General features: G+C 33.5%; 2 protein-coding genes and 1 long non-coding RNA gene across 6 annotated transcripts; 2 read left to right on the forward strand and 1 right to left on the reverse strand.

The window, feature by feature from the left end:
* Positions 1–58971: 58971 nt before the first annotated feature.
* Positions 58972–214367, reverse strand: LOC123711911 (inactive angiotensin-converting enzyme-related protein-like). 4 transcript variants are annotated; one of them, XM_045664767.1, is made up of 14 exons: positions 214108–214367; positions 157136–157213; positions 126711–126735; positions 81067–81262; positions 75147–75314; positions 70465–70549; positions 66300–66440; positions 65519–65695; positions 63294–63391; positions 61762–62050; positions 61348–61504; positions 60666–60842; positions 60314–60427; positions 58972–60128 (listed from the first exon to the last, which is right to left on the reverse strand). In XM_045664767.1, the coding sequence occupies exons 4-14, from the start codon at positions 81256–81258 to the stop codon at positions 59570–59572; spliced, it is 2157 nt and encodes a 718-aa protein (XP_045520723.1). In that variant the 5' UTR covers positions 81259–81262; positions 126711–126735; positions 157136–157213; positions 214108–214367; the 3' UTR covers positions 58972–59569. The 4 variants fall into 4 exon arrangements, with proteins under 4 accessions (XP_045520723.1, XP_045520722.1, XP_045520724.1 ...); XM_045664766.1 differs by lacking the exon at positions 157136–157213; XM_045664768.1 differs by lacking the exons at positions 157136–157213; positions 214108–214367 and adding an exon at positions 163367–163384.
* LOC123711912 lies at positions 93174–94114 on the forward strand. The gene is made up of 2 exons (XR_006754019.1): positions 93174–93317; positions 93622–94114. It is a non-coding gene; the product is annotated as an uncharacterized LOC123711912 (long non-coding RNA).
* Positions 214368–227657: 13290 nt separating the features above from the next.
* On the forward strand, positions 227658–240338 carry LOC123712582 (tektin-B1-like). Its single transcript, XM_045665756.1, has 7 exons — positions 227658–227817; positions 234180–234304; positions 234842–235058; positions 236066–236280; positions 236940–237162; positions 237655–237878; positions 240019–240338. The coding sequence occupies exons 1-7, from the start codon at positions 227737–227739 to the stop codon at positions 240209–240211; spliced, it is 1278 nt and encodes a 425-aa protein (XP_045521712.1). The 5' UTR covers positions 227658–227736; the 3' UTR covers positions 240212–240338.
* Positions 240339–243793: the final 3455 nt, after the last annotated feature.

Genomic DNA, 243793 nt, shown 5'->3' on the forward strand with positions numbered 1-243793 from the left:
TTTATATTTAATTCCAGTTTAATTTTAAATTTGGAACGATAAAATATGTTCTTATGTCTTTAAGTCCATTAGGAATTTACTGCCTATAGGATTTCATTTTAAGTCTATTAGATGTGAGCTATTTTCAATCCTAAGGTGGTGCGTTTGTCTGGCATCATATAGCATCACCGATCTCCTGTCGATCATCTCACCTTACTTTTGGTATAGACACATAGTTATGACAGCTTTTTTATATATAAAAGATATATTGGTGTATATATTCATTAATATATGTCGGAGCCGCTACTGTCAGCTGCTAAATTATATGACTAAAGAAAGTAGAAAGAATGAAAAAACTTTATAACACAATAACAGATATTTAGGTAAAATAAAGTGCACTAGTGTGGCGGACACTAGGATTCAATGAATCTATTTTGCACAATAAGAATATTTTCGGTATCAGCATAGGACAGGTTGACAAGATGATACTTAAAATTTTTTGTGATTGTATGGGAGTTTTGAAATGTGATTTGTAATGTTGGGGTTAATTTTGTTTTTAAGAAAGTGGTAAAAGATGAAATGGCCTCGGAGAATATTTGCGTTATATTTATTTTATATTTATTACTTGCGTTGTGTTTGATGTGGTGTGGGTGTTTGTATCCAAAAAAGTCTGCATATTGCTATGAAATATAATTGTCTAACAATTAAAAGTTGTTTCGTTTCGTTGTACAATTTTGAAGTTGAGTAGCGAAATGGTTTCCAATAGGATATCTTAAGAATAGGACGTTGGATCCGCTCTATTTTCAGCATTGAAGACAATACTGCTCCACACCATACCGATATGCAGTAAGTAAATATCGACTGACATAAGGCTGTATACACAATCTTGATTGTATGTGAATCAGAAGGTTTTGGAAGGCGTTTGAAAACATTTATAAGTTTACGAATTCGACACCATAGTTTTTTTTGAGGGCCCCAACAAAGCCTTAAATCAATAATTAAACCACTAGCATGAAAGTCTTTAAACTGATTTTAATTTGACGTTAATTTTAAGCCCTGTGACAAATAATGACAATGGCAGCTCCATTGCTCCGAAATATTTATTTTAATACAAGCTTTGGATTATATAAATTAAAAAGTACGATAATTTAGTATTTCAGTGTAGTTAAATTATTCTCCGATAGAAATTACCTTATACACTAAATATTGTCAAACTACCCTTGGTACATGGCAGTGACATTTTCTTTTGTATTATTTTGCATGTAGGTTTTATAGTTATTTTCCGTTTATTTTCTAAATAAATTCGTAGGTAATATAATGTAAATGCTTTTAAATAAATATAAAATAATTTGATAAAATAGGACACCGTCTATAATTTCGCCAATACAAATGCACTTTAAAAATTCCCCTTAACAGTGAAACCTCAAAGATATTGTTGTATGCAAACAAGATATCTCGAAGCAATTCACACAATTGCATTTCGACAGCCAAGTGAAGTTATGAGATTTTATTCGAATAGAATGAAAACAAATGTCTGGGGCCGAGACGTCTTAGATATTATTACAGTGGCATTTCATCCTATATTATCTTATAATTTAGGTTTTACTAATATACCTGCGTTATGATATATATATATATATATTTTTTCGCGGCAACGTTGGAGCCTTATTTTAACTGTATAAGTAATATCTATGCAATCATATTAATAATTTATGTTTTTATCAGTAAATTGTTTAATAAAACATAGATTAGTTTCACAAAAAGACAATAGTCACAAAGTAGGCAATCATACAAGAAAGAAGAAGAGAAGAAAACACGGTATATGTAAGCTAAAGTACTGGATATCAATGTAAGTATGAAAAAATTACCCTTTAAAAATGTTGATCTTAGATAATATAAGTGGACGATGTCATAGGTAGGAGCTTTGAAAAGCCCACCTAGCACGTACTGCTACGTTTACATTTTTAAGCCTAAAGTTGCGCTGACAAAGCTTTTGTTATTTTTATTATCTCGCTTGAGTAAATTCTTAATTGGAGTTAGGTTTTATATTGATTTGCAAAAAGGTCCTACCTAGCGATACTATGAAGCTTTATACATAAGGTTCAAGATATTCACGTAAAGATATCCGGGAATATGCCCGACTCGGTGTTGATTAAACTTACACTATCAAAACAAGTCCACGACAGTAATTAAACAAAAATATATATAATTAAGATTGATTAAAAAGTCTACCAAAAAGCATTAAAGACAATGTGAAAAGAAATTAAACGTCTGTCCAAGACATGCGTATAATGGAATGCGTTGAGTTACAAAAACAAATAAATTACGTTCTTAAAAAGCTTTCTTTTTTGTTACTTATACAAAATATCGTTTCATTGTGTTAATCGCTAGTCAAACCCCCATTTCCCTGGTTTTATTTATAGTTTTAATTACAATAAACATAACTATATTATTATTTATTTGGTCAGATAAAATAAACCATCATTATGTTAGTATCTAGGTAACACTGAAAATGTTTAGAAAATGAAAAACGCCTTAAAGTAGAAAGTTTCCAACACTTTTATTGTTTTTCGAAGTAATCTCCGTTCCTCTCTACACATCGAATTCGATGGACCCACTGAGAAAAGCATTGTGGGCCCATTCTTCCTTAGGGGTCTCTTCTCTGGCATTTTCGTACGCTTTCACCGCATCTTCAGGGCTCATAAAGCGACTATCTCGAATTTTATCTTTAGTTCTTGGGAATTAATGAAAGTCGCAGGGCGCCAGATCAGAACTGTATAGCGGATGACTCATTATCTGGACACCTGGCATAGTCAAATATTCAACAGTTCGTTTTGCGGAGTGCGCTGAAGCAATGACGTGGTGAAGGAGGATCCTGCTTCGAGTGCGCTGCTGTCGAATTTTTTCCAAGACAACAGGCAAATACCCAGTCTGCAGTAACCGTCCTCCCATCTTCTAGCACAACTGTCGCGAAATTACCATTCTGACCAAAGAATTTCCTAGAATTCTTTACCTTTTTTATTTATTAACATTTCGTTACATTACAATATAATTTTTTTAAACATAATTAAATCAAAAGGAGGGCAACTGGCGGCCTTAGCGCTTTCAAGCGATCTCTTCCAGGCAACCACTAGTTAACCTTAGTTGGCCGATCCTCGAAAAGAAACACCTACTGAGCTAACTGCCTTTTGGTTTCGGCTTTGTAGCAATATATCCAGATTTAATCACCTGTGACGATGTCAAATACAGCATTTGAGTCACCGCCGTTGAACTTATCTAACATTTGGCGACACCAGTCCATGCCAAGGTGTTTCTGGTCATCGGTTAAAGTATGGGGATCTGGTACAAAGCTTCCTGACGCCTAAATATTCGTGACACTAGATGCGGCTTCATTAAGAAATGCTAATCGCAGCCTATTATAGCTTTGTTGTTGAGTAAGCCCACAAGGACAGTCCTTCCCAGAAAAACATTATTGCATTGAACTCGCATGGCAGTTAGCGTATTTGTGTATAAGTTTTCACAAAACGCCTTGAAAATGGAACGAGCAAATCTACGAGCTACTTTGTTTTAACTATATATATAGTTAACACAAAATTAGTTAGTTCTAAAAAGTAATGAAGCCAAAGCTTAAATATTTATCATAAGATTTTATCCTCAATAAAGGCAAAACAAATTATACTTATTCTCATAGGTAATGTCTACAATAATACAATTGAACATCAAAATTTGTAAAATTGTAGTTCCTTATCTAACCATAAAAAAATAAAGTTACAAGATGTTTAAAAATGCAGTGAAATGAAGTAGACAAATTTCTTATGGCATTATTTATTAAATTATATAATATATTGTTTAAGAGTTTTATCATATACATAAGGATAAATAGTAGATATTTTTTAATTAGTGAAGCTTATAAACGACAGGAGGAATGTATGGTAACATAATTGTCATACTTATCATACGCTCGTATCCCTTGGGAAATTACGCGTACAACTTACTAAACAATTCACCAATTTCGCTTAGTCTGCCTCATATCGTATTATTTTAAGATAGTACACAGGAACTTATCGCAATGCACTATACGCTTAGGAACTTACGAAATCTATGAAATTTTGTATAAACAATTTGTTCGTCACTCAGGCGCTCAAAAAGTGTAGCCGTCAGTATCATTAAGGTGGAGAGCTTGGGCTGGCAAAAGCTATCAAAAGCTGTTTTGTAAATAAACCAGTTATTGTAAATTATATTCTGGCGACGCTCACCATGCAAAGCTCCGAGACACAAGAAACTATATAGATTTTGAATTCAAAGCTATTTCAAAAATTCATTTAATTTTTTTTCCATACTTCAGCTTCCCGATAGACAGCTTCTGTCAGAATTCTGACGCCTGATAGAAGCTATCAGAAGCAGCCGCCCACAGGTTTGTGCGGGTGGATTTCTAGTATATTGGCAAGATTTTTGCGTCCTGTTCTACAATTCGTTATATTTTAGTCAATTTATATAAAACCACAACATATTTTAGACTTCAAGCTTTCTCAAGAATCCCAATATATATTGATTCTAGAAAAATCTCTTCGGGTGTTATTGAGTTAATCGTTTTTATATTCCTGCGGATTTAATTTTGTATTAACTTTATTGTATTATTTATGGTTATTACTTTAAGTTTATACCGTATTGGAGTTGTTAATGCTTAAAATCCTACACATTGTTCTGAAGGGAAATCTAGATATTACGGCGCCTGCCAAACGGTCAAGACCCGACAATTTGGCAAGCTTTTAAAGGATACACGCCATTGCGGTAATGCGGAAACATCCATTTTTCTTTACAAAATATTCCATCGTGTGTTTCACATTTACCAGATTACTTTCACTAATTTATTTAGCGATATATCACAAACTGAAATTAATAAAGATATCTATAGGAAAATATTATAATACGAGTATACCATTCTAAGTTCGTACCAATTGTTAAAAGACCGGAAACGAGAGCCTTCTTGCAATGTGAGTGTCCATGGGCACACTTAACATGAGGTAAGCCTCATGCCCGACTGTAAAAAACAGAAACGATTTGCCGGATTACTTTCAGTAGTCCCTCAGTTTTTCGTCAGTATCGCAGTACAAGTACTTACCTAAAGTTTGACAATCGTAGATAATGATGTATGATGATGACTGTATTTGTACGTTTTCACCGTCTTGTTTTATCGTAAAGCTTTGTCTTAAAAGATTTTTTATAAATAACACACAGCAGAGACTTTTGTTTATACTAGAAAATATTTACGTTAAGCTAATTTATATATGTTCATTTGTTCTAATTCTATGGTAGAAATTTCTGTCAGTGTTTACATTGTTAGTAGTCTGTACATCCATATTACAGTCATTGTAATCTAATAAATAAAGAGTATATTTTACCTTTAAATCATAATAACTTAGTCCTGGAACATTCTGTAGTCTAGCGTAACTCAGAGTCTAGTTGTCTTAAAATCGTTATAAATCAATTTCCTCTTGATTCGATTAAATATATACGTATTTAGAATGTACTTGGCGTAGCTAGCTAATGGGTCGTAGGTACTTCAAAACACAGCGTTCTCACGAAGGTACTACATTCAGAGCTTGTATGGATTCCACAAGTTTATTCGATTCGAGAAATAAGGATAACAAAATATTACAGAATAATAAAATCATACTATGTATACATAAGAAAACCGCTTTGGTTTGTATAAATATAACCATAGCAGTCTTATTTATGAGCGCGACAAAATCATATAATTTAGTTTTTTAATTTCCTGTTTATGTAGGTTAGCGTAAAGCTATTTGATATCTGACTGGTTAGTCCATTTATTAGCCGCGGTAGCAAATACCTCAGCGTCCTCTCGCCATATACGTTGTTTGTTCTCGATGTACAGAGCCGAACTTCCATTACCGCTCGAGTCTGTACATCAAGCTCCACTCGTTTCATCACCAAAAAAGTTCTCGATTAGAACACATTTACTTGCTTTTTCTGTTATGGGCAGTATTTTGCAGTGCATACAAGTTCCTTTTTCTTCATTATTATATGAGACGAGCTCATTTCTCGAGACAACGTGTTTGAGGATTCGCAATTGTATATATATTAGGTTGAAATTTCAAGTTGGGTAAGTTCAACCGTAGCAAGGGCCTCATATCCTAGCGGTCTTGAAATGTGGCTGCTATGGTGAGGGGTACTGGGTTCGATTCCCGGTTCGAGGGCAAGTTTTAATTTAATTTAAACTTGTCCTCGGCCTTTGGTAGGGTTGTACGGTACAGGGCGAGTGCTTAAACCGTACATAGAGTACGTGGTCGAATTTCTATAGTATCCAGTGGGCTTCGAACTATAGAAAGGAGACTGTGTAGGTTTAGAATATAGCAATTCGTTCTAGGCGGAGGATGGTAATCACAGTGGTCAGTAATTCAACATTCCTTTTCTTGGGTAGAATGCCTGGCGAACCTCGAGGTCCCATCTTAAGGGCGTGTGAAGGGCTGAGGTGTTTTTAGTGGGTGGGGTCTCGCTACCCCTCTGAATACCAGAGGGATTTGAGTGTAGACCCAGCCCCACAGTCATCGCATCAAGCTCGATATCCTTGGCGTGGGCCTGCGCAAGCGCATTTTCACCTCATACAAAAAAAGGTCAACCGTAGCGGCTTAGATCGTAATGACTAACTCGAAAATCGCGTTGAAAAGTGAAAGTTTGTTTTTAAATGGGTTACTCCTTTTGTCCTTTTGAGTATTGTTATTTGTGCCATAAACTGTCGTAGCTTTCCGCAGACGACGATGTGTAGCTTCCAATGCATGTTTTTGTCTATAATTAATCGCAGATACTTTTGTTTATCACCTTTTATAGAAGGGTCAAGCACCCTTCTAACGGTTGATTTGTGAAGACATGCGTGTTCATGAGCCACCAATGCTATACCAGTGGCTTCTTTGATGGCTTTCGTCGATTTGTAGGTATTTCATTTAATACAAAAATGAATTTATACTTTTCCATTTATTTCAAATATATGTTTTCATGCTGCAATAGGTAATGTCAATAATAAATCTGCTCAACTTCACAGAACGCTTAAACAAAAGGAAATATTCAAAACGCCTTTATAAACGTATTCACTCTGAATTGGCAACTTGATGTGGATTTCATTGAGAATGCCATCAATGTAATTTAATCTGTATCTTAAATCGTTAAAGCTGAAATTCCAAGTGCTTCAATGTAACGCATTCAGTTTCCGCGGTCGTGCTTAATAATTCAAGACTAAGACAACAAATCCTGTTGATATTCCGCAAAACTCATTCCTTTTGCTACAATGAAAATAATTTCTTATTATGTAGAGACCGATGGTAATTCAAAACGTTGAAGGAATAATTATGGTTTAAGAGAATTAGATTTTATATAATTAAAAATAATATATTCATGAATCAATTTTGTAATCTTATTTAAGACTATTGTTCTCTTCGCTTACGTTAGCGTCGTGTAAGAGTCAACCAATTAATATTTATTAAAGAGTTAATGGTTGAAATCAGTGTTGGTTTACACTTATCATTAACAAATGAAACAATGCGCAAACTGAAAAAGTTATAAGGTCTACCAGACAAACCTAGCAACTTCATATATAAAGGTTATTCAATTAATCTGCACTTCTAATTGTTAATAAACCTAGGATATTATACTTTCTATCTTATTGTTTGTGAATGTATTAATTTTGTATACTTAACAATTATATAATAATAATTACTTTTGTAAAAAAATTTAAAACTAAAAAAAATACAGATAAATTGAACAATTTATTCTCAACAGAATATTGAATACTCACGCATATTTGTGAAAATAATCCGATGGACGTGCCTAGGAATTCCATACGAAGCATTCATGTAGTTGTACAACAATGTAGTTGTACTTTGCGGCATCGGTTGCGTGTATACTATAGATGCAGATAAGAATTGTTAGCAGCCCTTTTGGTCCAATTACAGACACGCGATCCGCTTTCCCGTTTGACCAATCACAGTCAGGAGAAAACAGCTAATGTTTGTCTTTTATTTAATATCAACACTCTTTTATTTGTTGTATCGTAAGTTAAATTGCATTTCGATAACTCCCAGGATATTTATTTAAAGTGTGTGGTGAAGTATTTGATCACTATTAAAAAGAATTCAGTGTACAGCGGCCTTAACATCAGTCTGGCCGTTTACCGCCTGTTCTCTAAGAAAAAATATCAAATCACTGTTTAATTATAATACGAGAGTGTGAATATAACATAACTGACATTTGTGAGTGGAAGTCCAAGATGCTTCTATTTTTGAAAAGTATACGTAATTTTTTTTTTAAACAAGAGGAAAATAATTTTACGGCTGTTCATTAAAGAGGTGCGTACATAAAAGTGTTTTAGTCAATTATATAGACAAACGACTACGATTTTCCATCAAAGTTTCTAAAAATGCTTGGCTTATGATTAAAACTATATCGTCCATGTAAGTCGTTCATTACTGCACCATATATATCATTGTTGATATGGGTGAAAATAACGTAAAAATGGGAAACAATTGATCCCTTGGGAAAGTAGATGAACACCAGTAAAGTTTTCGTTGGTGATACTTCAATGTCCCTTAACGTTTAATAATCTAAAAAATATATAATTTTTGTTCGTTTATGTATAACTTTTATTATCATTTCTAATACGTGCATAAATTTGATATAATTAACTCATTTGCATTTTCCACAAAATGAAACGTGTCGGCGATGATCCACCAGATATAGGATATTTGGCTAAACCGATTTTCAGATAAGTCTATCGCAAACTGCAACGATAAATCGAGTACAATGGAATATGGTTTCTAAAGCCCTGATCTTAAAATTTCTTGTAAAAATGTGTTCGTTTAGCTTTAATTTTATAGAATTTTTATTTTGTCAACATCATATAAATATATCTCTGCCTTCTGCGTGTATTAAATTGTTGAATACAGGTCAAGCAAGAGACTTTTGTCCCTATTGGTTCACGACAACATATACCTTTGAGCCAAGTTACTAATTAGACAGTCCGAGATTTGACTTTTTTTATGTTACAGCATGCAAACAGAAGAAGTCTTGCGAGTGCGGCCGGCCTTTTAAGAATTGTACGCTCTTTTATTGAAGGATCCTAAGTCGAATTGGTCCGGAACACTTCAGTGGGCAGCTGGTTCCACATAGTGCTAGTGCACAGCGGAAATTGCCTTAAGAAACGCTCAGGTACGAAACGATGGACGTTAAGGTGATACGGATGGTATTTTGTATTCTGCCTTGACGTCCGATGATAAAACTCACACGCCGGTATTAATCCGAACAATTTCTCTGAACACTCTCCATGGTAAATGCGGTAGAAGATGCAGAAAGATCACACATATCTACGCAAGGGATCTAGCCGATCGAAATGCCGTCATTGACGACTCGAATTGCTTTTCGTTGAATATGATGAAGCGGAAGGTTCTCAGTGAGAACAGTAGTACTTCATGTGGGGTCGAATTCGCAGTTTATAGATTTGAATGTGGTGGGTTGGGGTGAAGTACCGTCTCGCCTTGATGAGCATACCAAACTTCTTAGAGACTAACTTAGCCTTTCGTTCCTTATAAGAAGTACAAAATTATTTTCTATTTCAGTTAGATAAAATAAATTTAAAAAAATCACTAATTTCTGAAAATGACTACTTATAAAATCGTTAAAAGTTAATGAATATTTCATTTGTAAATATTGTTCTTATAGACGGGTAAAATTCATTAAATTCACGACCCAAAAAATGCTTTCCATAAAACCGAGCGACGGTTGTCGAATATTTTAAGGGATCCTTTAGAATTAATGTACCGCGATATTTTATGTCCACACCCGAATTAACGTTAAATATTACATAAGTAAATAAACATGTGGCAATAATCCTTATATAGGCAAAAACGAGATCAGGCTTTGTTTCCTATTTCTTAAAATTCTTGCTCGAAGACATGCCGGTTACTTCATGATGTGTTCTCCAGTCACTGTGACTGTCACATTGTTCATATATAACATAAATATTAATTGTCTTGCTATCTACACCCATGTATTCAATTCCTTGGGTAATTCTGACTGGGAGAATAATAAACCACCAAACGCTAAAAATAACACCAAAAATAATGATTGCAACAAGCAATAGTTTAACGCCTACAAAGGTTCTGGAACCATCACATTGCCACTCACACTTGACTGGAATGACCAAGGACATATTTCGGTCACATCCGAAAGTTTATTGCAAAACCAAAGAAAGCAGTAAAGAAAAACATAAAATGCGCTGCAGTCTGTGCAGGTGCTGTCAAAACTGCAGGCTGTGTTACTTTAGATGTTTTCTCCTGTATTTAACTGACAATGACTGCTGTAAAGCGCTCGAAATATTTTATTATGTGACAGATGTTTTTTTTAAGTCTAAATTGCAACGATTTAACTAATGTATCTGTCTTTTTCGTCACAGTGTAAACACCATTTGATAGAAAGGGAAGATATAGTTAAAAGAGTGCAGTGCAGGCTGATTTAGTTCATCTGAATTAAGGCTCTTTTATTTTTGATGTTACATGATTAATGAAATGTGATTCCCGAGTGAAAGATTAAACATTTGTGTCCATATATTTGTACACCAAAAAAATGGTTTAAAGTAATATACGCGCGCGTATAGGTCTATAATATTGCGAAACAGGAAACCCATAAAAATACGCCGATACGAAATAAGTTCCCACAGAAAAATTGGAAAAAAGTTGGAATATTAATTTTTAAATAAGAGAGTTGCGGAAAACCGATTTCGGTCTCGGGTTAGGCTAAATTTGTTCGAAATTCTTGTAATAACATTGTAATTTCACTATAAAGGGAAAGAAAAGGGAATTTAAATTTAAGAAAAGTTTTATCTTATATATGGGTTTGGAATAAATCAAAGAGAGATTGACTGTTGTGGAATATTCAAACGAACGAACGAACGAAATTATTAACTTTACCAGATTAAAATAAGTTTAGTATGCGCACTAATTTACTTTAAAATTATAGAGCTGATTAGATCTGTGTCATAGTCACTATTTCTATTTATGATATTTATTTGCCTTAATTAATATGGTTTTAAAATGTAGCTATCGTAAGTTCATTTATAAGACTAAAGTGTGAAATGTTAAGAATAATCCTATTTCTTTTAATTAAACTTCGTTAGAAGCTAGTGTATCGGCATTAGGGTCACTCAGTTAAAAATAGACTACAAAATAATCTACTGATGACAAACTTTACGCAAAAGATGTCACAGTCATTAGAGGAATATGGATCCCTTAAAATTTGTCAAAACTATGCTATGCTATGCCATTTTTGAAAAAGTGGAGCAAGATCGCCATATCACTACTAACGACGTAACTGAAGAACTGGGAATTGACGACAAAACAGTTTTGGCGCATTTGAAAAAACAAAAAAGCTCGATATTTGCGTACCTCACGAGCTCACTGAGAGAAACCGAATGAATTTGTGATTCTTTATTACGACATAATAAAACCGATAACTGGTGATGAATAGTGGATCACGTACGATAAGAACGTGCAAAAAAGTCGTGGTCTAAGGCCGGTCAGGCTTCATAGACTGTGGCGAAAGCCGGGTTAACTCACAACAAGGTGATGCTGTGTGTGTGGTGGGATTGGAAGGGCATTATTCCTTATGAGCTGTTACCCCCAGGCAGGATCATCAATTCTGAACTCTACTGCGAACAACTGATGAGATTAAAGCAAGAAGTTGAGAGAAAGCAGCCGGAATTTATCAACAGAAGGGGTGTGGTTTTTCATCATGATAATGCTAGACTTCACACATCTTTAGGCACTCAGCAAAAATTAAGAGACCTAGCTGGAATTGTTAATGCATCCGCCGTATAGTCCTGACCGTACACCTTCAGATTTCCACCTGTTTCGGTCTCTTCAAACTTCATTCTTTGGGCAGTGTCAGGTTAACATCACGAGAGGACTGCCAAAACCAATTATCGCGGTATTTTGATCAGAAACCAGCAAAATATGTATAGCAATGGGATCATGCCCTACCTTCAAGATAACAAAAAGTTATAGAACAAAATGGTACCTACATACTTTAGTTAAATGTAAATGAACTATTAAAAAAAATGTGAATTTTCATAAAAAAATGCGAAGAAAGTTTTTATGAAACTATTAGTAACTCAATTAATTTTAACATAATGGTAAACAGAAATGTCCAACATATTCCGTTACATTAAAATAATGTATACTATATATTGTATGTACAAGTTATTATTAACATATAGATTACCAAATAAAAAAGTCATGCTAGGTAGGCGTCTAATAGGCCAACACTACTAATTTACTATTTATCACTACAGATTTAGTACGAACAGGTATACCATACCTGTCTGATTTATAAATATTGTTGTATATATTGTTATATATTGTTGTTTATAAATAAGGGTGCTGCAAAATATAGTCTATATCTTAGTTATCCTTTCTAACATATCGGCCCTAAACATGATAAACGAGTGGCGTGTCCTGTGTCCGAATGGTTAACAAAATAGTCACCCATAATATTCAGTATGGCCTGTCTGATATTTATTCATTTGTTTTACGTAAAAAATGTGTTCATGTGTTTACACGCCACACAATTTCGTAACCAAACATAGGGTATATACATACATAGACACATTCATGCGATTAGAAGTTAAAAGAAAATCTCAGATTTATTTTTAATTTATGTCATATAAATATCACGAGATCTGGCATAGGGCTGAAAGCTTTAGATGCTTATCCATCGCCAAGCTCTTAACATTGGGCTTACTGTCATTTTTCGTAGTAATGTCACAATGACATTTTTAATTTTAGCTTAGGAATCCCAGACCTAATAGCAGCAACAAAATAATGGTACCTAATAAAGCACTACGTAGAGGCTAATGTATATATATTCTCCGTGTGCAGTGTTGGCCTAGTGGCTTTAGCATGGTCGATTGTTGATGTTGTACGTTCGATTCCGGATTTTTTTCTACGTGCGTATTTAACATTCGCTCGAACGGTGAAAGAAAACATCGTAAGAAAACCGGCTTGCGGTAAACCAAAATAGTTGACGGCGTGCTAAGGGAGGCATACGAATGAGCATGAATCTGAGGATGCCTCAGATCCAGGAATCTGAGGCCTAGACCTAAAAAGGTTGTAGCACCACTGATTTCCTTTTTAGTATATATATTATCCAATAGCTATCCAAAACATGTCTACGCTTCATAATGTATATGTCAATACCAGTCAAAACAACGAAACATTAAAAAGAATTATTCGAGTCATTGATTTGTAGCAATTCACCGGTTGATAAATGTTAACATCAAAGCAGGGAACGGTGGAAAATCTTAGATAAAAGCGGTTTTCTTTAATAAGAACAACAAAGTGACTAATGATTGAAATCAATACGTAACTGTCTCAGCGTTCTTGGATTTCTCAAGAACAAATTGGTGCCTTTTAGCGAAATAATGTTGTAAAAAATCTATATTTAATGTTGCTTAATGGCTTGGAGAAATCGCGGGAATTATTATGTATTAATCTGTAGATTATATAGTCTGACATTGATAACGCATATCCTTCACGTAAAATATCGATATTAATAAATATTTGGTTATATTTATATTTATACTTATCTCTTATATCGTTTATCTTAAGTCCAGCAGTATTATATACACACAAATATATGTCAATAAATAAAGACATCAGTGGTGTCTATTCCTATTAATTATTTTTAATTTGGAACACGTATATTATTTTAAAAACTCTCGATTTTGCGCCATTACACCCTTTTTGTTCATTATCAAATTACAAGCCTGTTATCAGCCGTATGTTCGTATATCGTACTATCAACAGATACAACAACACTTCGTCTGTCAAAGACAAGAAAAGATCGGGGCGGCCGCGTGCTGTTAGAACTACAGAGGCTGTTTATGCTGTTAAAGCCAGAATCCGTCGAAACCCCATTAGAAATAAAAAAATCATATCGCGGCAAATGAAGATTCCCGCTAGGCCTCTGTCGTATATACCGTAGACTTTCCAGTAGGATTCTGCACCTGTTCACAGGGCACGAACTACCCAAGCCTGGCTTGAAACCAACTTTCCGGACTTAACATGAGCTGAAGACTGGCCCTCATCCTGCCCAGACCTCAACCCTTTAAATTATGGTTAGTTTTAAAGGACATGACCTGCTCTTAACGACACGGTGATATTGAATCTCTTAAAAAATATTTGGAGCAGGCAGTGGCGAAATTTCCCTTGAAACCAATGCGTAATTCCAATGATACGTGGCCAAACAGATTAAAGGTGACCATTTCGAATAGAATATATTTTCTATTACTTGTTGAGACTTTAATAAATATGTAGGTATAAATTTTAATTTAATTTTAATTTTTAAAACTTATGGCTGGACTAGGTATAATTAAAGATAAGTGTAATAATGCCCATTAACACGAAATACTCCATCTTCATAAGGTTACAACATTTATTAACTTTAACGTAAAAAGAGCTCCTAAACGAACGAAATCTTACACTCATAATGGGAATGTACCCTATTACTTCGACGACTCGAGAAGGTTGTCAGGAATTGCTTGAAATTGAAAATTTATATCATTATATTTTATGACTATTAACGATAGTTAAAATGTCATAAAGCGCTTATAGAAAATTAAGATTTGACGATATATGAATAGCTCAATTTTCAAGAGTCGTAAAGAATTTATGCTACCGTTCTTCCATGTTTTTATGTGCTCTCAGGTATTGCACCGAGTTCGCTGTAAGTACTAATAACTAGTCGTTAAAATTTCTTGACTTTTAATTTGTTTGCGGATCGTAGTTTAAAATTAATTAAGAAGTTTTATGACATCCTTTACGAGCAGATTTATGATTATTATAATAATGCATACTTTATCGGATTAAAATAATTTTACAATTATTGTATATAACTATTACAAAGTGGGTCGTAATGTTGACTTGACCCAGTGAATTAAGGCCCCAAATTCTCGCCACCTAAAAAGTGCGTGGAGAAGCTGACGATGTTATCGCATCCCGCCTAGGCGATTGTTGGTGGTGCCTTGGGGTTTTATTCCCAAATTAGTCAAAGGCCGGCAACGCACTCGCGATCCCTCTAGCCTGAGACTATCCATGGGCGGCACTCTAATATCACTTAACATTTATATCCAAGTATCACTTAACATCAGATGAGCCTCTTGCCCGTTTGCCCAGTGTTCTATAAAAAAATATAACCCTCCTACACTAAAGGTAACGGTGATTTTTGATCATTGGGACCTATTTTTAAAACCATGTTACTTATAAAGTAAAATATTTCGACTTCGTTGCCATGGTAATGAACAGGAATCTTTAGTCTATGATTTATAATAAAGCCATCTTTGTTCCTATCATCAAAACTGATAATTGATTTCAGCGGGAAGACACTTTAATGTCACATAAGTCGTATATAAATGGTCACATTTTTTCATGTAAATTACTGGCACTGAACATTACGCTGTACAACCTAGTACTATTCTTGTCATCATGCTCCCATTATGCTCCTTTATTCAATAACCTTATTCCATACAATAGGCTACCTTCGTTCAAGGGTCTTTTGTTGAAAGATCGAGGTTAATAAGGTGACCAGTTATAATGATTAGTGTATTGATACCACTTGAAAGCGTTTAATGTTATCTTAAATATAAACTTACTTATATATCAATGAAACCAAATGGTAAAGTTTTAAAAATAATATTTAAATCCAGAATGCAAAAAAAACACAGTGGCGCCTTTTAGGACTGTCCCCGATTATTTGTATTGATATTTAAACCACTAATATAATATAATCTCCATATATATATATATAAAATTCTCGGGTCACAATGTTCGTTCCCATACTCCTCGTAAATGGCTCGACCGATGCATATGATTTTTTTTGTAAGTCTGAGAATCGGCTATTATCTATCTTTCAAACCCCTAAGTGTTAAAAAACTCTCCACCCTAAAAAACATTTTTTTTTATTTTTTTATGTTACAAAAATACATACAACAATTTTTTTTCCTGGAAATAATATACAAGGCGAAACGACGTTTGCCGGGTTAGCTAGTATAATATAATAATAATTAGTTTATTACATAATATACTAATGGTTTGAAGATATTCTTAGAAGTCGGTTCAGTTTATAAGTCACCCTATTACTATTTCTAAAGGTCTTTAAACCGCAAGTTTATTAAGCTGTTCCAGTATTTACGTAATAAGGCCAACAGGTCTAGAGTTTGCGGTCTTCATTTGGAACAAAACAAGCTACCTTAACCAAATTTAGACATGTTATACGGAGCTTTTAGTGACGTCCTCACCTGATTTATTAATGGATTTTGACATAGAAATCAATGACCAGCCTTCTGTACCTTACCCGTACCTATATTTCATAGACAGGGAGGTATTATATTACCTAATGAATGTTATATATCTATTGCAGTAAAGTAGATAAATCACAGAGTTAATTGAATCTCTAGACAGTTAATTAAATTTTCATATTCAATCAAGTCAACATTTTGATTTAAATAAAGCAGCTTCGAAAACGTTTAACTATCTATCTGACCGAAAGCTAGCGTGTTGATTGACGATGTAAAACAAGACTACGCCATGATTATTTCATTTGTTATTTTTATTTCGGTGTGATCGTGAAGAACTGAGCAAAACATGGAGATTCCGTGTTTTGCTTTTTTGTAAATGGTTAGGTTAGGTTAGTCTTTTTGCCTAGGAATGTTTAGGAAACTCGTTAAACGTGATACTTTTGACATTCAACACCTTTTGTATTCAGTCACCGTGACCACGCACGCTGTAAAGCACGCGAAACGTCGGAAAAAAATAAATTTAAAATTATGTAAATAATTTTAAGTTTATAATAACAATACATAGCTTCAATTCGTTTAAAAAGTGTTTTCTTAATAAATAAATCATGTCTAATTTTAATATATGTAATTCTACTGTACGTGTGTATGTCACTGAACTCCTCTTAAACGGCAGGACCGATTTGAATGAAATTTTTTGTACGCGTTTGGGTGGTGCCCTGGATGGTTTTGATTCACATATCAGTCCGGCAGGTGGCGCTGCAGTTGGTACTTTCATACTTTGTTTAATATAATAATCGCCTGAAATGTCATGTCGGACAACGTCCGTCGGGTCCGGTAGTTAATAATAATAATCCGGTGTCGTTTCAACTTTTATAGGTATTTTATCTTGCCTATAGAAGTAGTGACGTCATCGATTGAGGACAAGTATTTGCGCATATAGAAACTATATCGTATTTCTTTATATCGTAAGACTACAAAAGACTTACGTAACCAAAGAATATCATATAAATCTTTACTGTTTTTGATACAAAAACAAGCACCAAATCAGTACTAATAAAAAACGTTCACCTCATTTCCTACAGGAACTAGAACAATACATCCTAAAGATTTAATGAAATGAATAGTGTATTTCCCAATACTCATTAAAGTTTTATCGTCAGTTTTAATTCACTTTAGCAATTTTCCTCTATTTAACGCGAGCTTTTTCTAAAGCTCACCATGAATTATTGCGGTGAAAGCTATAAAAGTCTAGCAAACAAGCGTTGAGGGCTTTTTGTACCTAATGACCTCTTTTGACTACCTTCTTTATGAAAAATATGGAATATAAAACATTTAATAAGCAAGAGATGTAAATATTAAATATATAATATTGACACCAAACATCAAACTGCAATTAATGCTAACAATAAAATAAATAATTAATAACTCGAATTAAGTTCGGTGGGGTTGTATACCTCCTGTATATGTAATGAACATATTTCAATAAAATTCTTTGTTTGAAGCTTGGTAACAACTGACTTTAATGCACTCGTGTAGCTTATGCTAGACACTCCCTCACGAGGGGAGTGTTTAGGCCCGTTCGGGACATACGACCCCTTCGGGTGGTGTTTTTGATCGCGCCCTGGCGGTACGAGGACGGTCTAATTACCGTGGGGATGCCTGAGCGCGCGAGGTGACGTGGTGTCTACTCGCTGCGCGCAGCCGAAGTTGGGGTGACCAATCTGGTGATGATGGGCCAAAGAGTAAGCTGACTTGATTTGAACTGGGTATCGTTCTTGTACGATACTGCCTAAGCGTGTCGCCAGTCAACACGCCAAAAACTCGTTTGACTGTTATGGTTTAAATATGAGTAGAGGGTATGCGACGCAAACCAAACAAAACTTGGTTATTCCAAGAGGTCATAAATCTAAATAACACTCATACATTCATACTACAAAAACTAAAGGGCTTATATTCGCTTCAAGTGTGCGATGATTGTTTACATTTGTTTACGCTTCTAATTTTTTATAAAAACATATGCTTAGTCTGGCCGTCAATACTGTTTCAATAAAAAATAAACAAAATATTACATTTGAATTTGGAATCTGTCATTTTTATATGATTGTACAATAATTTGCGATATTAAAATGAAGTGGGGTGATAAAGAGAACCGAATCGCTGTGATTGCATTACACAAAGGTAGGTATGGAGCCAAATGCAATTTTTAAAACTCTCATATGCTTGGTATTAGTAAAATGTTTGTGTACCGGACTATTAATAGGTACAACGAGACCTCCTTTGTTTGTGACAGAAAAAGATCTGGCCGTCCACGTAGCGTGTGTTCGAAAAAGGTGATCAAAGCAGTAAGGAAATAAATTCGAAGAAATCCTGTCCGAAAGCAAAAGATTTTATTATTATAAGGAGATGAAGATAGAACCTAGACCTTGCGTATTTTAAAAGATGAGTTTGGACTTGCAGCCTATAAGAGTCGTACTGGTAACTTCTTAACTGATAATTTATAAAATAATAAGGCGGTAAATTCGAAACAACTACTGAAGCAATACGCAACGGGAGCTCACAGAAAAATTAAGCAATATTTTAACAAACAAACTGACCGTATTTATGATTAAAGCTCTAAGGAAGCTTCCCAATTAGTCAACAGAGTGCAACGTGGCCACTATCCGACTTCGGTGATGGTTTGGTATGAATCTAGGAAGCTATGAAGGAGTGACTGAGCCATGCTATTATGAAAAAGGTATCAATTCATCGGCACAAGTTTATCAAGATACCAATCTCAAGAAGAGTGAAGCCCCTTTGCAACACCAAGTTCAATAACCAAGAATGATCCTTCCAGCAAGACTCGACGTAGGGTCCTAAAACTCGGTCTACGCAGTCTTGGTTGGAAACGAACGTTTGGACTTCACCAGAGCTGAAGACTGGCCGTCATCTAGTCCCGATCTTAATCTACTGGATTATAATTTATGTTCAGTTTTAGAGAGTACGGCTTGCTCTAAAAGCCATGCTTTGGAGTCCCTAATCCAATCCATACGATTAGCAGTGAAGAATTTTCCCATGGAAAGATTGTGTGCTTCTATTGATATCTGACCTCAACGTTTAAAGAACTGTATTGCCAATGGACACCACTTCGAATTATCTTTTTATATTTTAAATAGTTTTATTTTTATGTATTAAACTAATACACTGTAAAAGTAATAAATGTTATTTGCAAAAAACAAAAAAATACTTTGTTTCAGTATTTATGGCTAGACTAGATATATGTATGACATGAATTTTTTTGCATTGTTCATTTATCAAAGGAGGCAATGTAGCTTTACCCTACGACATTAATAACGGAGGTGTATCTGCGAGAATTTTTATACATTCCTGATAATATAATATCTATATATTAGACACACATATTTTCAAATAAAAATCACTCATGTCACAATAATACTCGTATGTTCAACACCGTTTGTGTCTGTTATTTAAATACTTTATAAGCATAATCATTTAATAATTTTATATCAATAATCGAGCATTCATGAGAAAAAGCTGAGATCTATTCTAAGAATTACGGATAGGTATAAGAAGTCTGCTAATACTAGCAGCAACTTTCTGATGTCATGCAAGAAATATATTTTTTATCGTTATGAATATACCAACGCCATTAGTACATTTCAGTATGTGACCTTCAAAAGTAAAACCGTTAAAACGTTTATCATTAGTAAGCCAAGCTATACTTTAATCCAACGGAAATGCGGGTAAGCTTCCGTAGCACTCGACAATGCCTCGGCAAGGATTAACTTGTTGAAACTATCTTGCTTCTATGTAAACACTGAAGTTATATTTTAGATGCATGCAAGTTTAATAACATTCCTATCTTATACTAATGACATTACTAATCTCAGGATTTTCGTTGGATATTGATTGAGAAAAGTTATATGTAAATTTACTTGAAGTATCAAGTACAGCTACGAAAATAAATTTTTAAAGTTATCGAAATTCATTTTTATAATATCATATCATAATACGTATATGATATGGTATTAGACATAACTTTAATCTAATGTTTCTGATTACCTAAAGTACAAATCGGAAGTGAGAATATTATTCCAATAATATTCTTATTATCTTAAGAGGATTTCATTCGTATTCGCTATTTAACATTCTTTAAAATATAACAAGAAATATAGATACTAATTAAAAACTCGTAACTCAATAAAGGATGAGCAAACACTTTGCATGTTTTTCACCAAGAATCAGCCATAAGACCTTAGGTCATAACCTATATACTCCATGTGTAATAACTAAGCCACGAGGGCTAGCGAAAAATAGCTTACATTTGGAAATTTCATTTGTTTTGGTAATTTCAAATAAAAAATAAACTTTATTTCATAAATCTTATATCGTGTATCAGATGACTCAAGATTTTAAATTGCCATTTTTGAGTTTTAAACTATGAATATCAAACAAAAGGCGTTACGTATTAGAATACATAAGTTTGATGGATAAGAAGCCTGTGTTATAAATAATATAATATGGAACAAGACTTAGTGTTATCCAAATATCATTAAACTATACAACAAACAAGTAGCAAACGTAAATGTATGCAAATTAATTGAAATATCTTAGAATACTAAATGATTTTCCTAAGCATATCAAGTCTGATTTATTAGTATTAATGTATTAGTTTCGCTGTGTAAATTATGATATAACGCTTTCTGTCAATTAGTCTAATATTCAGCATGTTTTGTTAATATTATTTATGTTGTTACAAATACATTATGAAAAATATGTTTTTATTAACAAATGTATCAAAAAATCACGATTTATAAAATATGCCCTGCTGGGCAGTGTTCAAATCACGAATGTATATCGTTGTTAAATTTTTTTTAATGGATTTTCCTTGTTGGCCTTAAGGGCCTTTCAAGTTCATATCGGGCTGTTTTGGCGAGCGCAGCTCGGCCTGAAACCGTTTTTCGATGTAGTCACATAAGTATATATTTTTGTAATATAATAATGATTTAGATTGTATTATTCTGTAACAAATAAATATAAAAAAAAAACACTTGCTGGTACGTGAAAGCAACCGTAAGGCATGGTTTATTCGCGATGTATTAAACCTAAAACTCGACGTGGCCTATTAGACACGTCATCTACTAGCTTATTGAGAAAAATGATTCCTAAATACCCTCTGAGTTGTAGCGCTACTGGTTTCTTAAATAATACCAATTATTTTATTCGTATGCTTCGTTAAAAACTATAGTAAACAATTTTTATTCTTCTCTAGTACTATTATATACTATACTATTTATACTATACTATAGTAGTAGTAAAGTAATCAATATGTACGTGTATCTACCAAATATAAATTATTTAAAATTAATTGAATTGTTATTCATATACCACTAGTAATTGCGTCATGCATCATCGTTTTTATTGTCTATGCTATCCTTAGATGCGTTATTTTTATTCATGTCCTAATTATTCGTGATTATTGGCTAGATCAATATCAATTAGTTGGTCTCGTAACGTTAAATTAATCAGCACATACAATCAGAGGACGCAGATCCGGCTATTAATACCTATTAGGAAGGGTTGTTAATCATCAGCACGTCGTTATCACAGAGTACATTACATAACTGACAAGAATTAAATGATCGACGATGCGCTTTGTTGAGTCACCTTGCGCTTTAAAATCACCTATATACAAGTTGTTTCTTAGTAATCACATTAAAATTATAACGCAAGCTCAACGATATCAAACGAATTCCAAAATTTTAATTAAATCTGGTAAGCCACATTTTTTTTTGAAAAATGTTTTTCAAGCGACCTAGGCTCTGTTTTGTGTTACGCTATTGTGTGAAAAGTAAGGAAATATATTTCTATCCCTTTCCCTGCCCTACTTACCTATTGACCCCTCAGTCAACTTGTCGCTGTGATCGAAACTGGTTATATAGTTTGTCGTTTGTCCACGCGCAGGTCTCTCATGCGCGCGTATTACTTTAAGTCTATCGTGAAAATTGTGGTAGTAGCTTAAGAACCTAGGAATAGAAACACCAATTAACTATAGGCATAAATAAATCACAAACATTTGCTAACAACAAAATCACATTTATTTTTCTATTTACAGGATATCAGTGCCAATGTGCATATTAACGTAAAAGTGCAAGTAAAACGTTAATAATTAAGAAACACATTTTTCCATACAAACAACGCCCTTGCAAATTCATTCATACTTAGACATCGGTGACAACAAAGCTGCGGCCGCGCATTGGTGCTTAATCGGTAGGATCAAAAGAATTCTTACAACCGGGACCTAAACATTATAGCTAAGTTCCGTTGTGTCAAATCATAATAATTAAGATTAAAAGGATGCGATTGTTCACTTTTTAAATGTTCAGAAGTATCGTATGAATATTAGGTCATGATTAGGTTCAAAACACTTAGTATATAAGAATGAATGGCTGGACCAATTTGGCTAATTATGATCTTGAAATATTTGTGGACACGACAATTAAAGTTTCCAATAAAAACTGTGGAAGTTGCGAAATATTTGATGTCTTTTGTGTTTTGTAGCTGTTCTGTGACGTCTGATCTCATTGGTTTATTGTATTTTAAGTTTTAAGTCAAATATATGTACAGTGCCAAATACTTTTATTGGCCGGTAAGAGTGTTACCTGTACTATTAATATATAGCAATAAGAACCGTTCGATAATTAAAACTTTGACATTGTATTTAAAAATGCAAGGAATAAAAATAAAATATCAGTTGGATTTTTTTAGTAAGTAAAATTATTTATTGAACGCACAAGGAAATATTTTTTTAATCCTAAAACTCCTAGTTAAAACAAAATTTTGTGTTCCTCTCTGGCGGTAGTTTTGATTTGCGTTCCTTAGTAAATAGAATAATGTAATTCTTGAAACTCCTATTCATAAAACTGTTTTCTATCACTCCTCCTTCACTGTGCACAGTATCCTACTATGGAATTCCTTACCAATTGATATCAGACGAGCTCAGTCTCTAAATTTATTTTAAAAATCTTCTATTTGATCAATTTTCTTCTGCCTCTAATTAGTCCTCTAAATCTCCTCTTCTTCTATTAGCTTTTGTAAATATTAATTGTGAGTCAATTAAACTTTGGCAGAGCTTTTACATGTCTGTGTGTACATAATATTATTTATATTTTTTCTTTGGATTTTATTTTATTTAATTTTAGTTATAGTTGCATGTTATTTTCAGTTTTTTTTGTTAATTAATTATGCACTTCTTGTACTTTACCCTCTGTAGGTGTTTTTTTTTTATTATCCCATATTAGTGTTGCCTGGAATAAATCGCTTGTTAGCGATAAGGCTGCCTGTTGCCTAATAACTTATGTAACCTACTTACCTTGTTCGTGTTTTTTTGTTTGTAATATACATATATTATGGTAACAAAGTATAAATAAATAAGAAAAGTATGTGGCTCTGTAGTTCACCGGGTCATTTATTAATCTATTGATTATTATTATAAATCTATGTAATCTGATGAATAAATTAACACGTGGTAATAAATTATCGGAGTTCAAAGCTTTAATTTCTATTAGATAAAGGTTAGAAGCGTCTTCATCAAATTGTGTCGTAGAACTTGACTCCACTCCAAACTGAGTTCATAACATGTATAAATTATACCTACTGATGAAGTATTTGTTCATAATTGTGACACATTTTCATTGCTTACACTGAAATTGTGTCTCATGTGCTTATTAAAATTGAAGCTTTCTTCTGTAATAGTTATTTATTTATTAAAAAAAATCAGAATATAAAATACAGTTTATATGTTAAATTTAAGAGACTGGCTGCCCACAACACAGGGAATCCTTGTGTGAGGGCCAGTGCACTTTACTTTACCTAAATATCCTGTATACTGTGTATAAAGTTTTTTCTTTATAAACAATAAAATGAATGCAATACACAACACAACTTTTATAAGTACCTATTTAAATGTAATAAAAAAGTGCCGACAGAAAATAGTACTACTAATCTACAGTACTGTATTTAATAAAATATTAGTATTACAGAAAAAAATACTAAACAATATAGAGAAATATTAAGTTATATGCAGAAATGTGTCTTAAAAAATATGTCTGGGCCAAACTCTATAATAGGTTAGTAGGTCATCAGCCTCCTGTTCCTGACATTTGCCGTCAACTTTTTAGGCATAAGGCAAACCGGTTTCCTAACGATGTTTTCCATCACCGTTCGAACGAATGTTAAATGCGTATGTACAGTAAGTCCATTGGTGCACAGCTGGGGATCGAACGTACGATCTCAGGGATGACAGTCGCCGGCTGAAGCCACTATGACAACACTGCTCTGAAATGTGTCTTACTGTGTTTAGTTTAGTTATTTGAATTAAATTGATAAATAAATCAATGGCACTACAACCTTCTTAGGTCTGGGCCTTAGATTTCTGTATCTGTTTCATGATCATTTGTAAATTGAATAGGCAAGTAGGTGATCAGCCTTCTGTGCCTGATGCACGCCGTTGACTTTTTAGGTCTAAGGCAAGCCGGTTTCCTCACGATGTTTTCCTTCACCGTTCGAGCTAATGTTAAATGCGCACATAGAAAGAAAATCCATTGCTGCTCAGCTGGGGATCGCACCTACGACCTCAGGGATGAGCGTCGCACGCTAAAGCCACTAGGCCAACACTGCTCATTAATTAAATTGATAGTCAGTCATATTTTGAAGGAAGTTATTTCTTTGTCTACTATTTCTCTGGGACTGAACCCAGGTTTTCCGCTATTTTTTCATCACGTGTAATCAATTTTCAAGGCAGCACTTTTAGCCATATTATTTCTAAAAATAACAATTTTGCGGTAGACCTCAATATTTAATTAATATTCAACTTAAACAATTGAATATTCTACTTTCAAAATGTTTTAACTGCGTTTAATTGTTCGTAGCCGCGAATAGTCGGCCAGATTACTTTGACCTCAGCACATAGAAGATTCATTTGTGGTATTCAAAGGGTTTAGTGTTACAAAAGATTTTATTTAACTGGTATTTTTTAAAATGCTTTAATTAATTGTTGCTTTCCATGTGTCTAATAGTATACGATTTACTCAAATTTGGAATTTAAATTATTTACATTTGATGAATTTGTTTTAGTGAGTTTCTGCCCGTCTTCTATTTGTTTTGCTCCTGATTTAAAGAGTATCACAACTTGGCGGGATAACTCAGTGAGGGTCGCTCCACCAACGAAATAAGGAATAATTTTAAACTTAAATTTAGAACACTACATAGAATTTGTTTCGTATAATCATATAACGAGCAAAAAAATTATTATGATTTTCTATTACTGGGTAAAGAGTAGTTTGTGCGACATAGCGAACACGTGCATGTGTGCTTGCATCTGCGTTACGTTTGTGTGAGAACTATCAACAAAAAGTCGAAGTTATATTGATAGGAAGTATGAATAGTAATTTCCCCTAAACGTACAAATTTAATATCCACAAAGGCCTTTCAATATATGTAAGAAAGTGTTGTTGGCGATTCTCCAAAGTCAAGGCGAATGTTCTAGAGTCGTGTTGATACATAATGATGGGTAATTTAAGAATCACGACAACTATCTTTATATGATCGTTATTTAAAAAAAATACTATGGCGTTGGCTGAAAACAATAATCGCTCAGGAAAATACATTGCTGTCTATAATCAAACGTTTCCATGTTTATTAGTTATTATTATAGTTTTTCAAAGAAAAGCATTGCAAGAAGACCAGAATACCTTCGACCCAAAAATCTGTCACGTGTGTCCTTCTCTACATTCTCTGATTACCTACTTGCTATAAGGTAAACTATATACATATATGAATATATAAATAATAGTGATATATGAATAATAGATATAGATATATACAATCTCTGTTCTTTTTATTAAATTCTTAAAAATTACTGATACATCTTTTTAAATATTCATAAGGATTTCTGCAGACGTGTTAACTTACGGCTTCATACAAAACAATACAAAAATAGTTTTTTTGTTCAATGAGATAGTAGGGACTTTACTTATGTACAGTATACACGCAAACACACACAAAAATGATTTTTCGCAAATTCACGATAAAAATAACAACTTTTCTGTTACTACTCCTCTTTAAACACACCAGCTGAACTTAATACCTTAATAATATGTAGCAAAAAGTTTGATAAAGCTAATATTGCTGGCTTACATAAAACTCTTGCAAATGAAGGCACGTAAGCAAAATAAATATCTAGAAATAGGCTTTAAGCAAACGGTAATTCTTTATTCGTCTATTCATAAATATCTCTAAATTCTTTTATCTCCGGACTTGGAAAAGCTAAGAAAATAAGGTTGAGTAATCACGAATTATGTAAATGAAAAAATGGTAACTTCATTCCATTTCCAATCTGGTTATTAATATTTCTTAAGAATATTTTTTTCTTTATAATAAGCACTCTAACATTGAATTTTTATAATACTTATTTGAAATATTGTTTAAATGCTTGATTAACAAGTAGCCTTTGCCCACGTTTTCGCCTATTTCTGATTCTGATTGACGAAAAGTATACAATAGCAAACATACCAGACTATTTATAAATTCACGCACACATAAAGTACATCTATAATCACTTATTTTCGGGTAAAAATAAATTTTCAATTAAAAAAAACTCTTGCATAAGTGAAACTCGCTTAATTGCAGTTGCTTCCATACAAATTAAAGCTACACTGTGCAATTTTAATTAATATTTTCTTAATTCTGATATTAAAAGCTTTTTAACAACTTTTCAGAGATATATTCCATTAAAAAAATAAGCTAAGATTTCCTAACGTTGAGTGTTGTCGACACCCTCGCCTCCCACGCAAATCCTGTTTTGTTCCACAGATTGTCCACATCACAATCCACACACAAATAGCTGGTTACAGCCAGTAATTTTTTTGTGTACTCCTTTCATAGAAATGAAAAAAAAAGCAATAATAAAAAAAGTAATTTTGAAATACTGTTGCAATTGAACCATTGCGACAGATATACGCAATACGAGCGCTTGAGCACGTCCATTGGAGCTTTCGACCTACTTGTTACTTGTCAATAAGGCTCAAGTTTTGTGATTGGGACCTCAGCATTACGTGATCATTGTATGCTTTGCAATAGACGTCTTTGTTTGCCTTAGGCAGACATAACTACGGCTTCAAAGATTTTCCAAAATGCAAACGATTCATTTATCTATCAAATTCCAAGCTGCAAGTACCGAAGAAGGTACTTAAAACGTAAAAACTGGATTACTTTGTATATATTTAAATATTTATACGAAATTGAACACTACCGCAGTTTTTCAATTAGTTCAAATTTGCCGCGTCACCGCTGACATCTGACAGATCAATGTCAATGTGACATTTAATGAGAGGTTATGTTATAAATATACGTCTCATTTGATGTAAGCCTTAAAGGATACATTACATGTTGTTTCTTGTTTTTTCACTTGAGTATTGTTTGCTTATAATAAAATGTAGACAAAACGTTCGAAGTAAAGTAAATAAAGCTTGTTTTTTTCAGAGAAACGCGTTTTGTTCCTTTCTTTATTGAACATTGTAAGAAGCATTGAAATGTTTTCAAATGAACAATAAGATTGTTAAACACAATTGTACAAACGATATATTTAAAAAAAATATGTTTATTATGGAATATAAGATACACGTATCACTTATTCCACGTCATTAAATTTAAATAAGAAGACATCCCTACTCATCGGCAAAGAAGACACTATTTTATTATATTATTATTTTAACACTTATTTTAAAACAAATATCGTAAATGAATTAGAAGTAGCCTGGCTAGCTAGTGCCAGGCCCTTTTATCAACTAGATAATCGTTAACTTTTTACACAGCTTTTCTTTAATTTCTTTAAATTTATTAAAAAGGCAGAGATAAAAGAGCCTCTGGAATTTTATTAAAGAAGAGTATCCCTTTTCCCAAAAAACAATTACTAACTTAAGATAGTCTAGTACGGGGACATTGCAGCCTGCGTTTGTTCCGAGTATTAACATTGTGCCTATGTTCTAATCTAGTAAACTTATTACTATTATTATATACATACATAATAGTGTCATAAATATATTGCGAGGGAAAGGTAAGTTATTAATTTCCTTGAGTTATCTCAGAGATTCCCTACATTTTAAATTATAGATTGCACGAATTGCCCTCTTCTGCAGGATGAAAATAGTTTCGACATCAGCAGCACGACCCTACAATGATAAGCCATAGGTCATTAAGCTGTAAAAGTAACTAAAATAAATAAGTCTAGCTGTATCGACATAAGTTAGTGACCGAATTTTTTTAACCGCGTAAGCTGCAGAGCTAAGTCTCTTCGCCAATTCATTAATATACAACTGAAATTTTGAATCCATGGTGATTCCAAGAAATACAGTTGTATCATCCAGATTCATTTCCTCACTAACATTTCAAGATAGAAATAATTTATGAACATGGGTAATGGTTTTGGTTATATTGAACGTATTTAACGAAGAGCGATTCGAATCGTCGACGTCCAGTCACTTTCGGAGCGGCTGTATTCCTTGACATTGCCTAGAGATATGGGGCCTCGATCATCTTCCATATTTACCTTAAAGAGTGTTCAGATTAATATCAGCATCTGAGTTTCATTATTTGACGTCAAGACAGGACATGAAATTCCACCCGTATCAACTCGACGTGAGTCCTTCCAACTTCTACAACTGAGCGTGGTTTAATGCATTTTTGGCCGCGTACCACCACAATATGGAACAAGCTACCCACTGAAGTATTTCCTAACAAATTCAACTTAGGGTCGTTCAAATAAGAGCGTCTAAACTAATTCTAAAAAGGCCGGCAATTTGCGAGCCATCTGCCTATTATGTAACATTAAGTGATTCACATTTGCTGGCCTATGATAAAAAAATATTAATGTACAAACAAAAGTACTGATTAGTTTTTAACGAGTTACATATCAATGTACATTAATTAAGGAATAAATAGACTTTCCTGGACATAAATTATTCGAAATGACCTCATTTATTTTTAAAACAGTCGTATTCACCACACACACCGTATTCATGTCGATGTCGATATTATATTTTCTGCACTGATATAGCTAAAAGTACTTCCTACATACAAATACATGCGGTATACGTATATGGTACGAGCACGAACTAACATGAAATTAGGTTTTCCGTGAAACTACAATCACTAATTTCCCTCGTGTGTCTTTTCTTGTTACTGCAGTGTTAAATATACGATTAGCTTTTAAATTGTTTAAAGTGTATAATATTTGAAATAACATTTAATTAAGTATTTCTATAACACTTTATTACAATAAAATTAACCAAATTAGGGAAATTATGTTAAGTTGACGATTAAGTTTGATATTTGCTAAAAGTATTCATCAATGTCAACAAAACTAGCAAGCGAGTGAGAAGGTAAAAGAAAAGGCGGAATGTTTCATTTCATTGTCAACGGTCAACAATGGATATCTTTTGCAAATACGCGCCATTTTATTACGTCTGTTACAGTGGAACGCAATGTTTCCACACTCATTTCCAGGTACAAAGCCAAAGAGATGAACGCAAAAACACCTTTTCCCAACGAACGTGACTGACACAGTTGTTTTTTTTTATTTTATGATTTTTAATTTAAGTTTACTAAACTGAAATCTTTAATAGCAGAGTTATTATGTCTCTGACTGTCTGACCGTTTTTTTTTTATCATTTCGCTTTACAGAGGTAGTTGATCAGTTTTTTAAAACGTTTAAAGAACTTTATTTGTCATTAGGCAGTTTTCTGTATCTGTTTCATGATTATTTGTTGCAACTAGACGTTTCATAAGAGCCTGCAAAGGCCTATTTGAAATAAAAACTTTTGATTTTGATTTTGTTAATCTTGTAGGCAAGCAGGTGATCAGCCTTCGGTACCTGACACACGCCGTCGACTTTTTGGGTCCAAGGCACAATGTTTTCCTTCATCGGTCGACCGAATGTTAAGTGCATGTGCACTTAACATTCCAGAAAGTCCATTGGTACACAGCCGGGACCGAACCTACGACCAGTGACCAGTGTTGGCCTAATGGCTGTAGCGTGCGACTCTCTGTCCTGATCTAACCCTGACAAAACACAACATCACATCTCATTACATTAAACTTTAGTGGAGAGTGAGAATGTATGTAAAAAATATATCATATTTGATAAACGTTAGTCATAAGCTACGCTCAACTCTGAACCGATAAGACCGTCAATGGATCCGTAATTTTTTTGTATGCGTTTCGTGTATAATTTCGAAGTTAGACTCTTAAAATTTAAGTAATAAAAGAATAATTATAAATGTTATAAATTATTTGAAGAAGTATATTAAGTATGAGAGTGTGCAATTATTTAACCAATTACCGTCTACAATTCGTAATATTAGCGCGTTTACCAATTTAAAAGGGCATTAAAGATACATATCACAATGAGCCTAGTAGACCAAAATTAGGATGACTGATGACCTATATCTCATTCGCATATATCAAGTTTCTCATATAAATAAAAATACATTTTTTGAAATGAGAAATAAAGTTCTTTAACCCCTAAACAATAAGTTACAAAAGATTATTTGTGTCAAATTACTACACTGATATTCTCCAGTCCCTTTACAAAGAAAAGTAAGTTCTTTTATGAACCCTTTTGTGAATACCATTTTTGGAAATTAATAATTTCGTTATATCAAAGACAGATTGCACTGTTCTAAGGAATCATAATATTAAAGGTAAACTCGTGGGAGGTTTTGTTCGGATCAAAGTGATCATCGAAATTGAAATAAGTTCCATTGAATTGTAATTATTATTTGAGTACCTGTCTGTTTCCAAGAAAAAACAGCCAAAAATATTTTTTCAATCAGTAAATTGGTTTTTATAAACGCAAATGTATTGTACAATACAGGGCAATTTTAAATTATAAATGTAAATGAAAATATGGTTTCGTTGTTAGTAATAGTGTTTTCAGTTTGGAGAAGCTGTATGCATATGCAAATCTTTTTAACTAGGCATTATGCGCTGATTACTATTTTTGGAACTATGTACTAAGGTCGAGGTTTAAACCGTTTATAGCGCATTATCATTCTTTTAGCGCAACTAACACATTTTCTAGGGCACGGGATATAAGATGGACACTTGAAACAACAAAAAGGCCAGTCCCTACTGGAAAGAGATGTGTAGGATGACAATAGAAAAGATGGACAGATGACGTTATAGAACAAGCGGAGAAAAAGTGGATGAATGTTGCTCAAGATAATGAAAAATAAAAAAATATGGGGACACTACCCCATACAAAAGGTAGACCACTAAAAAAGAAAAGATCAATCAAACTTATACTAACCCAATTAATAATATTAAGAACAGTAAACTAACCAATTGTTGGAGGGATTAATTAATAAAGCTATAATAATAACACACGCTTTGATGACGGGAAAAATAGTGGATTAATTGGTATGGCATAAATCCAACAACTTGCAACTGTGATAAAACAGGTCCGTAATGGAAGCCAGAACAGAATAAGCAGCCTGGTTTACTAAAATATTCAAGTGACAGGGACGTAATAAAGATAACTTCAATAGCTAATTGACTTGTGAATAGGGAGGTGTTAAGTGACTCACTTTGCTTAGACAAAATTGCTATTACACAACGAGCAAATGATGCAACGGTATCCAACCTTATGAATTTCCAAATGATATAACTATTTACTCAATTAAGCTAAAACATTTGGCAATTTTTTATATATGTGATGACCTTTTTTTACTATGTTTCATCATAGAAAATTACGATTTAGCCTAACTTAAGACTAAAGTCTAACCTAATTTACTAAAAAGGATATTTAAGATAAGAAAGTGTCCAATAACACTACTTAGAGTCTCTAATAAACGAAAGACACTCTGTTCTTGTGTTCTATTTTTCTTTATCACTTATCACTGTTTAGCACTTAAGACTAACGTGCCCTAACATTAATTTATTAGTTCAAATGGTTTTGTCCTTTTCTTCTCAGTCTAGTCTTCTCACCAGGCCCGTAGTGTAAAGGAGGCTGTGATGACTAAAACAATATAGATTCTTCTAAATAATTCTGCTTTGGTTTCATAGTCCCAATGGAAGAGATGCCTTATAAGGGATAAACACGTTACGTCTACTTCGGATCGCCGTGTTACTGCTTTTTTTTAAAAGCTAAAGAAATGAAGATTTCTATAAAAAGTGTCCACAATAAAAATAAATAAACTTACACAATGAAAAATAAATAAACCTTTAATAAAATATTAGAGCAGTGTTGGTCTAGTGGATGCAGCATGCGACTATCATCCCTGAGATCGTAGGTTCGAACCCCGGCTGTGCACCAATGGATTTTCTTTCTATGTGCGCATTCAACATTAGCTCGAACGGTGAATAAAAACATTGTGAGGAAACCGGCTTGCCTTAGACCCAAAAAGTCGACGGCGTGTGTCAGGCACTGAAGGCTGGTCACCTACTTGCCTGGTCTATTAACAAATGATCACGAAACAGATACAGAAATCTCAGGCCCAGACCTAAAAAGGTTGTAACGCCAATAATTTATTTATATTTTTTTAAAGAAAATAAACATTCCTAGTATATGCTTTATAATAACTTTGCACTGTTGTTCCTTTTTTATCAGAGCTTTAATAAACAATTTGAATTACCTTATATAATGAACTATAACAGAAATGAACTTAAAATATAATTATATTGATTTGTTTCGTACGACTGTTTTTAATTGGAGACTCTAGCCTGTAGTTTTATTTTATTATAAAGGTTAGCATTTTTGTTTGCCTCTACCGAATAAATTGTAAAACTACAGGACTGGTACCACAAAATTATTTTACCGTTATAATTCGTTATTCGTTCAATATATGCGTTAGTAAAAAACAAAATAAAAGTTTTAGGTCTGATCCATACGTACTTTTTGGGTCTAAGTCATGCCTTAGGATACTCTACTTCACCGTACGTGCGAATATTAAATGCTCACATACTAACAGACAGGTATGGAACCTACGATCTCCACGATGGGAGTCGCATAATAAACCTAATCGGTTAACACTGTCCAAAATTAAGCCTCCAGGTTACATTGGACGTCAAACAATTGGTAAATTAATATAATCACTTGCTCTGTATAATTTATAATAATTACGAAAATATTTATTGTATCAATATAAAATTAAGAACTTTCGTGTATGGAATGAAACTACAAAGATGCAATGAACGAAGATGGTATCAAATAGGCACTTCCTCCTTGTATCTTAATAAAAAAAAGATATTCGCGACAATGTTCTAAAACATCCGTCTCCAGCTCGCTACTAATAAATAAATGGTAGTTTTGCTAAATATAAAATTTACATATCGCCTAAAGAATGTTCGGCTAAACCCAATGCGATCTTTACGTATCATCGGTTTCAAACTAAGTAAAATATGAGTTCGACGAACTTCGGGGTTAGAACTTTGTAAGAAGCATAAATTGATGGAGTTAAGTTATGTCAAATAAAGTTTTTTTGTGGAAATTTGGATTTATTACCTTGATACAGACCTTCCGGATGTGTGACTGTATCTTTCGGTAGAATAATATTCCACATAAAAGAAAAGAAATATCAAATATATTTATTTTTAAATATCAGTTATTTGACGTTTGGGAATTATACAATTTGGTAGATAATTACATTTTATAAAGTAGTGTCCGATTGGTCAAGGCGTTCTCTAGTTTCGGTAGCTTGGATCTGTTTAACGCCTGGGTAAGGAAGGTTCAACTCACTCATATTCATCCCTATTTTTCCATGAACGCGCGTTACTTGGGCGCAGAGAGCCCCTTTCTTCCTCTTAAGCTTCTTATATTAGCGCAATCATAATAAGATTTATATCATCCATTGTAGGTGTCTGAACTGGGTCCAACATTGCCGTAGTCTTCCATTATATTATATTAGGTACATATTATTAAAAATACTTTATAAAATTGTTTATTTGTTATATTTAGCTTGCTAACACAATTTATCATTCGACTTTGAATATTAGTCGATAAAATAATATGATTAAGCAGGTTTTATTTTATTACTCACAAACGCCGGTTCTGAATTGTACCATAAGGCTTTGTATTGTCATCAAATTTCATTTTACGAATCAAAATGAAATAAATCATAACTTTAAAAACATAAGATTTGTAAATTACAAGTTTAATATATATATTTATATACATTTTTATAAATTCTATCTTGATATGATAATTAGATATGATACTTTGTTATAATTATTTATTATGATAGTGAATGAACAAAAAATTTGTGTGCCTGTACTAGTGTACACACGTAAGAGGTGAAACTTCTTTATGACCTTATTTTGCGAAAAATGATCTACTTTACGCAACTTTACCGAAATTGGTTAAATAAAGTTTAACAAAAGACTTATTATCACAGACATGAATACAAATAATAAAATTATTTTATTTTACCTTATCACTGCTAAGATTATTACAGATTTCATTAATTGTAATGTAATTATGACTAGCATTGTTATCGTTATTATATATTTTTGCTATTAATGGCTTCGAATCTCATCGAATCAACTGTAGCAGGGACAAGAAAAAGATGGCGCGTAACGGAAAAATATGACGGTAATTTTTTCTACAACGCCAATAAAGAAATTTCAGTTCAAAAAGTTCTACATAAAGAATACTGAAGAATAAAACAATATGAACTAATTAGCCGTGCCCGGCTGTTAATTTCATGGCGGGCTTTACGGGTGTCCAAAAGCTCTTTATACATCTAAATTTTTAATAGGAAAACATGTTAACATTCGTATTTCTACTATTTTATTTATCATTTATCAGCCTCCAGTTCCTGCGAATGCGAAACAAAATTGATGTATGATATCAAACCGAGGAATGTTTTGTTTTTTTTAACAATTTTTTTTTGTTTTTTGCCGTTCATATGTTATTGTAGTTATAAAATATGAGTAAATAATAAATTGTGATCGTCACATACACATTAAATTGTATAATATTTATAACTTTTACTGTTTTACAAGCATATTAATTTAATTAAACGATCAGTGTTTTAGTTAAACTAGTACAAGACTATTTATTTTCGCGCCCTATTCCCCTCTTGGAAGAGACCGCGGATCTCCACTTGCTGCGGTTCAAAGATATCTCCCCCTTCCATATCTTCCACTTTCATGACAATCACCTTCTCTAGTACCTTCTGGATTGGGTCCAGGTATGTACGACAAGTCCCAAATTGTCCCATCCTCACTAGCCTCGTATATCCTGCTAGTTAATAGCTTCTTATTCATCCGTTATACAAGGCCAATCCGTATCCTTGTCATCACATCCTCTTTTCATCCACACACTTGCGAAACTTAATTATGTTAAATAAACATACCACATGTTTAAAAACGTTCAAATTCCAATAGCGATAACCATCCCGAAGTCTTTGAACTTACGATGTTGTCCTCGCAATATTCGATGTGCTGACGTCGAAACTTTTGATTGCGATAAAAAAATCAACATTGAATTCGTGATCGCTACCGCTATGCGGAGTAACAGAGTACTCATGCAGGCTCCAAGAACAAGCAATACCGATTAAGATCTTTTCTGAAGACTCAACAAAAATATGAAGCTAGAAATCAAATTCCTTTATACAACGTCGTACTGTCTAGTTTTATTATGAGAACTGAGTTTCATATTATTTACAGAGCTGTTCGCTTCAAATGAATTACGCTATATTGTCCAAGTATCATTTCTTACATCTTAGAATTCTCGCCGCGAGTCATATTCATTTACTTCGCGTATAAAAGATCTCAACAATTTGTATTAAATATCATAAATGTTTCAACCGTGCCTTTTAAAGTACTCGTAGTATAAATGCAAATAAATTAACTAAAGAATTAAAATTATCCGATATTTTGGTTTTATTTTAGGAATTACCTAAAGATCTATATTAAGTTCTCGAAATCTAATTAAGTCGAAAAGTTATTCCGAAATGTAGTATTTTCTGAATTATGCCTTTCTCGATTAACAAGTAAGGGACATACGCACATTCTTTAAAAACAAAGAGCTTTTTCAATTAAATTTAAGTATTTTGATTCACAAATTACAACTAGTACAACTGTAAGCTGATTGGTCACTGCCGCGATGCGCTGACGCCACTCTTTCCTGAAAGCCTCCGAGGTAAGACTTTCCATAATCATAGACTAAATTGGATAAATGTATGTTGGTAGATACATATCAAGCCTTAATATAATATGTTAATTAAAATATAAAGATTTACGTGCATTTATACATGAAAAGTGGAAGTAAATAAAAAGATAACCGACTTCTGATAACAACACAAATTGATAACGATGACTAAGTATTTTCATATTCCTACATATCTGTAGATGTGCGTAGATGACTCATAAACCAGTGACCACCAACCACTGATCTTGAGCAACGTTAAGAGCAGTGTTGGTCACGTGACTTCAGCATATGACTTATCCCTGAGGTCGTAGGTCTTATACCTGCCTTTGCACCAATAGGCTTTCAGTTTCTGAGCGTATTGACACACGTTTCTACGGTTGAAGAAAACATTGTGCGGAAACCGGAATTTCTTAGATCCAAAAAGTCGACGGTGTGTCAGGGCCAGAAAACTGATCCCCTTTGCCCTTAATATTTAAAAAAACAAATGCTCACGAAACATAGACAGAAATCTGAGGCCCATACCTAAAACGTAAGCGCTACCGTCATTGAAATCAAAACTTAACCTAACTAGTTAAACAGATAATCATTCCCAGTAATTACGCAATTCCAACATTACATACAAACCGATAATGTCCTATTTTCAACGTTGGTTAAAATCAGCTAAAGCGTCGGCATAAATGTGAATGTGTTAAAAATGAAAACAACAGAAAATAAAGTCTTTACCACTGACATTGAGATCATGATTATGTATGAAACCTTGAACCTACAAAGGAATGGTAATATGGTATTAGTGTGAATCCAATACCGTGTGCTATTACAATGCCAAAGTATCAGCATAACTAACACATTCATATTCATAATACCATAGATCAGTATGCTTCGCAAATCCATATAAGGCTTTTGTTAAAACATATGCTATGCTATAATGATTATGTCATAGATAAAACATGCCAGAAGTAAGTGAATAATTCAATTCTTAACGCATTCTTAGAAATATTGACCCAATAAAATCTTTATTTATTTTTAAGGTTCATGAGAACGACTGGGGTTTTGGCCATATTTATATATTGTTTTTTTTATTGTTAAATGTTTGTGGTGTATGTAGACGGTTAAAATGTCGATAGCAATTGCCAATGAGTTTAAATAGGCAAACGCCAATTAAGAAAACACTTTTTAAACGGATTGAAGCTATGTATTATTATTAGGTCATTGCGGTATTATGGTCACCGTGACCACGCACGCTGTAAAGCACGCGAAACGTTGGAAAAAAAAATTAAATTTAAAATTATGTAAATAATTATAATCTTAATGTGTAAAAGCTATGTTAACAAAAGACAAACGCCAATTATTTTAAGATTATTTATTCCGTGTACGTGATAGAAAATATCGCTTCTAACCACTTCAAATATTGTAACTCACATTAAACGTTACTGTTTTGTTTAACTTATGTTTAAAATGTATTCAATCATTATACTAAAAGTTTACTAGTCTTGTTATATACTTTTTTACGTAAATACTGAACATGTCTAGTTAAACAAAGTTAGTTCTCAGTAGCATTGGTATAGCTTCATTATATTATTCTGTTTGATAGGCACCGCTTTAGCTTTTGAATAATTTATCGATTGGATTGAACTTGGATTGAAGTCAAACCATTAATCTTAGTAAGTTACATAATTCAACATTCTTATTAAGAAATTATTATTCACAGACGTGAATAAATACCGCAGAAGCAGCAAGGAAAATTACGCACCGCAAGCAAGATGCAAATATAAACTTTCAAAATCTTATTAGAAACTGAATTACACAGGGCGCTTCTTACAAAGCCATTAGGCGCACCGAGACACTATGCAACTGGATCGATCGATGTTCCTACTTAAAACACGTGAACGCTGTACGGTCCAACTCCCACAAGGCAGTGTCCTATCCCCAATCATGTTTCTTCTAGATATCAATGATTTGTTTTTACTTAGCAACATTGCTATGCGGATGATAGCACTGTTGATACTCTTAACACAGGCCGTTCTGGCGCTCGGATAGTTGTTGATCAGTACAGGAACAAACTTGTGTCTGACGTCGAAGTTTACATAATTTAAAAGGAAAGTCATTAGCCTCTAAGAAGCTTAATGTGTTCAGCAAGCCGAGACGTTACTTTACTCCGTGCTACCGCCAGCAACTCTATAAAGCCACATGGAGTACTATAACTCTTCGTACTCGTTCCCAAACGAGCGATTCCACACGTTGATGACGAGTAGCCAGTTTTCTAACAGGTTGATCACTTGGCGTTGCGAAGAGATCTTCTATCGCATTTACCATGGGATGTGTTCGCATTAATATCTGAAGCTGAATTTCATACTCAGCCGTCGTGGCAGAATACGAAATTCAACTCCTCTGTCGTTTCAAACCTGAGCCTTTTAAGGTCTGTTTTATCCGGGTATGAAGTATTTCCGAATTAATTCGAAAAAGGCTCCTTCAAGATAAGAGCGATACAATTCTTAAAAACGGCAAACTTACGAGTCTTCCAGCCAATGTACGAGATAATGAGTGGACATGGATATGGTATGACTTAACATCAGTTGTGCCCATTTGCCCCTGTTTGGCTTATAATGCTATATTCTATTTGTAATATGAATTTCCGTTGTAGTTACAGTCTTCTTAAAATACAGAGCTAACGAAGAAATCTTCAAGATAAAGTAACAAACGAATGATTTGCATCTTGAATTCTTTTAAAATATTCTTTTATACAAAAGCTGGACGAGACTAAGCTCATACGAACAAAGTGTATTCAGTTTTCTTTACAAAGACCAGCAAAATGGCTAGTATTTTCAACTTAAATAACTTTAGTTTGTATGCTTTAAACTAAATATTGTCTTATTAAGGACATCATGAATAATGTAATTTTAAAATGTACAACTTTTGGAATATGCAAGTTATTTATTCTTAAGATTTCGAAACTAGAATCGGGCTAGTGTTTTTACATTGTACTGTACGTAGGGAACGTAATTATTCAATTAAAAATGAGTAAATTTAAATTACTGTGAGCATATTGCTCAGATATATTAAACATGGTGCCATACAGAAGTGCGTAGATAGACATCTCAATCTGAACTAAACCATTTTTAATGAGGTTTTAACTATAATCTTAGTTATTTAAAGTAGTTTCATGTTTAAGAAATTTAGGATCAAGTACTTTTAGTTACCTTTGCTATAAACATATGCTTACGGAATTAAACACATTCTTGGAAATATAAATAAAGTAACGTAATTAATATTACACATACGTATACATACATGTCCTACCTCCGATCTTTAAGTCGGTCAAAGGACTATTTAAAATTTTCTCTTAAACACGTATCATTTTATAATTTTATGGACAATGTTTAGACTTTCTTTACCGTTTTGTTAATAAATGGTAGAAAAGATTTTTCTAAAATAAGAATTAGTTTATCAACAAAACAGTAAATAAAATATCGTTTATTTTTTAAAATCAAAGGTTCAGCTATGTACAGCTTGTGCAGTAATAAAAGACTAATTTAGTCTCATCCGCAATGCAGCATGTTAATATTTCACTTTAATCAACCTCTTTCATCATGTTACCATAAAGTTTTCATTAACATGTAAATGCAGTCACTTTGTGCACCACATTTTACTAACCATTAAGTGTACAAAAACTCTAAGTAATTTTAGCCTGTTGAAAGTATGGGAAATCCAAGATTTTCTTACCAGCCAGCCTTAGTTGTATAATATTCTAACAAATGGACTGGCATTGCACCCGATGTTTTTGTTACCATGGTTACGATGTATTTTCCCTGTAAATGGTAACCATAAAGTTCACAGAAAAGAGTACGACTTAACATGAATTATAATTTAGCCTTTACAATAATTATCGATAATAAGTAATATTATTTTGACTTAATTTTCTAAAATACTATTGAATAGTTTAAACTAAGGTAATGTTCATTAACATTACCGCACTTGCACTTATATTCACTATACTAGGTACCCATTATAAGAAACCCGCTACTGTATGTATACATTATATAGTAAATTTGAATCATACGATTTTTCCAGGCACCACAATGGATGAAATGGCCATCGTAGATTTTTAAGTATGTATGAAATCAAGTATTAAGAAAGGATAAAAAATACTTTTTTTAATATTTTCTGTGCCAGAAATACGTTTAATAGCAATAGTACCATAATTCATCCCACACACCACAACCAACGATAAACTTTAGTTCAAAACAATACACAAACGTGAAGTACATAAATGGATACTAATTTCACAGTTGTTTAATAACAAAATCAAGATTCAAACTGGGTTCGTATTTGGTTATATGAGAATATTTGCTCGGAAAATTTAGGGAAATTAGACATTGGGAATGATAATATCGTATCTCGTATATGGAATAATAGTGAATTTCAGGGTTATTTTTAGGGAAGATTACTAAAATCGTCTTTTGATGCCGTACTCGAATGAAAACACGTTTATTCTTTATCATATTTTCACCTTGATATATTTTGAATATAAATTTCTTTGAAATTATTTATTTTCTTGTATATATGTTACATTTCTATTTGTTAAGGAATAAGCTCTACAGGTGTAAAAATGAAGTAGGAAGCACACGAAAGTAACTATAATACAAGAAGTTTAATAAAGAAAATACCAACAACAGACATCAGTTTGCATGGGTTTTAAGTTTAAATATCAAGATTATCGTCTAAAATTTTAATATGCATAAATATAAGAATAAATAATAATGTTACGAGGACGGGTCGAATACAATGTCACTAGATTTTTCCACTACTTAGAGAACTTTTCAGCAGGCTTTATTGCTGACCGTTTCAGGAGAGTGTCAATCACATATTAGAAAATTGTAATTTCCATAATGTTAACCTAGTTTTCAGGAAGCGGAAACATTTTTTCAGTCAGTTTCAGAACAGGTGTAGTCAAGTGGTGCAGTTTTCAGGAGACCCGTTTTCAACGTTTTCAGGCCTAGTTATACCCCTTTGATGAAAGAATATTCTAGACCGAACTTTCTAGGTGTGGGACAAGGACGAAATGATACGAGAGAGAGAGGGAAGATCGGAACCTTCTCGAAGCTGGACTGAGCACTCTAGAACGCCGTAAAAGGACGGAGCAATGTGCGAAAGAGACAAAGAGTGCGGACGTTCTAGAATTGTACAATCGCTATTCAGTAACTATCCCGCCTAGAGAGTTCTCGAATATTGTTTAGAATTATTCCCAGGGATATATAAGCGAGCCGAAACGCGACCAGTCAACTTTAGTTTTGAATGCGATATCTAGAGAGAAACACCGAAGCGATAAAGTGCGAATAAAGTGAATACAAGTGATAAAGTACTGTGTGAAGTGTGCTTAAGTGAAGAAATAAGTGACCGTTTATGTGTGTTATTAGTGCATCTCTGCAATTAATTTGTGCCCATAAATTGATTTATCAAGAAATAAACCTTTGCAGAAAATCTACGGCATTTTCTATCCGATCCCCTAGCTCGTAACAATAATATAGCTTTATTCATTCCATTAAAATACAAACACATACAATAAGTGAGTATTAAAATATAATGTTGGATTTATATTTATATAAAACCTATACGTGCACTTTATTTTTATTAAAGTAAAATTAATAAAATACATTAAATTATGTTTATTTATATATCAATAAGCTAAGCACACATATCGCTATGATTTGCTTTGAAATCCTTCGAACATAAACCATGACTCGTATGAGAGTAAAGATGCTATTTATTGCCAAGCCATCATTTCATTCCGCCTCCTCTTTCCGTCTTTTCATATATAAACTCTCTGGTGCCTTCACTTTCCAGTCGGGACTAGTTCGCGAGTTTTAGTTTCATAGCTAACCATCCCAGAATAGGAATCATTGCCTGTAAATGTTGTTACATTGTAGGAATTTTATCGCTTTTTCTTTTATATCGTATATTATTGGTAATAAGCTAAGTTCATAATTTCTAATTATCCAATATAAAAAAAAATATCATTAATTTTGAAGTATACAAATGGAAGTGAAATTCATTCTTGAATGTGTTTTAAATTGTTTATGTATTCGAGCTTTTCTTAGCTTTTCTTTAATGTTCTATGAACTAAATAATAATAGTAAAGTATACCACAATTTCAAGTCGATATGACAAATTCTGGTAATAATAAATAATCAACCCTTGTGCCTAGTATGTATCCTACATAACTAAATTGACAAAATGAATTGGAGGGATAAGGGAATGACGGGCTTTGGTATGGAATGCTTCTTGTATGAACACGTTAGCCCCGTCTCACCTTCCTCGAATAAGCAAAAAACCTGGGGCGTTCGCAGAGTAGGCGGTATATAATAAACGGCACAAATATAAGAATCTTTCCACCAACTTCGATTTTGTTCCCTTTGGAGGAGAGTCTCTCAGGCCATGGGGTTCAAGATCACAGGCGCTAATTAAAGATTTAAGTTGGCGCCTGGTGATAGTACCAGTGACCCTCGAGCTGGTACTTTCCTCGCTCATCGAATAAGTATCGCAATACAGCGAGTAAATGCTGCCAGCGTTAAAGGTACACTGCCACAGGGACCTAACTTTTTAAATTTATTTAAATTTTCTTTAAAGTTTATTTTTATTATGTAGGTTAACAAAATGGTAAATACTTTGCCTTTCAGTACAAATACAAAAAGTGCCCAAGAAAGCCCGCACAAAAAACTTACAGAATTCTATAACAATGACGGTATAGTTAATAAATAAAATATCGAAGCAAGTACTTCAAGTACGTCAAGCGATACGACAAAGAAAAAAGAAATAATATGAAATCAAAGCAATGTTGGCCTAGTGGCTTCAGCATGCGACTCTTATCCCTGAGGTCGTAGGTTCGATCCCCGGCTGTGCACTAATGGTTTTTCTTTCTATGTGTGCATTTAACATTAGCTCGAAAGGTGAAGGAAAACATCGTGAGGAAACCGGCTTGCCTTAAACCCAAAAAGTTTACGGCGTCAGGCACAGAAGGCTGATCACCAACTTGCCTATTAGTTTAACATATGATCATGAAACAGATACAGAAATCTAAGGCCAAGACCTAAAAAGGTTGTAGCGCCATTGATTTATTTATTTTATTTTATGAAATCAAAGACGATTGTCCACACAAATATATAAAAAAATATCTATTTCGAACATATTATATCTTTCTTTTTGTACACCACCATGTAACGGAAGGAACAAGACAAACATAATATCTCACTGTACTTGGTTTTTTCATTAAAAGCACACTTGACGTTTGGCGTGGACGAGAAAACACTATATGGTTCATTTTTCCCTTTTTTAAATACGACACAAGTGAAGAAAATGCTAGATTAAAGTGTTGCGTGAGAAGTGAGGAGATTTCAACTTGAGATTTTTGTACATTCTGACTTTGAGAAATTACGCGAAGGAGCTGGCGTTCTTAATTAATACGGTAAAATGTTAGTGCATATTTTAAAACCATGTATATGGGGCCTGTATACTGTCTAACATAGTAGGTTGAAGATGTTATATAATTTTTAACTAAATCAAGTATTTTAAAAACTCCAAAAAAGGCCGGACAACGCTAGATGCAATCAAAGTTTGTTGTCAATAGACTGCGGCCTTTTATGGCTGTCCCTTAGGTTCGTATGCCTTGTCGTTGGTATGGTATCGCGTAGCGCGTAAAAAAATAAATAAATTTGTGTAAATAACATTCTAAAAACCCTTCCCTTTTTAAAAAAGAAACGATATTTATTAAACTTTGTATCCCGTAAATAATTTTACATTATTTTATTATATAAAGTCATTGTTTTCAATATCCCTGAATTGTTCCATATACATTACATAAGTAACTTTTATACTAATCGTACCCAATATTGCCTCGAAGTCAATATAAATTCACTTTATGCGTTGACCCTTTTCCATAAATCTACCAAAATGCTTTTCAACAACTTCATTCAAAGCAATATTAAAATATACGGTTACCAGGGAAAATGTATTATCCCAATTCCCTAATTAAGAATAGCAAAAGCTAAAATTTTCCGATTTTACTCGCGGTTTCTTTAATTGATAAACATAGGGTATATTAAAATAACATAATTTATAAGACGAGAAGAGAGAAAGAGTGAAAAGTACCTTGAAAAGACCAGCTTACTAAACCGCAGAGTTACGTAATGATGATAAGATACATAGGATTCTTACTCCTTATTTTGGTCTGCTTTTCTTATATAACAGAAGGCTCATCTGATGTGATACTGCCGCCCGTGGACACCCACATTGGCCGCAAGGCTCGCAAGGGCGTTGCCGGTCTGTTCATCTACCTTGTCCAGCCATAAGTGCTGTGATAAATGAAAATCGTTTTTTAAAGTGAAACTTCTTTATCGACCTTGGGAAAAAAATTACCGTCACATTTTTCCGTTACGCGCCTCTTTTTCTTGTACCTACCATGGTTGATTCGAAGCCATTAATAACAAAAATATATAATAACGATAACAATGATAGTAATAATTCTATAACAAATAATGAAATTCTATAAAAAATCAATATAATGTTTGAAAGCTTATATATTTAATGAATCAGAGGTAGGCAAACTTCATAAACAACAAATCTTGCAACTAATCAATAGATTGGATCCGAAATCGCAGAACGCAGAATCAAGTTGTCAAACTGTATTGTGCAGTATGAACTAAAATTATTTAATACCAACTACACATTGCTTGATCGATCGCAAGTTGAATCCGATGTTTTATTGAAAGTTTTGAAATGGAATGGTCTTGCGAGAAAACCTTGAAATTAGCCGGATTACTTCAAGTAAGCAGGGCTTTGGAATCCTAGCAATTGTGAAACTAGGCCCGAGAAACAAAAAGCAAACAAGAGCTACATTCGATTGCAAATGTATTTAGAATATCGGTTTATCAATATATCGACATAACAAGCAAAATACAGCATTTCAGGACTCAATATAACAGAGAATTAGCTGGCGAGGCTCTAGCCCGTTCTCTTTCTTACACTTTTAAAGGACTCAAATAAGCCATACAGACTTGTTCATTCGGTATGTTGTATACCTATGAAAAGTATATTCAAAACAAATTACGTAATTTAATATAATAATTAGTAATAATCTGAAGTGATTTGTGAACTTGTCCTAAATTTCTAAGTATACAAATAACTTGTATTTATTTAGAAGAAAAGTGTAATTCATGACTTCATAAATTGTGTAAATTAATTCTGAATGTTAATAGATACCTGTTCCTATAATACTGGATTTTAATCCTAAGACTAACAAAACTAAGAGACAGGTGAGCACTTTAGTTAAAACTGTACAATTACACTGATTCAGTTGTTTTGTAAATGTATTGATGTGAATTTAATTGTATTTATTATAAAAATAATTTTAATTCCAGTGAATTTCTAAAAAAAGTCTCTCCTTTTCTAATACTTGGGTGTGATTGTGGACTCTCGGTTTGTGAATTTTATGGAATGTGAACAATATATTTCATATTTCAGTTATCATAAGTCATTAATAACAAAAATATATAATAATGATAACAATAATACTATTACAATTAATAAAATTCTGTTTTAATCTAAAATAAGGTAAAATGAAATAATTGTATTATTTGTATTCATGTCTATAATAATAAAAACCCTTTGTTTTAACTTTATTTATTGAAAGTAGAGAAGTTTACAATTTCTGTAGCTATTGCTCATTGATCATTTTTACGTGTGTACTAGTGTACACGCACATTATTATTGAAAGTTATACGTACATTAAAGTGTCAGAAAAAAATTAAAATAATTATTCTATTCGAAATCGCCACCTATAGCTTTTATACTCGATAGTCATCTGTTTGGTCACAATCTATTGATTTACGCACGGTTTCTACGGGAAATTTCGCCACTACTCCAAAGATTTTTTAAGAGACTCAATGTCGCCGTGTCTTTTAGATTTAGAGCAAGTCATGTCCTCTAAACTGATAATAATTTGAACTCTAAAGGGTTGAGGTCTGGGGTAGATAGGAGCCCAGCTCAGCTATTTTAAAGTCCGGAACGTTAGTTTCAAGCCAGGCTTGGATAGACCATACCTTGTGACCAGGTGAAGAATCATGCTGGAAAGTCCACGCTTTATTTTTAAGTGTAAGTATAAGTTAGATGTAGTTTTGTGACTCCTTGATAAGACACGCCCCAAAAAACTATCATTCACGCAGGATGATGACCACGTTGTACCTTTCCTTCCACTTGAGCAGCTTCTGCTTCTGCAATTGTAAGCGTACATTTTATCATTTTAAGAAGTAGAGGATATTTCTGTGCTTTTCGGCGGTTGATCGATCCACTCTCTTCTATTCTAAAGATTGATTTAGCACCGAGCATTTCTCGCGATAATTATTCTGGCTATAACAGTACTATTAGAACTGCAGTAACAGCCTTTGCAGTTCTAACAGCACGCAGCTGCCTGGATCTTTTCTGGTTTTCAATAGACGAAGTGTAGTTGTATCTATTGATAGTACCAAGCTCTTGAAGTGGCTGGCGTGTGGCGGCTCCATACCTACTTTGAGCAAGATGATCACTACAATCGTATTTTATTTAACACCCAATTATATATTGTAATTTGATAATGAACACGAAAAAATATATGAAATAACGCAAAATCGAAAGACGTTTTCAAAATAATATTCTTGTTCCAAATTCAAAATAATTAAAAAGTTGAAAAAAAAAATAGTTTTTATGTAATAGTATTTATGGCCAGACAAGTTATATAAACCACTCAGTCATTGTATATTTGACAGAAGAATGGCCGTATTCGTTCAATTCTTTCTATATTCTAATTTTCAAAGCAATAAACAAACCAAGACATGTAAAAGGTTTAAAGGTAACTCAAGTAAATGCAGGGTTAAGTTGCATCGCACAAAATGTCTAAACATCCCAACTTTAAAACTATCTAACTATACTAACTCCAAGAACTTTTACTTTAAAAATAAACATTCGAAAAAGAAGAAGTAGACTCGCAACTACAAATCGTAGAAGGATTTTCCGTTACAATACGGAATAAGAAATCTTAGGAAGCTTTAAGAACAAATATTTTCTGACCTTTTATTATATTGCGCTGATTACTGCCCCTTTATGATGTTCAAATCCCAGATGAGGTGGAAAATACGTCATTAATTTAAAATGTCATAGCCCTAGTTTAGTAACAATAAATAAAATACCGTATCTAATATGTCATCAGAATATTTATCAGAATTTAGAAACACTCGTCTTGATACAAGATTTAGTTTCAAAGGTTTAATAGATATCTATTTTATATATAATTATATAATTAATGTGATTATAAATTACTGTCTTTTGTTAAAATAGCTTTTACACATTAAGAAAAACACTTTTTCAACGGATTAAAGCTATGTATTATTATTAAAAACTTATAATTATTTACGTAATTCAAAAGTTTTATTTTTTTTCGACATTTCGCGTGCGTGGTCACGGTGACTGAAGACAAAAGGTGTTAAATGTCAAAAATATTACAGCTGCAGAGAAAGTTGAAGTTGTGAAATAAATACAGATAAAACAAACATTTTAACACCAAGTACGCTTTCAAGCTTAATTGACGTTGATGTTATTTAATTATTATGACAATGGCATCTGACACTAACACAATTGCTCCGATATAATACATTACCTTTAATAATAAGAAATATGGAATCTAATATTTAATCTTCATTAAAGAATGGGAATTCACTTTGACTTCCGATTTGTACTTCAGATTTCTTTGTTTAGTATAGGTAGTCAGAATCATTGGATTGAACCTATATCTAATTGTTTATTATCACTAGCTTACCCGGCAAACGTCGTTTTGCCATGTATATTATTTCCAGGAAACATTTTTTTAGTTCAATAAAAAAACCTATCTACTATAATAAATAATAGGGGTTAAGTGTAGAGGGGTGACAATTTAGAGTTGTATGTATTTTTGTATGTTGTATCATAAAACAATAAAAACAAAACAAAAATTGTCTAAAAAATTCTTTGTTGTTTTGGACACCCTTATCACTTATGTGAAAGACAGATAGTTTCCAATTCTCAGACTCACTGAATAAGTATTAAAAAATTCATAAGCATCGGTCGTCGTTCATCATCGTTCATAAGCAAGAGTATAATTATGATAACGTAAAATAAATTCAGAAAATTATTATTATAACGTTAGTTATTAAGTTATTAATATACTAGGTTAGGAAGATTATTAAACTTGCGTGCATATAAAATATAAGTTCAGTGTTTACATAGAAGCAAGATAGTTTCAACAAGTTAATCCTTGCCGAGGCATTGTCAAGTGTTACGAATTCGGGTAGCATTTCCGTTGGATTAAAGTATAGCTTGGCTTACTAATGATAAACGTTTTAACGGTTTTACTTTAAAAGTTCACGTACTTAAAATTACCAACGCCGTTAAAATCCTTTTTTATGCAATAAACGCGGTATAAAAAAATATAATAAAAATAAAATAAAAACTAGTAGCTACAACCTTTTTAGGTCTAGGCTTCAGATTTCTGTATCAGTTTCATCATCATTTGTCAATATAATAGGCAAGTAGGTGATCAGAATCCTGTGCCTGACACACGCCGTCAACTGTTTGGGGAAAATTAAATGAATCATGGTTTCGAAAAACAATGAAATAGCTGTAAAAAATTAAATTTGGAATTCCTAACCACAGATATTTCAGGTCAAAGTGGACAGTACGACAGAATTCCAATTTCATATGTAAGAACCTAATATATTATATTAAGCCCTAACTGAATTACTTAGTTTGTAAAACAAACGTCACAGGCACAAAACAGTTTTTAATAAATTAAGTCAATACGTGTCACAGCCGCAAGGCACTCAATACAGTTTCAAGGTATTTTTCAGCCAATTTAAAACCATTTTGCGAGGCATAAAACCGTTTCAAACTATCGAGTTATACGTACGGTTAAAGTGAGCGAATTTTTTTCCGCTAATTGTTTTTCAATTGAACTAACCGATTTCGTTTTGCAGTTCTGTTTGTTGAACTGCTCTTACATTCATATAAGCATTCTGTTTAAATAAGTTTTATAAACTCGCTGTATCACGCTCTTGGTATGCTATATATATTTATATAGTAGTAGTATATATATAATTGCGTAATGATTTGATTGATTAAACTCGAAAATATTTTTTCAACTGTTTTTTCGATATTGCAGATATACATTTACGTGGAAATAAAAACTGGCTACTTTATTCGACGTCATGGTATGAATGAGCGATGCATCTTAGTTGTAGGTTGTCAATAGGCTCGTAATAAGATATAATGGTAGCCCCCCTGTACCAGTTACAATTGTTACTTATGACTAATATAGCGATGATATCAACATCTGTGTATTAAACTTTTAGTGTGAGACTGTCATCCCTAAAGCCGTGGCTTGATTCCCGGCTGAACACCAATGAGCGTTCTATCTATGTGCGTATTTCACTCACTCGTACCGTAAAGAAAAACGTTATGCCGGATCAGCAACGTCCTATAAGAAAAGTTAATGATTACTACACAGATACAGATATCCGTGTCCAAGCCCTAGAAGGATGTGACGCCACTGATTTTGAACAATAATTATTCAGTGGTTAGGTATGCAACTGTGAACATTGAAGTCGTGCTTATACGTATATGTGCATAAATATATTTTAGAGAAAAGCGGCATGTTTCTATGACAGTCTTGGTTTTATTTTATAGTCATAGAAGCACTTGTGGCATTAATCTATGTTTTAAGGTTAGGGCAGTAATATTTTGTGAGTTTAATACAATAATTAAATTACACAACTTTGTATGTAAATAAAAACTATATTTAACAAAACATTTAATATCATTGACGTTTTTGCTTAAGAAGCTAAAACGCGACCCTTTTTAATTAATGATCTAACATGATTTTATATTTTATACATTTTATATCTTACAAACATTGTAATACTAGAATTTTGTCTTCCCTTTTTATCGCTTTGTTGATTTTAGTTCGTTACTATTCTACCGAAACCTACAATCAACGGATACGATCACTGAGATGTCGTCATACTCTAAAGTTATTCTGACCTCTAAGGGGGACTTCGGCCAGACAGTGGTGAGACTTGTAAGGTCCTACATATGGGAGGAATTGATCACCATCCATCCTCTACAGCAGAAAGCCGTGTTTTCCTGTTTGTTTTTGTTTGATCGATTTAAAATAATTATAATATTTAATTCAGTGGGTGCTTTGTGTGGATATAGTAAACCCTTTCTTTAAATCATAAAGTGCCCAACAACACCACTTTTGTACGGAAGTTTTAACTGCTTATAACAATTTAATAAAAAAAAAATTACGTCTAATTAATTTCGGCATCATCCAGCATTTAATTATGACAAAGTGAAGGATCTGCTTCGTTGTACGGATTAAGTTAACAACAACAACAATTATAAATTAAGAACTTCTTAATTAAAATTTTGACTAAGTTTTATTTTCAATTTTATTTTACTGCATTAAAATGTGCGCACATAGAATGTAACAGAAAACATGTTTTGTTTTCCATAAATTATACTAATTAGCTTTAAGTTTTTAGTAAGTAAACACACACATTTTTTGTGACAATTAATTAGAAAACACACCTTAACATACAAATAAAAAGTATTCACTAAATCAATAGTGAAAAATACTTTTTGTTAATAATAATTTCAAAGAGACTAGAGTTTAAAGAGATCAAGAAATTCTAATGTTGCATTGAATGTATATAAAATCTAAACGTATCGCATGTGCGACGCAGAAAAATCACGTTTTTCAATAGCTTTTAAAAACCGCTTTACTATGCATATAAAATGAAAACTGTATTTTAAATGCAATTTTCTAGAGCTTAGTATTTAGAATCATTTGAAATTGTGTATTCCGGATTTTATTTGATTGTCGAAACTTGAAGTTTGTTTTGTCATTTTCGCTGTTGTTGAATGCCATTTTACTTCGACGACACGGTTTCTTCAGGCTGCGGCAAAAGTTATAATAGCGATAACGAACTGTGACTTCACCGTGCAACTCGCATCCCTGAAATGGTAGGTTCGATCCTCGGCTGTGTACCAATGGACTTTATGCTTATTTTCGTATTTAACATTCGTTCGAACGATGAAGGAAACCTGCTTGGTACAAAAAGTGGACGTTGATCACCTAATTGCCTATTAGATTGACAAATGATCATAAACAGATACAGAAATCTGAGGTCCAGACCTAAAAAGGATGTAGCGCTACTGGTTTTTTGTACCCGCAATCTCGAAGTTACGATATCAATAGTACGCACGAGAGAACCATTGGTCCGATCGCACAAATCGATTGTGATTGAACGCGAACTTGACCCAATTATTTCTATAATATTGTTACTAGGGGATCAGATAGAAAACGCCGAAGATCTCTTCAGGAGTTTATTTTTAAATAAATCAACGAGGAATTTGTTTACTAAAACATCGCGATTAACGCGCAGAAATACACTAAATCCAGACACAAAATACGGTTCCTATTTACTTCAATTACACTTCATATAGTACTTTATCTCTATATATCTCGTATATCCACTGTTCGCACTTTATCTATTCGATCTTAATCTCTCTAAATCGCACTCGAAACGGAATCAATTGGGCGAGTTTCGGCTCGTTTATATATCTCTGAGACTAATCTTGAACGACATTCGAGAACTCTCTAGGTAGGATTGGTACTGAGTAGCGATTGCACATATCTACTCCTTGTCGTACGGCGTTCTAGATTGTTAAGTCTGGCTACGAGAATCTTCCTCTCTCTCGCGTATCATTTAGTCCTTGTCCCACACCTAACGGTAGGTCTAGAATATTCCTTCATCAAAGGGGTATAACTAGTCCTGAAAACAGGTTTCCTGAAAATTGAACCGTTCGAAAACACATGTTCTGAAACTGTCTGAAAAAATGTTTCTGCTTCCTGAAAACGAGGGTTACATTTCAGTTAACCGATCTTTGTATCAATATTAAGAGAATAACAATTATAGCGTTTGGCAAAACATTATAATCGCAGTATACGTGTGACAGCTTTGTATAATATATTGTATACTGTTAACCTATATTATTATTATTAATTGTAATACAAAGATAACAAAATTATATAGTTACCAAATTGGTACGTATGTATTTCTTATCCTACTCTTTTAGTTCCTTCGTTATCATTTTGACCGATGTTCTTTGTCTAATTCAGGATAAATTAGATAATTTTTTACACAAATAAGTTCTTTATTTGGTCAAATAGAATATAGTAGAAAGTAATAAGAATATACGCTCTTTTTTTCATTTTGGAAATATTTAATCTATCTATCTTCTTTCACTATCTGTTTAACACTAAATTATTCACAACTATTTAAGTCCGCTGTAAAGTTATTGAGTTTTGGAGGGACATCGACCACTGAGTGGCCTGAATGCCCGAATGAATTGTTTTTTTTGTGGAGACTCGCTTGGCGAGGGTAGCTCTGTCAGAAATCGTCTTTATCCCACAACGGCTCTCGGCTTTGGCGATCTTAGAGTGGGCAATCGCCAGTAGGGCGGAGGTAAGGCGAAGTAAGGTTCGCCTTTCACAGTGAATGCGGATTTTAACTCTAATTTGTTTTCCGTTAAAATGTCAGGAAGACGTAAAAGATTATACTTTGTCGAAGTGGAGCTTGGACACCAACTTCATCTATTGGGCTACAGGTGATGATTGAGATCGACGTTCCTCATGTAGGCGGGCGCACTATCCGTATTGTAGAAGTCGCTACAAAGAAAATTTCATGGCAGCGGTGTGACATTTTTCAACAAGTGGGTTCATAATTTCCCGACCTTCGTAACCTGAGAGTTACAGTACGTCACGTTGGACTGCGCATTTGAGGGCATTTTGTGTAATTACGCTTTGGTATTTTGTAGCTTCCAATTCGAAAAGATTAACTTGTCTGATTGTATACGTTGATTAAACTCAACTGATTAATTTAAAGCTAAATAACTTTACCAAGTACGTGACTTGCGCCCTTTCATAAAGATAAGTTAATTGTATTTCTCAGATGGAAAAGTCATTAGGTCCAGATGTTGATCTATACTTCTTACTGCCAGTAATTAAAATTTAAGTTTCGTACAAATATGTTTTAATTGGTATCTCTTTTATTTATTTTGCTTAATAGTGCAACTTCTTCGTGGAGAGAATCTTGAACACAGTCTATTTTTTTTTAATAATTAGTCAAAATTATCGTCGTTTTACTTAACGTCATTATTGTTATAAAAAAAATTGTTTTTATCACTATTTGATTTAAGTAATAAATAATAATAAAAAAATATTGAATAAATGGCGAGGCATATTATATATTTTAAGTTTAAAACATTTGATTGTCTCAATTTAACGATTGTCTAAGCTTTAATCTAGTGGGCTGCCTCTTGTCACGATTTTAAGTTTAATTAAAAATACTAAAGACGCGCGTATAGGAAACGGATCGTTAAATAAACGACAAGCAATGCATAAACCATCGTGATTAATTGCCATAAAGTCAACAAATTATAAATGAAACTGTAGAGTGTTTTACTATCTTCAATTTGAAGTTAATATTTTTTGTCATGAATAAAATTAATATGAAGTTTTAATTACTACTAACTAAGTATTTTATTCAATCTATACAGGGTGGCCAAAAACCCTGTTTCCACAGTGGCACCCGAAGTAAATAAAAAGATATTCTGATTTGAGTTATTTTTTTTTTATTCGTAACTTAATATTATCCTCAATACACCCAATAAACAACTACAAATAGCATGTTTAACGCAAGGACTCATCAGTACTTTGAAGAAAATGTAGATTTTTTCGAATTTCAATAAGAATTAGTAAAAAAAGTGAAAACGCAAAATAAATTATAACTCTACTTAAGGCTTCAGGACCTCCCGTAGAACAATTTTTTAGCAGCTGGTCACCACAGTACTTTTGCATATATCTTTAAAAAAAGGACGTATTTAATTAATAATTGCAGCTTAGTTACACTTTTGGACTTCGATATAGGATTTTACAAATATTATAGGATAGTACAATCACATATTTACATACTTGAATGGTTATTGCACAAATTCTATTTAATGCGCTTTTTACTACACCTATTCTGAAACCTACTAGAGACAGTTCCGAACAGCTTCATCTTCGATAGAAACAACAAACAAGACATTGTACTTTATTTTCAGATATGAAACTGAAAGTTAATTTGAAATTAGATACTTGTTAAGGCTTCAATAGGATTAATCGTGATTTAATAACTTAATTAATTAAAGGCTTAATTGGAAATATAACATAAATATTGAAATAATTTAGATATATAACCGTTCTGTAAAGCTAAACAAGTACGCAACTTTCATAAAGATTTAATTGTATTTCTCTATTAACAGTTGTTATTAGGCATTTGAAATTTTCGGTTAAAGTTGTAAACATAAAAGTTGAGTTTTTAATAAACACTTAATACATAATATAATATTTGATGGATATATTTTTGGGCGTTCCGCAGGCTCGTTTGGCCCCCGTTTTCGTTATTGAAATACAAACTCTTTCTTTCCACCTTACGATTGTAGGAACCTGTTGAACCCTAGTCAAGTGGCAGGTGTAGGTGTCGTTAATACATAGTTGACTATGCTATCTGACTATACAAATAAATACATAAATCTACAAAATACTTAGCAAATTGAATTTAATAAAAAATACTATATAGTAAATCTGTGTTATAAAATAAATAAATAAATCAGTTGCGCTACAACCGTTTTAGGTCTGGACATCAGATTTCTGTGTCTGTTTCATGATAATTTGTCCATCTAATAGGTAAGTACGTGATTAGCCTCCTCTGACACACGCCGTCGAAATTTTGTGTCCAAGGCCAGTTTTCTCACGATGTAGTCCTACAGCGTTCGAACGAATGTTACATGCGCACATAGACAGAAGTTCTGTAGCGCGCAGGCGGGGCACGAACTCAGGGATAAGTGTCGCACGCTGAAGCCACTAGCCCAACACTGCTATGTCTTATTTTCTTGTTTAATTTATGAATCAAATTTTATGCAAAACTGTAATCATTTTTCAACGAAGAAATAATGAGACCCTTTTTCATTGCGGCATCACTGAACTGTACCTAATAAAAAGTTCCAGCGGTGCTTTCCAACAATCGATCATCTCAAATATTTGTATCATTTTATTTATAATATAAAAGGATAACATTTTGTGCCAGTTGAGTTGTGCCTTTTTTAGGTCTAAGGCGTGATGTACGAAGTACGTGGGTGACACTGAACATGTTTAGAACTGAGCAGTTATAAACATTGCTAATGAAAGCTTTTTTTGAATTTCAATTTTAGAACTCTTTGGTAACCTAATGTAGTATATTGCATTCATTTATAATTTGTTTTTGTAAATTGGCGGCAAATCTAAAACTCTTGTAACACGTGAAAATGAACCAAACGCGAGAAAATGTTGTGGACTTACTCAGGAACAAAGATATGATAGGCTGCGATTAGCATTTCTTAATGAAGATCCATCTCGTGGAACTATTTATAATTGGTTTAACCTCAATGATGAAAGCGTACGAAAATGCCATAGAAGAGATTCATAAGGAAGAATGGGCCCACTATTTTTCTCAGTGGTTCCATCGTAGGTATGCGACGATGTGCAGAGAAGAACGGAGATCACTCCGAAAAACAATAGAAGTATTGGCAACTTTCTACATTCGGCCGTTTTTAATTTTCTAAACATTTTTAGTGTTATCTAGGTACGCACAAAAAGAGTAATGGCATACCTATAATTCGAATCACGTTTGAAACCTCACGTTTGAGAGTGGTACGCTTTACTCACTTGGTAAACGCACTTTTACTTAATACTACATAGTACTTTTAATACAATACGTTTAAGTTCAACAGCAGCGCCAGTGTATATGTCCGAATTTATATTTTTAAACAAATATTTTAGCGTAAAACAAAAGTCTAAAGTACCTACACTAATGGACACTTCGCTACTCTTTTTCGTTGGTACTTTCTCAAAGTGCATCAATCCCCAATAATGTCGAAACTTTTTCATTTATGAATATCGCTTTATGTTCGAGCACTAAATATTTTTTATGCTCTGCGGATCAACTTTTTAATCCATGACAGTATACCTTTATTATAACAGCGCCTGACCTATTAAGAACTGTTTTCGTTTCGAGTAGGGAAATTGGATGTAAACAGGAAAATCGTTCAGATAAGGTGAACATTTCTCAACTACTTTATAAGTAGGCGTTATCTTCTTTCTAAATAGTACTAGATTACTAATAGGTTTTCATCGAAAATATTTTTTCGTCTAAGTAGCATATTCTTCATGTCACAGTAGGTTTTTTAATCAATATAATGACGAATCAAATGATTCGACGTAATTTAAAATTAATCCATCATTAAACATTCTTTAGATCGTTCATTTAGGTCTTTATGTACATCCTACAGTTATTCGCACCTTTGTTAGAGATAATTAAAGTAAATTAATTAGAAATTTAGTAGACGTTATAGTCTAAATGTATAAATCTTTGAATCTTTGTTGTAGTCACTTGTTTGTACTTTATTTCTGAATGTTGTTTAATGTTCTGTTAATGTCTAATAACAATAGGATAGACACATCGCCACGTTTTGATAATCTTCTTAATATATATAAATCTTCTGTCACGATGTTTGTCCGTGATGGACTCCTAAACTATCCAACAAAAAAAACTCCAACTTAAGAGATACGATAGCGTAGATCTTTATTTATAGTCGCAATTTTTTTATCTGTTAACTCCAAAAGATTCTAACAGATGTCGATACTTTTCGACTGGATAGAGTAAGTAATTAATAGATGGCACTGCTATTGTAAACCGACAAACGTGTCATATAAACTATAATTCAATATCATGATTACCACGTGTTCTTGAGGCTAAAGTATAAATTAAATTTATTTTGAGTAAATGAAATACCGTGAAATTAAATTATTTCTACTTTTTTTCATTTTTGGTGTTAGCATATCCAACCACGTTACTTAGACCGAAATGTAAATCAAATTCAAATTATAGTGACGATAATACAGTGAAATTATTCTTTCGTGTCACGGTATTAAGGCTAACTAAAACCACATTAAGGAGAAACGAAGTTCACGGGGGCAGCTAGTAATATTTTAAAGCAAATCTGTCCCTATATACGACGATGAAAAACGAAATAAATATTGTTTCGCCGATTGAACCAAGTAATCCCGGGCTTCACAGGAAGTATGTTACTTTTACTTATGGTGACTTTTTTTTGAAGGTGAAAGTGTGCTGACGCAGGCCCGCGCTATGGATGGACGCGGGGACTGTGTAGCTGGATCTAGTAGTAGTAGCGCGACCATACCCACTGAAAACACATTAACCACACGCCCTTAAGATGGACCCTCAGGGTTCACCAAGGCATTCAAGCTAAGAGAATACTGATAACGACTAACCCAACCAACAGATTTCGAGCCGGACATTCAGTGTTTACACGGTAATGGATCCTCCCTTTAGGTTGGAAAAGCAGCACTTCACAGAACATGGTCTCGTATTAATTGCATATAGCAAAAAAAAACTAATATTTATAAAGTAGTAACTTTCACTAAACATGTTAGATAAGCTTAATTTAATAATTAAAAATGTAATAAATACATATGTTAAACAAATATTATAAAGCCTACAGGGTTATTTAATTTACAAAACAATCAGACTTGTTCATCATGATAAGCGGTCAACGGTCCTAAATCATATGCCAACCCTTGTCGCAATGAAGGCAAAAACATATCTATAATATAGGGTATTTTATACTAACTACACCGTAGTTTCAACCTCGTTAATTTGGTCATGGAAGCTTTTTCTTGATAAATAGATTATATAACAAAATATTCGGTTATTCAAGTTAATAATATACTAGAGATCTTTCCCGGCTTCGCACACCATGTCAATGGTAAAATAATTTAATAGCGGACGCCTCAGACTGGGAATCGAACCCAGATCGTTTGGTTACGCGATAAAAGTTCTACCAGTTAAGCTTTCACAGATTCGTACCAGAGAAATCAGCAGTATAGATGAATAACCTAGATACTGACTGCAGGGCCACATACCGGGCCGATCAAAACGCATACAAAAAAATCCTTCAAATCGGTCCAGCCGTTTAAGAGGAGTTCAGTGCCATACACGTACAGTATTATTAAGATAAAGTTGCCCTGCAGTTTTACTAAGGCGGATTCGGTTGAAGCGAGATATAGAGCAGTACTTCCTGATGAACGGGACAGACTGAATAAAAAAGCAACTTTATACTTTTCTGATGCATTCTGTCTCAAATAATTTAAATAATTTATGAATACTTCCAGAACATGCGTCATAGAGCAATAATGAAATTAAAGTGAAGATATGTTTAAAACATTTATTTTCTTGAAATTTTGACAATATTTGGTATTTCATGCTTCGACAATAATTAACTAGTAAAATAAACATTATTACTATCGAATAAGTTAATATGTATTTTATTAATTCATTTAAACGTCGAATAAAAAGAAACGAAATAAATATAACAGAACATTCGGAATTTGGTCATTATACGCCATAGTAAAGATTTATAAAATTTACTTTGTATTTATTACAAAGATCGCCCTATATTATTAATAGTACTTACACGAAATTGAAACGCTTAAGGCACAGCGAAATTACATCTAAGTATAAATACACCTATGTTAAACACTTGGTAACAATCATTTATCCTCAAATTGTGATATGTACAAAAATATTTCATTCTTCTTACAATTACACTTAATGTATATGAAGATTCTATGATAAAAATAAAATTTAAATGCGGTGAAATGGAATTATGTTAAGAGCACCAGAGAGAGACACAAACACATAAAACTTAAATACACATGAAACATATTTGTACTCAGACTCACACATACCGTATTGGCACAATTTCAATGTCTTTAATCGGTTCCGTTTCTAGAACCGATATTCCTCAAATCAGGCGGATGAGTTCTGTCGCCTTTGCCGTTCTAACTGTTTTCTGTGATTGTGGCGCTTTCTTGCTATAATTGCAACGAGTACAATAACAACTGCTATCGCTACTGCAATACCTATCCACCAATATACATTGTAAGATGCTTCTATAGGATTAATGTTTTCATTCTGATCTGAAGCTGCGACAGGATTTTTGATTTCAAGCACTCCAACTGTAGATGCCTCGCTACCGGATTTCGCATGAGACTCCTCATCAGTTTCGATGATATTTTCATTTATATCATCATGTGTTTTTTGCTGATCCTCGTTTTCTTCATAATCTGGTTCCTTGTTATCGTTATTTTCATCAAATATTTCGTTTTCATTATCAGCCTCTGTTGGTGGATCTATGTATTCTTCAAAAGTGTTTTCACTGGTTGGATCTAGCTGGTTATCAAGATATTCGTCTAAAAGTCTGAAGTAATCTGTAAGACCTGTGTACTCTAGACCATTTTCACGTTTAGCAAGTAGATCGCTGACCATTTCCGTCCAGACAAAGGCGTAGCCGTGCATCATTGTATCACTGAAACAAAATATTTAAGTTAAATTTTTGAGTTGAAACAATGGTTTGTATATTTAATCGATTTACAACTCATGTTGCGCAATGCATAGAGCAGGTAGGTCTACTTTTGATTCTGAATATGTATATACATTAAATTTTTAATTAAAATGTGCTATTGTTGTGTGAATATAATATAATAAACTCACATTAGTCGTTGGTTATTTTCCGCAACATGTTCTACCAAATCATCATCATCTGACATAAGTTCTTCAGCAAATGATTGATATACTTGATACTTCAGAATCAATCCCATGAATTTTCTGCAAATTTGAAAATTTTGAAATTTAACATATACTTTGATTATTAAATAGGATATGTTAAATTATAATATTATTATTAATTGTTTCAATATTATGTGTACAAACAATATTGAAACAATTTGCATATCTCAATTTGAATATTGAATTATGAACTCTTTAAAGAAGAAATAAACATTTTACTGTGTAGTTGGGTTAAACGTTTTCGATTATATAAAATTAATTCATATTTTTAACGCACCCTACATGTGGTTTATTCATAAGGACGTAAGGGTCTCCCAAAATATCAATATTGGAAGACTCGATAAGAGAGAAATTTTTCCGAAACTCGCTCCAGCTGCTTGCAATTTTGGCAAAAGGAACCTTTCCCATTAATACCTGGAGACGCCATTCATCTGCCGCCATGTAAAAGTTCAATCTGAAAAAATAAATTTAAACTTAAGAAAATGCTCTTTACATAATTAAGGTTGATTAAAACCTGTAAGGCACACAGCCGGAAAATCATGAACACCCTTCGCCCTCAAGAAAATACGCACTCATGTTCCTATTGAAAATTTTATGCGTAATTGAATAACTTATTATTTATTATGTTTTCAAAATATTTATAATCTATTATTTAAAGCAGTGAATACCTTATTATCTAGACTTATATTATAAAGGAAATATATGATAAACTGATTTAAAAAATCGGAATTCTACATTATCCCTGACGAATATAGGCTATAGAATATAATTAAAAAAGTTAGAGATCCGGTTGAAAACTTCGATATTGTAAACCAAGGTGTAAAAAGAAACAAATAAAAATTGGTAAAACATGTACGCTGCGGAAACTATTGAAAACAAGAAAGTCCGATACCACATGTCTATATATGACAACATATTTAAATTACTATAATTCATATGATTGTAAAATAAATCAGTACCTAGGTAAATCACGCAAAGCAATAATGAGCTGTAGCACAAGGCGGTGGTAGTTTGGATTGTAGTTAAACCTTTCCAGAGAATATAACCCAGCACGGTCCAGAGTATGTGGAGTCATTGATAATAGTGAGATAAAGCCTGGAATAGCCTCGTAGACAGCTGAAAAAATATGTTATATGCTGTATATGAATAAAACACAGTTTTTTTTACTTAAGTAAAATAATGTTGACGTTTTTGTAAGATACAGTATATTTAAGTGATTTCAGTAGACAGACCTATTCCTAAGCCTTTTTTACTTTAAAATGATTTTCAAAGCAAACCCCTTTGCTGGTAATTACACCCTGGAACTTAACAACAGAAGTAGACACACACGATCCAATTTGCTTAACATAGACAAAAATTTCGTTAAAATGTACCTGAGTATCTGGGGGCCTCTCTTAGTGCGTATGTATTGTTACTGTGCGTAGCAGCAATCAGTTTGTACTTTAATTTCATAGCCATCTCATGAGCTTCCATGTAATTTGATATACTTACATCCTTGCAAGTAACAAGTTTCAGTTTATTCGGCTGGCACCAGTCAACAATTGTCGATGGGCAAGTACCGTTGTAGTCTGATTCATTTATTATTTCGGAGGGTATTTCACCAAAGTTAAGATGGTTTATTACTTTCTCTGCTTCTTTGTATGCATTCATGCCACCCATATCCTAGAACAAAGTATACAAGATAAAGATACTTCCTAGATTTAAACTATACAGCTATAATCCGGCCACAAGTTCTGTTACAAATGTTACATTTCATTGCATCAAAACAATATTCTATTCGAAATGGCTACCTTTGGCTTTTTATACAGGCCTTTACGCACTGTATCCAGATTTTTTAAGAGACTCCATGGTGTATTTTTAAAAATTATCTTGATACACTTGGGCTAAAGTTTTCACACCTTTTTCACAAAATGTAGTTTTGTGACTCCTTAACCAAACCATCAGGGACGCAGGATGACCACAACGACCACTTTTCGACCACTTTAGTAGCTTCTTTAGAACTGTTGGCGTACACTTTATCATTCTGCTTATTGTAGTGTTCTTCAATCGTGAAAATTCATCGGTAAAGAGGATATTTCTTTGATTTTCATCTACGTTTCGCGACAGAAGGCGTTTTGATCAATCCACTCTCTTTTATTGTAAATAATGATTGAGCACATGTCTTGAATATCGTCGATAAGCACCGAGCTTCAGGTTTTGTCTTATACAGAGTCTTAGCGGGAACATTCATGCGCAAAATCAAAAGAACTTTTAAAAATAATACACGTGTTCCAAATTTTAAATAATTAAAAGTTGAAAAAAAAGAAAAGTTTTTATGTAACAGTATTTATGGCCAGACTAGTTATACGAGTAAAACAAAGATAATACATGTGAGTTTTTATGTAGTTTCGCTTGCAAGAAGGAAAAAAAGGTTTGTAAAAAATCTACAGAGAAGATCTGTTATAATAATTGTAAAAGAATAAACATCAGTTAAAACAACGTTCACGGTCTTTTATTTTATTTATACATTTAAAATGTAAGCAGTTGATGCACGAAGGCTCTTGGGATTGAAGCGAAAATATATTTTATGCATACCCAAGTAACTATAACGGACTAACGCATTTAACACATACGGCGTATAACCTGCCCTGGGTTTGATCTTAAAATAACTTTAACTATATCTCAGGTTGGTAGGCACAACAGGTTTATGCCGTAAAACTTATCACTAAAACAGACTTAGAGAAATGTTTGGTACCTAGTCCCTTCGGGACTTTAGACTAGATAACGGATTTAAAATGATATAAGCTTTCAAACCAAACGCGTATAGCAATCTTCGCACTTGTTTTTTATTCATTTTTAAAATGATTAAATATAAAATTACAAACGTAATCACGCAATATACTTATTAAAATAAACAAATACTTACCATAACATGCAAATTGGCATAGACCTTCTGATATATATCCGAATGTTTAGGTAGTAAAATCTCAATTAAATTGGACCAGTCATCCCCGGTCAGGGACCCTAGAAAGATTTGAAAGTATCGTTATTTACAATCCTTCTCGTCGAAAATCGTATTACCGTATTTCGATAGATTTTATTGGCATATAAGAAAGCATCGGAATATGTTTCTCGAGGGAATTTTTATAGCTGTAAAATAGTGCAATTTATACTGAGTTCAAACGAATATTTTGTCTGCGATGTTAAGCCTTGAGATTAACGTTAAAAAGTATTTGATACGACTATACAATTCTGTAAAAAACGATTTAAAGACGGGAATATTTTAATGTCATTGAATTTATATTTTTATGTAAAAGCTTAGGATAAAAAGTCTGTAATCTTATTGTAGAGACGACACGTTATATTTGACAAAAATTCAAAATTAAATTAATCTCTTAACGGTCTCCATTAGTAATCTATTCTGTTAAAAGGAAATATTGTACATGATACGATAAAGAATTAAAAAAAAATAAAGGAACCTTTTTTTTCAAATGTATCACTGTACTGTTGTAAGTAAAGTAATTTTGTTTGATTTGTTACAAAGTTTAATAAATAAATATAGTTATTTCAAATTACCAGTGCATTGTTATTATAAACCTGCTAGTTAGATAATAAAAAAAATAAGGTAGGCCTTATTTGGGTCACCTTACATTTTAAATTTCGTTTTACATGCAAATTCTATGAAATATGATTGTTTAACGACGAAACATGCCTTATACTTGCGGTGTTTGAATCAACACGGAATAACAGAACAGAATAAGTTAATTATTAAGTTTTTTTGAGAATTAAGAACGATTTTTAGAAATAAATTATCTGCTTTAAAAGCACTAAGAGTTCTACGGAATCATGTCACGTAATAAGCAAATGAGGGACAGAACCTGACCAAATAAACTTTGTTTAGTCAGCCTGTTTTTTCAAGCTTTACAATTAATGACTGGGAATATTGTCCTGAAATAACACCTTATATATTTAGCCTGTGGCAAACTTGAGCTACCGAGCCTTGCCATTGAGAAATTTTTCAATTTAACACGTTTTTCATTACCACAATTAAATTACTCCGTTTTTTGTCTCAATTTTAAGCGTTTCTAATACAGCATTTGTCGAATTTACTACGAAATAAATAAAATAACAATTAACTGTTAATTTATGAAGGTATATTAAAAACCTTTCCTTGTTACAATGATTAAGGCAAAATTTTCTGGACAATATGATAGGTTTGGCTTGCTTTAAAAGCTTTGGGCATAACACTTTACACGTTAATTAATGCAATATACATTTTTTTCTATTAAATAATCATATTCAAGATGTGAAAAATCTTATTAGAATATTGAAATAAGTATGAAAGGTCACGATTTTTGACATCATGGTCTTGACATCTTCTGGGTGTTATCTGCCTCAATTTGATTTTCGATCGAAGCCTCTTCAGGTAAGAGATAATTTTATCTTGTATATCACTTTTACATTCGTATATTTTGTACATTACTTACTTTGTGTAATTTCGTATTTAATAAAAAAAATATACTTTAAAGGATCTGTAATATTACATTACCGTAAAAGCATATATTTTTTTAAAAACGATTATTTACATTTAGTCTGTGTTTAGTTAGACATTGGCGAATGACCTAATATAAAGATACGTGTAATAAAGTGTCAACTATCAATTTGTTTGGAAATAAACATATTGTGTTACATTGAACGTTGTCTTACAAGTACCGTACAAATGAAATAAAAAACTTAATTATATTTGACCGAGTTGATCAACATGCGTGTGGCTATATTCTGATTAAGTAGTTTCTTGCGTGTCCATCAGGAGAAAACGCCAGTCAACATCGCATAAGCGGCCATTACTGCGCAGACGACTAAAATCTTTAATAGTAATTAAAATTAAAAACACGCTAGGACTGCGCTTTTGTAACTAAAGCAGGTAGCTATTCAAATTGTATAGAATCTCTCGAAACAAAATTCGATATCATAGAATACATGGACGCGGGAAAAACCTATTAAAATATTACCTATATATAACCTAGTAAAATTTAGGTATTGGCGCGTTTTAGTTTTTAGTATGCCTTTTATTTGTGTAATTTTCTAAATATAACATTTATTATATATATTTTGGTTGTGTTACTAAATACGTTTCTCTGGGCGACTTACTGAGTGAATGAATTGGCAATGGTTTCCCAACAGCGTCTGCCCCCTTCAGTCTTAAAGCAACATATTTGTTCAGCTTCGTGTATAATGGCTTCACATGATCCCAGATCTCGCGAGCCTTCAACGTAGCGCCTTCATACTCTGTGAGCGCGTCCCAGTATTCCTCCACAGAGTCATATACTAAAAACAAAAGAATTATAAATGTAATGTAATCATTTGAATTTGGAACAATTTTTTGAATAAAGATATAATGTAAAAATTATGCCATGCCTTTAAGGCCCAATTAATACCGCCAAGTCCAGCGTCAAGAATTCAATGCCTGAAGAAACAATGAGTGTTTCGCAGAAATATAATTAAGCCCGTAGAAAGTATATAAAATGATACTGTATATATACAGTAACAAGGCAATAAAATGGTTGCGCGTGGAAGCGAAATATTGAAATTCAGAGTTCGGCCAGTATATACCAATTAACACTGCAGAATGAAAACATATTTTCATTTGCATCAAAATAACTTTCGCCGGATCTTGTTTGGATAAAAAAACAATGAAAATTATGCATTTCCTTTTACCAATTTACGATAAAGGTAAATTACATTAAAAATAATAATCAAGCGGCATGACAGCCTCATATTTGACAGTATCTTTGATCATTTACATAGACAAGTTCTTAAATGTTTGCCTTCACTGTAAGAGCCAGCGTTACTTATATGGAGATTGACCAAAAGTCCTGAATCTTAACGGGACTTAAAACAGTTGAAACACGATAATTGATATCATACTTACGGTTTTCTTTAGAAGCATTCCTTAGTAATGGTAGTATGTTATCTAAATAATCGTTGAAGTCTGGTAGCTTCTTCTCCCATGACTCTTTCATTCGCTTGAGGATTTGCTCATCTTGTTCTCGTGCGAGATTGTTCTGTAATTCTGCAATATAGACATAATATGAAGGCCCAAACATGAAGCAATCCTTTCTAGAAATGGCAAAACTGGTACCTTTTATTAATTTAATAAAATATTTAAAAAATATATTTGGCGCAATTTATGTTACATTAGTTAAGTTTAGTTTAAATTAATACGTAGAAGCCCTAATGTTAACAATCGTATTACACTTCAAGACAATGAATTGTACAACGTCAGTTTTTTTTATACGCTCATAAATTGTAACATAACATTCTCGTTTCCAATCATGTCCAATAGGTCGATTACACTTATATTCCTCATAGGTAACAGATGTGTCTTAGATTTAAGAACCCTGAACTCACTTGACTTATGTCAAGTTCGTGGGTGGGGGACCTTCGAGGTGATGCGGCTGTGATTGCTCAGCCGCATGGACCTCCTCTCTCTCTAAGAGAGAGAGGTTCCGGGTTTGTTCTTGCTGATTGGGGGGACTGGACGCTTGTTGGAGCGTATTTTTCCCCCAATCAGCGTCTAAGCCATTTCGAGGATTTCCTTGACGCCATGGGCTTGGCCGTACAGAGGGCACTTCCGCGCCCCCTTATCCTCATGGGAGACCTAAATGCGAGGTCTCCCACTTGGGGTGACAGGGTGTCGTGTCGGAGGGGCCCGGTCCTGGAGGAGTGGGCGGCGGAGTTGGGCCTCGTTTTCCTAAATGAGGGAACGGAGCCCACCTGCGTCCGCCCGCAGGGCAGTTCAAGGGTCGATGTGACCCTTGCTTCTGCGGCGGCGGCCCGAGTTACGACGGCGTGGAGCGTTCTGGACGAAGTGGAGACCCTATCGGATCACCGATATATCCGGTTGTGGGTCTCTACTTCGATGAGGTGGGGAGTGCGGGGCCAGACTCCCCAGAGTCGGAAGAGCTTCCCCCGCTGGTCGGTACGTCGACTGGACCGCCAGATTGCGGAGGAGATGGCCATTATAGAGGGATGGTGTGCGCCCACTAGTGTTGTGGATGTGGATGAAGGAGCTGGCGAACTGGGTCTGAGTCTCCGAAGGGTGTCGAATGCGGCAATGCCCAAATGGAGGCCGCCGAAGGGGAGGAGAGCGGTCTACTGGTGGACGTCGGAGATTGGCAATCTCCGTGGCGCATGTAGCGAGGCCAGAAGGGCCTACTACAGGAGTCAGAGGAGGAGGAGAGATGGTCCCGATGTCACGGAGGGCCTTCGCTCTAGTTTTTTGTTCCTCTAGCGTCACAACCCCACTACAGCTAAAGTTATGTTAGTTATATGCTCATGTTTTAAACGATTAAACCCAGTTGACACCTAGCTTCAAACAAAGAGTTTCATTTATTTGAGCATCCCTCCAACAACTGACACCGAACGTAACTCGCATAAGACATTTTTTCTGTCGTAACATTTACTTATATTACATCAATCTTCAAAAACAGCACAGCACAAACAAAAATAGCCCTGATACTCTGTAAAACCTATTGATATTTTTGTACCGTGAGATCCCGGGGATGTGACAATGTTGAGAGAATGACATCTTAATCGCGGTTGCCATTGCTATCGTTCTAGGAAGTCATATGGGTTCATTTTGTTGGCTATTTACATGTGTATATGAATATTCACATGTATATATGGAAGAGGCTTTTTGACATAACAACGTCTAATAAATCGAAAAACACTGGCTGCACGCACGGCTAATTTTCCCGTTACGCTCATTGTCCGCTTGCGCCTCATCTTCTCTTCCAGTCGAAGATAAAATTATGGAATCTTTTCACAATGTTTTGTTATGACGTTGTCACTTTAAACTATGGTCCGTTAAACCGACTTTACAGACAACCATTTTCTTAATAGCATAATAGCTAAATTACTATTGATGACACCTTTTAAAACCTCTTAACAATATTGTCCAACATTGAAATATCAATGAATAATACTGTTTAAGTTTATTATTTTATCTTCATTAATTATTTTATTGCCAATTATGAAGTTATTAAATTTACACATATGGACTAATTGTAGAACTTTTATAACTTAGACAGTGCAGTCGTTTCTCGATACACAAAACGAAATTAATTTACTTAAAGCAGTTCAGAATCTAAAGTCTAGACTTAGATTTATTTCACTCTTTAGCGTACAAAGTTGTCTTAATTAGTTGATTATTCAACGAAGCAAACACTGGATCGTGCTGATATTTCATTTAATAATTTATAATCAGGCTACGAAGATTACCAAAATAATATTACTATGCAAAAAAATAGAATATAAAAAAAGTAAAGGATGTGGATCACTGTGGGTAATTAATGTTCCATTATCGAGCATGTGCATATGTAATTTAGTTAGAACACATATATGTTTACAGTTAAAGGATCCAATTAGCAAAGTCGAATCCAATATGGAAACTGGACTTCCTCCAATGTATGTAGTAATGTAGGTGTCAGTGAAAGAAGGATTACAATTGTCGATTTGACTTTGACACACGAACCGGAGATGGTAGGTTCCCGGCGTAATGGCGAAAGAGAGTTAAATTTTAACCGCTGTCGCGTACGCACTAAATATAGACCGCATACTGTATCGCATTTACAGTTTTTTTTAATTCATCATTGAAGGATTCAGTGTTTGGAGTGTGATACGTTGATGGTAAGTGCTAGTTTTAGTCTTATCGATTATTGGATTCCTTTTTTATTAAACTGACACGCGACAGCCGAACCAGCGCATATTATTTCACCGAGGGAAGGGAGCATCCTGGATATACCTTCCGGATACCCAGGCCCACACAGTATCTTTGTGCAATAATTGTTGGAGGCCTGACGTAAAATTATCGCGAAAAAGGGTGGATTGGAAACTTTGGACTGTTTATGATAGGATCTAAAAGGTACGATAGGAATAAAAAAAATATATTATATTGGACTAACAATTTGTGTCATTCAACGTTTTAGTATATAATCTTTGTTTTTATTGATTGTATGTATTTTCATTGCTGTGTATATATTTTCATATTGTTACCTATTATTATATATTTCAGTTTAATTTAGTTGTGTTATATACTATAATTTAGTTTTAAGTATTTGTTATAATTGTAAATAAGACAATTTAGTGGTAAAAAGTTTGATTTCAATTACTTAAATTTTTCAATAAAAACTTAATTTCCATTAAGTTAATTCATTATTTAATAATACCATAGACATTGAAATTAATGAAATGTTCACTAAAGGTTAAAATGTAATATTCTTCATCGATTTAGATTAAAAGTTAACGTAACAGCTGTGTAAAATTTTCAAGTAATGCGTTCTATAGTATGAATTTATTTTTTTGCAATTGTTACGAAATTATAGGTGATAAAACGAAAGACGCAAATCGAAATTGCGATAATTAATAAAGAAACGATTCGAGAAATATAATTTACTTTAAATAATATAAAGGACAATATTGGTAACTCGTAATGTCACAGAGTAGAGAGAGAACAAAGCATACACAATTGTAACAGAGCCAAAGTGACATTTACAAGGCGCGAAATTTAAATTGATATTTAACGGAAACATTGCGTTCAATTGTGATTGGACAATGGAACGTAACATCATTAAGATCGAGACCTATCATTTGCGAACAATGATTTCGTTTTTCGTTTCACACTCCGCTGTGCTGTTATAATCAAATTTAAAGTACTTTTTATAAACATAAATTATATTACGTAAAGTTCTAAGATTGCGACTAAAGATAAGTTTAGCAATAAGAGATAAGAGATAAGAGAGAGAGCATAAATTTATGTGTAAATTAAGTGTGGGTTCGTGGTTATAGCATAGGATAGTCCGTTAGTGCTGAATTCCATTCCCAACCATTCAATAAGTGTTTCAGCAAGGCAAACAAGGGTGGTCATTACTTAAACAGTCTTCTGTGTAACCAACTACGAAATGTCACTAGCTCATGACTACACATTATACATAAATTACATCAGAATTCCCTAAAATTAGCTTTGTTTATACAAAACGGAATAACACTTTAATAATCCAAACACAGAATTAGTTGAAAATACAAAATTATATTACCTCTTAAAGTACAATTATTTGTGCCGCATTCGTAATCCGGAGCGAATCGGATGTGGTTGAGTGAGGTGTCTGCAAATGTCACCAGCTGTGAACAAGAATAGTGCATAAGACATAACTAAACAACATTATTATTACAAATAAAAATTATAGTCACAGAAACTCGGTTTGAAAAGTAAATAGATTTAATATCCATTCCTTGGTATTTGCAACAAAAAAAATGTGTATAAAATGTGGGTAGTTAGACCTACCGACAAATTGTTACTCTTTTCTCGGTGCAAACTACTAAACTTGTTAGATACTAAAACACATCGAAATGTTTTTCAAAACATAATCTCTGAAATCGATCTTTACTGGTATTTCAGGTACATTTGAAATTGAACCATTTCCGGTTCCAAGCAGAGTAGTAAAGTGGTGTTGGTCTAGTAGCTTAACTACTCTCATCCCTGACATTATAGGTTCGATCTCTGTCTGTGCCCCAATGGAACCAAGACGTAGCGGCAGTTGTTGCAGCATTGGTATTTCCAGGTTCAATAATCCGACATTTCGATACTCCCCTGCTTCTTAGTTGAAGTTGAAATATATAGAGAACAAGAATATATGTATAGAAGTATGTTACGTGAAACGCGTAGGTTATTTTTGGCTTCCTTTTCTACTAAGTTATATGCATTTATCGGCTAGGAACTAAATTAACAATGTATGAAACAATAAATGGTTAACACACGCTGAATTTCAGAGGCAAGGAGCAATTGTACGGTTTAACGACTCTCAACGTGCGCAGTTAAGTGGAGCACATTGCTACATACTGAATAAACTTGCTAATCAGGTTGTTTGAAACAATGTTCTTTGGGTATGTGTTTTTAACTTATATGGACTTGCATGTATATTTCAATGATTTCATATTTAAATGAAAACACAATTTTCGCATGACGTGTAGAATAATATTATTCCATATTTAATTGTTAAATTTTCCTAATTACCAAAATGTTGTGTATGAGGTTTAAGATTCTATTTAATTTTAGCTTTTTATGTAATAGGGCAGGAGGCTCACCTGATGTTGAGTGATGCCCATGGACACTTACATTGCCAGAAGGCTCGTAAGTGAAGAAATTGTTGATGAGTTTGATTAGATGACTAAAATATTGCTTGCTTAGTTGACCTAAATTTTTATGTTCTAATATTATTGATGTGAATGTAAAAAAGTCATATTTTCTTGTATATTATAAGCAAAAATGTTGTTTATGGACTGATAAATATTATTGGACATAAATTATGTTTTAGTTAATGTTATATCTGTGTTTTACTTGTCTAGACTAGATATTAGAGAATTAGAGAGTCAATACGCTTAAAAACGTTGACACTTATCTACAACATAATGTTAAATTCGATTCAAATTCAATATGACGTAAAGTTTTAGTTTTAGTACTTAAGGCTCAAAAGGGAAGTAACAGTACTGGAATAAAACAGGTTTATGAATAGCACAAATTTATCAAGTTCCTAATAGACTTCTAAACATAGACGAAAACATATTAATAATTCCTTATAATCGTTAGGTTTTGGGACGCGGAACCCTTAACCCTTACAACCCACCTCGTTAACTTAAGCAAAACAAGAGATAATTGCTACGCCAGGACCTTAGTACTATAACGAACTAGGGTAAAATCCTTTTTGAATAGGCGGCTTAATGTTTACATTATTGCCAAGATATTAACACATTCTTTCATTACAACCCTCTAAGGCTGGATAACACTATAACGCCGTTTACAGTTCGGTCTGTCGTCGTATTATTACGAAATTGTAGTGTGTGCATTCATACAATCCGTAACCATCAAGTTCATGTCAAAACCGAATATACGATATATACGAAGAATATTGCACCAGACGGAAATCGTACCGGGAAAGAATTGTGATTGGCATTATAATGGGGATTTACCCTAGGGTCTTGGAATAACATTTGTGCATGTGATGGCGAATTTCATTAATATTTCAAGTCTAAATCTCGTCAAATACGTCGAACTTCGTGAGGCTTGTCAATTTTTAGAGTAGATTTCGTTTTAAGCATGTCTAATTTACGATTTTGAATACAGATAGGCATGTTTGGACTAGTAGAAATCCTATTCTAACTAATACATATATTTTGCATAAACGTTTTTTTATAGAACAGGGGGCAATTGAATCATTAATTAATTATAAAATTTTATAGATTTGCTGAGAGCTCAAAACTGTCGGATTTACTTATTTAAATACAAGCAGATAACACTATTCTACTAATTGTTATTGATAAGTTAATCGAATGCAACATAAAATAATATATAGTTTAGATGTTAAATAAATATATCATTATATTTCTGTCGAAAATACAATCGTTCAAATCAATTTATATGATTCAGTAATTCAATACTCAAATACGTGGGTAGATACAAATAAGATCAAACATTTTTCCTTAAATAACGTCGTACATAATTGAACGAGCATATATCAAATACCGCAATTAACATGATATTTTCTATTATCTTATACAGTAAAGAATTGGATATTTTGCTGGATATAGGTCAATAATAATTATTGAGTTCACGTGCCATCTCGCATTAATATAGAATCGCCTTACAGATGTGACAGAAGAAAATTACAAGGTTGATAATAGCTTGGCGATGAGATTCTTTACGGTTTGTATCAATGATTTTTCATAATTCTATGAGTACTTGCGTTATGTGTCTGTTGTTAAAAGCCTAACATAAAAAGGTCCCCTCTCCATCAGGGAATAGTATTTGTTTCGCTTCTTATATAGCTAGCTAATGTAGAAATAGCGTATAAATACCGCTGCTAATGATACTCTTAATGCCAGAGGGCTTCAGTTTGTTGCTGGGCTTTTACGAACTATTACGATCTTTTCTTGACCTGGAGCCTACACAAATACATTAGGATCTCCATAGTCATGGTGCGCGCCAAAACTGCCTTAAATAATGCTGTGTGGAACGTCAAAAATCAATAATAATATGGTTGTCATGTCCTTGGTTTATTCAAAGCGTTAAGGTGGAGGTTCTAATTTATATTCTTAAAAGGCCGGCAACGGGAGCCCTCCGGCATTAAGTGTCCATGGGCGGAGGTATTACTTAACATCAGGTGAGCCTCCTGCCCGTTTGTTCCGTGTTCTATAAAAATCCCGGTGGAAATTCTTATACAGTGATAAAAACTAATATACTCATGCAATCAAAATATGCATTCACAAATATCAACCAATAAATTATTAATTGCAATATGAGTGAAAATTTTGTAAAAGTAAAGGTCTTACACTGTTGACATCGCATAAAGACGTGTTTAGGCGATGTCAAGAGAAAATCGCCTTTAAGTACACAGCTTAAAAGTATAACGTATGATAAATAAAATAAAGATTTATTGCCCGCGTCGCCGACAGCAAGTAATAAATGAATTTGCTTTGCCGTTGACTAGGGCCGGAAAAAGGCGAATTCAATGCAGATAAACAAATGAAGCTTAGCAGACATAATCTGAAATATTTTGAGACATTTAACTTTGTGCACCATAAAACACTATATTTGGCTGCGTTATAATGTAAACTAAAGTCCTACATTTCTTCTATTGTGTTAAAATATGTTTACGCTTTTGATCAGACTAACACATTTTAGTTTAAATGGTAATAGATTTTTATAAAAAGGAAAAGTACCTTTTATTAATTTATCATACAAATAATAATAAAGTTTATTTCCACCTTCACAATATTGCATTTCACGGATTTTCATAACGCAGGCTTTGACCATCTTTGTTAGAGGATGGTGCCTTTAATAGGACTATAGAAGTTACAGGTCGCCAGCCTTTTACCACGGCCAGAGAACATACATAGAGTTTACTATATACAATAACTGGACTAAAGTAACAAACTAAATAAAATAAAGAAATAAAACGTAAGTATGAGTGGTTGTGAGTGTGTGAATATGTGTGTGTATAAGGGTGTGAATTTAATTTAAATTCAATACAATCGGTTACAACGTAATCAAAGATTTTTATAAATTTAGAATCAGCTATTTTAATTTTGACTGTAAATACTTAAGGAATAATGATGTGTATTGTACAAAAATATATAAAAAACGGATAAATTAAATAGATAGGAGTTTTTATTATAAAAACCAAACCAAAATGCCTCAGAAAATAAACTCTTGTTATTTTTAAAACGACATCAGAATTCATACTATTAAGAAAGAAGCCATTATGTCATAGGTTAAACAAGATTTGACGGAAATAGACAAATTAATACTTTCGTTTGTTTAGCTAGATTCCTATCAAATAAGGCATCTCAATAACTGTGGTGTGTGCTCAGTTTGTGTATAGTTTCATATACAGTGTAATGAAAATGGCTCTCTATATAACATATTTAGCAACTTAAAAAGTACTTTATTAGTCAATTGTTGTCGTTATTGTATGCTATGCTGAGTGTGTATCATTGTATGGAAGACAAGCCAAATCAAAGCCGATTGACGACGCTTCGGGAGTTCGTCTTTAAATCGGGGGAAGTTACATGGAGTTAACACTGTATATAGAATCAGATATATGGGTCATTGATGAAGTGGTTTCGAAGCATCTTGACAAATGTTCGAAATATATGCAAAGCAATTCTTTCAAGTTTAAACAGTAAAGTATAGTTTCAACACTATTGAACAATAAAAACTTACCCGAATCCATTGTTCGGGTTCCAAAAGAGAATCACCAGGCTGCAGAAGCAGCTTAACTCTCCTTCGCAGGATGTCATCATCAGCTGTCAACGTGTGGGAGTTGAAGGCCGATTTTACATCCGTCTTTTGCTGGCGTGAGAAGATACCAAAGGCTTTGTCGCGTTCCAACTGAAATAGAGTTACTATAAAATATATATATAAACTAAATCTTCTGTAACTAAAACATATACATAAATAAATCACATTTTTATATATTTTGTTGTATTTAAGACGTGTGCACAGGACATCTGTCGGGTCCGCTAGTTTTTTAAAGATAGAAATTTTCTATCTATAAAATTTAATTGCTTATTTTTTTTTTGTGTCAATGATAATCTCATTTTTTAATAAATTATGTCTTTATTAAAACTTAAAAAATATGTTATAAGAACGAAGTTTCTAGCTCACTGTAGTCATGTACAAAGACAAGCATGTTTTGGTTGTTTAATAATAATAAAATAATAATTAATGAAGAGTGAATTTTAATAACCTTACTTTTCTAATATATTTTGATATAATAGAAATGTACGACTAGAAAGCAATACACAGTACCCTCATCTTATTGTATCCAATCAACGCCTTTTCATGTTGAGCTTGCTTTTCTCAAATACAACAGAAATTTGGTCCGGCGATATTGTTTCTAATTATTAAGGTAACAAAACAATTACATTTTACTACTGTACTGTAACCGTATAAATATGATATTAAAATTCTACCTAGTGTACTTTAAGGTTATAGTTAAACAATATTAAGGTCCTCGATCTCAGGGAAAGATGCATTTATTTGTGTATTTCATATAAAAAATAGTAGTTATAGGTATTAGTCTGTTTCATTATTTTTTCGTTTTTATTTATGAGAATCCTTCCTTTAGGTTACCTATTTCTATATACCTTTTGCAAAACATATTTTATTTCTTCTACTCGTTTAAAAACGTTTTCTGGAATCTATTTGAAACATATTCTTGGAGACCTAAGAAGTTTTTAAAAGATTATTCATATCATGTTTTCTGATCTGAATGATTCCATTGAGTCATGACTTGACATCCAGAAGACGGCGAGAATGCTCTTAAATTTTCGTATTGATGAATTAATGTATTTTTCTTACAGCTACACAGAATACACATATTTTTACTTTGGTTTGAGGAAAAAATCCGTGTTATTCTTTCATAACTACAAACTCGGAAATAATTTGACTAATGGCATTTTAACGCGATTCCGTTATTTTCACAAATCTTGGACACAATTAAACTAAACTAATTTGAAAAAACAACTGTATTTTACCAATTTTATATATAATTTAGACTGTAATATACACACTTGGAACTTGGAGTTATATAATGTAGTAATTTGGCATCTCTGTCAAAAGTTTTTATAACCTTAGTATTGTAATCTACAAAAACAATTGAGCAAATAGTAGCATATCCGTGTATTTTATTTACCTAATATCGTAAACATGATATAAACAGGGTTGCCGACATGGTACCAAATGTGCTGATACGTATAAAATATAAATACAATAAATAAGTAGACGTTGCTAGTAGATATTGCTCCTAACGTTGTTGAATTCCTCGGGATAAACCTAATATAATCTCAAAATTATCTGAAATAATGTTGAATAAAGTTCATAAATGAAATAGAAAAATTGGTCTGAAAAATAAAATAATGGATATAAATGGTCTTAATGTTAAAAGCAGTTTCTGCCAGGCAAAAAGTTTTTTTATAGAATAGGGGGCAAACGAGACGGAGGATCATCTGATGTTAAGTGATACCGCTGCTCATGAGCACTCACATTTCCCGAGGTCTCGCTAGTGCATTGGCGGCCTTTTGAGAATTGGTAAGCTCTTGAAGCACCCAAGTTGAATTGGTTTGGATATACTTTACTCGATAGTGTAATAGATGATGGTGGGCGGCAAAAACACCTTAAAACAACTGATTATGGAACGACAGACGTCGAGGTGAAACAGGTGGAATTTTGTATTGAAAGTATTCTGATAAGTAGTTTTCTTTTTATGGTTACACTTAGTCAAGATTCACAAGTATAGTCTTATATGCTAAAAGAGGCGAAAATAATGGTTTTTTGGAGGTTACAGTGACTGAGTCCCAGATAACCCTCCATATGTCACTGGCATATCTCTAAATCTAAAAGGTATAAAAAAGGGCATCATACAAGGGTTGAAAAACGTTATTTCGTATTTCTGTATGAACTTTCCATATACAAACGAGGTAACCCTACAGTAACAAACAAGTAAATATCAGACAAAAGAAATTGTAAATAAGTCCTCGTTGCCTCGTTTTCTAATGGACTTGGAAATAAGACTAGGTTTATGATACGATCGCACTGCGACAATTCGTCCCGGCTTTTAATATCGACGTCGAGGCAGAATACGAAATTCTACCCGTATCACGTTCCATCCAAGTCCATCGTTCCACACCAGAGCGTTTTTTAAGGCAGTTTTGCCGCGCCACTATGTGGAACCAGCTACCAGCTTAATAATTTTCGAACCAATTCGACTTAGGGTCTTTCAAGAAAAAGGCGTACATTTTCTCAAAAGGCCGGTAACGCACTCGCAATCCCTCTGCCATTGAGGGTCTAGGGGCGGCGGGGCTACATTTAACATCAGATGAGCCTTAAAGAAACCAACGAAACTGACTATAAGCTTTCGATTTACTAAAGTGATATGCCAATACATGGGTATGTATTTGAATTTTATATTATGTAACTGCAAGGATAAATTATTGTCAGATTTTAGAGTGAGTATTGCAGTTTTAAGAGCTTCTTTTTAGCAACAATGGTAAGAGTCAGTCTAAACTAACCGCGACCTATTTCCCTTACGTCAAATCCAACACCTTAACATAATAATAAAGCCCTTTTATTTCTCACTTACAAATGTTGAACATACAGTTTAAATTTGTTTAATGTTGTATTGTCTTTTGTTAAAATAGCTTTTACACATTAAGAAAAACACTTTTTGAACGGATTAAAGCTATGTATTATTTTTAAAACTTATAGTTATTTACATAATTTTAATTTTTTTCCGATGTCATATTGTTTAATGTTTTTTTTCTTGTTACTCGATATCGGAATCATATTTGCCGCAAATCTCAACTTTGTATTTGATTATACTAGTAAAGTTATCGCGGTAAAATATCGCAGTGCGGCCGTATTTCTTCTTTTGAATCTTTTTTGCTTGTGTCGAACTTCAGTTACAAGTGCTACTAAATAAACGTCGATAAATAAACATGCTTTGGGTACAAATGTTGGAACGCTAGTTTTTACGAACACAAATGTTTAATTAAAAGAAAATTCTGTAATTACACTTTTTGAGTGACTTTTATTACACCTATTTTAAGAGTATTCATTCATTTTATCATACAACCGTGAAATCGTTGAAAAAAACTTTTATCCTGTATATAATATATAAAAAAAACTGAAATCAGTGGCGCTACAACCTTCTTAGATCTGGTCCTCAGATTTCTGTATCATGATAATTTCTTAATCTATAGGGCAAGTAGGTGATCAGGCATCTGTGCCTGACACACGCCGTCAACTTTTTGGTTCTAAGGCAAGCCGGTTTCCTCCCGATGTTTTCCTTCACCGTTCGAGCGAATGTTAAGTGCGAACATAGAAAGAAAGTCCTTTGGCGCACAGCCGTGGGCTAGTTGGACAAACGTCCAACACTGCTCAACTGCTAACATGGTATATATTTGGGATAAATTTTTGGCGACTTCCTTAAAAGGAATATATTCATAGAAACTAGGTGTCTAGTGCATCCGAAATAAATATTGTTAATGAAAATCAAACCATTGATCTTTAGGTTAAACTGTATCTAGTGAGAAACGAAGACGTTGTTTTAATATTAAACACCTACTAACAGCGTAAGTCTCAGACGAAGCGAAGGCTAATTTAAGGTTCAATAAAGCTTCGAGGTCAGGGAAATAATTTTCCAATTGTATAAGAATTTTTGATACGACAAGCATTTTATGGCTTTATTCTGTCGAACTCCCGATGGATTCGATTGACCCAAATACACTTTTATGTCATTAATATACATATAAATTGTTGTTGATATAATCTCAGAAGTGGGAGTAGATGGCGCCTTTGGACACTTGATTTCGTAGTAAATACTACTCCGGCATATTTTGGGTTTAAGGGACAATACGATTATCTACTGGCCTCTTAAAAAATATTGAATAAGAGTATGCTATTTCTGTTTTGTCTCTGTACAGCTTGCTAGCTAGTGGACTGTGAAATGTGTGTTTAATCTTTATATGTATTGAATGTCAGGAGTATCTGTATAGTATATGTAATGTATGTATGAGCAAGCTGCACTAGATAACTAAATATATGAGAGGGTGAGATGTAAGACCCTCACAACCCTACGGATCCCTAAGCCCTACAGGTGTACCATAACACTTAAATAGTGAATATATAAATAAGTACGGGATGTCTGCACCAAGAGACCTAAGGTAACAGACGGAGCCCTACAGGTAGGATCAAAGGTTCGAGGTGTTGGGATTATCTCAAAGCTATCGGGCAGGCTCACCACGATAATTAAAGGCTTGAAGTAGTCTTCGCGACTTTGAGAGGAAGCGAGAAATGAATACGACAGAGCAATATTCAAATCTGATTTATTGTTCAAAGCAAATATCTTAAATACTACTTACATCTATTCACACGTACATAATATTATTTAAGTGAGCTGTTAGTGTATTGCGCACTTTCACTATTAACATTTTAGAATACACGTGAGTCGTGTCAGCAATTGGTAAATGTTCAAATCGAATCTAAACAGTCTCTTAATCTGCATTCAAAGATAATATCGATAACTTAGAGTAAGAATAGAAAATTCTAAGTATGGGGTTAAGGAGTTCTCTGTCTGTGTTAGTAAAACCACGTGATAATTACATAGGACAAATGTCAAGTGGGCCATAAAGAAACTTTCCTGTCTTAAACAGAAATCTGAACACCAACTTAGCTGAATATCTAAGTTGAAAATCGCTTAAATTACATACTATTTCTTGTACAATGCGTTAAAAAGTCTCACTGCAATTCCCCAAGTCTGCACTTTAAAAGTTATAAATTCAAGACCTGCTTCTCACTTTGAAAAAGACGAGACACGACAATATGTATAGGGCTTTATGGCAGTCTCATGCTGCAGCTTTATTACGTACAGACAATAATATTCAATACGAAATACCTCATAACGTTGTAAATTAAAAAAAATTGATTTAACTTTGGTCGTCTAAGGCGCCCGTTTCGTTAGTGCGAGTGTAACAATACAGAAATCACTAAATTCAAAGTACTAGAGAGTGCATATTAGTAAAAATATAAAATAAAATATCGCTTTTTTGTTATTAAAAAAACTTCATAGATTGCTATTTTTTTAAATTGTATTATTTTTGTGATAAATTTTATCATCACCATACTAAGGTATGAAGGCGGATTAAAGCTAAAATCGATATTATTTATTTTGAGGACTATCAAGCTAGTAGTGTAGTAGTAATGTTGTCATATTGGCTTTAGCATGTGACGCTTATCCCTAAGGTCGTCAGTACGATCCCCGGCTGTGCATCAATGGACTTTCTGTCTATGTGCGCGTTTAACACACGATCGTACGAAGGAAACCATATGAGGAAGCCAGCATGCATTAAATCTAAAAAAAAGACGGCGTGTGTCGGGCACAGAAAGCTAATTATCTGTTAGACAAAATGCAAATGGTCACGAAAAAAATACAGAAATCTGCTATTCAGACCTAAAATGGTCGTAACGAAACTGTTTTTTTTTGTAAATCTAGTTAATCTAGATTAGATCGGTACACCGAACATAATGAGTTATTGAACATAACGTGTAACAGATTTTAATTATCAGGATTTTGTGCAATTACCTTTAAAGACAACCCTTTGTTACTTCCAGTGAGTTCGTCCCACGCTGCAGTGGCTCGCTGCCCACATTGGTCCTGATAGTCCAACTCTACCAGATCTATTAAGGAGACCAGCCATCTTCTATCATCTTCACTTGAAGTACCACTCGAGAGGAGCGTGAAGCATATGCTGAGAAGGGGTAATATCGGCCGCATAGTTCTGAAAAGAAAATTGATTTTAGAGAAATGCTCGCTAGGTCCCTCTTTTCATCATCATACTTTAAATAGGACTAGTTAAAACTTACGTACCCATATAAACAGGCTAATTAATCTTCACATAGTGATTTTTATTAATTTTATTGATAAAAGCTTGCCAACGCTCGGCACACTGATGCATTGATTAAATAACGACAAACTACATTGTTTAATGTGACAACCACTTAAAGGAAAACATGACACACACGTAGAGATCATTCAAATATAACATAACCATAAACATAACAATTATTAAACAATAACTAAATAATTTTTTTTTTACAAAAAACTAAACAAAAACCGATTTTAAAGTGTGAGGGGAGCAATTATGGATATCCTGTGTGTGAAGTGTTGTGAATGTGATATTTGTAGTAATACAAACATTATGACTAACACATAACTTGGCGATTGAAAAATTGAGAGGTTATTTCGAGTAAAAGTAAAATTTATAAGCATTTACATTTTGTTTTCGGAGCTTGAAAACTTTACAAAACTTAGTATGTATAACCTAAATTTGGACTTTGAATAATTTGAGCTATAAAAAAGTCTAAAACAGCAATAAACCTTAATAAGTGGCATTTATTATAATGATAATAGCATCGTTAAGGTCATTTTCAGAGTTATTGAACAAATATAAAGTCACTGACCTAAAGAAAACTGCGTAAATATTTTTTCGTAACTTATTGATGCCCGTATTGTCTACGAAGTTTTATGATCAAAACTTAAATCTTTTAACGTTCTTTGTATCTTAAGTTCAAGCAAACTATTTAATATTCTCAATAACTCCTTGCGCAGAACGTATAATGCAAAAAGACTTAGGTTGAGATGTCATATATTCTTAATTATTATATATTACATTTCATATTAAGTTAAAGGCTTTTTAAACCTAATGGACTTCAATAAGAACAAATATATAGTGTTTTTTAATTAGTATGTTTATTATTGGCCCTGGGGTCGTAAGATCGACCTCCGGCTGTGCAATGGAGTTTCTATCTCTGTGCGCAGTTAACACTCGCTCGTACGGTGAAGGTATCCTGAGGAAACTGGCATGCCTCAGACCTGCCTATTAAAAATGATCACGGACCAGATGAAATCTGAGGCCAAGACCTAAAAGGTTGTAGCGCCATTTTATATTTATTACTTATATGTACCATCATTTATCAATACTCATCATTCGATTATTATTATTGTAATACATACTACAAACTGTGCAATATCGTTCAGAGGCTGGCGTTATGCGGTTTAAATATGAAATTATAAACTTACGTTAACTGAATGATAATCGTGGCATTCATGACCAGTAGACATAATGTTTATATTGTTTTTCATATTAAAAAGATATTTATATTTTTTATAGAACTGATTGCCTTTTTAGACTTGGTACGCTCTTTTACTGAAGGACTCTAAGTCGAATTGGTTCGGAAACACTTATGTAGCAGGTTCCACATTACTGGTTTTTCAGTGAAGTTTAAAAACAAATTAACGTTTTAACTACTGTCATTATTTTAAAACACGTGACCTTAAAGCAATTTTTTACCCCAACCAGTTGTTATCATGTTGATCTTACAAGCCTTTCAAGTTATATTTCACAAGATTTCTGATTCCAAAGCTATTTACTTTTAAACAAGTTCGCAACGCAGCGGAACGAGCTTTATTTATAATTGACTTCTGAGGGTTGCGCAAAGAACTTAATTTATTGACAATGGTATTACGTTAATTAAAGTTTCTTCGTTTAATTATTATCTGGAACGAGTAACAATTTGATTAAGTCTGTATTAAACCACAGCACATGGCGACACAAACTATACTTACGAGGTTATTTATAATTAATATCCTAGTTAATTAATTGTTAGTTTTTTGAACCCCTGCGTCTGTACAAACATGTTTTAGCATTTTTTTTATTGGAGCACATATGTGCTTTAGTTGAGTTACGAATCTAACATAGCTAGGTATGGCATTTACTACCTACTATTTAAAAAGTTTGGAAAGTAGCTAATAGAATGACTGAGATTTTGGTGAAATTTTTATACCGTACAAGTAATATTTACCAACGTCGTAAAATTATTACTAAGTTTTTACAATATTTCTAGCCTGGCCATAAATACTGTTAGATAAAAACTTAGTATTGTCTTTTGTTAAAATAGCCTTTACACATTAAGAAAAACACTTTTTTAACGGATTAAAGCTATGTATTATTATTAAAAACTTATAATTATTTATATAATACTAAATTTTTTAATTTTTCTCCGACTTTTCTTATTTTCAACTTTTAATATAGGAACATATTTATATATATTCTTTTAAAAATCGTATCGCGAGAAATTACGATTCTCGCATGGATTCTGTCACGTATTATAAAACAAAATCATTATTTGCAATTAAATGAGCGGATCGATCAAAACGCCTGTATAAAAGGCAAAGGTAGCCATGTTGTATTGGTTTTATTTTATTTTTCCTGACACTTTAAATATGTAGGTTTACATTCTAATAATATTACATTAATTCATAAAAGAATGCTTTTTCATTTATAACAGAATTTATGGCTGGACTATATAGTAACTTATACAAATTGAATGGCATTTTTTAGGTTGTTATATTTCATACGTAAAAAGTTCAACGGAAACAAGATCTATTATAGTAGATGAAGATAATGAAACCATAACATTAACCATTATCGGCTAAGTGTGGCAAAATCAAATCATTATATTCATTATTTGGCTCGATAATAAACAAACGTTTAAAATAATTTATACGCAGACTGGATGGAACTGAAATTACATTTACCCCATTCTTCAGCTAAATTTATTGTATTAGGAACATCGCCGTTAAACCACGAATGTCGTTTGTATTTAATTAAGCCCTGTTACTGCACTAAAGAGTTAAGAAAACGCTGAGATTTTAAAAGCGTGTAATAATGACAAATCAGATTCAAATTAATGAAAGGGGTCGAGCACTGTAGCCACTTTAACTGGCTGAAGGCGACAGAATGAAAATTAAAGAGCATGACCCGTCATTTATCACAATTCAGCACTTGCAGTTCAGATTCGTGTTTAACGAAAGAACCATAATGTGTGAATGAATGAAAAAGTGAGTATTATTTAATTTATATGGATAAATATTATCTAAATTTTACTTTTATTTTCATAATTTTTATTTGATAGATATGTAAAATACTAGATTATTGTAGATTTTTATTAGTAACTAGCGGACCCGACAGACGTTGTCCTGTCTTAACTACGAATTGGTATAACTAACTGAAAATGCTTTATGATATACAACATTATATTGGTTTTATTTTTTTCCAAGTTTTATTGGTTTTCCGATATGGGAACATGGATTTTGAAGTTTAATGCCAAGAACAATTAGCAACTGTTATTATAGTATTGTCTGTTGTTAACATAGCTTTTACACATTAAGAAAACACTTTTTAAGCGGATTGAAGCTATGTATTATGTAAATTTAAAGTTATGTTAATAATTATAAGTTTATAATAATACATAGCTTCAATCCATTTAAAAAGTGTTTTCTTAAACTGTAATTATTTTATATGTATTTCATCAATTTAATAACTCCGATCGAAGCAATTGTTTTAAATGATATTCCTCTTTGACGCTAAGGTTACATGAAAAATGTTTGAATTGTAAAAGCGCTATGCACTGAAAAAAAAATTAATATGGTGGTTAAGTATTCTAAAATTTTGTAATTTTCCGCCCAATTTTATTAATTTTTCTCCTCCTGATACTAACAAACACAACAAAAAAGAATTTGCGAAATCGGTCCAACCGTTCACGCGTGATCCCGTGACCAAGTGACTATTTCCCTTCCATTCATTCATTTCATGGGTTAATTTTTTATATATATTTGTAATATACCTTGTAAAGTAAATTACAAAATTCTAACTTATTCTTAAAACTTTATACCGATATATAAAGGACATTTTAAAATTAAAAAAATATAATTCAATTAGATATTAAAACAGAAAATACATATAAACATTAAATATATCTAAAGATCACACATGAAAGATCACGTCTGTTTAAATTTCATATGATATGCAGTTTCACATAGCTGCATCCACGTCATGAAAAATATTCACATTATCAATAATGCAAGGTCTTTGTTAGTTCTGTGAAAACGCGATGAAGCCCACGATTCAAATTACGTGTAGCTGTCAAGTTGACACATTGACAGCTGACAGAATAGTTTGTATGTCACGGAAATAAACGTGTTCCTGCGAAAAAGAAAATCGTTTTCGAAACAATCGCCTGACTTTGATTGAGATCTGGTTATAAGTAAATTTTTCCCGGTCGTTGTTGTCTTTGTTTTAAGTTTTGACAGCCGTATTTATTTCACTTTACTCCTTTTGTGTAAATTGTTTGAGTTTTCAATTCTGTGACGCATTGTAAATACAGATATCAGACTGTTGGAGTACCTATTGGTTGCGCGTAGCACCGTATACGAATGGAGTTTTCTATTACTAGGTGCAATTAACATTTGCACGAATAGTGAATAAAGCTACCGTACTGAGTTACCGTATTTCAGTCAAATCTAAAATCCAAAGTTTTTAGCTACCGATTACATTTACCGCTTTTGAGGGTTAGGCTCACAATTTACATATGAAGCAGGATCACCTACTTACCTATACAAAGAATTAACTTGAAATTCCTATCGTCAGTGCATTTAAGTCGACATTCAACCCAAAATGGTCCGTAAACGTCTGTGACCGTTATTCTTTGTATCACCAATTTTAATACGGCAGTACTTATTAAGTAAAATGAATGAATGAATATTTTTATTAAACTTTAAATATTAAACTGAGGCCACGAGTTTCATTACAAAGCTAATTATGATGGTAACTGCTATTCAGTAGTTAATTATCTAAATCCGTTTGAATGAATAATCAAATTAATGATATTGTGCAAATTAGATTACATTTGGCGTAAACTTCACCGATTTAAATACGGTTACAAAATATTTAACTTAAACATAAAGAAGTTTTTATTTATCAGGAATAGCTTGATTGTGTTATTTATATAAAGTTAATTATATGTGCAATATTGCTGTGATATAATTTAAAAAAAATAGGAAAAAGTCAAATTCGAACATCTATGTTTGCTTGGTTGACTGATTGAGTTTCGCTTTACCGACATTTTTGTTGCTGTTTTATATTGTCATTTTTACATACGTACATCTGTGCGTTATAATTAGGTAATCTTAGTTTTATATATTGTTTCTCAGTAAGTGAATTATATATGCAATTACAATGAGAAATAAAGTTATTCTTAAAGCAAAAAAAAAACCGTAAAAGTCCACCTGTCTCGGTGTCTGAATATTTTCGTTGTCGAGTGAAGTCGTCTTAAAAACATAAATGTGTTTATTCATTATAAACAATGCAAAGATTTGGAGAGCATTCAAGTAAATAACCATCGCATTTTTTTGTAGTTTATTTTCAATTACAATTAAAGTTTTACAACGTCTTCTTCCCTCAATTTTTTAACAAAAAGCATTTCGTTACGATAAAATGCGCGACTGTATGAGTGAGAGTGTGGGTGCATGAATGTGTGTGAGTGTAATATGTATCTTACATGTTAGGTCTCAGAAACACCTCGAACTCTGCGTAAGGTGTGTTCATAACCTAGTCCTTTAAGCAATTCTTCAGAAAATGGATGGTGAGCGGGTAGATAAGAAGCCTATATTTCTTATAGATGTAGTCTGTATGTATGTTACGTCTGGCGAATACAGTTTGTACTGTCTGGCCAACGACAACATTCCTATTTCTTTTTACACACTCTCGACTGTGACACATTGTATCTTATACTGTCCTGTACAACTTTTAGTATGTGTGTTATGAAATAGTGTATTTGTATCCACACTCTGTACACACTAAGTACCGTGATATCTCCTCCGTACATGGCAACTATGTAAACAAATAGATCCCGAGTCGGCTCGCAGGAAATTATTATTCCATTTCATCTTAGGTACGAATAAGATTAACAAAACTTTTACAATGAAGTCAATTCATCCTTAATCTACTAAGTAAATTAAAAACTTGAAGCTTTGTAAATAAAACCTCAATAAAATATTTTAAAACCGCGAGCTCAGAACGATACAATCTTTACTGAACGCGAACTCAATCTACCTTTAGATCTTATCCTATTTTCCTTCAAGTCGATTTCAACAAATTAAAGTTCACGAAGAGAATTCTAAAATAAACTTAAATGATGTTTCTCTCTTAATTTTGTTAACATGACTGGTGCATTACGCTACGAGTGGACTTAAATAAGCTCTATCTTAAATCTATTTGGCTTAACATTTACGTGATAGTAGAATTTATTTCAAAAATGTGGTAATTATTGATTTGGTTACTCTGGCATTTATTGTCCATGGGCAGCTGTATCACTTAACGTTAGGTGCACCTAGGATAGGTTATTTTAAAATTTGTTACAGTTATGTACTTTGTACAAATTTATTTAAATGGTTTAGTATTTTGTAAAAAATAATGCCACTTAGTAAAAACACTCTTCATACAATTTTTGTACTCTCATAAATATTTTTGTAAACACTGTTACATTCTGGTCCTGTATTGTTAACATTCCCATTAAAGTAATAAAGGAAGATTAAATTTTTTCAACCTTGAATTTATAAAAACTTGGAACATTAAAGTCCTGTTTCCATATTTTTTCAGTATGAAGCGAAATTAGGCGCGTTTATGAACAGATAAAATCAGCTGTTTTTTTTAAGTTACGCTTCATGAAATTGCGGTTAATATTATATCCAGTATGTAAATGCATTGTTTATTTTTAATTTATTTAATAACCTTTACATTTTACAAGAATAACAGCCAATTTGTTCACAATAAATTATGTTTTATTACCCTGGATTGATCCATTGAATACGTATATCTTGCGGAACCGACTGAATATATCTAAAGCCTGTATCTGCTCCAACTTAAAAATAATCTTTTTGTAGTACCGCTTTTGTAGATTTGCGAGTACATTAGGATAAAACTTGTAAAAAAGATACACTCTCAAATCCACTATCCAAAATACTTTTTAAAACACTGGCAATTACTTCAACTCCAGGGATAAAATGTTAGATGTTTCAGGTCAAGTCAGAGGCAGAGCTGTTTTAAAAAGGAAATATAATATTCAAATATCAGTATTAGCTAAAAAATTAGTTGCAACCTTATAATATTTCGGAATTTACGCCACGATCTCCATATTCACATCATTACAGTGTTTCACCCTATGCTACACGAAATGTAGCAACCTCGTAGTAATCTCGTAGCGGTAGTCTCGCGTAGCACGATTAGAATCAAATGTTATAAAAATTCGCCCAAAGGTTGTTCATTAAACATTCAGGCGACAAAAGAGGTTGTATATACGTTTTAGGATTATTAAGCAATCTCATTCCTACCTATTGTATATTCTGGCAAAAACATCTCCAGAAAATAAATCCTTGTTTATCCCTTGCGTCAATGTTGTAAGTGCTGATTTAGGCTTTTATGTTTGTCCTTTTTGCGGTACTTAAATGTTATGATCACACTCTCTACGTTACAAGATAAGACTTGTACCTAGTTTTTATATAGCGGCACGTGTTACCTAAATCGATTCCACCTACGCGTTTCTACAAGTTTTCACTTATCTGGGATTGTGCTTTTCATACCTACCTATATTAAGTAAAGATATTTTATTATATTCATACTCATTGCTACAGATATTCTACGTAGTAAATCAAAAATTCTAATAAAAATGGTCTCACATGCTAGTACCGAGGAACGCCCTTTAATTCTACGAAGTGCCACTATAAAACTTGTATTTACTAATATATATATATATATATATTATACGTCACGTTGTTTGTCCGCTATGGACTCCTAAACTACTTAACCGATTTCAATAAAATTTGCACCCCGTGTGTTATATATAATTCTACTGTAGATGTGCATGACACTGAACTTCTCTTAAACGACCGATTTGAATGTTTTTTTTTTGTATGCGTTTGGGTGGAGCTCTAGATGGTTTAGATTCACAAATCAACCCGGCAGATGGCGCGGCAGTCGGTATTTTCATATTTTGTTTAATGTCCTCATCGCTTGAAATATCATGCAGGACAACGTCTGTCGGGTCCGCTCGTGAAATATTAAGACTAATATTATATTTATGTAATAATAACATGTAGTATGTAGTAATAATAATTTTACTTTGCTATTTCTATAATGCCCAGCAAATTATATTTAAATAAATTAATAATGAATTCATGGAACTACCCACGCCCACATTTCTCTTTGTGGAATTACTTAAAACTAGTATTTTTATTTGGAAAGTAAATTAAATGTTTACATCATATAAAAGTCTGAGATCTCAGCAATGAAAATAAAATCAGATTAGCAATTTATAATCAGCCCTTATTGTTTCATCTCAAAGAGAAAAATTCTATTATTCTGCTCATTCTCAAACGCACTTTTCTACGTAATTGCATTGCCTTTGATCTCCTTATTAATGTCGCGTATTTATTTTCACGCTTTGTAAAATGAGACACTTTAACTTATTACAGTTTTCTTTGGAAAATGCGAAGTTACGAATTGAATTGAAGAGCGTGGAAACTTTTGAATATCAAGCGAGGACTGAAATTTGGAAAATTTATATAAATGTTTTTTATAATTATGATAATTAAATAATGATAGAAATATGCCTGTGAAATATGAATATGAAGTGAAAAATAGACATATTGATTGAGAGCATTCATTACACACAAATGCTGTATTTGAAAGCCTCCCAATGCCTAGCAATTAACCAATGAAATTATTAGAAAATTTCATATGGAGTACTGATTTTTATGAAAATAGACGTTAGTGTATTTTAATTGATGGGAGCAGCTTTTTATTGCCGTGATATTTCTTGGTATTAGTTTGTAACTTAAAAAGGTTACAATTTTGATACATATTTCTTTATATAACGGGACAAACAGTCAGCTCACCAGATATTTAGTGATACCGCCGAACATGTAGCTAACATTGCTAGAGGGCTCAAAAGTGCCTTGCCGTTAAGTATGAAATATTGTGAGAATTGGATAATATTTGTGTTGACTTAGGCCTCCAAGTACGTATTCTAAATTTCGCATGATTGTCCACAAATTTCCTAGAAACTAAAAGTCATATCTATGTAATTTAAATTATCTTCCGAATATCATTTAAATAGGTTTAACAATTTTAGATATATAATATTACTAACGTAATGCGTAAAAAGTAAAAACAAATTTTATAAACCACTTCTAAGTGTTATCTTAAAGAAAGCTGCCACGTATTTCATACTAAATAGTTTTAGGTATAACGCGATAAAGCCGGATAGGATAGTAATAGTAAATCGAAAGCTCAATTTACGGACTATAGCTGTTTATCACGAGCCGCGGTATCGTTTTACCGTCAGCGATAATGTTATAGAACCCGAGAGAATGAAGATTAAACGATTTTTCACAGATCATTAATAATATTCTATTTATTCAGTATTTATTTTATTCATGTGTCTGCATTGATTAATGTAATTTTCAAGTAAAATAATATTATATAACAAGTGCCGCTGCAACCTTTTAGGTCTGCGCATTAGATTTCTGTATCTGTTTCGAGAACAGTATATTTTTTTATTTGCAAGGATCAGCTTTATGTACCTGACACACACTGGAGAATTCTTGGGTGTAATTTCTCACAAATTTTTCCTTTACAAGGGATAGTTATTCACATAGACAGAAAGTACATTGGTGTACATTTGGGTTTCGGACCTACGACAGTGATGAAAGACGCATGCATAAGCCTCTAGGCCAATACTGCTCTAAATTATATGGCTTTATTATTAACGCCAGCCGCTCCTAATGGAATATTAAATATTTATAAGGACAGCATAAGGGTGTATTTAAATCCTTGTATCCACGATACGGTACCCTATTGGGTATTATTATAGTAAAATATTATTTATAGTAAAATATTTTATTACAAAGATGATTACAACAACGAATGCTCACCATACTCTCAGCTAAAAAAAAGGACTGATCAAGTACATATTAATTGATTTAATAATTATAGCAATACTACATTTGTTTTATATGCAATATGCATTTATTATAACTAACACAATACAATAAATAAAATTACAAGTAGAACTAAGGTGACGATAGTCAATCCGTATTGGTTTACAAAAATCTGTGTTACTGTAGAAAGGCCTGTAGGTTTACGCAACAAACATTATTTTAACAATACAAAACCTAACCAAAATAACTAAGAATTATAGACAACAAAGAGGAAACTGAGCCATATATGCCTCCGCAAGACAAAACCTCAACAAAACAACTAAGAAGTATTGACTACAAAGAGGAAACTGAGCCATATATGCCTCCGCAAGACAAAACCTCAACAAAATAAATAAGAATTATAGACAACAAAGAGGAAACTGAGCCATATATGCCTCCGCAAGACAAAACCTCAACAAAATAACTAAGAAGTATTGACTACAAAGAGGAAACTGAGCCATAAATGCCTCCGTATCCCTGTAATCTAAGCCCAATAAAAAATTATTTAACAGCTTGCTTGCTTGTAGTTGTTGTAACGGTGTACTGAATTCATTGGATTAAAAGCTTAATAATAACGTATTACGTAGTATAAAAAGAACGTAATTAACCTGCAGTAGGTCCCTATAAAGCTTAAATCTGATAAATAAGTTTCATAAATTGTGGCCTAAAATATATGAACACAAACAATATATGCCGTGAGCGATGTTGAACTGTTTACAAATTATATTAAATATTTAAGTTAAAATATATGATTTATATTCATAAGAGTTCACTGGAAACAAAAGAGAAATGATTTTATATTTGTCTTCATACGCCGAGTGCGTACACACTGCAACTTACTGTAATACTGTTAATATCAATGATATTTTCTTGATCAGCCCTCTGTGTCATACGTCATCTATTTTCATACCTAGAAAAACCAGTTCCTTCACGATGATAAATAATCTTTTGTCAGGGCGTGACGGTTTTAGAGTCCAATCCTAGAAACGGATTGAGAGAACCTTTCGTCACTTCAATTATTTAAAGTCCGTAAACTCACTTGCGAGCCTTCTGGCAATGTGAGCATCCACAGGCGGTATCACTTAACATCAAGTAAACCTCCTGCCCGTTTGCCCTTGTTATATAAAATTTTGTTAAATTGTACATAGAAAAGAAATCCGTGCTTATTGAACGATATTTCTAATATATTATAAATAAACTAAAAGTACAGAAATCTCCAAAAAGCTATAAAGGTATTTAATCTTAGTGCCTGAAGGCTACACCACAGTACAAATTCTAAATTCCTTATAAACTAAAGAGTTAAAAAACTAAATCGAAAATAAAGTGTTTTATACCTTCCAATAATATTAAATTTATCTTAAATTTATGGAAGCAATCACATCCCTGGTTAGCTAAAATATACCCTTGCAATTTTCGGATTTTATTTTAAGATTTAAAATACGTATTTATTAACTTACGTATAGCAAACTTACGTTTTCTTCAAGGCCTATGTCATCAAATTCATAAGTCGCAATCAGAATTTTATTTTTAGTTTTATATAGAAAGCTAACGTGAAAAATAGGCCAATTATGAATGTAATGTTACCGTATAATTCAATATTAATTAATTTGTTCTATACTGTTTATCACAGACTACTGGAAAATTCGATTACTATGTAACAAGGCAGCTAGACGCTCGGCGTAAAATTCAATTGAAGGCAATAATTCTCAGTTGCATTGTAAATTTGGCTAACTGTAAGTCCTTTATTTTATTTATTTATTTACACTTCGTTACACTACAATATAAAATACCACCCACTCTTAATCAGTCAACACTTCCAGGCAACACTTTATATCGAAACAACTATTCAATATATGTAGCTTTTGTAAAAAAATTGGTTTTAGGCATTGAAAAAACAACAAAAAGAAGTCTCAAAAGCCTCCATATTTAAACAAAAATATAATTAAAACAATCTGTAGGTAAGTTCTAAGCGCACCAATATTTTTAGCTTGTATTTTTATGTTAAATATATAGTAATTTTATGATAATTAACAATGTGCCGGGCAGAATAATTAAAACTATGTTCCAATGCAAGTTTTGCATTTTAATAAATAAATAACAATAGGTATTATATTCAATGGAATTTGTTACACTCCGTTTATTACTTATTCTGCCAAGAGATGGCGCTGCCGGCCCAAACAGCCCGATCTGAATTGTAAAGGCCCTTAAGGCCAACAGTGAGATTCCATTCAAAAAAAAGTTAACGCAGATACTGCCCTCTAGCACTTCCAAGGGCTCTGAGCTGCCTTAGCCACCATATATTGTGGTAGGTGGTGGGCAGATTGAAGAACTTTTGACCTCATTCCTGAACTCTTGGAGACGGGAAGCCCAATGAACCGTCCTTCAGAAACGGATGGACCAGTTGCACCATCACAGGGCCTGGACAATGAAACCTCAGTCTAGTGCTCAACTTATGGATAAGTAGAAGATGGGGGGCTGACATCCCGATGGGTTGAGGTTGTTACAGGTCACGGAGGTTTCGGGGGATACTTTCACATGGTCGTCAGGAGGGAAGCGTCCTCCATTTGTCACGATGCAGCGCAACGTACTTTGTTCGGCTTGGAGCTCTGGTGCTGGCGTAACTTCTAGTCCCAGAGAAAGCTATAATGTAGTCGTCTCTGTAGTCAATGTCTTTTTAGTCCGTAGGTTATATTAAAGTCAATTAATATGTAATAATTTTAAGTACAAATACTATCAGGTTACACCATTTTTAATATGTTCAGAAATTTTATTGAAATGCAAAAATTCCTTTCATACAACGTCAAATACTAGTTTGAAATGGAATCCTTTACAAAATTTTCCATCAAACAATTCTAAGATACGATATATCTTAAGGAAAACAAATAAAGTGATATTGAAATGCTGGATCTAGGAATCTCTGCATAGTTCGAAACTAGTTAAGAGCTAGGAATACAATAGGAATTGCAAGGATTGTAGTGACGCCTTTGCCCCTTTTTTATCGCTTCAATAATATGCAAAAGTGACATGCATCAATTTTACGGCATATTCAATCTGCCATATTGACAAGTAGAGGCTATAATAAATTCATTAAGATCATCACCAAAATACACCAAAAAGTATTAAAACTGTTTCTTGTTTCAATTTCAATATTTTATTACTACGAGAATTAAATGTTTTAAATGTTAATTATAATAAAATGAAGCAGAAGTTTTGTTAAATATTGCAGACTAGACTAATTAAAAAGTTTGTTAGCACTATGAGATTTATCACCTTTTTGTTCATTTTCGTAAAATCAAAAAGACTTTTTATCGACTTCAAAGAACCAAAGCTGTATAATCTAACTAGCATTATTTTATCGTGCATGTTTACGTATAGGTTTGTCCGGGACCTACCTTACCTCATCTTATCATAAATAACGTTTGAATTTTTTTTTTATCTAACACAGGCCAAGCGGGCAGGAGGCTCATCTGATGTGAAGTGATACCGCCTATGGACACTCAATGCTAGAAGGCTCGCGAGTACATTGCCGGTCTTTTATGAATTGGTACACTCTTTTCTTGTAGGAACCGAAGTCGAATTGGTTCGAAAATATTTCAGTGGCCAGCTCGGTAGATGTCTGGTATATGTAGGTATAATTTTCTTACAATGACCATGCAAAAAAAATCTTATTGTTTCATACCTTTTTGTATCAGTTATGTTGTTTATGATTTATTTATTATGTAACGCAGTGAGATAAACAGGGACGAGCTTGTTACCAATAATGAGATTAGTTCTTCATTGGTCTCAAGTTACGTCTCAGCGAAGTTAATTCAAGAATGGGTGTCGGGTTAGTTTATTTGTCTAATCAGGTCTTACTCAATACTTTACAAAGTTTCTCTGGTAGTTTATTACTTTTGATGACACTTGGTTTCGGGTTTCTTAATTAAAACTATTTTTGAGATCTACATTTCATATACTATATGATATTGGTATTGACATTATTATTGATAAAAAAGGAAAATACACATTTTAGTTCCTAATTAAAGTAATGTATTGTATGAATAAAAAAAAATTGTCAAACATTCTACATACAACACCAACAGATAAAAATTGTCATAAAATTCTTTGGCAGCGTTTATTAAATTAATATGTATGAAAATATGAACTTTATGAACCTATATACGTATTTTTTAAATACATAACATGTCATCAGTTTGGTACACATTGTCGCAAGTATAAAGTGCCATGAAATAATGTGTGAGTTTTAGTACCTGCTAATACATATTGTACTCGCAACTTATCACACAATATCTTAATGTTCGTACCGTCTCTACTAAATAATAATAGGTGTACTCAATGTGAATAGAGGCTAACTTAATGGAAGGTAAAACACCTCCCCAAACATCAATCAAGCCATCCACGCCCAGTTTCTTTTGTACCTTATGATTTATTTATAGTTTCTGAATTAGAATTTCGAACCAATGTGGCATCGCTCGGGTATACTTTCGTATAATAAAAATACAGTTTGAACTTAAATATCTTAGCAGTATATGGTGTAATTTTAATTGAAGGTGCTGCATTATGATCATTCACTGATCACTAATGTTGGATTGACTTATTATTAAGTAGAGTACTTGTTAAAAGTTCGAAGCAAAAAGCGAAGAAGGCTTAAAATATTTATAAATAATCAGCGGAAGCTCGAAGTTAATTAGGCCTGACGAGATCCCAACTTTAGTAATTAAGAAATGCTCTTTTAATTATTAGAATTTTTATTCCACTAATATTCTTATCTTCTTAAAGATGCTGTAAACAGCTTACGCGTTAACGCGTCAACGCTTAACTAAATATCTCTATTAAGAAGAAAGAAAAGGGGTTTACTTTTAAATTTAATTTATATGTTTATTGATCTAATCTGAAGTTCCTTAAAAAATGGAATTTACAAAAAAATAAAGTCATAAGTCATAATTATTACAATACAATAAAAGCATACAATATTCAAAAGTCAAAACTACTTATACATTAATATATTTCTACCTCTATTCAACATTTTTAATCTAATCTCTGTCGAAATCGATTAAGCTTTAAGCTCTTTCATAAAGTTCAGTACATCAAAATAAAGGAATAAATAATAAACCATAAACTTAATAGCGAAGTAAGACCTAAAATGAATAGCTTGAACATTTGACAGAGCCTTAAGCGAATCGCCTCTTAAATAAACACAAAGAAATTTCAAAAAAGAGGTGAACCGAGGAATCCTTTGATTACGTTTAACCATAGATTAGAATAAGGCGCTTCCACGCGATCACCATTAAAGGGAATGAATAGCCATTTTATGTAATGAAATCTCAATTTTGAATTTCAATTCAAGTAATATTAGATTTCATTCCGTTCGATGTACGAGTCATAAGGTCAAGCACTAAATTTGTTCAATGCGTTCAAGAGTTGCCAAAAGTAGTTTGCTACTACATGTATAACACAATTTATAAATACCATAGATAAACGTAAGTCAACAACAGACATCATCAGAACGTCAATATTGTAAGGCTGACGCAATATGCAAGTGGAGAATCGATTTTTCGACTATTTAATAGTTAATAAATTCTGGTCAATTTTTTGTTGAATTCATGACATGACAAAGATTTTCTTGTTTCAAAATCTTAAATGTTAATTGAATTGTTTAATTACTTCACAAATACCTGTCAGTCTACCAACGATAAGACAGAGCATACGCTATCTTGTTTAATAAATTACAAATCGCACTACTGATTGAATATTCAAGAGGATTATGGAGCTAATTTGTTGTTCCTCTAAGGCTTACATTATCACTGAGATGACAAACGGCACGTTAAATATTAATATTCGCTGGGTCAATGACTCAAAGATTACTGAGTTGTTACAGATGCATATTTGTATGTAGAGTAATTATTCTGTGGGAGTCTGAGTCTCAGTCATCCAATAGCAAAACAAAGTTTAAAATTCGAATATGGGCCGTTCCTCGACGTTTTAAATTTGGAACATGTCATTGTAAAGTGTTAATTTTTAAAAGAATTACAGTAGAATAGATATAATCAGCCATTCTTTAAAATACAATATGAAAGATAGTATAATGCAGATAGATAAATAAATACGACACCTTACTCAAATGGTATCTCAAAGCCCTCAACATACATATACATTGTCTTCACAGTCGTGCATAATTTATGGAGTAGTTTTGTGCGCAATTCGTTATTATTCAAGGCTGTAGGCTACCTGGTCGTATTACTCCGGGAAAACTTTTAAAGAACTCTCGTGAATCAGTAAGTGGAATTCCTCACTGGTCCGGGAAATGCTCAATTTGTTACCGTTTTGTTACGTTTTTGTTGTTTCTCTTTGAACATGGCGTACATTTAAAGTCTTACATAGTAATAGTAATAGTAAAAGGTGGTTAAATAATAGGATATGATTTTTATTCATACTTTCTAATAAAAAGCAATGGCGAGATTGTCCAATAGGACATCTTTGTCCTTCTATAATGATAAACAAGTGTAGTATAGATACTAATTGCTTTTTAAATTTATTTTATACTTAAATTAATTACCGATACTAATACAAACATAAATATGAAGATTACAGAAAGCTATGTATTTGTAAGCGCAAATCTTAAGTATGGTCCGGATCGAAAAATGATTTATTCATTAACGACTATTTGCATAATAATTAAATAATATTAACAACAAACATAAAACATCATAACATGCTAGGTGGCCGTATCGCCACTTAGCGATCTCTTCCAGGCAACTATAATTAATAAGACATATGCGTGTTGGAGTACACATTGCGGCGCTCATACGCTAAAAAATTGTCTTTATGAAGGTTAGTACATCAATTGTAGACTCTCTACGTCTACGTGTATTAATAATATAATTTATCGTAAAATTAGTCGGAAATGAGATTTTGTCAAAAAAGCACTTTGATGCGTATTTTTTTCATTATAGCGACGGGCACCTGAAAATCTATAAAATTACTAATTTAGCATACGGGAAACATTTCAGGTAACCACTATTTTTCGAACCAAATTCACTATTTTATTTTAGTTTTTATTTTCGTTTTGTCTTGATCAGCTAGTTATTATGTCTAAACGTATGTACACATGTTTGCAAATTACAATGCCAATATAAACGCTTTTTGGGGCAAAGCTCAGATTTCGGTACCGCCCTTGAAAATGACTGTCATATGAATAGGTAGCATCAATCACACGTGGAAAACCGTAATTTTATGCTAAGGTTGGAGATAAATGAATTCAACACGACGCGAAATATGATCACGGAAATTCAAATATATTATATATTCATTATTTAGAGCTTTCATTTGAGCTTTAAGGGTATTCAATGAAATAGGCTTGATAATTTAAAAACAACGGTACTTTTGTATAACATAGCTAATTTAGACAGTGATATATATCTAAATAAAAATGTAAGTGACATAAATAAACTATTTCAAACATTATATAGTTCATTTATTCCATTAACCTTCTTTACAATTAATATCTACAGTCCAAGTCGAAATTGAGTTGAAAACTATGTAACCGTATGAAATTACCTAGCTTGCGTTCAAACGCCGCTTGTTAGCAACGATTCCCGTTACATTAATCCAACACGAACAGAATTTTAAAACTAAAACGTTAGATAAATTTTGTATCCTCGACTTTCGTGCTCTGAAGTTGCAGTGAGTTAAACTCGAATTAAATTTTGGAAACTGTCGCGAGATGATTTGATGTCATAATTTAATTTATTTCCGGTACGAAATCCGCTTGCGGAATCGTGGTCGACAAAACAACTGTTCTGTATTGTGGCTTCAAAATGTTTTATATTATATACCTGACTGACGACAATGCTTCTTTAAACGAACAGTACTACGTTTCTAGTAATACAGTACTCTTACGTTTCTGAGCAAGATATGTACGCAAAAGTATATTCAAAATTACAATTTCAGTATCAAATTTTAATATTCGAGTTCTTAGTACATCATCTTGAAGCAAAAGAATTTAGATGGAGACCGAGATATTTGTTTATTGGTTGGGTTAGGTTAGCGCGTATTGACCCGTTTTTGTGTGAATTGTAACAGGTATTAGATATATAGGCATAGGTTTGTTGCGGAGAACGAATTACGTTTACATAGCAAATATTCTCTATTCGAAATAGACCTTTATTAGTGAATAGGCTCTTCGAATAGTAGGAAGAAGTTCTGTATAAGGTATACAAGAAAAAACAATTATCACAACTCAGTTCTTTTGCCGTTAACAGTATCCATGTAAAACCCAGGCGGTTAATTTCTATTTAAATAATAGTTAATTTATATAAAATTTATTTAGTCCCTACTTAATGGACCTCATTAATTAACGATTAATAACACAATAATATTATTACCGTAATAAGCTAACTAACAAGATCCTTTAGTGACCATATCAATATTGCAAATGTTGTATGTTTTAAATACGTAAATAGATTGTCATGGTAAACACAATATGAGATAAATTGTGTTTTCAATAAGTAATATTTAACATATTATGTTTAATTATAGTGTTTTGTGAATTAAAATATTAAATTTCGGCTTCTAGTTTTATCCACAACGATGTTATATGAGGAATTAAAATGACCTGAACTGTTTTGAGGGAAGGATGGTACGACAATGCTCAAATAGTTTTGTTGTATCTCAATCATTATTAACTTGCCAATGTTATATCCTAAAACAAAACTGTGTAAAGCAAATAGTTCATAAATTTTTACTTACTTTGAACTACGACCAAACGAATAATCTGCTAGATGGATTAAAATAATTTTCACATTTGTTCTAAGGCGTGTGCCTCATACAAACCCACACACACCCTCCTACCACTCGCACCCTCCCATACAACTTTATTTCTACTAACATCTAACTAGTTGAGTGTTTTGTTTTGTTTTTCTTTCCTTATTTAAAACGTTAAATTTGTTTGCCTACTTATACATACATAAATATATATACTTTTTGTAACAAATAGAAGTGAATGGAAGCCTGGTTATCCTTACCTAGTTTCGAAACCAGTCTCCCAAAACCTTCTTTAACTGTAATCTTATTTTTGTTGCAAATTTATATCGGAGAAAATAAAGATACTATTATTATTACAATTTTAAAGTGGCTTGTAAGCGGACTAAGTTTGCAGCGTAAGACATCATCTTTTATCTAAATTGGAAAAATAGGATCTTTGTTAAATTATGTAAAAAATGTAAGTTGTTCATTAAACGTTATAAGATATTAAAGTATATTTTACTTCTAGTCTGTATGTATCCCATGTAGGCTTACTTGTGCTTTGCCAAAATCAAAGTATATTTTGTATTTATTACCACTTCGTTGCATTACAATATAAAAATTGAACATAATTAAATGGAAGGTGGGCAACTAGCGGCCTTATCGCTTTCGAGCCATATCTTCCAGGCAACCACTGTGAGAAAAAAATGTATTAAATAAATAAAGGTAGGCAATAAGTTCAAAAATACATATTACATATAGTTATAAGACAAAACTAAACAAGAACAAAAAAACAACCTAACTCAAAAAATATGAAAAGTAAAAAGTGCACATGAATCACTATAAACAATTCTTTTAATCGCCAATTATTTGAGAAACTTATCACAATACCTTATCGCATATTAGCGCAATATGTTCAATAAAATATTGTGAAATGGTGGTTTTGTAAAAATGTACTGTACATCTAAATGTCAGTTGTATTTTACAAACACTTACAAAAGGCATTTAAAACGGGTGATTTTAAAGCTTTTGCTTTAACAAATGAACCATTCACATACAGAATAGCAGCTAGATTACGGGTTTCAAATATGTATGAGGTTTGTTTCAATGTAAAATAGTGAACATTCCAGAGAGTTTCGGCAATATAAATGATTAAAACCGGTGATACAACAATTGGTATATTTGATGGTATCGAAATTTGTCGCAAAGAGAAACAAGGTTTTACTAGCGACCTGCACGGATTTTGTGACAAGTTATTACAGTCATAGTTAAATTCAAAAATCATTTATTAACATAGGTAACACAATGGACATTTCTGAACGTCAAAAAAATACATTAAATGCTTCTAATTTTATATTTACTGCCAGTTCTCAAATCGTAATCGTAAGGGCGTAGAACAGAAGAGAAGAACTGGCAATAAACTCTCCGCCACTCTTTTTAATCGCCAAGTTTTTGTTTTACACAACGTTTATAAGGAGCTGCAACCATTTCACCATGATCCACATGAGATCAGCAGGAGGCATGGTGAAATAGGAGCACGCACTTACATTCTTGTGGCAACAACACCAGTGGCCAGTGGTTTTACATATACTATAATTGTTTATATAGTCATCTCCGTTAGTAATTAAACTATCTTGTGATAACACTCTGAAAAAAAAAACTATCGAGTTTTTTGGTATGACGCGGGCGGGATTGTATATTAAAAAAAATTCAAACGGACATTTCAATAAAACACAAAAATAACAATAAAAAACTTATTGTCTATTTAACAGAAACATTAATAAAAATTGATAGGATACACAGTGTGAGATATGTAATGATGAGCTGTTATTGTAAAATTTTGGAAAGCATTTGCGAAGCTGTAAGAGCTGGAAGGGATCAATTTCAGGAGAAAATTTATCAGCTAACTTACACATCCCATGAATGGCCGTGTTAGAACATAGGACGGAGACTGAGGAAGAAATCGAACAATCCCTAAGTTTATTTTTGTGAGTTAAAGGAGTATCGATGTGGCTTTTGATAATTTTATTGACATGGTATGTCCAACCTCTTATCTACGAAATATAATTTAAAGTGGTGATAAGACTTGCAATGTAGGAGAGAAAACCCGGGTTATGCTCATGATTATAAATATTTTCTGAATTCTTTATTACTTATTTGTTAAATTATCAAAGTCATTTTAAAAAACTAAACTCGTTTTCTATTGTTTTAGTAATTACCATTATAGGTAAAGGCTTCTAAACATTTGACGTCACACCGGCTTGTAGCGATACTGCGATTATTTTTAATGCAGCCTTTATTACATATAATATTTAAAATACTAGTTGCATATATTTCTTATCATGTACCTATTGTTACAATTTACGAGTACTGCGTACTAGCATAAAGTGCAGAGATAGCGAAGTTTCACTTGGTATACAATTAGTTTGATGCATATTTTCTTATATATGAGAAAAGTTTAGCGATTGTGTTTTGTTTCATTAAAATAATAGAATTTAAGCTTCCTTAGAGTCATTTATAAAAATATTCTAGCTATTACTTGTAGTTTTATAAAGGGAAGAGTATGTTTTATCTTTATTATACATATGTATATATATATATATATACGTCAGGGAATACTCGGGTTATCAGAAAATATTATGATTTACGGTTGATACCTTTTATTACTTTCACGAATCATAATTAATTTAATTTGATTTATTTTTTTATTATGTAATTGTTTCATAATTTGGAATAAAAATACGATTGTTACGACCAATCAGAGCAAAGCAAAGTCGAGTAAGGGTTGAGGCACCATTATGACTTGACAGTGCTTTCAGGGAACACGGGAACGTACTGAACTAACATTCAGTGGAACATTGTGGTGATGAGAATATTATCTGTATTGTTGAAAGGAATAAATTTAAATGACGATGTCAATATCAATAGACGATATATAAAAAACATAGGCGTCGGTCGGATTTTTACGTTTATTTTTAATTTATTATATAACTTTTAAAAAATTCAGTTCACACGTATAAGTTGCATTTCCAGAAATCAAACTTACCTTTAGATTAAATTTTCAATATCTTAACCTTGTCACATTTGTGTTTAGTAAGAAAACGTTTACCCGAGCGATAAGAAATAAAATATTTAGCTTGGACAGCAAGGGCAGAATTATGGCTTCACAATTACCGATACCACAGTAATAGAGTCACGTTCTGAACGTAATAAGGCGGAGAAATTATGGTTTTCCCGCCGGTTTGGTTTGCAGATTTATGTAGCATTTATCAGCTTAAATTGTATGGTTATTTAAATTATTTGAAAAAAGAAGACTAGAACTGGATTGAGTCGTACGTGTCATAAAATGAATTTTCTATTGGATTTGTTGTGAAGCCTGCAGATTACAAGAAAGATAATCTTTGTGGACCGCTGAAAGCATTAGATGCTCAACGTATTAACTACGTAAAACGAATATTAAACCATTAAAAACCAATTGATAATCATTATGGACATGTATGCAAATCTGAAAGACGTTGTCCCGTACAAACGCCTTACATACAAACAAAAAAACCTAATAATGTAAATCATTCTCGACTCCACTTGAACACCAAAAAATTTCATCAAAACCTGTCCAGTCGTTTAGGAGTTTAATTACGAACACATACACAGAAGATTGATATATGTATATACCATACCAGCTGTTAATTCGCTGTATAGATACCGACTGCAGCGCCATCTGTCGGGCTGATTTGTGAAACAAGAAAATTCATTCAAATCGGCCCAGCCGTTATTATTATTTTTATATGTAAACATTCCTACGTTTTCATTAATTAAGTGACCACTTTCCAATAAAATAGATTTATGAAAAAGGGGTAATCTTCGGTTCATGTTTTATCAGTCCGTTAACCTACGAAGGCGCTCCAAGTATAAGATTTGTAACTGTTCCAAATTCAACTTCAAGCTCATCTTACAAGAAACGACCCTAAACGTCTTCCTTAAAGTATCCCTTATCGTAATACAAAAGCTTCTTAACCTCAGTTGCGTCACCATATTTGCCCTTTGTAGTCAAGTGATATACTTAAGACAGAACAAAGGGAGCTAATAAGTCACCAACCACTTGAAAGGACAATCTTTATAGTTGCTTGATGTGGTTTTTAGATGTTAAGTTCTTCATTTGTTTCATTCAATTTAAGAATTCGAAATTTGAAATTAGCAACAAGCCGTTACAAAATAATATTGGAAAACATTTTTTTTTAATAGATTGCAACCACTACATAAGATTTTTGTGATGCGCTACTAAACTAGACCAATGGTAAGTTGATGTGTGAGTGTGAAGTATTAAGTGATGTAAAAATATATACGAAATGAATGTGGTGTTACGTAAAAGCGTAGACGGCGTGATATAAGAAAATGCTTATATTGGTGAGATTACCAACTTGTGGTTTTAATTTAATAAATTTAATAAATTTACCTTGCGCAATAAACAGCTGCTACCCGCAATATGTCAAAATAACGTACGAAATTTAAAATCAGTTTGAAATGCAAATAAAACGCACGTCAAAGTGACAATATTCAAAATGGAGTGGTTGCAGTGAACGCTTTTATCTTATTTGGGATAAGTTGACGTATTTTCACTAAAGTGAATGTTGCTTTTAAGGTACGTTATGTGATTCAAATCAGGAGCTTCATAAAACTAAATTACTCTCTCAAAGTTGTTTCTAGTTGCCTATTTATATCGGTTTTCCGCTCACACGTATAGCAAAATTGAATCTATAACGATACTGTTTATTTGTTTAAGTATTGCAACACAGTGCCATATGACGGTTTTCGTTTATAATTGTTTTTTATATTTCGAATTCGATGAATGTATGTATGTATCAAAGGAAATCAAATATATTAAATTTTGACATGTGTATGTAGTACTTCAATAAACATGAATATTTTAAATTTCGAATACGAGGAATTCGCAATTCGAGGAAAGGAAATTTTGAATTTCGAAATGTTTTTAATTTTGTCATATGCACAGATTAACATTAACGATGGTTTTTGATTAGGCAGAGAGATACGAAAATATTTAAATGTAAAATCGAATTAACCACCATAACATAGCTTTTTATTATTGTTTTTTAATGCTTTTAGTTTAAACAGGTATGTAATTAACATGTATTACGGACACCATTTTCTCCTTCTATTATCATAAGCCCCTTAAAAGCCAAGTCTCATGAAAGATTTAAGAACGCTAAAAGAGGCTGATGTAAAGTCGCTAACAGCGCTTTCGTCATTAAAACCGCATCAATATCTCGCAATAGATCAAGGCTCTTCAATTATTTTTCCGTTCAGCTTCCTAGCCGCGTCTGCAAGATTTATTGATATCCGAGTTAGCTTTTCTTAGCCATAAATGATTCATGACCTCTGCAAAGCGCTCCAAGAAGCGCATTCACTCTAATATTTTTTAGAAAACGTCAGAACTCAGCATTTCCATTCGAATTTTGATTTTCTAATTGAACATTTCCGGATACGTGGATTTCGAACTGTAGCCGTCGTTTAAAATTGGAATATCATCTTTGGATCATAAATCGAAAAGGCTTTGCATGGACATTACACTACGTCAGTTACGTTTAACCTATTACCGTAAGTGGTAGTTTTATTGTATGAAAATACTGTTCTTTTTTAGTTTAAGTTTATTTTATAGGAATATTAATCTTTACTTTACTTTACTTTAATTTAAATGTATTTTAATCAATAGATTAATTAGAAACTAATTCTAAATCGATCTAAAACTTTAACATCTTGCCATTTGTTTTCCTTTCATTCTTCAATTCTTAATTTGATATTATCTCGCAATATTGAAAAAATTATAACACATTGTAATAGCAATATTATCTTGATAATAAATCGAGCAAGGAATATTTTATTGGAACAATTTAATCAATAGCTGGGGGCTAGACAAGCAAACACTAGCCATGCCTTGGATCAACTCCAAAGCGAATCGGTCTTTCAATTAATTACAAGAATCTATGTCAGAAGGACCAATTTAGATAAAAGCTTTATAAGGGTTTCTAAAAGCAAGAAAAACGGAAAAAGAGTAAGTAATAATAGTCTCAGATTATGTTGGGCATGAAGTAGGCTATGATAATCATTTCTGTAAGACTCTCTGGTCATATTTTACTTTTTTTATTACTAAAACTTATGTATATATTGTAAATAAATATCTCTAACAAATTATGGGAAATACTTGAATAATTAAGTTTTTCATGTAACTAATCGATTTGTGTATGTATCATAAGTATTAGTTTAATGAATAAATCTAATATACAGAAAGAAATACTTACAATATTTACAAAAATATATATAGTCTTGGGAGTGACTGAAAGCTTAAAGAAACAACCACCAATAGATCGTAGAAATGGAAATCGCTTTTTAATTTAAAACATTTAACAAACTTCGAGTAGTATTATTTTTTATTTGCACATTAACATACCAAAAAAATACATAGTGCAAAAGGGGTCGCCCCATCTTTCAAGTTTAGTTTTTGATGGCAAATAATTGGAATTACAACAATTAAACCAAAACCTTCTATAACGCGTCCATTGCACTTTTTCCTGGAAAACACTAGCCCAAAAAACCTTGTTACGATTAAGTAAAACTATCGGTTACCCTGACGCAGACATATCTTCGTCCCCTGTTAACTGGCTAACATGAAAATTCACTTTACAGTTTGCAGCGTTTCATTTCTTTGAATTTGGTAAAAAGGCCGCTAAGGTCTTATAAACGTTATAAAAGTAAATTGCACTTTATTTATGCCCATTTTGTGTAGCATATGCGTCACATATGCTGAGTGAGGCACTAGGCTACCATATTTTTCTCATAATTCTACTTAATTAGCAATTCTTATTCTGTCGCGTTTTTCAACAGATATTTTGCCAGTAATTGTGCTTGGGCATTAATTTTAAACGCTTATAAGGATTGAAACTATTGAAAAATTAAAAAAGATAGAACGGAATTTAATAAATGCTTCTCGATATTAATTATATTATCCATAAATGTTAATTACGTTGTCAAATTTAAGTATTTATAACTAGTCTATATTAACTCTTGTTATATTAAGCCTTCAAATTTAGTTCAGATTGGTCGCACAGGAAAAGGTCACACGAAATTGGTTTAAGTTCAAAGTTGGCACAGACGATTAATTAACAAGTGCGTAATCTTAATAACTAAAGTTTAATCCATAATAACTTGTGAGATTAACACCGTCTAAATGATACACGAACTATCAAGTATTTTACAAGACTTTTAAATGTATATTGTTTGGGAAATAAATTTAAAACCCAAATTAATTTAAATTAGGCACATAATGACAACAGCTGAAGTATTTCCGAACCAATTCGACTAGGGTTCTTCAAGAAAACAGCGTACGATTTCTTAAAAGGCCGGCAACGCACTTGCGAGTTTGGTACATAAAAAAGTGCGTGCGTACAAAGTACACACTACACATGTCAGAAGTGAAACTTCTTTGAAAATTAATTATTACTAAGGTAAAGGCCCCAATAGATGAATATTTTCCAGTATATGATCCCTCCATGTATTTGTTTATCTATATTCACACTATACGTACTACTGATAATATAAATAAATAACAACTGCGTTTACTGCACAAGTCGTTATGCGACAGAATTGGAATCTAAAGCTCTAATATGTAACTACTAAACGAATACATCAGAGAGAAGAAAATAAAAGAAAGAAAACTTTATTATACAGTATTGTCTTTTGTTAACATAGCTTTTTACATTGAAAGATAAAACTTTTTTAATAGCTTTAATCCGGTAAAAAAGTGTTTTCTTTCAACTTTTTTATAGGACAGGATATTTAGATAAAGTTTTTTTTTTAAATGTAATAGCAGGCAAACGGGCAAGAGGCTCACCTGATGTGAAGCGATACCGCCGCCCATGGACACTCACATTGCCAGAAGGCTCGCAAGTGCGTTGCCGGCCTTTCAAGAATTGGTACGCTCTTTTCTTGAAGGACCCTAAGTCGAATTGGTTCGGAAATACTTCAGTGGGCAGCTGGTTCCACATAGTGGTGGTGCGCGGCAAAAACTGCCTTAGAAAACGCTCAGTTGTGGAACGACGAACGTCGAGGTGATACGGATGGTATTTTGTATTTTGCCTTGACGTCCGATAATGAAACTCAGCTGCGGGTATTAAACCGAACAACTCTTCTGAACACTCCCCATGGTAAATGCGGTAGAAGATGCAGAGGGACCCAACATCTCTACGCAACGCCAAGGGATCAAGCCGCACGGAAAGTGATTGGTCGGCGAAGATTCGAACCGCTCTTCGTTGAATACGGTCAAGTGGAAGGAGCTGGTACTGGGGAGCTCCCGCCCAGAGGTGAGAACAGTATTCCATGTGGGGCCGAATTTGCGCTTTATAGAGTTGCAAGCGGTGGCCCGGAGTGAAGTACCGTCTAGCCTTGCTGAGCACACCAAGCTTTTTGGAGGCTAATTTAGCCTTCCCTTCCAAATGACCGCGAAACTGGACGTTATTCGATATGTCAACGCCCAATATTCCGATGTTAGCTGAGGCTTTAAGGAGAGTGCCTTCAAAGAGGGGAGTAGCGACAAAGGGAGTTTTTTTAGCGGAAAACGCGCAGACTTGTGTCTTCTTGGGGTTAAATTGGACTAGATTTAGTCTACCCCAGTCCGAAACTCCATGTAAAAGAGTTTCGACTTCAGACACAAGTTTGTTCCGGCACTCATCAACAACAGCCCCAGAAATACCTGCCCGGCCCGTGTAAAAAGTATCCCCAGTGCTGTCCTCCGCATAGCAATGAAGGTTGCTAAGTTGCAACATATCATTAATATGCAGAATAAACAGGGTCGGGGATAGGACACAGCCTTGTGGGACACCAGCATTGACGGGTTTAAGGTCGGAGCATGCTCCGTCGATGACGACCTTAATGCTCCGATCAGCGAGAAAGCTGGAAATCCAGTTGCATAATTTCTCGGGGAGCCCATAGGCTGGAAGCTTCGAGAGCAGTGCTCTGTGCCACACCCGATCGAAGGCTTTCGCGATGTCCAAACTTACCGCCAGCGCCTCCCCCTTGGACTCAATTGCCTCTGCCCACCTATGTGTAAGGTATACAAGGAGGTCACCAGCTGAGCGACCACGCCGAAAGCCGTACTGAGAATCGCTAATCAGCTGGCTGCCCTCTAGATACCTCAAGAGCTGGCCGTTAATAATGGTTTCCATTATTTTGGAGAACAAGGAGGTTATTGCGATTGGGCGATAGTTGGACGAATCAGAGCGATCGCCTTTTTTAGGGATCGGGTGTATCAAAGCAGTCTTCCAGCACTTCGGAACAGTGTTGAGGGAGTACAGGTACCGGAAAAGGCGCGTTAGCACCGGAGCCAACTTAGGAGCACAAGTACGCAGCACAATTGGGGGGATGCCATCAGGCCCGCTCGACTTATGGATGTCCAGGGAAAATAAATGTTTACGGATAGCACGTTGCCGGAATGTAATTTCAGGCATCGTAGTATCACACCGCAATAATGTCGGTGGTTCCTTCCCCTGATCATCCAAAGTGGAGTTCGACGCAAAGAGACTTTTGCAGTATGGGTCAGTGAGTCATCCTCCCTATGCAGTGGTGGAATTGAGGGCTGACAGAAATTCCCTTGGACAGCTTTGGCAAGAGACCAGAAGGCTCGAGTTCCCGAAGGAAGGTGGGCCAATCTCTCACCAAATCTGGCAATATGCTCTGACTTTGCCTTAGCAATTTCCCGTTTGAAGGACCTAGAGGCTGAATTGTAAGCTTTTTTACGTTCGCCGATAGCCGCACCACAGGATGTCGCCGCTTCTGCCCAGGCTTTAAAGCATTCACGCTTACGGCGCAAAGCCTCTTTGCACGAACGCCTAAACCAAGGCTGGGACTTGCCACCGACCGGCACCGCAGAGAATGGAATAAAAAGTTCCATGCCCTGCAGGACCATATCAGCGACAGAGTCAGCGACGGCATCCGGAGTACTCAACGAAAAGCAAATGGGCCTCCAAGGGTAGGACGCAAAAAAAGACCGCATCCCGTCCCAATCTGCTGAGTTATAGTGCCACACACGGCGACAGCCCGCAAAGCTAGGCCGTAAAGGGCGCGTGAGCGGCACAATGCTCCGTACCACACAATGATCTGATGAACCCAATGGCGGGTCAACAGAGACTTGGTAGGTCTCCGGATGTGAAGTCAGCAGAAGGTCCAACAAAGAAGGATTATGACATCTGGTATTCGCGTAATCGCAGGGACCATTTGCGTCAAGTCGTAGGCTAAAGCAAAGTCGTGAAAGGATCTTCCCGCGTGATCGGTGGTTTCCGAACCGAGCCAATCGGCATGGTGAGCGTTAAAATCGCCAAGTATCACGATTTCAGCGGTAGGAACCCCTTCGAGCAGGGAATCTGTAGCCGTTTGGATGAGCACATCCGCTGCACATCCGCCGAGTCGCTCAGTTTCGGTATTTCCGCTATGGGACCTATACAGGCATGCGTAGAATCGCGGATGGTCATCGCAGTCTACGCGCAGCCAGAGGCTAGATAGGTCCCTTCCTTCAAGCGACCCGAGGCGACGAGAACAGATATCCTGTCTGACGTACACGCAAACTCCAGCCCGCGGCACAAATGAATGTTCCAATTCGTACCCCGGGTAGGAGAGGTAAGAAGTATCAGAAGTCTCTGTAAGAAAGAGCAAGGCCGGCTTCGCAGTCTCTAAATGATAGTGGACAGCGTGGATGTTGGAGTTGAGCCCCCTAATATTTGTGAAGTCCACGGCCAGTGTGGATGGGGGTGCCTTTGTTGGATTGCTCCGTTTGCCCCGAGACCGATAATTATTTTTTTTAAAGAGCGCAGAATTGTCCCCCCACCCCAGAATACGAAGGGCAGCCTGTGCGTCCACCGGGTGCTGAGTGTGGGTGAGGGGGATTCTCCACCGCAAGCGCGTGTGGTACCCCTCTGGGGTAGATTCTGCTTCTTCTGCACCTTCATATTTCTTGAAGGGGGGGGGGCTCCGGGAATCTTTCTCACCGCACGAAACGCGAGTACAAGAAGGCGAACCTTTTGTATCACTTTACGCCGGTTTTCTGAAAGACAGTGGTACTACCCCGGTCGTGCCTGCCCGTTTGGCTGAAGCCAGGAGGCAACATCATGGCACTCCCACTAGAAAGGGATTGACTGATTGCGCTGGTGAAATAACCTCTGTCACAGGTTATTTCACCAGTGGGCGATGGGGTCGTCACGTCCCGACGCCTAAAGTAAAGTGCAGTGGCCCCATACTAGGATTTCCTGTGTTGTGGGCAGCCAGTCTCTTTCTTTTAACATATAGACTATATTTACCTTTATGATATTTACATAACACAAATTTATATTTAAACTATTTGAACAATAAGAATATTTTCTGTATCAGCATAGGACAGGTTGACAACATATTCTTTGAGATTTTTAGTAAGTGTGTGTAATGTGAGTTTTGAAATGTTGGTGATAATTTTGTTTTTAAGGTAGTGGTTAAAGATGAAAGGACCTCGGAAGGAGAGAAAGCGTTGGGCGAAGAAAGTACGGTTTTGGGTTGCTTATATATTGTATATAGGTTGTGTTGTGTTTGATATAGTGTGTCGGGTATCAACGAGTAGCGTCTCTCGATCTTCCTTTCTTACTCTCACACAATCGGTCTCAATCTTCCTTTTCTTCGACGTAAACGCGCCTAAAGAAGTTTCACTTCAAAATATCTATACCTAAGAAACCATACGAATGAACCTTTGTTTATCGTTAAATTACTTATAACGGCGAATGTTGTTTTGAATACGAGAAACTCTATATATCTATTCAAACATTAGTAGTAAATAAAACAAAACTAAACACACCAATTACATCTAAAACTAGTTATAAATCATCGTACAGCAGAATCGCATGAATTACCTTTGAAATTGCTCATCGCTCGATTTTAACAGTCCCCAAGGTACAGCGGATTCATCGTTTGTTATGCTATTCGCATCATTTGTATCCTTTAATATTGGACTACAGAGAGAAATAGCTATTCCCTCAAAGGATCTTTCAATTTCCAATACAAGCTCAGAAAATGTTTTATTAAAATAAATACGGTAAACGTTTCTTAACGAACCTGTATAGTTTTGTTTAATGATGTTAGATTATACCTATATATATCAAACATACATCAAGATAAATAGATATACATATATTCGTTTATATCCAAAAGCTATGCTGGCTAAGGCTTATATTTGAAGAAATTCTCAAAGAATGAGCAATAGGTCCATCGTCCTGGCTAAATAGGCCAGCCTAGCTCCTTCCAGAAGCTCAGAAGTTTCCTGGGCAGGCTTCACGGAGCGACCTAACTGCTCCGAAGTTTTATTAACAGGATAACTCCCATTTATGACGGATATCGACAAAGCATTCCGATTATTTTAATGAAACATATTAACTGATTCGAAATCCAAAAGATACGTTAAGAATTAAAACGAATATTATTTTAAACTGCTGTATAGGTATTATAAGCTTAGGGACAGTCCATGTTCACCAACGGAATTTAAAAGAAATAAATTATTTTCAAAATGGAATATAAGAACATTGAAAGTACACTGAAGTGTAAAGGAGATGGCTGTGGTTGCAGTGATAACGAGAGATCAAGCCTTTAGATTAGACTCAACTAACAAATACTAAAGTGGATTAAAGTATTGTATGTTTACCACTGCAATGTAATTTATACCACAAATATAAAATGGATTAATTTCTTAATTGGTAAATAGTTTTACTATTGTGTTGGTTTTATTTATATTTAAATTTAACTTCTTTATCTATAATATAAATTTGAATTCATATATGTTACTTAAGTTTTGTTTAAACCTTTAAGACTAATTTGATTAGACGTAAAACACTTTAAGTATTTAACTCCGGGGAGATAAAGCGAGAACTTTCTCTACAGCTGTGATACTTTTTGACATTCAACACCTTTTGTCTTCAGTCACCGTGACCACGCACGAAGTAAAGCACGCGAAGCGTCGGGAAAAATGAAAAATTATGTAAAATAATTAATAATACATAGCTTCAATCCGTTAAAAAAGTGTTTTCTTTAAACGTGTAAAAGTTATGTTAATAAAAGACAATACTACTAAGCATTGGAAAACAGACATTGATCTTTCAAAAGATTTATGCAGTTTTAAAAATTATTACTAATCAATAGTATGGCATTTATATTATGGCAATAGAACTTCACCTGTTGTGAGAAGTAAAATATTTGTTATAATGGTAGTAGTGAATTAGCTTATCTTTATAGGTAACTAACGTGCCAATTACAGTCCTTTGACCATAGCCATGGTATAAAATATAATTCATATACTTCAATTATTGTTTAATAATTCATTATATATTTAGGTGTCTAAATTTCAGACGGTGCTAACGAAGAAGAACGAGATAAATCATGTAATTTTTGTCCAACAATATTACACAAACACTAATATATGTGACTTATTTAACCTGTACAAATAAGTTACCAAAACAATATATTGAGGATCGTACAAACAATGAGATTTCATTAATTATATTATAAAAGATTGAAGGAGAATTCCACAAATGGATTTTATTTCAAATTCAGTACGTGATTACATTTAGATAAAATTAAATTGCGACCAAAAGGAGCTTCAAGCTTTTAGGTATATCAAAGTCGGCTTTATTGTCTTATTTTCGCATAAATTTTACTCATATCTTAGTAATCCGCTATTTATAATAATAATAAAGACATTGGATTTTGTATGTATTAAGTAAATGTACTATATATATATTTTATATTAATAAAAAGATCTACACACAGTAGTACTTTAATTATTGATTAATTTATGATACAAAAGAAGCCGCAAATAATTTTCTAAATATTCTAGTGTTATATAAAAAACAGGTTTTTCGATTCAGTTTATAAACACAGTCTTTAAAGGTCTTAAAACTTGCAGGTTTATTTGCACCAATTTTATTCACTTTGAGACGTAATAATTGATCAGCCCTCTAGCGCTTAATAGCACGACGGCAGCATTTACATAGTCCCGAACATAGGATTCGAATTTCTCAAGCATAAAGCTAGTGACGTATATTGACAAGGTCTGACGTACCGACTACCCCGGGGCGGATAACTATCGGATTTTTGCCCGGAACACTTAGAACTTTATACCTAACAGTGAGGAAACTATAATGAAACTTTGTTTTCAGATTGAGTTTTAGCATTTTATATTAATACATTTTTCACTACTTTATTATGATTTAATCATAAGGGATAATAATTTTTAACATTATAAACACTATCAGTACCTAGGATCACAATACAATTAATTTTTAGTTCTTTATCGTTGTACCTATATTTTGTTATATGTAACAATCGCACCGCAACTACATGTTGTTTTACAAGTGATTTATTGTATATGTTTGAAGATTTTTTTCAAAGTTTTGAACAAAGTAATGTAGGTAGTCTTGCGATGGTCCTTCGATCCGGACTACTTCGGACTAGCAAGCTCGTTATATAAGTAATTCAAATAGAATATTAACTTTGACTATAAAATAATTCAGTCACCTCTATAAAATAAATCATGCAATACAAGCAATTTACATATTATTATACTGGGGCCGTTAGTTGAGAACTTTTCAAAATATAGTAGTACATTCGAAATTTATTAAAGAAACTTTTAAATTTACAACTCCATGAATCTTAAATGTATAAACATTAATACATTTCTTTCGAGTATGTTTACAAATGGTATATTTAACATTTAGATCATAATTTAATATATTTAAGCTGAAAATAAGTTTGCCACAAAGATTGTAGCAATAAATCACAACTATTATTATATACTATGTATTATGGCAGCTATTATTATTAGTATTTATATAAGACGTAACCAACATAATATATGTGTAAGTGGCTTATTCTCATACTTCCAAAAAAACCGCCATATGTCCAACACATAATGTACAAAGTAAGTAGTTTTTAATTTACCTGCGTTACCATAGATTATTAACGTATAGAATAAAATATAATTTACCGTAAAATAGATCACAGATGTTAATGTATAATTAACCTACTAAACATTGTAGTTTACTTCTAAGTTTGTAGTATAATCATATAATTCTATACTCAAAGCACATCTGCATCGTATCTAAAGTCATCCCGTTAAATACGTTATATTGAGAATATAATCCAAGCGTGATCTCATTTCAGCAGCAGCTGGTAGACAGGTGACAAGTAATAAGCCGGAAGTGGAATGTAGTAAACGAGAATCGTAAAATTTCCGGTGGCGCTGCGGAAGTGATTTCCGAACTGTGTGCGATAAGTTTGGGTGAAATAATCTTTAGAATTTAATAATATTCCCTAATCTTTTATTATAACCTTCAATTATTTTTGATGGTTAATGAGAATAATTAAAAGTAAAAAGTCAAACTGCAAATGTTAGTATATGTACGAAACATACTACTATTTTTATTTTTTCAGTTTTGACGAGGTTAATTATTCCCTTTAGAGTACAAGCGTATATCTGAACTAATTCGACTTAGAGTCTTTCAAGAAAAAAGCGTAGGAATTCTTAAAAGGCCGGCAACGCACTTGCGAGCCTTCTAGTAAAGTGAGTGTCCATGGGCATGCCCATCTTTCCCTTATGTTCGTCAAATTTAGATTCAGACTCAAGTTAAAAAATGGACACCAAAATGCGTATATAAGGAAAAAATTAAAGCAAAAAAAGTTCACAGGTGTCGGTTCGCTAAGGTTGATCGTTCCATGAATAATTATTAAATATTCTAATTTATATTTATATACAGTGATTTTTTATGAATGTATCATATGTATATCATAGTCATATTTATCATTACTAAATTTATTTAAACATTTTATATACCTATAACATTTCAACCGAAAATACAAAAACATTTTTTAAATGTTACAAGTTTCAATGCGTCCTCGACTATCATAAATACTTGTATTTTTTCTAAATGTAACAGAATTTATTTTAGACATTGAAAGACAGCCAAATGGGTTGACATACTTTACAAGACACTAAATAACTAGGAAATAACAAAAGCAATACTTTTTCAGTTTTCGTATAATAGAAGTAATTCGTTGTTGGAAAAAGACTCAAGTACAAATAAATATATTCACAAGAGTAAGATTTTTTTAATTACTATTATATTATTTCTGTAATTTATCTCTTGGAAAATTATCTTATAAGTCTCTTGCCACCCTTCCTCCTACCTTCCTCTGAAGGAAAGAAAGAAGTCCTACCTTCTTCTGGAAGGAAATCATAAAGTGCTTCGTATAAAGTTTATTTGAATAACTATAAACAAGATATTGAGTTACCTAACAAACTCTTATTTTATAGAACACTTTGTAAGAAAGAAAGCGGCTTTTCTCTATTTGATTTCTGCAGGATAACAATGGTTTAGAGAAGGAATCTCATATAAACATTCTTCATACTTCATACACATCAAAAAATACTATTAAAACAGAAATATAGACGCTTAATTATGACTACATACATTTATATTGTATAGACAACAATTATCCGCATTCAGAATAGATTAATTACCTCCAACGTTAATATATTGTATGAGTTTCAGTATTACATAAAGACACCGGTATATTTCTGCACAAATTACGGAACAGCCCAGTACGACGATAATAAGATCGTCATTTGTCTTCTTTAAGGCTAAATATTCGGAAAGGAAAACCGTGACGTTGATGAAACCTCGACCTTTTTCAACCAACTGATTGTCGCTTTAAATTGCTCCCCATTTCAGTCGAGATTTCGCAAAATAAAATACGGAATACACAATCTGGATATTAAATTAAAATTCATGATTATACTACACATTAATTATCATCAGTTGATTCCTGTGCATATAATAAAAGATATGAAATATCGTGTGTTTAATTTTTAATATAAAGTAACCAAATAGTTGGTCACTAAGGGAGATCATGAAAACAACAGATTTTAGCAATAAACTAAAAAGCAAAGTCTTTAACACATGTATTCTACTCTGCCTTACCTATGGCTGCGAAACTTGGGCGCTCTCTAACCTGCTAGCACGCTGCCAAAGAGCCATAGTAACAAGCATGCTGAGAATAAGGAAATTTGATAAGAAAAGAATTACGCATGTAAGATCTAGAACAGGTGTGACAGTCATTCTCACTAAGATAGACCAATTGAAGGAGATGGACAGGTCATATGGTAGCTCCCAAAAATGAGGCAAAATATTGTCGGACTGGTACCCTAGAGGGTAGAGGTAGGTCTCTAGAGACGGCAAAGGAAGAAAAGGCGGAACGCAAAAGATGGGAGGACGAACATAGACTAACTGCAGGCTACAGCTGGAGAAGAGTCGCAACGGATAGTGAACAGTGGAAACGGTTAAAGAGGCCTTTGCCCGTGAGGCACACCGATCTCCGAGATATACTGTAATAGTAGTAAGATCACAAATATAAATAATTGTCTAACGTTTTCTAAAATGATAAGTTGTTTGACCGTGTACATCGGTTTTTATTAATATTGCCAGATTGTAGTTCACACGTATTAAATGATAAGGTAATTAATAATATATTAATTGTATAGTTAATTACCTTATTTCCCAACAAAACCTTTTGTTTATATTCAAATTATTTATTCATTTAGGTAACACCATCTAGTGTAAATTGTGTTATGAACGACATTTAAGAAATAGATATTAAATGCTAAATGCTTTTAATTTTACATTTACTGTTAGAATTAACATTCTCAAATATAAACTTATAAACTTATAAACTCTCCGCCACTCTTTTTAATCGCAAAGTTTTTTGTTTTACAAATTTTTGTAAAACAACCATCTACATGATATCATCATCATCATATCTTAAGTAATTAATAATTAATTAATAAGAAAAAAGTAATAGAAAACAATGATTTGTCCGCTATCAGCAGTAGGCATGGTGAAATAGGATCACGTACTTACATTCCCGTGGGAACAACACGCAAAAACTTAATCGAAATAACTACCATCGCCGCATAATTAATTATCAGTCAAAATCTTAACGTTTTTGTCATACTAAGACTTATCTTCTAATTCATAAAACCTTTCCTTCCCAAGAAGAAATAATTTAAACAAAGTGTAAGTATCTATAATGGGAAATGTAATTAATACGTTTCAATCATTACAAAAAATTATAAGCAGCTTTTACATAATATAATTTTTTGTCGTATTTACGCTATATCCTAGCTACCTTTAGTACCGTCGATCAGAACCCCTACACGGTTAAAACTTTCCAACTTTCTGTATGGCTCTCTTTCTCTATTCGCTTCCTGCTACCGCTTTTATTTCCTCTATACACCTTTTTATGGTGAGCTCTCTTCTCTATCTTTCCCTTCCTTTTCATAATAAAAATAACATATTGTACCAAATACAAAAGTAAGAAACAAGCGTTTATATTGCTCCAGTAAATTACAAACATTCCCTATGATGTTTACATTTTCACATTCAAATACATTTCCTTAGACTATAACATTTTTTCAGGAAGAAACATTTGTGTTTGCTTTGAACATAAATCATGAGGGCTTATAATGTATGTGGAACTGTCCGGGGCAGGTTTAAACATCTTTTAGTGGATTAAATCGCCTGTTTTTATTAATCGTAAATAATTTTTATGTCTTTTTTTTCATGGAGATGCAGTTTATTTTTTAAATTTGGAACCTTCAAACGCATAGATTTCTGTGTATGTTTTACACATCAACTAGGATCATCAATCCAATAGGAAAGCAACCAAAGTTTCTACAATATGAAATATATATTTCTTTTTCGGTAATTGAACCCAGGACCTTTCATTTATACGCAATATTCGTAAACCACAAATCTGGAGATGCCATATTTATATAATATTATGGAAGTATGAATAGCAAGCGATACTGATTACAAGGAAAAAATGGAAGAAATGTTTTAATTGTGATTTATATTTGGCTAATAATTATTATAATTAAAATTTATATGCTAATAATATAATGAAAGGAAATCGATATCTGTGTTAACGAACATAATCAACGGACCTTACATAATCCTTATATATGATAAATATTTATCATTGTTGCGATTTGTTAAGCGTATGAATAAAAATATATGTGTCTTAAAGTATCGCAGGCTAATATGATAAGTATAATAATCTATTTAAAAATATTAGGTCCTTACATATGTAGTTGGCGTATTTCGTAATGGCCACTTTAATCACGATGATCTCCTCTTTGGTAAGGAATTCCAAATTCAAATTTGTACAGCTATTTACTCATGTATTTGTGCTTCGATGACCGTCATTCATTTGTTTTTTTCTTCTGTTTGCGTCACTCATTTTACAAAATGGAAAACTTAAAGTATCGCATTATTTACGAGTACGAGTTCCGCCGTGGCACTAGTGCTGCGGAAACGACTCGAAGGGTGAATGATGTGTATGGCCGTCATGTGCAAAAAAAAACAGTTCGTTTTTGGTTCCAACGTTTTCGTTCTGGAAATTTCCAAAACCACGTCCGAGTTAGCTGCAGGTTGCGGTGTTAGTGATAAAACTGTTTTAATTCACTTTGGGAAGATTAAAAAGCTTGAAAGGTGGGTACCTCACGAATTTACTGAGGAAACCGGGAAACGCGCGTCGACATGCGCGGCTGCGTTACATTACTGAACCGGCACAATAATGAAGGTATTTTAAACCGAATTATTACCTGTGATGAAAAATGGATTTTTTATGGTAATCGGAAGCGCTCAGCGCAATGGTTGGATCCTGGCCAGCCAGCCAAATCCTGCCCCAAGCGAAAATTAACCCCAAAAAAGTTACTTGTAAGCGTTTGGTGAACTAGTGCCGGTATTGTTCATTGCAGTTTTCTCAAATCTGGCCAGACTATTACGGCTGATGTCTTTTGTCAGCAATTGCAAACCATGATGGAAAAGCTAGCGGCTAAACAACCTAGGCTGGTCAATCGCTCCACGCCACTGCTGCTTCACGACAACGCTAGAACACACACTGCACAACAGACGGCTACCAAATTAGAAGAGCTTCAATTGGAATGTCTAAGACATCCTCCGTACTCCCCGGACCTTGCTCCAACAGATTACCATTTTTTTTCGAAATTGGGACAGCTTCTTACAAGGGAAAAAAATTAACTCTGATGGGGTAGTCCAAATCGCCTTCACAGATTTTATTGATTCCCGTCCGACTGGTTTTTTTAGTAAAGGGATCAATGAACTACCTATGAGATGGCAAAAGTGCATAGAAAACAATGGTTCATACTTTGATTAATTAAATATATTATATTTAAAAATATTCGACTTTTTGTTCCTCCCATACAAAACGCCAATATCATATGTAAGGACCTAAACGTATATTAACATGTATAATATTTCATATTTTCTGAAAAATTTTGTTCGAAATTAGAACTCACACGCTAAACACTTGTCAGTTCCAAGTTAATGGTACAGTCCAGATACAATGTAATCCCATTAATACGAAAGTTATATTTTACTATCTCCAGAAATAACTTGATTTATTGAGAGTACTCAGGAAGTAATAATTGCTAGCACATCGTAAACTTTGTTTTCTTTAACAGTTTAAGGGTTCCATAGTTAAAAAGTTATGTTTATGCAGTATACATTTAAGAAACTATATCTTCATTTACTCAGTGTGGAAATTATGTTAATGTTTGAATTACATCAACTTTTATTGATTTTTAAATTTTACCTACGATCTTTATTCGATTTCAGATAATAATCGTATATATTTTCAATCTTAAATGAGTAGGGAATTTGGATCCAGAGTACTTAAAGAGTAACTGAGTAACATATTTATTAAACATTTTATAGTTACATAATAACAGGCGGAGACTTTCTTTTTGTTCTCGCACGCTGTATATTGATTTGGGAACAGATAGTAAATGTTAAAATGTAAACTTTACTTTTTTCAATAAAGTTACACGATTTGTATTTTTATATTCAAAATAATAAAAAAACGTGTGTGTAACGCGTTAGAAGTTATACTACTTTTGAGTAACAAGATAAAAATCTTATCATTTGCCTTATTCTACGTTTGTAGAAAAAACGACACTAACAATAGAATAAAATTGATCTCTTATCATTTTTCCCTAACCCGCCAAAATAAGTATAACTTCAAAAAACTAAACTAAAGTATATGAAAAAAATCCTCGCATGCATGAATAAAGTGAGATTTGTGCTATTAGCAATATCAAATTATACCTTTCAACCGAGTACCATTAATATTTAAACAATCTACATTGATTTGCGGTTTATTGTGAATGTAAACGATATCAATTTGCGAATAAACAAAAAAAATATGAATGACTCGTTATACAGTGGTTGAAATTATGATTGTTTGGAGGTGAATAATTCAAGTTGATTAATGTGTATAGTCATGAAATTTTAATTGTTGCCCACATTACGTCAAGACGTTATTACTATTGTATCAAAAAGGGGCATACATCCAGTGGCTATTAACCTATATGGATGTTGGTATATACGTAGGTAATTGGTCAAAAAAATTACTTGTTTTAAGAGCTAATTCCAGTTATTTTTTACAACTAAATTGGGATATGCCATCATAACTTAGATTACGTCGTGAGCATAAAAGCCGGCCGGACTTCACCGTAACAGGCCAAGCTGTTGACGTGAGTCAGTTTTAAGGTCATTTAAGATTCGACTATCGGTGCCGGGGTCAAAAAACCCGAAGAAAATAACTACAAAACAGAATAAAAAAACAAAGAATAGCCAATCACTGAAAACAGCAAAACGACGAAGAATATCATCATGAAACAATGAAGATGAAAGTGAATAAGATTAGGACACAACACACAATAGATGATGATAATGTCGTTAATTTCTCTTAAAATCCCTTTCTCTCATGCGACAAGATACACAAAATTGTTCCATGTGCCTCGTACGAACTCGAAGTACCTGCATATTTTTTTTTGTTTTAATATATTTTGTCTATGTTAATCTGTTTTGGCTTTATGTATTGTCTAAGTGTTTTGTTTTATAATATGTATGTTACCTGTAAGATTATTAATCATTAAATAAATAAATAAATGATGAAGTCACCTACGACTGCAAGTTTAGCCAGCTCAAAAAATCTGTGATCATTCTTATTCCAAAAGTTTCTAATGACACCAAATATTAGAATAATAATAATTAGTTGTAAATTAAAAAAAAATTATATTTTTGCTCTCTAAAGCTTATCTTGTCACCCTAAGTGCAAGCTATGTCAGTCTGTATTACAGACAGCTCTGCACCTATTAATTATACTGCAAACAAATGTTAATGTTTAAAGAATTTTATTTCACATTACAAAAAAAATATATACGAACAAGATACACGTCACCATCAGCCATCTTAATTTTAGTCTACTTGTCAACATTAACTGAATTCCTCACGATGTACTTTCGCCGTCCAAAAAATGATAAACAAGAATATAAATAAAAACAAAAATTTACTTTGTTTTTACACACACTATTCCCAAATCTCAATCTACTTTAAAACGAACCTATAAATTCAAAACAATACGACGTAAAAAAACCGTTACCCTCAAACAGAAGATAACCACTCAATAAAAATAACATGGAATGGTTCTTTGGTGGTTCAATGGTTCTTTCTATCCCCACTCATCTTTCTTTAATAGAAGCTGGGTGGGGATAGAAAGAACCAATTGCGATTTCTGCTTATATTATTAATTTAATGAAACATTTAATGAAAATCCGTTTTTACCCAATCGTTGTTCGGTAATAAAATCTCACCTTTGCGTAAATCATTTATAGGAAGCTGACTATCAAGAGACTGAAAGGATATTTAAATAAATATGTGTATTGGTATTTTAAAGTTATATTTCTAGTGAAATCAATCACAATTTCAATTTATTTCAGAACAAAATTATAATGATTATGTTATGAGAGCGAATGAAAGTAATTATTTAATTATGTGAATATAAAAAATAAAAAATATTTGGTTATAACATTATTAATAACATCAGAAAGAGAGCCTAATTAAGGCTAAATATGAAAATTACCGTTATATTTTATACTCTTAATTCGACTGTGAATTAATTCTCAATTGTATTAAAAACAATTATTATATACATACATTGAATGTTGTCATTAGAATCGTTCGTCGCAATGCATTCAAATTTCACCACTCAGGTGACTAGAGTTCACATAAATATACGTGAGTATAAATGGGGATAATTATGGAGTAGATCAGAGAATTAAACCTATTTATTATATGTATTAGCGTAAGTCTATGTAACATAACATTGTTATTCATTAAATGTAAAATTATTTAAATGAAGCAAAAACTAACATCTGTAAAGTTTCTATGGGGTTTATTTCTAATAATTGATAAATCATTTTAGCAGAGGAATTAATTGTTGCGCAAACAATTGTCTGGACCTCAGATTTATGTATCTGTTTGATGATATTTTGTCCATCTAATAGGCAAGTATGTGATCGGTGTGACTATACTATATATTATTTATAATATATACATATAATATTGTAAATAACAAAAAAACAATAATCTCTTATGAATCGATTCACATATCTTTGCATTAGCCAATCCCATGAATCGTTAAGAAATCATATTTCAATATACATAAAAGCCTTAATGAATATAAATTAGTTAAGCCTTCAAAACGTAAAATTGGGTTACATAGAAGTTCATTGCTAGTTAAATACTCATTCCGCTAATGTCCCCCAATTAGAGGCAAAATCACAAGATCATTGAAACAAAGGGCCCGCCACAAGTGAGGTATAATTAGAGCAATGCTGTAATTAATATCCTTCTCAAGGCCCATACCCAATGGTCTGTTTATTAGACTCACGCCCTTTTCACTTGACTGGCCTTGGTTCACAGAAATAGGTTAAAGAAATCTGATCTCTTCTTAGCATTAGCTCATCGTTACGTAAATATTTTAAACTAAGCAATGAATCTTAGTGTGGTTCAATCATTATTTAATAAACATATGACGATTATTAATAATAATTAAGCTTTATTGAATTCCATTAAGAATATAACAATAATTAATATCAAATATACTTGTAAAATGCTCAGTACCACCAACAGGTACACTTTATAATCGGTACGATCCCAGTACCCAAGTACGTGCGCACGACACAAGAAGACACAAAACATTAATAGAAAGAAATAATTTAAAATTCTACTGCTATTTATATATATTTATTTTTATTATAAAGGTTTGAAACAGGACGTCATTACAAAGATGCGAAAGAGATTGCTTAAGTGGTTAAAGCATGTAGAACGGATGTATAAGAAGCTGTTAAAAAGTAGGATATACAAGACCACCGTGGATGGTGAAATCAAGTTGGGACTTGTCGTACATACCTGGACATAATCCAGAAGGTACTAGAGAAAATTAACATAACTACAACAAAACATAACCGATAAGGATTCATGGTGAACTCATGAAAGTGGATGAAGCGAGAGAGGTATGTCAGGACCGTATCAAGTGGAGATCCATGATCTCTCCCTACTCCTTTGGGAAAAGGCCTTAATGAAAATAAATATTATTTTTAGATGATTATTTAAGCGATCTGAATTGTTGAGACTGAAAGAGAACTACAGTTTACAACAAGAGAAGATAATTGTAGAAATATCTTTTCTGATATACGCAAGTCAAACGGGTTTTAAGCAAGAAAAATCTTATCTTGCCAGCATGCGATGGAAAAAAGTTAAAGTTGAGAAGAATAAAAAAAACAATAAATGTTGACATTCGTAACAAAACAAACCTTACAGATGCAACAACTAAGGCTTAAATGGAAATGAGCTGGTCATATTTGTAGAACGCGGGATAAAAGATGGACACTTGAAAGAACAAAATGGACTGGAACTACTGGAATAACATGTACAGGACGACAAAAGATGGACAGAGGACGTAATAGAACTAGCGCGGAAAACTTGTAGAACTTGTAAATAATTGTAGCTCAAAACAAAGATATATGGAAAAATATGAAGGAGGCTTTAAAAGCGGCCATAGAAATACTAGAACACTAAAACAACTAACTTTAATCTTAAAACTTATACGAAAACAAGTAATACTCATATTAAGAAATCTAAAAAATAACAATAATCTAAATAGTTACAAAACAAAATTTCTACCACTTTTAGTACACTGCCATGCTGATTATATTCCCTTATCTGTTTGAGTGGAATAGATATATCATAGACCCATCATGAGCAAGGTACCTGAAGGTCAAGACAGGCGAGATCGTAATACATACATATTATTGAAACGTTATCTATGTATATCGTAATAAGCTTGTATACAGTCTTTGGACCAATACAAATAGGCTTTGAGTTGTAAGCTCAGAGCTCATCCAATACTCTTCTACTGTGATGATGGTGATGCACCGGACAGAGCAGGTACACAATTTAAGATTCATTGTATATTAACATATACCTGAATATGTATTAATATAGAATACAACACGGAAGAATTAGGCATAGTCTTAGGTTCACGAATAATACCCCTGAGACGTCAACTAAGTAGCTTTTACATCTGCCGAACCTTCAATTTCGGGATAACTCTATTAACATTCAGCGATAGTACTCGAATATTGAATTATGATACGGCCATTAATATGCTAAGCTTTTAGAAGTATTTAATTAAATGGCTTTAATTGTATTTAGGTTGGATTAAACTAGCTTTAGATGTTTTGACATCATTGTGGCAATTTAAAAGAAACTTTTAGTATTTAAGTATTTATTATTTGATTTCTTGCGAAACATACAGTTTTTGCATGGTACAGACGACTTATTAACGGTACGTAATCAACGAAACACAGTATAATTTGTTTTTATATATATTTTAGATGTTTATTTATTTCGTAATCCCACAGGTAACAAAAAATATATATGTCGGACCAATGGCGCTGGTATCAGCTGTCGTTTTCATTACGTAATAACATCAAAGTCAAATTAGTTCTAATCAGTTCTATGGTTTATTTGATGAATATTAATAAATCTATAAATTAAAAGACAAAGTAAAATATAGCCAAATATGGAATACATAATATTTACAATAAGGTTCAAACATATATAAAGGTATAATCAATAACAATTATTCAATACAATTAACTAAGTACCTAATTTAGCTGTGATGTGTGATGGTGTAAAAATGAGGATATGTACGTGAAGGTGTGTATGTGGGGGTGGGTATGTGGGGGTGTGTTCAAGATGCAGGTATTTTGTTGTATGGATATTCTTAATACTCTTTTTAACCATATTAAATATTGGTTTTTGTACGCCGGGATGCGCGACACAAAACCGAGTCTTTGCATATTTAGTGTTGATATGAACATCAAACAAAGCACGACTACGAGTCTTGTAGGTAGTTGAAAATCGACCTATGGCGGCTGGATACTCGAAATAATTTAAGTTTTCGACCTTTAAAAGTGAAAATGCGTAGGCAAAATCTAGCAATAATAATCTGAATTTGTTATTTTATCCTCTACATATAAAATTCGATCAAACTCAATTAAAAGTAAAAGAGGCTTTCCTTTAATCAATGTAATGTCAAAGACTTACCTGATTGGCCCTTTGAGACCGCGATCTGAAAAGAGGCATTACGTTATTAACTCAATTTATTAATTACTAAGATCAAAGCATAGTTGGAATAATGATTCATAGCGACTTTGTTTATGACCTAAGATAATATAACATCTCAACGGCAATTTAATTAAAATTAGTACCCATAAGTATTATATATGAGGCCAGAAATATAATCTTACAACTAATATTTCTGTAATATTTTACATTTTGTAGTAATGTAAAATCAACTCTTTAAACGTTGACTAATTTAAAATGATCTTGTTGAAACATGTTAAGAATATTTTCATCTGCATATATATTTTTGATAATATTAATATTGTTACAAAACTTTAATGACGTCATTACACGATTGCTTAGCATGGGTTTCTGTTTATTAACGTTACGGTATAAGGTTTAATTATTAAAGGCTAATTATAATTACCGGTTAGGGTTTCAGCGACGTTATATCGGAGAAATATAGTCACAATAATGGAAACAGTTATTCTATTTTCATAATATTTTAATAGAAAAGCTAAACAAACTTTATTTATTACATATTATTACTTTATTGAATTGTCACAAGCATAGGCCTTGCTTAACTACGTACTATAATAATACGTTATATAACAGCGGACACTGTATAAAAATAAAATTTCGTATTTTGTTGAAACTCTTCAACGTACACGTATTTGCATTAAAGTAACTTAAGTTATATTTCGTCTCTTTCAGCCAAATTGTGTTTACGCGTTACGAGTAATTTCAAACGGTACAAGTATTAATTAATGAATAAGGCCAACACCGTAGCTTCCTGCAAATTTATTTGTGCGTCATTAAGCATGTCATAATACTATATACTAATTTGTCTTCACAGCGTAAGCAACCGAAGTGGTCTATTAAAAAGAATATCAAATTTCAAATATTCTTAAGACACTTTTTTCCGCACATCGGCTGCCCACCAAAGACCAATTCAACTTAAAAAAATAGCGAACCAATTCTTAAAATATCTTAAAATAAATGACTTAAAATGATGATGGCACAATAGTTTCTGAAATATACCACAACCAAGAGGACACGAGTCCGTTATTCATTAATCGGTTCAATCAGTTGTCATCTAATTATAGCTAATTGTAACACACTGTGAATCAATAAATTATTATAATAGTAGCACTAGGTTCTAAAACAATTGGTTTAGTCAAATTGTTTTATTCAATAACAAGGTAGTACATTGTTTTAGCAGACATTGGAGCCATGAATTAAGTCCAGGGAGACCTGTACATCACTACTACCTTGATACTACGGGTACTCCGCTCTTCCAACGGGTTAATTAATATTGTTTTGTTTGAATTGTTGTGTGCTATTACTAAATAAAGACAGGTTTATATTCTTATTATAATTGCAATGGCTTGTAACAAAACACGCAATTAATTCAATTTTATTATTTATATAATATGCTTGTACAAATTCAAACAAAAAATTTAATTTATTTATTTAATTTGGTACATATAATAGGAAATATAGTTTCCAATAGTGTGGTGGAAACATAAAGAACACAGTTTTACTGTCCTGATAAATCATTATTTAAGCTATAAATATTACTGCACTTATCTAGTATCGCTTCTAATCTGTATATATCGAGGAAAAGTAGGTAAATAGAGCCAGGTGTTCGCCGAATCAACCTTACAATCTATATTGATAAGACGCACGTGAGGTGACAACAGCCATCTCATCCCTTATTCAAAACTACACCAAAAGAAATACATACATTATTCCCAACACTTCGCTTTCATATCTTTTCGACAAATATTCAATATATGAAATGAGATTTCAATCTATATGCACGTGAATGATTTTAACAAATATTTTTGTAAATATAAAAGAATCCGAACTAAAGAACAATTCGACTCCAATAAATCTAATATAAAGCTGTACGACGGCCATAATGAAGATATTATTGAGAGCAAATTCTATTTTGAGAATATGCACACTCGTTTTACTATTTGATTTATTTAAGACATAAATGCCTAAAAACTGTAGAACTCCAAGCTATATCTTATATATACACTGCATAAAAACAATCCAAAATATAAATATTATTAAAATGACTTTTATAACATTAAAAATAAATAGTCTTACTAATAAGCGCGTTTTACTGTATGTTAAAGACAAAAGAATAAATATTGTTAAATATTTCTTATTTAAATAAGAAAACTTACTTCAGTTCAAGTTTCAAAGTATTAATATTCATGGATTTCGATTCCTGGAACTCATTCCAAGTTTATTATAGTGCTAGAAATACTTAAGTTGCATTACCTAAGCTTTTCGATCTTATATAAGCTCGTAGCGTCGACATTTAGGAAGACAAGTTTTAGTGTCCATAAACAGTGGAGGGATAAATAAATGTTCGCTTTTCGGTGGCAAAAACTCGGCACAAAGGATAGTAAAGTGCCTATAAGGTATGCATATTTTTATTGAATGGTATACCTCTGTTATAGTGTATGAATATAACAAAAATAAACAGCGATATAAATAGCTTACAATTATAAATTACGACTCGTACGAATTATGAAAGTTTCTTCAAATCAAGATGTATAATGCTTTCAACGAGAAGGTGATTAGATTTTTCAATTGCCTTTATTATATGGGAGAGAATAAATATCTTAATGTACCACTTTCTTTGCAAATAAATAATTTATTATTATATGCACGGGCCACGGCAAGGCGCCAGCTAAGTCGAGCAAATACGCACCACGGCCGGCGGCCATACCATCCTTTTCTCGAAGCAGTTCCTACCATTTTCAACCCCCTATGACTTCGTTATGGATTAAACGAAGCCTCAATTTATTTAGTGACTATATTTATTTAAAATATAAAAACATTGTAATTCTGATACGGTTAGTATAAGATGTTGTTAGGTGAGCTGATTACGTAATAATTTAAGAAAGAAAGTCTCGTAAGTAGGGACTGAATAAATTAACGGAGACTGTATTACATAGATCTCACAACTACGATAGAAGAATTCAGTTGCGAAACTTGGTTTTTATACAAGTTTTTGATGGCTTTATTTTATTTAAGCCACAGCTCATAATAAAATCTACATAACCTATAATACAAATTATGTCATATCTCATTCCTTATACCAAAAGCTTTAGAAAAGTATTTATAATTATCACTCCTGTATAAATTAATAGATAAGATATTCTTGAACATTAAACTTACTATAAGCATCAGTTCTTAAAATACTACGAGGTATATTTTAATAAAATGCAATTTAGCTGAGAATCCCACTTTAAAACTGACCTAATTACATTTCTTAGAGGAAAATGAGAAAACTGGCGTATTCATTACATAGGTGTGAAGTATTAGAAAATTTAATCAAGCTTTCGTACGATGCAGTTAAAATGTGTTTACTTGCGTTGTTAGCATTTTGTTTAGTACTACGTCAACCAGAAAGAAGTTAAATTAAACTTAAGTGAGATGAATGAACAATGTGAAAATGATAAAGTGAAATGAACTTTCGCAATGATACACTATTTTTAACAGGTTTCTTCTAGAACAGTGTTTCGGTGGGGCTACTTAATTCATATGGAGGCAATCGGATTGAATATATGTAACACAACGTGGAAACTTGAGAAGACTCTTACCAAATTGGAACCTAATATAAAATCTCTGTGCAGCATCAAGCGCATGTATTAAAATAATTTCCAAATTGAATTTATAAATGTTTTTCATTATATGTTTTGAAAATAGGTTACAGATTTCCTAAAACCTATCATTTAAGTTTTTTAAGTGAACAATTATATTAGACAACTATGTATGTTTTATACAGGGGGAGCATAAGAAATTTAGAAAGGGAAAGGTAGGACATAGCACAGTAAACACTGCTCTGGAATATTAATATACATTTAACCTGAATCAGGAACATAAAGAAGAAAAGAAAGTAAAACCTTTACTATACACTATATACAGGATATTCAGGTAAAATAAAGTGCACTATCGCCCACACTAGGATTCCCTGTGTTGTGGGCACCCAGGCTCTTCCTTTAACATAAACTGTATTTTACATTATGATTTCTACATAAAACACATTTATAATTAAACAATTCTTGCACAATAAGAATATTTTCTGTATCAGCAAAGGACAGGTTGATAAGATATTGTTTGAGAATTTTAGTAAATGTAACGTGAGTTTTGAAATATAAAAAGGGATAGCTTTTGTGATGTATTTTAAAAGTTCGTAAAATTATTAATAATAATTAATCGTTCGAGTACTTTACCTACAATATTCTCCAAGAAGAATTTACTTTTGTGCTGCTGCATGAGTTTTCTATTCTCACTCTCAATTTGCAGACGTTGGCATTTTGAAATTTAGTATTTTTTCAAATTACCATTTAAACACGGAAATATTAGTCTTTGTTGAAATCAAAGATTTAGATATATATGCCGTAGAAATCTGTCCACTCAGTAGTATATTTAGCACCTTGCGTATAATAATACCGGAATAAAATTACACAAAATTCCGTCCTTGATATCTCGTCCCAGAAAGTCCCGAACATTGTGACTAGTTGTAACGAGGCGCATTTGCATAAATGCGAACATTTCTGAAATATTCATGGAAGCTCTGTTTATTTTGACCTCGCATAATTGTGTCATAGATTAGAACTTAACAATGAGTTTAATTGTTTACTGTGTTCTGAAGTTGAGGGTTTTAACGTAGATATCGTAAGGATTTCAATTGTACTATAAAAGTTATTCGAGTATTAAAACCAGTGGCGCTATAACCCTTGGTCTTGGCTTCAGATTACTATATATTTATTGTGACTTGTATGTATTTTTTCATGTAGGCAAGGCTGACAGGAGCCGGGCAGGAGGCTCTCCTGATGTTAAGTGATACCGCCACCCGTGGACACACAAATTGCCAGAAGGCTCGCATGTCCGTTACCGGCTTTTCAAGAATTGGTATGCGCTTTTCTTGAAGGACCCTAACTCGAATAGGTTCGGAAATACTTTAGTGGGCAGCTGGTTCCACATGGCGGTGGTGGTTCCACGCGGCAAAAGCTGCCTTGAAAAACGCTCAGTTGAGGAACAGCGGACGTCGAGGATCACCTCGGATCGGATTTTTGTATTCTGGCTCGACGTCCGATGATGAAACACAGCTGCAGGTATTAGACCGATCAACTCCTATGAACACTCCATGGTAAAAGCGGGAGAAGATGCAGAGAGAATGCACATCTCTACGCAACGCCAAGGGATCAAGCCGCACGGAAAGTGACTGATCGTCGACCGTTCGAATTGCTCTTTATTGAATACGGTCAAGCGGAAGAACCTGGTACTGGGGAGCTCCCGCCCAGAGTCAAGAACAGTATTTCATGTGGGACCGAATTTGCGCTTTATAGAGTTGCAAGCGGTGGCCCGGAGTAAAGTACCGTATCGCTTTGCTAAGTTTTTTGGGGGCTAATTTAGCCTTCCCTTTCAAATGACCTTTTTTGTGCGTACACTCGCTGTTGGGACTAAGCTCACAATATTTTCCTTCACAATACGAGCTAATGTAAATTACGCAAGACATAAAAGTACCTACTGGTAGCACACACGACTGCATTTTGCTACACTTAACGGAATGACTAATACTTTTGATAAATAAATTACAAATAGCTATGTATTAGCACATAGCATTCAATTTCAGCCGTGATTATCTTCGTATGCAACACTTATCTAGAGATACACAGTCCACTATTGAAAAAGATGTATACAGTTTCGAATAAGCAAAGCATGCATAGGATTAGTAGGATGGAATTACTAGGAAATGATCAGTTCTAATAAATAATATATAACTTCATGAATTAAATGACTGCGCTCAAAACGTATATATATAAACGTATATTGAAATTCACAAAAGTCAGACATTTATGTCATATATAAAGATAACAAAAATATCTCACACTATCGTCTTATAATTAATTACATTCAAGAAACATATATAGGCAACGCGTTTCGGCAGAAGTCATCGCGACTCATAAAATACAAGGATATATTCGCACTGTCGGACTTTACTCTTGTACTATATATTTTTTTAAATATTGCATTAATTTTAAAAACAAATTAAGATGGTGTGACATTGTACATGTCAAAGTTATTAACATCAAAAATCCCTTGACTAGCATTCTGTAAGCACGCAAGACGGGACAGTTTCGAATTTATAAATAATTTAACATTGTATAATAATAAAGTGTTTTTGCAGTTGCATTTTACGGGTTTTTATGTTGCAGATATTAAACATCTTTGTGAGAGGCTAGTGCGTATAAAATGACTATGAAAGTCTTGTGGTCACCAAACTTCCTTCGCGGCTAAAAAATATACGAAGAGATGACTAAACTAATATACCTAATAATAATAAATTTAATAATAATAAATAATCTTTATTTCTTCTCTCACATATACATACAAGGTTATAATGATTAAACTAAGATGATAACATTTGGAAGTGTATGTGAGAGACTGATCTCTGTAACAGGAGACCTGAGTGACAGATCTGCAGCCTCTCCGCCACCGGACCGGAACATGTACAATCAGGTCATTGTCATAAGATACAATAGAAGAAATTAAGTAAGTGCTAAAAGAAAACATTGCAAACGGAGTCGTAAAAATAAATTTTATGTGTGTGTGTGTATTTTGTGTGCTCGCGCGCGTGTGTGTGTGTGCGTGTGTGTGTGCGTGTGTGTGTGCGTGTGGTGTGGGCGAGTGGGTGTGTTCCAGAGTAACAGTTATTAAATCTTCTGTTTCATCAAAACTCAACGTCTTCAGCCAATTAGTAACTGTAAATGTAAGAAACATTCATATTTATGATAGTGGGTAAATGTTATTTTTTTCATTTAATTTATTATATAGGTAACAGCCTAGGAAACCAACCAAAGTAACAAACCAAACAAAAGAATATATACAAATTAAAATTAAATCATGAGTGGTTGTGGGCGTGTGAATATGTGTGAGGGGTGTGAATTAATTGTCTTGTGTGGAATCGTACTTCACTGATGCGTTTCTCTAGCAATCTTTTAATTGCGTTAATTGAAAACAAAATTCATTAGTGCCAAGGTTAGAACGTACCTAATAGTTCACGCACGTCATCACATAGCGCCTCTTAGACATTGGCGTAGTACGTCAGTGCGTTTATACCCTGTCGGCGTTTCTGGCGGAATGCCAACTACATACAGACATACACTTATAATGTGGCTCCGCGTACATTTTTGAGGATAAGCCTTGGAAGTTATCCTATTTTATGAAATGAACTTAAAGATATGCGTCCTTGTTTTGTTTGCGCTGGTTTAGATAACTTTTGATTGAACAAAGAAAAACAAGAAAATCAAGTAGTTGATTAAAGGAAAAGAAGCTATTAGTTTCTATACGTTAGTTTGATTCTAATTCTAGTTCACAGAATTATTTAAAACGTTGTCATTTATTTTGATATTATATTCGTTTTGTTTACACTTATACTAACGCCACACAATATTAATATATCAAGGAGTCCCCAAAAACGATTGAGTTCAGTCTTATTTACCGGCTGCAAAACAGCCAAATGAGGATGTTATCAATACATCCTGCTTTAGAAATTTTACCGTGACATACACGTACGCTGTAAGCACTCACCCGGTACCGTACAACCCTCCCAAAGGCAAAACATAATTTTAAATTTATATAAATAAACGATCCGACTGGGAATCGAACCCGATATCACTCACCTAGCGAACACTTAATAAGACCGCTAGGCTATGAGGCCCCTATTAGCTAATGCCCTAACTAATTTAAAGTAATACCTATTTTGAACTAAAACGCTCGTTATAAACTTGTTTCTGAAATAAATATTTTCAGTACATTCACAGCATTGGCACTCAGCTTACAAATCACGACTTACCGTAAAAGCTCACAAGCCGCAAACTGCATGTCCGTAGACCGTACAATGTACACAGATTGAACTGCATTCGTACAACTGTACACAGTGCCTGAGTAGTCCAAAACCCTATTTAAATAACGGTGGATTAACATAGTAACGAACAAACAAGGATTTAGGACTACGGATCGATACAGCAAAATACTCGTCTTAATATCACGTACGCATTATAATTGAAACATGCAAATAGTAGGTCAATCACATTATATAGAACAGCTAAAAGTATACTTACATTTAAATATTATATAAAATCAACAGTTTATTACTATCGGTTGACCTTTTACTCAAACTCAAAATGACTTTAGGTATATACCTGAATATGTATACTTATGAACGTCAATAGAAAAGATGTTAAATTAATTCTAAATTTACATTTACTTTGTTTTGTTACATAACTTTGGTCACTTCTTGCCTACCTTATCTAATTATTTATTTTTCACAGATCGCTCGATAAGCCATAAGCCGCCAGTTACCCTATATGTCATTTAATTTTGTCAATTATATTTCTGTATATCCAACCAAAGGTTAATAAATAATAATAAATATGTTTCGTATCTGAGAAGCACTGTTCTGTGTATTATGTAATAGTTTACGATTAGACGTCTTTTTTATTTACTTATTTATTTGTAAGTTCTAAAACAACGTGTACGCTTTAAAATAATACCTATTTTAACATAAATTATTCAAGAAAACAGCAAGCTAGCAAGGGAAAAAATTAAACAAGCAACCACAATACAATAACTAAAAAAGTAATAATAATAACTAAAACTAAATGAAAATTTAGCTCATTAAGACCATGATAAACAAAGTAAAGGTAAGTTGGATGACTGTTCTAAAATATATCAATATTTTCACCAATGTTAGTGATCAAGTTGTAAGAGCGAGATAGCCTATTCCCTTGACCAATAAAAGTAGCCGATAAGCGATTAGTAATTCGCAAATAGGAATTTATTGGAGAATGATATGCATTACTTAAAATTGAAACTACAGTGTAATAAACAGTCTCAAACAAAGCACGGTATAAAAAAATGAGGTCAGCTTACAAGTCCATTTGCATATTTTATCTTCCATTGTAAGTTGTACGTGGCATATATTCTTGTGAACAATTATTATGCTCTACATTATGGAAGAAACGAAGTAAGTGCCGAGGGCTACGTATTCTACGAAGCAACGGCGTAGCTACAGGCTATTCCTACCTTAGAAAACAATGGAGATTAAACCTAAGAAAACAACTTACTTTTGTAATTTCTCTACATTTTCTAGTTAAAATTAAGTTATTCTGTAGCACTGTTCCTTTCTGAATTCTAAACGTAAATATATTTATATTATGACACTAGCGGACGCGACAGACGTCTTGTCTTAACTATGTAATATTATTTTCGAATTAGTATCATTAACTCAGAATGCTTTATGATATACAATATTCTTTTTTTGTTTTTCTGGCGCGCATATAAACAGTTTTGTTGGCTATGTAAAAAATATGAATTTCCAATATTAATACCATATAATATCTCCGATCGAAGCATTTGTTTTAAACGATATTAATTTTTCTTACATCCTCTCTAACGATATTTGCAGCAGGCATTCTGTCAATGTTATGTCAAACGCCGTAAGGTTACATGAACAAAGTTTGAATTGTAAAAGCGCTATGCACTGAATAAAAAAAAAATAGCTATCGTAACAAAAGTCATGATTACTTAAAATATGGTGCTTAAGTATTCTTAAATTTTCTAATTTTCCGATCAATTTTCTTAATATTTTCTTTCATAAAAACCTTCTCCTGACAATAACAAACACAACAAATAAATAAATAGCGAAAGAGAAAGCCGTTCACGCGTGATGCCGTGACGAAGGGAAATAGAGATTCATTTCTATATATATATTTAGATTAACAAAATAACACTTGCGAACGTTTGTTATGTTAATATAAGTATGGTCATTATTATTTTATATTTTATATCTAATTGAAGAACGGAACACAATAAAAAAACATTTAAAATATCACTACGGAATTTATCCAAATATAAATGACGACAAAAACGTTTTAGCGAGACGCTATATATGAAACTCTTTCCTGTTGAAATATAGTATTATACCTAGAATCCCAATTATATTTGAAAAACCTGCACAATACAGGACATATTCTCACGTACAAATTCAAAAGAGAAAATTTTCCTTTCGCGAAAATTTTTATCCCTATTGCTTCGGGAGATATTTCGAATAACGTTTTATTTAATATAGTTATAATGCTTCAAACGACAAATTCTATAAAGGAAGATAAAAAAGAACCTGTCTTAGTTCTGTCTATATTAAAATATTATTGAATCGGCCTAGAAATATATAACCACTCGGATATGGTATATATTCTCAATATTCTTTACTAAAGTTTTATGTATAAAAAGCATAATTATGAATTTTAATTGATTTATACCCTTGCAACAGAGCGCACAGCCCGCCGCTGCAATTTATTTTAACAATCGCAGACTCATTACTGCACATCTTGACCATATTTCTTGTTATAATCTAACATTTAATAACCACTTAAATTGTACGCTATAAAAGCGACCTAGAAGTCTTTAGTAGGGTTTAAGAAATACAATTTCAAAGATTGCTATAGTCAAAGTCAAAAATCATTTATTCATATAGATAACACAATGTACATTTATGAATATCAAAAAAAGAAATATACATTAAATGCTTCTAATTTTATATTGACTGCCAGTTCTCAAATTAAGGGCGTACAACGGAAGAGAAGAACTGGCAATAAACTCTCCGCCACTATTTTTAATATATCTAACTATCTACAGGATCATAGATAGTTCAAACAGTAGGCTCTCCTCCTGTGCCGTCAAAAATAACTTAACAATAAAACGATAACTAAGGATCATACACTTGCGAGATCAATAGCTGCATCACCGCTGTTTGTATATAATAGAGTTTTAAACTATGTCATTTTCATTCCAATTCTATAGAGTCATAAAATGAACGTAAACCGCCCATGAAGGTCAAGGGCGGAAATATCGGAATTTAATAAATTTTTCTTCTGTTAAGCCGAACACCGAACCGACCTTATGTGTTCCCAGGTGAGATCATAGATACTAAATGAACATTTCATAACGTTCACATTCATGCTTTCGTAATTCCTACAAATGGCAAACGTGGAACTTAAAAATTACACATTTCTCAGAAAATTCAACATCAAAGTATATTCTTTGGAAGATATTAAAATAGACGACTTTAACGTTGACCTTTCGTAAAGCGTCTGAAATCTAAGGCTGTTTAATTTTTAATACTACGTAGTTATAAGATGTTGTGATTATAGGTTTTGGAATTGGATTAGTAGCTGTTGTCTTTATAATGTGTCAAGATGGCGTCTCTTGTATCGCCACAGCCGCCATTGTGTGTGACGCGTTTCATTACTGAATTCGCTTTTATTTATTTAGTTTTTATAACGATTAAACTGTTCACTTGCTAAATCAACTATAAAAAAAATTGACCATCAACTCTGCCCTTGATGCAAAAAAATTAAATTTAGGAAGTTAAAAACAAATCCAGCGGCGCTTTATATCACGGGTTATCTATCGGTCCTGGCCTCAGATTGCATTTGTCTCTTGTATAATTGTTTTATAGCTGAAGTTTTTAATTCCTCGAAAATTTAAAAATTGAATTCTTCCAAAATCAAGCCTGTTAAAGAATGACATTCAATTACTGTAATATAATTTGACCACAGCGCTGACGCAAAAATGGCATGGTGCATCATTTGTGAGAAGCAATTAGTAGAATTCACTTTAAATTGGCCGAGTTGAACGTGGTTTTTAACGTTATTTATTTCGTGATTGCAGGACTTTCTAAGAAATAAAGCCAGTTAAACTTTTAGCTGAACATTGTGCTTTTAGTGAGAGTACAAAAAATCTAAGTTATATCAAACGTGCCTGATGAAATCTTTTCTAATGGGTGAAATTAAGGAAGTAGAGACAGTTTCCGTAATTGGTAATTAGTGGCTTATTATAGGGAATTTACAAATGCTCTTTAGATAATTTAACTTTTGGGAACAGACACAGAACAGCTAATATCAGCGATGTCATCTGTATAGATGTTGACTAAAAATTCAATTTCATTTCTCTATAGGTACTTTACAATTAAAATATCAGTTTTGTGTTCACTTCCTAAAGCGTAATTTATTTCAATTTACATTATATATTGTTTTTCGAATTAATCTCCGTTCCTCTCTACACATCGTGGCATTTAATGGAACCACTGAGAAAAACAGTGGGCCCATTTTTCTTTAGTGTCTTCTATGGCATTTTCGTACGCTTTCACCCCATCTTCAGGGCTCGTAAAGCGAATACCTCGACTTTTATCTTTAGTTCTAAAATATAAATGAAAGTCGCAGGGCGCCAGGTCAGGACTGTATGGCGGATCAATCATTACCTCGACACCTGCCATAGTCAAATATTCACCAATCCATGCGAAGGTGTTTCTGCTCGTCGGTTAAAGTATGAGGAATCCATCTGGTACAAAGCTTCCTGACGCCTAAATGTTCGTTTAATATTTTTGAACTTGACTCAAAGCCTGGGCATTGGCCCAGGCTTGCGCATAAAGGAAAGGCACTGTTAAAGGACGTCCCTCACGCGGATCATCATTGAGATTGTTACGTCCACACTTAAACTCGTTAAACCAATTGTAAATAGTGGCACGAGATGGGTCTTCATTAAGAAATGCTAATCGCAGCCTATCATAGCTTTGTTGTTGAGTAAGCCCACAACGAAAGTCATAATAAATCTTGACCGAAAATTTTCTCGCGTTAGGTTCTTTTTCACGTGTAACAAAAGTTTTAGATAAGCCGCCAATTCACAAAAACAAATGCCAATGAATGCAATATACTACATTAGGTTACCAAAGAGTTCTAAAATTTAAATTAAAAAAAAAGTTTTCAATTTAAATGTTTCTAAGTGGCTGGTTCTAAACATTGGCAGTGTTACCTACGTATAACCTACGAGAAAATAATTGTTTCTCATTATTATCAAGTACCAAGAGCTGATCTGCTAAGTTTTAAAAATGACGTAGAAATGTGATTTAATGCCCGGCAACCACGGCACAGCTAATGAAGATTGTTATCTACTTTATAAATTTATATTTCGAACTTGAATGAATCATTTATTACATGAATGAAACATTTATTAAATGAACAGTCAAACATGTCAAACAAATTGAAAAGCTTGTCCGCTTAAAAGCTTAATTAAAACGATCAAGTTCGGGGACTGTAAATAATTCTAGTCTAACGGAACCAGCTAAATATCACAAATACCACAGATAATGGTTGAACAGCGGACAGCTTAAAGCATTGTGTAGAAATTAATTCAAAACATATATTTGATAAAAAGGTAGCGGTACATACTTATACTAAGATGTTATTAGGAAAAAATTGTGACCAAAGTCCCGTTACCCTCAACATGGCATAACTCATTAATTCATCGGATTCTTTTTTTCACATTTTTGATGTCACTTTTCATCAGCGCATTGTAATTTTTTAATTGTTAATATTTATAAAAGCTTACCAACGCTCGGCACACATACGCTGGTACAAGGACAATAAAAAAAGTGAAACTTCTTTGTAAATTAATTATTACTAAGGTAAAAGCCCTAATAGATGATCATATACTAGTATATGATCACATCATGTATTTGTATATATTCACACTATTTACACACTATGTTTATTTTTATATATCACCTAATTTTGGTGTACCCCTGATTTTTGGGGAAACCTGTATAGTATGGAATATTTAATACAAATGAATTCATCCATTGTAACAAATGTTTCGGATGAAAACGCGCTTTTAATATAGCTACTGTTTAAGTTCTGCAAAATAGACCATCACAAATTGTACATTGTCAATCCGATTACGTTAAAATGTGAAATAGATTAATGGATTGGATAATTAGGAAATACATTTAGGTAATTAGTACAAGTAATTATGTATATAGTAGTAAACATCGATGTATATACAATATGACAAAGGTCCTATTGTTACAGCATTAACTACATCTCCGATATTTCGTCAGTATACTGTTCTTTTCTCTATACACGAAATTAATACTTATTATACTAGACTATTTTTACGATATTTAATATATTCTGTAACACTTAATGTAAATAGCCATAGACACTCTCAATGCCAGAGGTTCACGAGTGCGTAACAGGCTTTTTAAGAATTGCTGCGCTCTTTTATTAAAGGCCCTTAAGTTAAATTGGATCTAAGTCTTTTAGGTTATCAAGCTATAAATTTTATCGCGCTTATATGTGACCTCAAGTTTTTTCATTAGAAAATCATTTTCAATAACTCTGAGATCAGTCAAAATTCTAGTCAAACTATAAGTTATATATTTAAGTTCCTATACTAGTAATAACCTTTATTGCTGTAAAATAATTATCCTAGTACACAAAAATGTTAAATATTATAAACACTAATAATTAATCGGCAAGCCGGTTAATTTTTATTTTATAGCTTGTCTTTAAAATAGAAATTATAGGCATAGGCCTTCTCTAGGAGCTTCCACTCTTCTCGATATCTATCATGTTACTATTAAGATATATATCCGTCTTATTGCACCGTTTTAGCTAAAGTACTCATTTTGTTTATTTACTCGTTGTTCCAACTAATACAATACAATATCTACATAAAAGGAGGATCAGGGCAACTGACGACCTTATTGCTTTCGAGCGATCAGGCGACCACTGTGAGGAAAAAAGAAAAAGAATATAACTAGACCGTGTCTCTTGTCTCTTATCACTCAACTAGAACACGATTTTTTTTTTTTTTTTTTATAAAATAGGGGGCAAACGGGCAGGAGGCTCACCTGATGTTAAGTGATACCGCCGCCCATGGACACTCTCAATGCCAGAGGGCTCGCGAGTGCGTTGCCGGCCTTTTAAGAATTTGTACGCTCTTTTCTTGAAGGACCCTAAGTCGAATTGGTTCGGAAATACTTCAGTGGGCAGCTGGTTCCACATAGCGGTGGTGCGCGGCAAAAATTGCCTTGAGAAACGCTCAGTCGTGGAACGTCGGACGTCGAGGTGATACGGGTGGGATTTTGTATTTTGCCTCGACGTCCGATGCTGAAACTCAGCTGCAGGTATTAATCCGAACAACTCCTCTGAACACTCTCCATGGTAAATGCGGTAGAAGATGCAGAGTGACCCCACATCTCTACGCAACGCCAAAGGATCGAGCCGCTCGGAGAGGGATTGGTCATCGACGATTCGAACCGCTCTTCGTTGGATACGGTCAAGTGGAAGGAGCTGGTACTGGGGAGCCCCCGCCCAGAGGTGAGAACAGTATTCCATGTGGGGCCGTATTTGCGCTTTATAGAGTTGCAAGCGGTGGCCCGGAGTGAAGTACTGTCTCGCCTTGCTGAGCACACCAAGCTTTTTGGAGGCTAATTTAGCCTTTCCCTCCAAATGACCGCGAAACTGAACGTCGTTCGATATGTCAACGCCAAGTATTCCGATGCTGGCTGTGGCTTCAAGAAGAGTGTTTTCGAAAAGAGGAGTAGCGACAAAGGGTATTTTTTTCGCGGAAAACGCGCAAACTTGTGTCTTCTTGGGGTTAAAATGGACTAGGTTTAGTCTACCCCAGTCCGAGACTCCACGTAAAAGAGTTTCGACTTCAGACACAAGTTTGTTCCGGTACTCATCGACAACTGCCCGAGAAATACCTGCCCGGCCAGTGTAAAGAGTATCCCCAGTGCTGTCGTCCGCATAGCAATGAATGTTGCTAAGTTGCAACATGTCATTGATATGCAGAAGAAACAGGGTCGGGGACAGAACACAGCCTTGTGGGACCCCAGCATTCACGGGTTTAAGGTCGGAACATGCTCCGTCGACGACGACCTTGATGCTCCGATCGGCTAGAAAGCTGGAGATCCAGTCGCATAATTTCTCAGGAAGCCCGTAGGCTGGTAGCTTCGAGAGCAGTGCTTTGTGCCACACCCGATCGAAGGCTTTCGCTATGTCCAAACTAACCGCTAGTGCCTCCCCCTTGGACTCAATTGCCTCTGCCCATCTATGAGTAAGGTATACTAGAAGGTCACCAGCTGAACGACCACGACGAAAGCCGTACTGATAATCGCTAATCAGCTGGTGGCCCTCTAGATAACTCAAGAGCTGGCCATTAATAATGGATTCCATTATTTTGGAGAACAAGGAGGTTATTGCGATTGGGCGATAGTTGGATGGATCAGTGCGATCGCCTTTTTTAGGGATCGGATGTATCGAAGCGGTCTTCCAGCACTTCGGGACAGTGCCGAGCGAGTACAGGTACCGGAAAAGGCGCGTCAGGACCGGAGCCAACTCAGGAGCACATGTACGCAGCACAATTGGAGGGATACCATCCGGCCCGCTCGACTTATGAATGTCCAAGGAAGATAGTGCTCTGCGAACAGCACGTTGCTGGAATGTGATTTCCGGCATTGAGTTATCACACCGCGAAATCGCCGGTGGTGATCTCCCCCGGTCATCCAAAGTCGAGTTGGACGCAAAGAGACAGCCCAAGAGGTCGGCCTTCTCCTTCGCAGTGTGGGCGAGCGAGTCATCCTCTCTGTGCAGCGGTGGTATCGATGGCTGACAAAAATTCCATTGTACAGCTTTTGCGAGAGACCAGAAGGCTCGGGTCCCAGAAGGGAGTTGGGCCAATCTCTCGCCAAATCTGGCGATGTGCTCTGACTTTGCCTTAGCGATTTCCCGTTTGAAGGACCTGGAGGCTGAGTTATATGCTTTTTTATGTTCGCTGGTAATGGCATCACGAGATATCGCCGCCTCCGCCCATGCATTAAAGCATTCTCGCTTTCGACGCGATGCCGCCTTGCAAGAACGCTTAAACCAGGGCTGTGACCTGCCACCGATCGGCACCGCAGAGAATGGAATAAAAAGTTCTATGCCCTGCAGAACCACTTCGGCGACAGAGGCAGCGACGGAATCTGGAGCTTCCGACGAAAAGCACATAGGCCCCCAAGGGTAGGACGCAAAGAAAGACCGCATCCCATCCCAATCTGCTGACCGATAGTGCCAAATACGACGACAACCCGAAAAACGGGGCCGAGGAGGGCGCGTAGTAGGCACAGTACTCCGGACCACACAATGATCCGATGAACCCAATGGCGGGTCAACAGAGACTTGATAGGTCTCCGGATGTGAGATCAGCAGAAGGTCCAACAAAGAGGGTTTATGACCATCCACATCTGGTATTCGCGTAATCGCAGGGACCATTTGTGACAGGTCGTAAGCTAAAGCAAAGTCGTGAAAGGATCTTCCCGCGTGATCGGTGGTTTCCGAGCCGAGCCAATCGGCATGGTGAGCGTTAAAATCGCCAAGTATCACGATTTCAGCGGTAGGAACCCCTTCGAGCAGGGAATCTGTAGCCATTTGGATGTGCTCAATGAGTCGCTCAGTTTCGGTATTTCCGCTATGGGACCTATATAGGCATGCGTAGAATCGCGGATGGTCATCGCAGTCTACGCGCAGCCAGAGGCTAGATAGGTCCCTTCCTTCAAGCGACCCGAGGCGACGAGAACAGATATCCTCTCTGACGTACACGCAAACTCCCGCCCGCGGCACAAATGAATGTTCCAATTTGTACCCCGGGTAGGAGAGGTAGGAAGTATCAGCCGGGAAGTAAGGAAGAATAAGGCCGGCTTCGCAGTTTCGAGGTGAAAGTGAACCGCGTTAAGATTAGAGTTTAGCCCCCTAACATTGGTAAAGTCCACTGAGAGCGTGGAAGGGGATGCCTTCGGTAAATTCTTCCGTTTGCCCCGAGATCGAAACTTATAGTTGTTTGAGCAGTTTTTGCCCACCCCAGAATACGAAGGGCAGCCTGTGCATCCACCACCGAATACTGATTGTTCCGATGATGGACGCTCAGAGGGGGATTCTCCACAGCGGAAACGTGTGGTACCCCCCTGGGGTAATCTCTGTTTAAACTGCATCTTCATATTCTGGGGGAGGGGGGAATTGATGGGCTCCGGGAGTCTCACTCACCGCAAGAAACGCGAGTACAATAAGATGAACCTATTGCATCACTTCACGCCGGTTTTCTGTGAGACAGTGGTACTGCCCCGGTCGTGCCTGCCCGATTGGCTGAAGCCCGAAAGCAACAGCATGGCACTCCCACTATTTTATTTAACAGAAAGATACGAAATATTACTTTAGTTAAGTGTGCATACAGGTTTAGTTTTTTTTTATGAATATGGGCTATATTATTATAAACTGCAGAGCTATTTAAGCTTGAAATATTTTAGTCGGCAGGTGTGCAGACTCCAATGACATCCTTTTCATAACTTTCTTACTCAGATGGGTCTGTCAAACCCCTTTGTGGTGGGGAGTAACCTTTCTTTGCCTTGTGTTGTGGAAAAAATGGTCGGCAGTGACGAGGTTTGGAATGCAGTGGTATCCTTCTGTGAGCATGTTACAGAAGGAGACAGCAAAACGAGAGAGGGAGCCCTTTAGGACGAATCCTACGGGTATAAGACGGGGAGAAAATAGGAGAAGATATGCCCGTCTCCTACCTCCTATGTAGTGTGTACTGCACCGGAGGTTTGTAAGGGTATCATGCCGTTGAGGTCCCGGTAGAATGCGACAGCGACACCGGAGCCTCTGTAACGCGGCTTTGTAGGAACTACCCGAGGTGGTTTTAGTGGGTATTGTTCACCCAGTCTCTAAATAGCAGAGATTTTGGCGTGGGTCGAGTCCCACATACCCCTGCAACCTTTGAGGGCAGGGGATGCGCAAATGCATTTCCACCTCGGATATCAAAAAAAAAGGGTCTGTCGTAGAGGAACTACGAGAGAATGTACAACCGCTCCGATCTACGTGATTTTATATTGTGTATGAACCACTGCTGTTACATTGATATAGATTTGACCCCAAGGTTAGTGTCGATAACTTGAATAAACTCATTGATCGGCCGAGTTAACATTCCACGAAGTCTAATGACGTATCAATCAAAACGCGATGTCTCCAGTTAGGTATTGATAAAATATTTATTATTCACACCGGATGTTGATCAAACCGACCGATAAATTCGCGGAATTAACAACAAATTAATAGTTATTTCAATGTAGAAATAACATATATATGATTTAATATTCTTTTCTCTTAGTGTCTTAAACATATCTCAGTGTCTACCCTGAAACGCGCGGTATCTTTATTACTGCTAAGGATGTATACAACTTCTCGAACTTAGCCACCGGTTTGACTGGAGGATCCTTCCTTTAGGTCAGAGGATCTGTTCACCATCCTTCTTCCATAATTAATAGTTTAACATGTTTAATTTAATATTATTTGGTTTTACAATTATTTATTACATTATCAGTATATGTGTTTATCTGTTTAAAAAGTTATATTTTAATTACACCTTGCTTCCAGGTCAATAGAGACCAATCCAGAATTCATTACAATTAAACTAATAGACAATATTTATGAATTAGGGACACGATATAAATTAAAATGTGACATAATTCCGCGGCTCAGCTCATTCGTTTGTTGCCCGAATAACCGAAGGATTATCGACATTAAAACAATAATTTGAATATTTACATGTATTTTATTAACGTAGACTGGTTCATCAACTATAAAATTACGCATTAATATTCGGTAAAACTATATCAAATTTTCATCGAAAAATAAAGTTTTCGTCAAATAATAACAGCGATTAAAATATTTCTTTACCTGTCTCTGAAATTCGAATCGAAAACTTTGAAGGCATCGTTAAAACCGAATACTTTAAAAATGTCTTGAATCCATTGAAATTTTGTCCCTCAATACTTTTAGTGAACGTTCGGTCTATTTAGGGCACGTTAATTTACATAGCACGAATTCAGTAGTAAATTGGAGCGGTCTGTTTCGAAAAAAATGGATCCAAATCGGAATGAACTAATGAAACTGTGGGCTACGATGTTTATTCTGTGGAAATAAAGTCGTATTACCTTTGCTACAGATATTCTGCAATGGTTTGTTTCGAGATATTTTTTTTAAAGATCCCAAAAATACATTGACATTGACACTATAACACAGTATGGCCATATTCTTTGACCGAAGAAGAAGAAATAATTTAATAAAACTAGGCAAAGATTAGAAAGCATTCCCACCAGTAATTTCGAATTAATTGCTGAGGCGATCCCAAAAGTTTACGACGTATATTAGCTACGTATATTAACTAAAAATTGCATAAAAACCGTCAAGTTCAGTATTGCTCTCGCTATTGGAAGTTGAAAAATGAGATGCGGCAGCTTAGGAGTACGCCTGTGTTACTATTTATCCTCTATTCGAATGGGTTTTTGTTTTATTTGTATATGGACACGGCCAGTGAGATCCATGTAACACTAAGTCGTTTAATTTATTCAGTCCCTACTTAGGACTTCCTGTTGTAAGTTATTACGTAATTAGCTAACCTGATAAGACCTTCTAGTAACTATATCAATATCACAAGTCTTGTGTTGTAATTTTTTTAAACCGTACCAAACAATATTATATTATAAACCATTTATTACTTGTGCATTTGTGTTTGCATGAGATGGCATAGTCAATGTATTTATTTAAAACATAAAAGATTTGTAATATTGATATGGTCACTATAAGATGTTAGGTTACCTAATTACGTAATAACTTAAGACAGAAAGTCCTTTAAGTAGGCACTGAATATAGTAACTGACTTGGATCTCGCAACCTTTTTTTGTAGATGAATTGGTTTTTTGACAAGTTATGTTTTTGGATAGCATATATTTATATCTGTGCCGATTTCTATAGTACTACTATATATAAAAAATAAACATTTTTTAATACTCTAGAAGAGCAGGAAAACCTTATTATATTTTAGTTAAAAATTAAAAGCGTAAACAAACTGTAAACCATCGTCACACACTTAATCCAGTAAAAAAGTATTTTCTTTAAATGTGTAAAAGTTATGTTAATAAAAGACAATAGAATATGAGCTTTTTAGTTTTTACCACACTCATAAATTGTATTCATTCTCTTTTCCGATAATGTCCAATAACATGTCACTTAGATTTCCGAACTGATCAATAAATCAAGTTAGTTTTTTGTTAATCCAGCGTCGCAGCCCAACTATCCCTAATGTTATCTTAGTTAGCTTAGTAAGCTAACAATTAAACAGCATTGGAGCAGTCGGTATAATCGATATAACTCGAGTTTGTCATTAAAATTTTCAATATTCAATATTAGAATTTTTTTAGTATTTCATTAGTATAGTATTTTTTTATAATAGCTAATAATGAGTACTACGATTCATACTTTAACAGATACAATATACACACATTGATATTTTAAAGGAAAATATGAAATAATCATTCTATGATCAATTTCGATTTCCGTCATCGAACAAATTGATTGATTAGCTGAGCAACAGCTGCTGCCAACAGAACAATTTAGTTTACAAACATCTATTGATGTTTACAAAGCTAATTTTTTTACACTTTAAATGTAAGTAGGGGAAGATATTTCGTATCATCTTGACAACTCTTTCAAACGAAACCAATTCGTATGAGATGATATATTGTTTTATTTTCAATATCAACTATTCCAACCAAAATCAAGAGCTATCAAACTATTTTATCAAGCTAAAACGTGACATATGAATACGCGTACTAAATATTGTCACATTATACATACTACTAAGCTTTTAACGGCGATTCACGGAACACTAATAGCAGCAGGGTTTCGTCATCGGATGTCAAGGCAGAATACGAATTTTTCATTCCACCCGTATCACCTAGACGTCTGGCATTCCACAACTGAGCGTTTTTTAAGGTAGTTTCCGCGCACCACCTCTATGTGGATCCCACTGAAGTATTTCTGAACCAATTCAACTATGCGACCTTCAACAGCATACCAATTCTTTAAGGCCGGAAACGGCTTACTGCTAATGTGAGTGTCAATGGGTAGCGTTATCACTTAACATTACTGAATAATATTTTTCTATCCCATTGTATATGTGTTGTGACAAAGTATTGTGTGACAATGAGTATAAATACACATATGAGAATTAGTTATTGATATAAAACGTTATTATACACTATAGAATATGGAAGTTTTCCTATTCAAAATACTAGGTGTTCTATCAAGTTTTACGATCCTTCTTGCTAGCACAAAAAGTAGTGTTATAGAGATAGGAATCCTATACCTCTGATGATTCAAGTTAGTTTCATCACCAGTATTGAAATCGAAATAAAAACCTTAATTTTTCACTTATTGAATTTCAGAACCATTTATTTTTAATTCGAAATTTAAACTTATATTTTTCGTCATACAAAAAGCATGTCCACAGACTAAATTTGTAACCCGATGTAACTTTTGTGGCACATCATGGCACATCAGCATCCATAATGATATCGAACTCATACCATGCTCAGTTTCGTATTTAAAATGTAAAGTTCGATATTTAAGTGCTTTGAAGTGTGAAACTCCTAATTGTTCCATTTTATCTGAACTAGGACATGTCTCCGTTCATTGTCCGAACTAAATATTTGACATAAAAAAGTAAAAATGAAATGTATTGTAGGGATAAAACTGAATGGCAACATTGTGTAGATATTTTTGGCTGCGTTCATATTGTTCATAGTTTACTGCTAGGTTTTTTTCTAATTTAACAGTTATTGTTCGGTGGCCTGCAATATTTGAAATTAATATCGGTCAATATTTGTACAGTATTTTGTGAATAAAGTGTTGAGATAAACCTTAGTTTACGATATTTTTAAGAGTATATTTCAATTGTATTATGGTCATCTACTTATCTATTTTTTTATTTATTGAAACCCAACAGAGACCGTGAAGTATATAACGATATGAAAAATGCAGGTGCCATTTTTTTATTTATTACGTCTGTTGATATAATCGGATTAATACCGGCAGCTGACAGAACACAAATACCTTCCGTATCACCTCGACAACCGTCGTTCCACTGAGCGTCTTGCAAGGCATTTTAATTTAGTGATCATTTCATACCAAATACGCTTACGCAAATCCTTGGTGGAAGGTTTATAAAGAAAAGCGAAGTTGAAATCGCCTAAATGCTACGTACATAAAATTAATAGATATTTCTCTTCCATGTGATATACTCTTGTTACGATCACGGAATAACAAGCAAAGTTATTTTAATGGTCTAAATATTTTCAGGAAGTCGTTAAGTGACAAACAAAGGGGAGACGGGTTGTAACTCTGCTTTACTGCCAAAGAAATGTAGTTTTATGTCGATTAAAGATTGTGACATACAAATTACTTGAACATCGTTTGATTCTAATTCCAACATTTAAGACAACTAATTTAGTGGCATTGTATGTAATGGCGTTTCAACGCAAAAACTTAAATTTATAAACGTTATAAGATATTCAAAATTCATATTAAATTTTAATAGAATTTCAATTATTTCAACTATGATTCCTAATTTAATATTTAAAAGTGTTTTTTGTAAACATAACAATACTGTTATTTTACAAAGTATTTTTTTAGTGTTTAAACAAATAATAAATGTATTATGTTTATTAGTAATTATAACAATAAATTATACAGTATTTACAATTTTTAACCTGCATTAAAAATTAATAAAAAGAAAATTAAAACAAATTTAAAGAGTTTTTGTAGTTCCTGTGGCAGTGTACCTTTAACGCTGGCAGCATTTCCTCGCTGTATTGCGATACTTATTCGTTGAGCACCAGCTCTGGCTCCCAGTACTATCTACCAGGCGCCAACTTAAATCTTTGATTTATAAGTAATTGATTACATTTATAATTTGTAAGTATTTTGCTATTATTATATTCAACAAATAGTAGGTGTAACCCTCAATTTCATACGCAGTGCCAAGACCGCCTATTCCATTTCATGTCATGTAAAGAAGTTTAATATTCCTATATTGTTTGCGATTCAGGCAGTACGGGCCTCCGTTTGGAGTTATGCCAAGATGCGGACGCTGCGAAAAATCCCAAGGATACTACGAGAGTAGATTAAGGAATCGAAGTGTAGGCAGTGTCGCACATTTTGCCACACACGTGCTATATTTTAAACAGGAAAATACGGAAACGCCTCTGCTCTGATTTTTAACCTATAAAAACAAGAGGCATCGTATGCAATATTTTTACTTAACAGCAAATGTATGTATAAATCAATAGTTAGTATATAAATACTGAATATAGATTTATAAAAAGAAATATTGATTACATAAGGAATGGTTTTATTTATAAAAATAAACTCAAAAACACTTGTACAAACAAGTCTCAAATGTCAACACCCATAATTCAGCAATAAGTATATCAACGTACTTATTCAATTAATTTAAATTAAAGGCCGGTAACGCATTTACTAAAATGGGTGTCCATCGGAACGCAGCCCGCGTTGACTGCATTTCACTAATAAAACATATATAGTTCAGATGTGAAAAGCTCGGCCAGAAGGTTTGCCTCAGTAAGACCACGAAAATTCTCTAAATTAAAAATTTCTTTATTCTTGATAGTAATATAAATAATTAATTAATCATGTTCATAATTAAATTCCTTCTACACGACTTCACGAATCCTTGACATCAGTAACCGGGTTAACATAAAATGTAGATTACGCATAGACATATAATACAGACAACGTTTATAGTTTTTATACACGATATAATGAATGGTTAAAACAGTCATAGATAAGGAAAATTATACGCTTGTTTTGTTCATCTACGCTTGTACGTATCACATGTAATATCATGTAATCTTTGTAAAAAAAATATCAATGCCTTACTACATTTTAGATCTAGGTCTCAGATCTGTATTCCGTATCTGTTTTATGATCATTTGTTTATCTAATAGGCAAGTTGATCAGCCTCCTGTGCCTGATACACACCGCCGATTTTTTGGATCTAAGAGTGCACACAGGAAGGACCTCAGGAATGAGAGTCGTACACTCCATATAGTCTATAACAAATATATATTTTATACACAGGTTTCTTGGTAAGGGGTTTGCATCAGGTGCGTCAAACAAAGTTTACATCATTGTAAATAAGATCGTTTACATACGTTTGTATTATTTATTTTACAAGCAAAATTACTGATTTAATACATATTTTAATTCACAATAATTTGAAATAATATTAATTAAAAGTTGCGTTACAGCATGTAGTATAGTCCCCTCTATGTATCATATGCCATGAAACCATAGTAATGGGATCAAAATCTTGAAAAACCGCATGGCTTTGAGAAACCTGACGACACCTTCAGGTGTTTTCTATATATCCTGTTACATGGGGGCCTTAAACCTTGCGCAATAATTAATCTTTAAAATTAAATTAAACTAGGACTAGCTTATATTTCATTTAAGTATACAATGTAAATATATTTGTAGGCACATTCGCGTGAACATCGAGACATGTTTTTGATAGCTAACTGTATTACTGCCGCCCTTTCCTTGAAAGACCCTAAGTTGAATTGGTTCAGAAACACTTCATGGGGCTCGTTACACATAGTGGTAGTGCGGGGCAAAAACTGCCTTAAAAAACATTCAGTTCGATTTCGTATTCTGCCTTGACATCGCAATACTGTAAATAATAACTGAGATATCCTTTTAAATATATTATAAAAAAAATCACGAATAAATGATTAATATAGACAAACAACCAATTATTCAATAACACTTGATTACAATGTCTTTAAGGAACACAAGTAATCCGCAAAACATTAAATCGAACGCAGCGTATTGACGTAAATGAAAAATTCCACGAATAGTGGGACTTCATTCACTGAAACCTACGCGGTACAGTTTTCTTTCAATTGCTCGTGAGTGAGTTAATCACGCATTGAATAAAAACTGACGATTTTTATGATGTAGGACATTCATATTTAAGTCATTCAAAAATGTTCGCTTTTAAGATATCTACAAATTCGCATTAATCTGTTGATAAGCAGGTATCTAGTTATATGTAATTTTCTTTTTAAGCAAAAAGGTTAGGTCTTTTATGCTTTTTGACATATACCTTACTTAAACGAGCAACAAAGAAAAATCTTGTATTGCAGGATTCAAATACACGTCTGGTTGAGTATTATTTATAAATAAATAAATTGACCGTTAATGTTCGGGTCTAAAATGTTTATTACAATAAAATACATTTTTATGAATGAATCATAGACAACAATGCATCTTTCCGTCCTCCAACCAGTAATTGCATAAGGTAAGCTTAGTGCAGGGTTCGAACAGACGTTTGGTTTGATGATTGCTTAATTATTAATAATCCCGCTTATAACACGGTACTCTTATTACGCGATTTCAGTACCTCGTACAACACAAATCCCCCATATAACGCGGAGAACGTTATATTTCTTTATTGTACAATTAAGACATGACACACATTTCGTTCATAATAGGCTTTTCTTAATATACGATTTTAATCCCCTTTATCAAGAAAACTTGAACGTTTATTGTTAGTACATACATAACGCCTTGTATGGGATCAAACAAACGCGTCATGCGAGAATATACCTACAACGCGTTTCCTATAACGCAGAAACAATCTACCGTGTTATAGGGGTGATTGCGTATAAAGAGGTTTCATATATACTCATATAGAAATCATTAATTTAACAAATAAGGTCTTATTGTTTCGTAAGTAAATTGAAATTAATGCAAACAATTGTGAAACTCACTTCATTAATTCAACGTGGAACTAAAAAGCAATTTTCAGAGTTGAATCATTAATCAAAAATAATCATTTCAACAAATATTGGTTCGAGTCGGTGCCGTTGATAATGAATTTGTTTTATTAGATGATAGCTTCATTAATTTTGGAGTTAACAATTACAGGCACGCGATCATGACTGGTAAAAACAAGACATTTGGATGGAAAGGATAAATAAGTACTTGGCTTTGCGTAAAAAGCTTATAGAGTCCTCTTAATATAGAAATTAAAACGGTCAAACAGTTTATATACATACAAAACGAATCTGTTTTTGTAAATATTACATAACATTTGTATCAATTCCTGCTACAGAATAGACGCCATAAAAATAGACCACAAAAATATCTGTGTTGCAAATCCGTCTTGAATAAATCCCATTACAAATTTATGTTATAACACGGGAAGCTGATATTAATGGGTTCTTAATGTTCAATTTAACGATTGGGCCATGGTCACTTAAACCGAAGATAATCGGACATGTGTTCGACGTCTAATTCGATGACATCATGTCCATAAAATCATAAAACAGATCCTCTAAAAGTATTTTTTAGAAGGGCTTATGGCTGGACAAGTTGACACTGTGTAGCGACTTATCCGTAGCTATACTCTACGTTTTTGTGATGAAAACTTATCCCCTACACCCCTGATAAAAGCTTAAAATTAAGCTGGGAAACCTTCTATAGATATTAGCATGCAATTAGGCAAATGCCGACATAACAATGTCAAAGGAAGCCAATAACAACGTATTTAACTCATTATCTAGTTAAATTCAATTACATTAAATTTAACAAGCTTTTAATGACAAATGAACAGAACTATGAATATATTTTATCTTTATTTCAGATACTATATTATCATAATGAAATTCAGTTGAAACCGTTGGTTAGTAAAATATGATTGTATTTTTCTGAATAATCACGATTCAATCAATCCAATTCAACGATTTCAATATGAATGAATCAAGACCAAAAAGTTTGATGAACTGTGAGTATTGCGTTAAAAATTTAATTACAGTTTGACAGCCCTACCCATTGGTTTAACTTTGAGTCGCTGTGTAATCAGTTTAAGTAAGTGGAACACAGCTGGCACTTTGAGAAAGCCAACTGTATTAAAACTGTACTTAAAGGTATAATATTCCCCAAGTCCTGCAACATTTAATAATAATAATTTATAAGGTATGAAATTTTGGCAAATGTATGGACGGGCATAGGGCTGTGCTACATTGGAATAAACATTTGGGTATTACGTTAAAGTTGTGTGAATGGAATAATTTAATTAACCTAAACTTTTAAACTAACATTAGGAGAATTTCATAATAAAAAAATTGTCCAAACTCTAGACCCCTTTTTAAAAACTAATTGTCTAATTGCAATCCTTCGATATGATGCAAACGTTTTAACTACATCAGAAGCCTAAGATATATCTCTCTTTAGTTTTGATTTTAATTTAATATAATTATAAAAAGTAGAATTAAATACGAGAATTAAAGAATAGCAGGGATTGTTTAATGCATTAAGCAAATTCTGAGGTGTGGTTAAATCACAGCTTCGCACGATTTAAATTTTGAAGGTACCTCCAGGTGAAGCTTATCAATGTGACAAAACCCACAAATCGATGCATGGGAGGATCACAAGGCTGATCAACTACTTGTTTATAAATAAAATCATTTCGGAATCTAGCGATGTATTACTATTATTATTTAATATCTATTTTATATTATATTATATATTTTAACGTAATTACTATGACTGTATATTAAATATTATTGAGATAAAAAAGTACTTACGAGATACTTCATTAAGCTAAATGCATAACACGGTTTACTATTTCTACATGCTTCAATTATTATTTATCAATTATCACCCTGCCCGTGAGCTCCCCTTAAAATGTCACTAAGCAAAAGTGAAATTCATAAAATGTCATCCATCCAATTACTTTCAAGCGAAACCTTTCAAGACGAATTATAACAAGAAAATCTCAGCACCTGAGTTATTTTCGGACAACTGGGTCAAGAGTTTAGCATTTTTTATTAATTCTGGATGTAATACAAAGTTTTATTGTATCCAGTATTGTGTATCAAATTTAAATTTGTATTTTTTATATATATTTGTTAATTTTATATATTTTGTTAATTCAGTTTATTAACTTAGTTGAAATACAATATTACGTCATTGCAAATGTTAAGTTTTTACTTAATCTGTGGGGAAAATATTACTCTGTGACTAGAATGTGAATTGTCAAACCAGTAGAAGATGGCTCCGACAATGTAATTTTTAAAAATATATAGCTAAAGCACAATTATATTGTAATTAATATAATATATGATAAGCCTGATTATTTTAATAACAACCATTAATTAATAAGCTTTTCTTTATTAAATTAAAGTATAAAAATGCGCACGTTAAATCCAGTACCTATTTGAAGTTTTATTTTATTTTGATTCAGTCTATGAGCTGTGTTGTCATTAAACAAGAGTGTTAAGTGAAAATTCGTTAGTTAACTGTTCTATAAAAGTCTTTATATCGTTCGTGTTTGTATTTACAGAAAGTAGACTAAAACGATGTTCAGTCACCTGAAAACATTACTTTGGTTACATCAAAATGCCTAATTGCACAGAACCCAGTAAAAACGTGAAAGAACGCGACCTTGTCTACGCCGGTAAAGTTTCCGACTTTCTTTGGCAGAAGTAATTTTTGAAGCATGAGAAGCGATATCAAAAGTTTCTTTCACTCGTAAAAAATTAGTGAATAAGCGACGTATTGTTTGAGTACGTGTTTGTTTGTCTCCGGTGACGAATAAAGTTAGAAAACTTTTTAAAATCTTACTTAGACACAGATTAAGACTGGTGACAACAATAAAATACTTACAAATTGTATAAGGCACACAGTTAGACCAGGACCTTAGAATCGTTTGAATCATTTATTAAAATTTTCACGTATTACATTTCAAGCAAAATCAATAAATGTTACTATAAATACATAAAGCAACTCAAATCTTGAATTTCAATCCAAATATACCAAACTAATATTTGAATTGCTCTATTTGTTCAAACATCTGAGACGCTCCGGTAATAATTTGTATTGGATTTAATGTGAAGTGCTTTTATAAACTTTATAAGAGCTACGAAAAATAAATTAGGCATTAAATTGCTTTATCTATAATGCTGAAACAATTTAAAGGAATTTTTTTAAACAAATTTGTTTTTTTGTTATTAGGCTCTATAAACTGCTTTCACTCTATCGTTGTTACTGGGCAAAAAATATAACCTTAAAGGTTATGCAGGTTGATGTCGAAATGGATAAAATAACTCAATGAGTCTTTTTAGGTCTGGGCCTCAGATTTCTGTATGTTTTATGATAATTTGTCAATCTAATAGGCAAGTAGGTGATCAGCCTTCTGTGTCTCACTCACGCTATCTACTTTTTGCGTCTAAGGCAAGCCGGCTTCCTCACGATGTTTTCCTTCACCGTTCGAGCTAATGTTAAAAGCGCACAAAGAAAGTCCATTGGTGCACAGCCGGGGATCTAACCTACGACCTCAGGAATGAAAGTCGCACGCTAAAGCCACTAGGCCAACACTGCTCTAAACGGATTGGTAAGAATAAAATCATTTTAATATTTTTATATACCTATCAAAGAAAGCAATAAACTATCTGAAATTAGTTGAGAAACATTAAGGGTAGTGTTACTTATATATTTAAGATATATTACAGATAGGTCCATAACTTCATCATACTATCTAGATTTTAAACACTACGACATGTTAACAACATTATTTTGTTCTTTTGTTGCTAGGCAACCAGCTAGTAGTGAGCGGATCTCGGGCGCCTCATAGTGACTTGGAAGAACCTGAAACGGTGATAGTCTTGGATTATGTATTAATGTAATTCCACCTTTTTCATCAAGAGCAATCAGTATCTCATAATTTTTCTATGAATATTAAACATGATTCATTCATAACATGGTGAACTATAAATCCGAAATCCGAAAACACGTCCGATTCCTTGCTCCAAATTTAAATGAGATAATAACATTAACAAAATTGATTGAGATATAATTCCGCGGTTCGCGTATTAGAACCATTGTGGTTAAATCGTTTACACGAGCCGCGATAAATCAATTAATTTAAACCATATATTAATTCAGATAATTACCTTTATGACGTATGAATTGTATCGTTTCCGAACGGGTTTGGCGTGTATGTGATATTCACGATTCCTTTTGTGTGATGCCTTAAATGTAGATACACGTTTAATTAATACAATTAATAATTGAAATCATTGATTTTGTTCACTGATTTTTAAATTTACAAAACTCTTTTTCACGTTCTGACAGAAGGTATTATAACGGAGTCAACCATCATGGGTTGAGTGTTCGAAATAAATATTAATAATGTTTAAATTTCCACTTAAAGTATACAAGTTCATTGCGGCATCAACGCGGTACCCAATATGTTAGTACTAATATAATCCCAAGGGCGGTGAAGTCAGGTACAAAATATGATGACTGATATGAGGCGGCTTATTTAGCACGAGTCACGTGAGCTTAGACTTTATATATTTTTTTAATATTAATATTATGACTTGTACACCGTAACTTCCTACAAAACTATTTGGGTAGTGATTTAAAAGTAACAATCTGAACGGCAAAAAAAACTTGAATAGAAACTAAAAATAAACAAAAATAAAAACATCTATAGAAAGGAAATATACACATCCTCTTCAATTATCATCTTATAATCGCAAACGCAACGTATATCATGTGCTTAAAACAGGCATGAATTTCTTTATCTTCTTCTATATATATATATTTTCTGTGATCGTAATTAAACTCCTGAACGGCTGGACCGAATTTATTAAAATAAATAAAGCTTGACATAACTAAGTTTACTCTCGTGTGATGCAATTAAAAATGCATTATTTACCTCATTATCGAACATATATTGCTTGCACTAATTTTCTAACATACATCGGTGAATAAAATGTTCCTTTTATTAACAAAAATCCTCGAAAATCAGGTCGTAATTCCAAAATCAAGATTATTGGTAAGCAAAAAAGGTGGATATTTAACCAACGCGATCTGAGATAATCCTATCTCATTGCAAACACACCGCCCTGAATTCGAATGGCTGGTAAATAAGGTTTGGCCTAAATAAATAAGGTAAAAAGTCTTAAGGGAAGTCTAGTTGCTTTGCATATTTTTAATTTATGCAACCCCCCGGTGGGACCAGGGTTTTATTTCACAGGAAAACTTAATAAACTAATAAGTTAAGGTGAAAAAACGATATTTTAAAGCACTTTAAAACCATTAAGAGTATAAGAGTTCTTATTTTATCAGAAATAAAATACAAAAATAAAGGCCAAAAAATTCCACTTATAAATTTCTCTGGCGATTTCCTTGCTAAACAACCTACGGAACTTATTTAGTCAAAGACCTTAGTCTTAATTGTGACTTTGCATATTAACCTCGATTTTATTCGCAAACTGTCAGCTTTGAAGCGAAAGTCTTTGTGATTAAAATAGATATAAAATCAAGGTTGCCCCGAAAGCGTAAAACGGTCAAAGTAACTGAAGTGAACTCAAATCTCCAAGGAAATAGGTATCATCCATGTCAGACATCATCATAGTAATCCATTTAATTATATGTGGCGGTAGATATATTATATACCTATCGTTCGACTCACTGAACGATTGATTTAAGGACGCATACTATGTGTGGGATCGTTGGTCCATCGAATCGGTGCAGCCGTCGGAACATGAACTCGGCAAGCCCAAACAAACTTTGGAAGGGTCTGGAGGAAGCCATGGTGTTCTAAAAACTAGAAAGAGAACATTTTAGAAAATAAAAGGATTTATTATTATTAAGCCACTGAAAGATAAAGAAAGAAGATAGGGTTTCTGTTCGAGAGTGATTATTCCAATTTTTGATAGAACAGGGTCAAACATTTTAAGTAATACCGCCGCCTATAAACATTCTCAATGCCCGAGAGCTCGCGAGTGCGTTGCCGGCCTTTTAAATTCCTTGAGTACCCGTTGACGAAGGAAAGTATTGCTCTAAGTCGTGTAAATGTTATAATTATATACGAGTAATTTTAAAATTTTAGAAACAAAGACATAAACACTATACATTATTAGTTACAATAATATGAATAAATAGAAATATAACCTATTTCCAAACCGCACCTAGATACATTAACCTAAATTATTTAAGTGTATGATAATATCTTTTATAGCCACTTGAATTCGATCACCTAAAATTTAGTTTGTCTATTACACAACGCGCCAAATTGCTCCGCGAAGTTTCCGAATTACGAAGATCGGTTAAAACCGTAATTATGTGACATTTCAAAATATTAAAAAAAAAATTCAGCCTGGTAAAATTGAGACGTTATGGCCTTTGTATCTAACTATAAACTAACATCATAATCACACTTGTTATATATCATACTAGTATTGTCTTTTGTTAACATAGCCTTTACACATTAAGTTATTTTAAAATTAAAATTATGTAAACAATTATAAGTTTATAATAATAATACATAACTTCAATCCGTTTGTGTTTTCTTAATATATTATACTATATTTATTTAGAGAGGGACGCCTACAACATTTCTAAACTTCTTCAAAATTCTACACAAGGAATCCCGCCTGGCCTGAAGCCCTTGACAGCTCAGTTATGGCTGTTTTAGCAAGCGTGACTCTGCCGGAAATGGGCTTTCCCCACGACTAGCTCATGGGCGTCTCCTGCGAGACTTGCAGTTCACAAAGAATTTAAATGCTATATAATTTCTAAGGCAATGTTTTGTTATCGCTTTTTTAACATAGTGTCAGTAAGCACAACGCCATCTTTTGATGAATATAACTACTAAATTATTCATTTAGAAATTTTACTGTACGGAAAATAATATAGTTATTACAATTATTTACTTTAACAATTATACATGTGCCGACGTTTAACGTGCTTTAAAGTAAGACACGGCCTGACATATGAATTATATATTACTGTTTCTTAAGCTTGTTAAAAATATCATTCCACAAAAATTACACTAACAAATTAATATATTTCCGCGCTGCTTATACCTACTCTATACTATATAATTCTTGAATTATAGGTATATCTTTAAAATAACTCGTTATAAGATGTAATGAAGACTTGGCGTTGATAATTGAACCTTTAAACAAAACAGCTCATTACAATTATCAATCAATATTCTATCATTTGAATTTCAAATTATAAAAATAAACGCCTGTCTTTAATAACTGCGCTTTGACCTACTTAAACGGTAAATATAAATCAAAAATAATCATATATCCTAAATATACCTTAAATTACCGTGAAATCCTTATTATTATTTATGAGTAAGGTCGTGTCACTTTAAACAGTGTTAATAAATGTCTAAGCGTTACATTTGTACATGGGCAAAGGGCAGCGCGCCTTAATATTGAAGGCTGCACAGAGTGCTTAGCACAAGAAATTGAATTTGAATTTCGAATAACAATCTAACACCTATAGAACCATACATTGAGGGCAATGTACCTTTACCAAATTCACGGCAGTTCGAAATATCGTAAAATAGTCAGAATGATTGCCGAATATCCCGACAAACTGCGAACAGAAGGGCCTATAAACTGAACGATCATATAAACATTTAGAGGTATGTTGTAAATAACGAAACAGTTTTATTTGATATCGATACCTAATTTTATTGACTTTGTAGACCGTCCTAATTTTCACAAACAAATTGGTTAAAATTTGCTTCTTTCTATGTAGAAGGCGCGCGGCCCTTCGTTGCCCATGGACACTTGTTACGCTTCGACGTTTATTAACACTGTTCTAAGTGATTCGACCTTACTCATAAATAATAAGGGCACGCGAATCTGGCTTATGTGAATTTTGTTTCATGGTAATCTCTACTCAAATAATTTTGGTATATTTAGAATAAAATTTGATTATTTTTTAATTAAAAATTCAAATTAACGAAATGGTAATGGTACTGAGTTCTTTTATTTAAACATTCAATATTCAATTTTCAACACCGAGTTTTCATAACATCTTGCAACTAGTTAAAGGTATTCCCACTTTGATTCCAATTGAAGAGGAGGGGAAATACTGGCGTATAATCAAAGGTACGAGATCCTGTGAAACAAAAATTGTTTTGGCTTCGCTATTATTTTTATTTATTATTTAGTAACACTTCGTTACACTACAATACAAAAAAAAATTAACATAAATCAAAAGGAGGGCAACTGGCGGCCTTATCGTTTTCGAGCGATCTCTTCCAGGCAATCACTTTGAGTACATAAAAAAATGTATAAATTACATAAGATAGTCAAGAAGTGCAAAAATACATGTTATACACAGTTATTGAGACAAAACAAAACAGGAACAAAAAAAACAAACTAAACTAAATAGGTGATTGAGAAAAACACTTTTTGAACGTTTTGAAGCTGTTTATTATTATTATAAATTTTAAAATTTTCCGACGTTTCGCGTGCTTTTCAGCGTGCGTGGTCACGGTGACTGAAGACAAAAGGTGTTAAATGTCAAAAGTATCACAGCTGCAGAGAAAGTTGTGTTTAAAATTTAGAATTATGTAAATAATTATAAGTTTTTAAGAACAATACATAACTTCAATCCGTTCAAAAAGTGTTTTTCTTAATGTGTAAAAGCTATGTCAACAAAAGACAATACTAAAAAGGTGATACATTAAAAATATTATGTGTTTTACTCCACCGATATAGAAATTATCAGAGGTGATATCTGTTTCAATTAATTACGTATATATCATATATATAAGGTCTCACGGGTATACAAATAAATATTATTAAAAAAAAAAATTTAATATGCATCATGAGGGATTTATGGCATATTTTTTCATCTAACCATTAATTTATCGCTTCACCTGAGAGGCAAAGATTATCTTAAAATGAAAAGAATTTTATCAAAAGGCAGTTGGATAAGAGTTGACCCACTGCCCTCACATGTCACCGTGTTTGAGGAAGCACAAAGATTAATAAAAGTATATGTTTGGGGAGCGTCTATGTGTCTTAGGGTGTCAAAGACTATTTGTCAAATAGACCAAGCGTACAAATAGTGAAAATGACATTCGAAGTTACACATAACTTCGACTTTATTAAGGTTATTTTTGTAGAGAAATTGTATGTGGTTTCAGATTCGCAGTCCACCATCACATTATGTAAAAAATAGCTTATTTTCAAGACCATTTCCATGTGTTTTGGGAAGATTACATCAATCATACAGTGAAATGTGCATTTATCCTATATATATATATATATATATGTTCTATGCACAAATCAAAAATATATATATTAGGGTCAACCGAAGCTCACCTGACGTTAAGTGACACCGCACGCCTATGGACACTCACACTACCAATTGCAAATGGGTTGCCGCCTTTTAGTAATTGGTACGCTCTTATCTTGAAGGGCCCTAAGTCGAATTGATTCGATAATACTTAAATGGGCAGCTAGTTCCACATAGTGGAGGTTCGCGGCAAAAAGTGCCTTAAAAAGAGCTCAGTTATGTAACGACAGACGAAATAATGTATGTAATAAACAATAAATAAATGTTATATACATTAATAAAGATATATATGTAATATTCACTAAATAAATATAATATGTGCCGACAACTTGTAGACTATAGTGTAATTGTATTGAGTTTGTAAATCGCTGTGGTTATAATTCAGAAATATTGTCGAATTAATGAATAATGTTTGAATGAATCTTTGATATAAAAAGCCGACTAGATCCAACCTCAAATTATAAGACCTATCAATGATTATTAATTAAGATAATTGAATTCGTCGTGATCCCTAAAATTCTATTAAAACTTCGCTAATTTTTGGAATAAGTTTTTTTAATATTAATAAAACAATATTCAGCTCCAAATTACGTTTTATGAACTATACTTTTATGACTCATTCAGTTTTAATATCGTTCTAATTTTAAATACTAAAAGATGTTGGTAAAGTATACTTACCTTGCTGATTAAGAAGCCATAATTAATTAGAAACACTTACCTGAAACAAAAAATTGCGTGTTAATTATAATCTAACCTTTATTCGTTGACATAATATTTCTTAATTGACAAGAAGAGGTCATTTCTGAGTCTGCCGCTGTCATCATTTGTCACTGTCGCTGTCATTTTCTGCCATCGGTTTTTTTAAGTCATCGATTTCGGGGCTTTTCTTTCAACGTAATAATTATGCACATAGAACAAAAAGCGAACAACAAAATGAACTTCATCAGTGAACGAGCTGGGTTTAAATACATGAGTGAAGTCGCTCGCTTATAAATTGTCGTTTGAAGTAAATATAGCCTTAGTGAATCATTTGCGTTAATTACACACACGTAAGAAAACAATTTTTTTACCGGATTAAAGCTTTTTGTATTATGTTAAACTTATAATTAATTTACATAATTTTAAATTTAAGATGACGGGCTTTTGCAGAAATGACTCACGGTGTCTGCAGAAACCCATCATCTTTTAGTCGATACCAACTCCGGGGAAATAAATACCGATAAGACAACTTGGTCTACAGCTGTGATACTTTTGACATTCAACACCTTTTGTCTTCAGTCACCGTGACCACGAACTGTAAAGCAGGCGAAACGTCGGAAAATTTGAAATTTAAAATTATGTAAAATAATCATAAGTTTATAATAATACAAATAGCTTTATTCCGGTAAAAAATTGGTTTCTTTCAATGTGTAAAAGCTATGTTCACCAAAGGCAATACCATATACACATGTATTTTTTCATAAGTAAAAGGTAAAATTAAAAAATATATATTAAACAAAGATAAAAACCAGTGGCGCTACAAGCCTCAGACTGGGTCACAGATTTCTGTATCTGTTTCGTGATTATTTGTTTTTTTTTTTTAATATGCAAGAAGATCAGCTAAAAACCTCTTGTGTTCCTGATACGCCGTCAACTTATTGGGTCTAAGGTCATGACGGCTTTCTGCACCTTACGAGCGATTGCTAATGCGCACATACATAGAAAAGTTTATTGGAGCACAGCACAGGGGTCCTGAAATGACAGTGGCACTGAAGCCACTAGGCCAACACTGTTCATACAGATAGGGAGTACCAATTCAATCAAGTCAAGCGATCATAATCTTTTATTAAGCTTTATTGAAACGAAAACATTGGCACGCGTTAAAATTCAAACAACTTCATAAAACCCAAAAAATCAAATAAAACAGATTTTAAGTAAATTAAACTTTTCCGTGAGCATTGCCGGAAAACTCGTCGCCACAAAGTTTTATCTCATTTTCGGCTATTTTCGCGTGCTTCGTTTATTTTTTATGCTCGATTTTACTTTTTAATGTGATAATATTTCAACAGCCATGTCAGGAAGACAAATTATTCTATTGCATACAACAATTCACAATAATTTATAACGATCGTGATTAATGTCTTTTCTTTATTTAATTAATTATGTATGTCTATTCCCAGTATTTTTTACAGACTTAAAAAGCCCGAAGGCCATGATTTAACACAGTTTCTCACTTTACTATCTTTTTATTATTTTTCCACATTAGTTTGTTACCATTGGTTGTCTGATATGTGGTTTATACCCACACCAATGTATTTTAGAACCAATTCGGTTTATGGTGCTTCTAGACACGTGCATAACAATTTTTCTAAGGTATCAACGCACTTATGAGGCTTCTGGTAGTGTGCCCATGGGCACTATCACTTAACATCAGCTTCTTGCCCGGTTCCTTAAAGGCCACACTTAAAATACAAAATAAATTTAGAAATATTAACTTAATAATCTCCATAGTGTATAGAAGGCATTCACAAACATACTTATTACTTCATCAAACTAAATACTGAACATAATAGATCAAACTACTTACCAATATATTTATATAAGTAGTATACATATAATTATTATTTTCTGTTTGCATAGGAGTTTAGTTACCCTGTGGTAACTCGTTTAACCTGTGTTAAAGGATATTACAATCATTTAATAGGTGTGTTTTATTTGAATGATTTGAAAAAGGGCAAAAAATATTTTCTATATAAATAAATTTAGTTACAAAAACAATATATATGTATGTAAATGTAGATGCACTAATTTACAGAAGATTATGATATTTTAATGAAAGATGAAGTATCTTTCATTAACATAAATTCATTTTCAAACAGTCTTTTTCACAACTTTTTTATCAAATTAAGCAAATATTGATCGAGCAATGTAGGTCAATTACAAAATGCATCAGTTGTTATCATTATGTCATCAAGACGATTGATGCAAGAGTTCTTAATTTACCGGAAACTGTGTCAAATGATGTTTACAGTTAAACAAAGTGGACTTAGGCATTAACATTAATGATTTTTAACTCTGAAATTAAATAAATATAAAATCGATAATTACCTAAGTTTTTAAGAATTCGAATGGAATTGTACGGAATTGAAATTTTCATTGACAAAACAGGTCTTCAGGTGTGTAAGACGTTCGTTCTGTCAGTTACCAGACTATGTTGTCGTCGAAGATATTAAATAACTAACGTATATGTACAACTTACGTAAATGGTATTGGTAACCCGGATGATTAAACACTACCTAACTTTTTGACAACTTTTTGTATAAAATTTACAGAACATTCCAGAAAGATGCCTCTTAACCAATTGTTGAATATTTTTTTATTTTAAGTTGGTTTTTGTTACTTTCACTCCCATAACTTGTTATACCTGTTGTATCAATCCATTGGACAGTTGGTCAGGACATGTAACACCGTCTCTTCTATTGCTACATACATATGTAGTAATAGCGGACCCAACAGACGTTGTCATGTCTTAACTATGAAAATTGATTATCAATATAATAACTCCGATCAAAGTTTTAAACGATATTCATTTTCTTCTTCTTCTATTCTTTCCTAAGAACCTTCTCCTGACAATAATAAACACAACAAAAATAATTAGCAAATCGGTCCAGCAGGTCACAGCGTGGTGCCAAAGGATTCATTTTTAACATAATCTATATTATATTCAATTTTAACGACGAATTTCTTTAAGGCGTCTTATTATAAATAATTAATAATTAATATACTTTTAAATAAAATATCATTTTTAATAATATTCTGGTTACCGCTTGTAATAATGTAGAATTGCCGAACGGTTTTTAACACGCGTAATTTTACCTATTCATTAGGATAACTAAATTAGTCATTTTTAACAAGTATGATTTACTTTTCTTCTCTTTTAAACAAAGTATAATTACCCTGTTACGAAAAGTGTAAAACTGGTAATCGCTTATAATTTAAATACAAATTCAAATTAATACAATTTACGAAGTATTTTTTGTATAGAAAACGATTCCTATGTTACCTGTGAGTAGGTACTTAACCTGAACCAAAAACTCAAGCTTAGTTTGAAACCGCCGTTTAATTGGGTTCACAATAGATCAGTCAACTCAAGATGATACTTAAATCTATGGTAATAAGGCATTCTAAGAGACAAGAGGCTGCTTCAATCTATTGTCGGATTTTACCTTTTTATTTCTCAATGAGCCAGAATGAAATCTCATATCTACTTTAGCAACTATATAAGAGAATGCAAAAAGGTAGGAGGCTCACCGGATGTTAAGTGATACCGCCGCCCATGGGCATTGCCAAAAGGTTCGTAAGTTCTCGACCGTTGAATAATACGCTCTTTTCTTTAAGGATTCGAATTGGTTTGGAAAAGCCTCCGTGGACAGATCCACATAGGTTATAAGGTAATTACTAATTATAATAATATTTTTTTTTATATAATAATTATTATAGCATAAACATTTAAATAAACTGAAAGTTCAAAACCCCACAAAACCACTAAAGGGTGTAATCTAAAATTCTAAAAGTGTAAATTGGGTGCCTGAAATTGTGCTCTGTTGTTGGTTTGAATACCGATATCTCAAGAACAACCGTTATTTTGTCGGATTGCTTTTATCAAGGAAATTAGCAAGCCATCAAGTTTTTACATAAAGGCGGCAATGTAAACACTCAACCAAATTGAACAACGTACATATAGTATTGGGAAATCTACGATACCTTTCATAATATCTAAACAAAATTGAAGACTTCAAGCAAACTTATTTCCACTTTTAAATTACCAGCCCCAAGCTTAACCACCGATCTAAAACAGCTAATTTTAATAATAAACACTTTATTTATTACAAAAAAAGTACGGATGTAAATGAGTGGACTTACCCTACGCTAATAATTTTTAATAATTAAAATACTATTCTAAAATTCTACCTACATCACATATGAAAATACATAGACATGGTACAATCAAAAAGTAATTAAAATATTAAAAGGTATTACGTATTTGATAAATATAACATACGGATAGAATTTACTGTTACTATTACAGTCGAAATCACAATACAGCCATTTAGACATTTCGCTAATACAATCTTACTCTATACGTAAATAAAGCCTTGTCTTATCAAAATGTGTCAAACGTGTTGTAAAAATTACATTATCTTACGTTTGTATACATAAAAAGTACACAACGTATTAAGTACAGTTTACAAAATACTTCATTCATGTCTTGATAATAATATTCTAGAACACGACACACACGCTTCACAACACTGACGGCCAACTTGCAGTAATGGACAGGCACACGTGAAAAAATAATACTATATAATTAATTTTAAAAGTGCACTTGAACAAATAAAGAAGCATTGGTTATGAAACAATAAGGATTAATACATATACACACACACACACACACACACACATATATATATATATATATATATATATATATACATATATATTTGTATTTGTCCGCGTGTTAGAGCACGCAATGTTTGATTATCCATATTAATGTATTACATTCCATTAGCAGTTGTTAGTGTACGTAAGACCCTACAGTGCGATTGGCCCTCCTCTGACGTAATGTGGAAAGCCTTTATTAAAGGATTACTTTCAAAAGAGAGATGATAGTTATAATGTATATTCAGTAATTCATTGTATATGTGTATTTATTTAAGCTCCATTGCAGTTCAAATAAAAACAAATAACGTAAATTATGAGGGATCCAACGACCGGCCTTGCACAACCCTAGTAAGGGAAAAATCTAAAAACAATAAATACTAAGGAAGTGCAAAAAGTGATAACCAAATCAACAGAAAATAAAATTACAAGTGCAGAAATAATTATCATTGAATTTCTAAGTAAAAGTATAAAGTATTAAAGTATTTTAAGATATTATTTAACACTTTTTACGCAAATGAAGCTCGGGAAAGTGTTTTAGCTTCTATTAATTTACAATTAAACGTCGCTTAGATGGAACGACGTTTAAAACGTTTATTATGTAGCCAGTGCCAGTGGCGTTATCTGTGGAAGTACCTGTATATAAGAGAAATAAGCATAGAGAAAATAATATTAGTAGCACAGTAAACCCCCTTATAACACGGTACTCTTATAACCCATTATCATATTACTCGATTTCAGTCGTATAACATATAACATTCCTCCATACAACGCGGGAATTTCAAACGTTACATTTCTGTAATGACTTTTATAATGATTGGTACGCACTTATTTCGTTCATAATATAGTCGATTTAAATCCCTTTAATGAGAAAAGTTCAACGTGAATCAATTGTATATAACACGTTATATGGGGTCAAACAGGCGCGTTATGCGAGAATACGCGGAACCAATCTATCGTGTTATAAGAGGCATTACTGTACTTATTTTATTTGTATACTTAACTTGTAAACTTTTAATTGCATATTTGATTTAATATTTGTATTTCTTAGTTTATTGTCATTTATTTTTATTGTATTATTTCTTGTCAATTTTATCATTGTTGTTTTACTTTAAATGATGTGCACACTTGTTGTGTGTTCCTGAGTGTATTATGTATGTGTTTGTTAGTGTCTGTATGTGTTTCGTTGTGTGCGTTTTTAAAATTAAGAAATATAGCAATAAATTATTATTGGAATGCTACGCATTAATTGCTTTTTTCTTCCTATTGGACTAGAAAGCATGGTGTGAAAATGCAGATGCTAATTAAAAAAATAAAAATAATTAAAGATTGTCTAAACTACTGGTAACCCTACAGCTGCGAGCGTACTCTGCAATTTCTAACGGCGATAACAAAAAACGAACCTGACTTGAATCTTGAGTTCTAGTTTCTGTACTGAAAGATGGCAAAGTTGCGACATAAGCGCTGCGCCAAAATGGCATACAAAACGTTGGGTCCATATCGCTGTTGGAAGTTACAGAATACCGGTACTGGCGCTTCTCTTACAGAATCAACGTAACACAACGAAATGTTTCCAGTATTAAGATAACGCGGAAATGTAAATTAATCAATAAAGCTTTTTATAAATTCGACGAATTTTGATCCTAATGCTTGGGATTGATTTGCTCCAGTTCAAACAATTTGTATGACTCAAAACTTGGCGATTAAAAAGTGTGGCGGAGCGTTTTATGTCAGTTCTTTTTGCCCGCTCTACGCTTTTGACTTGCGAACTGGTAGTAAATGTAAATTTAAAATCAATTACGGTCTTTTCTATTGACGTTCATAAGTGTACTTGGTTACCTATACAAATGAAGTTAATTTGAGTTTGAGTTTGAAATTGAATGGGAAACAATATTTAATATCCTTTATTTATTAACATTTTTCTAGTCTATCAGAGTAATATCAGAGACAGTTGATATTATGTCTTCAATTTATTGTTAACAGGGGCCATATACACGCCATTATTTTAAATCACATGATCGTTCATAGTCAAGATACAATCGAATAGCTGTGGAGTCAATTACGCGGTTCAAGGATCCTTCAGAGATAGATATCATTATATATATATAATGCACGTGATATTAAATAAATTGATATTTATGAAGAATTTTATTAAATAATGAAATTCAAAGCAAAAATAATCCACACGATTGGAGTGTTCATTTGTTTGGATTTAACAAAAGTACCGACAAATTCCCTGTTATTTTAAATAATTAATTAATAAACGCGTCCGTTATACCTTTATGTATTTTATGTAATAGTATGTAAAAGACTAATTTTCAAACAAAAAAAAATATCTTAGTTACCAAATACAATGTAAAACATTGACACGTCTCGCTGAATACTTTTAAAATATGTTATGTACTCACTAACGAAACAAAAATACATACTTTACCTAAACGGATGGCATTGTGCATGCGTAAAACGCAATAACTAAATGAGACTATAGCAGTATATCCTTCCTGAAAACGAGAGGCGTTCGACATGGTCTGGCGCAACGGCTTGATCTACAACCAATAAAAACAGCTGTCATCGTGAACAGACTCCAGATTCCATATGAAAATTGTTTGGATTTAACAAAAGTACCGACAAATTCCCTGTTATTTTAAATAATTAATTAATAAACGCGTCCGTTATACCTTTATGTATTTTATGTAATAGTATGTAAAAGACTAATTTTCAAACAAAAAAAAATATCTTAGTTACCAAATACAATGTAAAACATTGACACGTCTCGCTGAATACTTTTAAAATATGTTATGTACTCACTAACGAAACAAAAATACATACTTTACCTAAACGGATGGCATTGTGCATGCGTAAAACGCAATAACTAAATGAGACTATAGCAGTATATCCTTCCTGAAAACGAGAGGCGTTCGACATGGTCTGGCGCAACGGCTTGATCTACAACCAATAAAAACAGCTGTCATCGTGAACAGACTCCAGATTCCATATGAAAATTGCGACCGAGGCACCCTGCTTCCGTCCTGCCCTTCAAGCGTTTGACAACCCCGCCCAAGTCGATATCCGAGTCTCGTAGTCTCGTTAAGAAGCCCATTCCAGCCGAGCAAAGCTCGTCAAAACAATCCGAACTGAGCTGTAAACGCCCATAAGACCAACATCGATATTGTATATTTTAAAAAAAAGTGGAAGTATAATTCAAGTAGTTTTGACGCAATGTCTATTGTAAATTGTAATATATGTCTCTCTCTTGGATAAATAATAAAGTTGTTAATCTAATGTGTACTGTGTTGAGTCACTCTGTTAGTTATGTTTATTTTTGTACGAAAATAGTAGTAAACATGTATCAAAACTTAAAACTACTCTATATTAAATGTAATTCATGAAGAATTTTGATTAAGTTCCCAAATAAAGGTTTTATTGTAGGAAAACAGACAATTTCATATTTTATTTATGAGGTACTTACGTATTGTATGCGAATTAAATATATTTTCATTTACTTTAATAAAATATTGTAGGTATATAATTTATGCAAAGGCTTACTTTTATAAAGCGAATATAGGATGTAAATAACTAAAATTCAAATTTCGAATTCAAAAATGATTTACTCATTTATGTAACATAATGTACACTTATGATCAATATAGAAATACATATTAAATGCTTCTAATTTTACATTTACATCTATGGATTTTTATGTTTTCCGATTCTGCAAAGCGGCTTATCTCAATTGCAGCTAAGGATAAGATTCTAACACGAGACTGAGCGTGAACTGTTCCTCTCGTATGTCGAGAACGTATTGCATTTGACATAAACATAATTTTGAAATAATTCAAAATACATAAACCGTAAGTCTCGATTATATATTTTGTATTGTCTAATATAATGCAAAATTGCTAGCGCCTCTTAATGACTCCAATGTCTCTCTGATACCGATATTTTCAACTTGATAATTCTCACACCATACGCTGTTGGCAACACTGGAATCGCATTACTAAAATTTGACATAGAAGTCGCTATTCCTACCAGAAGTTTCATACTACCGGCACAAGTACATCAATTCCATATGGGTTGGATACGGACTTAGAACCGCGTGATAAGCGCGTGACTGAGTGCGAGAGTGTTCAAAGACCACGAACAAATAAATATATCAGTGACGCTATAACCCATTTTAGGTCTGGGCCCCAGATTTCTGTATCTGTTTCATGATCATTCGTCAAACTAATAGGCCTATGGCCTATTTGTCAAACTAATAGGCCTATCACCTATCACCTACTTGGTGATCAGCCTCCTGTGTCTGAAACACGTCGTCTTTTTTTGGGGCAAGGCAAGCCGATTTCTTTACGATGAAATCCTTCTGCCCTTTAGAAAGAAAGTTTATTGGTTCACAGCCGGGGATCGAACCTGCGACCTCAAGGATGAGAGTCGCGCGCTGACGCCACGGTCAACACTGTGCACCAAAAAAAAACTTGAGAAAAGTATAATATTAAAAAATACGAAAATTAAAATATACATTTTTTCAAGTTTGATTTTAAATCATTTGTAAATTATGCCTAACAGTTTATTTTCTTCAGAGTAACGGTTTAAGTAACAATTTAGCCGAGACGTCTGTTTATTAGACAAACTTTTCACCAAATGAAACCTTGAAAAGTGTCAAGTTGTTTAACGAATAAATCCCCTTATTCGAACTATAAATCTTCGTAAAGCCGATAAGTTTCTTTGAAGCCTAAGATTTTCGGCTAAAAGAATGCTGAGCCCTTACGAACGCTCAAAGATTAGCTGACATATTTTATTAAACGTCAAGTAGAATTCGTATAAAGAAGGACTTTCATCTTTCTCAGTATTCTATTGACTACTTTATTACTTAATTTAAATAAAAGCAAAAAATGGTTCACTTGAGCTATATCCATGGTGATTAAAATTATCAAAATATCAAATAGTCACCTCTAGAGCCACCTTACGGGAATACGTCGAATTACCAATAACCCTGTATACGATATAACTATTTGTAAGGCTATGTAACCACAGTTATTAGTTGTTGGCCAAATGGGTTAAACGTGCGACTGTCATCCCTGAGATCGTATTTTCGATACCCGGCTGTGCACCAATGGCAGCGGCGGATCTACTTAAACTATTATGAATTAAAGAACATACCTAAAAATAAAAAATCCAATCATAAGGTTGTTATCCTTGAGATCAAGCAACGCATGTGGGATGCGTGTCTATCGAACGGAACGGGGAATTTCCCGTCATTACGGGGCTCTGGGCTATTACGGGGAAGTCGTCCTCGTGACACAAATTCATGATCCGCCCAACAGCAATGGACTTTCTTCTATGTGCGCATTTAACATTCGATGAAACAGTGAAGGAAAACATCGTGAGGAAACCGGTTTGCCTTAGACCCAAAATGTCGACGGCTTACTGTGTGACTAGTTGCGTATTAGATTAAGAAATTACAATTTGATTTAGAATTCAAAATAAGATCTTTTAAGCTAGGCAGCCAGCTTGGTAGTCTACTTTTCTTAATCTCCAAGTTTTATAGAGAAGATGATCATTAAATCAACGAAATTTAATCTTGCGAAATATTAATTAATGCAAATGTTACCATTTAGTTGTTATATATTTAAGCTTAATTGGGCCCTTTGGTCAATGTAATTTCATTTTTATATATTTTTTTTTAAATTTAATAAAGATTCTTTCCATTAAATTGGCCAATCAAACGAAATTTATCGAAATCAAGCTTGGATACCTGCATGAAAGCAATTGAAGCAAAGGTAATATTGAAACAGCTCCTTGTATTGCTCGGACAGCGTTTATAAAAATTTCTGGCTGGACGCCAAGCGTTAATAGCAGCACTGTACCCGCAAACATATTGACACAAAGAGTAAGTAAATACTTGAAATAGACAAGACACCTATATTAGATTAATATATAAAATAATTTCTATTCAAAAGCTTAGTAATTTAGAATAACTTAACTAAGATAATCTCGGGGAATCTTTGGTTTAGTACTGATAATATAGATACCGGCAATCATCTTGAACAAATGTCCTTGCCTGCACAGAAGCGATTTTTATGTATCACTGGGGGGGGGGGGCTGGGGGGGGTTTTGGCGGGCGGTGGTGCGCGGCGGCGGGAGAGTGACGTGTCGATCGCGTGATTGGTAAATCAGTTGACGTTTGTGTACCGCGCTGTGTACGATTCGCAAAGTTTGCCGGTACCTGTAATAAAGTGGCGTTACGGTACTATGGGCCTTGGCCGTAGATTGTATATTTTTTAAACACAGGTATGTGAAGACAGATGTGGTGAAGACTCTTACTTGGAATGGGCCCAGTGGGAATAAGCAGGAGAGACTTGGGAATACGGAATAAAAGGAATAGCTAGGAAGATTGGAAAATCGTGACGTGGATGAAGGACAAGTGGAAGAATTCCAGAAGACAAGTTAAACATTATATAACATAGCGTTATGTAATCCTAATTATGTGGTACTCGAATAAAAGCATTTTTATATACATTTCCTTTACCGGAGGAGTTACCGCTAATAAAAAGAAATCTATTGATCGACAGCCATTCAAACGCGCGACACCAGGATTGAAGCAGACGCTAAAGCTAATAGGCCAACAGTACAACTTTAAAAACGCATATTATTTATCGTACTAAATATAACTATACTAGTCCTATATAACTATAACTATAATAGTACTATATTAGTCCAAAAAACATTGCGACGCCTACATATCGCAGTTTTACAAGGTACGAAAACTTAATATTGAAATCAAAATTACGTAGTAAGCCTGGCGGACTCATTTATTTTATTCCTGCTAATCGATTTTACATAGTGGTAATCAAATAATATATGTAAGCAAATTTCAAATGTATGTTTGAAATAACAACTTTGGATGACTGAATTTAGAAAGCGAGGTTTAAATTGAAAAAGTTTGAAAAATCCGACAATGTGTGTGTTTTTCAAAATGTAAAATAGAGTGTTAACTCTATGTGCCGTCACTCGATTTAACGACGAACTCCTAAAACGAAATTACTCAACGGATAGTTCATATGAAAGTATAAATAAACTACCTATACATTATGTTTTATATGTATATAAAATATAGGGAAATTAAAGGGAAAAGAAAATACTATTAGTATCTTATACATGTTGAATTCCATAAATATTCGTTTATTGTATCAGAAATTTACACTAATAAATCGTATGAAAAGATTCAAAAGGTCGGATAAAGATATATACGTGTATAGATACTAGCGCCTTCGCACGGCTGGACTTAATTGAATACTATTTGCCCCCGCGAACTTCGATTTGCCTTAATATTCCTTACTTAGCCTACCTCTTTAGTATCTACATACCAACGTATAGACCATTTTGCTATGCTAACCCGTAGTCTTCGCTTTTCCAGAATAAAACCTAAGTAATAAATGAAACTAAATTTTTCTCTCTATAAAACCATCCACATACTTCAAGGATTAAATAAAAATATATTCGAATTGGTCCAGCCGTCTTGGAGTTTTGCGCTTAGCAACAGATTTTGCTATTTATTTTTATTTATATGAATGTAAAAGTTACGTATATGATACGCGATATTCATGTCTTCTATGAAATTTTAGTTCATCATTTCGCAGCGACATTTGAGTTAAATTATCGAAATGTTCATACGAATACTTGGAAATATTTTATAGTTTTTATTGTTATACAGAATAATACAATCTTAATTATGGTACTTTAAACAATAAAATCTTACCTCTTTATAATATTATATTATTATATGTAAATATGAGGATAGGTTAAATTTTTATACCTTGGAATCTCTGAGCGTTCGTAGGGCAAACATCGACTCGCTATACCTATTTAAGGTAATTAACGGACTTGTGGATTGCCCAGAAATTTTAGAACGTTTATCCATACAAGTTCCTCGGGTCGGGAGTCGTTTGTACAATCGAAGATGTTTTCACATACCACATTGTCGAACAAATGTTGCCAGAAACTCTCCAATTAATAGGTTATGTCGCTACCATAATGAAATTGCACAGAGTTTTGACATTTTTCATGGTTCTCTGGCCTCAGCTAAGAGTAGAATTAGGACACAGTACCGATAATTTATTTTCTTAGTTCAAATAGTTTAATTTTTTTATAGTTTGTATTTAGATTTTTATGGTTGTTTGTATTAACACTGTATATTGTATCTACTTGATTTCGCTAGTCGTGTCCACATGTTATAGGGACGGCACCGCTTTATATATATATTTTTTTTCATATCTATGTCAATTTATATCAAGTGTTTATCCTAATTATGTGGTCCTAATAAGAAAAAAAATATAGAATAATGTACACAAAATTTTCCTAAAAGCACTTGTTTCTTGGCATACAAGGAAGTAACAGTATCGGAAAAGCGCTTTCAACGACTATTTCACAGGGTCGCCTCTCGAAAACCAGGACACCTAACAAGGCCAACAAGCCATTTATAATACTTTCAAACTATTTCCCTGTATTCGTTACCTTATTAAAGATAAAAGTTTGCTTATAAAAGGAAAAAGTTATTCTTCTTCATTCAACTACTAAGCAGTTTAAAAAGGAACTGACAAGAAAGTGTTCAGTAACATTTTTGTAAGTTTTATTATTGGTTAGTACTGGTCTAAAGGGTAAGCTAGAAAACCAACAAAGAAATAGGTTCTAAAGGGTTTTTTCAAAACTTAGTTTTTTAAGTACCTGCAATAATAATAAAATAAAAACTATGATAATTTTCGAAAGATTTGTTCCAGGTGTTCCAGTACTTTTAAATGCATGTCGGTATGAGAAAAAAATAACAGTGATTTGAAAATTTTCTACGTCGTACAAAAATTTTGATGTTGTATGGTAATATGTAGATATTGTATGTATAGTATGAATGGTATGGTAGATTGTACTTATCATTTAATTTCTTTAAAACTACTTTCTAACAAACTCTAACAGAAAATACTTTACAAGTAGGTATGAATGTCAACAGATTTGATTCTAAATTTACATTTACTACCAGTTCGCATGTCAATGGTGTAGAACGGGTAAGAAGAACTGGCAAGAAATTCTCTGTGACTCTTTTAAATCGCCAAGTTTTGAATCATACAAACTGTTCGTAAGGTAGAGCATGAATATTTCCCAGAAAATCAATCGTAAGGATTAAGATCATTTATATAATCGTCAAACTTATAAAAAACTTTAATGATTAATTTATGTTTAACGAGAGTTCTTAATGTATTCAGTGATAATTCTCTAATTTCGCTTGAGAGTTTTGTTGTATAAACGAATACAATTTCCATATAAGGGGTGGTTTATCGTCTGGATCTTGGTTGGTCGTAACATTCAGATAGCATGCAAGCAAGCATGCGGTTCAAAACCGTGCTGTCGAATCCCGGATATAAATAGAATACCATTTTCATCAATATTAATGGTACAGTAATTCTCACTTTATCGCGGTACCCTTATAGCGCGTTTTCGTATAACACGAAACACACCATATAACGCGGAATGTCCTTTCTATAACGCGTAGATTTCTCAAGTTATATTTTGTAGTGTGATTTATAATAATTCTATAATTAGTTTTACGTACCTTTGCACTTGTTTCAATAGTGTTGTTTTAAAATTAAACCAAATAACTGTATTAAAATCGCGTCCTTAATTTTTGAATTGTTCAAAAAACATTGGGGTATACAATTCCTTGTGCGAAGTTGACATTGTTAAACATTGGCGTTTGGTCCAAAAAATCTATATTAAATTGTCTAAATATATATCAGGCATAATCTACATCAATGTCACAGACACAAAAAAGTGTGCATCCCGTTAGGTTTAGTGCACTTCATATACAGTTTATAACATCATCCATCAACAATTCCTATCAAACAAATGCTAGTAATATAATAGAAATAACAAAACTAATTTATGTGTAATTTAAAGGTTAAACGTAGGATGAGAATGTAAACCTTTAAATCAAGACTGGAGCTTAGGAACCAAATCCTTCACTATTCAAGGCAAAATGCATTATGCATCGCCCACTCGTAAGAGAATTTTGTTGTATTCACTATAAATATATATATCTATGTGTTGCCAGGCTGAACCGTATACGAGTTACGGAGTACGTCTTAAATATTTGAACACCACCTGTAGGACGTTACGTGTATTTTAACGGTGTGACGGTGTTGAAGCGTAGTGGCAGTCATTCAAACATCAATGAATGTCATATACATTTTGGGCCTTTTTCCTAATAGGCGAGTAGGTAAACGACAACGCACTCGCGAGGAATTTGGCTTCCCAATTCTTATCCATATAAGACCACCTTTTACTTGAACTAGAGTAAAAAAATAATATTTTAAATGTGACTTTCAAAAGTGCTTTTTAATAGGCCTAATTGAAATGAATGATTTGACTTTAGACTTTGATAAACCATCTACTCTTTGGATTTCGACATTCCGGTCTGATCACGATGTTTTCCATCACCGTACGAGCGAGTGTTAAAAGTGACTATTGACAGACCAGTTCATTGGATACCCATTACCCAACCTCAGAAATGAGAGTCGCACTCTCAACACTACTGGACAAAATACATATTACATATTTTTACTAGCTTCAAGTTCGCGTCTTACGTCAATCTTAAAACAGTATAATAATTACGTAAAATTTAGGCTTCCAACCTACTCATGAGTATTCATAATACCGATATTATATGACTTTACTTAAAGAAATCCTTCTTTCCTTTGCTGATTTTGAAATAGATCGTTCTATTTCGGTTACATATTATTGGTTATGCAAGAAATAAATAAAATATTCTCGTTTGGATAAAGTTTGCATTCCACTATGTAAGTATAATAGCCCTTGGGAAACTTATCGATTGACGGGATTACAAAACCCATATACTGGATTTTAAAGATTGTACTAATGACTACATAACACTATTACATATTGTGCATCACATGAAGAAATACACACCAAAATCGCTTTTCAATCAAAATAATTATTCAAAACCTAGCTCATAGTTTTCATCTTTATCTAGTTTTGAAAATATTTTCTTAGGAAACATAAAAAATGAAAATTAAATATGTATTCATCTGAATGTTGTATTAAAGCATGCACAAAATCTTATTCAACCCTAGACTATTCATCACGTAAAGTAAAATGTATTTTAAAACACAGGTACTCTTAAACGTTCTGTATTCAAAAAGTTGATGTCATGTGTCAAGTGTCAATTGAGAACTGACGGTTGGCGTCAAACTTCTAGTCTATGCCCCTCCAAAGTCTGATAGATTATCTTTACAAGTGATGTAAAGATGTATTTTTGTATGCCTTTTTCTCGTGGGTGCTTATAGTCGACAGATTTTTCTATTACCTAGGTAAAGGTGGTAGTCGGTTAAAGTGTGGGGAATCCATCTGGTACAAAGCTTCCTGACGCCTAAATATTCGTGTAATATTTTTCATGAAACCAATGCCTAGGCTTGCCCGTATCTGCTGATACGTCACTCTCTTATCTTCTCTATCATGCGTCGCATAGCACTGATGTTATCTTCAGTAGTCGTTGTTAAAGGACCTCCCTCACGCGGATCATCATTGATACGTCAACGCTTTCTAGCCAGAGTTCTAAAATTAAATTTCATAAAAAGTTTTCATTATCAAAGTTTCTGGCCCGTTCTAAAAAAACAATGTTACCCACGATCTAAGGCCCATGGAATTTTAACGAATGACCTAGAAGTTTTACGAGTAATTCACCTAACCTTCGCGAAATAACGCTTATTAAAATACGCCAAAATCGGAAAGTCTCAAGTTTTAACTGCTTACTATTTTACCGACTTCAAAAAAGCGAGGAAGAGGTTAACAATTCGACGCGTAATTTTTAATAAAATCTAAATCAGACAAATACATGTATCTATTTATATATGGCTATGGTTAATCGTCTTGGTTGTTCTAGCTTACGTAGTAATTTCTTTATATTTATAAACTGTAAATATTTCGTTACTTAAAAAAATCTTAGATCTTCATCGTATGTTAACAATAAAAAAATGTATCTTTAAATAAATATCAATATAGAAATAGACTCATTATATTTATTAAAGTAAAATTATTAAATAGCAGTAGTAAACAAATATTACCTTGCATTACTGTATAAAACGAATCACAAGTGACTGTTGAAACCAGTAATTATGCATATGTAAATTTGCTTGACTGAATTACATACTTGTTGCATTGTACTTATCTTACGATTAAATTATTATTTATCTTGCACATATTTACATTCGTCATTAAATAAAATATAATTTTAAACTTAGTTACATTACAAAAATTACAAAACTACTTCATTCAATACACAAATCGATCTCAAACCCATGACAACTGGCAACTTCATTCGAAATTCAAACTTCTGTAAATCAATAAGTAATCTGTAGCACAATGTCTATAACGGAATTCGAAATTTGAGTTGACCAAATTAATAATGAACAAACAATCAAGGTTTTCGTTTCCACGCAGTAATCCCGCCGGAGTGAGAGGAATTAGACGCAATTGCGTATTCAGATAAACTCAGTGTAATCCCGCCGAGATTTCGATCCGTAACGGTCCTGTTACGGAGCTTTACAATTTGTTTTTATTCTACTTTTTCAATCATCTGTGAAATGTTTATTGTCTATTCTTTAGTACGATAAACTTATTGCGCTAAAAATGTACTGTACTCGTCTGTTTAGATATATTTATATTAATAAAAACTTTTGCCTTATGTCCCTGTTGAATATTATAAACTCATTGTTAAAACTGTTAAAATGTTTACAGTTACATTGCAGTTATCGTATGGGAAAGTTATTCAGAAATATTTCCAATTATTTTATGTATTAATTCGTATATTAGTTTGTAAATTAATTCTTTAAACACAGTAAACCTCTTTTAACACATAATTCGGACACGTCACAGCACACTTGTAATTGCTTATTTACCTTTATATTAGCGACGTTTGAGAAAAATCCCCCAAAAATATTGGGTGTTTTACTAATTGACATTCTGAGACGTGGCAAAGTCGATTCATTGTAATTACTACGGAAAAGACTTAATTATATTAATGTAAATAAACGAAATATTGCGTGAAAGAAATTCCTCAGATCAATCAATTAGGTGGTGTCGTTTAACATTTTTGTTAGTCAAGAACCAAAATAAGTTGTGTAGTCAAAATGAAACTATAGTAAAAATATTACGACTATCAATCAGCTAAATTATTACATTATTTTATGACTATATCACATGATTATTATATAATATTCCATATTCAAAATTAAAAAAATTTCAGTTAATATCATAAAACAAGTAACCAATTATGAAATTCTTATTTTGCGATCTAAATATGTCAGTTCCTGCGTCAGGTCAAAACTTATAAAGTTCTCTGTTCAAATTCCTTAGTGGCCGCGGTCTGCAAATGCGACCTTGTTAGCGTTTTAGCTCAGAGTGGCTAGTAAACGAGTCAGTAATGCCAAACTTCGGGATTTGCCCCTTAATTAAACGGGATTCTAGAAGTGTATGCTACATTTATTTAAGGGTGCACAGAATTTTTTTTCTTAAAAAATATTATATAATAATTATACAATTTATTTGGGCCGAGAACCCAACAAACTATACCAAATATAAACTTCAAATGTGGCTATAACTGACATATCAAAAAGCTAAAATACACCAAGACCGAAATGTCTACTACTTTAATGTAGTTTTGATGCATATTACCTCTTAAAGGGTTAGGTATTTAGAGGTATTTGAAGTTGGTTTTAGAGGGAACGTTCTATAGGAGTTGGCATTACTGGCGATATAACCTCGAATAACGATAAAAGAAGAATGACTGATTATTTATAACATTACAATAAGATAAAATCAATACACAAATGTTCAATAAATTTTCACCGCTACTCTTGACAGAGGCCGACAATGACCGATTCACCGTTATGTTAGAATCAAAGTCAAATATCGAGCACTCTAATAGTTAAGCCTTTTATTATGAAGTGGAACTAGACTGCTAAATTCAATCGTAGTTTAATATGTATATAGAGTAGTTATGCGTGCGTCTCTCATCCCTGAGGATGTAGGTTCGATTACCAGCTGTGCAGCAATGGACTTTCTTTCTATGTACGCATTTTACATTTTCTCGAACAGTGAAGGAAAATATCGTGGGAAAACCGGATTGCCTTAGGCATAAGAAGTCTACGGCATGTGTCAGGGGGCTGATCACCTACTTGCTACTTGTAAACAGATAGACTCAGACTTTAATCATAAGAATATGTACAGGCATGGAGGAAGCCTTTAAAGATTTATTTACTATTATGGAGGATTCTCAGCCAGTTTAACTAAAATTTTTTTGGAAATGGAAAATCGCTGTTAGCCTTGACCGTCCGGACTGTTTTGGCGAGAGCAACTCGGCTGGAATGGTTCTTTCCTGCTACTAGCGCAAGGGCGTCTTTTCAGACCTCGACTTGGGCCGTATTGGGTTGTTAACCGTGTGAGTAGGGGAGACCGGGGTTAGTTGACTATAGGGGTAGGTTGACTAACTATAAAGATCTTGTCCGACGCAATAGCTTTAAGGCAACCAGTGAGGCACGAGAGTCCTTCACCTTATGCCGTTCAATCACCGGGCAAGCGGCGTGGCATACGCATGTCGTTTGCGAGAAGGTTATTGAAAAACAACGCACGTCAGTAATTATTTTTACCATAATGCTATTTGTAATAAAGTCTATTTATTTATAGCTATCGATTGTCAAAACATTTAGATCTAATTTTTGAATCATGTTCTTTCTGTTATGTATTATTCTATCTGATTTGCAACCAAAGTTTTGAGGTTATGTAACGTAGTCAAAAATTAAAAGGTGTTTCGGGGCTAGTAGACTAATGTATAACGGGGCTGCTTGACCACCTGGTATTCTTTAATTAATAACAAATAATAATTTTATCTAACATTAGTTATATATAATTTTTTTACCAAAAGTTTATAAAAAGTTTAATGGTTTTGTTTTAAATAATTAAATTTAAATTTTATTATGTACCTTTAACTTTATGATGATGATGGTGGTGATGGTGATGCTGGTGATGATAATGATTCCGGAAATAGAAATAAAGATCATTCCAATGAAGCTAGTTTTCATTTGTAAGGCTTTGAGAATCCATGTTCCTTATGGTAACAATGTTATGACAATAAACTCTTTCGAGTAAAAATCTATACACTTACTCATAAAAAATCAGTCTCATTCGTATTTTAACCACTTCTGAAGTTTTAACTATTACTACATTCAACTTAAAGGATATAAAGTCTACCATGCCCTTCACCCAAGTAATAAATCCAGTGGGGGTTAGTACAGTTATAAAAAGGACAGCTTAAAACACCATGAGGTCTTTAAATATGAAAAAGAGCATATACAGGCTGTGGCTGTGAGCCTATCAATGAAGCGGTGTCCATTAACAATATCATCTATTTACTGCCCACCAAGACATGCACTTAAGTACGACCAGTACAAAACCCTGCTAGACAGTCTTGGAAATAGTGTGTTGGGAGGCGATTAATACTCGTATGGGTTAATGAGATACTTTAAAAAGTATTAAATGAATTTTTGTTTGAATATGTAAAGAAAAAAATCAGTACAATTACACTAACTTAAGTTATATAGCTGTCTCTTTTCATCTAAGCACATACACAATTTTACAGAAAGAGACGAATTGGGTTTACATTCCAATTTCATTTTAACTGTAAAATGTATGATTCACGCGACCTTTAGGGGTCATTCATTGTTTTCTTTTGTTTGAATAGACCGACGGTCATAGTCTACTTTAATACATATTTAATTGTGCATTCATTTTCATATTTACTTAGAATAATTAACATTTTTTAACCATATCCTACCCTGCTCAATGGTAACTTTCGTAATTCTGTCTTTCTTATTATTTTGTATTGCATCGTAATTCATAAATCCGTGAGATTAACTTTTTTTTATAGATTAATTTTGCTAATTCTAGAACTTGTAATGTTACTTGTAATTTTGTGCTATGCACTTCTTGCTCCCTTGATAGGGTTGGAAGAGATCGCTTGCTAGCGAAGGCCGCCCGTTTGCATACCTTATATTTTTTATGTTTTTCTTTCAATGTAACCAGGTATAAATAAAAAATAATAATTAGGGGAGGGGTTTGTAAGATATATTTGAGTGGTCTTCAGTTTTAAAGGTCAACCCTTCAAATATATGTTCTTACTTAAAATAAAGAGCTTCTCAATTCCTGGAACATTCTATTGGCCTGTAAGGATTTTATAGGTTTCAATGACATTACCACTTAATCAACTACTTCCTAAATCAGTAACGTCAAGTGCTTTCAGACACTCATTATAAGGTTTGTTCCTAAGTGATCTGAGCATTTGAGTGGCTTTTTTAAATCACTTTCAAGCAGATTAATATCATTTATGCAGGTATTTTTTCTTCTGCGTACGCGCATGATTTTATGTTCGTTTCAAATCAACCTTGACGTAAAATTGCCGTAAGTTGTTTATAGGCTTTTCTGTATTCATACATTTTCTAACCTGAATTAATGATTGAAAAAGGATGATTTCTACTTGATAAACGGTAACGATCTGATAAGATTCCATAAAGTCTTAGCAAATATAGATTAGCATATTAAGCTCTATGATGAGGCAATTATTTTGATCCCAAAGGCCGTATAATAGAATTACCGTGACGTCATTGTGGCTTTTAGTAACAATATAATTGCGACTATTAGTTTCCTTAGCATGGCCTTCAGGGAGCTTATAATGTGTGAAAGTCTATATTATTCACTAAACAAAGGTTATATGCAATTTAGGTTAACTGATATTGATCAATTGAAAGATATTCAAATATAAGCTTATTTGAGAATTTCTTTCAAATTTCGAGTTTAAGTTAGAATGTTGAAGTATGTTTTTACTTAGCCTACCTTTTAAATAGCTACAAACCAACATATGGAACATTTTACTATGGGTAGCATATAGACTTTTCGGTTTTCTAGAATAAAAGCTGGTCTAAGGTTTTACCGAGCAATGTTTCCAGTTTTACCCCAGAAAATCCTTCCCCTTGAGTTCACGGAATAAGTTTAAAAAAATACTGTTTTGCGCTTAGCAACATATTTTTGGTATACATTTATATTTATATAATTGGAATCAACATTACATGGCTGATATTCGTACACGTGCTAAGTCCCCACGCAGGCTATCCCTGTCCTGTTACCTGGTACATACAACGGTAGTAAACGCTTTTTGAGTCTCAAAATTTTATTCTCACTTTAAAATTGAAGTTGTAAATTGAGATATTTATGAAATTTATCCAAATCAACATTGACACTGCTAAAACCTTCCGATCAAGGAGTACCATTTACAACACGTCACACACAAATACTTAATTAAAGATTAATTTAACCCTGTCAACCGCTTCGTCTAATAACATTTCCAATCCTATTACAGATATGACACATGCTGGTGCTGATTTAAGGTAATAATTAACACGCGAAACATGACCTTGTTTATAGTAGTAGTTCTAGAACGAATCTCCGTTAACTACTGTTAATCCTGTCGTAAGACTTCATGATGAAAGGCGCAAAACGAAACGTTGCGTTCAATTGTCTTAAGATGACGTATCATGTCAACTGTCAACGTGACAAGACATATTGTTGAACAATCACGGAACCTTGTTTTAAATTCTCACGACCCTAGAGCAGGAATATATTATTATAAAATATTGTTAAAAAAACAAATTCAACTTCTTGTTCTTCTTCAACAAAATCTTTTAATAAAATTTTATTTATGATTAATTGCCTAAACAAGCATAACCTTTTTAACTTTCAAGCAAAGCTGGATCCAGTCACCTATAAAATATACCGACGATATTTAACTCTGAAATTAATTCTAAAACATTAGCAAATATTCATAATTAATGGTTATGACTACGCTGGGGGCTTGTATAATAATTATCTATATCCCGCGCTATCTATAAATTTATTTTACTCTTAATTGTGTATAATAATTAATTATATTTAAAAGGTAGCTAAGGTCGCTAATAAAGAGAAAATCCTAAAACATAAAATAACGGAAAATTATTAATACGATTGTTTATTATATATGAAAATACCTAGTAGTAATTAAGTAAGTAATTTTGCCTAGAAAAGCACATTACACGGAGCTACATAAATTTGTTGCAAAAATACTCTATTTTGTAGAAGTCCAAATCTAAAAATTCATTATACAATCAGGTGTTATTTGTATAAAGTAATAAGATAATGAGCCGGACGTACTATCGATATTCATATTAACACATATCCGTGTGTAATCTTTCACTTTGATTTAATCACTATAAAACATAATCCAGGACAAAGTAGCTCTAGATAAAGTACATTCTACCTACGCAGAATATGTGTATCGATCTATGACGTAAATACAGAAAATTGTCTATTAATTTCAAGCACGATGGTCAAAATAAATAAATATATTCTACATACATTAATGGCTAAATTACAAAATAGAAAGACGTAACAAAAAATATAAATAACAAAATGATTTTATAGTCTATTACGAAGTACAAGTTTAATAAAGTTTTGGTTTTATCTGTGGTAGTGACTGCTGCATGCGTGATAATGTGTTAGGTTTTGGCGCCATTCAAACGGTAAAATTTAGTTTTTTTTTTTAAATTGGCCTTATATCTTATAATCATGGATGTGAAATTTATATATAAAATACCTAGAAGGTCTAGAGGTAGAGAGAAGGTAAAGAGTTACGTTTATGAATAAAACTTATGGATGTCAATGTACTTCGTATCGTTGACAAATTGTAAGTACAATACACAGAACTCATTGTAAAATACTCCACGTTAATACAATTATAGACATTATGACTTTCGGAAGCGGATATTTGAATACGCGAATATTAATAGGACCCTTAATTGTCGACCAATAATAAACCAGCGTTTTCTAATATAACGACCATTAACCGTTAGTTTTTGTAGTGTTAACCTAGTGGTTAAGCATGCTTTAGAGATCGTGAATTCATTCACAATGGCAATGGATTTCTTTACATTTGATACTTGATCGTAAAAATATCGTGAATATGTCCCGGAACTGGCAACGGAAAACTCCTATAAACAAAAATGACAGGTGAACTAGATTATTATAAAAAAAATCTGAGTTTATCAATTATAGCTTATTTCTTTGGTACATTTATTATATTATTTTATTTATCAAACAAATATCCCTGTTCTGATCTCAAGCATATAAACCTTAAATACATTGAATGTTTGTAAATAATACTAATAATAATCTTTGCAAATTACAAAAACGTGACTAGACACTTTTTTCTATTTGAATATTATTGTATTACATTATTGTAGTATTGAATAAATAAACGATTAAACCGCTAACGACCTAATTAAGGTCCTTCTTAAGAAGGAAATAGTGTTATAATTCTTTAAGGCCGGTAACGCACTCGCGAGTCTTATGAAATTGTTTTATTTATATATAATAGGGATCAAATTGACTGGACGCTGATCTGATGTTATGTGATACCGCCGCCCATGGATACATTGCCATAAGGCTCGCTCGCGTTTCCGGCCGCGGTATGTATGTATGTTTACAAAAATAAGTTATACAGCGAACCGTTACACAATATTCAATCTAAATTTATAAATACGTACGTGATATGACAACATTATGTGCATATAAAATAGACGCTAATACACGTTCTGTATTAAAATATTCCCTATTTGTAAAACCAGAAACATAATATATTTAACGTGATAATGTTCGAAGATGATTGCAATACGATGTTACACACAATAAAAACCATTAACGCTACAACCTGTTAACTATTCATTTCTGTTCCTTGACATATGTTCTATATATAGACAAGGTGATAGGCCTTTTTGCTTTAAACACATGATATGAGCAATCTACAGCCGGAGCTTAAACGCCTGGCGTCGGGATTGAGATTAATTCACATACGAATTACGTATGGAAAATGTACTGAGACAACATTTAAAGGAAAATAAACACTAGAATAACATCCAATATTTTTATCTAGTAACTATGCTAACAATAACCAGAGATATATATATATAATCGGTAATGAGAGAAGAGCGTTGGCCTAGTGGCTTTAGCGTGCGACTCTCATCTCTGAGGTCGTAGGTGTTTCTTTCGGTGGAAGAAAATATCGTGAGGAAACCGGCTTGCCTTAGAACCAAAAAAGTCGACGGCGAATGATAACGAAACAGATACAGAAATCGGAGGCCTAGACCTAGAAACAGAGATAATACAAAGACAAATAAATATTTACATATTTTAAATATCTTTCATTTTGTTTGTATAGAAAATCATTAAACAGTTTAACGAAGTTTTGAAAATCAAGAAATTAGCAAACTAAGCAAATAATCTTTGATTTCAATTCTATGAAGGACACGTTATCAAATCAAAACGCGTACCTGTACGCGTTATACGCACACACATAAATAATAATTATATGCAAACTCGTGGAATTTTTTCTTGGAACAGGAGGTCATCAGGTTACGGCATCTTAAATTAACTAAACATTTTGTTATATCTTACTTCTAAGAAGACGTGTGTACCCACTGATTAATACTGATTAAATTGCTTGAACGATGCTCTAAGTTAGGCTAATTCGATTTATCTATACTAAAATTGCTATTATTCATTAAAAAGTAAGAAAAATTACTTACTTTTACAAATTATTATTATTTTTATTTTATTATTAATTATAATTATTATTATTTTATATTATTTTTACAAATTAGCACCATTAAGTATGTAACTATTTCAGGCTTATTTAATTTAGTATGTCCTTATATAAACAGAATAATTTTCACCAACTCAAAACCGTTTGCGCCGTGGGTTTCGCAAATGATGTCCAGACTTATTTGCGTTGTCAAACCGATACATGGTTTTAAATGCAGGAAATAAAACATTAACATTTTTTATTTCCTGCTTGGTCGCAGCCCTAACTCATTTACGTAGTCATATGAAAAATTATAACGTAACGATTGCGTAGCGATAATATTTCGATGTCCGTGAGATTAATGTCTAACGAGAATAACGTCATTATTATCTGATTGTGACAACGCTGAACGATTTGTACTGAGCCTTGATTTCACATATATGATTTTAAAATATTTTGTGTATACTAATTAAAATTCAACACGAATATATTATCGTGTGCGGTCCTGTGTCACAAATAACTTTTCCTCTACTACTTCCTCTCTGTGGACGTGGGTCGCGTGTTAACACACAGTTTAACAGTCTTACACAGTGTACCGTGAGTTTACGGTTCGATTCCTGGTAAAACATCCTTCAGCTTGAAGACGATGGAGACCGCCGAGGCAATGTAAATATCTCTGAAACAATTTAAATATGTTTGCCCCACAATGGTTACCTATCTTGGTAGCTGGAATACATACGGTAAATAGGAAAAAAACTTAATATCTAAGCGAGTTTAAGGACGTTTGTCCTGACACGCCAAAAAACATGTATTAATTAAGTAGTTATTATACAAACATTTATTATAAAAGTTAGTTATAGGTTATAGTTTTAATAGTGCCTATACAAAGTATACCTTACTTTTACAAGATATATAAACCGAGGTTTATATTAAAAATCAGCGATCATAGTTTGTCCATCCATATAAAAATGCTACTTGGTTCTGAAGCCTTCTCAGCATTTCTAGAAGTCTTGTCTAAAAATATCAATAATATAATAATCTAATAATCTATATAATATATAATATAATAATCTCGGGGAATCTTTGGTTTAGTACTGATAATATAGATACCGGCAATCATCTTGAACAAATGTCCTTGCCTGCACAGAAGCGATTTTTATGTATCACTGGGGGGGGGGCTGGGAGGGGTTTTGGCGGGCGGTGGTGCGCGGCGGCGGGAGAGTGACGTGTCGATCGCGTGATTGGTAAATCAGTTGACGTTTGTGTACCGCGCTGTGTACGATTCGCAAAGTTTGCCGGTACCTGTAATAAAGTGGCGTTACGGTACTATGGGCCTTGGCCGTAGATTGTATATTTTTTAAACACAGGTATGTGAAGACAGATGTGGTGAAGACTCTTACTTGGAATGGGCCCAGTGGGAATAAGCAGGAGAGACTTGGGAATACGGAATAAAAGGAATAGCTAGGAAGATTGGAAAATCGTGACGTGGATGAAGGACAAGTGGAAGAATTCCAGAAGACAAGTTAAACATTATATAACATAGCGTTATGTAATCCTAATTATGTGGTACTCGAATAAAAGCATTTTTATATACATTTCCTTTACCGGAGGAGTTACCGCTAATAAAAAGAAATCTATTGATCGACAGCCATTCAAACGCGCGACACCAGGATTGAAGCAGACGCTAAAGCTAATAGGCCAACAGTACAACTTTAAAAACGCATATTATTTATCGTACTAAATATAACTATACTAGTCCTATATAACTATAACTATAATAGTACTATATTAGTCCAAAAAACATTGCGACGCCTACATATCGCAGTTTTACAAGGTACGAAAACTTAATATTGAAATCAAAATTACGTAGTAAGCCTGGCGGACTCATTTATTTTATTCCTGCTAATCGATTTTACATAGTGGTAATCAAATAATATATGTAAGCAAATTTCAAATGTATGTTTGAAATAACAACTTTGGATGACTGAATTTAGAAAGCGAGGTTTAAATTGAAAAAGTTTGAAAAATCCGACAATGTGTGTGTTTTTCAAAATGTAAAATAGAGTGTTAACTCTATGTGCCGTCACTCGATTTAACGACGAACTCCTAAAACGAAATTACTCAACGGATAGTTCATATGAAAGTATAAATAAACTACCTATACATTATGTTTTATATGTATATAAAATATAGGGAAATTAAAGGGAAAAGAAAATACTATTAGTATCTTATACATGTTGAATTCCATAAATATTCGTTTATTGTATCAGAAATTTACACTAATAAATCGTATGAAAAGATTCAAAAGGTCGGATAAAGATATATACGTGTATAGATACTAGCGCCTTCGCACGGCTGGACTTAATTGAATACTATTTGCCCCCGCGAACTTCGATTTGCCTTAATATTCCTTACTTAGCCTACCTCTTTAGTATCTACATACCAACGTATAGACCATTTTGCTATGCTAACCCGTAGTCTTCGCTTTTCCAGAATAAAACCTAAGTAATAAATGAAACTAAATTTTTCTCTCTATAAAACCATCCACATACTTCAAGGATTAAATAAAAATATATTCGAATTGGTCCAGCCGTCTTGGAGTTTTGCGCTTAGCAACAGATTTTGCTATTTATTTTTATTTATATGAATGTAAAAGTTACGTATATGATACGCGATATTCATGTCTTCTATGAAATTTTAGTTCATCATTTCGCAGCGACATTTGAGTTAAATTATCGAAATGTTCATACGAATACTTGGAAATATTTTATAGTTTTTATTGTTATACAGAATAATACAATCTTAATTATGGTACTTTAAACAATAAAATCTTACCTCTTTATAATATTATATTATTATATGTAAATATGAGGATAGGTTAAATTTTTATACCTTGGAATCTCTGAGCGTTCGTAGGGCAAACATCGACTCGCTATACCTATTTAAGGTAATTAACGGACTTGTGGATTGCCCAGAAATTTTAGAACGTTTATCCATACAAGTTCCTCGGGTCGGGAGTCGTTTGTACAATCGAAGATGTTTTCACATACCACATTGTCGAACAAATGTTGCCAGAAACTCTCCAATTAATAGGTTATGTCGCTACCATAATGAAATTGCACAGAGTTTTGACATTTTTCATGGTTCTCTGGCCTCAGCTAAGAGTAGAATTAGGACACAGTACCGATAATTTATTTTCTTAGTTCAAATAGTTTAATTTTTTTATAGTTTGTATTTAGATTTTTATGGTTGTTTGTATTAACACTGTATATTGTATCTACTTGATTTCGCTAGTCGTGTCCACATGTTATAGGGACGGCACCGCTTTATATATATATTTTTTTTCATATCTATGTCAATTTATATCAAGTGTTTATCCTAATTATGTGGTCCTAATAAGAAAAAAAATATAGAATAATGTACACAAAATTTTCCTAAAAGCACTTGTTTCTTGGCATACAAGGAAGTAACAGTATCGGAAAAGCGCTTTCAACGACTATTTCACAGGGTCGCCTCTCGAAAACCAGGACACCTAACAAGGCCAACAAGCCATTTATAATACTTTCAAACTATTTCCCTGTATTCGTTACCTTATTAAAGATAAAAGTTTGCTTATAAAAGGAAAAAGTTATTCTTCTTCATTCAACTACTAAGCAGTTTAAAAAGGAACTGACAAGAAAGTGTTCAGTAACATTTTTGTAAGTTTTATTATTGGTTAGTACTGGTCTAAAGGGTAAGCTAGAAAACCAACAAAGAAATAGGTTCTAAAGGGTTTTTTCAAAACTTAGTTTTTTAAGTACCTGCAATAATAATAAAATAAAAACTATGATAATTTTCGAAAGATTTGTTCCAGGTGTTCCAGTACTTTTAAATGCATGTCGGTATGAGAAAAAAATAACAGTGATTTGAAAATTTTCTACGTCGTACAAAAATTTTGATGTTGTATGGTAATATGTAGATATTGTATGTATAGTATGAATGGTATGGTAGATTGTACTTATCATTTAATTTCTTTAAAACTACTTTCTAACAAACTCTAACAGAAAATACTTTACAAGTAGGTATGAATGTCAACAGATTTGATTCTAAATTTACATTTACTACCAGTTCGCATGTCAATGGTGTAGAACGGGTAAGAAGAACTGGCAAGAAATTCTCTGTGACTCTTTTAAATCGCCAAGTTTTGAATCATACAAACTGTTCGTAAGGTAGAGCATGAATATTTCCCAGAAAATCAATCGTAAGGATTAAGATCATTTATATAATCGTCAAACTTATAAAAAACTTTAATGATTAATTTATGTTTAACGAGAGTTCTTAATGTATTCAGTGATAATTCTCTAATTTCGCTTGAGAGTTTTGTTGTATAAACGAATACAATTTCCATATAAGGGGTGGTTTATCGTCTGGATCTTGGTTGGTCGTAACATTCAGATAGCATGCAAGCAAGCATGCGGTTCAAAACCGTGCTGTCGAATCCCGGATATAAATAGAATACCATTTTCATCAATATTAATGGTACAGTAATTCTCACTTTATCGCGGTACCCTTATAGCGCGTTTTCGTATAACACGAAACACACCATATAACGCGGAATGTCCTTTCTATAACGCGTAGATTTCTCAAGTTATATTTTGTAGTGTGATTTATAATAATTCTATAATTAGTTTTACGTACCTTTGCACTTGTTTCAATAGTGTTGTTTTAAAATTAAACCAAATAACTGTATTAAAATCGCGTCCTTAATTTTTGAATTGTTCAAAAAACATTGGGGTATACAATTCCTTGTGCGAAGTTGACATTGTTAAACATTGGCGTTTGGTCCAAAAAATCTATATTAAATTGTCTAAATATATATCAGGCATAATCTACATCAATGTCACAGACACAAAAAAGTGTGCATCCCGTTAGGTTTAGTGCACTTCATATACAGTTTATAACATCATCCATCAACAATTCCTATCAAACAAATGCTAGTAATATAATAGAAATAACAAAACTAATTTATGTGTAATTTAAAGGTTAAACGTAGGATGAGAATGTAAACCTTTAAATCAAGACTGGAGCTTAGGAACCAAATCCTTCACTATTCAAGGCAAAATGCATTATGCATCGCCCACTCGTAAGAGAATTTTGTTGTATTCACTATAAATATATATATCTATGTGTTGCCAGGCTGAACCGTATACGAGTTACGGAGTACGTCTTAAATATTTGAACACCACCTGTAGGACGTTACGTGTATTTTAACGGTGTGACGGTGTTGAAGCGTAGTGGCAGTCATTCAAACATCAATGAATGTCATATACATTTTGGGCCTTTTTCCTAATAGGCGAGTAGGTAAACGACAACGCACTCGCGAGGAATTTGGCTTCCCAATTCTTATCCATATAAGACCACCTTTTACTTGAACTAGAGTAAAAAAATAATATTTTAAATGTGACTTTCAAAAGTGCTTTTTAATAGGCCTAATTGAAATGAATGATTTGACTTTAGACTTTGATAAACCATCTACTCTTTGGATTTCGACATTCCGGTCTGATCACGATGTTTTCCATCACCGTACGAGCGAGTGTTAAAAGTGACTATTGACAGACCAGTTCATTGGATACCCATTACCCAACCTCAGAAATGAGAGTCGCACTCTCAACACTACTGGACAAAATACATATTACATATTTTTACTAGCTTCAAGTTCGCGTCTTACGTCAATCTTAAAACAGTATAATAATTACGTAAAATTTAGGCTTCCAACCTACTCATGAGTATTCATAATACCGATATTATATGACTTTACTTAAAGAAATCCTTCTTTCCTTTGCTGATTTTGAAATAGATCGTTCTATTTCGGTTACATATTATTGGTTATGCAAGAAATAAATAAAATATTCTCGTTTGGATAAAGTTTGCATTCCACTATGTAAGTATAATAGCCCTTGGGAAACTTATCGATTGACGGGATTACAAAACCCATATACTGGATTTTAAAGATTGTACTAATGACTACATAACACTATTACATATTGTGCATCACATGAAGAAATACACACCAAAATCGCTTTTCAATCAAAATAATTATTCAAAACCTAGCTCATAGTTTTCATCTTTATCTAGTTTTGAAAATATTTTCTTAGGAAACATAAAAAATGAAAATTAAATATGTATTCATCTGAATGTTGTATTAAAGCATGCACAAAATCTTATTCAACCCTAGACTATTCATCACGTAAAGTAAAATGTATTTTAAAACACAGGTACTCTTAAACGTTCTGTATTCAAAAAGTTGATGTCATGTGTCAAGTGTCAATTGAGAACTGACGGTTGGCGTCAAACTTCTAGTCTATGCCCCTCCAAAGTCTGATAGATTATCTTTACAAGTGATGTAAAGATGTATTTTTGTATGCCTTTTTCTCGTGGGTGCTTATAGTCGACAGATTTTTCTATTACCTAGGTAAAGGTGGTAGTCGGTTAAAGTGTGGGGAATCCATCTGGTACAAAGCTTCCTGACGCCTAAATATTCGTGTAATATTTTTCATGAAACCAATGCCTAGGCTTGCCCGTATCTGCTGATACGTCACTCTCTTATCTTCTCTATCATGCGTCGCATAGCACTGATGTTATCTTCAGTAGTCGTTGTTAAAGGACCTCCCTCACGCGGATCATCATTGATACGTCAACGCTTTCTAGCCAGAGTTCTAAAATTAAATTTCATAAAAAGTTTTCATTATCAAAGTTTCTGGCCCGTTCTAAAAAAACAATGTTACCCACGATCTAAGGCCCATGGAATTTTAACGAATGACCTAGAAGTTTTACGAGTAATTCACCTAACCTTCGCGAAATAACGCTTATTAAAATACGCCAAAATCGGAAAGTCTCAAGTTTTAACTGCTTACTATTTTACCGACTTCAAAAAAGCGAGGAAGAGGTTAACAATTCGACGCGTAATTTTTAATAAAATCTAAATCAGACAAATACATGTATCTATTTATATATGGCTATGGTTAATCGTCTTGGTTGTTCTAGCTTACGTAGTAATTTCTTTATATTTATAAACTGTAAATATTTCGTTACTTAAAAAAATCTTAGATCTTCATCGTATGTTAACAATAAAAAAATGTATCTTTAAATAAATATCAATATAGAAATAGACTCATTATATTTATTAAAGTAAAATTATTAAATAGCAGTAGTAAACAAATATTACCTTGCATTACTGTATAAAACGAATCACAAGTGACTGTTGAAACCAGTAATTATGCATATGTAAATTTGCTTGACTGAATTACATACTTGTTGCATTGTACTTATCTTACGATTAAATTATTATTTATCTTGCACATATTTACATTCGTCATTAAATAAAATATAATTTTAAACTTAGTTACATTACAAAAATTACAAAACTACTTCATTCAATACACAAATCGATCTCAAACCCATGACAACTGGCAACTTCATTCGAAATTCAAACTTCTGTAAATCAATAAGTAATCTGTAGCACAATGTCTATAACGGAATTCGAAATTTGAGTTGACCAAATTAATAATGAACAAACAATCAAGGTTTTCGTTTCCACGCAGTAATCCCGCCGGAGTGAGAGGAATTAGACGCAATTGCGTATTCAGATAAACTCAGTGTAATCCCGCCGAGATTTCGATCCGTAACGGTCCTGTTACGGAGCTTTACAATTTGTTTTTATTCTACTTTTTCAATCATCTGTGAAATGTTTATTGTCTATTCTTTAGTACGATAAACTTATTGCGCTAAAAATGTACTGTACTCGTCTGTTTAGATATATTTATATTAATAAAAACTTTTGCCTTATGTCCCTGTTGAATATTATAAACTCATTGTTAAAACTGTTAAAATGTTTACAGTTACATTGCAGTTATCGTATGGGAAAGTTATTCAGAAATATTTCCAATTATTTTATGTATTAATTCGTATATTAGTTTGTAAATTAATTCTTTAAACACAGTAAACCTCTTTTAACACATAATTCGGACACGTCACAGCACACTTGTAATTGCTTATTTACCTTTATATTAGCGACGTTTGAGAAAAATCCCCCAAAAATATTGGGTGTTTTACTAATTGACATTCTGAGACGTGGCAAAGTCGATTCATTGTAATTACTACGGAAAAGACTTAATTATATTAATGTAAATAAACGAAATATTGCGTGAAAGAAATTCCTCAGATCAATCAATTAGGTGGTGTCGTTTAACATTTTTGTTAGTCAAGAACCAAAATAAGTTGTGTAGTCAAAATGAAACTATAGTAAAAATATTACGACTATCAATCAGCTAAATTATTACATTATTTTATGACTATATCACATGATTATTATATAATATTCCATATTCAAAATTAAAAAAATTTCAGTTAATATCATAAAACAAGTAACCAATTATGAAATTCTTATTTTGCGATCTAAATATGTCAGTTCCTGCGTCAGGTCAAAACTTATAAAGTTCTCTGTTCAAATTCCTTAGTGGCCGCGGTCTGCAAATGCGACCTTGTTAGCGTTTTAGCTCAGAGTGGCTAGTAAACGAGTCAGTAATGCCAAACTTCGGGATTTGCCCCTTAATTAAACGGGATTCTAGAAGTGTATGCTACATTTATTTAAGGGTGCACAGAATTTTTTTTCTTAAAAAATATTATATAATAATTATACAATTTATTTGGGCCGAGAACCCAACAAACTATACCAAATATAAACTTCAAATGTGGCTATAACTGACATATCAAAAAGCTAAAATACACCAAGACCGAAATGTCTACTACTTTAATGTAGTTTTGATGCATATTACCTCTTAAAGGGTTAGGTATTTAGAGGTATTTGAAGTTGGTTTTAGAGGGAACGTTCTATAGGAGTTGGCATTACTGGCGATATAACCTCGAATAACGATAAAAGAAGAATGACTGATTATTTATAACATTACAATAAGATAAAATCAATACACAAATGTTCAATAAATTTTCACCGCTACTCTTGACAGAGGCCGACAATGACCGATTCACCGTTATGTTAGAATCAAAGTCAAATATCGAGCACTCTAATAGTTAAGCCTTTTATTATGAAGTGGAACTAGACTGCTAAATTCAATCGTAGTTTAATATGTATATAGAGTAGTTATGCGTGCGTCTCTCATCCCTGAGGATGTAGGTTCGATTACCAGCTGTGCAGCAATGGACTTTCTTTCTATGTACGCATTTTACATTTTCTCGAACAGTGAAGGAAAATATCGTGGGAAAACCGGATTGCCTTAGGCATAAGAAGTCTACGGCATGTGTCAGGGGGCTGATCACCTACTTGCTACTTGTAAACAGATAGACTCAGACTTTAATCATAAGAATATGTACAGGCATGGAGGAAGCCTTTAAAGATTTATTTACTATTATGGAGGATTCTCAGCCAGTTTAACTAAAATTTTTTTGGAAATGGAAAATCGCTGTTAGCCTTGACCGTCCGGACTGTTTTGGCGAGAGCAACTCGGCTGGAATGGTTCTTTCCTGCTACTAGCGCAAGGGCGTCTTTTCAGACCTCGACTTGGGCCGTATTGGGTTGTTAACCGTGTGAGTAGGGGAGACCGGGGTTAGTTGACTATAGGGGTAGGTTGACTAACTATAAAGATCTTGTCCGACGCAATAGCTTTAAGGCAACCAGTGAGGCACGAGAGTCCTTCACCTTATGCCGTTCAATCACCGGGCAAGCGGCGTGGCATACGCATGTCGTTTGCGAGAAGGTTATTGAAAAACAACGCACGTCAGTAATTATTTTTACCATAATGCTATTTGTAATAAAGTCTATTTATTTATAGCTATCGATTGTCAAAACATTTAGAACTAATTTTTGAATCATGTTCTTTCTGTTATGTATTATTCTATCTGATTTGCAACCAAAGTTTTGAGGTTATGTAACGTAGTCAAAAATTAAAAGGTGTTTCGGGGCTAGTAGACTAATGTATAACGGGGCTGCTTGACCACCTGGTATTCTTTAATTAATAACAAATAATAATTTTATCTAACATTAGTTATATATAATTTTTTTACCAAAAGTTTATAAAAAGTTTAATGGTTTTGTTTTAAATAATTAAATTTAAATTTTATTATGTACCTTTAACTTTATGATGATGATGGTGGTGATGGTGATGCTGGTGATGATAATGATTCCGGAAATAGAAATAAAGATCATTCCAATGAAGCTAGTTTTCATTTGTAAGGCTTTGAGAATCCATGTTCCTTATGGTAACAATGTTATGACAATAAACTCTTTCGAGTAAAAATCTATACACTTACTCATAAAAAATCAGTCTCATTCGTATTTTAACCACTTCTGAAGTTTTAACTATTACTACATTCAACTTAAAGGATATAAAGTCTACCATGCCCTTCACCCAAGTAATAAATCCAGTGGGGGTTAGTACAGTTATAAAAAGGACAGCTTAAAACACCATGAGGTCTTTAAATATGAAAAAGAGCATATACAGGCTGTGGCTGTGAGCCTATCAATGAAGCGGTGTCCATTAACAATATCATCTATTTACTGCCCACCAAGACATGCACTTAAGTACGACCAGTACAAAACCCTGCTAGACAGTCTTGGAAATAGTGTGTTGGGAGGCGATTAATACTCGTATGGGTTAATGAGATACTTTAAAAAGTATTAAATGAATTTTTGTTTGAATATGTAAAGAAAAAAATCAGTACAATTACACTAACTTAAGTTATATAGCTGTCTCTTTTCATCTAAGCACATACACAATTTTACAGAAAGAGACGAATTGGGTTTACATTCCAATTTCATTTTAACTGTAAAATGTATGATTCACGCGACCTTTAGGGGTCATTCATTGTTTTCTTTTGTTTGAATAGACCGACGGTCATAGTCTACTTTAATACATATTTAATTGTGCATTCATTTTCATATTTACTTAGAATAATTAACATTTTTTAACCATATCCTACCCTGCTCAATGGTAACTTTCGTAATTCTGTCTTTCTTATTATTTTGTATTGCATCGTAATTCATAAATCCGTGAGATTAACTTTTTTTTATAGATTAATTTTGCTAATTCTAGAACTTGTAATGTTACTTGTAATTTTGTGCTATGCACTTCTTGCTCCCTTGATAGGGTTGGAAGAGATCGCTTGCTAGCGAAGGCCGCCCGTTTGCATACCTTATATTTTTTATGTTTTTCTTTCAATGTAACCAGGTATAAATAAAAAATAATAATTAGGGGAGGGGTTTGTAAGATATATTTGAGTGGTCTTCAGTTTTAAAGGTCAACCCTTCAAATATATGTTCTTACTTAAAATAAAGAGCTTCTCAATTCCTGGAACATTCTATTGGCCTGTAAGGATTTTATAGGTTTCAATGACATTACCACTTAATCAACTACTTCCTAAATCAGTAACGTCAAGTGCTTTCAGACACTCATTATAAGGTTTGTTCCTAAGTGATCTGAGCATTTGAGTGGCTTTTTTAAATCACTTTCAAGCAGATTAATATCATTTATGCAGGTATTTTTTCTTCTGCGTACGCGCATGATTTTATGTTCGTTTCAAATCAACCTTGACGTAAAATTGCCGTAAGTTGTTTATAGGCTTTTCTGTATTCATACATTTTCTAACCTGAATTAATGATTGAAAAAGGATGATTTCTACTTGATAAACGGTAACGATCTGATAAGATTCCATAAAGTCTTAGCAAATATAGATTAGCATATTAAGCTCTATGATGAGGCAATTATTTTGATCCCAAAGGCCGTATAATAGAATTACCGTGACGTCATTGTGGCTTTTAGTAACAATATAATTGCGACTATTAGTTTCCTTAGCATGGCCTTCAGGGAGCTTATAATGTGTGAAAGTCTATATTATTCACTAAACAAAGGTTATATGCAATTTAGGTTAACTGATATTGATCAATTGAAAGATATTCAAATATAAGCTTATTTGAGAATTTCTTTCAAATTTCGAGTTTAAGTTAGAATGTTGAAGTATGTTTTTACTTAGCCTACCTTTTAAATAGCTACAAACCAACATATGGAACATTTTACTATGGGTAGCATATAGACTTTTCGGTTTTCTAGAATAAAAGCTGGTCTAAGGTTTTACCGAGCAATGTTTCCAGTTTTACCCCAGAAAATCCTTCCCCTTGAGTTCACGGAATAAGTTTAAAAAAATACTGTTTTGCGCTTAGCAACATATTTTTGGTATACATTTATATTTATATAATTGGAATCAACATTACATGGCTGATATTCGTACACGTGCTAAGTCCCCACGCAGGCTATCCCTGTCCTGTTACCTGGTACATACAACGGTAGTAAACGCTTTTTGAGTCTCAAAATTTTATTCTCACTTTAAAATTGAAGTTGTAAATTGAGATATTTATGAAATTTATCCAAATCAACATTGACACTGCTAAAACCTTCCGATCAAGGAGTACCATTTACAACACGTCACACACAAATACTTAATTAAAGATTAATTTAACCCTGTCAACCGCTTCGTCTAATAACATTTCCAATCCTATTACAGATATGACACATGCTGGTGCTGATTTAAGGTAATAATTAACACGCGAAACATGACCTTGTTTATAGTAGTAGTTCTAGAACGAATCTCCGTTAACTACTGTTAATCCTGTCGTAAGACTTCATGATGAAAGGCGCAAAACGAAACGTTGCGTTCAATTGTCTTAAGATGACGTATCATGTCAACTGTCAACGTGACAAGACATATTGTTGAACAATCACGGAACCTTGTTTTAAATTCTCACGACCCTAGAGCAGGAATATATTATTATAAAATATTGTTAAAAAAACAAATTCAACTTCTTGTTCTTCTTCAACAAAATCTTTTAATAAAATTTTATTTATGATTAATTGCCTAAACAAGCATAACCTTTTTAACTTTCAAGCAAAGCTGGATCCAGTCACCTATAAAATATACCGACGATATTTAACTCTGAAATTAATTCTAAAACATTAGCAAATATTCATAATTAATGGTTATGACTACGCTGGGGGCTTGTATAATAATTATCTATATCCCGCGCTATCTATAAATTTATTTTACTCTTAATTGTGTATAATAATTAATTATATTTAAAAGGTAGCTAAGGTCGCTAATAAAGAGAAAATCCTAAAACATAAAATAACGGAAAATTATTAATACGATTGTTTATTATATATGAAAATACCTAGTAGTAATTAAGTAAGTAATTTTGCCTAGAAAAGCACATTACACGGAGCTACATAAATTTGTTGCAAAAATACTCTATTTTGTAGAAGTCCAAATCTAAAAATTCATTATACAATCAGGTGTTATTTGTATAAAGTAATAAGATAATGAGCCGGACGTACTATCGATATTCATATTAACACATATCCGTGTGTAATCTTTCACTTTGATTTAATCACTATAAAACATAATCCAGGACAAAGTAGCTCTAGATAAAGTACATTCTACCTACGCAGAATATGTGTATCGATCTATGACGTAAATACAGAAAATTGTCTATTAATTTCAAGCACGATGGTCAAAATAAATAAATATATTCTACATACATTAATGGCTAAATTACAAAATAGAAAGACGTAACAAAAAATATAAATAACAAAATGATTTTATAGTCTATTACGAAGTACAAGTTTAATAAAGTTTTGGTTTTATCTGTGGTAGTGACTGCTGCATGCGTGATAATGTGTTAGGTTTTGGCGCCATTCAAACGGTAAAATTTAGTTTTTTTTTTTAAATTGGCCTTATATCTTATAATCATGGATGTGAAATTTATATATAAAATACCTAGAAGGTCTAGAGGTAGAGAGAAGGTAAAGAGTTACGTTTATGAATAAAACTTATGGATGTCAATGTACTTCGTATCGTTGACAAATTGTAAGTACAATACACAGAACTCATTGTAAAATACTCCACGTTAATACAATTATAGACATTATGACTTTCGGAAGCGGATATTTGAATACGCGAATATTAATAGGACCCTTAATTGTCGACCAATAATAAACCAGCGTTTTCTAATATAACGACCATTAACCGTTAGTTTTTGTAGTGTTAACCTAGTGGTTAAGCATGCTTTAGAGATCGTGAATTCATTCACAATGGCAATGGATTTCTTTACATTTGATACTTGATCGTAAAAATATCGTGAATATGTCCCGGAACTGGCAACGGAAAACTCCTATAAACAAAAATGACAGGTGAACTAGATTATTATAAAAAAAATCTGAGTTTATCAATTATAGCTTATTTCTTTGGTACATTTATTATATTATTTTATTTATCAAACAAATATCCCTGTTCTGATCTCAAGCATATAAACCTTAAATACATTGAATGTTTGTAAATAATACTAATAATAATCTTTGCAAATTACAAAAACGTGACTAGACACTTTTTTCTATTTGAATATTATTGTATTACATTATTGTAGTATTGAATAAATAAACGATTAAACCGCTAACGACCTAATTAAGGTCCTTCTTAAGAAGGAAATAGTGTTATAATTCTTTAAGGCCGGTAACGCACTCGCGAGTCTTATGAAATTGTTTTATTTATATATAATAGGGATCAAATTGACTGGACGCTGATCTGATGTTATGTGATACCGCCGCCCATGGATACATTGCCATAAGGCTCGCTCGCGTTTCCGGCCGCGGTATGTATGTATGTTTACAAAAATAAGTTATACAGCGAACCGTTACACAATATTCAATCTAAATTTATAAATACGTACGTGATATGACAACATTATGTGCATATAAAATAGACGCTAATACACGTTCTGTATTAAAATATTCCCTATTTGTAAAACCAGAAACATAATATATTTAACGTGATAATGTTCGAAGATGATTGCAATACGATGTTACACACAATAAAAACCATTAACGCTACAACCTGTTAACTATTCATTTCTGTTCCTTGACATATGTTCTATATATAGACAAGGTGATAGGCCTTTTTGCTTTAAACACATGATATGAGCAATCTACAGCCGGAGCTTAAACGCCTGGCGTCGGGATTGAGATTAATTCACATACGAATTACGTATGGAAAATGTACTGAGACAACATTTAAAGGAAAATAAACACTAGAATAACATCCAATATTTTTATCTAGTAACTATGCTAACAATAACCAGAGATATATATATATAATCGGTAATGAGAGAAGAGCGTTGGCCTAGTGGCTTTAGCGTGCGACTCTCATCTCTGAGGTCGTAGGTGTTTCTTTCGGTGGAAGAAAATATCGTGAGGAAACCGGCTTGCCTTAGAACCAAAAAAGTCGACGGCGAATGATAACGAAACAGATACAGAAATCGGAGGCCTAGACCTAGAAACAGAGATAATACAAAGACAAATAAATATTTACATATTTTAAATATCTTTCATTTTGTTTGTATAGAAAATCATTAAACAGTTTAACGAAGTTTTGAAAATCAAGAAATTAGCAAACTAAGCAAATAATCTTTGATTTCAATTCTATGAAGGACACGTTATCAAATGAAAACGCGTACCTGTACGCGTTATACGCACACACATAAATAATAATTATATGCAAACTCGTGGAATTTTTTCTTGGAACAGGAGGTCATCAGGTTACGGCATCTTAAATTAACTAAACATTTTGTTATATCTTACTTCTAAGAAGACGTGTGTACCCACTGATTAATACTGATTAAATTGCTTGAACGATGCTCTAAGTTAGGCTAATTCGATTTATCTATACTAAAATTGCTATTATTCATTAAAAAGTAAGAAAAATTACTTACTTTTACAAATTATTATTATTTTTATTTTATTATTAATTATAATTATTATTATTTTATATTATTTTTACAAATTAGCACCATTAAGTATGTAACTATTTCAGGCTTATTTAATTTAGTATGTCCTTATATAAACAGAATAATTTTCACCAACTCAAAACCGTTTGCGCCGTGGGTTTCGCAAATGATGTCCAGACTTATTTGCGTTGTCAAACCGATACATGGTTTTAAATGCAGGAAATAAAACATTAACATTTTTTATTTCCTGCTTGGTCGCAGCCCTAACTCATTTACGTAGTCATATGAAAAATTATAACGTAACGATTGCGTAGCGATAATATTTCGATGTCCGTGAGATTAATGTCTAACGAGAATAACGTCATTATTATCTGATTGTGACAACGCTGAACGATTTGTACTGAGCCTTGATTTCACATATATGATTTTAAAATATTTTGTGTATACTAATTAAAATTCAACACGAATATATTATCGTGTGCGGTCCTGTGTCACAAATAACTTTTCCTCTACTACTTCCTCTCTGTGGACGTGGGTCGCGTGTTAACACACAGTTTAACAGTCTTACACAGTGTACCGTGAGTTTACGGTTCGATTCCTGGTAAAACATCCTTCAGCTTGAAGACGATGGAGACCGCCGAGGCAATGTAAATATCTCTGAAACAATTTAAATATGTTTGCCCCACAATGGTTACCTATCTTGGTAGCTGGAATACATACGGTAAATAGGAAAAAAACTTAATATCTAAGCGAGTTTAAGGACGTTTGTCCTGACACGCCAAAAAACATGTATTAATTAAGTAGTTATTATACAAACATTTATTATAAAAGTTAGTTATAGGTTATAGTTTTAATAGTGCCTATACAAAGTATACCTTACTTTTACAAGATATATAAACCGAGGTTTATATTAAAAATCAGCGATCATAGTTTGTCCATCCATATAAAAATGCTACTTGGTTCTGAAGCCTTCTCAGCATTTCTAGAAGTCTTGTCTAAAAACAGTCACATGACAAAAGTAAATATAAAGGAAAATGTGATTTTTATTATAAAATAGTTTATATAAAGTCTCTAAACAAAAGAAGTTACAGAATTAACGATTTTTAATAAAATATTCGTTAACTTTAAATTTCTATAAACTATGAATGAATGACGCTGACAACTCTATTATGCCGACATTGACCTCATAATTATCAATTAAAATGACCTATTGTTCATCTTAGGACATTGAATATTGTGTTAATAGTGTCGAACTATAAATATATTTCAAAAGCATCAACTATCGAATATCAAATCGTAGCGTATTTCAATACGATTTCAAAGTCGTATCGTAAACGGATAAAAAACTAGTGGCGCTGCACCCTTGTTAGCTCTTCGCCTCAGATTCATTCTGTTGATGATCATGATCATTTGTCAATCTCATAGGCAAGTATAAGCTGTCTTGTGCCTGACACACGCCGTCAACTTCTTGGGTCTAAGGCAAGCCGTTTCTTCACGATGCTTTCCGTTCGAGCAAATGATATATGCGCACATAGACAGAAGGTCCATTGATGCACAACCGGGGATCGAACCTACGACGAACGGTGAGAGTCGCAGGCTTAATCCACTAGGCCAACATTGCTCATAGTAAACGGATACTTAATTAAATAATGATTTAACAACTAGCTCTAGTTGTAAAACAATTTTCATTTAAACAAAATTCTCGTAACATTTTTGATTTTGTTCACTAATCGTGCATTTCGCAACCGAGCGAGCGCCGTTCTCAATATATTACCATTATTAAGCTACCATTAGATATACATATTTTTGTGTTAGACTAGGGCGGTATATTTTCTTTTACAATTAATGCAAGAATGGTATGATACATTGTAATACATAAATCGCGTTTATTTCAGTTACAAATCAAATACTTCCTTACATTACAAAGTTTAGTTTGACATACATACAAAAACTATAACGGTAACTTATAAATAGCTTTTTGTATGAATTAAATGTAAATTGAGTACATTTTATAGAGTGATTTTAAAAGAGTTTTAAACGCTGACTCAAGTATATTTTACTAAAACAGGACCCGTTCTAAAATTATTAATGCATGTAATTATAACGAAACGCTTTTGTTTATATATAATCTGTGGAAAATACTAAAGGAAGCCCGGGCTTATAAAATTCCGACGTTAACGTCGCCTTTACTTTGAATTCTGGCAGAATACTAAGACTTTAGATCACCAGATGTCATTCCAATCTCCATTTGCATTATTAACTCCTGGTACACCGCTGGCAAAAAGTAACAACATTGTAGCAGTACAACACGGATGCTGTACCGTTAGACTATTGTCTAACTCTAGTCCATACAGAGCATTAACACTTGACTCTCGGATACCGCTATTGATACAATTTAAATTATCGGCTTCCGTTTGAATTAGATTGTGTTGAGCAGATTAAATTAGGTTTGCAAATGAAAAGTTCAGGCCTTTAATCAATTATTTGCATTCTACAGACTAAAAATAATTGGTGATTACATCACATTGTTTTTGTGTATTTATTAAGTTTTTTAGAGTCAGTGTCACGAATATTATTGTTGACAGTATTGTTAGCGTATGAGCTACATTGCTTCTTTTTAAGACTTAAAATATTATGAATTCATGCAAACTAACAAAAACGTGTATTTTCATGTGTCATGCTATAGCATACTTACGTTAAGTTATAGTAAGGACTTGTCCACAATAAGACTAAGGGTGTGTTAATGGATTCTTATACATGAAACCAAAAGCAGTGTTATCCCTACAATATACATACGTCGACTTACAAGTTTCAAATACTTTGTAGCATTTTTAACCCTAGTATGAGTATTGTTAAAAGAGAATCGTCTCTGGGTCGGAAAATCATGTCTGAGTATCGTGGTCAGGTGTATTATATTGTAAGATCTGGCACGAATAATATCTATCGCCAATTTCAGTACTGCGCCTCTTGTACAACGGTGTATAATTTTGACGACGACAAGTCTTTGACTAATTAGACCATCTCGTTAGCGAACGTTCACGCCGTCTTTTGCCTTCGGTGTCATGTCATCGCAAATCACGATCACCAACCAATCAATTCTCTAGGTTCTTGTCGCCCCTATGCATTGTGTGACCAAAGTACGAAATGATGCGACCAACTTTTAAAAGTAAGAATTGGTTTTAACACATCTCAATAGGAAAACTTTGTTAATATTATACTCAAATTTAAGAGTGTATATTGGCTTCATACGAACATAAATAGAAATGTTCATTACAACAGCTACAAAGAGTAAAACTTTCATACAATACAATGTACTGTGTTTGTCAATGTACAAAGCTGCGACGCATGTGAACAAGTTAACAAACGCACAAGATTCTTAATTAAATAGGCAACAATTGTTTTACGCAAAATTGTTAACAATGTTTGAAGTCATATGTAATTAAAAGAGCGTTGCTGCATTATAGAAACTTCAATGTTTCACTTCCTTAACACAATAATTACACTATGAAAAGGATATCTTTAAAATGTACTATAATTTTGTTCAGTTACAAACAATGTATGATATAATACCAAAAATATGTACGTAGTATTTCTCTTTTGTTTTATGTGTATAGAAGCTTTCCCTTCATTCGCTGTTAAATGAATATTATAATACTGCCAAATTACATTTGTTATGAAATTATTTAAAAATACAGCTATATGGTATGTTTTAATACTATATTTTTATTAAATATAATATTTGTTTCTGTTATACCTTTTATTATATAATTAGTATACCGTGCCGTAAATTATGACTTATGATTCATGTAATGCAATAGTCATCTTGTAATCCGCCAATGCTACTATAAAATACTTATAAACGTCTGTCAACTATAAACCACTACAAGGGGCTATAAGTTGTTGATAAAACAATTTATTGTATAGCATTATATTATATTACAAAGCAAGCCTAAATCTAAATACCTAGTTTGAATTTTTATGCATTATAAAACATAAACCAAAATAAAAATTGTGCGTGTACTAGTGTACACACGTAAGAAGTGAAATATCTTTATGACCTTATTTTTTGAAAAATTATCTACTATATGAAACTTTACAGAAATTGGTTAAATAAGATAAAGGCTTTTATTATCACAGACATGAATACAAATAATGCAATTATTTCATTTTGCCTTATTACTACTAAGATTAATTCAGTATTTCAATAATTGTAATAGAATTATTACTATCATTGTTATCGTTATTATATATTTTTGTAATTAATCAATCTCTTCGAATCAACCGTGGTAGGATTGACAAGAAAAAGATGGCGCATCGAAAAGTGTGACGGTAAAGTTTTTTCCAACGCCGACAAAGAAGTTTCACTTCAAAAATCTACAAGAAAATTTAGTTAGAACAAAACCAACCTTTTTTATATTGATGATGTTTTAGGCTCTTTGCCATTACTCTGTAGCTCAATTGTGATGTTTTGTGCCGCGCGATTATAACGTCGCGATATTAGTGCTACGTTTTAGAGAGAACTAAATCGAACTTACATACAAAAACCTTGGGATAGAAATCCCTGTCGCTACTTGAAGCGACGGACTACGGGCGCTGAACCTAACTAATAACTACATATTAAGTTGCTTTATTCAAATTCCGTGATTTGTTTGGATTTAGGAATATCTTTCTAAGATTAGTCTAACACCAAACTCATCACTAAAGTTTGAACTCAAGGGTTAATCCTTTGGGTCTATCAATAACCCAGGGGCCAGGTGCCTGACAGCACTACTGATATGTCGGCTTAACTTCGACAAGGTAAACCTACTTAAAGTTTACTCTACGGGGAATAACTACGCTTTGTAAAGATTTCCTATTGTTTATACTTTTACACAAAGGTTTATACTTTTAAAATATTTATAAACTTTCCGAGAGAGTTCTTATTAGAAGCAGCAGGGACGTCATCGTTCTGTATGGGTATATGACGGACGGTGGTTCCTTCCTTTGTCATACCATTTAAAGTATTAGTCCTGTATTATTTCAAAACCACCACAAGAATGCTAACCAATGAAAAAAATACACAAACGTAAGAAATTAATTAGGAAATACAATAGGCACTAATGAATAATATAACTTTTCTCTGTTCACTCAACGGATACTATAAAAGGTCCGTTAACTAATGTAATACAGCGAATCATATGTGCAAATCAGGTAACAACGAAAGATCTCTCCTTCTGACGTACCCATCAGGCACATTAAAGCTAAGGCACTGTAGTACTGCCAAATTACTATCCTCGCCATATTGTTGATTCGTGTCTGCTTAATGCTGTGTAAAGCACTAGGAACCTTGTGTGATTAAATAAGGAAAAAATATATAGATATGCATCGAAATTACATGTAATTTGATAAGGTACTTTTGATACATAAATATGACTTTTGTTATCTCTAGAAACAGAACGAGTAAATATAATATAATTTTCAATGTCTTATCCGATAAACCTGTTTTAGAAAATAATATAAAATTTAAATTTAGACCCAAATCAATAACGAAATAAATATAACGAAGACTATTGTTATATTTTTAGCAAAAATGAGACGCACATTGAACGTCTTTAAATTCAGCAATAATTTCCAGCATTCGTACACAATAAATCAGTGGCGCTACAACCTTTTTAGGTCTAGGCCATTTCTGTATATGTTCATGTATATAATCAATCTAATAGGGAACTAGGTGATTCTGTGCCTGACATAAGCGGTCAACTTTTTCGGTCTATGGCAACCCGGTTTCCTCATGATGTTTTCCTGCACCGTATGAGCGAATGTTAAATGCGCACATAGAAAGAAAGTCTATTGGCGCAGTTGGGGACCGAATTATTCGTACATATTACGGCAACAAGACTTTTTTGAAATGAAACTTTATCGACCTTATCGGCGTTGGAAAAAAAATAACGTCACATTTATGGTTACGCGTCACATTTTCCTACCACAGTTGATTCGGAAAGATTCGAAGCCATTAATAACAAAAATATATAATAGCGATAACTATGATAGTAATAATTCCATTACAATTAATGAAATTCTGTAATAATCTTAGTAGTAATAAGGTAAAATGAAATAATTGTATTATTTTTATTCAAGTCTATGATAATAAAAGCCTTTTGTTAAACGATATCAAAATTGACTTTATTTGACCAATTTATGTAAAGTTGCATATAATAGATAATTTTTCGAAAAATAAGCTCATAAAAAAGTTTCACTTCTTACGTGTGAACACTAGTACATGCACAGATTTTTATTTAATTAAACGTCATCATTTACATTTAACGACTCAGGTTTGTTAATTAAGAGTTTGACTATAAGTTACTACATAAACCCCATTAAATTTTGTAGCTTAGTTGCACCGTCCTTTAAAACTATAATTAATAATCTACAATTAAAGATAATGGTCAACTTTGACTAATCTTCTATCACTCTAGTAAACGAACGTTTTACATTTTTATGTTTTATCACAAATGATATAATAATGTCTATTTGGGACATTCATTAAATATACCGCAAACCAATATGGATAAAACCCCGAAACGATCAGGCCACCTCTGCCTTTATCCTTAATAAACTTCCAAATAAAATAAGCACAACTACAGCATTTATCCTTGCTTTTAACCAGAAAAAGAGAATGGAAAATGTCAAAGCGTGCTTCAAACCATTAACTTGGAATGTCAAAAACCCCAACAAGAGAGACAAAACATTTTTTAGCTAAAGCTGCCCGTGTTAAATTGCTTTGACTTCAAGCGCAACTCACTAATCCAGCTCGTAGGATAAGGACAATTAACGTGCTTGTTAATGAGTTTTTTAGTCTTTTACAACTGAAGTAGGTCTTTAAGCTTAATTTTAGCATACAAAAAGTTTTGGTAAACGATAACGTTAAAAAATCAGTGACGCTACATTTTAGTCTTGGATGAGAGTCGTACGCTGTGATAGCCCATGGACACTCATTGCCAGAGGGCACGAATACGTTGCCGGCCTTTTGATTATAGAATTAAATAATTATGATATCTATATAATATATTTGTTTAATACAAAATCATCCCTTACAAACAATTTGTATGACTCAAAATTTGGCGATTAAGAAGAGTTTCTTGCCAGTTTTTTTTCTCAATCAGTCCCACAATTTAACATCTTTTCTATTCACGTTCATAAGTGGATCTTATTTATTATTATTATTATCTTATTATTTTGAGTTTTAGTTTGAAATGCTTAAAACACTAATAATATGAAGTTACCGATAAATCCAATACTTTGAAATGGTAATCATTTTTATATTTAGGAGATAAAACGGTTAGTAATACATGATAATAGTGTGAGGTAGTGATTACGATAATTAGGTCGTTTAATTATGAAGAAAATAAACATTACTTACATTTAATTAATATATATAAATAAATGAATCCCTATTTCCCTTTGTCACGGCATGACGCGTGAACGGCTGAACCGATTTCGTTAAATTAGGAAAATTGCGCGGAAAAATAGAAAATATAATAATACATAACCACCATATTAAGTAATGTCATGACGTTTGACATAACAGTGACAGAATGGGAGCTGCAGATATCGTCAAAGAGGATGTAAAAAATTAATATCTAATATATGTTTGTGGCATTAAACTTGAAAATCCATGTTTTTCACATGGCCAGTTATATGTCGCCTGTTCCTATCTCGGAATGCTAAAAAACTATTTATATACGCATTAGAAAAACATACAAAGAATGTTGTATATCATAAAGCATATTAAATACCTATTCCAAATCAATGTTCATACTTAAGACGGGACAACGTCTGTCGGGTCCGCTAGTAGCTTTATAAATTGTTTAACTTATTACTTTAGTGTCATAATTTATTTATTATAAAGATTAACTTCAATTTGAATATAGACTAGTTTAAAAGTTAAACACATCTTAAAATCTGTTTCGGGTTTAGTCGCGCTCTAAACTAGGCCATAGTTAATCTAAAAATGTGAATTACAAGCATACTTTTATAGTATTTTTTTATATTAACAATATTGCTCACTATATTACTGAAATATATTTATAAGAATGTTTTAATAAGCTTCAATGAATAAAGTAATATTTTATCTTGAATATAATGTTAATCGCATGTTTTATCATAGTGATTTGAATTGATTTTTACCATGCATTTATTATATAGAACCAGCTGCCTGCCGCAATCGCGCATTGAGAATGTCCACGATATCATCAGGCGAGCTTCCTGCCGTTTAACCCGTGTTCATGTTTTTATAAAATGAAATACACCGAATACCGCAATTTTTATAGTTAATAGCGTGAAACTAAGGCGCGTTAATTTTTAAAGTATTTCTTGTATATTCTCCTCGTACGTGGAATGTTTCAGACGCAATGTCATTTGGCGTTGAAGCCTAGGCATGTTTTCTTTACGACTGTCGTAAAATTTCATATCTCACACTCATTTGTTATATTAATTCGTAACCTTGAACATTTTTCCCTCTTAGTGCATGTGAAGAAATTATAGTTAACAGTGAGGGTATATATATAGGGCATATACATACCCTCATATTCAATGTTAAAACTTAGGGGGTAAGAAAAAGGGACGAGTCTAAGCGCGAAGTAGGACTCCCGTTTGTCAAATCGGTTCGTAGTCTTTCTTGGGCTAAGTATCAACTGTAATTCACATATTTTGCGATAAGTGTTAATGTGTTAGTTTTATAGAATATCTTTAAAAGGGCCTAATTTAAAAGATATATGAATAGACAAAAGCATTTTATTAATAAACTTATTCCAATAATGGACGGTAACCGTGAAATAGTGCTTTAGATATTCTAGGTCACGCTCTAATCCAATTATGTATTTATATACACACATATGTGTGTATATAAATACATATAATAACTTAAACCTGATGTCTTACTATTTTATAATAAAAACTTGTAATAGAATATTGTGTGAGTACTGCTAAACTCACATTCCGTATAATCCTGGAATAGATTTCGGGAGAAACAATAATTATTTCAAAATGAAAATTACCAACCAAACAGATGTAAAAGAGTTTGCCCATAATACTAGGTTTCAACAGTTTATAGTTAAGATTGTAGGTTATCGTGTGTAGGTCAACATTATGGCACAGTACTATGTAATAGTAGATTGTAGTAAATTTCACATTATAATATTTCAACTTTGCGAGACCTGCCTATGACTAAATATTCGATGTTTAATTCACAATACATTAATATTGAATAACTAAGATATTCATGGTATTGTGGATATAATTTAAAAAAAGTTTAAGATTAGATTTTACATGAGCGATACCGGATCATAAAAACACTGATAAACCATGATCAATTAAGTGATAAGACGTTTTTTTACCTCTATTATGGAATGTATGATCATTATATTCATATAAATTAAGCAATGACCTTATAAATATACAGGTACCTATTAGTGTACTTACAATGGTTAAAAGCCGGTAACTTGAAATCCACCAATACGCAAAAATATGATGTAAACGAATAAAACTTTATTTACACAGAACAGTTGCACTTTATGCTAATTTAACACTAAAAGTTACCACTTATGAAAGTCATTTTGCACAAAAAACGATAATCATCACTCCGAAAAGTTTAAATTATTTCGAATCGAAACGTGCTCGCTGACAGCGCACTCACACAACCAACACATATGGCGATCTCTCGCGGACTGACTTCGTAGTTCGCCTGATTCGCCGTTCGCCTTCAAATTTCAAATCGCGAATCTGTGTTGCCAGATAAATAGTTTTCATTTCCATTACGCAGTCATTATAGTTGAGATCGTAATAGGAAAATTACAAAAAAATGTATATTTACACCCTATAATAATAGAATAACCGCCTGGGTGGCTTAACGGTTACCGCACCGTCACGTGGCTCAGAGCCTGAGTTCAATGTCCAGTGAACAGCAAAGTAATATTGGCAGGCACAAAAAATTGAGCACTTGCCTTAAAAATTTATAAGATAGATTGAGAAATGTATCAACTATACTGTAAAAACATAGTATTTTAATTTCGATGTAATAATTACAGGTAGAATATTTATTTTATGTTTAAATTAACACTGTAATAAAAACACATAAATAAATTGGAAGACAACGGATGTCCTTATCGCTATCAAGCGATTTCTTCCAGGAAAAGATAAAAAAGTACTTAGGTGAAGATTCTTTTTTGTAACGTGCCAAGGCAAGCCAAGCGCGTAATTTCGGTTTGGTTTTTTTAAATTATTTTATTTATTATGTATTCCTATTTTAGGTATAATGAAAATGAGTTTATTTACAGTGTCAAATAAGATGAAGACTTAATTTTGTGGATTTCGTGTTTCAAATTAATGTAATTTTCTCCGCAATCCGCGAAGCAGTTTACTTATTCATATCATACCAGTTTCGTCATACAAGTAATTGGTTTACGTCAGAATTAGAGTAAATATAATAAAGTCTATTTTATTGTAATAATGAAATTATTATTTTTGTAGTGAAACTTCTTTATCGGCGTTGGAAAAAAATTTACCGCCACATTTTTCGGTTACGCGTCATATTTTTCCGTTACGCACCATCTTTTTCTTGTCCACCACGGTTGATTCGAAGAGATTCGAAGCCAAAAATATATAACAACGATAACAATGATTGTAATAATCTATAACAATTAATGAAATTCTGTAATAATCTTAATAGTAATAAGGTAATATGAAATAACTGTATTATTTGTATCCATGTCTATGATAATAAAATCCTTTTGTTAAACTTAATCTAATATAACGTTATTTAACCAATTTCTGTAAAGTTGCATATAGTAGATCATTTTGCGAAAAATAAGGTCATAAAGAATTTTCAATTCTTACGTGTGTAGTACACGCACACATTTTTATTTTAATGCTGGGATAGAACAGGAGGAAAATAAATGGCTCATATATAAGAGTCTTTGATTCAACTTCGATTATGTTCGTTTTGGAGTAAACTCTTGGGCCGTTGGGTTCAAGTGCGAAGGCGCTTCAAAGATTTAAGTTGATGCCTGTTAGATAGTACCAGTTACCCCAGAGCTGATGCTTTCTTCACTCAACGAATAAGTATCGCAATACAGCGAGGAACAAAACTTTTTAAATTTGGTTTAATTTTCTTTTCATTAGTTTTTAATTATTCTTAGATAACAATAATATTCTTATACAATACTCCTGCTTGCTTCATAGAAGCAATCTTTAAAGTCACTTTATTTGAGTGCTTTGCTAATTATTCTTCGAAGGTATTTTGATACCTGCCAAGGTAGTTTTAAATTAAAATCAGATCTAAACAACAATTTATATGTCGCAGTTAGGTAGTTAAATCAGAGAGTTAATTAAATCTCTAGACACTTAATTAAATGTCGATATTCTATCAAGTTGCTAGCATTTTGATTTAAATAAAGCAGCATCGAAAACGTTTAACTATCATATAAATTTCATGTTCTACAATGTTAAAAAGAGAGTACGCTGTACAATAGACCGTGTTATTTATTGCAACAAAAGTATCAAAACCACGTTTGTCATTAATTAGCTCCAGCACTAAAATAATTGAAATTCCCCCAACAACAGCGCTAATTTCGATTTTGGCGTTACTCCACTGATTAATTATACAAGATAGACTGTCCCCAAGTGAGACGTTAAAATTAAGATGCTTTATGTTATACTCTTTGTAATACAGCCAGCCCACAAGTTGCAAGCGAACAGTCTTATGATAAGAAATTTATAATATTTAAATTATGTGGTATACGTCGAAAAATTGTGATTGGATAAAGATGCCAACAGTAAATGTCTTATTGATTTTCTATAACACTAAGGACATCGTTTGTGTATCTTTCACTAGATGACACTATAATGTTCAAGAATAAATACGAATAACTTTGACTTACTATTTTACAGACATTCACCAATTTTAATATTATTTTATATATATACATGTTTTTATTTACTCACGAATTTATGAACATACCATTAGGTTGTAGATTACTAATTTGCATTTTATTTGGTATTTGTCAACCTCGTAGCTTACGGAAACCCAAAAATAAAGTTTATTGCTTTAAACAGATGACAACGTTTTTCACTTCACGACAAAGTACTTTATACAATAAATCTCAAGTAAATAGATTTTTAAAACTTTTAATTACGCGGACCCGATATTGTTGTGACTTGGTTGCGCCTGATATACTTTACTATTTAATTTATTAATTATAGATAGTCAGCGGAACATAATATCTTTTTTCTTAAACACATAAACTCACAGTTTTAACGCAATAACTACAACAAACTTCTTTTACTAATATAAGCGAATCATATTATTTACATAATACGTTTTATTTATTTATTTAGAAAAACCTTACCCTAATTACTTATAACACAAAATAATTTTTAAATCAAAACGCAATTTACAAGGTTACTAACCAACGAGGAGGAACGATTGGTGTGTCTGGATATGTGCTAAAATAAAATAGTAACAGTTATTCGGTTTGAACTAGATTCCCACTACACATTAATCGCAATTTTTCTTTAACAATATCTAATATAATCACTTTTTTAAGTACCTTCACTTATCTATCAATTTCTTACTGCCACCTTACTAGGGAGGATCTTAAAAAGTCTTGAAGTCCCTCTCTGATACTCCGCTTGCTAGGGAGTTTGAAGCATTTATAAGGTCTGTACTCTATCTCCAGGCTCAAATTTGATTTAGCGTCCGGATGAGCAGGAAATGAGCAGTAGGCGAAAGTGCCTCTATGGAGCTGTATGGAGTTAATGAAACGACGGGTGAAAGTCCGGGCTTCATTGCGAATACGATATCCGTTCTCTTAAGGGGCCTTATGTAACGTGCATTGCCCTATCCGTTATCATCGAATGGGAATAAGATCCAATGAGAAGCCTCGGCCTATATTAATAAAGCTTCGTGAGCATGTCGATAAGTTAAGAATCTGGGCAGCTAAATGTAGCCTTTAAGGCATAGGTAGAACCCTGTCTAGTTGTGTCTGAAATCAAGGCAAACTCTATTCATGGAAAAAGCGGTTTGGTGTTTCTAAATGTTGGAATCGGGGTGGACGTGCACAAGTGATAGGGGCTGATGGGAAATTATATATGAGCAATTGGCGTATAGACTTTGGTCTTAAAATTAATCCTCTCAAGAGTCATCACCATCGGAAGATCTTTCTTTATTTCAATGTGCTCAGCCTGGCGTTCACGTTGACCTACGACTTTCAATATGACTGCTAAAAACCTTGATGTTTTCCTGAAGTCATCACGTAAAGGAAATCAGCCGCAAGTTATACGCCACTTCTAATGCTCTGGACGTCTTCTTAATTTCCTCCCTATCCACACTAAAACTATGTTAGCGCAATCTCTTCTTCCTCCAATATGAATGAAGAGCTTGCTTGACAAGATCGATGATGCAGAATTTCTGCATACTTTATGTTTGGTCTTAGGACCATGTATCTTTAATTCCACAGCTCGGTTGGCTACCTATTAGACTCAGACATGACGCTCATCTCCTTCAATCCCAAAACCCTATCTCTTAAAAATTAATACAAATTCTCAGTTATCCATACGATGGGCTACCTCCCTTTTAAAATTCTTCTACATAAACATTTCTTAACCATATCCTCTCCTGGTCAATAGTGATTGTGATTTATTATTCTTGTATTCCTAATTAGTGTTGCATCGTAATTACCGAGATTAGCTTTTTAGTTTATTATATTTTTTTGTATTATTTTAGATTAAGATTGGAAAACTATTTTTAAGTTTTTTTTCCTTACTATGGTTGCCTGAAAGAGATCGCTTTTGACGATAGGGCCGCACGTTGCATCCCTTATATATTTATGTTAATTGCTTTTCTTTAAATGCTACGAAGTATAAATAAATAAAAACATAAATGTTTTAATTTAGTTCTGCAGACGTCAAAATGCGTCCACCTTAACAATGTAACTTTCACTTTCACAGTTGTTTGTCATCTGAAACGAGTAAAATTATCCAATTCCATAATCACAAAGTAATCAGGTTATATTCAGGCTGCGGTTTGTGTCAATTACTTTACAAAGCTTTTTGAATCGTGAGGGTAATTTAATTAAGTACCACAACACAACTGTGGTACAAAGCAGATATATTTCTGAATAAAAATAGTGTAAATTTAGTCAGAAGTCACTTTGAGTGCAACGCAATGGTGAGGGCTCCATATGAGCTATACAGTCTCATGTCACTTATACTTGTACGAGTATAAAATAAATTCACTTGTTACCTCTTCATAAGACTGTACCACCAACTACCCACAGTTTGTTCTGGGTGCGTTATGACAAGGTTACGCCTCAGATTAGAGCTTGCTTTGTCGTTGTAGTTATTTAGGATACTTCGGGTCGGGTGCATGGTTAAACTGGATCCAAGCAAAAACATGAGGCAAAGGTCACAACTTTTGGATGTGACCGAACACTCCAGCTTGGTTAGAGAAGCGCCACTCACGCGAGCGATACATGTAATAAATAAGATTTCTATCGAGGTAGACTTTTTTGTTTATACACCTGCTGAGTTCACAAGAGCTGCTTATTATGTTATCAGGTGTAAGATATATATTATTTTAATTGCAGAATTATCGGTGTCGGTATAATTGTGTAGTTGTATTGTATTAGTAGTAACGGGAAGAAATAAATATTTATTTCTTAATAAATAAAGTTTTCTAATAAATCTAAACCTTATTGCTTCTATAATACTTGAATGCAGTGCTTTAAGTGCACTGTTAAAAATATAAAGTTCCTATCAGGCTTGTTCAGACTTAACACCTGCGCCAATATTACGCCAAAACACCATCGCGGGAAATTGCCGTCATCAGGCGCTTAAAGATACTTCATACAAATCTGTCTACTCACGTCACTTGACCTACGATCAATGTACAATTCACATCCTTTTTTGAATTATATTAATTTATTAAGTATATAGGCATTTATTTTACACCATCTATCCGCTAAAGATAGAACATGGTGGCCCATGAGGGGAGAACAAAGAAGAATCGGCGAAATAATAACAATTAACACGTAAATACGACGAGACACCGGTTAGCGCGGCTACTTAACGATCTTCAACATCTCATCAAATCATTCCTGTTGATGGAGCCTTGCAGTGTATATTTTTAAAATAACGGGCTGTATTGGAAAGCAGAAGGAAGATTGTGTACTGGTGTGACTCGAGTGTGGTTCTGGGCTGGATTAAAGGTGATATCACTAAACTGAAAACATTTGTAGCTAATCGTTTTAGCGAAATATTCACCGCTATCATGGAGATACGTTCCAACCGATTTAAATCCTGCGGAATTCATTTCAAGAGGGGTAAATGCAAAAAACATCATGTCGTGGTCACTTTGGTGGTCGGGACCCACATTTTTACTTGAAAATGAAATCAAATGGTTAGTATTGAATGCCAAGGAATCTGATACTTTACCCGAATTGAAAGTGCACTCTGCAACAATTAGTGAACAAAACCGAAAGAGAGGGTCTCGCAAGGAATTGCGCCCCGGCTCGCCCATGAATATTGTAAATAAAAAATTACCGATGCAGCCGGGGCGTATTTCGCGACGCGTACCCCGCCATTCGCGAACTAGTAGAATTAATTAAATGTATATTGTTTTATTTTTGGAAAAAATGCAGTATAAAAAGTCCCTGGACAATATGGCAGGGGAGTAGAGTGTTATAAATTAATAAAAAATAAAAAAACAATTAGTGAACCTTTTTTAGATTTTGAAAGATATTCTTCTCTCAATAAACTACAACGTTTATTTGCTTACGTGCTAAGATTCATATTTAACATTAGAAATAGCAATGCGAAACGCGCAGGTTTATTAACAGTTGAGGAATTATGTGATTGATGGCATTCATTATGTATTATCGCTCAAACTCAATCCTTCACAACTGAATACGACCTGCTAACTAAAAATAAACCTATCAGTAATAAAAGCAAAATTTTATGTTTGTCTCCGTTCTTAAATAATAATGTTATAATGTGAATGACCAATATGAGTTTTTAGAGTGACTATACGTTCATTTTCATTTATATTATTTTAACCATTAGCCCATACGTTCTTTAGTACAGTTAGTGACCTTAGCAAAGAAATAACAACGTTTTATATCGATTATATTTCTCTCGATATGTTATATTGCTCACTTACCATCTCGTAGGATGTATTAACCTTACGTTGTAAATTAAAAATCATAAAGTGAAGAGGGAAAATACGCTAAGCTTTTACGTGTTAATATTTTACCGCACCAGGCGACGAGTGACGACCCTTAGATGAGAAAATGATTAATATTTCAACATTTTCCCTTTCATAGCTGATTTCTGATTGATTCGGCTTTGAGGCGACAGAGTGACTACATTTTAGAGGTAAAACGGTCAAGCAAAGAGTCTCAGTAAAGATAGAGTGCTCACGGGAAATTCTTGACACTACGTGTGATTATCCTAAAGAGGTCTAAGGTCTCTTACTGTTGTCACGCATCTTATCTCATCTTATCGCTGTTGTCATACAGACTAGCAGATAAGATGCGTGTTAAGTCCCACAAATGCCTTACATTTGGGAAAGTGGATATTACTTGATGTTATGAATGTTATGTTAAGATAATCATAACCCAGGGTTATAGCGGACCGAAACGCGACCAATTAGTTCAGTTTCTAGAGCGATTCCCAGAGATTAACATTGAAGAGATAAAAGCGCGAATTGTAAAAAGTAAGTGAGTTGAAGTATTATTGACAGTATTTTGCTCAATTATTACTGTGTTTTCTCTGCGTAACTTGGTATTGTAGTTTATTTAAATTGCTCTTTAGATATTGAAATAATAAACCCTTGAAGAGATTTACGGAACTTTCTATCCGTACATCTAGCAGATAACAATAGAAATAACTATGGAAACACTATTACTATTGACTATTAAATTGTTGTTATTTTAGAGATCTATTAATATTAGCAAATTGAATATATTATTATCAAGCTGCACAACAAATAATAGTAAATAATACAGTGGCACTACAACCCTATATAAGATTTTGCTCGGATTGCATCCCTTTCATTGATAATTTTCAGCTGACAATGTAATCAGACTTCTGTCTGATATATAGTTGATTCTGGATTTGAGACATGCCGGTTTCCTTACGATGTTTTCGTTCACCGTAAAAGAAAGTGTTAGATGCACCTATGTGCGCACAGAAAGGTCATTGATGCTCGGGGATCGAAACTCAGGGTTGAGAGATCCAAGTCAAATAATTTTAAGTATAATAAATAATAAACTAATATTAATAATATATCAGTGGTCATAGATCAGATAATGATAAGTACATTTTTGCTATGTATGACTTATTAATATATCGTGTTTCAAATTTTAATAGTGTCTTCAAGATTTCTTGATAATGAAATTGCATGTATTATATTCTTTTTTTATACAACAGGGGACAAACGGCCAGGAGGTTCACCTGATGTTAAATGATACCGCCGCCCATGGACACTCTCAATGCCAACTCTCATGGATCAAGCCGCTCGGAGAGGGATTGGTCATCGACGATTCGAACCGCTCTTCGTTGAATACGGTCAAGAGGAAGGAGCTGGTACTGGAGAGCTCCCGCCCATAGGTGAGAACAGTATTCGATGTGGGGCCGAATTTGCGCTATATAAAGTTTGAAGCGGTGGCCCGGAGTGAAGTACCGTCTCGCCTTGCTGAGCACACCAAGCTTTTTGGAGGCTAATTTAGCGTTTCCCTCCAAATGACCGCTGACCTATGGCCACAGATACACTGTTTTATTATTTTACCTACAGAACTACGCCTAGGTATTTCTATAATAGCATGTACTGTATGAGTTTACCACTCGGTTAAACACTCTCGAATATAATAACACTTAAGTAAATACGTAACATCAAATTAATAAAGATTAATACGAACAAGGGAGCGAATGAAATTCGACACATTCAATTAATTACTTCAATCAATTTGTTACTCAGATTCTGTTTGAAAACTCCGTGTTGATAATACAGTAAAACCGTCTCAACTGAGGCTCATTTCCATAGATATATTTCGTTTTTAGAGCAGTGTTGACTAGTGGCTTCACTTTGCGACTCTCATCCCTGAGGTCGTAGGTTAGGTCCCCGGCTGTGCAACATAGGACTTTCTTTCTATCTGCACATTTAGTATTCGCTCGAACGATGAAGGAAAATATCTAGAGGTAACCGGCTTGCCTTAGAGCTAAAAAGCCGATAGCGTGTGTCTGAACACACAAGGCTGATCACCTATTACTTTAACAAATGATCATGAAACTGATACAGAAATCTGAGGCCCAAATCTAAAAAGGTTGTAGTGCCACTGATTATTACCTTTAAAATAGTTTAGCTGATTTATAGGTCAAGCATTCCAGGCAGGCACCACTAATAACTATTGCGTATTATGAACATATAAAAAAGAGCGTACCAGTTCTAAAAAGGCCGGCTTGCGAGCCATGGCAGTGTGACTGTCCATGGACATGGCAGTATTACTAAACTTGAGATGAACCTCCTGCGTTTCCCTCCTGTTCTAATGTATAAAAGTAAATACCACTAAAACATGACACGTATGGCTGACTGAAAATACGAGGAATGTATTAGACACAGAACGTCGAAACATAGGTATGGTGGAAATATTATCACAGATACAAAAATGTGTATAATTAATTAAAAATTCTGAAAGAATAAAAAAATATTGGTAGCATTTCGAAGAATATATAATCAATAATATAATTTGTATCACTTTGATTGACAACATAATCAAGCTCACACAAATGTACGTAAAGTAATAAGGCGAAATTAGTTATAAACCTATTATACATATTTATATAAATATATAAGTAACTTCACCTTTTTAATTATTTTAGTTTATTTTTCAATAGATCCAATTTCCAGATATTTTGAGAGTAATCCCAATTAGTTCAAACTTCGTGTAGTTGGCCTGTTGTTGACAACTCTAATGAAATCCTGAGAAAAATACTAAATATTGCGCTTCCGCTAACCCAGCACATAATAAAGATAATACGAAGACAGCGTTCTCAATAGGATTCCGTCGTTGGAATGTAGATAGAGCCCGGAATATTTCTAATATCATAAACACTACTGTGCGCTTATGGAAAATTATTATGGAGATGGAATAAATGGGAATATTTTATATATCAACTCTGTTTGGCCAGTTCCCGTTGATCGATAGTCATGAATATTTGTGTTCTTTGAGTAAAAAACCGCATTTGTTGAGACCATTTCAGTGACAATGTTGGTAGATGATTTATAGGAAACAGAAAGAAGGTCCGACCCAACTAGACTATCGCAGACTCAGGAATGACAGGTTATTCGATTATACCGAGGTAACACTGAAAATGTTTAGAAAATGAACGGCTTAATGTAGAAAGTTGTCAATACTTTTACTGTTATACTAATATACTGTTTTTGGAAGTAATCTCCGTTACTCTCTACACATCGTCATATTCAATGGAACCACTAAGAAAAGCAGTGGGCCCATTCATCCACAGGGGCTGGCTTCTATGGCATTTTCGTACGCTTTCACCACAATTTCAGGGCTCGTAAAGCGAATACCTCGATTTTATCTTTAGTTCTTGGATATAAATGAAAGTCACAGGGCGCCAGGTTAGGACTGTATGGCGGATGACTCATTTTCTCGACACCTGCCCTAGTCAAATATTATCAGTCAATGTGTTTCTGGTCGTCGGTTAAAGTGTGGGGAATCCATCTGGTACAAAGCTTCCTGACGCTTAAATGTTCGTGTAATATTTTTGAACTTGACTCATACCATATATAATGCCTTGGCTTGCCCGTATCTGCTGATAGGTCACTCTCCTATCTTCCTCCATCATGCGTCGCACAGCGCTGATGTTATCTTCAGTAGTCGCTGTTAAAGGACGTCCCTCAAGCGGATCATCATTGAGATTGCTACGTCCACGCTTAAACTCGTTAAACGAATTGTAAATAGTAGCACGAGATGGAGCTTCATTAAGAAATGCTAATCGCAGCCTATCATAGCTTTGTTGTTGAGTAAGCTCACAACGAAAGACACAATAAATCGTGGAACAAGAGTTTAAGATTTGCCGCCAATTCACAAAAACAAATGACAAAGGAATGCAATATACTACATTAGGTTACCAAACAGTTCTAAAATTGAAATTAAAAAAAAAGTTTTCATAGTTCATAGTTTTCTAACTGGCGAGTTCTAAACATTTTCAGTGTTACTCACGTATAGTTTAAAAACGCAATAGTAATTAAAAAAAATAAATTATATGCTTACAGCCCCTATCAAAAGTGCCAATGACTAGATAAAAAAGGATGACTAGTAATATAACCTAATATGTATAATAAAAATAAAAATTGCCTACTGTTACAAAGTATTAGTTTATAACTTACGGTACAAAAATATTAACAAAATGGACTAGAAATTGACGGAAAAAAATAATTTTATATTTTTAGTATTTATATTTATTTAAACTTAATATTATCACAATTAGACAGATAAAATAGTCATGGAGGCAAATTGATAGTAATGTAAATTTTTCGTGTTGTCGCAAAAACGAGAAGGTTCTGTATTCAACTCAGAACAAAATAAACAAAGATGTTTAGACAAATAATAACAATAGCACTTTTCAGATGTATTTATATTTTCGTTATCTCATTTATTCCTAGATATTTGTGTGCCCTATTTTGGCAAAGACTTCCTCCAAATCTCGCCATTCCTGCCTTCACTGTGCCACCATCTATCATGGACCACATACTGTTTCCTTGTTCCCTGGTCTTAGCACCTTCTACATTGTCTTCCAGTTTTAAATTTATTGTAACTTGGGACACCAGTTTAATACTATTTTGCTACACTTTTCTGTTCCTCTTATGATGTGCCCCGCTCGTTTCCACTTAAGTTTATTTATTTTTATTGTGGCATCTGCTTCCTTACTTATTCCAGTAAACAAATACCAAAAATTTAATGCAAACTTTTCGAAAAACCAAAGCTCGAAGCTTCGCTAAAGTGTATACCGTCGTTTTTTGTAAAATATACGTCTCACAATCGATGTTGTAATGCGTATAAATCACCCTACTTACCAGTTCTACTGTTTTAATGCATTCCTCCTGATTCATGTGGTCAGCTTCGAAGCCTACAAGAGCTGGCAATCTTCCAGAAAGAAAGATTTAGGAAATTTATGAGGCGAACTTCATATTTGATACAGAGCTTAGGGCGTAATGGCTTCAATTGACCTATTAAGCCAAAATTTTGTAAAAATGCACGATACGTTTGTGGCATTGAATGGTTTTTTCACTTTAGTATTGGTGTAAAGAAATCCATAACATGGATATGTTAGTTTAATTTATGTCTGAAGTTTCAGGTTCATATAGGTTCATTTCCATTCGTGTTCTGCTGTATGAACCTCTTTGGAGGTCATTACTCCTTCTGAACTTTCCATTCCAGCATTCTCTTTTTCCTGGACATCCCATCCAGCGGGTGGCTTCGGCGGTCCATGTTTTATCTGTACAATTTGCAATATGTCTTGGCCATTTCCATATTAGCTGTAAAGCGTCGCCGATCTTAGCTTTCGCCCAGATGTCATAAGTTTTGTATTATTTTTAATTTTTAGGATGAATGGAGCGGTCTCTGGGCACTAGTTACCTTCGGACTTCACTCTCCGTAAACATCCATGTTTGGCTTACGCATGGGAGACTGCTATTGTCCGGAACAGTATTTTTTTGAATCTAACATGTTTATATTCTTTCATATACGACCTCAATTAAGGGTAATTCTAGAGTTCTTTATAGGGTTGCATTTAGTAGTGGTGTAATGAATAAATCTTGGATAATATGGTTTATAATTTGTAAGTAATTAAATACAATTAGATGGCGTTCAAACGGATTAAAGTATCGGCAAAGCAATTGATTCGTGTCAGTACGAAGAAAATAGATAAATTGATTAACATTTATCTGAAAACCCAATCAATAAAACGGGGGCGTGTGGGATTAAATCATTACAAAAAATGCCAAAAGGGCATTTCCAGTCCATTTCATTCCCATATTATTTTCGTGCGTAATAAATATTCTATTTTTTCCTCAACAAAAACTAGGTCAGTCTTACTGGTATAATTCAGAAGTTCAGTTAACTTGGCCGCTCGTGTTTGGTAAACAGAGCATGTCTACTAACGACACGAGTACTATGTAATATGTAATATATTATGTTACATATTTATTACTATTTTTACCCTCGCCACAAAGTTAAATTAAAGGCGGAAACATATTTAAGCTCGATTGTTCTTTATGCCATTTATGATGCCTACATTAGGCTAATTGATATTTTTCTATAATGCTAAACAATTGAATCAACAGTGGAAATTTAATTTTTTTTTATTAATACTGTTTAAAATCCTGTGCGTACAGTACAATTTTTTTTTTTGGTAACTCAGAAAAGTCATAATATTGGACTATGCTTATTACCGGTGAATATGGCTGGAATTTGACGTTCACAGGACACGCCATCGAGTTGATACCTATAGCATATTTTTAAACCTACAATTTTCGTAAATATTTTCATTATATTTATGTTTTTTTATTTCAACTTCGTTACCTTATAAGTTGATAAACAACGGGCGGCCTTATGGCTAACAAGGGATTTCTTCCAACCCTAGTATGGAAAATAAAAATAAATACCTACTGTTGATAAACAAGAAGTGCATATATAATTAACATAATTTCTAAATTATCGTCGTAGTTTTCATGTTCGCCTACTATTTACAATAAAAATCACAAAACATTCTACGTTCCATTAGAGAGACTGTAATCATGCACACAGTCTGTATAATTCTATGAATAATGATTTATTAGAATCACACAGATATCAAACTAAGATTGTCACTAAAACCTCTTTCGTTTCTGGTCGGAAAAAGTAATGTTTAAATTTCGAACAATTAAGCGCGCTGCGCGTTAGTCGACGCTTCTCATTTGTCATTTTGACACTCATTTTCCGTAAAAACTTTAATTCATATTTTCAGTGCATTAATGTGCAATAAATCATCAGAATGCAGTCCGTGGTGACTTATGAAAAGCCCTTGCCACATCTAACTCTACCTGATTGGGATGCGAGATTGTATGGATTGCAGGTAAACCTATTTTGATTATAATATTTTATTAGATTCTGAACATAGTTTGTGGAATGACTGAATTTCGGAATAAAAATATGTATTTTGAAGTACAAGCAAAATTGAGTGCTTGATAGTATTGATATAAATATGTATATGAGATATATATATATATATAATGTCGATTTCTCTAAGCACTATTTATATATGTTGTTATGTACAAATAAATTTAAAAGTTTATTATAAAAAAGTTAAAAAGTCTTAAGGTTCCGTTCCATATATAGCAAAAAATTGTGTATTGTTATATATTTATGTATAGTTTATCGTGATTCACCAACGTAAACCCTAAATTATAGCAAAAATAAATCATAACAGTTAATGCATTTATTAATTCAGCATTTCTTAATTCACAAATCGTATAGAATTCTTTATTTTCAAAGTGAAAAGTATGTATACACGCAAGAGAAACACGTAAATATATATATTACGATAAATCGATAATAACAAGGAACAAACTTTATAAAGTCAACTAGAACATAATCTAATCCATGCTTAAACAAACTAATATGAAGCTCTTGCATTGAAACGCATACAAAGCTATTAAACATACAACATAAAAGCTTTTATACTGATAAAATGGCAAATTTAAACATTAACTATAATTTTACGCCGCCTAGTTTGCTTGCAAATTGGAAAAGTTCGCCTGTCCCTCGCAGGACGCGTTGCTAAGCCTATTTTGACAAGATGCCGCCACAAAAGCTGGTTTTCAATAAACGTTCCGCATTACAGCTAATCCGAAAACCGCTAATAGTTTTGGCTCTCAAATTTGGATTTACAATGATGTTTATTATTTTAGGATGTTGAATTAAATAGGCTGCTTAACATCTACCCGCTCACCGTCTACAATCTAAAAATACGTCAAAAGGACTGGCTTATGAACACACCCTACGCAGTGTTAGGGCTGCTTCTAAAAAAAATCGCGTAGTTATTGTTACACCCTCCCTCGCGAGGGGGGTGTTTTGTCTTGTTCGGGGCGTATGCCCCCTTCAAGTGGTGTTTCTGTTCGCGCCCTGCTGATACAGGGCGGTACGGGGGCGGGCATATAGCCCTTGGTGGGGGCTGCAGGCGCGCGGGGAGACTCAGTCTCTACCCGCTGCGCGCAGCCGATGGGGTCGTGTCCGGAGTGTCAAGTCCGGGTGATGAGGAGGGGGCCAAGGAGTAGTCTCGACTTGGCCCTGGTGTCATGATCGGTGGTATCGGGCAGCTAGCGCGGCTCGCGGTCAAGCACCGCCGGGTGAGACCCCCGGTTGACCCGGGGGAGGCCCAGCGAGGCGACCAGCGGTCGAAGCCGCGTTTGTTGCCCTGGTGTCGTCGGAGCCCGCGGAGAAGAGCTCACGCGGGTACTTGTATTGGTCGGGCGGCCTGGAGTGCCACGGCGCGATGTTGTGGAGGTGAGGATGTTGAGAGGCGTCTGCTCGATCAAACATCCTCATCGCGAGCCGTGCGACGAACTCGTCGATCGACTCCATCCGCAAGTCTCGCGCTATGGTGGCGTTCCTCACGTAGCGTGGTGCATGTACAGCGCACCGTAAGACGGTGTTTTGTACGGTGCGCAGTCTTCGGCGGTTGGTCTCCTTGGCATAGGAGAACCACGCCGGTGCCGCGTACGTGAGGTGAGGGCGCACATACAATTTATGTAGCGCGAGCTTGGTGCGGAGAGGTAGGTTGCCTGTGATCAGTGGGCGGAGCGTATGCGCCGCCCACTTGGCTCTCCCTACAGCCCTGGAGATGTGGGGCGTCATGGTCAGACCCCGGTCTATGGTGACCCCTAGATAGGTGACCGGCGTCTTCCACGGCACGTCTCGATCCAGGAAGCGTAGGGGTGGTGGCAACCTACCCCGGCCGAAGACAATGGCCTGAGTCTTGTCCGGGTTGGCGGCGAGTCTCCACTTGTCCAGCCACTCTGGCAGGAGGTCCAGAGCGCGTTGGAGTTTTTGGGCAGCGTGCGAGGCCCTCAGCGATGACGCCACGTACGCCGTGTCGTCGGCGTAGAGGGCGAGTGTGCACCCCTCGGGGCACGGAACGTCGTCGGTGTACGTGGTGTAGAGCAAGGGCGATAACACGCTACCTTGCGGGACGCCCGCCGTGATGGGTCGCGGTCTCGACGCGGCCTCTCCCGTCGCAACGAAGAACGTGCGCTCGGTGAGAAAGGCGCGGAGCACGGCGACCATTCGGCGGGGCGGGCTGCTTCTGAGACCTAGTATGTAGTTACACACTTTATTCACTCGATCACTCACTCACACATTTGCACCCACACACTCACTCATGCACTCAAGCGTGTTGATAACAGTAAAATGTTATATAAATATATTTTAAGAAATGTATAATTCAGTTTATGGAAGAGCTGGGAACCTTGACACAGGTATTTTTCACTTAAAAGGGTTCACAAATCTTACACATTGTAATGCATATGTACATAAAATGAATAACCACTTGACCAGATGACCATACTACATAGAAACGAGGTGTTTGTCGGAAAACACTGGGTAAACATTAATACTATTTACCGCGTTTGATCTTTGAACCTTTCAGTATGTACTCAATCAAATTAATATAAATATTATTCTGAACTTTCGTACAACTAATATTTGTAACATGGTCTGCTAATCTATATCACAAGGCTGTTAAAATTTTTGGATTCATTTAAGCAGCGGTTGAATAGGGGGATCTCCTGGACAGGCATGCCCTCCAATAGGTCTAATCTCATTTAAGATCAGTTCTGTATAAACAATTATACTTAAACTATCATGCAGAAAATATGCCTGTTACTAATAATTGAATGCAATCCTCTTAGTAGATTCGATTGTAGCTTAAATACGTTTATTTTTAACAAAATAAGCTACTATTTCAGTTTACTGCGGAAACTATTTACATTTAAATCACAAACAAAACAATACATACACATAGAAAAACGCAACACGACATGTACAGTAACAGAATAGAACATATTTACAAAAAGACTATTTCTTACATAATTAACATGTAGCAGATCTTTTGTCAGTTCATTAAACGGACAATTAACAATGTCTGTTAATCTATGCACACTTATTATTTCTATACCTTTTTCATTATTGAAAAATATTTACAGTTTATAAAAAACTTACTTACTATATATAATTTGATTTTTACGCCATTAAACAAAACTTTACATATAGTTAAGTGCCAATAATTAACTGGATTGGTCACAATAAAATGATTTCAATCAGTTCTCTTGATATATATCAAATAAATCAATTAACTAAGTAATAATTAGTTAAGTAACACTTACGCTAGTATAACTTATACACTTATGATACACTATTTATTCGACTGAGGAGCTCAGATGTCATAGCTTCTCCTTGACGACGCCACATTTGAGGCGAACAGGTCTATATCACAAGTTCAATTGTTTAACTTACTCGCCGCCCTAATACAATACAATAGGTGCATATTTTTTAGCGTAAAACATTGTAGGACATAATGTCCTTTTCGAGAGGTCAGTTTTCGCTGAGGGTACTGATATAATTTATATCATTATAAAGCCTCGTATTGGTTGCTTGTTTGTAACATAATACTTGATGTATGTGTGTTAAAATTGTAACGTCATATTTTCTTTTTCTAAGCATCCGTATTGTTTTTTAAAACTTCTGAGTAGTAACTTATAAATAAATGTATCTTTTTAGATTTGTATTATTACGTTTGCTATTTTCAATAATATCGGATGCCTATCGCGTAAGCTTTTAAGACGTTGTGTGGGTGAGATGTAAAATAAATACCTAACAGTGGTGCGTTCCGTAATTGTAATCGGTCAATAGCACCTCTAGTTCAACAAGCGGATACGTTAAATTAAAGAAAAGAAAGTCCAAGTGATCCAACCACGAAAGACGATTATAAAACTTGACTTATTTATTTATTTACACTTCGTTTCACTACAATATAAAAAATTGAACATAATTAAATCAAAAGGAGGGCAACTGGCGGCCTTATCGCTTTCGAGCGATCTCTTCCAGTCAACCACTGTGAGTAAAGAAAAAAATTAAAATGTATTAAATTACATAAGATAGACAAGTAGTGCAAAAATACATGTAATACACATTTATTAAGACAAAACTAAACATGAACAAAAAAAACAAAACTATGATACATTAAAAATAGAAAGTAAAAAGACACATAAATCACGATAATTTAAGATAAGTCTCACGTCAGTTAGTAAGAAAGTTAGGGATACGATGTGGACAGGTAATGTTTGTACAGAAGAAATTAAAAGGAAGATAGAGAAGGATCTAAGCGAATAGGGACGGGGAGTGAATTCTATAGCCTAGCTGCAGAGACCTTAAAGGAATCGCCAATAAAGGAGGAGTTATGAGACTTATTTACTATATTCTGCAATCGATGAGGTGATTAACAATTGTTGGTGTAGGACCTCCGCTACTGCAGCACGATAAGCACTATAGACTAAATATTTTTCAGGAAAACTATTTATTTGATATTTTTTTAGGACACAATGTTCGCGCCGTGACTACTCGTAATTTTTCGTAATATTAATAAAAAAACGTAATATTATCTCCATTTGTCTAATCATAATTGAATGCTTTTGCAAAAATCCTATAAAATATTGAGTTAATTGAGCAATGACAAACAATTGTGACTAAAAAAAAACATGTCAAAGATTCGGTTCAGTTTCACACTTCATAGCTATTTTCATATAACAAAGACTATGTCGTAACTTCTGAACTCACTTCACTGAAGAGTGAAGGTGTGTAGTGTTTTCAATCAAAAGATATCACTTTTAGCACGAATCCAAATGTGTCGTAAATATTCATTCCCTAAGTTTTTCATCTGATACTTGAAGTGGTATTGTTGACATACATTTTTATGTTATTGATTGGAATATTTGTAGCTATGAAAAAAACGTTTCTGCTCTGAATTTGTTTCACACACTTTCTAGGTGAGGTAGATCTTATAACCGAAAACGTTTGGCTTACTTTAAAATATATATACTGATATGATGAGTGATCAGATTTATTTGTGAAGATTATTTAAGACCTTCTACGATGAAGTATACTAGGTTTCTGTAAATATTAAGTAATCAATAATAATAATAATAATATTAATTCAGATACATTTACATTTAAACACGTTTCTTTCTTATTCAATATTTCAATCTTCTTTAAGTGTATCTGTGTCAAAGGTCTCTGACCACTCCCCTCCCGCCAAGTACCACTTGCTGTTTCTTTAATTTGGTCTATCCACCTTAAGTGGTCTACCTCTTTTTCGTTTGTTGTAGGGACCTTCGGCACCAGTTTAGTACTTTTTTGTTCCACTTTTCTGTTTATCTTGCCATGTTCCCCGCCTATTTCCACTTTAGTTTATTTATTTTTATTGTAACATCTGTTACCTTAGTTGGTTTTCTTAAAAATGTATTCTTTAATTTGTCTATCCTTTTCTTCCCTATCATACATCGTTTCATCGATCTTTGACGCACCTGTAGCTTCAAATACCGCGCTTTTGTGAGCGCCCAAGTTTGAGATCCATATTTTAAATTACGAGTAACATGTGACAATTCCATGACAATCAAGTAGAGCAAATGATTAATTAGCCATAATTTTTACTTTAACTGGCTGATTATCTTTCTTCCAGAGGCCCAGGCTTAGAGAGTAAAAAATACTGTAAAAGTAAATGAAGCTTTTTATACCCTTTACAACCCCTGCACTTTTAAAATACACCTAATAAAAATGTTCACACAAAATTTTCACGCAAAGGATAAAAACAAGCTCAAAAACAAAGGGTCTTCTGTTTGCACTCGGGCTAAATAATTGTTTTCGCTTGTCCCGCTTTAACGTTTAAAAAGAATTTTTAATTCACAATTGCAACGCTGTAATTAAAGAAAACACCGCGCCCACAAAGTGAAATATCTTAAGTCACTTTTTTCCCTCATTAGTTCCGGAATAATTGGAGCAGAGACAATGCACAAATTATCACGCTTACAAATGAAAATGTTTGAAGGTTTTTCTTTTATACTCATTTTAAGGCTTTTGTAATCTTGAACCTAGAACTGTAAGTATTATCATTTTGGTGTTGAAATAAATGGGTCACTTTTTAATAAGTCTAGTTGTAGCCAAGAGCTGGCACAAACCAATACATATAAGAATCAAATACATATAAGAATTTTGTTTTGTAAGACACTTGTTTTAAATAGCGTCGAAGCAATTTTTGTATGATTAGTATTGAAATTACTTGTAGCAGTAAAAATTAAACGTAGTAAATACTAAGAGTCAATGAAACTTCGTTGCCCGATCTAATTTAAAAGGAATATAGACAAATATACAGATCACTTTTTATAGGTCACCGCGGACACTAGAAGGGCTGATGCTTTCGATCTTCGATACAGTTCATACCAGCTACGAAATGAGACGAAAATCAAAACTGATTGGGACAGCTATCACAATAACAATAGACTTCGGGCAAGGTGAGCACGAATTTTTTACTAACTCGTAATTACGTTCATGTGTAATGCATTACAAATGTGTTTCTATATATTTTATCTGGAACATATTATTATTTCCATATGTTTATTTATTTCTCAACGTACTTTATAAATAAAACAGTGGCACTACAAGTGGCCTTGATCATCTAGGTTCAGGTTTCGGCATCTTCGTGATCATTTGTTTTCTCTTGTAGACTAGAAGGAGATCATCCTTGCCTAACACAAGCCATCATCCTATTAGAGTAGGTAAACATGCGCGGTTCCTTACGATTGTTTCTCTGTCCCGTACGGGCGAGCGTTTATATGCTAACATACAGAAATTCTATTAGTGCACAGCCGGTCGAATCGAACCTACGACATGAGGGTTGAGATACGCACGCTGAACCCACTAGACCAAAACTCTTAACTTTACAAACAAATCTTATTAAGGTATTTATGTTGTTACTATTAAGTAGACTATGGCAACGACATTCGAGATGACGATGATTAAGAGGCCCATCTAATAAAAGTATTTCACAGAGTATATGAAATAGAGCAATGGAAATCTACATTGCAAGAGTTGCTGGACCGGATGGACAGAGAAATGTCAGCATTGAAAGAAGAGAAAGCATCTACAGAGCGAGAATTGGAACAACTGAACATGCCTCTCCTAGTTTGTTCGGAGTGTCTCTCCAACAGAGATGGAAGAATGAGTTCCGAACTCACATATGATCTGGCAGATACAGAATTAAAAAAGGTTCGATTTAACTATTATTGACATAATTTATAAGCCCTGGATCGTTCATTACTTAAGCTTTAGTTTAATCGAATATATAAAATTCTCGGGTCACAATGTTTGTAATTAAAGCCCCCCGAAATGGCGCAACCGATGACCGTAAAATTTTGTTGGATCTGCGAATCGGGCTTCTATTTTTGATCCCCCTAAATGTTAAGGGTTGTCCACCCCTAATTTTTATAACTTAGACGATTTTTTTATGATACTTTGGTCAACCCCTATTTTTTATTTGTTAATTTAAAACTTATGAATTGAACTCCGAGGTTTATATAGAGAAAAATTCACTGTAAAACCTAAAAAGTTTTCATTCCGGAAAACCGAACGATCTCTGGGGTAGCAAAATGTTCCATGTTGATATGTACTAACAAGGTAGGCTAAGTAAGATCATATTATATAAAGGAGAATTGAAGTTCGCGGGAGCAGCTAGTCACATTATATCTTAATTTGTACCATAATTAATATGTACAGTGTACACATGTATGAAATATACCACTGAAAAATTTGGTATTCTGATTTTTAGTAAAACAACCCAATAGTAATTGCTTTTAGTTTGATTTTTTTCAATTAATAGTATTTGAAAGAAAAAAAACACAATCACACGAAAATAAAATACATAAATACAAAAATAAAAAGTGTTTTATAACCCTTAGTTTCGCCTCAAATTTCTATATCTTTTTTATGATTATTTAGTTTTTCTATCTTCAGCAATAACGTAAACATTCCATGCCTAACTCATGCCGTCATTTTATGGTGTCCGTCACCACATGAGCTAGTGTTGATGGCGCTCATGTAAAGAAAACCATTGGTGCCCAGCGGTGATTCGATCTTAAGACAAAACTGTTGAGGATCGCACGCTCACATCAGGAGCCCATTTCCAAAATAAAGCTACGAACAAGTCTTAAAAAAACGAGCCGTTAGTTAAACACCCTTATATACACTATATGTTGAACGTTTTTGTGTGATTACAGGAACTTTGCGTGACAGAGAGCAATAAGAAAATGTTGATTGACCGCTGTCAATCCGCTTGGGAGAAAATCAACAAGCTGGAAGTAGTGAAGTTTAAGCTACAGCTTGATTTGAACGACAAGAATGAAAGTCTACAGATTGACAAGGACATGCTCAACCTAGATAAAGACTGTGCCAACATTACATACAAAACCGACTCACTGAAAACTCCGAAACGGTAAACTTTATTTAGAGCTTCCGTCTGCCGCTTCGACCGTGTATTTGATGTACCAAGATTTTTGGCGACCTCTTTCATAATCGTAAAGATTATTTATTTAAGATTATTTTGCTCGGTTTTATGAAATACCTAAAGATTACGTGCCGCACAGCACAATTTGGATTGTCGTTTCTTGTAAGAACAGCAAAGGAGTGGACTACTGAAAATTTACTATGGGTACATCTAAGCGGCGTTTAAATGGGCAGCTACTGGACAGGCGTACCCTCCAATAGACCACATCTCACTTAATCACATTAGGTAGTAGTATGGTGGTCTCTCCAGTTCTGTATAAAAAAAAATACCCAATACACAGCTGGAAAATTCTACATCTTAATTTGATATAGTTATAACATAACATTCAAATTTAGTAGTATTTGTTATAAAGTGTATTTTTTTCTTATATATTGGTAAAGCCGTACAAATTAGTTTTCGATTTTATCCCGTGCATACAGATAGACGTGAGGCCTGAAAATCGTAATTTGCATTTGTTTTTACGTATTCTTTCATTGGTATAATATAGTCAGTCATTGTCACTTAGTCCACCAGGGTACTAGTGTTTTATGTATACATACTTTATACATATAATGATTTGATGTAATACTTCAAGCTTTTCTTTTCAGTATGATAACATACGACCAATGGCTACAAAAATGCGAAGCAACGAAGAAAATGGCTGTTGACGAATTGCAAGACACACTGCGCTTACGCGAGTCTCTGTTTGTAGCTCGTGGTCGAGCCAGGAACGCCCTTAGGGCACAGACAGACGTCACGAACTATATGATGAGAAGGAGGATCTATGATACTCAGCGAGCGCGCAATGAATTGCAGTGGCAGAAAATGAAGGTAATTTCTTAATTTCATGATGATATTTTATGGTTATGACCTACCGTATGACTTTTATTCGATATTTCCAAATTAACTTTTTACATAAGACTTTTAAATTGTATTTAGTCCTGCCAAAGTTTAATATTTAATTAATATTACTAATTACCTGGAGTATTTTTTTAAATTATAAAGAATTGAATTTAAATTATAATGAATTGAACTGAATTCTTATGAATAATATAAACTAAGAATAATATATTTTAATTTATTAAAGATATCATATATATTGTGTAACATTTAATATACGGTGTCGCGACAAGCCTAATACAAGTAGTTTGTAATATCAAATTACTAAGAATTCAATATTTAAAGAAAATCTATTCATTATTTTTTAATACATAGGATTATTAACCTAAATGTCAAAAACCTTAGCTAAATGTTGGTAGTCTCAAAATTGCCTTTAAACAACTTCTACAAATATCTGATCGGCGCCATTTGTATCTTTTCCAGATGGAAGAGAACATGGACAAACTGGCATCAGAATTGAAGACAATAGGTGAACAGTTTGCAGACAAAGTAAACGCTCTCAAGGTAGCTGAAACCCGTCTGGAGACTCGTGGATACCGACCAGGTATTGAACTAGCCTCTGATGAAGCGGATATTGGCATGAAGGAGGAAGTTCGCAATCTCCGAGAAACCATACGACAGCTTCAAGAGAAGCAGGATTGCGCTAAGTATGCTTTAGAACAAACCAAATATACAGCTTTTTTGTTCCTGTACTTCCTTGCTATGTGACCCTAATGGGGCATGGTGCAAAGACATTTTGTCTGTTTCAAACCAACTTGCTGAACCATGTTTACAAACTCGAAACCGCTGATCAGAGATTTAAGCGTATAAGTGAATTAAAACAATACCTTTTTAGGAAACTTATAATTCTAGTATATGTGTTTTCTTTTGATTCAACAAAATTCAATAAGCACTATGCCTAATAAATGTTAATTAAGTATTTTACTTCACTTGATGTATTATTCTTTGTTTTATATGAAAACGAAGAAATAACTATTTTATAAATATGAATATACTATGTAAATATTCAACTATATGTAAAAAGTCTACGAGGTTAAAGGTTAATACTTTAAGGTCGATATCATAAAGCAAATAAGCGTAAAACATCGAGATAGTTGAGTAATATATTAAATAATTGTAAAATGAGAAGCTTTCCCAGTCATTGCTTTAATTACGCGGATTAAATCACAAACTTTAAGTAACAAGAGCCCTGTCTGCGGTTTCGTTCCTTGTAAACGTCGCGCTAAATGATTCAACTTTCAAATTACCAAAATTGGATTTAGCGTAGTTAAAACAAAAGACAATCAGTTCATTTGATTGATTCCGTGAAACAGCTATCAATGAATCTGTTCGGCTGGTGGCAAAAAACGCGTTTCTACAACTAGTATATTACTTTTTTATAGTGAAATTACAGGTTATATAAAGATCAGTATAATAAAATAGTTGCTGTATGAATCTTATAACTTTTAAAAGTTATTAGATTCCTTACTTATTCTAGTTCTTCGTATATAAGTTTTTAATAGAAACAGTGTTCTTCTGTTATTATTTTCAGTTAATTTAATACGACCGATAATAAGAAGCGCTACGAACACGTAAATACTTACGTAAAATAAAATTGAGTCAAAAATGTTTATGGGAAATCTTTATAAGGGCATTACTAAGATTTCCTATTGAAGTATTTGTCTCAGTCGCTTTTGTACACACGCATATGTGTATAGACTTCTGATTCTATAGCTGCACGGCGGTTGAAAGCTGATGGATTCAATAATTCATTCTATTTTGGAAGGCAGAAGAGAATCTCTCTTCGTGGTGTCTTTTACCTTCCACTTTCTGTGTTAAAAAAATAAAATAGTGTCTTTTTATATGAGGATGCAAAATGTTCACTATTTTGCCAATCTTATTAATATTTTTGTACAATGTACCTAGATTCTGTGTTAAGCTTATTTGGGTCGCACCAACTTCACTTTATAAGAAACCTATTTAACTTTGCTACAATGAGAATTCTCTATATGAGTGTTCGGAAAAATTTTCACTTCATTGTTAACATACTCTCAACAAGTTTTTATATGTTGTTTAATTTTACAGTTTTCATGAATTTTCTTAGCTGTTGGTTACTTTGTGTTTTCTGGAATAGTTCCAAATGCTAACTTTATACTAGAATTTGTTTTATGATGTTATATTTATACGACTATTTTAAATATTTTCTCTGTAGTCCTATTATTTACTTATATATTTCACTTGACAAACGATAAGCTCACAAGTTAATTGATTACCGCCGCCATGAACATCTGCAACAACAGAAGGTTTGCAAGTACGTTGCTGGCCTATTAGATACGTAACGTTTCGGTTAATGGCATCTCGATCCATAAAGTAGTAGTGCGCGGCATGGTTATAGAACAAGTATTGCACCATTATACCAACTACATTATTCTCGATATATATACTATAAAACTGACGAAAATTCAGTCATAAATAAATAAGAATCCCAGTAATCCTGGCCATTTGAGTTTAAATAGTAAAAAAATCGTGTTTTAAGATAAAGAAATTATCATGAAATTCGCTGTATACAATTTACTCTTAAAAAATTTCATATCGTTATGGTATTTGTAATTGACCTTCTAAATGGCCAGCCCGATCTTAATTTTTGGCTGTACTTAAGCGGATTCAGGAATAGTTTAGATATATAATTAGATTTTTTTTTATCTACGTGTGTACAGGATTATCCAAAAACGCTTCGAAGTATGGTCGAAATCACTAGGTTATACATACTTTCTGCTATCAAAGAAAATTATTTTTATTTTGTTTCAGAGCCACATACAACGCTCTTGAGGCTGCTTCCATCAAGATTGCGATAGACCTCAATGATAAGGAACAGTCCCTGGAGACTGATACTCGGGCGTTGGAAATGAGGGCGGCTCTGGAGCCCAAAAAGCCGACCGGGACTGACAAGAACCTGATTCTGGCCAGTATGAAAGATGAGGTGCCAAAAGTGGAAAATTAAAGTGAAATTTTAAATGTTTTTATTGTTTGGAATGTTTATTTTGTTATAAATTGTTTTTTTAATTATTCTTGAAAAAACTTGTTTTACTTACTTTGGTTGATTCTGAAAATATATTTTTGTAAATGTCCTTTTTTTAATAAAATGGGGCAAACGGGTAGGAGGCTCATCTCATGTTAAGTGATATGCCCACGGATACTCAGAATATGTCAGAATAGGTACGCTCTATTCTTGAAGGACCGTAAGTCAAATTTATTCGTAAATACTTATCTTAAGCGGAAATTCATCAGCGGACGTCAAGGCAATTTTTTTTTTATAAAATAGGGGGCAAACGGGCAGGAGGCTCACCTGATGTTAAGTGATACTGCCGCCCATGGACACTTTCAATGCCAGAGGGCGCGCGAGTGCGTTGCCGGCCTTTTAAGAATTTGTACGCTCTTTTCTTAAAGGAGCAATGAATGTTGCTAAGTTGCAACATGTCATTGATATGCAGAAGAAATGGGGTCGGGGACAGAACACAGCCTTGTGGGAGCCCAGCATTCACGGGTTTAAGGTCGGAACATGCTCCGTCGACGACGACCTTGATGCTCCGATCGGCTAGAAAGCTGGAGATCCAGTCGCATAATTTCTCAGGAAGCCCGTAGGCTGGAAGCTTCGAGAGCAGTGCTTTGTGCCACACCCGATCGAAGGCTTTCGCTATGTCCTTTTACCTATTGAAAAATACCTATTGAAAATTACCTAGTTGAACGCCTTGACCGGAAACAAAAGTGTCTTACACTATTTATCGACCTCAAAAAGGCATTTGATACTGTTTGTGTTTCAACTCTGATTAAGCGCCTGGATAATATTGGCATTAGAGGAGTCTTTCTCAACCTCTTGACCAGCTATCTGACAGATAGGACTCAAAGAGTTAAGCTAGGTAACTTAATTAGTAACGTAAATAAAAACCCGATTTCTTTCGGCGTCCCTCAGGGTTCGGTTTTAGGGGCAACGCTGTTCTTGATATATGTCAATGAAATGTGCAATACCAAAATCAATAAAGGTATCATCACTTGTTATGCTGATGACATGGCACTAACTTTTTATGGGGATACATGGGAGGAAACTTATAAAAACGCTGAAGCGGATCTTCACAAACTTAACGCGCACTTAACCAGCAGTCAGCTAACTATTAATCCATCTAAAACTAACTTCATAACTTTTGCTATACGTGATAAGAGCCAACCCCCCTCCAATCTTAACATAAAATTACACAAACTAAATTGCAATTGTAGTGAAGACTGCGGCTGTGACACGCTGCTTAGGGTGAAACAGATTAAATACTTAGGTGTGATTATTGACCAAAATCTAAACTGGCACGCCCATGTTGATGCAGTAATAAAAAGGATACGTAGGTTAAGCTGGATTTTTTGCAATCTACGTCATGTAGCGGAACCAAACATCATATATACCGTGTATAAAGCATTAGTTCTATCTGTTATCACCTACTGTATCACAGTGTGGGGTGGTTGTGCGAAAACCAAAGTTCTAGCACTTGAAAGAGCTCAGAGAGCAATTATAAAAATAATGTTACTAAAAAATAAAAGTTTTCCAACTGAAGAGTTGTACAAGTCTTGCAAACTACTGACCATACGCCAGCTCTATATTCTCCGTTGTGTCCTTAGGAGACACGCAACCTCTCCACATAAAACAGACACACCTCAAAAAAGGACCCAACATAATATAATAAGCTACACAATTTGCAAGACAATCTTTGCACGTAAGCAATACAACAATCGCTCAGCTTATCTCTATAATAGTTTAAATAAAACCCTTAGCTTTCATAATCTTACATACCATAAATGTAAAACAACTTTAAGCCATTGGCTCGGTACACTTAACTACAACAAAACAGAAGCATTGTTAAATCATCTAATATAATTTTTTCCTTAATCCATCTTTTCATGCAACACGCGCACACATTTGTTTCGTCTTTCACAAACACATTACATAGTCATCATAATATATTCATATATTTGTTTATTTTTATTTATTTATTTTTATTTATTTATTTTTCTTTTTTTTTAAACCAATTGTGTTGGTTGATTTAAAGAAGAGCGAAGCTTCCCTGTCACAGGTCTCTGACTTACTAGGGAGGCCTCTATCTGAATTGTATTGTACATATATCTGAACAAATAAAGAATTTTGAATTTTTTTTTTAATTTTTTATGTCCAAACTAACCGCTAGTGCCTCCCCCTTGGACTCAATTGCCTCTGCCCATCTATGAGTAAGGTATACTAGAAGGTCACCAGCCGAACGACCACGACGAAAGCCGTACTGATAATCGCTAATCAGCTGGTGGCCCTCTAGATAACTCAAGAGCTGGCCATTAATAATGGATTCCATTATTTTGGAGAACAAGGAGGTTATTGCGATTGGGCGATAGTTGGATGGATCAGAGCGATCGCCTTTTTTAGGGATCGGATGTATCGAAGCGGTCTTCCAGCACTTCGGGACAGTGCCGAGCGAGTACAGGTACCGGAAAAGGCGCGTCAGGACCGGAGCCAACTCAGGAGCACAAGTACGCAGCACAATTGGAGGGATACCATCCGGCCCGCTCGACTTATGAATGTCCAAGGAAGATAGTGCTCTGCGAACAGCACGTTGCCGGAATGTGATTTCCGGCATTGAGTTATCACACCGCGAAATCGTCGGTGATGATCCCCCTCGGTCATCCAAAGTCGAGTTGGACGCGAAGAGACAGCCCAAGAGGTCGGCCTTCTCATTCGCAGTGTGGGCGAGCGAGTCATCCTCCCCGTGCAGCGGTGGAATGGATGGCTGACAAAAATTCCCTTGTACAGCTTTGGCGAGAGACCAGAAGGCTCGAGTCCCCGAAGGGAGTTGGGCCAATCTCTCGCCAAATCTGGCGATGTGCTCTGACTTTGACTTAGCGATTTCCCGTTTGAAGGACCTGGAGGCTGAGTTATATGCTTTTTTATGTTCGCTGGTATTAGCATCACGAGATATTGCCGCTTCCGCTCATGCATTAAAGCATTCTCGCTTTCGACGCGATGCTGCCTTGCAAGAACGCTTAAACCAGGGCTGTGACTTGCCACCGATCGGCACCGCAGAGAATGGAATAAAAAGTTCCATGCCCTGTAGAACCACTTCGGCGACAAAGGCAGCGACGGAATCTGGAGCTTCCGACGAAAAGCACATAGGCCCCCAAGGGTAGGACGCAAAGAAACACCGCATCCCATCCCAATCTGCTGACCGATAGTGCCAAATACGGCGACAATCCGAAAAACGGGGCTGAGGAGGGCGCGTAGTAGGCACAGTACTCCGGACTACACAATGATCCGATGAACCCAATGGCGGGTCAACAGAGACTTGATAGGTCTCCGGATGTGAGGTCAGCAGAAGGTCCAATAAAGAGGGTTTACGACCATCCACATCTGGTATTCGCGTAATCGCAGGGACCATTTGTGACAGGTCGTAAGCTAAAGCAAAGTCGTGAAAGGATCTTCCCGCGTGATCGGTGGTTTCCGAGCCGAGCCAATCGGCATGGTGAGCGTTAAAATCGCCAAGTATCACGATTTCAGCGG

Source organism: Pieris brassicae, chromosome 7 (assembly GCF_905147105.1).
Source record: "Pieris brassicae chromosome 7, ilPieBrab1.1, whole genome shotgun sequence".
In the NCBI taxonomy this organism is placed as follows: Eukaryota; Metazoa; Arthropoda; class Insecta; order Lepidoptera; family Pieridae; genus Pieris; species Pieris brassicae.

Bases quoted from the DNA above. Each gene is read 5' to 3' on its own strand.
- LOC123711911 (XM_045664769.1), bottom strand. From the start codon at position 81,258: ATGCGGCCGATATTACCCCTTCTCAGCATATGCTTCACGCTCCTCTCG. The intron at 75,315-81,066 runs GTAATTGCACAA...ACTCTATTTCAG, and splicing joins ACAAAGGGTTGTCTTTAAAG to TTGGAACGCGACAAAGCCTT. The intron at 61,505-61,761 runs GTACATTTTAAC...ATATTTTTTCAG, and splicing joins AGAGGCCCCCAGATACTCAG to CTGTCTACGAGGCTATTCCA.
- LOC123712582 (XM_045665756.1), top strand. From the start codon at position 227,737: ATGCAGTCCGTGGTGACTTATGAAAAGCCCTTGCCACATCTAACTCTA. The intron at 237,163-237,654 runs GTAATTTCTTAA...TATCTTTTCCAG, and splicing joins TGCAGTGGCAGAAAATGAAG to ATGGAAGAGAACATGGACAA. The intron at 237,879-240,018 runs GTATGCTTTAGA...ATTTTGTTTCAG, and splicing joins GAGAAGCAGGATTGCGCTAA to AGCCACATACAACGCTCTTG.